At 36.4% G+C, this 232339-nt stretch overlaps 3 protein-coding genes and 1 long non-coding RNA gene across 4 annotated transcripts; 2 read left to right on the top strand and 2 right to left on the bottom strand.

Moving 5' to 3' along the window:
* Positions 1-30214: 30214 nt before the first annotated feature.
* LOC124636244 (G-protein coupled receptor moody-like) lies at positions 30215-38903 on the bottom strand. The gene is made up of 3 exons (XM_047172234.1): positions 38678-38903; positions 34326-34564; positions 30215-33626 (listed from the first exon to the last, which is right to left on the bottom strand). Exons 1-3 carry the CDS (start codon positions 38888-38890, stop codon positions 32825-32827), a joined length of 1254 nt encoding a protein of 417 aa, XP_047028190.1. The 5' UTR covers positions 38891-38903; the 3' UTR covers positions 30215-32824.
* Positions 38904-39605: 702 nt separating this feature from the next.
* On the bottom strand, positions 39606-160072 carry LOC124636243 (G-protein coupled receptor moody-like). The gene is made up of 5 exons (XM_047172233.1): positions 159568-160072; positions 114668-114702; positions 44680-45155; positions 40627-40865; positions 39606-40449 (listed from the first exon to the last, which is right to left on the bottom strand). The coding sequence occupies exons 3-5, from the start codon at positions 44923-44925 to the stop codon at positions 39606-39608; spliced, it is 1329 nt and encodes a 442-aa protein (XP_047028189.1). The 5' UTR covers positions 44926-45155; positions 114668-114702; positions 159568-160072.
* Positions 77439-78541, top strand: LOC124636245. Its single transcript, XR_006985112.1, has 3 exons — positions 77439-77641; positions 77730-77928; positions 78225-78541. It is a non-coding gene; the product is annotated as an uncharacterized LOC124636245 (long non-coding RNA).
* Positions 160073-168640: 8568 nt separating the features above from the next.
* On the top strand, positions 168641-172050 carry LOC124636298. Its single transcript, XM_047172335.1, has 2 exons — positions 168641-168794; positions 169245-172050. The coding sequence occupies exon 2, from the start codon at positions 169251-169253 to the stop codon at positions 171570-171572; it is 2322 nt and encodes a 773-aa protein (XP_047028291.1). The 5' UTR covers positions 168641-168794; positions 169245-169250; the 3' UTR covers positions 171573-172050.
* The last annotated feature ends 60289 nt before the right edge of the window (positions 172051-232339 follow it).

The following is a 232339-nucleotide window of genomic DNA, read 5'->3' as shown; positions in this document are numbered from 1 at the left end:
TTTAAGTCCTTTACCTACCAAAAAAGTGACTTTCGTTGGTGAAAATAAACATAAGTACGTAGGTAGGCGGGGCGGCACTTTTCAGTTTTTGCCCCGCCTAAAAAAAATTGAAGATCCGGGGCTGGTACGTAGAGTCCATTGGCAGCGCATTAGGTATTAGACCACCCACGCGCACGAAAACAGTGATTTCTAGGCACATGAACGTAACTCTCACATGACTTTATTTCCATTTACCAAAACGGGTAATCAAAGTACAAATGCCAAACAAATACCATCACGCAAAAGAAAATTGAACAAGTAAATAAAAAAATCTCTTTGGAAATCTTCGTCAAAGCAAGTTGACGGTGGAAGAGGGAAATATTGATAAACTGACATAAAACAAGATGAACTATAGGCAGGTATATTAGGTAGTCGAAAGTAAATAGAATATGTAAGGCTTGTCACAGTCGGGTGAATTATTTCTGTGATCCACGGAGGAAAGCTGTGACCTTACATATTGCTCCGAACTTTACCCTCTACCGCTTTGAAGAACGGGGAAAAGAATTACTTTTTTTACATTATGACGATGACTTTTCAGGGCGGATGTGCTTATTATATATAACTGTGTGTTATACAAATTGTTTAATATTTTCCGCATACCTACTTATTTCTACGAAGTTGTATTATTCAGCTCTATCTTATAGTACCTAGTATTTGTTTCTCTTTATCTACATTCGAACATTGCGACTCAGCGCCATTGGTATAAAAACTAATAAATAAAATGATGAAAAAAATTAACGAGCAAATTGGCAATTCAAATTGTATTGTTGCTGTGTGTTTTCATTTGCATACACTACCTATTGTTAAAAATAAAAAGCTCATCACAAAATGTTTACGAAACTTTCAATCCCATTCAATGGCTGCTGCATTTTATTACCTGACTGAAAAAAGAGAAATGTAACATTTTATGTATTTTGAGGTCGTATACCTGTAGGTACTCTAGATAAAAGAGGCCATAAACATAAAACTTATCATTCTGTCTGTTGCACATAGAGGGCGATAGTGGACCATTCCGCAGCCCATTTGACATCTATGACAGTTATAGGGCCGCCATTTTATTATCCCTAGGGAGCTATTCAACGGATTTTATTGCTGTAACAAGCCAAAATGGCTAAATTATTCTAGTTAACACCAACGAATGGCTATTTAGTTAGTTCAGGTTGACGTCTAATGAAAATTTTATTTAAATTACCTAAGAGGCTCACGCTGGTGTCAGAGTTGATTTGCAATTTTAATTGTAAAATACATAGATAGTTGCGTTGTTATTACAATAATAACTTGGTATGGTATTCGGCTTTTCGTAATGCAAAATGTAAATAAATAATGTTGACATTAGTAGGAATGCATATAAACGCTTTTGTCCACGATTTATTTTAGTTCCACGATGATTTTTTCAGAGTGTTACTGTTTTGGAATTTATAAAAATAACGAGGTAATAAATTCGGTAAATCCAGTGCCACGTAGAAATATGTACCAAATTCAATGAATAAAAACGAATAAACCGTTTGGAACATTTAAACATAAATATGTGAGAAAAATGAAAGGAGTATTGTTGAGTAACCGCAATGCCAAAAACACAATAGCGTAGAACATGACGAAAAATGTACGTTCAACTAAGTGGGCCTTGTGTGAGAATTATTGTGTACCGCCATATTATATTCGCGCGTAAAATATAATAATAAAATTCTGTGTACCAAGTCCTCACAAAGCTTTCACGAATTCTCGCTCCACTTGCAAAAAGAAAAAGAAGTGTTGCGTAAAGACTTTACTGTAGAGGATCACAGATTTTTCTATTGAATTTTTTTGGTTTAGAAATTTTCGCTTTTTACTCGCATTTTTCTTAGGTGGACCAAAAATATGCGATTCCAATAAAGCAACCTTCTGTTGAGTGATTTAGTATCTTATGAATAGACACAGCTACCTGAATCCGAGCAAATAATTTCACATAGACATGTTTTGGCCCTAAAAACCTCCTCATTGTTTAAACTCCAAAGATAAGGCTACGATACAAAGTTCCAGCTCCAAAAACATGTGATACCAAATTACATAAAAAGGCATCGTACGTATCAATCAACGTCTCTCTGGTGACATTTCATCGTGGATAACGTAACGTTACACTGTAAGCCAAAAGGATCTTGTTGTAACAACTAAACCTTTTCGTCTTCGTCTCGCGAAACTTTTGTAACCCAACACTCGTTACGAACTTGGTCTCGTTCAAGACAAAGTTAGGGTACGTCTCCGGACGAATCCCGAGATAACGACTACGTGTGGAGCCTGGTTATGTTGGACTGGCGATCCATCAGTGTTGCCTGTAAGTGGAGACATTATTTATACCAAGTTTGGGAGTTATGTCTTAGCAAAACTTGCTGTTAATAATTATAAAAAATGTTATGGGCTTGTTATTAGACAGCCGGCAGTTATTTGTTTTACGAAGCTCCATAAAAATTGCTTATGGCATCATGACTTGTTCCAGAAATCGTTTTTTCAAACCCAACAATTTGGAGCTTTTTGATAATCTGTTCTGAAAGTCGTCGACGTGTGGTAGACACTATCGTTCAGCTGCAGATCTGTGATGACAACATAAGCCTTGATTTGATGGAAGGCAGGCTTACCGCATACTGTTGTGGCGTTCGCCATCAACTAATCATTCTAACCCAAGTCCTTGGAGATTTAGCTCTGCTTTCAATATTACCAGTGAATAGTAAGCTTCTCGCATTTTTTAAGCAATACTGGATTTGTTTATAGATGATTTATTATTTGTTCCCTTACGTTGGGTTGCATCTTGCGCCATTTAAGAACAAAAACTAGTCGTTAAATTATCGATGTTATCGATAGCCGAACCATTTTCAGTTGAGCGGCATTTGTTGCACCATTTAACTTTATAGTTAACTCACCGTAAAACAACGTAAAATGGCAATAATAGATTTAACATTTATCACAGACAATTTATTTGAAAAATTGCTTCTTTTCAAAATTGCTATACCCAAGTACTTTAACGAAAAAAAAGTCCAATGGTGCAAAAATAATCATTCTGTATATTAAACCCCGATCAATGTCTATTAACCCGGTAAAGAATTAATAAAATGGTATTTACAAATGCTTGTTTGTATTATAGAACATTTTTTCCTTTGATGCCGCTTTCAAAGGGTATTTATTGACAGGTCAGCTATAATAAAGGGAAAAGTCATTGCTTGTTTGATCTAATTTGAGGTCTATTCAAGTAGAACAAAATACCTACTTACATCGATATATATGTACTACGCCTACTTATATAGAAATCTTTGACATTTTTATTTTTCTTTGAACTTTAGGAAAATGACAGATTTTCATTTCCGGCTGCCATTATATAATGTCACTGAGTTACCGATAGCCGGTTAGGAATATCAGAAGCATGATTGACAGTCTTATTTGAACTTATGAAATAAAAAACACCCCGTCGGCGTCGTATAAATTTTCAAATATTCTTCAAGTGTTTTCCAATGTACCTACAAAATATATTTAAACACATTTTACCGACAATGGCTGCATACATTGAAATGCCTTTTCGCATCGAGACTCCAGATATATAGGCCCAATTCATTCTCACAGTGCGCTGCGTGAAATCGCAACAAATGAAAAAATACCAGGTACCTAGTGTACTCCTATTGTTTTTTAATTAAATGACCCCTCCCGCTGTGGGTACACTGTGAGGGAGTGTCCGATTGACTAAAACCCACCATGTTCCTTCAGCCCTTTATGTATAGTCAACTTTAGGTCAGTGGTAACAGTTTTATAGGAAATTCGTACTTATTACTATCGAGTTAACGTGCATGACAGTTACCACTGATGTGCAGTCTACCGTACCAGGGTCGCGGTAACTCGCACGTAGTGTAGTCCTGAAGTAGTCTTCGCAAATATAGAGGTATAATATTATGGAAGTATATGCAAAGCACTATAAAATGCATAGCCTAGTTGTCAGCTTCGTTTAACTACAATATGTAGTCACAAGCATGCACCTAATCTCATTATACCGAGATGCAATTCCCAGACTGATCAAGAAACTCGTAGAGATAAACTAGGACATGGACAATATTATGGAAGTAGGTTTTTCATACAGTTTCGAAAAGGTAGCCATCTTTATTTTGGTTTATTGAAACTATCGTGTTTTAATCCTTACTAATACAATAAATGCGAAAATGCGACTGTGTGCTATGCAATCATGTTAAAACTTACCCTTTGTATTTATACAATTTGACTAGGCAAGGCACTACTTTGGTAGGCAACCAATTCCCCGTATCCGAAGTTACCTGAGACACGTTTATTTAGCACTTAAGAGCTTAACGCTTGTTTATAGGAGCCACTTTTAAAACCTAATCCGTATTTACGACTTGTAGTCTAAATGTGGAACGCCTCCAATGTACTGAAACATGTGTAGGCATTATCTATCTTTTGCCTGGTCGTAAATCCGAAACGGACCGCTTTACTTAGTAATTGTTCTTGTTATTCATGCCATTTACTTCGTTAGTGTTTATTGACTTTGTTTTTCCCAGTTCACTATAGTTCGGCCATTCAGAGAATGCGTTCCTGACACGTCGCGATTGAACTGACGACGTAACTACATTCATTGATTATTGATATAATAATGTTGTTTTAATGCTCCTCAATTGTTAAAACGGTAAACAACCAGCAAAAATATTTTTATCGTAACTGCAATGCCATTGCAAAGTTACGTCGTCAGTTCAATCGCGACGTGTCAGGAACGCATTCTCTGAATGGCCGAACTATAATGTAGAAACATCAGTATTGTGGAGTTTCAGCTTATTTTTATTGAAGTTACAAACTAGTTCAATCTTGATGTCAGGATTTCAGGCTGTAGGTTTATTTTAATATTTATTGTGAAGTAGATAAGCTGTCAGACGTTTCTGTTACTGGCATTTTACTCGGTATATGTGTTGAATATTGGCACTATTCACTATTCGCAATTCAATACCTACACCTTCACTCAATTCTCCAATCTACTTAATGTCTTTGAATTTCATGTTCACAATACTGCTGTTATGTAGTTACCTGTTTAGGCGAATATCAATGATAAGGATCCGTCATATCGTAATATCTACCCTTGGAATTATATGTTCCATGTTTCATGTCAAAGCTCAAAATTGGTGTCGTCGAAATCTGAAACAGTCGTGTACCTACATAATGCATAAACTCAAGCTTTGCCTAGGATAGTTTGAATAATGTACATATTTTATGCGATCCCTCCCTCGGGACTTTTTTGTCTGTGCCGCCAATATCGAAATTATCATAACGTCATATCATTTTGTACAGGTAATACCCATGTATGTGAAGTGGGCACGAATGAGAGCACCTCGTGTTTTTTTGATTTTACAAATTGCCCTTTTTTGGCCGAGCCTTTTTTTGTTTTGTTCAATAGACATTTCGTGGATCAGCCTTTTGTGTAGGATTACGGTTTGTACCCTATTAGACGGTGTTTGAATAACCGTCAAAAAACATTTTTGAGTGACGTGTAAATAAGAACTGTTCTAACCAGTCCGTGATTATGTATGGTCATGATATATCTAAAGGTAGGTAATATATCTTCATACTAAAAGGCAACGCAGAATTTGGGTTGATATCAATAATGTGCCGTAACCAATCCCTTGGCTGTGATAAATCTATCAATTTCTCGCGGATATACCGACGATTTCTCATACCGTTCTCATAAATGCTTTTCCAATTTCATTTATTTATATTCAGGGTGTTGTTTGCATTCCGAATTTGAATTGGTCATTTCGGGATGGAAATCAAACACGATTTTGACTGAAATTCGTGAATTCGTTCTATGAATGTTGTTTTCAAGCTATACATATAGAGTTATCAGAATTTGCACACAGTATCTACCTCTATTTTACTTCGTTTTGACTATAATCTGTCATTAGTGATTCACTCTACAAGATTACATTTTGATACCTATATAAGCAATTTATTATTTAGGCAAATTCGAATAAAAAACCATAAGCAAAAGGAAAACTTTTTATGTTTCCATGTTATGTCTATTCCATTCAATGTTTTTATATTTATTTTAGCACATACGGGCCTATGTGGACTCAATATCGGTACCCGAAGCGTTTTCAATTTCCATTGTGGTGCCCTTTCAGAGCTCAATAAAAGGCTATACCTACATGTCAGAGCGATGAGTGCCAAATTGGCTATTGTTATGTCTAGGCCTTCAATATTTACGCATGAATATTTATTCATTAATATTTGGTACAACAAAATTGTGACTTTTGGTGAAAATATAAGAACTTTGTATGAACTTGGTAAGTATAAGTACTGCGCAGGGTTAAACAGTCGCCTTTGTATCTATGATTGTAGATAGGACTCAGCACCTACCTAGTATTAGTCAAGAAATTGTAGGAAATATTTTAAGTATTTGTTTCTAGAATTACATCTTATCGACGCGTCACCGACTGGACGCTAAACTCAATCACTCATTACAAATTATAGAAAAAAAAATAACGCAATAGTTATAAGTATTCATAGGAAGGTAGTAGAAATCTTGAACCTTTACCTAGATCAAAACAATGTAATGTTACCTGCCTCATAGTTGAGAACGTTGAGAACCCTCACTATATTGTTGAGAACACACAACTGAGGGTTTAACAAATTGTAACAATTGTGAACTTTGAGTGTTGTTTCCGCGGTTTGACACGACATGAACCCATAAGTAATTAGATCTTTCATCTGTAGTATGTTTTAAACCCTAGTCTTCCCATCTATCCAAGTACCCTTCAGCAGTTGATTTAGCACTTTCGACGTACAAAAGAGGTTCATATGGTATCTGTAACCTTAGAAAAAATCAGGATGATGGGTATCGATGAGAATCAGTGGGTAGTTATTTTGTAGTTCCGTGATTTATTTAGGAGAGTACACACTTCAACGATGTTCCTTTTCCTCTCCATCACCAAACCTATTTGGGTGGCGTTCCGCAGGTGTAAACAGATCAATATTGATAAGTCTTACTACTCCTCGTCTTACTTCCCTCCTTCCAATTTAATGGTACAATACCCTCAAAAGATGTATTGGAGGCTTTTACTACTCGTACGCTGAATAGTTCTGTATAGGCCACTGTGTAAACTGTTCGAATACGAATCTACTGTTTACCTTTGAAGTGTTAACATTTATAGAACAAGCGATCAGACTTTAGTGGGGTAAAATGTATTGGAGGAATTTACCGCCTTTTGTATCGTGGTGCAAATTTAACAAGTGGCCTTGTTTCTTACTAATCCTTATCTATTCAATACAAAGGGTTAGGAAGTATAACGTATTAAGGGCGTGGAGAATTAATTAATCAGTAGCGAGAAAGTATGAGAATCAGTCTTACTAAGGGTGTTAGGTTGCCCCGGTAGCTGCGTAGAGGCGATCGGTGAGACATTCTTCTTCTTCCACCTGCCCTGTTCCCATCGATGCGATCGGAGTCACAATCGCTCCATGTAAAACTCTCAGCTGCATCCGGTTAGACTGGAAGTCAACCCGAAGATAATTGTAAAAAGGCTCGACAGGTTATGAATTAATTACGAATGAAACAACTATTTCATCCCAAATCTTGGGCATCAATCATTGTTTGAATAAATTAAATTAGGCAAACTTTTCATGTCTTTAGAGGTTTTGCACGGCAACTTTATTTCTGGTACCTGTTAAGCTCGTAACGTTTTTGCGTTATAAATTATCTTTATTCTTCTCGTTAGCATTGGGGTTCTCAAAATATATCAAGTTTAATGTCACACACTTGAGATTCAGGTTTATCGCTTGAATAAGGATATGAAAATGTACGCATAAGTAACCTAGTTTATCTTAATTTACAAAATTCAATGCTGATAAATGTCAAGGATTATCTTATGCTTATTTTTATTACAACGAAAATGAAAAAAAATGTGGGCTAGAAAATATTTATTACAATCAAAAGCTAATATGTACTTACAACTACTAACGGAAAATTCATATTTCCACGTGATATCGATAGACGACAACGATAAAGCAACACAACAAAAAAACTCACAAAAATTCGTTCTTCGGTATGTTTGGCTATCAATTTCCAATACATTGATTCTCTGTGTTTACTTTCCTACATATTTCTTCACGCCCCTATTATTCGCAGACACTTATTATATTTACGAAAAAATGGAAATTATCTTCGAAGCAAACATGTCTAAATAATTTAGGTGGAACGAAATAAAAGGTTCGCTCTGAAAACCTATTTATTCTCGATATGATCGATTTAAATGGGATATGCAAACATTTGCTATCGATTCTGAAATTCATAAGACGACCTACTTGTATTTCGTTTGAAGTATTTCGAATGACGAATATGGAATAAGATTTCGATTGAATAATCGGGAAAGGAATGCAGTTCATATCTTTGGGAACCCTGCAGATTGCATGTCGGGCTTTCGTTAATCTCACAAATGTCATTATTATTATGTTATTTCTCAATTAATCTGATGGCTCTCCTATTAACGAAGGTAAATAGGAAACAGTTCAAAAGAAATCAACCTTTTTCCAGTTTGAGTGGACGCACGGAGTTTCACACTCTGTTCTACGAGAAGTAGTATGAGTTATTCGTGTAACATTACATCTATATTTCTCACTAAGGTAACCACATAAAACAATGAATGAGGACTATTAATAACCCAGTATAAATAATTAATTAATTTAATTTGATACCTGTTGAAGCAGTATTATAAACGGGGCGATCGGGGTCACCTTACCTTTTTGTGACGCGCGTTAATTTGATCAATTAGCTATTAATAAAATATTTATTGGGGCAATTTTCAAGCGCTCGTGGCCCCTATTTCAGGAGGTAAAATCTCTTTACCGTACGTAATCGGTTTTTAAGTGAACATTTATTTTAGTTCATAATATTAAATGAAGACCTTCAACAGATACTGCACAAATATGTACTTTTGAAAAACTTTTTTTTCTGTAATCTAAAACAGAAGCAAGTACGCTATTAATAAAAGTACGATATGGTATTGGTAATCGGCCCTTTGGGAATTCAAACGGACATCAAACGTAGAAGGATCATACCAGAATTGGTTCTACGAAATTTCGTACTCATGGTTTATTTGAACCTAATGCTCTTTTTCAGTGTTTGGAAACCGATGGCGGCCAGTAAAATGATCTTTTTCAGATTTCGGAAACCGATAAATTTGTATGGACCGGCCCATTCAGAATTATGTGTGCGATTGGAACCGTGATAAAGCCAAATGTGAATGTAGGAATGATGACGTAGGTTAAGCTGTATAATTATTTGTAAAAGAGATGATAAATGTGGTTTGTGTATAGTTTAGTGGAAACCTTTTCATAACGATGTCTGTTATGCATCTTTACATACAATTATGGCCAAAGTAAAGGTCCCGGCTGTCATTGAACATCCTTGGCAGTCGTTACGGGTAGTCAGAAGCCAGTAAGTCTGACACCAGTCTAACCAAGGGGTATCGGGTTGCCCGGGATACTGGGTTGAGGAGGTCAGATAGGCAGTCGCTTCTTGTAAAGCACTGGTACTCAGCTGAATCCGGTTAGACTGGAAGCCGACCCCAACATGATTGGGAAAAGGCTCGGAGGATGATGATGATGGCCAAAGTAAAGACAAGATGATGTACAGCAAGAAACAAATATTTAACATGCCTACAATGCGGCAATCGTTCACCATTAGCTAATACGAAAATAATCTTCCCTCTATGAATCTACAAAGTAACATAACTCGTAGTTACAAAGTAGGTGAAAGTGAATATGTTTGCAACTAAACTTAAGTACTTAATGGAGTTTTGAGCTGTAACTACAAGCAAGAACGCGTAATAATAGCACATAAAAAAATGTTATTTATAACTTTCAAACTCGGATGAATATATTTTGATTAAACGTAAGTTTAGGGATCGCTTTACGCTTCATCGTAGAAACAATTTATTGAAGGTTCATTTAGTCACGAACGAAAAAAAGATTCTTCATAAAAAATATTTCATTAAAGCAAGGAAAAAATGCAAAATAGTCTCCCTTTATTTTTTCAATAACAGAACAATTATTAAACTTTGATGTTTTTTCGCCATTGGGAAATTCGAAAAGTTAACGAAAATTCTACTTTACATTTCGCATACCAGATTTCCCAAAACAGCAATAATAGCCTGACGAAACAGACATTGAACTTCCTGAAATTACCTGTAATCCTCTTTAAACACCACGTTAATAACTGGGAAGTATCTGTGAAACCGAGCAGTGGGCTTTCAGGTGTTCCCATTTCGGTCTAAATGTAAATAGCCTTATTAAAGCAAGAATAAATTTCAAAACTTACTTAGTACTTATACAGGTTGTCCGCCTACACTGAAATAGTAGCGAAATTATGCCAGGCCTTTCTGCCTAGAATACATCATTTAAGCTGTTAATAGCATTAACTATTTAAACACTCGAAAATTCTCTTAATTAACCCTATTATACACATCAAATTCAAATTCATTTATTCATAAGAATATAAGCTCACAGTAAATACCAAAACGCTTATATCTATACTAAGCTTACAAAAAAAAAAGTAGCTAACAATGTAATAATAAACATAAACAATTACAAAAACAACAATAAACCATACATTATTTCTTAGAACTAGTCAGAAAAAGGTAAAACATTTTCTTGATAACATAAGGAGCATCAAGTATTGTTTAAATGGTTACGCGAACGTGTGGTTAATTTTCATAAAGCATACATGAATTATTATCATTATATAGGACCAACATAAATAGGTGCTACTTGTATGTGGCTTATTAAGCAAAATGATAATTTTTGCTTTTTCCAGTTCAAACGTTTAACCTGCGCAAACAATGTAGCCAGACCGTTGTACCTAAGGATACTTGAGCCTGTTTATGGAAAGTACCTTAATTCAAAAAATATTGACTTTTATTTTTTAAAAATGACTTAAAGGTACTTATAGTAATTATTATGGCAAGGCATGAATCAATAAAATTCCTTGAAGGACATTTTGAAGGAAAAGACACAACCATTGCTTTTCACTTTCCTTTCCGGCTACAGAATGTCAAATATCGTATGTATTACATACACGGAACTCATTCAAAGCACTTTTATTTGTCACACAACGTGATAGGCAGAAGTGGCAATAGATGTTCCCAAAGAAAATTCGACGACAGCGGCTTGTTTTGCTCACCATATTATACAATATACAATACAAATATTGTTTTGTTTACCGAGAATATTGCTTTTTATTTAGGTACCTATATTTATCGTCTCGATCGCTTCTTGTCTTCTGTACACATTATGATTCTAACTGCCTCACTGGTCTAGTGGTCGTAAGCGCGACTGCTGTGCATGAGGTCTCGGGTTCGATACCGCTTTGTGCGTTTTAGAAACTTGCACAAGGCAGCCGGGAGTCTGGAAGTCGGTGATTGATACAAACGTGCATCCGAGAGCACGTAAATGTCGGTCCTGCATCTGATATCTCTCCCGTAGTGCTGTCTCAATGGGCTGTGAGAGTGAAGAACTAGTGAGTGCCCCTGTGTGCTAAGCTTGTGCACTATAATATGTCCAGCACAGGCTGATCTCCTTATGCGAACAGCTGTCGTAGCCGCACGCAATTGGCTTGGATGCCATTATTATTACTATTCCTCTTCATGAAAACATTAAGAAAAGGTCATTGGTATCCCAGTTTTTTTTGGCGCCTAGCCTTTCCGAATTGGGGTCGTGCTCAATTTCGTTATGAAATATTATCTCTTTGTGTCTAACCAAATATGAAGTGGTAATACTTTTGTAAATAAAAGAAATGTAGGCTAAACTATTCTCTCAATAAGTAGGTATCAAACAACTGGCGAGAATTTCATGTAACAAAAGGTGCGTAAGAAGGAAAATCTATGGATTATGTTTATGATGAAAGATTCATAAACGCTCGCTCTGTTTCTAGGTGAAATTTTAAATAGTGTTAGGTACTTATATGAGCAACTAGGGATGATTTTCATCAACATGTTGATTCTGTGTGTGCATATTGACGGTTTCAATAATTAGCATCGAAACTCAAACATTCGGAACCGGCTTTTAATAAGTCAAACTACTGATTGGTAAATGGCAAAAGCAAACTAAACGCGTTAATTGCATTTAGTTTGATCTTTATCACGATTTGCTTAAATTGATAGTTTCCTCTACAGCCACTCACGTTTGCACTTAGTATTTATACTTACTTATGTATTTTAACTTAAAAAAATAGTTAGTAAAATAATGTATCCACGCAAAAGAAAATCTGCAATAAATATAGCCTACACATCTCCAACATTATTCATTGTCCCTAATCACGAACGAATCATGTTCCCTTCCGTGCACGCTAGCCACGCGATAGATCAATCTAGCATCCTTTCATGTCATGTAATCCAATGAGTACATCTCTTATATTGATTACTCGTTACAGTTAATTGATTATCCGTATTCGAAGGATAGACGTTTTTGGACAACCATATATAAGGGAGGAAATAGAGCGCGGCTGAAGGATATACGGGTTGGCGAACTGTGCAACCTACTTGCCAATCATTGCGTGTTTTCAAGATGTTGGGTTGTTTTATTGCGTATTTCGTTTTCTTGCGGTGTCAATCGCGACTTGAAGGAACCATTTCGCACACCCGGATAAAATCTATGATACACTTTCATCCACCTCCTTGCCTTACAAGTTATTCGGTTCTGCTATTTACCGTACAAAAAAAACTTCCTCGCATTTTTCACACAGACAGTAGTCCTTGATCTCTTGAAAGTTTGTCTACAAAATATGTAGAATGTAGACATTTTCTGGCGAGTCACCAAGCCTCATAAGTCCCATAGATCATAAGTTTTGTCCCAGAGCGTTTGTGATGAACAAAAACATTTTCGAAACAAGCGTATTCTATGTTATTAGTTTTGTTTTACTGTTTATCAGCAGTAAGTATATTAGTTAGGTATATGGTGTTGTATATTACCGTCTAGAAGCTAGACAAATTGTGATAATCCTGCTGTTAACATGTACAATATGGCAAAAACAAATAATGAAAGTCTTCGACACGTCTCGGTCGCATAATACTTTTGGCCACTACGGGCTTTGGGACTTATGCGAGGAATATTGCGCTATATTATTGTCTTAAGTGCACACTATACGGTTATGAATCAGACGATATTGCTTCGACGGTGGGGCTTAGCTTATAATTATAGTTCGGCCATTCAGAGAATGCGTTCCTGACACGTCGCGATTGAACTGACGACGTAACTTTGCAATGGCGTTGCAGTTACGATAAAAATATTTTTGCTGGTTGTTTACCGTTTTAACAATTGAGGAGCATTAAAACAACATTATTATATCAATAATCAATGAATGTTATTACGTCGTCAGTTCAATCGCGACGTGTCAGGAACGCATTCTCTGAATGGCCGAACTATAGTACTTACTTATTTGAATTCTGAAGAATTTTGCTGATATTTCTTTGACGTTGGCAGATATTTAATAAAGATTAAAAATATTTTTAGCGGTAATTTTGGCGCTGCCCGAAGCTGTTCCTAGAAGACCTTCAAAAGTTACGTTTGATTTCAGAACTTGAAAATTTCATAATAATTTGAATTTTTTCGCCATCATTTTATCTAAATGGCCTGTGTGTTAACGTTCATTAGGTATCTTTGTTACCCTCAAAATTAATGGCCTGTGACTTCAGGTTTCCGTAGGTGAAAAGGAATTCCATATCAATAGGCACGTTGTTTATTTTGTAACGCATGGTAAGCAGTAATGGCTTATATCATCAATATTTCCTTCATATCTCTCACGGTGTATAATTCTGAAGAAAATAAGAGCTCACCTAAATCAATTTTAATGTGTAAGCCTAAGATGTATTGTGAACCTAACCGCCTGTGTCTGGTTTATCATATATGCTGGATGGATTATTTCGAAATACAGACACTGTTATAGCACTTGTTTAAGCTCTTGTTTTTAATAAACTCTTATTTAAATTGTGAGTTTTATTTAAATATTCATAACAATATTTTATGTTAACTAGAGTTTTCAATTAATATCTTATTTACGTTAACTAATCCGATTGTTCGGGGTAAAATCGTAATATTATGTTTGTGTTTGGGTACAGAAACATACAAATTGAAACATTAAAAGCTACGTAAATAATCCACGAATAGTGCCGTGGTATAAGAGGCGCATACGCTCTCCCGTGACATTACCTCATTCAATGCATTAGTAGAAGTTTAGCGGAGACTACAACTAACCTAATTAACTCTCTAACTTTCGGAGATTGAGTTTCTTAGACGCGATTAACCTACTTCAGAAGCATTAGAAGTCGACTCTCATTTAATAGGTAATCAGAAAAAATAAATCTGCCGTTAGGTTTGTTCCCAAAATATTACGATGGAAATAAAGTTGAATGTAACTTGAGCTTGACGTATTGTAATACTCCTAAATGTTTAACCTGGAAAAGTTAAAATAGGCTGCAGAAGCGTGCCGCCCACTTATCACGAAAATAGGTCGAATGACCTAATTGAACATTGTTCGTCAGTTTTGTGTTTCGTATGAATTACGAGGAAACCTTTTCTGTTATTACGTTTCATGAAAACATTAATTTGTTTATGAAAAAAATTTTGCTCATTTTTAGGACACCGATTTGTGGAATACATTGTTTAATAGCAACAACTTGGAGAGCTCTTAAACGTTGTTTACTGAACGCCTTTTGTTTAAGTTAATCGCCCTCTTTAGCATTTTAGTTCAGCGACGTAAAATCTTGATGAAAGGGAATTTGTTAACAATTTGAACTTAATTATGAATAAACAAAACGTTTCGCATTACGTTGAGTTTGAATTTAACTTTTCAAATAACATGTACTGTTATTTAAGTACATCTTAGGTAGGTACGATGAAACCACAACGTTGATTTATTTTTTTAGTATTCATAAGTTTGTGTTTATGTGTAAGTTAAAAAAAAAAAAACATTTTTGCATTATGGAATATTTTATCAGAAAAGTGTTGGAGATAGTGAAATGATACAAAAGTAAAGATTTTTCAAAGGGAAAGCGACACATCTTTTTACTTAGTAAACAATTTTGGGACAGGTCAGACTTGTACCGAATATAAACTAGGTCGGATTAGGGTTCATTGATACATCCCAAGCTTTATTTGTGACATCTGAAGGGTCTGTGATATCCATAAATATAATAAATCTGCGCAAGGGTCGATGTGAACTTTGATTTATTTTCGCGGTCCAGTTTCGGGTGTTGGTTTGTTTTTTTTTTTGCTGATAAAAACAGAACAAAGTTTTGGGGACATATTTTGTTTTGCCATTTCATTTTGCAGCGCTAAAATTAAATACTGCGTTCTTTTTCTTTTTCTGTGAATAATGTATAAAAGTTATAACCACATGAAATGATCTCGAATCACCTAGGAAACTTCCGAATATTTTTTTTTAATCATCATAAGCCTAAAACCCAAGTGGCTATCCATTACATTTATCTGCAGCGAAACATTGCCTGAAAAAAGGGACAGATATGATTTGTAACGGCGTGCTCAAGCCAGCTGAAATATCCATCATTGCCTTTGAAATTCTCGTCTAAAAGTCAAAGAGATATCCTTTCAACCCTCAAAAGCCATGACAAAGAATGCCACAATGGGAAGGACGAACGAATGAATAAGTCAGAATATTTCGAGCATTGTGCTCTCTTGCGATTCAACAATGCAGCACAAGACATTAATAATTGCGCTTTTAAAACATTTCAGGATACATTAGCTGGTTTGAAGAAAGGATTTGAAAGTGCATGTAATATTTTAAAACCAAGTTTTACACTACATTAGCTCCGGTTATTATTTCGGAAAATGTACCTGTCTAGCCAGCTTTTTTCTTTAATGAAAATGGATCTTTTAAAACTGATGGATTTTTACGAGTATTTTTGCCATTGGCTGTTTAATATTTATTTATAATGGAAGATTGAAGAGAATGAGTGATCCATCTACAATAATATTATAAATCCGAAAAGTTTGTTTGAACGTGCTAATCTCCGGAACTTTTGTTTTGATATGAAACATATTTCAGTGAGATACCCTATTTATTGGGGCAGTCTACAGGTGTGTAGAGAAGGTCCCCAGGGAAAGCGGGTGAGACCGCTGGCAGAAGCTAGTAAAGATTATAGTATGACGTGACGTGAAAAGTAAATTAAGTCCATCATTCTCTCTAAGCGGATTGCAGGAATATGGTAAACTGCGTTAAATTATGAGCCTGCATAATAGTCGGTTTATGACGTGAATGCATTCACTGCGAAATCGATAGCCTTTGCTTAGTTTTAAGGGAAAATGGATCAAATATTATTCTTACTACGCAAATATGGTATTTTTTTCTATGCCGCAGAAAATACATTGTCTTTTTAAAAATAGACATAAGATAAGAATATGCGGCCTAGAAAGCTTTTTTCTAAAGGTCTTATAATATTGTTTCCAGAATATTTAGTTGAAGAATATTTTATTTTCTATTGTTATTTTGTAAAAGCACATTAATATTAGGGTGCCCAGACTAGAAACCACAGTCAAGCGCGAGCGAAATTGAACAAAAGCGGTTCTGTAGATTTTTCAAGTTGGTTCTCATAATTTTTGTGTAGAAAGAAACGGACATGGCAAAGATAAAATAAATTCGCCAATGTGTGATCTAGCGCCATCTTCTAATGACGAGGTGAGAAACAGTCAATTTTTCACCTAGTTCTCTTTCTGTCCCCTAAATTGCATTGCTTTACTATTATATATTATGTAGTTGCGCGATCTCAGTAAAATTATGGAATTCTCTTGATATTTTCTTTCTACCACGGAACCATAAACACAGTACATTATTCAATGGGAATACTTCTTATTATTAATGGTGTTATGGGCTCGGTTTGGGCTACTAACCTCACTATTCCAGACGAAAAATTGCCTGAAGTACGTAACAAGAAATATCTGTCGTATTTCGATGACATACTGTTAATAGTTTGGATGTACATATATACATTTATGAAGGTATAGATTGAATATGAAGGGTTTATGTATTAGGAGGAGTATTGGGAACGCATAGGAAATATAGGTATATTCCATAAAGAATGACCGTTACCTCAAATCGTTAAATTGCTAGCACCTATTGAAACTATGACACACAATAGGCACAAGTAGAGGAAATAATGGTTATCTGTTCGTTAATAAAGTTCAAAGATATCAATCAACAAGAACTCAATGTTTGATGAATTATAGGTAACCTTGTTGTTCTAACAGTGCATGCGAAAGTCGACTCAAAGGTGGCGAACCTTTTAATTCAGCCACTGTTCTTTGCATTGTTTTTAAGAGAATAATGAATAGGTAAGTATGCTTATGAAATGTGTTTATTAAAAGCGAAACATTTGCATAGGGTTGTTCAATTTTCAGGGCAAAACCCGCAGGGCATTCCATTACTGGTTAATGGCCAGTAAATAAATAAAATGTTCGGTTGGTAGAACAGTCATAAAAACAAAGATAAAGGCATATTTTAGGCTTTTATTTCGTATCGAATTATTATATTTCATCGGAAATTTATTGCATCCGTATGCCAATTTGTTCATTTTGTATCTATTGTTTTGTTTATTTGTAAAGGTATGGGTAAGTAGTATTATCAAGTATATACTTTTATTTTGTAGCAAACCACATCTAATAAATATAATTATTTAATTTATTTTCAGTATCAATTCAAATATAAGCATCAAAGCACATTTTTTTTAGACTTTTATAAACAAACACCTTTTGAATACAACTTTATATCATTCAAAATAAATTAGAATTTGAAAGATAAGCTCACGGCGTGTTTTATTCAATTAAATGCTGTTTGAAGAAGCACTAAATTGTAGAATAATCACTCGACGATTAAATTGTAAGCGAGGGAAACTTTAGTGTGAACATTCAACGAAGGAACGTTTAGCCTGAACGATGTAAACTTATTGTCTGTTCAGCAGTTTGTACTGAAGTATTGATTCTGTTAGCGCTTGGACTTGATTGAAGGGTGATAAGGGTGCTTACGGAGCTGAAACGTGACCCTAATTGGTGGCAGCCCGAGTCGCCCACTATTGTCGGATTCCAACTTGCTGGGAGATTGATGACCCTAAACTTCTTAGTTAGACATGTTTTTAGCCAAGGAATCCCTTTCTGCTTGAATTGTTTGGAGAAGAAATGCCTCCAATTGTTTTCAACTGATAGACGTGTACGAAGATAGATTTTTTTGCTAAATGACCCAGATTTCCACATTGATTTAGGCGCCGGCAAAATTCAGTTTACACGTTTTTGCTTAATAGAATCTTCTTTCAAAAGTATTATTCAAATATAAAGCTTCATTACGAAAGCCGGGTAACTTATCCAATAATATAACAAAAAGCCGTTTTATTACAGTCTCAGCGGTTATTATTTCTTTGCTTACTGAAAGTCATAAATACTCCGATATCCGCGCTCGGTTGCCTCGAAACACAATTTATTAAGCGGCACAAAGCGACTTGTGAATCTATAAGACTTATCTGGGCAGTTTCTTCTGGGGTTAACAAGGAATAAGCCACTAAACGCCCTCCTGGGGGCTCGCTAACTTCACTGATTTACGGCTGCTCTAGGGATGAACTTCGACATGAAAACTTGTTTAGAAAGTACTTAGGGATAATATTAGAATTTTCTGATAGTACAACACTCGTTTGAGTCGGTGTTATGATGCTAATTCTGACCTCATATTGCATGTTCAGTATACCCCTGATAGTCTGGCAGAATAAATAGTCAATTAGGTATTTAATTATCACATTTGCTAACACGTTATTTTTACTACGTACCTATACTTGCGTGTAAGTTCTTGGAAATTAATATCTTCAGACTTATCTTCGTCCTCATGATTTTTACGTGCGAAGCAATCTCAGGAATAATGTAAGGCTAATATTATTATTGTATTTATCTCGTTCTCGAAAATAAAGTTATATTTTATAGGTTTCATGATTACAAGACCAATAATAAAATTATAGAAATATCGCGTGTAGGTATTTATTGTCTTACCTTTATCTCTATTAATTAAAATGTGTAAAAGGTATTTATATTTTGTATAGTTAAATAAAATAAACTAGTGCACTCGATATCCAAACAATTTGTTGTATTGTCGCCCGTGGTCGGGTCAGAAATATTTAATTCGAATGAATACCCACATTTATTATAGGGCAATTTGATCTTGTGCCCTTTACGTGAGTGGAAACCGAAAACTCTTGGTTTCATATAGCATGGCCATATGTGATATTGATGGGGTTTCATGGACCATTACAATAAGTATTTTTTATAAAAAGTTTCATAAAAACGAGGTCAGATTTTCTTTCACTCGTATTAGAACCCCTCTGCTTGTTACCCAATCGATCTCTGCTTAGTTCTTTGTTCATACATTTTTACAGAACGCACAATCGTGAACAACTCAGACAAAAAAAATGTATGTGGAAAATGACATCGTTTGAAGAAAAAAATCCTTTTTCTTTTTTCCTCGCACCTTACAAAATCCAGTACGAAATACGTTGACAATGAAATAAAAATGAACCTTGTTATGTTATATTTTCAGCTATTTAATTTCCTGGTGTCAGATTCCACTACTGCTGACATGTTATTAGGGTATCTACGATATTGGTGATGGCGGAATCAAGATCGTAGGTTATGCTTACTCCTTTCTTTTTTTGTGACTGAATGTATGCTATGTATACTAAAAATTTTGAAGCTTTAATTCATAATATACTTACATTTCTTAAACACACGCAAAGAGAATCTTAAAATACATATATGCAGCTCAAAACTAATAAAGCGCATCAAAAAATTGGTCCTTATCGCTGTCACTCGGTAACGTAGGTAAGTACTCAAAAGGCTGGCAGCATTGCCACGTTGAATGGCAACACTTAAATTAATTACTTACTTAAACTATGTACTTTAAACCGAAACTATGTACTTGATAACACTTCTACGTATATCTAAATGAAAAAATGGATAAGCTAAAAAAAGGTTGAAACTGCTACCAAATAAAAAACAAAAGCTATCCCATATTGATAGGATCGTCGGCTTATAAGGGATTTACCCTTAAGTTACCATGTAACCTTATAAGTCCTCAAGTAACTTGTAGGCCACTTGGTTTTACACTACTTATAAAAGTTTTGAGCTGCAGAAAATTCAAGTAGTTGAGCCAACTCCTTATGAGTTTTACCTTTGCAAATATTTCCTTATACACTACTACGGATAACAATAACTAACCTTTTTTTTGCGATCCGAGTTTTTTAATACCTATAAGCTTCATATAAATTATGTCTTTCAATCTCCAGACTAGAAACGACGGAAGGTTCGGTTACTGTAATCCGAAGTGATTCATCAAGTAAATGTTTTTTACGCTGATATGTTTTTACAAAATCCTACACTGCTGCATGTCTTCGATTACTTAGTTAGTATACCTACCCATAGTTCACTTTTATAAAAAATAGCTGTACGAATTACAATTTTCCCCAACCTAACGCTACCCAAGAGAATTTTTCATTAGGTATAACAGGAAAATAGTTTAGACAAAAATTTCAACAAAAGAGTTACAAAATAAGCTTTGTTTTCTTTTATCTGAAGTATAAAAACCTTATCTAACACGTGTACAGTTGTTTTGGGGAAACTGAAGTCAGCAATAGGCATCCGAGTTTATCTGATTTAAGAGAGGATATCTCTAAGGCAGAATTAAACACTATTTGTTTTGCCTCAAGTTAGAATGCCACCAGGACTTTCTTATTAAAGGGTTTATTAGTATTTGGTAAATAATGTAGGCCTTTGTTTCTGTGAAGAAATAATATTTTTCCTTTAGTTTTTGTAGATTTGTTAGGTATATTATATTTTTCTGTACAATAATGTTTTAGTTTAACACTAAACATTTTGGTACCGTGTCTTCGTTTCGTCATTGATTACAAGGAAACAAAATTGCTTAACTGTTCATCAGTTCATTATGGTGTTCATATTTTTATTATTATCTAACTAGCTTCTGCCAGCGGTTTCACCAGCATCCCGCGGGAACCTGTGCACGAACCCGGATAAAAAGTAGCCTATAGCCTTCCTCGATAAATGGACTATCTAACACCGAAAGAATTGTTCAATTCGGACCAGTAGTTCCTGAGATTAGCGCGTTCAAACAAACAAACAAACAAATTCTTCAGCTTTATAGTATTAGTATAGATTTAGAAAATTACGATGTTGTACACACAAAAACGAAAAATAAAAATGATGACACACTATTATGCTGTAGGACCAGCATGTTATTATTAAGATAACAATAGAGGATGATAATCAATTTTCCTTGTTATTTCATCGTGTAATCATTCTGTGCTGTGGTCTCCGACTTTGATATATGGCAGTGAGAACATAGCATAAATAGTGAACGGAGAGTCAAGGTATATGAAAAATTGACAGCACGAATTTAGAATGTCGAACTAATTTTACTAGGTTATTTTTTTATAATTAAAACAAAAAACAATATACGTAGGCAGCAAGGAATTCGTGCAGCAGGTGGGAATAAGCCTTCAAATAAATGCATGAATTAGTTGCCTGGTCTTCTCACTTCATAGTTTTCGTTTCATAGACAGTTCTCTAAGTTTCCTTTGGCACCAATGATTGTGAAATCATGCGTGTAGAAGCGTGAAATACTGAAGTTGCTGTTCTTCTCTGGTATGTTAAAGTCAGTCACTACCCTCAAAACCTCCTTTATAAGAATACTTTGCCTATGATAAATATTTATCTGGTGTGAAGATGTTATTTGTATAAACAATGAGTGAAAAGAATGTTTCTCCTTTTTCTACTTTCTCCGTGGTCAGAACATTGAACTTCGCATGACGGACGGGATTACGGGTAGGGCATCCTCACAATAGAAACCGTGCGTGATTCACCAAGATTACAACCTAATGTTATTTTCATTTCTCATATATTTTTTTGAAAACCTTTTATTATATATCAGAGTATATTCTGTTGGAATTGTATTCCGAATATGGGGTTGAATTCGGACTTAAGGGAATTTAAGAAAAAGGGTAAGTGTGTTAGCTGTTGCCTAAAACCTTATTTACGGTCGGTTTAGTGAGTTGACGATGTGATTCCGTAATTTCGATGTTATTATATTCCCATTTAAATAGACCTTGGCCTCAGCATGAGATGAATAATACCTGCGGGATGGAATGAGGTCAAAATGAGGTCCAGCCAATTTCTATGCAGCGGGCACGATATAAAACTTCAGTGGTATAACAACGGAGATCGTTCAATAAGGCAGTCCATGACAATAACTTTCCTTGCTCATCAGTCAACATCTAAAGATCGTTACGTAGATGCTTATACATAAATAGGTTATATGTCCTATATATATCGAGGCAGCTGTATCACATAATGTAGGCGCAATCAATCAAGTGGACAACAAGACGAGATCTGAGTGTAGACACGCTGACTCCCACTACCGATAAGGGAGTATAATTTGCGAAGTTCTGTATTATGTTTCGCGTATGAGGAAGCTATCCCGGGAGCTATTTTTGGAAAAGGCGATGTCGGAAATGTGTTGATGAGATTTTATTGGAATTATGGAGCGAAGAGAAAGGAAGGTGTGCGTATATGTTAGGGAATGTCAAAGATAGTTTCGTTTGATAAAGTTACTAAATAACAAGAATCTTCGAAATTGATAAAAATCTTACTTATAAGCAAGCTAGGCCACGTCTGTAGTCATACATACAAAGAAGGCACGTAGAATGGAACGGGGCTAGTAAGAAAATACGTCGTCTTTTTTAAGATAACTTTGTTGACATAGATTCTGAGAATTCGTTATCTCACTCCGATTTCATTCAGTTGACCTCATCATTTACGTGTTGCCAACATGGCCCTGTTTTCCTTTGGGTTCGGATTTGCATGTAAATTACGGAGTAACGTGTTTTCAAAAAAACTTCGTTAGGATTTTGGTCACTTAATGGTTCGCGTTGACATTTAAAGTATGTATGAGATTTTCCTTCGTAATATATTTTTATATAAGTACTTAATTTTGTAAATAAAGACATCCTACGAATAGACAAATAATGTAGGTGTTACCAATTCAGTTTATTTGGAAGAAAGTCGGGACAAAAATAATAAAATTGTGAATTAAGTTTCTTTGATGTGTCAACATTAACTTAATACTTGTGAATGCTGAACTTTGCCCTTGAGATTGTTTTTAAAGGAAAATTCAACACCGAATCACCTAATTGGAAAAATAAATTAAGAGTGGACATCAAAATAAACAGCTTCCTCGGGGAGCACGCTTGTTATTCATAGCAATAAGAACTAAGCTTTACCTTTCACTGCAAATATTTGACCAAAATGTTTTATTCATTCCATTTCTTTTCGGAACATTGAAATTAAAATGAATAGGAGTTACGAAATAAGTTAACTTGACATTAGTTTAGGAAAACTGTTTAATTTTCTGATGTATTATTGTTCATGTCGGTTTGTTATCATTTCTGAATGAGAATTAAAGTTCATCGTTTTCAAAGCGAAACGATGATCACATTTCTTACTTAGTTTTTGAGACAAACCCGAGTTAAGTACTAGGTTTATTTTCGTCGTAAGCATGAATTTTCCTTTTGTGTTCAGATGAGCCTACACCATTTATAGCTGAGAAAGTAGGCTATTTATTAAAAAGGGAACCTCCTTGTTAAATAAGAGTCTCAAAATAGTTTATAAACAGGTTAAGAGTGTGCTTAATCCATTTATTGATGACGATAATAACCTTAATAAATAATAATATAACAACAGGAGGAAACTTCATTAAGAAAGTTAAAGTATATCACGAGGAAATTCCGAATTATTATGATAAAGTATTAACAACCTATTCATGAATCAAAAATTATTAGGATTTACGCAAAATTTATGTTTGTAATGAAACACAAAGGCTAAAGACACAAATTTCAAGCCAGTTTAATTAAACTAATCAGAATTCTGAATAGATATTGTTTTCAGGGATAACTTTAAAGAAATTTATTCTATTACTTCTGCTTGATTAAGCGATTTAAATTATAAGGAGAGAATTGTATAAATTACAAAGAAAATAACAGATTCACTCGGATTAATTATTTTTCTTTGTTTGGATTTCGCCCTTCATTGAATACTAGACTATAGAAATCTATGTTCCTTTGTTTTTATGGAAATTGCTACATTTCTATTTCAAGAGAGGTATTATCTATATAAAGCTGGTCAAAAAGAACGATTGCAATAAAAAATCTAACAACTTGATGAACCTGTACTCGCTTTTTTTGTATTCCTGCGTAGCTTAGTTTTATTTGTTTTTTTAGAACACGGTTGTTACGGAATTTAATTTTTTGAAATTGGAATGTGTATAGAAAACTTTAAATAAAATAGCACAAACAAAGATATAAACACCTATATAACTTATAAAATAGCACATTTTTATTTATTGTAATACATGCCAAAATGTCATGTTACCTACATAAAATCAATTACGAAAATTGCTGTCTCCCAAAATACTCGTGAGCTTTGCAGTTCAATTTGACGACACGCCGTTACATGAAACCGCTGAAAATTTCCACGCAAACCTGTGCCACCCCAATATTTCACGGGCGATAACATCTCACAGGATTCTAAATTAATAGAGCAATTTACAAATCGTTTGGGGAGATGCCATCAGAAGGGGTGTACCAGGCCTCTTAGTCCCCGTCTGCCCTCAAGCTGCCGATTATTTATCATGGAGTGTTTGCCAGGTACTCCAGATATTAAATCGGTTGTTATTGCGGAATGTAAGGAAAAATACGTTGAGGTAGATAAAGCGACCCTCGCTTGTCGTAGTGTTGTTACGGGTGAGAAAAGCCCGGCTGACTGGGGTCATTGCACTAGTTGCGTAGCCGTGTGACTAATATGGATACATAGTCTTCATACTCTCTTTGGGGACCTACCCTTGTCTTGAATTTACTTGAGTGACAACATTTATGATCATGTACAAAAGACTTCTATAGTATTTTTTCTAATGAGGGTTTTACACATAAGTACTTTCTTAGGTATTAGAAATGTTTCACACCATATGAAAGATTTCCAACATGACGTAGACAGTACGTACAAATTGATTGTAGGTACTTTTTATCATAACTTCTTCTGATTTGTCGCACACAAAGTTTAAGCAAAGAAAGTCGTGAAGATTTAACCTCGTGATTTTGTAAGCCCTTGGAGATTATCATTCAATTAGGCAACCGTCTATTGCAAATCCCCTGTTCCAATAACATTAATTCCGTGTCAGCCATCAAATATCATTTGACAAGATGACCTGCTTATTGTTTGGGGAATTGTTCCGTCAATTAGATAGGATGATTACTTAATCTACTGATATTTAACCCATCTTTAAAGCCTGCAACCCTTTATGTTTTTAAATGCATGGTAATTAAGCATCGCTGTAAAGAAAACTAAGTAAGTAAGTGTAAAGTACTGGCTCGGAAAATGTGTATTTTTTCAGTTAAGTCAATTTTACCCCGCTGTTAAATAGATGAAAAATGTAAATATTAATGAAATATTTTATAATACTCATAGGATGAGTTTAAGTTAAATCGTCATGTAAACAGTGATCGGTAAATTCGGATAATTATTTTACAAGCAAGCTCAATAGAATTTAGGTATCTTAAACAACGAGAAATCGCGTTGAACTAAATTAAATGACATAATCATTTATAGGCTCAATATACTTGGTAACAGCTTGACTTTAGTACCCACATCCACAGCAATATCACTTCCTGAAGTTAGCATATTGACCTAAATTAACATAACGGCCGGGTGCGTGACTCCATCGACGTGTTCGACATCATACGAATCCCATATAATTCCCCTTCGATTTATTACTAAAGGTGTGCCAAAGGAAACTGCTATTTGCCGAAAATCACCACTCATAATAGGTGAGAAAATGTTATCACGCTAAAAGAAATTGGTCAATTTATTTAAATTGTAGGTGCGTGTCCTCACATTGAGCGAACATGATAGAACGCCACATTACTCTGACTGATGTTTTCATTTATCGGAAATCCGTAAGGTGTACTCTTGCCCTTATTTTTTGCCGAAATGAATTCAGGCTTGTTTTTTTCGCGTCAGTACCTACGCGGGAAAAATGTCAAGTGATTTAGTTTTAGATAAATCACTCCCGATTTTTTGTTCTCGTTACACTTGTTCTAATGGTTGGCTTGTTCATTGAGAAAGATCTAGTTTTTGTAGTAGACGAACAATATTTTTGATTTCGTCAGATAATGGCTACGTGAATCTTTGACTGACTAGTTTTTATATGAATTTTATGTCTTTGTCTTTAGATAGTCATTGCATAAATTAATACTAGGTGTGTACCTGTAGCTCGGTGTGTCATATTATAAACATTGTATGAAACTGAACTAACAGTTCAAAGTAATGAGTTCTCATTAGAAATTGGATGTTTGAATACTAGAATTACCCAAAACGAATATTTAGTAGTTGTACGCAAAATTTCATCATTCTCTTCATAACTGTTTAAAGCAAAGTGGTTTTCATTTCACTAGAAAAACATGATATTGAAGTATGTTCTATATATGTATATCTACTTTATTTTAATATCACGTAATAATTGAAAGCTCCGCGCTTCAGGGAATATTAATCCCATTAAGCGAAACAAAAATAGAGGAGCTCATATAAATTGAAAAGATGATTATGCAATTTGCATTTTCTTCATTTAGGTTTGCTTTGTATAATTAAATACAGCTCGGTTAAAGCAATTTTTATTAAATTATTCAATCATCTGGATAGCATAATTTTTTGGTTTTAATGTAGATTTCTGCTTGAGTCTGTTTCCCGGTAACTATAACCTTAGGGTCTTAAAGAGTGAATAGATTACTTCTAGGCATGCCTGCTTCTTCTTCAACCACTTATACGCCTTTTATCAAGCTAAAGGTAAAAAAATGCCTAACAAATATAAAAAAAATACAAGAAAAAAATCTAATGAATCGCCATAATGTTATAGAAAATTAAGATGCATGAAATATTATATACTGTGCAGAAAAAGGCGAGCGGGCCATTGTGATGCAATTAGGCAAAGACCCATATCTAATAGTGGACAGGGGGAATTAGGTTGATGGATGGAAGATGGACGGCATCATGACCATATGTAGCTATCGAAAAGAACAGCCGCGACGTACGCACCTACTATTTATAAGGCTTTTGTGTTATTATGGCACTTGCACGTTAAAAGAAAGCTCACTGTCTGTAGACAAAACTAACTACCTATAATAAAAAAACGAAATAAACCACGCTAAGTAGTTGACCTTTCTTAGTTTTGGCATTTTGGCATTGGCATCGTATCTTTCTCAATACATGTTAAGATTAACCGACGCTAGCGTGGTTTACAGAGTCAAAAGTGTTAAATAAAATGTTCTCAAAAATCTTACCAGTACTGAAAAATAAGCTTTTCTTCCAATTCTATGAGGTTGGCTAGTCCATGGGAAACTACCAAATAAAAGGATTGTCACTGCGATTTATTTAGCTCACCAGAGCGTAGGTGAGATGACTAATGGTCGTACGTTTATGATTCGTCATATTTTTTGCTTTATTCTCACTTCAGGTCAGTGATTGATGGTAGAATCTGAATCTGTAAACTAAGCTTTTATATTGAAATCAAATCTGAAGATAGATCATCAAATTATCTCTTAGCTGGAATGGTGAGATTATGTATGGTACTGATGTTCTATCTTTTGTCATTTGTTTTTATCTTCTATATTTTAATATGTTATGTTTTGCAATTCAAAATTATTCAAGGTAACATATTTCGACGAAAAATGAATTCTGTAATGCCTGAAATAAATCTATGAAACTCTACAAAGTTGGTTTGTGAATTACAGTTCTGCTTATTTCACCACATTTGAAGCCATGTAAATAATCGTGAATAATAAAAAATAAATTAATCTTTTTATATGTTTATTGTGTGTTCAAATGTAAATTATTTGAAAATATTGTGTACCAAACAATAATTACGTGACGTACACAATATTTTTAGCAAAGTCCACACAATTTAATGGAGGGAGAATTTATTAAAGAAATGTGAAATGGTTTATTATTGGCTCATAAATAACGAATGCTATGGAAATGAATTATGGTCAAAATATAATAATGTAATTGAAATAGAAGCTATTTCTGGGCCAGGAAGGAACATTTCTCGGAAGATTATATTTAGAAAATTAATAAATGCTTACTTGTGAGTTTTGTGATTTTTGCAAAATTGTATCCACATTTAGGTGCTATACTTATAAAAAAAAAAAATATTTGTATTTTAATTTTGTAGAGTGCGGGTTTTTTACGTGGGTTATCATATTAAGTATTTGATAGAATGTTGTTTTACGAAATTCTAACCTGTAAATGTAGGCATAAATACATTGATTGAATTAGGTACATTTTTCTTGTACCCGAATAAGTGTATGACTGCAACCAAGTTTTGATGCATTCTACATCAGATAATAATCTAAAGGTCAAATAATTTAAAGGTCATCACACTAACCGCAGATAGTGGAGATACTTAGGTACATAGTATTCGCGTAGGGCGTTCCATTAGTGTTGTAATCCAATGCCATTCTGTTCAGGTCAATTTCGTCCCATTTCTGAATTCCTACACATGTATAGGTAAAATCTATTTCAGTATCGGCAAATTAATCAAGTTAGACACGTGACCAATTTCATCGTTATCATTTTTTTGTGAATTGAACTGAACTGATGTTACGCACGCACTTTAAAGGTACTACGGCGGACTTTTCCGACTGACTGATGAATATTTTGTGTTGAAAATCCTGCGCCGCTGTTCAAAGAAAATCTATTATTTATTTTAAAGCATAATATGATTATTTAAGGTCATTAGGGTAAAGTAAGAAAGTGTTTTTTTTTCTAATGAATGAAATGGAACCTGGTGGTGGTCAACCGAGAGTGTTCTTGATAGTACTTACGACACCACCTTTCAGACATTACTTTCACGAGTAATTTTGTCATACGGCTTTATCCTTTACTTGATGCATTAAATTGTTTCATTATAATATCGTGAGATCATTAGTAAAGTAAAAGCGCTTTCCCATAAGCGGATTTTCCGTACGCGACATATTCCGTCCGAAAAATATGCTTGTAAAAGCGAAAAGCGACGTTATTTACTTTCCGTAAAATTGCCGTTTAATGACGTTATTTAATTATATTTTAACCAGCTGCTGCGATTTCACCCGCGTCCCGGATGATGACAAAAACTATCGTATGTCCTTCTCCCGGGTCTATACTATCTCCCCTTTAGCTCTATTATCAGCTTAAACGGTTCAGACATTCTTGAGTTATACAGTGTGTATCTAGCACGACTTCCTTTTATATATCATACATGTATGTAGCGTTAATGCGATAACCGTAAATACGTCAATTAAAATGTGAGAACAAAACATTACCTACCTACTGACCACGTGCGGTAAATAGCTGACTTCAGAGACGCTGAGTTACTTGACGACAACTGAAAAATACTTTTCATTAATTACGACAGACAATGTCTGACAGAGATTTAAAATCTACGTAAAATGGTCACTTAAATAAAGCCATGAAAAAGTTATTCCTTAATGACGAAGATATAAAACAATTGCTCGGTGCGTAAAAATTTTCCTTGTCTAAGTTGTAAGTTATTTACCATTCTTATTACGTAAATTTTTAGATATTAGAAAAAAATAAGTGAGTTTCACACTAAACATCCTAAATCCCAATTATTTCCAATTTAGACCATGAGCCTAAAAGATAATTCAGTATCATCATAATCATCGGCACATTATGGATTTGTTCAAATTGACCAGTCATTATTAATTAATGTAAATATACTTAATTATGTAAAATCTGTTCCACTATAAGCAAGCGCAGTAGTTTATTCTCAGAAAGTTTGGTTGCCCTTTACATTTTTTATTTGATTCGTTTCTGGATTGACCTATTTTCCTTTGTATACTGTTATTTGAGCTATTTTCCCGTGACCTTATTTTTTTAAGGTGTCTATGTCAAACTAATAAAAAATACCGATGAAATCTCACTTTTTCATTGAGTTTCAATAGATACAAAATTAGGTCAGTTTTTATCAGCCTGTCTTTAAGTGATTTCAAGGATAAATGAAACCATAAAGTATTGTAATATTTTATAATTTATTTTTAATTATATCTTTGGTAAGTACAATGGCTTGGGTTCTGGCCCCTGGAGTTGGTTCTTTGGTACCTACGTCTTGATGTCCATTTACTGTCTCTTGGAAATACAAAACAATTTTTAACTATAACAGTTTTATTTGTGACAAAATTATTGAAACAGTAGACCAAAATATTTCGTTTTGCACTTTTTCCGAAACTTAATTTTCAGACGAGTGAATAATGTTAGCTAATCCATCAATAATGTTGTCACACATCATTGCAAATTGTATTAAAGAAATAAATAGGCGTAATGAGTCTATTCATGCTAAAATATCTATAGCTTAAAAACTCATTTGGTATCTACAAGAAAATTAATCTAAATCATTTCAAATAAGAACTTCTAAACACGATTTTGGATATGGTCGAGAGGGGCGAAACTTTCGTTTGGTTTTGCCGACAATAGCTTGAGAAGTAATCGGAGCTTAGAAAAACATAATTATTCATGATGTCAACTTTTCTAATCGAATGTTAAAGGTTCTTATTTAAAATCGTAACAAAGTTAATCCTATCAGACCCATGTCAAAGTTTACAAAATATAATCCTACACATTCGTTTGCTACCAAAGATTACAATTTAAACAAAACACAGTATTTGAGCATTACAAACATAATTTTGCTCGAGGAATATCAAGTTCATTTTAAATATCCATAAATCACAAATTCAAGGATCGGTGTCTAAGCTTTTCTGATCGTGCTACCTTAATTCAAATAAATACAGTAAAAATGGTCTATCGACTAAATAAACTTCCTTTATACAATTATAACATATCTTTGGGAAATCTTAGGGTACGACTTAACTAACAAATTATTTATATTTCTATCACTATAAAACATTTAAATCTAAACACTAGTAACATTTCAATATTTCGTCAAAAACAGACAATCATTTGGAATGGTCGTCTTTTGGCTTTTATATACTCGTACATAGTTGAATCAAAGCGATGGCAATATTGTAATTAACAGACTTCATTAATTTATTGAATCCTATAACTAGTTAGGACTCCACGCAAAATGCTGCCATAGGTAATAAATGAACAAGTAAGATAATTAATTATTTTTAAGTTACAATAATTTACAGAGTTTTTTTTTATAAATATGACTAAGTCCCGCCAAACTCTTGCATCATCAGGTTCAATCGAATGAAAAAGCACCGTCTTCGATTCAATATTAATCGTTATCGAAACTTTAATAATTTCTATGTCTTTGACATCCTCCTTATTTACAATAATATCACACATTGATATTGTACACTAGTACGAAACACCTGAACATCTAGGTGACTATTATTTGCTTCGCTAAACAAACTGTTCATACGTCAACCGCAAAAAATATTACAAGGAAATAGTGCCATCAGCCTGTTTATGATCAATCAATTTTGAGTTCTATCCCTTGGGAGTAGAGTTGAGAAATAAAAACAGTTTTCTGTAATAATTACGTGGAATTTGGACCGCGATTACTGCACGAACACGTCATTATGATCGTGACAAACAATCGTCACCTTTAATTAAAAGGTCTTCGATTTTTTATTAATTAGAATCCGAACTGTTTTATTCGGCCTTTTTTGTTTATATCAAAATATCTAGATTGATCGTAAAACTTATGTCATAAGTTATTTTTTTAGATAATTATCTTACTTTAGGTAGTAACATGAGTGTGTAATCGTATAGATTTCGTTTGAATATCATCCGTTTTGTAAAAACTAGATAGAGGTAACGAGCAATCAGTTCCTTTTAAAATTAATGGTATACATTTCAATAAGCATTGAGTTGTTCGTATTCTTTACAATTTTTTCGTATTTTATGTTTATTATTAGTTATAATTATTTTTTATTGGAAAAATACTTTCGTAAGATTAACAATATGGCTCGTATAACAGTAAAGTTTTTGTCGTTTACAAAGTTTTTATACTAGGCATACAATACAGAAAGGTCTATCTAGATTCTTTAAGTTTAATTTCACTGTGCTTTGAATAGATATTGTTTTCAGCAGATTTTGTATTCAATATAACTCTTTAGCATTTACTTTGTTATTAAGTCAAATGTGGAATAACTTTAAGATTATAAAAATTAGAGTTTTTGCTACATATTATTATTGCTAAAGCTTAATTTAATATTTACACGTGTTTCATATTTTACACATACGAATCGTCTCGTATTTATTCAGGCAGCTCGTATTGTACTCGTATGCTCCTGCATAAATCGTTTTGGTAGGTAGGTATTTATTGTTTGAAATCGGAATATCAAAGTTATGAAGGGGAGGGCAAATATCATCATTTTATCGTGGAATTAATTTTCCGCTAATGAAGTCGAAGATATATTGTGTTTTTGTTATAATGTGTATAATTTAGGTAGAGAGAAATATTTTTATCACATTTGCAAAAATAGCAATAGACGTAACTAATCATTCTTATTTGTTTAAAATAATATTTGTATTTGAATGATTAATAGCTTAATTCTAACTAAGACCAGTCACATTTGTGACTCACAAACCATTAAACAAAATTTAAATATTTCACAGTACTGAGTATTTACAAAAAAAGGAAAAATTTACAATGTCATCGTTTACATTGGAACAAACTTTTATATGCTTGTCTGTACTCATTGGACATCACTACATAAATAACTGGGTTTGCACACGTTGTGAAATAGATAAGTACATACCCGACTACATTTGCCACCGAGTGAGTTGTGGCGTCAAACACTATGGTCTTCATCAACGTGATTGGTAGATGGCACACGCAGAACGCCACCATGATGGCCACTATCATGGTAAGTAGCTTCTTATCTTTCTTAGTCGGGAGACGAGGCTTCGGCGGTGCCGTAGTCCATCGCATAGTGGCTATGAAACTGCGACGAAAATTCTTCCCTTCATGTCCAAATGTACGTGCCTTTGTTTCTGGAGTGACTGACTGTCTCTCTTGTTCTGATGGGGTGGAGCTCTCGCATGATGATGATAGTTCAGCGCCCGTATTGATGAAGCAGTTTATAGGAAACGCTGGCACGGTGTTCCTGGATGGTCGCTTGTCTAAGTCTGTTCTTGTGGCTATCGTTGTGGTACTCATGCTCAAAGATTTCATCTGAGTGGGAGGGTTGCGTGACTTCTTTGCCGTCTTTCGTACAATCCACAGTATTCTGGCGTAGCACAAGATGATGGCAACGCTTGGGAGGATGAAGGCTATGATGAAGAGGAATTTCTTCGGTGAGTTCTTGTGGTCGTCAGGTACGATGGTGCAGGAGCCCGTGATGGGATCCAAGCTGAACCGGCCCCAGACTTCGAGGCTTGTGGGCAGTAATGCTCCAAAGGAGAATATCCAAATACCAGCCATCATCAGGCAAATGTTTCGTGTAGTGTACAATCTGTTGACAATACAAATACGTTTTATTTAATAAAATATTTTAAAATATTTATTACTTACATAAGTAATTGAGCTATTGTAGTTATTTAACTTTTCTAGTTTGTGGCCTCAGAAGTATTTTACGTTAAATATACAGTGCTATGGTCAGATTTGATGAAGTGTGATTATTAATTATTTCCTTGGTTCCTATAAAATATATATCTAGGAATAAAAACCATAAGTCAATCTACAAAAACTCTTAACCATACCATACTTGTAGAGGTGTATTGGAAGTGCGAAACTCATTTTTTTGAGTGTCGACATAAGGGTCGGATGGAAACCTCTTCTGAAGGATCACTCGGGAGAGTGACATTCTGGCATTTACCGAAATAAGTAGCGAAGATCGATACCTTGCTTATGAGTTTGTTTCTTCTTTAAACTGTTAATGATGGATAGACTTTTATGAAACCTTATAAGACAGCTATTAAAAATAATAGCCTGGATTAAAACCAATACATAAATCGTGATTCGAATCTGAAAGAATCGTAACAATAAGAAAACTCAAGCACCAATATTCACGCTCCCAGTCGACAACGATGGGGACGAATTTTTTTATGCTTTTTAGTTTCCGTTTTTTTTTTAAGGAATAGCTTTTAATTAAAATGTAAATATGATTAAATGAAGAAGCATCTACATTGTTAAAAAAATAGTAAGTACTTACTTGGGATAAAGTTGAGGATGCGATATCATGACGTATCTATTAATAGTGATAGCCAGGACCGTAAACAAAGACACGGCTACCAGAGCGTATCTTGCAAACGGGAACATGAAACACAGCGCCTTGCCATGCGCCCAGGACTTGTTGTAAAATGTGGACGTAGCCAGGGGCAGGATGAAACAACTGAACAGCAAGTCGGAGACTGATAAGTTGATGATGAATAACGCTGTTGCATTGCGGACCTGTAAATGAAAAAAAGGATTAAGTTGGAAAATGCGAAAGTTCTAGAAATGCACGTAGTCTTGGGGGACGGTTGAAAGGTTGTTTATACTGGTTTCGACTGGTTTTATATTTATACTGATCATCTGTACTTATAGTAAATTGTCCAAACATCGTCTGTGACTGATTTACGTGTTCTAGAATTTGATTTGTGTTGTTGGCGCTGACAATCTGCTCGCGGTCAGTATGACTGGTAAAACCAGCCTAAACCGTTCTCGTATTGTTGAATAAATTTGGGAGTTGGGCAAATTCTTTATCAAGGACATAGGCTTGTCGGAGACTGTCAATAGTACGGACACTAAACGTCACGCAAGTGCGCCCTCTGGTGGCGTTTCCGGTGAAGCAACATTTTGGCGCGCTTGGCAGAGTCGTGGTGGTCGGCGTGGCGTCCGCGGAGCTCAGTCTTGGTCGAGTCGTCGTGCTGCGCACATCTCGATACTGCCTTACGTCACGTCTAGTGTACCTAGTGTTATTGCTTAGTGTTGTAGTACCGTTGTAGATCCATATTGTAAAGTGTGTAAAGTGTCTTTTGAAATTAAAGTGTAAAGGTTCTTCTAACCTAACAGACAGACATGTGTTGCTGGGGAGTTTGTTCCGCCACTTCTTCTCCCCAAGCCGAAACACATAGGAAGTGGCGAAGGGCGGGCGTTTTGGGGGCTGTCTTTTGTTCTGACTAATTTGAATAAACGTTTGAGTTTTGAGTTTGTTTGAGTTTTGAGTTTTTTTGAGTTATCTCTTTGCTTGATTACCCTAACTGATGTCGGACGATAGTGCCATCCTGATGTTCGCCTCCGACATGCTTATAAATGTACCTATATGTTAAGGCTTTTCCTTTAATTCTCGTTACAACGTAGTAGGTAATAAATAATACACATTTGCGTAGGTACAATGCGGTTTCAAATCCTAATATGAATGAAATGTTATCGAGGAATAAACAATCACATAATATCAGTTAATTTATAACAAGTGGTGTTTACGTTAATGATGACGTAGAACGTATTTGTTCAATAGATAATTAAATTAAATGTTCCTAAAACATTTGAATCATCCATCAGTACGCATACTTCTGTGGTTTTACGTATTTTATAGGTTTACGCTGAAAGCCATTTAAATATTGATATTTTTTTATTGAAACTAATTTGATGAATTGATGCGACCATTCAGGATATTATTTGATAATTAGTTTCTATTCGTCTTTCTTCTCTTTTCTTTCGATCCTATTCTTTGTAAATATTTCAATAAACTTTTGTTTAAATATTTTGATTCCCTGTAACGGAAACTTTTTCTTAATCCTTCTTAAAACTAGTTATTCGTTTTTAGATACATACATATTTTAAATAAGAATTACATTCCTTTATTTGTTCTATACGAGGGAATATGCATAAGAACTGAATGTATTTTTTTGGAATAAAATAATTGAATGTAAGGAAAATAGTCAATTGTATTTATGTAGATACAAGTATAGGTATTATCAAGCTAAACAGGTAAATAAGGGTAAAAACATTCCGTTGGATGCTTCACTATGTATCTAACTATGTACGCCTGAATTAAAAAGAATATTAATTTCACGAAAGCTTTTCCACGAAAGTTCCAAATATTTCTTCGTGAAATTAAAATTGCTCAGAATAACTAATTGAAGGCTGTCATTGACTGTATAAATTGCTTCTTTAGAAAACGCAATATTCAAAAATCGACCTAAGTGCTACGTGTCACGGTTTAAATTCCAATAAAACTTTCTATAGTCAGAAAATATTTCCGATTAAGCTTAGCCTGTGTTCGTGGTATAAACACATCAGTTCAAGGTGGAGTCTTAATTGGCACCTACATATCGAAAATTCAAAAGTTACTCTGCAATATTTCAAAAGCAAATCTGCATAACATTTTTTTAATGAAAATAAAATTGTTCGTTTTCTGTACAGAACATAATATGTACAATATAATAGTGCTTGAGCGTATGCACGACTTTATTCTCTCACTCTGAAAGTCCGATGGGACGGCAATAAAACACCGGAAGAAGACAAGGCGCAGGTCGGATAACGAACCGTGCTCCCCCGAGGCACTAATTATTACTTTTCAATTTATTTTAATTTTAGTAGTACCTAGGTGTAGGTATATATTTACAGCTATTTAGAATAGTGTCACTATTCAAGGGAAATAGAAGCAAAATAAAATAAAACACGTACAACTCGTTACTTCTGCCTGATAAAGATGGTCCATGAAGCTAATTTGTTCAAACTCATTGCAACTAATATGTTTACACTTATATTAAGAGGAATGGGTATACCCATAGATAAAGACTTTAGCTGTTTAGGGAAAAGATCATATTATTCATTCGAAATCAGACCTCAAAAAGGCCCGTCTACCTAATTTATTCGGTTTAATTATTTCGTAAAAATATTTCCTGTATTTCAGGTATAGTGCGTATAGCGGCAGAAATTCATTTTCAATAAGTTTGTGGATTAGTTCATAAAACGAGTACCTACGTGACAATTGACAGGTGCAGTAAATACTCACCCGTAGTTAATAAATGGGCTTACATGGTTGAGTATGTACCAAAAATCGAAAATTTCAGTGTAAAAATTCTTACTCAAAATATTGCTTTTTGCCCTTTGGCGCAGTCAGGTACAATTGAACGAAAAAAAGAATGTAAAACAAGGTCGGTTCTGCAAAAAAATAAATGAAAAGGCGACTGAAAGTATTGGAAATTCGCTGTAGGCTGACACGTTCATATTTCAGTACATTGCTTGGGATGTCATGACTTTTTTGGACTTGAAACACAAAATGAATGATACCTTCACTATATATATGTATAGTGTAAAATAAAGTCGCTTTCTCTATGTCTATATCCCTATGTATGTTTTAATCTTTAAAATTACGCAACAGATTTTGATGCGGTTTTTTTTAGTAGATAGAGTGATTGAAGAGTAATATTTTATAAAACGTGTCTTTTTTGCGCGTACAACTTTTGTAATCAGTTTGTAGTACAATTGATAAACTTTTCAATTATTTTTTTAAGCAGGATAATATATTATTATAAGTCTTTTTTAAGCTAAGTAGTTTCCTAATGGTTCGTTATTAAACACAACTAAATTATTAAATACATATATTGGTAGGCAGATTTTAGAAATGTGAGATATTTTCCTACCTAAAGCTATGAATACAATCTTCACATACACACCAACTGTTAGATCCGTGCGAGGGTATTAATTTAAGCCGATTTACCAACTGACGGACTGTACGTCCAACTACTATTGAATACATCGATCAATATGCCACTATTGGGACTTAAAACTCCTTTAGACATTGAATGTTATGATAGAACTTATGATAAGCTTTTCCACATAATTTCATCTTTTATCTTACGGGCTCCTATAATGATCCTTGTACGGCATGCATCCCAATAAAAATGTATGTCCAATGTCCATATTTTTAATCGGTTTAAGACGGTTTTTAATACATCACTTTTCATTTATAAAAAGGATATAAGAATCATCGTTCAAATTCACATACATAATTTCTTACGCCAAACTGCTAGAGGTGTTACTAATGTTCTCAAGATAGTTCCATTATTCTTGTCGGTATTAAAATGAGTTCATCACGAGCCTATATTATTGGAACTATGATGAGTAGGTAAAACTACGCGGACGAAACCGCAGCCCACCACTAAATACGTCATGAATGTTTTGAATCAATTCTAGTTTTTTTTTATTATAATTCCCTTTTACACAATATTTTTCCTCTACACCTATGATTGCTTGCCAAGTATGGGATATACAATGTCACTTTTTACCACAACGCGGGAAGTCCATATTCCATGTTAGAATAGATGCTGGTGGGCAAAGTTTTCTGTGACGTAACGTTAATGCAGTATGAAACGTTTGTAAGTGACAGATTATGTGTTACAACATGTACCGAAAAAAGCAGTATACAGTTCTTAAGAGTCTTTATTTTCGAAACATTTTAAATCTTCATTCGTAGAACACTTTCTATTTTTTTCAATAGTAACTGTTGTCATCAAAAAATCCCCTTTTTATCCAAAATATACTAAAGGAAGATTAACTCAAATATAAGCTCACCTTTTTGCACTTTGCCAAGGCGACGATGGTGACCAGGTTGCCAGGGATGCCGATGAGAGTGAACACGATGCAGCTGATGTACGCGAACCGCAGCAGCGACTGCTCGTAACCCTCGAACAGCGCCACTCTCGCCAGGTCCTCATTCGTCTCATACGAGGACAGCCCCGGTATCCCACTCCCATTGTCACTACCCCACATCGCAGATTCACCCATTTCAATACTCCAACAACACAAATCTATGCACGTCACTCAGAGGCAAACACACCACTCCAAATGAATACGAAGACTAAATTTTATTGTAACATGCCTTTTGTTTATTTTTCCTTAATGAGTCAATAGCAGTCATGGGTACGCCCGAGATTGATAATACTCCAGACCGCGGTTTGCCATAACCCGGCGAGTCCTCATTACTTTAATATTGCTTACAACTTCACTCACGTTCGTTGACTTATTGCTAACAGTTCCGCACATAATAACTTTACAATGTGCGTTTTACAATTTACAAATAGAGACGAACAATGATTCATACATGTAATTTTGGTGATAAAACTGTAAATCACTAAGTACACTGAATGAGATGAATAATGTGGTCGTGGGATATACTTTTTGTTATCCTGACCGCTGTTGAGTATCATTTCACGAGATTATTAATTTAGACAAAACAGTTCAGTATAAAACACTCTAATTGCTTCCTTCCCACCCCTAACACCATCACGGACGGTTCGCGATTACAAAAACGTCTACGTAACAGAACGTCCTACGTATACAACAATAACTTAACGCTGTCACTACAGTTCACGAGTTTATGGTCACTTATCTTTTACACACATGTACTTGAGTGTCCATTATTTGCAGTTATTCAGGCTGTCCAGCGATTTACGACTAGTCACGGCGGGCGCTTCTCGGAGGCGCCGTCGCCGGGCGAACGTCACGCCCAGCGACGGCACATCAGCAGGTTCTTGTACGCCTGCCGGTATTCCGACGACATCACCACGTATATGATAGGATTGATACACGTCGTCAAGTATATCAGGATATACCCCGCTATATTCGCTGCTGGGTGCGACGTGAACTCTCGAAATATCTTTGTCAAAGTTATTGGTAAGTAACACACCCAAAATGATAGCATTATTGCCATTATCATTTTAAGTAGTTTTCTATCTTTCGGAGTAAGACGAGGGGGTCTGACAGAGGCAGGCGATCGTCTCAGCGCAACAGCAGCTTGCCGGAGCCGCTTAGCTGTTTCGCCACCACTGGGAGTCCTAGGTTTTGCGTCTAGAGCGCATTCCTCATCGTGTCCATCTAATGTATCTACGCCAGAAGATGACGAGCGTTCAGGTCCAGGCGTAGGAGGACAGTGTAGGGCGGGAGGCGCAAGTAGTGCCCGCCTCGGCGGAGCAACATGATTGATCCCATTTTCTGGACCAGGCGATCGTTCTAAAGCCGTTGATGCTGAACCTACGGCGGAGTCTTCTAAGCCCGGCCTAGATCGACCTCGAACTGGAGCGCGAGACTTTCTCGCGGCTTCTCTTACGATGCAGAATATTCTAGCATAACATATAACTATGGCCAAACATGGCAGCATAAAAGCGCCCACGAAGAGGAATTCCTTTGGGGATCGACTATTTTTGTCGGGCAGTATTGAACACGACCCTATAGTGGGATCCAGTCCGAATCTGCCCCATTTCTCTAACCACGTTGCTATCAGTGCTCCAAACGAGAAGGCCCAGGTACTGGCCACCATTACTGCTAAATATTGGCGCCGATACAACCTGTTGACAAAACAATAACGTCATGTTTCTGTTATCAGAATAATTAAATTATTGTTTACTAACTTCGTAAGAGTTAATTAACTTCCTCGTACGGAATGAATCCACAAGATACGTAATATGGGCTACGTTTAATTAGAAGTGAGGGTTACATCAAATGTATTATTAGAGTATACTCACTTTGGGTAGAGGCGTGGGTGTGAGATCATGACGTATCGGTTGATGGTGATGGCTAGGACGGTGAAGAGCGACACGGCGACGAGGGCGTACCTCGCCAGTGGGAACATTCGGCAGAGGATCCTGCCGTGAGCCCAGGACCGTCTCCAGAAGGTGGAGGCGGCGAGGGGCAGGTTGAAGCAGCAGAACAGGAGGTCGGAGCATGACAGGTTCATTATGAACACAGCGGTTGCGTTGCGAACCTAAAACAGAAAAGAATAAATTATTCTTCATGTCTTTGATATCTCCATTAACCCGTAAAAATAAAGAGTGACTCATTTAACTCCTAGTAACTTAATAACTACAAGCTAGTTCTTTGCGGACGAGTGGTAAAAAACCTATATTGTAAAGTGATTGCTGTGCGTTATTTATAATCTTAATATATCCCCAGATATGTACATATATCTCGTCAATTTCAATCGATCAAAAGTTCGATTGAAAACTGACTTTAATCAGTTTTGGAATTTTATTCACTCTCTCAGAACTGAACAGGTGTGTCTAACTTGATTATTAATTTAATGTGGTTCTAAACTTCAAAAACTTTTCACGTAAAGTCGTCCAGTTTCACAGCACATAAAATTCATCGACTTAATTATAATTTTATAACTGTAGAGTAAGAAGTTTGATGAATGAATTTCACTTTTGTAACCTTATCGTATTGTAGAATGCAGTTAAATCTGTATATTTATAGTTTATACCTACTCTGCGGGTCGCGATCACTGACCTACCCTAAGAGTGCAATATTTCATTGCACTTATTGTCATTCTTATCGGATGTCGTATTAATTACGTTTTTGCTCAGTTGCAGCTATAATCTATTTTTAGGTTACAATTTAGTAATGAAGCATTTTAATTTACCAGAAATATAAAGCAGAACCTAGATTTTATGTTTATTTAATTTGAGTTGATACACATGTAAAAAAGAGGTATAACATAACATTAAAGCTATTCCTTTGCTATAAACTTGGCTTTTTAGGGGTCACGTGCTGTTCTCTGACAGAATAATTCATACACAAATTAAGCACGCGCACATTTATATTTCTTAGCCTTACATTATATTCACACACACGACGCGGTTCCGGTGTGAACCACGTCTTGATAACATTAAGATAATGGACACTATATCTCATATACATTTAAATAATATTAAATAAAAAAAGTGTTTTCTAAAAACGCCGCAGTTCCCTTAATTCAATAATGTAAAGGGATAATCGTACAGGAAGCTACTTTCCGTACCCGAAAAAACATAGCCTTTGTCACTAGTGGTTAGTGTGGCTTCCGAAGAGTGAAAGAATTTTTCAAATCGGCTCAGTAGTTTCTGAGCTCTGGAGGTACAAACAATAAACAATCCTCTATAATATTAGTTAATATTTCTCATTTAAACTGCTCTATTAGCAAAGGGCCAATGTCCATCTAAAGACATTAACGGCAAAATATTATCATTCAGTGTCCGTAATTTATATCAGTGTTTATTTAACAAATGCAGACAATTATAGTTCGGCCATTCAGAGAATGCGTTCCTGACACGTCGCGATTGAACTGACGACGTAACTACATTCATTGATTATTGATATAATAATGTTGTTTTAATGCTCCTCAATTGTTAAAACGGTAAACAACCAGCAAAAATATTTTTATCGTAACTGCAACGCCATTGCAAAGTTACGTCGTCAGTTCAATCGCGACGTGTCAGGAACGCATTCTCTGAATGGCCGAACTATAGTCAATGGGTATATCGTAACTGTGACTGTCAGTTGTCACTATCTGTTATCACGAGAGAAGTATGCAATAGTAGTTAAATGTATTGTTTGTAGTTAAATAGTTAATATATGAGACACCTTATGTGCGGCATATAAATTAGAATATTTAATGTGCGTTTGTTTAAATATGTGTAGGGGTAGAAAACAGCGAAACGGCCCGGAAATCTTCTTATCGTTTATTTAGCAATTAAATAGCAGCTTTTACAAAAATCACAATCCTTTAAAACTATTCTTAATCTTAACATCGTCTTCAATCGTGTCGTCGTAAAACATAATGCTAGCAAAGTCCTCTCTCGTTCGTTCTCTTTCATGCCCTCTCGTTCATCATCTCACTCTCATCGTTCGGATACACATCTAAAACACTTTCACTCAATCAATCAGATATTCGGATACAACCCATTCAGACATATGTATATGTATATTTATAAATTAGTAGTCAATTGCCGCGGGTTCACCTGCATGAATGTACTTGGATGAATTAGGAATAGCCTTTGACGATCACAAACAGATAACATACTTAATGTGGTTTGTTATTGGTAAAAGGACGAATTTTATGACGCTGAAGTGAAAAAAAAGTAGAAAGTATTAATGTCGTCTAGGGATTTTGTCGAAGATTATTATAAAAGGTCTTTACGTTAATAGAAAAAAATCTTAATAAGATTTTATTTTTTACGGACTCGCTTGTTTTTATTATTTATGAATCTAAGATAGTCTGCTCATCATCTGGCTAGCCTTTTTGTAACTAAGTATATGGGGTTCGGCGTTCAGTCTAGCCGGATGCAATTGAGTATAAGTTTGTTGTTTACTTAGTGAAGTGACTGCCTATCTGACCTCCTCGACCCTGTTACCTGGGGTAACCGATTAGACTTTGTAGCCTTCCTCCTACTACTTAATAGAAAATAATTTGAGTATGTATGTAGTGACTTTAAAAAAAGTGTAAAAATGTGAGTACGTAATCTTGTGAACAATAAAGCAAAGATAACAAATATTGGAGCAGAATGTTTATAAAAGATTTTGTACTATCTTTATGAGGAAGATACCTATTTGTTTATTCCTGTCAGTTGAAACTACTGACCATCATAACAGTTTAGCTAATAATATACACAGCCATCTTAAAATGTTATCTATGTTAAAGAAATATAGGTGCCGTTAGAGAAATTATAGGTTTTTTTAAGTAACTGTTTCTCGTTTCTTATTTAAATGTGTAAAATTAGTGATGAACGAACACTTGAATAAACGATTGGTTTAACCTTCTTGCTTGTTTGTTTAGTTTAAAAATAATAAGTATGTTACAAATATTGGTTAGGTTAGTTTTGAAACAAAGCCCTATTTTTAGGGCTAAAACGTTTGTAATTATGTCGATAGAAAAAACTCCTACATGCATTTTTAGGCAACGTTTATATTTAGGATATTTGAGCGTACTGCCCTAGTACAATAAATGAAATTAATAATCGTTTGAACGTGGGCATTCCGTTTTAGAAATATTAATATTATACAAATATTGTTATTCAGCTGGCAAATAAATTGAATGAAAAGGAAAAAGGGGTTTAACAATGACGTGTTGTGGTTTCGTTTAAATACACAATTTATTTTCAATTTACAAGTATTTGATAAGTTATCCAAATTTTTTTTTTGTATTTAATTATTTAACAACATTTACGAGAAAGATTAAGATACGACTAAAATAAAATAAAAATCTCTGCCACATATTGGAAAATAAGACAGAGTTTTCCAGTTCGGCCCCAAACTAAATTGTAAAATTTCTTTATAGGTTTGTCAAATGAACGATATTTTATTTACCCTGGTTCCTTAATCTCCATAAAGCATCAAAAGTACCTACATAGAATGATTTTTGTGAATACTGTTTGACTGTCGTGTGAATTACGCAACCCTCTTCTGTCACAGACTCTGACATGTTATCAGTATAATGCCGACCTTTCACCTGTCGTAATCGTTAAAATGCTTTTCGCTTTTTCGGTGTTTTTGGCCAATGATATCCCTTAACCACGGTTACGAGTTGTATGGATACTACGAAGATACAGAAGAATTTAAATGCACTGTACTAGGAATTATGTTGTTGGTTTGGTTCGGAAAAATTCGAATGAATAGTTTCCGTAAAAAATTGGCCTAATGATATGAAACTCGATTTGCTGCTGAGTTCGGAACTACTTGGATATTATGCTTTCCACCACAAAGGTAACATTAAGATTCATTTTAAATCATAGAGAAGATGGAATGAAACATCTATAGATACTAACCTTCTTGCACCTCGCAAGCGCAACGATGGTGATGAGGTTGCCAGGGATTCCCACCAGCATGAAGAGAACACAGCAGACGGAGGCGAAGCGCAGCAGCGGCTCCGGGTAGTCACGGAACAGCTCGACGGCTGCTAACTCCGCGTCCGACCCGTACTCCTTCACCCCCTCCCCCTCCCAGCTGTAGTTGCCTCCATCTAGCTCACTCGCGAACGTACTCCGCGGTATACTCGGCAGCAGGTCACCCATCTTAGGGATTTAACACACATCATTCGTCCACAAGCGTTTCGCGTTAATTGAGCTCATCACTATTTCATGTTCATGTTTACGTTGGCGGGTTTCGTGTGCGACTGATAAGGAACCTTCGTCCCGGTCAATAAGTTGGTAGTAGTGCGGTGATAACGCATTTTGTCGATGCGCGAGGTTATAGGGTCACAGCTGCTCAGGAAGCGGTGGTATCTCGTGGCTCGCCGCTCTATCTGCACAGATAAATTAGTATTCGTTTATTATTAATTCAATGTAAATAGAGATGTAATGTTATGAGAGTTACGAAACGAGATAATGGTCTGTTTGTTTTGTGAGTCGGTGATTGTGTCCGTGAGACTATGGGGCTCGCTGTGGCTCTTGTCCGTTCCTTTATTGTATAGCGCCTTCATTATTTCTTATCGTGTTGAAGATAAAATGAAATGTAATTTATGAAGCTACTTTGTATATAAATGTTTTTTTTTCTATTTGGCTTCATAATATAACTTCATGACTATTGCAATATTTCCTATCATTAAACATTCAAGAGGATAATAGTTCAAAATTTTAGATAGCAGATATTCAGACTGGGATTTCAGCATATTGAATATTCAATTTGAAGGTTCTACCACCAATTATCTATAGGCTACATTGAGTTTCAAACTTGGAATTGAAAATAGCTCCGGAATTCGCTGACATTAATAAACCGGAATGAATCAAAAGTTTAGCTGTGGCAGCAGGACTGTATCAATATTTTAATATACCTCTACTACTAACTACTACTATTATTTTAACACTGAGGATAAAATAGTTGACTACGAATTAATAACAAGATATTTTCATGTTTTGACTTCATCGAGTATCCGTCAGTGTATTAAATGGCGTTGCTGTAAACAACGTTAAAATAAAAAACAAAAACAACTAAAGATGAAACATCACAAAAGCAGTTTTTAAGAAGAACCTAAGTACTTCAGGTACATACCAACAGTTGTCTATCATGTACTACAACATGTCGTAAGACACATTACCTACTTAATAGTGTAGGTACAGACATTTTAAAGGAGAAACACACACTTTGGTTTTCTACGAGAGCTGGGACACGACACGGGTGCTCTAAAAATATGAAATGTAGAGTATAGGTATCGTTCCTGAGTATGAGCTCACTAAGTAAGGAACAATGAGTGGAGATGGCCTAGGCAGGTAGATCGGTCGATAGGTACGTCTGGTCAAATACGTACGGTGGGCGTGACCAAAATAATCAGCTACAAGTGAACTGACGCGGCGTTCGGATTAATAGTGACATCTGTCGGAGATTTCTGATTAAAAAAAGGCGTATGAGGGCGTAGCCAGTAACGTTACTCGTCTTCCGAACACTAGCATTTAGGCAACGCTACTTCCTTAGGAGATTTTTGGTGACATTTCCTTAAGCCACCTCGTCATTTTGTTCTCCATGTCGCGTACACTGGAAAGCCTAGTTTGTACAAAGCTGAGATGTATCGACAGCGATCAGTGTCCAGTTTCCAACCACTTACAGGGTAATCTGGATTGCGAGTGCTGGTGACATTGAGATATTGATAGTGTCTCGAGCTAATCCTTCTCTCTGTGAGGATGAAGGAGTTTGTTTCAAGACTTTTGGGATCAATTAGTTGCCTATAGGTATCTACCATAGAGTTTGTAACGTCGTTGTGGTGGATAATAGAAGTAGGGTGTGATAATGATCGATTTTGAAATAAAATTAATTATCGAAATAATTTGTTTTTGCAATTATACCATCGCTCAGTTAATTGTTGTAAAATAGGTAACATTTGGGATCCGATTGAATAGTCAGATGTTCCATGTTTAGATAAAGAATATCCTACTCATAACACTATGAGTATTTTCTTTTTATATAGAAGATCTGACGTAATATCGCTTGTATGTGGGAGGGTCACGGAGGACTATAGGGGGGGGGGGGGGGGTAAAGTGGCTGAATCCAATAGAATTCTGTTTCAGTTTTCATTTTGCAGTGCATTACACTATTTTATCTGTAATGTCGTTGTTATATCAGCTATGAATACTGTGGAACGTAACATGAAAGAAACTTTCACACACTTTCGTTTGTAAGTTTTTTGTTATCTTTAGTTGTTTTTTAAATTTTGTCTTCTTCATCGCAGTTGTTAGGCGCCTACTGCTGAATATAGGATATATCAATTTACAATAGGGTCAGTTGACATCTGACAGCGTCTATTGCCTACCTTATGAAAGGCTACCTTTAATATAACGTTACTATTGTAGATCTATTCAATCTTTTGTCTGTACTTTTTCATACACTTAAAGAGGATTGTCTTTAATTTCATTACATAAAGTTAAAATACTTTTCTAGGTCAAAACTGCTGTGCAGAAGATGTCGGAAACAAATGTCTTGGAACTAATGTCAGTTGGTCCCATTATGAAAATTTCAAAGGTGACGTAGGTTTAGTCTAAAACTCAATTTGTCATGTTACGTAGTTCCTACTACTTTTACAAATAAATGAGCGCTACAGTAGGAAATTTAATCAGAAGGGTATCCCTTCTGGACTTATAAATCTTACCGGCTTCAAACTCGATTGAATTACTTTTTCTTAGAACTACAAAGTTGTGAATGAAAGTTGGTTCTTTGTTTTTGTAATAGACCAGGGAGATTATAAACCTGCGCCTGATATCGATAATTAATTAAGTAGGTATCATCATGGTTATAAATTTTACTATACAGTCTCGTTTCCACATAACTAATGACTATACGTATTTTTTGTCACAATAGCCAGTCTGTTACATTTAATCCGTTTTAATGAAGCAAACAGTGAGCGATATATTATCTGAATCGATAACGGCCTAACCGCGGGTTTTCCAATATCATCGTATGATGCATACGCAGTAGGTACTTTCAAACCGTACAAAACATTTTTAAAATTACTACTTTGTATGTGACTGACACCATGTAGGCACCATGTAGGACTGGATGTCAATAAAGTTTAAAATGCCAAACATCAAAGGCAAAAATTGGTTATAAAACAAATGAAATACAATTCCATTGGAACAATATTATAAATTACGTGCTCCAAAAAGGTTTTAATAAAGGCGCAGAGGATGTTTTTGAACGGGTTGCTGACAGGGCTGTCGAAGCCCACGCTATCTATTCAAACGTTCGCCTACGACAAGCTTTTAACCTGTCAACCCTGGCTCAACGGGAACCAGTGTGTTCACAGACTGATGTTATACACTGTGAGAGTGGCACACTGCAAACTTTTAGTCGGCCGACAGTTTGTTTCGCCTTTTCTTTATGGGAAATCATCAACTGAATCCTCGCGCTGTGGGTTAGCAGCGTGAGGGAGTCTCTTACCATGTTCCGTCGTAAGCCTTTTATGTACACACGGCAAAATTATTAGCTGGGCAGGCAAGTGGCTCCACCCGGCGCGGCGCGGTGATATTGAGAAAAACATACATGTTAGTGTGCGTAAAGCAAAACGTGTTTAACTTCGCCTATTCATAAGTCGCCGCGCCAGTGGCTCCACCCGGCGCGGCGCGGCGTGGTGATATTGAGTATGTGACTCAATAGTTTTGCTTCACAATAACACGGTGTCCCCACTCAAACATTTGCAATATCTTATGCCTCTAATGATGCAGGGAATATGACGCATAAATTTGGCGTTCATAACTATCGTTTCTATAGCGCGTTGGTCGAGCGGACAGAAATTAAAATTCTACGCCGCTGGGGCCGTAGGATCGTATCTCGCTTACGGCACAGCGATTTTTGTATGTTTTAAAAATAAATATTTTACATTTGTTTGTTGAATTCATTGCTTTAAGTAATAGTAAGTCTGCGTTGTATTTTGGATGGAATATATTTACCGTCTACCCTCTAAAAATAACAAACCATATCTAAGCTAATTATTAGTTTAAGTTCACCGTCATAAATTCATAATGCTATTGACTAGCGGGCTTTCGATACGTTTTTAGACATTATACCAACTATTATAATAATCTGTGATTATACTTTGCGTTTATTGAGAGAGGAGTGCTTTTGTTTGTCAAATCAACATGAATCATTTGACTACACTTTTAAGAGCAGAAATCATTGTTTTGCATGAGCAAAACGTTTCAATTAGTGAAATTGCGAGACGTTTAAAGTTATCGGTGAGTAATTTTATTTTATTATTATACTAATATGTAATTTAATAATATTAAATGTCATATTAACATAATATATTTATATATACTGTGATTATTGTTATGTGATTATAATATGAAGTTTAATATTATTAACTTACATATTATATATATGTAATATATATATACAATGACCATTATATATATTATATACATATAATATATATATTATTATATATATATATAATATTATGTTACTTTGATTTAGATTTGTATGTAATGTAATCGATTGCTGTTATTTATATCAATATTTAATTATTGTTCACAGAGAAGTACTGTGCAATTGTGGGTTCATCGATATGCCGATACGGGAAACATTGATCCTCGCCGACCGGGACCGAAGGCTGGATTTGCATACACAGAAGCCAATGCGCGGCACCGTGATATAGTTTCTGCGCATATGGCTGAGCCTTTCCTCAGCACTCGTTCCATGGCGACTAAACATGATGTGACACTACAAACTATAAGGAACCACTTGCATGCAGCTGGTGTGAAATGTCGTAGGCCAGCTAAGAAAATTTTACTATCCGACATTCACAAACAAAACCGGGTACGCTTCGCAAAAGAATATTTGGATTTTGATTGGTGCAATAATATATTTAGCGATGAAAAATGTTATAAGTCGGACAAGGATGGTCGCAAAATACTTTGGCGAAAGGATGGTGACCGCTATAACTCAAAAAATTTTCTTCCATACAGGTCTAGTGGCGCACCAATTGGCTATTAATAAAAATATCAGGGGGTAATGAAATTTGTTTTATGTGAGTGATGTTATTGTTAGTAAGATTACAATTTAAGATACTTGCATCTTAATAATTATCTAACTTACTAACATGTTTATTCATATCACTAATAAATTAATAATTACCCACTGAATATGAAAAATAACGCTAATTCTTGTCCGACTTAGAATAGTTTTGTCATACATAAAACTTATTAATTTGTGATTATAATATAAATAAACCTAGTCAATAAATATTGTTGCTTTCTTAATACAAATGTTGTTGTTTAATTTATACTTCCTTATTAAAATCTAGATTAATATTCGTATTTTATTTACAATAATAAAAAAATACATAATGAAAATAAAAAATGGTTTTAGTTATGAAAAAAGTCTATGCAGATGTGAGACTCGAACATAAAACTTCCGAATCGCTAGACGAACGCTTCTACGCCTCGGCTACGAGCCTTCATAGTCTTGTCATTAAATTTTAACTTCATATTCTCATCAGCATAATAGTGAAAAGAAATTGCAAGTGTGTGCGTGCACAACGGGTTATTGAGGTTTGTATCCAATAACCCGTTGTGTACGCACATTAATAAACAGGCGAAGTAATACACGCGTGAACTTTACGCACACTAACATGTATGTTTCTCTTAATACCACCGCGCCGCGCTGGGTGGAGCCACTTGCCTGCCCAGCTAATTATTTTGCAGAGTGTACCTACCATGGCCGCGGTAACTCTTTCGTTTGGCCTCCGAAATCAGTAAGCAGATGAATGGTAGTGCACACATTACAATGATCAGGTATTTAGCCGTTATCAGACAGATTGACAACATTGATAAAGAATTTGTCATAAAAAATTGATTGCCAACGATCGGGTGAACTTTCGGCCGACTGTTTCGTCTGCAGTTGGCGGTACTCTTATCTATATGTATATATATACGTATTGTAGTAATTGAGACGTGATTGGATTAAGACAGCCATAAATTGAATTCGATGAATTAGTCTCGCTTCATGAGTTAGAGTTGCTGAAAGCATCTTTGTTAAAGGCGTAGTTATTGAATCTTAGAATAAGTCAATTGGTTTGCGGGAAATTTTTCACAAATATACTTAGATAATACGTAGACAATTAAAATGATATGTTAGTTTAAATTGGAGGGAAAGTACGAAATATTACTGGCCGGCAAATAGAATAGAATAGAATAGAATAGAATAGAATATTCTTTATTGTACACTAATAACAAACAAACAGAAGGACATAACAAACAAGTAGTAAACGAGTACAATAGGCGGTCTTATCACTAAATGTGATCTCTTCCAGACAACCTTTGGATGGAGTCGATCTGTAAAGAAATACATTACGGGTAGTATACTTAGCGTACAAAAAATATTATTTTATTATTTATATCAAAGAAATCAAATAAACAATACATACACATATATAAAGAAAGTAATACAAAACAAAAATAGAAATACATAAGAAGGAGAAGCAGCATTACAGAGCTAGGTAATGATTCTTCACCATACTCTTGAAGACAGCAAGAGACTGTGCGCGCCTGATAGTCACCGGCAGTGCATTCCACAGACGAGTTGCCTGAACAACAAACGATTTGTCATAAAAAGACGTGGAATGCATCGGCATCTTCAGTTTTAAGTTCTCTGATGACCTTAGAGACCGTGAGTGGGTGTCACATACGAACTCAAAGCGTTCTTTAAGATAAGAAGGTGTTGTAGGGTGGAAGAGAATACAATAGAGCAAAGAAAGTATATGAGCATTCCGACGAAGTCGTATAGGAAGCCACTTGAGTTTAGTGCGAAATTCTGAAACATGATCATACTTGCGCAAACCAAATATGAATCTTATACAAACATTTTGAAGTCGCTCAAGTTTATCTAGTTGGTCCACTCTGAGGTCAAGATAGCTGGCATCGGCATAGTCAAGGATAGGAAGTAAGAGAGATTGTGCAAGCGCAATTTTCGTGGCAGTGGGTAGAAAGTTCCGCAGCCGTCTCAGTGATCCTGCAGAAGCAAATAACCGCCTACTGGTTTCCTGCATCTGTGAATCCCAAGACATACTGCAGTCCATGTATATCCCCAAGTTTTTAACCTTCTTACTGAAGGGTATTTGGACGCCATCAAAAATGACTTGCGGGAGACGAAACCAGTCAATTCTTATTTTCAAATTAATTGGATATATTGTATTTTTTATTTTCAAATTAATTGGAGACCTAAACCCGGTGTTTTGATTAGGTATATTATGTTAACCATGAACAACTATTTTGGTCACATTAATCTACATTTGTTAACTGCACCCGCTAATTCTAAGAAAAATACAAGGTTTAACTTTCCGTATTACCAAATACATTTCGTGACAAAGAAAGTTTGTCAAAGACACTGACTGTTCTAATTAATGACCAAATTAATTTTCTTACCTTTGTTCCGTCATCACCGAGACTTTTGTGTAAGATCCGTTTAATTCCCGCAAAGTATATCCAAGAATCCTCCACGAAATGAAATCTTTTTTGGGGACAAAATTTTCTTTATTTCTTTCCGTAACTCTAAGGAATCATAATATTGTAATGTTTAGGGCAAAAGCCTTTTGTTTATTGTTATTACAGGACAAATGAATTTATTGTTTTTTTTTGTACAAAAAGGGATGTTGTACACAAAAAGTTATTATGACTGTAATTTTATTACTGTTTGTTTTTGTATGAGTTTAATTGTTTTAACAGACTGTGTCGACCAGATGGTGAAGAGCAATTAATAGCTTAATCGTTATTACACTTGATCCCTTTTGGCTCGAAATGAGTTTGTAAAAAGTTTTCACAGGCCAGTTCAACGTTTTGCGCGCTGGTTTTTCCAAACGATTCAGACTTTTTTACTGTTCTTTATTAAACCCTAAATTACGAGCAGAATTTATTCAAAGCTCTCGAAAATGAAACCACGCCGTTTTCGTTTTTTACCTACAGCTGTTAATATTGTATTTTTCAAAATGGTTTATTTACGAGTTAACATTTTATAATATTTTTCATTTCTAGGAAGAAGACTCGTAATCTTTGATGTCTGTTTGCAGTTAGCTAATATCTAGATATTGTTCTATACATTTACCATAAAACAATAGAAATAGGACTATGTACCTGTTTACTGAGTCACTGCCGATTAAATTCCATTCCTTGCAAACAGAATTCACAAGCATTTAGATTCACGTTTGTGCCAGGATTGGGATTTTGAGACTTACCTATAATATTTTAGTTTATGTTTAGTCTACGTTTATTCGACGCTAATAGATATTACCAATGTGTATTTCTTATTACAATGCCACAATGCCATGTTTCAGGCTTCAAGAGCCTTTATTCTTTATTAGTTTTTATTCGAGGAAGAGGAATCACTAAAACGTGAAAGCTTAATAAGTCTCCGTAAACTAACAGTTTCAGATACTGAACGAGTGAAAATTTGCCCCATATTCTAGCTCCGTATACTAACTTAAAGAAGAGCGTTATGAATGAAGCATGCTGAAGTACTTTATAGTGAACTTGGAAATTCGAGACATCCCCATAAACAATAATAATGTCGGGACACCTTTTTCACACACGGTCGGTTAGCCCCATAGTAAGTTATTTATTAACTTGTGTTATGGGTGCTAACACAACTGATAAACTACATATAGCTACATATATACATATTTATAAATACATATCATAACACCCAGAGCACGGCCAACAAGCATGCTCATCACACAAATGTCGACCGAACCGGGAATCGAACCCGGGACCTCAGGTTCGGCGGTCCGGCATGATGACCATTGCGCCATCGAGGTCGTCAATTAATTATTAATTAGTTATGTCGCTAGTTTAATATCTTACAACTATTATTAGAATATATGAATGAAAGGGCAGATTATTATGATTTTATTAAGGTTCTCAGAATACGGTGTAAGAATTTTTACTCTGTAAGTACGCGGCACGAGCCTTAGTTAATAAATCTATATTTAGTGTGTATTTTTGTACCTTCTATACAATTATATAGTTTTATGAATTAAAAAGTTTCAATTTGGAATATTTTAACGCTAGAATTGTGGAAAAAAAATGATTCTCTGTATTCGGTATTTTAGTGTAGCACTTAGAGTTTTATTGCCTTCATTGTATAAAAATGTTCATTGAATATGTAAGTGGGGAAATTAAGAACCACAACCACAGATTAGCAACACAATACCTTGTTACGAATCACAGGAAAGGAAATTGTATAAAGGAAAAACTGGTGTCCACAGGTACTATACTGAATAGGTAGAATACTTGTCTGGCTGTGGTTTTATTACCCTTATTTTTTAGTCTGTGACAAGTACTCGGTAATAATGAGTGTTCAGTGCGGGTCAGGTACGTGATTTATGTATAATCGCGAATAAATATGTATTGTACATATTCTTGGATTCAAATTGTTTATATAGTTTTAAGACAGTTGGAAGGGGTCCTAAAAATGTATACCTACCTACATAATTAGTTGCTAGTAACATTTTTCATAATGACAACCGTTATAAATCGCAATTAAGTAACATTTACCGTATTTACGTCAGTTTAACATTTTCCTCATAGTTTTATTCATAATGAGATTATAGTACTTTGTGTTTACGACTAAATCTAGACTAGTAGTTATTAATTAGAAGTACAAAGTGCATTTTAACACCAGTTATTTTTAGTTGATTTCGCTTGTCACTATGAATGGATGTTTTTATGAATTCTTAGAATGATATATTGACGTTACACGAAGCGTTTTCAGCCTGTGAGTTTGTTATGAAGATGGAATGTTGCATTTACTTATCTATATTTTATTGTTGGAAAATTACATCATTAATACAACTGTTGGAGCAGTGTGCACTAAAATATGTGGTTCGTTTACCTAGAGTATAAAACTAATCGTGTAAACATTAAATAAGGTCGGTATACTCAAAGAGAAAGAACGTGCGGTTTAAACAGAAAAGTTCTACAAAGGAACTTTCACAGCTCTAAAACGATACGTTTCTATGAAATACTCAAAAATAACACAACCTTACCCAAGAAATAAACATCACAAACCCAATATTTACGTAAACAATAAATTATTCCGACTCGACGCCGTTTTTATAAGTAGGAGCATACTGATCATCAAATTAAGAGTGAAACAGAGCATAGCAATGGGGAAAGACAGCCATTTTCAATTAGGCACGGGAAAAATGCGTAGGGTGTGCCAACTGGACCCAGAATACCCATAAACATTATCACGGTCCCATTGTATCGTAATCGTCTCTGCTTTTATGGCTGTGAAATAAGCGAACTGTAAGCTGAATTAAGTTATGTTGATGTCACGTAATATTACGCACATAGAAACATTCATATTTATACCGTTTTTTCAGGTGTTACAGCTAAGGCTTCGGCTTAAAGCTGAGAACAATTGTGGGGCCTGTTAAGGTACATCAACTTTAAGCATTTAATTCCAGCACCAACATTACAAATCATACAATACTGCACTTGATTTCTTTCTACATTTACGTGTGTATCTACTACTTTAACAATACCTATCTCATTCATTACAGGATGAATCAGTAATTGTCTTAAAAGTTTATTGGTTCAATATTAGTTATACTCCATTTAAAATAACATTAGAAATTTAAGTAAACCTTTTTTACTGTTTGTTCAGCCGATTTTGACTTCTATTCCGTAGACAAAAGAACGGAATTGAAAGCAAAATAGTGGTTACAATACCAAGTATTTACTGCAGCCGCCATTAATCATACTACTAACGCAATAGAAGTCAAAATCGGTTGAACAAACAGTAAAAAAGGTTTACTTAAATTTCTAATGTTATTTTAAATGGAGTATGGTAAATAATAATTGTGTATCGTCAAAGTTTTTGAAAAACTGATTTAGTTTACAGGCATGAACTACGTAACTACGTAGAAATTAGCCTTATTAGGGCTCTAAAGATCACTAGGCAATGACCGTGTTATCCGTCGCTCGGTTAACAATTTCCCTTACTAGCTAAGACAACTCTCTCAGCGAATTATGAAGAGGCTGTTAATTTAGTAATTACGGAGTTAGGTTAATGCTAGTAGTTGTTAGCGAGTAAAGTAGGTGAATAGATCATAAACAGCCAGTATATCGTACGAGTAATGAGCTTTTGTTTCGTCATTGAGGTTAGTTAACTTTGTGATCTGACCTTCTTGGTAGTATTAAAAAAAATAAAACGTGAACTTTATGCTTATCAATATTGGAACATCAACTTTTAATTAAAATTAGTTTTCTATTTATTTGAATTGGACGTGGTTTTAGTTCTATCTTAGTAAATACATATTTTTCTCAAGAGTGTTAGTATAAAAAAGTTTTGTATTATTTTTATGAGAAGTTCATAATAAGGGCGGTAAACACGAGCACACAAAACGGGTCCCAAGTTACAAAGGTGCGACAACATTGCAAACTACTATGTATAATTTATGTATAAAGTACACGACAAGTTACTCCTTGAATTAGGGATTCGCCCCTTTATAGCCTTGAACACCTCGAATTTATAAAACTTTTTTAAACCTACGAAATTACATAGTAAGAAGTTTATAAAAATATTCCACAAGGTGTTATAAATAAAAATAATAGAGCTGGGAATAAAAGATTATGAACCTACAGAAAATGTTTAATATGTGTATACCTGTACTACACCTAAATGATACCATATAATATCGGAAAATAAATTTCGTAGGCTGATGCAATGGTAAGCTATATCTCTGAAATACCAAGACTGCCTTTGGATGTATGAATGGGTAGCTTACAGTCAACACATTCCATTGTCTGTTCAGCCTTTTTAAATTAAGTTGTGTTCGGTTTTACATTTTCAACGCGTGCAGACGAATGACAGTGCTATAAGCTACTGCCTACCTGACCTCCTCAACTCTATTACTTGGGCAACTCCTTAATAAGATTTGCTATCAAACAATTGATACATTTCGTATCCTATCCTAACCCGAATAAAGTACATTAAAGCAACATTTTTACGCGTAACCCACGCTCGCTCCAGTTTATAAATCACGCTAATTTCGGGGCTGCACTTAGGGTTGTCCACCGACCTTATTTCAGTTTTTGGGTCGAGAGCTAGCAGTGTTAATGAATTATTGTTTACCATACCAATGCCGTTATAGGCCGTAAAAGTACGTCTGGCCCGTGACGTCATTAGCGAACGTATTTTGTTTTGAAACTGTCGTCTTATGTTTCTTGTGTTAGTGTGTATTCGTGTATGTCTTTGTGTGTGTGTGTATTCGGAAGGAAATTGTTGTGATGTCGTTCATTATGAGTAGAGGTTAGTTGAACAAGGGTTTCGTGGTTTTGTGATGGGAAAATTTAATAGGTGTTTGAGGGTTGCTATGACGCCCACTGTAGATGTATTGTCTCAACAAATAGTAAGAGTAGACTATCGCCCACTTTGTCGATTGCGAAATTCGATCGATTTGCTTTTATTGTTAACTAACTTAATAAAAAGTATCTAGCCTATAAGTTAATCTGGGGTATTACCTATCTACATATCAAATTTTAATTAGGATTTAATGCCTGCCTGGAAACGAACCTACACAAGAGGCCATTGCTTAAAGCACTAGGTCGCTACAACTTCTTACACTACTTGCTATAAATAAAAGCCCAGCCACTAAAAAGTTGTGTGTGCACGATAATTTTCTAACTTACTAACGACATTATTATGCCAACACACGCTGTGCTCAAACTTGTTTAGAGTTTACTAGCTAAATTCAGCGTATGCAAATATTGAATACATAAATGGAGTTTACTTAAAGCTGCGCTTATATACTTATTTTTTGTGAATTTCAGTCGACTTCGGTCGACTACGTAGGGAGTAAGTAAATTGAGCGAATAAATATTTTGAAAAGATAAATTTAACATGAAATATACAAGTGGAATATAAATAAACGCAATGCGCATTTAGATTTTAGACAACAGTTTTACGAACTTAACAAATAACTGACTTAGCGTACCTAACTAGAAGCATACACCTATTTAAAGCAGAAGGCGTATTATTTTAAAATAATTTATTTCACATAATTACCTTATAGGAAGACCGCAAAACTGCATTTTAAACAGTAAAAAATCTTTAAAGAAACATTGAAAAAGTAATCAAGTCTCGAAGAAAAGGTCATACAGCAAATGACTGAAAGTGGCAACAAAGTAAATGACTCAGAGAATCGTGACCACAGGACAATATTATAAGGTAAAGAGCGCTTAGAAAATGCTGTCCTTTGTGTGGTCAGCGACTGAGGCATACGTTCACAGAGAACACAAACGTCAGTTTTGTTAAAAAAACTTCCAGGTTCAATTTTCAAACCATTATCTAAAATGTGATTTAACTATGACCGTAATCGAACTATTTCCAGTTGTCAAATCGCGGGCTGCGGGATTGTTCGAAAGAGTTACCGCTCCCCTGGTACACAAAGAAAGATAATGACGGGTTTTAGTCAGTAAGAGTCTGACATTCCCTATTTTTGGGAGGGGGAAATCCTCATGGACTTCCTCCGCCTGGGGAGAGGCGGAGGGGTATGCCGGACTCTTACCGGTTAAAACCCTCCTCCTCCTTGCACGAGGGCGCGGGGCCGCGGGAATTCAAATTCTTCCGCAGATCCAAATTCGGAGTCTGGGAGTCTGACACTCCCTCACGCTGACCCACAGCGGGAGATTGTTGGGCGGTTGTGAAAATTTCATATAAAAAAAGTCCAAGTAGCAATAATACGGCTGGTTATCGTTGTGCAAGTCTCCCTAAGTAACGCCAAGTTCCTTCACCTAATCTTTATGCCAACTAGAGTGGAGAGTGTCAGTTTGTTTGTGTAAAGCACACACACTGAATAGGTACCGCCCTACTTTCGCATAATGCTCTGTTCTCAAGTGCTACTCATCTTTTTGAAGGACCTTATAGCCAATATGCTTGTTTAGGTTAAGCCTACTTTAACAGTGTCAGAGATGAGTATGTCTCTATTTCTAAAAAATATTGTATTTCTTTGACGTCAAAATTGTTAAGTAAATGCTGTCCTTATCTGTACCAATATAATAAAGAGGGTTTTTTGTTTGTTTGTACCCTAAAGGCTACGAAACGACTTAATTGATTTGAAACATTTTTTTTCTGTTGGAAATTGTTCCAGAGTAAAATAAGTTATATTATATTCGGAGAGAAACGCAAGTGAAACCTCTCGAAAAACAGCTAATTAGACTAAATTTTCAAAGAGATGGTTAACCTATGATTCCAACCATTTACGCAACAAAACTAACTCCGATTATATAAATTCATGTATATGAACATGTGTATGTTCATATCATAAACAGGTGCACAACTATCAAGTGCAACACTTGAGGATAACATAATTGTATTAAAATCAAAGACAAACAATAATAAAATAAATCAATCAACTGACAGCTGACGTTTATTCTTTCACAACCTCAAATGTTTCCGACCTGGATAATTGCACCAGTAGCTCCAACAAGTCCGTATATAAATAAGCAATAAGTGCTTTGAAATTAACTATTTTTTCTTTTTAAATACGCGTTATGCAATTAACTAAATAGTTTGTGAGTGATTATATTGAGTTACAATAAGTGCCAGAATAGTCAGAAAGTGATACACTAGTGTCCCTGAGTAATATTCAACTTTCTGTACAAGTAATACTTAGGGTGTATTTTGTATTGTCCCAAAGTTGATTCGTCAGTTATAAAACATAGATAACAGTGTCTATTTAGATCCTGTATGAAGGTAATAAAGGCCTCATACTTTTAATGGAAAAAATATATCGATATATTAAATGAAAGAAGTTCTCAAAGTAAAAAATATTTTTGAGGTTCAAACGAATAGGGAATCCCGTCTTCAATATGTATAGAAAATAACACTCACATTAATATTCTGTTTATATTACTTGGTTGCTGACCCCACTTCTATGTCTAATACAAGCATACCATAGAAGAATGTTTTATCCTCTTGTAGTGTATGTGAATGACACTGCATTACAGACCACAATTTAATTCCTCCTAAAAACCAAAACACTTCTTATAATAAATAAGCGTCGAAAAAATCCCTGCTTTCCATCGCTGCTAAAGAAATAAGTAATTACACTGGAAAAATAACAGAGTCGCATCGTAACGTAACGTAATGTTCCATAGTTGTTGATAAGACACAATCATTGCCCAATCGTGGGTGTTATAGAGAACACCCCTGCATTTGACACACACAGCCGTGACGTTCGTCCTATTAACTGATAGTAGGTTTATTTATCTGTGTGGGTGAAGGCTTGACTCCGTTTTGCAACGAAACTCAAACAGTACTGTGAATAAGGTGACATCATTTGCAATGGTGATTCTGGGACACATTGAGCGTCATTTAACTAAGAACTGGACTCGTTTGCGTCAAAGGACTCGATTCGAGTAATAGTAGGGTTTAAATTATTTAGGCGGTTTTGTCAACTACTACTTGGAATTTAGGTCTAATTAGAGCAAGGGGCTGGGTCACATTAGCTGGTATTCTTGTTCTCATGTTAATGGTTGTTTAAATTCTATCAAAATATCGTATTAAAGGTTTATTTTGTTCAAAATTCTTGTCAGTCTCAAAAGTGACCATCCTAAATAAAAGTACAGTCTCAAACAGACATGACTAAACCAATACGTTATCGACAGCGGCATTAACCATCTTCTTCAAACCACGGCATCGCGTGATAATCAATCAAGTTCTAGTATATCTCTGCAATATATCTGTGCACCGATTCGCCACGTTCACCAATCATTTACCGCAGGCAAAGCAACGAAAACTTTCACAAACTTCAACAATACAGATATTGTTGTGGCTTAGATTTCAATTACGATCCCGAAGATGGATTGTAGCTTAAATAAATAACAAATAACGCTGTCAGTTGAAAGTAAACATCAGTTTTATGGAAGTCTGTGTACGGTTTATGATATTTTTCCAAGCGCTAAGGGTGCGATTTTTGTGCGGATAATATTTTATGACATATTCGCTTGTAAGGCTAGCGGAATTGTATCTTTGAGAGGGTGTTTTATATCTAAGTGTTATTGAGGAAGTGTCAATGTACTACGAAAATACTATAATTTTTTGCTTTTGGTGTTCCGTACTCTCAAGAGTCGCATCATATAGTCGTACCGTATTCGGAAAACACTGCGATAGAGGGAGATCAAGTTAAGTTAGCATAGTGTAGTCTCTTTTAGTCGATTTACTCTTTATTACTGCTACGTGATATAGTACTGAAATCAAGGTTTAAGTCAGGAGAAAAATACCACCTTTATTGTATAACTACCTCTGCCAGCGGTTTCACCCGCTTCCAGAGGGAGGTATTTACCGCACCCGGATAAAATGCGTGGCCTATATCTTTTGTCAGGCTCTGCACTATCTGTTTACTTATTTTTTCATCGGTTAAAGCAGTTTTGGCGTGAAAGCGTGACAGTCAGACTTCCGTTCGCATTTAAAATGTTAGTAAAGATTCGATGTATTCCAACTTTTGGAGCCAATTCGCACAATATCATATAAATATCAAGTTTCGCTTTTCCTCGATCTAAAATCCTGAATATACTACAAACTACGATACTATGATACACGGAAAATATGATAGATACTCGCTGTAAAATGCAAATACTTCCTCCAGGTAGCCGATTTATTTCTATAGGGGCTTTTAACATTTCGTTTCCCTCAAGTGAGACATTTCTAGGACGTGTGTATCCGTGATCATGCATGTAGTTTCCCATTGTGACGGGAAATTCGACAACGTTTGGAGTATTGCCAGTAAACTGGGATTAATGGAATCCTTTTAGTCAAGTCGAAGAATTGTGGGTACGTAAATCATTGAATTGATTTGAGTGGGTAGGTAGTGTTCCTTGAGAGTGTATTCAGTGTTTATTTGTAACTCGGTGTTTGTTTGTTTTACCTCCGTCCCGGGGAAACTTCTTCCCGTACCCGGTTAGATTTAGCTTATGTTACCGATATAGCTTTCCAACAGTGATTTTTCACAGAGAGTTTAGTACTGAGTTTCAGAGTATACAAAAAACAACTCTTTAGATAAAATTAATTGGAGATTCTTCAGCTCTTAATTCTGTTACTCGTCGCTGTGTAGAAATGTCGGGATTTTATAAGGTAACGATACTGATGTGAAGATAAAGAAAATTGACACGGATTATTTTTAGAAAGTATCCATATAGGTATTAACAAAGTAGGTAGACTGTTTACAGAATACAATAAACCACACACACACAGTTTTCAATATAAAGCTAAGTAAGTTTAAAGCAGATAAAATAATCAAATACTAGAGCATGAAGCAAAGCGGGTCTTATTGATTTAACTTTAACACGAAACTTTCTCATTTATCTCATTAACAGATTTTACTATTAGTGAACGGAAGTTTTGCGACTTTTTCAATAATCCTTCAAGGCACTTTATTAAGCTTTTATTATAAAGCTCAAGTTGAGTTGGTTTTTTGTTTGTTTGAACTCGCTAATCTCTGGAACTATTGAACCAATTCGAAAATATATTTCAGTTTTAGATAGTCTATTTATCGAGGCAGGCTATATTTTACCCGGGTGCGCTGAGTTGTTCCTACGGGATGCGCTGGTAGAACCCAATGGACCGATCTGCTAGCTCTATATATACTCCTTCAATATGAAACTAAAAGTATATATTAGCTTTCCAATGCATTTCGCAGTAAAATCGCGTGTTATTTGTACAACTAATTAAATTTTATATTCGAAGTGAGTTAATTTCATATGTAATGGGTTTTGATTGTTTGAAAGTTGATTTGTTAAATGAATTTTGTGTAGCCATGCTATAATTAATTTTTAATAACTGTTTTAATTTAAATTGATTGATTTTAAACGCATTTGATTTTAAAGTTTGCACTGTAAAACTGTTATAGGTACCTATTAAACTATGAAGGTAATTTCTGATAGAATATGTAGGTACTATGGTTTGGATGATACTATTCATCCTGCAGATTATGAGTACAAGAAAGATATGTATGTGCGTAAGTATGTATGTACGACAGAAGTCTGCACCAGAAGAATCAATATTTGTACTGCTCATACAAAACCACCGCACGCACTGAGAAATCATTTACTGAGTCACTCTTTACAAAACCCCCTACGTCTTTATCACTTTCCAAACCAATTAAAACCACGATTTCACTTTACCACTCACATGTACAAGCGTACTTAAGTATGTACAATCGTGCTCAGCACCCGCTGAGCTCGACACCTCGGCGCCTTGTAAAGCAGGATTTTCTACGCCCATACATCGGGTCATTGCCCTCTGCCCTTAAACACAAAATAATGTAAACATTGAAAAGTGATTGCGTATTGGTAATTTAATTTATTTGTTACACTCTGATTTTTTGTGAGTTAATTTAATGTTGAGATTTCTGTCCTACTTCTTCAGGAAAAATGGGAAGATTTTATACTGAAAAAAGAAAATAAAAATCCTTAGCAAAGTATTTTTTTATCATTTACAAACAAAAAGCTTACCTGTGACCTGTATTGTCAATGAGAAGAAGTAAGAGGTGTGCCAACCTATTTAAGTAAAAATAACCTTTTTTTTAATGCAATATTAGTTCATCATACGACATTAGTTCATTGCATTTGAGCAAACTTTTTTAAACAGGTCAAATGTCAAAGATGCAATAAAATCTAGACTTATTCGTTCTCAATTCAGAATAGGCGATAAAAATAAAATATTCAATTCACTTATATAGAAATTGTAACTGTAATAAAATAGAGCAAATAGATAATCCTGCTAGTAATAGAAATACGAAAGTAAGTTTATCTTAACCGTTCCTTTAAAATGAATCAAAAGTTTGGGATGGAATTTGGTATGGGGTAGGTATAGTTACCCTTGGAAACAGCTAGTTTGATATATATTTGCATTTCATAACTAAACTTATTAAAAGACATACAATAAACAAAGAGTATTTGTTTTGAAAAGGTAATTTATGTCTATACTACTTACAGCCAGTTTCTTCATCAAAAGTTAAAGCCAAAGTAAAAGTCAAAGTAATGACTAAAGTTAAAGTAACGGTTAAATTCAATTTTTCTATGAATTTTGCTGTCACTTTAGCGTTGAAAAAACAAATTTGACCGTTACTTTAACTTTAGACATTACTTTAACTTTAACTTTTGATGAAAAAACTGGCCGTTAATATAATAAATTAAAATACTACTTGGACCTATTAAAATTCCTAGCTTTAAGTTACGATTCATCAGGTTCGGGAAGAAGTTTCCCCGGGATGCGAGTGAAACCGCAGGAAAACCGTTAGTATCTTATATCTTATAAAATAATATGACAGTCGATAGACTGATAGCATAAGTCTAAAAAGTGAAGGTCAAGCTACATATAAAGAGCTCAAATAATTCGTCCCGAATAAAATAAAAATGTCCCACGCTTCGAATACTTTAGGCAGACAATAAGGTTTGCCGCCAGAAAAAAATGTTTTATTTCGTAAAAGCAATGAACTTGATTTCAGTCCAAGGTTTTGGAGTTTATTGAAATATGTATAGTCAACTTTTGTCGAAGATCGATATTCTATTGAAGTATATGCTGTTCGACTAGCCTCCGCCATTGGTTTCAACCGTCGTCCCAAGCAACTTTTTCAGCCCCTGGATAAAATCAGTTTACTTACATACAGGAATGAATTTTATCCAGTGCGCAAACTTTGTCAAGTTATAGTTAAATAAGTTTTATAGATACGTATATTTTTATTTTGTGGTGTTTTAGTACAAAAAAGAAAAGTTATTGATATCGAAAGATGTTTCTTTTGCAACCGATTGTACGGTCACAGTCGTCATAGTAGGCACGGCGGCAACGCGAAACCGGTTTACTGACGCGAGCGCTGCTCCAAGCGCGTAAGAATAGTTGGTATCCATATTTTGCTGATTTTAGGGCGGACAAAAGAATGAAAAAAAAAATTACTGATGATGCAGATATGTTCTGTTAATGATTCTGGACCACCAGTTTTTTTTGTGCACTGCTTAAAATTCATTGATGTATAACCTTATATGTAGATTTCGTTCTTGCTATTAGCACGTTCAAGCATATCAAATGAAACTTTAGCTTTTAATGTTATTATATAAGGAGATCGATTTTACTTAAAATAGGGGACTACTTCACGCATCCGGGTAAAAAGAAAAGTCGTCTCTAGCACCCCACATAGGTATCCTGAATTTACCGTGAAATATATTAAAGTCCTACCTATTTGTAAGTTCTGGGAATAAACACAAATTGGGTACTACGTAACTGTAAGTTCAATTCATGTAGGTACTTAATTTAAGCTCATATGAATTCATACATTTATTTATTTTGATATTTAGTACATTACACTTAACTTGTATGTATGTACGTTTCTCGAATATGTAAGTTCGTCTGCATACTAATAAGGCACTCCAGTATTTTATTAGTATCAACTTGCCTAGCGCTTATTTATATTTAAGAGTCATGTGTTATGAATACTATATAAAATAAAACTTATATCTTAGGGGTTACCATGTTAACTTATAAATATTATAAAGCTGAGAATTACTAGATCATTTAGAAAAAAATATTTCAGTGTTAGATAGCCCATTTATCGTTGTAGGCCTCAGGCGTAGAACCCATAATACTTAAGTACAACGAGTGATACTCGTGGAAGCTATATAATTACTTATATTCTAAAATGTTCATTTTTAAAGTCGTTAGATAATTTAATAGTGAGGAACTAATTTTAAACTGCAGAAATATATTAATCAATGTTCATCTATTACGTTAAATGGCACGGATTAAATCCATTAAAAGCAACACGTGTGATTTGAGCCTGAAGTCACGAATCTCGTATCCTCGAGCAAATGTCGGAATTTAAATAATACAAGCAGGTACTTATTATAATTTTAAGTTCTTCCATAGTACCTACTATTACAAAAAAGTTTTCTTATATCTCTTGTTCAACCAGATATTGTAAAATGGCTAATTATACTATACCAGGGTATTAGAGCTATAATTACCTTCCTCGATGAAGTGATGTGTTATATTAAATGTAAGCGTGCATTATTATGAGTCTGACGTCCACTTCGCGATAGTAGAATTATATTAAATTGGGAACGACAAAAGCTCAAATGAACATACATACATACAGGTATATATTTTAGTTCACTTTGAAGCCTTGAATGATTAATTATTAACATTTTTCACAGAATTCTCGAAAATGTAACCTTTTATTACTTTACTTGAACCAATTTGGTTTTTAATTAGGTATATCATTAAAAAAGGCAAATTGATTTCTTTAACAAATCGACATGGCAACATTTGTGTGAGAAGAAAAAAAAAGGTAAAAGTAATTAACAAAACGTTTGAATGAAACACACAAAAGTTTTTAGAATAACAAACATTCATATTGTGGGGCAACCTTCTCGTTTCCCGGTACCGTTAAAAAACTGGGGCGAGGCAGGCTTTGCAATCGGATTTTCCCATTTATTTGTAAACGGACCTGCTCGTAAGTCCGTTGATATAAAATCGAGGCTCTTGTGATTTGTCCCATTTATCACGTCTTTGTTCTCAACCTGAAAATCTGAAAATCGTAGATAGGTAGGTAGGCATGTACCTATTTTGTTCGCCTTATGATAAGTAGTAGTTCAGCTTCATGGCCATTCAATTGTAGATGGGTACGTATGTATTTTGTTCGTCCTGTGTAGCATTTTTAATTACAAGAGTACTTAAATGAAAAAGAAAACACTGAATTTACGATACAAAGAAGAAGCATCGTTTAAAAGTTGTTACCCAGGGACATTATTTATGTTGCATATTAAATATAGGACAGATTATAATTCATACCTTGTATTTTTGTATGTTTGTCTAGTAGTAATGTAGTGTTTAATGAGTACAGCGGCCCGATTCTCCTAATTTTACTTAAGCGACATACGATTCACGTTCGACTCGATTCGACTGAGATTCAATCCCGACTCGATTGCGATTGAAGCGTTTGTGGCATTCCGTTATTTTTTCTTTGAAATAAACGTTTTCCTTCCTCTATCGTATCCTTTTCTGACATTCAATAATGAATCATTTTGTCTGCAAATGATTTACGATTGCAAAATTATTGTATTGGAATTTATCTTTGAAATAATAGCTTACTGTGTATTATATCGGTAAACATTATCCCACATAATCTTAGCTCAGCTGTTTTATATTCGTCAATGAATTTCAGATAATTCTACACCCGAAAGCCTTGCCTAAGTAATCAAAGCTCTGATTTTCAGAAGCCACAAGCGAAGATAATGAAACTTTCATATTACATCAGGAATTTGTATTTAATTTTTGAAAAGTTTCTTTTAGTGAATATTGTTTTAATTTTATGTCTACTCTTGAAACTGTTCATATGGGAATAGGTGTTAAAAATAAATGTCGGCCTAGCAACATAATTAGGTAGGTACTTTGAAGGCTTTTCAAAAAGTTTCATACAATAGTGCTATTTTAAGGCGTTTTAATTATAGCAGTTTACATATTTTAAAAGATATTTCTGACAATATTGATGTTAAAGGATTTGAAAAATAGTTTTTTCACAATAATTCTTCTACGATGGGCCTCTTATGCCTATATACTGTATAAAAAAAGCATTTAAAAAATAACTAGGTATATATTGTCGTTTTTTTCCTTACTTATGTACCAAAATAACAACATCTTAAAACCCAATTCAGATATGTCCAAACTTAAAAGGAAAAATCTCGGTTCAAGAGTCGCATCAACTTTTGAAAACTTTTAAAGTAGAGATACAGTTTTTGACAGTTAGATAGGACTTTTTAAAATGTTCAAGATTGTCCTATTTTGAGAAGCATTTAAGATTGAAATCTGTGGGGGATTCTACATACGATTCACGTTCGACTCGATTCGACTGGGATTCAATCCCGACTCGATTGCGATTGAAGCGTTTGTGGCATTCCGTTATTTTTTCTTTGAAATAAACGTTTTCCTTCCTCTATCGTATCCTTTTCTGACATTCAATAATGAATCATTTTGTCTGCAAATGATTTACGATTGCAAAATTATTGTACAGCAAACTACCGTATAGACCAAAATCACCAAAATAGCAGACCAATCGCACACCAATCAAATGTCAATCGAATACGATTGGTCTTTTATTAGTAGCAGAATGTCCGATATGGTTAAAACTGCTATTGCGATTCGATTTCTATTCGATTTTGACATTATTAACTTAGGAGAATCGGGCCCCAGGTTGCACTATTGACTTAATGATTTCCAGCTATTCGTAAACACAGTCTTTTTCACATTCATAAACTTTTGCTTTGTGTATGTAATTATTCTAAATACCATATTATTATTTTTAAGGCTTAAAATAATATTTCCCCTCATAATAGAGTGATTGTTAGGCGTGGTAATTACCCTTGTTAATACCAACAAATTGAGCTGTAGTACCAGACTGTTAATTTTCTTCACACGCCTCGATCGCAGCTGACCTGTTATTAAGGGTATTAAAACCACCCTTGTTATTTTCACTACCCTTATCGTAACACCAAAATAGCTTATTTGACGGAGCTTATGTGATTATTTACGTTATAGAAAGATATTATGAGGTTAGGAACCATTTCAGCTCCAGAGTAAATAGACTATTTTTTAAGACGAGCTTAAATCTATAGTTTACTTATGGTTTGCGATATTTTTTCGTGCTATTAATTAATCTTATATATAAAAATGAATTGCTGTTCGTTAGTCTCACTAAAACTCGAGATTGGCTGGATCGATTTAGCTAATTTTGGTTTTAAAATGTTTGTAGAGATCCAGGGAAGGTTTAAACGATACGAAGTTCGCGGGATCAGCTAGTCTTATATATAAAAATGAATTGCTGTTCGTTAGTCTCGCTAAAACTCGAGAACGGCTGGGCCGATTGAGCTGATTTTAGTTTTAAAATGTTTGTCGTAGTCCAGGGTAGGTCTAAACGGTGAGCAAATAAGGAAAAAAAAATTATGAGTAAGATTCCCGGGACGGGAGTGATTAGACAAAAACCAACTTACGGAATGCCGCAGAACCACAAAAGTAAAGTACTAGGAGTTAGGACAGCATAATTCACCTTAGTAAAGTATACCAATAACGAAATTTCGATGCAACTGCTCACCATGTACCAGGGTAGCATAACTTATTTGAGTATACCAATACCAAGTGTAGGTAGACGCTACTGCTCACCATGTACCAGAGCGGCAAAAAATACACCGGGCGCGGGTAATACCGCGGGGAACGGCTAGTACTTGATAAATGTTTGCAAGAATGCTAAAACATAAAGTTAAGAAATTCTAGAGAATATACACAATAATTTATGTCTCACATTGGTGACTTCGTAATTTATTTTCTTTGTAAATTCGTCTAATGCTCTGATGTCTCTTCTTTGTATTTTTCTATTAAGGAAACGCATTTAACACGCATAAAACATATTCGCATTACTGGATTGCCATTTTGGGGCCAAGTTTATGATAAGAATACATGCTTTAAAAGAGTTATTTGTTAAAAGTCGGGTGGAAAATTTTCTAATGAAAGAGTCACTATTTTTGGCTACAAGAAGATTTAAGCTTCATAATTACGAAAATAACAACTGTCACAATTATTTCAACTGTAACCGAGGCTTACATAATTTTCCTAACCCAAATACTTACAGTTTCGTGAATACGCCCACATAATATTATGTTTCTATTTAAGTCTTTGTTAACTTTAGCCATTTAGACAAGGCTTCAACGAAGCGAGCGTGTTAGGTCGCATTAGCCACATGCTTAGTAAGGACAATAATAAAGGACCCTGGAGCTACAATGACTAAGGTACTTTCGTACCTAAATATGTGAAGGAAAATTGTATTACGACTTCTAGAATATAATAAAGTGTCTTCTATAAATGTAGGTGTATTTTGCTTGAAAATTGAACCATTGGCTGTGAGAGGCAGCTATGCCTACACACACATTGCAGACAAAACAGTTGACAGTATTCGATGTTTGGCATTTTTTTAAAGGAAATCTTAATTCCCATCAAAGTTTTTAGGCAGTCTGATGCAGCTCAATACCTGATCTTTGCAATATGCGTTCTTCCACTCATCTCCATGCAAATTTATGAGCGCGCACAAACTATCGGCCGACTAAAAGTTTGTAGATAGTGTGTAGGTACTCGAAATATTTCGTAAGCTTTTTCTCAAGCTTCATTGCAAATTTTCTTCAATGGTCCTTAGATCTTAAGTCTCTAGATATCTCTTAAGTCTTAAGATCTAAGTATGGAATATGTATCTAATAATAAATCATTGATGTTTTCAGAATCGAATCGTGCCCCAACAATTGTACGGTACTACCTTTTTTTTTTTTTTTTTTTTTTTTTTTTTTTTTTTTTATCGACGTAAAATCATCAAATGACCCCTCCCGCTGTGGGTTAGCAGCGGTGAGGGAGTGTCAGACTCTTACTGACTAAAATCGTCGTGTTCCGTCATAGGCCTTTTATGTACCAGGGCCGCGGTATCGGTATCTCTTTCGAACAACCCGCAGCCCCGGCAGGCCTTGGCCCTGCCGGGCCCCGCTGGGGTTGCTGACGTCTCTTTGAGGAGCGCGTGGAACAACGCGCGCCGTCGACACGGGTCTGTCGTCTAGGAAGACAGAGGGACGATGAGCCACCCGAACTCACCGCCCACAGACCCACGCCTACGGTGGCCGGGAGTCATCTCGCGACACCCGGCGCCCATGGTGTCTACCTGGTCCAGCGCGGCGGCCGGGATGAGAGGTGCGAACTCTCTGGCGTTCCGCCTCCTCCTTCTCGAGCATGACCGCTTCGCAGAAGGAGGCGACGGCATCCCATTCCCTCTCGCCCCGGACCATGGCCTGAACCAGGGCCGGACGCGAGAGGTCGCCGCCGCCCAAAGCCTCGACGAGGACCCGGCGGTGCCCTTCCCATGCGGGGCACACCTGGACTGTGTGGTCCACCGTGTCCTCGGGGCTGTCCGCACAATGGTGACACCCGGGCGCCTCCTCACGACCGATGCGGTGCAGGTACCTCCCGAAACAACCGTGTCCGGTGAGGACCTGCGTCATGCGGTACGTGAGGGCGCCGTGACTCCTCCCGAGCCACTCCTCAAAGAGGGGACTTACCGCCACGATGGTGGCGTGCCCTGCACTGGGTTGCGATAGTCGCTCCCTCCAGGCCACCATGAGATCGCGCCGGAGCTCCGCCCGCTGCGCGACAACTTGCCGCGGCAACGGGGTTTCTCCCCGGCGCTGAGCCTCCTCGCGCCAGTCGTACAGGCGCAAGAAGACCCTCGCCTCCAGATCCCACGGTGGCAGTCCAGCGAGTAGGCCAGCTGCTTCGCGGGAGATCGTGCGGTACCCCCGGATTAGCCTAATGGCTATCACCCTTTGGGGCACGTTCAGGTAGTGCACAGCCCGCGGCCGTGCCGAACGTGCCCATACCGGGGCCCCGTAAAGGGCCATGGACCGCATGACCCCCGCGTAGAGTTTACGGCAGGGGGCGTTTGGGCCTCCCAGGTTGGGCAGGAGCCGCTTGAATGCAGCACCTGCCTTCTCCAGTTTGGGGCCCAAACGTCGGAAGTGCTCGACGAAGCTCCACCGGCCGTCGAGGACGAGTCCCAGGTACTTCATCGCCCTCTCGACGCCGATGGTAGCCCCCCCCACCGTGACTTGGGAGCCTGAAGGTGGCGCGTTCCGAAGCCCATGAAAGCACATGGCCTCGGATTTGTGCAAGGCCACCTCCAGTCCCAGCAGCTGGATCCTCTCGATGACTATCGCAACCCCGCGCGTCATTATGTCGGCCGCCTCCTGGTGCAACCTCCCTTGTGCCAGAACCAGCGTGTCGTCAGCGTAGCAGACCACGCTGACGCCGCTAGGGAGGTCGGCGCGCAGCACCCAGTCGTAGCCGATGTTCCACAAGAGCGGCCCCAGTACCGACCCCTGCGGAACACCGCACGACATCTCTCGCCGGTTCCATTCCCCGTTGTGACCAGGGTAAATGATGGACCTATCCGACAGATAGGCCTCGACCACGCGACGAAGGTAGGTCGGCACCCGGTGATACCGGAGTGCCTCCCTGATGCAACTCCAGGGAAGGGTGTTGAAGGCGTTGGCGATGTCAAGAGACACCGCCAAGACGACCCCCCCCCGGGACACAGCATCCCCCGTCGTGAGAGCTCTCACGCGCATGATGGCGTCCACCGTTGAGCGCCCCTTGCGGAAACCGAACTGGTGGTCCGCAAGGTCCGGCCCTATCCCCCCAAGGTGCGCGACGAGGCGGTGTGCGACAACTCGCTCAAAGAGCTTGCCCACCTCGTCGAGCAACACGATAGGCCGGTATGCGGACGGAGAGTCCGCAGGGCGCCCCGGCTTCCGTATGAGGACCAGTTTCCCTGTCTTCCAACGAAGTGGGAACTGGCCCCTCTCCAAACATGCGCTGAGAAGCCCCCTAAGTCGAGGCCCGAGAGCCTCAAGGGCCAGGACCCAGGCCTTGCCAGGCAGGCCATCAGGCCCTGGGGCGGTGTTTTTGGCTTTCAGCCTAGCCACCGCCACTCTCAGGTCCACCCCAGTCACCTCGGGGACATCGTCGTCGTCGGAAGTGTGGTCCGTACTTGACACCGCGGGTTGCAGAGACATGGGCGGGGGAGAGTGTTCCCCGCGCGAAGGGAACAGAGCGCTCACCACCTCCTCCACCAGCTGAGGCCGAAGGCTCTGGGTCAGCGGGGGGGCCCATGGGCGGAGCTTGCCCCGCACCATTTTGTACGGGCGCCCCCACGGGTCCCTGTCCAGAGACCCCAGCAGCTCCGCATTGGCCACCTCCTTGGCCTGGACGATGGCCAATTGGAGGGCGGTCTTCGCAGCTCTGTAACCCTCGTACAGCTCTGCTTCCCTGGCCTCTGCATCCGGAGGGCGGATGCGCAGCCTGCGGTGTCTGGTGTACAGGTGCCTCGCAGCGACGCACGCCTCTCGAAGGGCGGCGATCTCGCGAGACCACCAGTACACCTGGCGTCGGGCGCGTCCTGGCGGGACTCGGGGCATGGCCACGTCACAAATCTCGGACATGGTCTCCCGGAACCACTCCGCCTCGTCGTTGATGTCGGCGGGCCTGTCCGGTGATGACACCCAGGCCTGCACGACTGAGGCTTCCAGGAGAAGCTCCCGGTCAAGGTGCCTCAGCGCCCAACGTGGACCACTCGGGGTCTGCAGGACCGGCGCGCTAGGGTTCTGGGCGGAGACGTCAAACCGGATGTACCGGTGATCGGAGTAGGTCTCCACCCCCTCCTCCACGCGCCAGTCAAAGACACGCGGTAGCAGAGCGGGGCTGGCGAACGAGATATCCACCACTGACTCGCCCCGCATCCGTACACACGTGGGGACAGAACCCCGATTGAGGACGACCAGGCCTGCTTCCAGCGCCCAGTCCTCCACCATCCTACCCCGTGCATCTGTGCGTCGGGAACCCCAGGCCAAGTTCTTGGCGTTGAAGTCCCCTAACACTATCACGGGGAGGGAATAACTTCCGACGACGACGGACAACTCCAGGAGGGAGTTGTGGAACTCGGCGAGAGTTCGGCTCGGGGAGAAGTACACCCCCACGACGACTATCTCCCCGAACCGTGCTGCGACGCAACCCCTTCCACTCTTCACCCCTTCGAGGGAAGGAGTACCAGCGGCGGCCGACGATATGATGGTCACTGAGCCGCTAAGGTCCTTGACCCAGTCATCCCTGGGAAGGACAAAGTACGGCTCAGCGACCACGGCGATGTTGATCGACCACTGCGCCATGCTTTGGAGCAGCAGATCCTGGGCACGGGCGCAGTGGTTGATGTTCGCCTGGAGGAAGCGCAATGGAGCCAGACTAGCACTCCATCACGTCTTCCTCCTCTTGAGACGCAGACACGGGCGCCGCGACAGCAGCAGTGGCGACGGCGTTGACAGCGGCGGCAGCGTTGGAGGCGGCGGCGGCCGCAGGAGCTGCGGTGGTGGCCACTGCGGAGGTGGTGGTGGTGGCGGCGACGGACGGCCGGCCCTTGCCCTTACTCTTGGTCTTGGCGGGTGGGGCACAGGACTTGCTCCCCGCCCGGTGTTCGGCCGGCTTGCCAGCCGCCGCGCACGCAGTGCAGTGCGGCGCGGCGCTACAAGCCACGGCCTTGTGTCCGGGCTGACCGCAGCGGAAGCAGAGGGCGCTGCGGTCGACCTCCGAGGTGCAACGAACACCCACATGATGCCCGACGTGGCATCGGAAGCACCTCAGCGGTCGGGGGTCAAGCAGCTTGACCTGCGCCGACACCCAGCCAACCAGCAATCTTCGGCCGTCTACGATGCGCTTGGCCGCCGTCACGGGGCAGCTCACCGTGATGGTGCACGTGCCCCTGAAGTCGGGACGTATGGTGCCCGCCTTCACTTCGTCGGCAGAGCACCCACCCGTCCTAGCGACGGCGGCCACCACCTCCTCCGCAGTAACTGAGTCGTCCAGGCCCATGATGCGCAGATCCGCACACTTGTGGGGCCTGGAGACTCGGGCATCGTCCGCACTTATGGACGCCCTAAGCCTCTCGGCTAGAGCGTCTGCGGCGGGCCCACTGGCCGCTCCTGGGACCTCCAGCATACGGGCGCCCGTTGCGGTCACCCTGAGCCGGAGGCCGGAGGCGATACCCAGCTCCTGCAGGTTCACCGCCTCCTTGGCTTGGGCGAGCACGTCGCGGTACGACACGCCCCTTTTGACCGCGTCCGGCTGTAGTGTGACTACTACAGCCGCGGTTTTGGGGGCGCGGAGTTTCGCCGCGGCGGCTCGCTCCCTGCGCCGCTGTTTCTGGGCCTTCTTTTTGGCCGCTTTGGCCGCCCTCCGCCTCTTTTTCTTTTCCCCCACCACCTGCCACTCAGACTCAGTGGCAGAAGAGGTAGGGGCCGCAGACGGTGTCGGCTTTGGAAGGCGTTTCGCCACTGGTGCCGATGACGGAGCCGGTGCTGACGTTGGCACCGGGGGCCTCTGCGCCTGGACCGCCCTTGCGGTCTTGGGCTTTGGCTGAGCGGGCGCCCTCCTGGTCGGTCCGTTCGGCGCCGCGACAGGGGGCTTGCTCGGCGGTCCCCTTCTGGGTGGGGGTGCCGCTGCAACCGCAGCCGCATAAGAGGCCCTTTGGGCCGCTGGGGGCTTCGGCGCCGCGAGGGGAGGCCGTAGGACCCTGCCCTCCAGGACGGAGAAGCGGGCCTGGAAGGCCGCCATCTCCTGCCGAACCAGGGCTAGGACCTGGCTCTCCACCGGGGAGGACTGCGGCCGCTGTGAAGTGGTCCCGCTGCGTTCGGCCTCCTGCTCTCTCATCTTTCTAAGGTCCGCCCGGAGACTCCTGTTCTCCTCCAGGAGCGAGTTCAGGGCGGACGTGAGACGAGCCACTTCTTCTTGCAGCTTGGCCAGATCGCTCTTTGGAGCCTGGCCGAAGCTTGCTTCGGCTGCCGCAATGATTGTGGCGGAGGCCGAGTCAATCGCCTTCCGCTTGCTGGTCCCGAGACGCTTTTGGGACACGCCCTTGAACGCGGCCGCTACCGTCTTGGCGAAATTGGCCCTCCGCTCCTGGTCAGAGCCGACGGCCGCCGAGTCCTCCTCTGAGGAGCTCTGTTGAGCTGCTCCTTCCTTGTCTTTGGGCGCCTCAGCGACCCTCCCCTTCTCCGGCCTCCGGTCGGCCTTTTTGGCCGGGGCCCCGCGGCCGCAGGAGGAAGACCCCAAGTCGTCCTTCTTCCTCTTTAGGAAGGCATCGGCTCGGTGGTCCTTCTTACTTTGGGGGACCCTAAGGTCTCCCGCCGTTCCATCGCTGGACGCGGACTCGGAGTCCGAGTCCTCGTCCCACTCCCTTTCATCATCTTTGTTTTTATTATTTTTTGATAAGGTATCCATACAGTTCCCACGATTATGAGAGCACTAAACGTCGACCCCGGCAGTGGCCTCATACCGGGGCAAGCCTACATACTGTTGGGGGCGGCTGGCCCCAACAGGGGGGAGCGCTAACGACCGTGTCCCCCACGGCCATTCATCCCCTCGCCGCGCTCCCAAAACTTGGGATTGGGTGGTTTTTTATCTAAGAGGTGTCCTTCCTCTGGGCCGGGCGATTAAGCCAAGCCCTCGGCGGCGGCATTAGGCATGCCTCCGTCTGCTGTCCAGCCATCCTGGCTCAGCAAACCCGCCGAAAGGTTTGCTCTTCGTTGTCCGAAGAGCAAACGAGCACCGCTTTAGTGCGCCTGCACCTCCGCGGGTATGGCCGCATCCTTGCCATGTCCACAAGCGTCGACTGGTCAGGAGCGGCCCCTCCCTGGGTCCCTCTTTGTCTGGCCTCTCCCCTGAACCTTTCCGGCATGAGTATCTCTACCGGCAGAGCTTCAGGATCATTGAGGCACACAAGCCCCACCACGACGACAACGTGGGGACCCCCTCGGTGGGGTGTACGGTACTACCTCCAGTTTATTTCTATCGCACCAAAATAATTTGACAGTATTCACAACAACATGACGTTCAAATTGAGTAATGTTTCCCAACTTCAGTGTTTGAATACTGACATAGAAATGTAAATGAATTTCAACCTTATTTCCTGCTCCATAAGGCTTGGCCAACGAAGTTAATGTTAGTACAATTTGTCACGAGGCGTTTAGCTACTTGGAGCTCCGGTATTTGTATGGGTCGCTTTATTCCGTGTACGCCTATTTCTTGGGAACAAACGCTTTCCTTGTTACTTCCCTCAATATTCTACGTCCGGTACACTTACAAAAACATCATATTAATGTTATAAATGCGAAAGTTCATGTGTATGGGCGTATGGATGTTTGTTCCTCTTTTACGCAAAAACTACTGGATGAATTTCGATGAAACTGGGCAGTAGTCATAGCTTACCTGCATATTAAAAGATTGAGATAGATAAAAGATTTTCCACTACCTACTTATCCATGTGCGGGAAGACGCGGACGCAGTTGAAATCTATTGACTTTATTAAAATCGCATAGCTTTTCCTTAGAAAGAAGTTTTCTTAAAATAACCGGTATAGACTACAGAATGCACGTTTGAGAAATCCTGATTTAAAATGAATGAAACCGTGGTATTTGTATCGAATAATCTAGAAGGAGCCTGGGGGTCTACTCTAATTCAACGAAACGAAACTTCGATAGCGAACGAAATTCAAACGAAGTTTCGTTAGTGACCCTACTCTATTTCATTTTCGGATGCGCATACGAAGTTCGGAACCATAGACAATTTTCGTGAACGAATGGAATCTATAATATTGTGTGGGGCTTTTATGATGTCGACTAAACTAAGTTACGGTTTTTACTTTAACTTGAAATTATTAAACTTTTCAGCTTTACTTATTCATGTAACATTATAAATGTGATTCATTGCATATTTCTTGTAATATTCATGCAAACAATCTAAACTTTCAGGCAAAAAATATATTTTCAACTACTTTCGACTCGACACTATAAAAAAACCCTTTGACAGTCATTGCTAACCAACTAATTTGAAGAGTACTATTTCATGCCAAAAATGGGTAATCACGGATGACAACCAAAAATAGCTACATAATACAATCTAATCATAACAAGGTCACAACATGATTTTTTGTTTGAATACTTTGATAAGTTTTCTGAAGTGTGTTTCTCAAGTGTCGTATTTAATAAATCATGTTTCCAAGTGCTTTTATACCAAGGTACGAGTTCCCTAAGGAAGTATTATGTCGTACTTTACTACAGTCCGACTTCTACGTACGTCTGCTGTATTTTGGTTCACAACAAGTTTTGTTTTGGATTTAAAAACTTCGTGAGTAGATATCATATTATACAAATGCAATATTTGGTTTCGCTCTAACACCATTGCCTTTTATAATACTAATCATTTATATTTTCAGTTTAAAATGGCTCCATATACGGGGTTCGGCAAATCCTCAACAAATCGAAACCGTTCTCAATTTCCTGGACGAACATAGAGATTTAGCTCGCGGGAGATTGAATAGTTGAACCCAGCCAGGAAGATAACCTGAGAGTCCAGCTGTAAAAGCTGCCTAAGTACCACCACCATTGACACAAAAATGCCGACTTTCACACCTTGTAAGTATTTTACTGTGGTATATTGAGTAATGCTATTGTAAATAAATTGTGCACAATATAGATAACATTTTTTTGAGTGTATTTATAAGAAATACTCTTCATAAAGAATACAGATTAACATTATACTATTGAATAATGATTGCATCTTTTTTATTATGTTTGCATATGGTATTAAATGGGTCAAGTGGTGAGTTGAGAACTTTTTGTTGTTACTTAACCCGTTCAAGTGTCTTAGCCATATTTTGTTTACACTGTTGTTCTGAGCTATTGACTAAAATTGGAATGTTGTTTTGCAGCCTCTCGACATACACACTCTACAAGGAGACTGCCTACTACTAGGAGACTACAGAGGATCTGCCAGCACAGGTGTAAGAAGCAGATTGTATCAATATGAAGAGGAGCGTGCACAGAGAGAGACGGTGCAAAACGCAGAGCTTGTAGGCATCAGGGGCGAATTGGCAGGCATCAGTCCTACCCTGTTGCAGCTGCATAACACAATAAGGGAATATGTGGATAGGAATTAAGATTTTGTTAGTGTTTTGTTAGTGTTCATTAATTGTGTTTAATATTTCTTTGTTATTAATTTGTAATGTTTAAACAGGGTAATAGTAAATAAAACTGTAAGTATATAATTTATTCTTTTATTAAACTCTAAAGAAAATAAATAACATCATGTCAAATTCTTAAAATCAATAAACATACAGTTTTTCTGGAGCATGTTATGATGTGCTTGAGTAGAACTTTGTCCTACCTATTCCTTTCCAAAATTTGCACTAACAAAGCTCTGCAAAGTTGTATCTGCCTTCAAGAGAATCTTCAATAGCTTTATCTATCGGTGTCATCATATGCTCCCTTAGAGAGAATACCCAGAGTCACCTAAAATACACATGTATATGAAAATATGTGAATAACACTACTACAAAATATTAATAATATAAATGTGAAAGTTTGGGGTACCGCTTTTGTCCCAACTTGTACAAATATATTCAAAATGCAATAAAGTCAAACATACCTAACAGATAAACTGTTTCATTCTGGAGACCCTCCAAGTGGCTTCTAATATCACATTCTCTCCAAATATAAGCATCATGTGTGTTGCTCCTCCAAATGACACATCCGCATTTGTTATATAGTATCGCTGTCACATAATATCTGGAAAATAATAAAGGATTGATCAGCATCATAATAAACAACAGTCAATGCCTCAATTAAATCATTAATGTTTAGTTCTTATACTTACAACTTGGGTGTTAAGAGAATGGAAATATTTTCGATTCCAGAAGGTCTAGCAATTGCAATGTGCATTGTTTGGAGGTAATAAAGGCACGAATTCCTGGCACAACCCTTCGAAAAACTGCCGACTGAGTCTGTGATTTCCTACAAACTCTACGTCGGGAATTACGCTAATATTTAATTGATTGCGCAAGCACTGCCGGTTCCTTCTTCGCTCTACATGATCTTCACGTAAAGCTGCTTTGATTAAAAGCATTATTGTAGCCTTTGCCAATAATTTTCACACAAAATTCACAAAACGAAAAGTAACACGAAAATCAAACGATAACTCTTTTGGTTTCGTTGAATTTGAGGTTAAAATTCCGAAGTTTCGTCTGTCAAACTCAAATATTCGTTCGTAGCATTTCGAATTAGAGTAGGTTTATAGACAATAAACGTCAAACAATCTTCGTTCGTACGAAATTTCGGAACGAAATGGAACCGTGGTAAGAAGTTCGCGAAATTTCGTACGAAACTTCGTTTTTCGGTGAATTAGAGTAGACCCCCTGATCTAGCTATCGTGGCCTTTATGAATACAAATGTCTTGTTAGGCATACCAAATAAAAAGATAAAAAAGATAAAAAGATAATTTCAATGATTTTCAATGAGGAATTATCAGTTAAATAGGCTTATGTTAAACAAAAGTACCTACTTAATTATTTATTTACATTAAAGTGAAATAAATCGTTGTTTATTTGAGGTTTTCCTCGTAGTGCTGCTGTTTTGAGCTGCACCTCATTTGTTTATTCTGCTTTTCTGTCTATAGGTTACGTGGATTTAAATAAAACAAACTACTTTTTAATGACGCTTAATAACTTGAACTGTATTTTGTATATGATAAAATTACTTACCTAATAATACAAGTAAGTATTGGAATTTATCTTTGAAATAATAGCTTACTGTGTATTATATCGGTAAACATTATCCCACATAATCTTAGCTCAGCTGTTTTATATTCGTCAATGAATTTCAGATAATTCTACACCCGAAAGCCTTGCCTAAGTAATCAAAGCTCTGATTTTCAGAAGCCACAAGCGAAGATAATGAAACTTTCATATTACATCAGGAATTTGTATTTAATTTTTGAAAAGTTTCTTCTAGTGAATATTGTTTTAATTTTATGTCTACTCTTGAAACTGTTCATACTGGACTAGGTGTTAATAAAATAAATTCGGCCTAGCAACATAGGTAGGTACTTTGGTATAATATTAAGTTTTGAAACTGTTTTCTTAAAGTTTCATACAACAATGCTATTTTAAGGCGTTTTCATTATAGCAGTTTACATATTTTAAACGATATTTCTGACAACATTGAAAATTATTTATTACAATACCATATGATTAACGAACTAAACATTGACTGATAGGAAAATATACTTCACAAAAAAAGCATTTTTTAAATAACTTTACACTGTTGTTTTTTAAAGTACCTACCAAAATAACAACATCTTAAAACCCAATTCAGATATGTCCAAACTTAAAAGGAAAATCTCGGTTCAAGTGTCGCATCAACTTCCCATATAACCATTTTTGCGAACATAACGTAACCGTTTCGACACTTAGCGTCGACACTGATCTATCTCGAAACATAATCTCGTCGACGTTCCGTGTTAGCGCCGTCGCTGCAACTAAAAATGGGGAAGATCTCGACACAATAAACAAGTAACATTTGGTTTCTAATTTACGTCGCTGTGTCGTAACATTGTTACCATATTTTAACCAGAGTTAGCACTAATCATTCAATCATTCATTCGTTCGATCAATTTCGTTGGCTCGTGCGTGAGTGACACGACGAATACAAAATACAAGAAATCCCATAATGATGGTTTACTTACCTTGAGTTGATGAACTCAAGGTAAGTTAACAAAGTTTTAGTTTTCATTAATTAATATGGTTTATAATGCTCAAATCTTATTGGGAAAAAAAGTTTACTGTGTAATTTCTTTGAATATGTTGATATTTCCAACGCGCCACCGTAATATCATGTTTTCATAATTCTGGCGAAAGAAAAACTTTTGTTAAATAAAATAAAAATATAAAATTATGCACATCGAGTGCTTAAAAGCTTCCATTTAAATACAATATCAAATATTTTAATCCTAATACAAATTATTTTAGCAAGATTTACTCATAAAATTGATAAATAATGAACTATGAAAAAACATTTTTGATGTTTGTTATGAAAAATATGCTCGTCGCAACTAGTCACAAAGTTACGATAATGTGTCGACACGTGTCGACATGTTACGATAAATTGTTACAAAATTACTAGATTTTTAAGATGGTTTCTCTTAATATTTGGTTACAGTGTTTCCCAAAGTTTTTATCAAGTCAAGATGCCTTTTTTCATTGTTCTAACCAAAGGAGGCTCATCAGAATTAATATCGCTTGTGCCGAGTACTTGAGTTAAAGACGAAGACGTCTTGTTTTGGCCGAGAAAACGAAAAAACAGCGATTTGGAGCTCGAAAGTTGAAACTTTGGCACAAGGGACTATACCACTAAGCTCCTCCACTAAATTCCGTACTGTTTTCCTGTAAATGGCCTAGAAAAGAATAAGTTTTATGTTCAATAAAATGGGTATCCGTCAATGTGCCCTACCAACAATGCACATCATGAAAAAATATTAGGTATTATAATAAAAAAAAAACTAGTAGGTACTTGAGATATTTTGGGACGTACTTATTTCTTTTACTCTTCTGTAAAAAGTTGAAGTCCATCGGAATTTACGTAAGGTTTTTGGTTGTTTACTCATTTTAAATTTCATTAAATGGTTGATAATGGCAGAAAACATAGACAGTTTGAGAATAACTGGCTCTCGTCATGTTTTTATATATGCAAGTTATTGTTAAAGTGTTCTGGAACATCGACTACACATGTTACTACCCAGTTACAACACAATTGTGTCAACATTGCACACTGGTTACAAACCAAACGCAAAGTTTCTAAAATGTGTGGTTACAAATTAAGCTGTAAAGTATCGACACAGCGACCACACAAAGTTACTGAATCTAGTTTCCGTCACATTTTTACTGAACCGTTACAACTCATAAAAGCTAATCCCTACACAGTCACGTTGTGTCGTATCAGTTACGAAACTGTTGCGACTTGTTACATCTTTATCATATCTGCGACCAAAAATGGCTGTATGGGTTTTGAAAACTTTTAAAGTAGAGATACAGTTTTTGACAGTTAGATAGGACTTTTTAAAATGTTCAAGATTGTCCTATTTTGAGAAGCATTTAAGATTGAAATCTGTGGGGGATTCTATATTATCCTGAAAGGTGAAGTGATGTTAATGTTTATAGTTTTGATGATTTGCTATTAAGTAATGAAAGTAAAGTCTAGTCCGTTTTAAGATGTGCGATACGTAACCGAGTCTTTATTGAGCTTGGCTTTGTATTTAAATGGAATGATTGATTTTGGAAATCAACTGAGTAATTTTAACTTTTCAGTTCATCAAATAACTTTGCCTTCTGTTTAGTAAGCCATTTGATGCCTTGTTTGTAGATTTTGACTATCGTCAATAGTCATTAGTAGTTAACTTCAGAGCGTTAAATCATCAGATAGTAGTAGGTAGTATGCTCATTTTATGCTCAGTCAAGAGGGTCAAGCTCGTTCGTGTAAATTGAAATCCAATCAAGTTTACTCACTAATAATCCAATCCAGTTGTTTGTCAGCGTGACTTTTCGATCAAATTGATTAATGGTCACGTGACCAATAAGTCTGTTCAGGTGGCTATTCTTGCCACCGATGATCGTGTTTCGGAAATAAATTCACGTCTTCAAATCAAATAAGCTGGTGTTTGAATTTTGAAATCTGGACGAAATCGGAGTGCTATCGAATTCGTGACCAATTCACTTTTTTGTGGCGGGTAAAACTTTCTAAATAATATTGTTAGCAATCAGCGGAGGATTCATTGTAATTTAATAATGTCTGGACAATAATAATGTCTGGACACATTTTCACACACGGTCGGTTAGCCCCATGGTAAGTTATTAATTAACTTGTGTTATGGTTGCTAACACGACTGATAAACTAATTATAGCTACATATATATGTGGGATTGAATGTTTCTGAACGATTGAGATGTGTGTAAGATGATGGACGTTTCTAAACGAATGAGTGGGAGTAAGAGGGAATGAATGAATGAGAGTGAGAGATTGGTTTGGAAAATTGTATTTAAAGATGGAGGAGTTAAGAGCTTAGATGATGTACCTAACGATTTTTAGAAATAAATAGTTTAGATTGAAATTCAACGGTTATTATTGAATTACGCAAGTATTCCACGAACCCTGATCCCCACAGTTTTGGGGGCTCGTCCGGGATCAGTGCTGTGGATACGATTCGTACCGACGAACAAAGACGCCACGTGGAACGCCATTACGCCTCTGCACGCCGCACCGGTTTCCTTCGAAAATTACTACGACGACGACGACGACGACTAACGAAAACTACGACGCTACGACTACGACGATTTCAAGAGGATGTCGAAGGATACTGATGCCGGTGGTTCACCAGACCACGAGCAGCTCTGGTACACCAAGGACGCCGTTCCATCGTTCAGCGGGCAGGACAAGACGTACCCCGTCTCGAAATGGATTCAAGATATCGAGGATAATAAAGACATATTCCAGTGGTCACCAATACAACAGCTCATCGTCGCCAGGCGCTCGCTTACTGGTACGGCCGCGCTCTGGTTCCGAGCCGAAAAAACCTTCAAGACATGGGACGAGTTGAAAACGGCCATCTCAAAGGAATTTCCTGACACGTTGGATCAAAAAACGGTGCATGAATTAATGAGTGCGCGTAGAAAAAAACCCAGTGAGTCCCTATTAGAGTACCTATACACAATGAAGGAATTAGGAAAACGTGGTAAAATGCCGGACTATATCGCCATCCGCTACATTGTAGACGGGATACCTGACTTAGAGAGTAACAAAATCATGCTTTACGGTGTTACGACATATCCAGATCTAAAAGAAAAGTTTAAAATTTATGAGATGGTGAAAGAAAAAATGAAGGCGAGAACATTGAGTGTGCGCAGTAAGCCTCAAGCGGTGAGTCACAATGATTATCATAAGCCATTTCAACCAAGATGTTATAGCTGCGGCGATCGAAGCCACATGTCAGACCAGTGCCCGAATAGCAGTAAAGGCAAGAAATGTTTCCATTGTAACGATTTTGGGCATATTTCGGTAGAATGTCCGAATAAGAAGCATGCAACGCCTTCAAAAACATTCATGCAATCAAGAAAAGATGGCGGCGGCGGTGAACGAACAACCCGAACAACTGAACGGCACGAATATCCACGGAGTCGCCCGACACCGGACGCAGCTACGCGACTTCCGCCGAAGCAGACCTACTTCACGAGTGAGATTGAGAACGAGAGCGATCGCGATGAGATCGACGACGTCGTGCACGATGTTCATGTTGTCAACACGGGTATGAAGTGCGCCACGATTCATGATGAACGAAACGCAACGTATGACAGTGACAGCTCATCAAGTGACGTTATCGATCAAGATCAAGATGTCAATAATAACAACAACATAGCACTGTTTACATCGAAATCGCGCCAGAAACCGCTGAAAACGGTGGAAATATGCGGTAAAACAACAGATGCGCTAGTGGATTCGGGCAGCGATATCAATCTTATTACGGATGAGTGTCGTCGTCAACTAGGAATGAGTGTTAACGGTGATAGTGTTTCGGTCAGTGGTTTAGGTTTATCAGTGATAAAAACGAGTGGTTCGTGCACAGTGGACATTGTTATAGACAATAAGAAATACGAAAACGTTAAGTTTTATGTTATCTCGAAACGTGAAATGCCTTTTTGTATCATATTAGGCAATGATTTTTTACAAAGAGTGACAATGTGTATGAGTGGTAATTCTGTGTGGTTTGGTAGTAAAGATGACGAGTGGTTGAGCTGCATGTTGAGTGAGGCTTATGTGTGCTCTGATTTTCCTTCCACAGATCATATTAAAGATAACAAGGTGCGAAACAAAGTTCAACAGTTAGTTAATAGTTACAAACCTCAGCAAGGTAAAGAATCTCCCATACAAATGAAGATTATTGTCAAGGATGATGTCCCTGTAGCACAACGTCCCCGAAGGATTTCATTGAAAGAACAACAAGAGGTAGAAACACAAGTTAAAGAATGGTTAGATAAAGGCATCGTTCGGGTAAGTCACTCTGAATATGCTAGTCCCTTAGTACTTGTTCGGAAAAAGGATAGATCTGTGAGAAAATGTGTTTATTATAGAAAATTAAAGCCAAAGGTCCGAGGTCCCTACAAATTTAGGAAAGTTAAAATGAAAGACTGTTACGATGTAGAAAAAGTATACAATGAAGAAAGAGATGTATGCCAGTTGATTTTATTTAGTTTAAGTATTGTTTAAAAATAAGTTTAACTGTTTGTCAAAAAAGTTGTTAGTCATGTTTAATACCTAAGATATTTTGTTAAATTCTAAGAAGATCCTTTGTTTAGTTTTAAAAAGATTTTTTGTTTAATTTAAGCCTTACGATGTAAACTCAATGATGTTTATTTGGTAAAGTGTCTGAGGACAGACACTCCGTCAGGATGACCGAATGTGGGATTGAATGTTTCTGAACGATTGAGATGTGTGTAAGATGATGGACGTTTCTAAACGAATGAGTGGGAGTAAGAGGGAATGAATGAATGAGAGTGAGAGATTGGTTTGGAAAATTGTATTTAAAGATGGAGGAGTTAAGAGCTTAGATGATGTACCTAACGATTTTTAGAAATAAATAGTTTAGATTGAAATTCAACGGTTATTATTGAATTACGCAAGTATTCCACGAACCCTGATCCCCACATATACATATTGATATATACATATTGTGACACCCAGACCACGGCCAGCAAACATGCTCATCGCACCCATGTCGACCGAACCGGGAATCGAACCCGGGATCTCATGTTCGGCAGTCCGGCATGGTGACCATTGCGCCATCGAGGTCGTCATTTTAATTTAGTCACGTCAATTTAAATTAGCGAACTAGCGTACGATCATAATGAAAAGAAGGAAATTGATAAAAATTGTTTTTCAGAATTAAGTTCAAATCAAAACTGGCTATTAGAACAATAGACTGAAAAATAAAGGAACTCTCTGCTATCACGTTTGAATACCAATATATCAGTTACTAGCTTCTGCCAGCGGTTTCACCCGCATCCCGTGGGAACTACTTCCCGTACCGGGATAAAAAGTAGCCTATAGCCTTCCTTGATAAATGGGCTATCTAACACTGAAAGAAATTTTCAAATCGGACCAGTAGTTCCTGAGATTAGCGCGTTCAAACAAACAAACAAACAAACTCTTCAGCTTTATAAAAAAGTTGATTTAAGATATTTCTCACTGTATATTGTTACTACTAGGTACACAAAGACGCCGTAATGAACCCCTTCATTTATTGAATACGTGAGAAACATCACAATCACAAAAATATTATATTTATTTTCCTTTAACAAACCCACCAAACCGTGAAAAATGTGGATGATGATTCATTAAAATGGGAATGAGTTGAATTTATTTCTTAAGATTAGTACCTAATGAATAGTCTTTAAGGCGTTTCTTTCTTTTTAATAATAAAACCAATTCAGGGATAATTGTTGGTCATGTGTCATCATTTAAGTTGCCTGAAAAAGACTTCATTCGCCTTCCAAAAGTTCGAGAGTATAGATATAGTTAAGTGCCTTGTGCATAACAGAAACCAATATCGTAGTAAATCGAGAATCAACTAAATGAATTCTATTCTACCTACTCAATAAAGTGTGGGGGACTCTTAGTAAAATAGTAACTATTAAATTATCATCCTCCGAGCCTTTTTTCCAACTATGTTGTGGTCGACTTCCAGTCTAATCGGATGTAGCTGAGTACCAGTGCTTTACAAGGAGCCACTGCCCTATCTGACCCCCTCAACCCAGTTACCCGGGCAACCCAATACCCTTGGTGAAACTGTTATCAGACTTACTGGCTTCTGACTACCCGTAACGACTGCTAAGGACTATTAAATTATCTGTGGTACAATATTCTAACAGTCACAAAGCAATCTTTACTATATTAGGTATAAACCTGCGTAAGAATTTAATTCAATAGCGAATTCTTACAATACTGATAGAGCACAAAATATGTTCACATTTTATTACCTACATTCATAAAAAAACAAACTGAACGCTTCGTTCGTAACTATTTCGTGTCCCGTTATAAACTGCGGAGTAAAGGTACGTGTCAACTAGAACGTCACAACTTACATCGGGCTCGAAAGAAATCCCTGCTATCTAGTACTTTGTTTTACTTTCTTCGTGTCTCGAGTATATTTCGGGTGTTACGACCTAGTCGATGGGAACCTTATGGGATTACCGTGGGATTCGCCGGTGACAGGAACGATCTCTCTTGGGTATATCCGTCTGAATATAATTTATCATGGATATATATGGTTCGTGCTTCTAGACATTAATTAGAGTTTCAGTATCATTAGGGAAAAGCTTGTAGGTATATTTTTGTGAATTTGGGTTTTGGTTCTCTATTATTTTACTAGCTGTTGTCCGCGACTTCGTCTGCGTGAGCAATATAGAACTTCGTTTATTTAATCGTTCATTGCTCAACCCCCGTAGGTGATAGCGTGATAATATATAGCCTATGTGTTGAACCGGTCCCCAAGTAATAGTCATGCAAAATTTGATTTAAATCCATGCAGTACTTTTCGAGTTTATCCGGGACAAACATACAGACATACAGACAAAAATTCTAAAAACTACATATTTGGGCTCAGAATCGATTATGGATCACCCCTCAAGTATTCTTTAAAAAAAATATTCAATGTACAGTTTTGACTTTCCTATCATTTTATTATATGTATAGATGGTGAAGAGGTGAACTTTGTATGTAAGGGATAGGAACTCATGAAATGAAATATCTAAGTGTTATTGAAACAAAATTATTCCTTATATATTGTGTTAAGTTATTACATATTCTTTACCTATTTTACGATAAAGTAATGCTTTGAACACCCAACTCATAAACGAATATGTTCTCAAAATTCCTGTCACTTATATTTTCATTCAGCTACATTCAGTTTCGTTGTGTTTTGTTTCGAATAAATCCTTATCAACAGTTACGTAAATATTTAGATGGAAGTTGTAAAATGTTAAATTGTATTTCATGATTTTAATAGAGGCACGATGTTTTTGTTCTAGAATATTCCTAGAGCAATGAAAATGTTTGTAACTCTAGATAGGCTCTAATTGTTTCAGTGTTTCGTGTTTGAAATAATAATGCTAGATTTTGTTTAACAAACTTTTGCGAACACTTCGCTGATGTTTTAATAGTCATTACTACATATTCAAAATCGTAATTAATTTTAATTAACTTACTTTCATAATATAAAGACGCAAAAAGGGTCAATCGGCTAAATTAAATGTCCCCAACTTAGTAAAATTGGCAACCGCAATCCCTAAAACTTTGGCCCACATTGCGGCGGACAATTTGTCGGCGCCACAGAATATTCGTAAAGGGACTTACAAAAACATTGTACGCTGAACTTGGATTACGATAATAATGTAAAATATGATCCGAAACTCGACTAACTGAAGCGGCTGCAGACAGTAAAGTGTTCGAATAAATCAGACGAGCGTAGCTTCTGCCGCAGATTTTCACGTAATAACAAGCCCGTTTTGGGGGGAAACTGCGTAATTTTGCGTAATTCATAAGTGTCGCGTAATCGATGAGTGTGCCGGCTGTCACAAGGGTTTTTCTCAATTACAGTTCTACGTAGATGGTGAAGTGTTGCTTGCACTTTTCTTTCACCGCGTCAATGAATGCTAATAGGATTAGGTAGGTATACGCTTGAAGAATATCAATAAATACCATTGCTATCTTTTATTGTTTACCAAATAGTCCAAAATTATTTTCAGTAAATTTTTGTGGAGATCATTAGTGAAACTACACTTATTACTTTTATTTACGAAAAACGCAAGTACAATATCGATACAGATGCGACTAAGAAATTCAGTTCAAAGCGAAGTAATTAATTGATTTATATTATACTCGTTTTAGATATAATAGTGAGTCCGTGCTATTGTCTTGAAGTAACAATTAATGGTGCCATTTTCATTAAGTAGTGCTTCGATTACACTTCTTTTTCATTAAATCGAGGCCACGTTAGCTTTTTCCGGAATTTTCGATCGCGATTTATCAAAAACGGTGGAATTTGCCGGGTTATAATAGATTTGTCGGTTGGGGAGTTCCGCTGCCAAATTATGAAGCTGGAATGTTCGAATTTTGCTCGTTTAGCGTATGAAACTTCAGGCATTTTTGAGAGTATTAGCATAGCATGGCTTTAAATGCCACTGAATTTTCAATGGGCAACATAAAGTGATTAAAACTGCCTTCACTGCTGTTTAGAATTGTGGCCAAGCTGGTAGTACCTACGAGATAAACGGTATAAAAATGTATAGAAATAATATTGTGTATTACCATAATATTCTACATGGTCTTCTACTTTTAATTAATTTATCATTTACGCATATCCTGTGTGATCATTCAGGAACAATATGATAAATATGACCTTACTGCAGCAGTAAAAAATGCAATTAAATTAATTACTTAGTAATTATGCTTCTACGCAGTATGCAGATACAAAACATATTAATCTGTAAGAATTATTAAGTACATAATCATCGAGTTTTTGATTAAGACAATCACAAAGCGAGATACAATTTATAAGTATTGTGTAATTGATTTTAAGAAAAGGAGGTGATTTTAATGTTAAAATATAATAATCCCTTAGTTTGTTTTGAGTATAGACTTTAGCCTAAAATTTTAGAGTAAAGTTTACAGTCAAACTTACTTGTATTGTATACGTAGTAGATCATCACGTATGAAATGGGTAACCAAGCAATAAGTAATTAATTCACGAACTGCCGAACTTTCCCCACCTTTGTTTATACAGATCTATTCGTAATCTAAATTTATAGGATGCTAGGGTGTCCATAAATTACAGAATGCTTACAACTCCTTCCATCTCTATTAGCAAGGTTTTTCTCCTGAACGGTACAGTCGCGGACAGAAGTAGTTGAGTCACTTTCATAGCTTCTCATTTGTTTAGTGTAAAACATTCGCGAGATTACAATTACTTAATACGAACCTATTTTTTAATATTCTTCATATTATATGATCAGATATTCAGTTTGATTCTAATAAGTTGCCACGCGTTAATTCAATATTTGGTAACCCTTGACATTTAAGACCGATTGCACTATACTGGTCAATAAAGATCAGTATCGAGTGGCTCAACCATTAATGTCCGCGACTGTACAAAGATAATTCAGTCAGTATTGCGGATTTGCACAAATGGATTCATTTGTTGAAGCCTCTGATATATATTAGGTTGGTGAAAAACAATGGTCTTGTTTGTGATGGAACTAAAAGCTTTAGGTATTTGTTTAGTAATTCAATTTGTTGAATCGGCTTTTATAGGATAAACCGATTGTGTCTCTGTAGTACTAATAAATGGCTAATAGTTACAAAATTTTTGCAAGACGAGTATTTAAATGAAAAAGAAAATACATCTACTTACTCGTATTTTAAAAAAATTTAGTACTTAAATCATTAACGAAATACTAAAACTACTGTATGTAGGTGATTGTCTCAATAATATTGAATTAATAAAAACATATAAAAGCAGCAAGTATCTATATATTATAGGATATTTTAAATACTAAATATTAATTCAGCTTTATAATCCATTTCGTCGTCTAAAAATATAATGATTTTTAGGGTTCCGTACCCAAATGGTAAAACGGGACCCTATTGTTTTCGCTCCTCTGTCCGTCCGTCCGTCCGTCCGTCTGTCACCAGGCTATATCTCATGAACCGTGATAAATTTGTAAATAAATAGTTAGAGAGTTGAAATTTTCACAGATGATGTATTTCTGTAGCCGCTATAACAACAAATACTGAAAACTAGAATTGAATAAATATTCTGGGGGGCTCCCATACAGCAAACGTGATTTTTTTGCTCATTTTTGCTCTGGTACGGAACCCTTCGAGCGCGAGTCCGACTCGCACTTGGCCGGTTTTTATTTCATATTCCTAATACCTTAAAAAAATACGTGTGGCATTCGGGGACTGCCGCGGTAAAGCTATTGCATAGCAATCTGTATTAAGCAACTTATGCAATTATATTTTTTTATTTTTTTTTTATTTTATTCATACAGTATTTCTTTTTCTTTGATATTAATTCAAGTTACACTTTTTGAGCGTGGTGACCGATAGGAAAACAAATTTTTCTTTTATTAAATAAATAAATAATAAATGCACTTTGTTCATTCATATTCAAAACACTTTATACACAAAGGCGAACGGCAGATTTCGTACCGCATATTTTTTTTGTTGTTCAGTTATAGAATTTATACCAATTATTAAGACTACTAAGCCATTTATTTTCATGTCAGTGTAGTATTTTTAGAACACCGGATTAATTAATTATACCAATTAAAAGATTCAAGTAATTCGAGGCTCGAAATGATAAATAATTATTCAAAAATAGAAATAACAGTAAATATTATTAACCAATTACATATTATACCTTAAAATAAATAATTATTGCATACTATCTTAATAATTAACAATTTAATCAAATAAATTATTTTCACCATCAATATTTTTTTGTATTGGCAATTATTTTATTGACAGGTAACGAAAATCTTTCAGTCTCTGTTCAGTTATTTGCTGTTGATTAAGAGACAAGCTAGGTAGAACATTTATTTTATTACCATAACAATGTTTAATATGTTTATGTACCTAGGTAAAACAACCTACATGGGTACACTGTAGTACATAACCTTAAAAAACAAAACTGATCATAAATTTTACTTCCCAAGTTCTAAAAATCTAAGAATTTACAAAGGGCTTGTCTATCATATTACCCACCAATTAAAACAAAAAATATCCTAAAACACGAAATTTTATTAGTGGTACGAAAGGCCCATACGAGCCTGCCATTCGCCTTTTACAAGTACAGCCGTTCACTGTTGTAGATAAATACTTATACACCTATATACTTTCTCACAAACAGCTGATTATGTATTCGTCTGATTTCGGAGCAGCTCGTCTCGATTCGGGCGAGTTCCGTAAAGTCGTACAATACGTCTAATCGCACGACACACAGCGCCGTGTCGAAGACTGCCGAACTGACACGACGTTAGACGATGCACGGCCTTCAAGCCACACCTCCGTGCCCATCGGAGTGGGGAGCGTGAGGTTTTTTCGTTACGGAATTTCTGGATTTGGTCCCCGCGCTCAAGGCCTGCGATATGCCTGCGATAGAAGCTATGCAATAGCTTAAAAATCCTTTGAGTTTTTTTCTCTTAAATTCACCTAGTATGCAAAGGGCACAGAAAATCGTTGGGCATGTTTTCAAACGTAAATATATGGAGCTGAAAATAGCTTTGATGCTTCCTTTACCGATGTTTGTTTGTTCTCACATGATATTGTGCAAGGCGGAACGTAACATTAGAGGTATGTTTACACAGTACTGCATAATAATTCACTGCACAATGTACAATCATGTATTTAGTGCGGTCCTTTTTGTATTTTTACTTTAAAGAATTCGCACTAGAATAAGTATTAATTTTATTTATTTACATATGTAGATATTTACATATTTATCTATACTAATATTATAAAGAGGAAAACTTTGTTTGTTTGTTTGGTTGTAATAGATAAACTCAAAAACTACTGGACCGATTTAAAATATTCTTTCACCATTAGAAAGCTATATTATCTGCGAGTAACATAGGCTATATTTTATCCCGGTGCGGGCAGTAACCCCCACGGGACGCGGGTGAAACCGCGGGAAAACGGCTAATTCAGAATAAACTGTGAATTTTCAGTTTTGATAATGTCCAATTTTGGCTGATTTACAACATGTATTTAAAGGATGATGGGCAATTTTGTATGAACCCTGGCCTGATAACCAATAAAGTTCTAATGTATATTATATTATTGCTTATACCCTACAGTTACTGAAATAAAACAGTCCATGTCAAGAATCGACCGGAAATAAGTACAATCGGGCACAAAAGAGTTATACTTTTTGCACCATTTTTTTTTTTGTTAAAATAAAATCCATAGTAGAAAAATTCATTGTATGATGTATTTTCGTCAACTTATCACTTATTTAAGTAAGCCTAGGGTAGACTATCAATTAAAATCGGTCTTAACTAGGCATAATTGTTTTAATAGCAAAATAAAACATAAAAACTTTTACTTCTACCACCGTATATTATTTCCATTATTGGAGATAGCATTTCCTCGTTCTGCGGCACTAGGATAGTCGGCCCTGGGTTGTCGAATTATTAGAAAAGTAGCGACCCACCCCAGCTTCGCACGGGAAAACAGTATTTCCTCACTATTTAACGGATGTTATTACAAATGCCAGCACACCTCTAATTCCACAGGATTATATTTCAAAGCAAGATGTATTATATCCTGGCTATTAGATGATGTCTGTGCCCGACAAGTATTTGCATTAAATAGGCTACGAACTTGACTGAACTGATTTGGAAAATCTTTCAGTGGTGGAAAAGTTACGTTATTAATAACTAGCTTTTGCCCGCGGCTTCGCTCCCGTCAACTGACTTCTCTACTTTACCCTATTTTTTTTCATAAGAACCTTCTCCTGACAATAACAAACACAACAAAAAAGAATTAGCCAAATTGGTCCAGGCGTTGTTGAGTTATGCGCTTACCAACACATTTTACGATTCATTTTTATATTATAGATAAGAAGATAGGTTTTTCTTATATACCATACGTGCCAAAGTAGTTTAATTCCATAGGCAGTCGTAGGCTTACAGGACTGATATCTTTTTTCCCCAGTGGTTAACAATGTTCCACCAATAATGGATATTATTGATTATGCCGGTTAAACTCACTGGAACAGCGGAATAGTTACACCTTACGTTGTGAATACTAACTGTTATATTTTTAATATTTTTTTAATATGGACACATGCACCTTCTGTGACACGTCCTGACTGATATTGACAATAATATAATGCACTTAACAGCCCTCTCATACAAAATGAAGTGGTTCAAGTCCATGGGCTGTCCTATGCTATCAAGTGTCATATCTTCGTTCTCCGGTGGTTTACAATATTTTGCCCATAATAAAAAATGAAGCTTATGACATAAGCTATCATTTGATGTGCAAATGGTTTTTATTGGATATACCGGTTAGACTCACCGGAATTGCGGAATACGTACACCATACGTTGTAAATACTACCTGCTAAATAATCGTTTTTTTTTTTCAATAAACTTGGAAAATATGGGCACAGACACCTTCTGTGACTCGTTCTGACAATTATTGACAATAATATAATGCACTTAAACATCTCTCCCATACAAAATGAAGTGGTTGAAGTCCATAGGCTGTCCTATGCTATCAAGTGTCATATCTTCGTTCTCCGGAGGGTTACAAGGTTTTGCCCATAACAAAAAATAAAGCTTAGGTTATAAGCTATCATTTGATATGCAAATGGTTTTCATTGGTTATGCTGGTTAGACTCACCAGAACGGCGGAATATGTACACCATACGTTGTAAATACTACCTGCTAAATAATCTTTTTTTTTTCAATAAACTTGGAAAAAATGGGCACAGACACCTTCTGTGACTCGTTCTGACAATTATTGACAATAATAATGCACTTAAACATCCCTCCCATACGCACTGAAGTGGTTCAAGTCCATGGGCTGTCCTATGCTATCAGGTATTATATCTTCTTTCTCCGGTGGTTTAGAAGGTTTTGCCCATAACAAAAAATGAAGCTTAGGGTATAAGCTATCATTTGATATGCGAATGGTTTTCATTGGATATACCGGCCAATTTTACCCATCATCCTTTTGAGCAGCTTGTTTTCCAATCACCGGACTAATATAACCTCATTTTTGTTCATCGTTCCCAAAAATATACATAGCTACCTAAGTTTACTGCATTCGATTTTTAAGAGTTCTTTAACAAAGGGTACCCTTTGTCCCTTACAAGTAACACAAAGCGTTCATGTAAAAAATGTATTGTGCGAAAAAAGAGGACCAATTTCTTCCTTTATATTTAACGTACCCTCTATTGACTTATTACCTTTCAAGTACCTTCTCCTGGAAGCATATTAAGGTCATATGTTACTATAGGCGATTATTAAATAAAGTTTAAGGTTCTTACCCTCATATGTATGCCTGGGGTGTATAAAGTCTTTATTACTTAGTTACTTTATTGGTCAAAAGCATTATAGGCATTGGGTTTGAGGGGATCAACCCTTTTGAATGAGATTTTAATATGCTTTGTAAGTAACTTTGTTTGGTGAAAGGTGGGCGGAATACAAGTTTGCTTACTAACCCTTTGGAGAAAATAGATGATATTTATGATGGTTCAATAATATTTCGAGGAATAATGCTACTAACATTTTATGGTGTAGATAAGGTACCTTTTTGGCATTTTTTTAATTCTTTTGCGATTGAACAAACTAGTATAAACTAACTTCATGTAGTAGTTATGTATCTTACTCCAATATCGAAATAACTTCATACTCAGAAGCGGCTCCGTCAGCGAGGTCTAAAAGATATGCAAATAAAGTCCTACGCAAGACGTAATTTGTGGACTTTCGACATTTCAATATTTATACACATTCTCATGGTTAATATCATACAATTTGGCATTGGTTGCCATTAAACATAATATTAGAACATCTGTTTACAGAACTACATAGGTAATTTGTTAAATCTTTTGGTACTCATCCAAATAATTTAATGAATGTGAAAGTTCAATCATGGTATCGTACTTTGAAGCATTTGGCTGCTGGAATTCAGAAAACGTATCGTTCGGCACTTAACACTGCTGATAGCTGAGATATAATGGTAGAGTAACCACGGGCAGTCTCCCAAGATATAACTCTAATGAAATATTTCGAACTTCCCTACCCAAAACAAACGAGCGTCTATCTAAACTTGTCGAAAACAACAGCTAGCTAATTTTAACTGACAGCTTACAAACACGCATAAATTCGGTCCATATTCTCTTAATCATAAACCTTCTTCGTGTAATAGTTAGTGGCCAGTACACCCAGTGTTTCAATAAATAAGGGATGTGACGTCAAAGGCTATGAAATGTAACCGCGAACGATCTTGCACAGGAAGTTGCAGTAAATAAATATAATAAATGTTGAACTTTCTGCCCGTGTTCCTTCTATTTTGTTGATGGGAGAAATATTTCAAATATTCGGGTCAGGGACAGCCCTCAGCCCTCATTTTTTTCGTATTTTTCCGCGAGGGTGTCTCGACCAGATGACGTAGCCATGTTTAATGGAATGTCTAAGCCGATGAGTTTTTAACTTAATATGATTATCGTTATGGGAATGACGTGTTTTTAATACAAAGTTGTTGTATGTGTTGTTATTTTAATGGAACGCAATAGCAACGAGTGGGATGATTGTGGGTGGCTGCTAATAGGCTTGTCATAATTATTTCTTTAATATACTTTATAATTTTCAGTAATTACTAATTTACCTAAATTGCGTACTTTTTATTTGCCTACATTAAAATAAATGAGTAGGTACACAAATATTTACAGAGTTATATAAAAATAACGTATTTACAAAAAACTAAGCACTGAAATTTTTAAATGATATTTTTTTTTCATTTGTTTTTTTTTTTTATCAAAACCTTTTAAACACTTAAAGCATGTGACAGAGTACAGTAAAATTGGAAAATGACTACTCTCTATAAAGGTTACTCTGAAACTACCTATACGATCAAAAGACTTGAAAATATAGGGGACCCTTTAGGGACTATCTACATAAATGTATATTTTATGGCCTGGATGTTATGGAAGTCCCTTGTTAACAAAAAACATAGTTTGCGGACCGTGGCCCGTTTTATATTGCAATAAGCGACTGTGTAAAAAGTTTTAGTGTACCTCTTTACTTTGATTTGAAGTTGAGTATAATGTTGGACGGTAGTTTTTTTTGAGTAGGATCCTATTAGAGTATACTGCAGACTTTTAAGTTGACCGACAGTTGCATCGGGCGCTTGACAAGTACGTAGACATATGGGAGTGCGCACATGACAACGATCCACCCACATAAGGTTTAAAAAAGAACACCGTCGGCCGACTCTTTAGTCTACAGTGTTACTATATATCGAACAATATCTAGCAAGTGCCTATTTTCAATAAGTAAACCTAATCATTTTGCACTACTTGCTTCCACCCTAGCTTTAAGTAAACGACTTACCGCAAAATAATAAGAAGTATTCTGAAGTGTCGACACATCCGAGCACAATAGCAAATATGAATCATTTACCCTACACGTCTAGTTAATAAATCCTATCTATATTTTTTAATAACGTGACCAAAATATTAGGCGTCTCGTCTTCGTAGTTAGTTTCAGGTTTCGGGCTGATTGGTGAGGACGCAAAAACTTTCAGTTCGGTGTCATCCCTAATAACATTTGATCGTTTTTTTTTTTTGACGGCGTAATGAACCTTTCACTTTTTTTTTGTCTATGTAACCATTTTATAGATAATACCGTTTTAGTGGGCGAATGTGTAATAAGAAATTTCAATTATTTTTCGCCAAATTCACCATATCATCATACGAATTTATAAAACAACTAGCTTCCGTCGACGGCTTCGCCCGCGTAGAGTTCGGTTATATCGCGTTTCCAAGAGAGAGAGAGAGACGTAAAAGCGTAACAGACAGACAGACAGACAGAGTTAATTTCTCATTTATAATATTAGTAGGGATATCATCTTTCAACAGTTTTTTTTTAAACAACACCCTTTGTTCGGTAGCCAATTGGACACTATGTATCTCCTTCGACTGCCCCTGATGCCGAAAGGAGTGTCAGTCTCTTACTGACAAAAACCCACCCTGGAGCCTTCCTTTATGTACTAAATCTTGCCTTGGACTACCGTCATTTTGCAGTATTCTAAAACATTATGTCTCGTACTTATAATACCTAATACTATGGATTCTCATTCCCACGAATATCAGTTAACTGAAGCTTAAACGTCCTATATCTCAAATTGGATAAATAATTTTCAGACGTGCTTATATTAATTTCGTTTAGTTTTACATTTCAAGTTTATAAGGGAGTTTCAGCTAACACTTAATTGAAACTCGGATCACTATATAGAAACTTGTATGTCATGTTTGTTTGTAGTTAATAAGTTGTAAGGTACTAAAGGTCACACGTGGATGCCCTTTGTCAACACTAGCTTGCCGATTCAGGTTGTGTAAACACATCGTAATATGTATTAGCAAAACTTGTTTGAGATAAGTCTGATCGGATCATGATGAAATAATATTAATCGGGAAAGTAGTGAAGTAAAATGAAAATATTTGTAGCGAATTTACTTTTAGTGTGTATTGCTGCTGCTCATAGTTATGTTCATATGTGATGAATTCACCTTGTTCTGATAATTTTTTAAACTTTACCTGAAAAATGGTACTTAAAGTAGTAATTACTGAGAGAAATCTACCTTTATCTGTTGTAGTGGGAAACAGTCAAATTGGCTAACGCAGCAAGAAAAGAAAAGCAGCAGGTACACGCAGGTTATAAGCAGATGCAAAAAGCGTTGATAGATGTGATAAGGTGCTGATCGTTTTAGTCACGCCCACCGCACTTAGTTGACTTAGAAGAAGACGCCTGACCGACGTGCCTCCTCCTTTCCTTCTTCCGTAGGATCATCACAATCCACATTGGAGGTCCACAACAGGCAGATAGTGGTTATTAGTTATTTTCTCAATTCGAAAGTACGTTTGTAGGAGTCCGTTACCAAGTAAATTCAGTTAGACAGAATTTGAAATCATGCCTATTATTACACAGTTGAATCTGTATGATTGCTTACAATCTGTCATTGCGTATGCATTATGCAGTATTTAGATCATGCTCGTATGCAGCTCGATATGAAGGAAACACGTGCTCGTTATTATGATTGTTGTGTAAAATTGGCTCATTGACTTTATTGGCGTTTTATAACTACATCATTTTGTGGCTTAAGATCCCACTTAGTATTATAGTGAAATTTTTTGTTTCACACAAAAACTAGTTAACCGGTCATCATTAAACTTTGTACATATATTCTTGATGGTACTAGAATGAACATTGTCTACTTTTTATTTAATAAAAACAACTCACTCGGGACGAGGGTGAAATCGCGGGGAACAGCTAGTGTTTCTATAAAGTAATTAATAGGTACTTGTTTTCATTGAAGTGAGACTCGTGTTAGCGAACCTTATCCATACTCATTTACTTATCGTGTTTTTTTATAAGTTAGATAGGTATGTTATTAGAAATCTTCGTGTAATTAATTATAAATTCAGAAGCAATCTTTACGTGATCATCTCCTAAGTAAATTACTAGCCGTTTTTCCGCGGTTTCAGCCGCGTCCCATGGGAAGTACTGTACGTACTGGGATTGAAATAGCCTATATTACTCGCAGATAATGCAGCGTTCTTAAGGTGAAAGAATTTTCAAAATCGCTTCAGTAGTTTTTGAGTTTATCCATTACAAACAAACAAAAAAAAATTTTTCCTCTTTGTAATATTAGTATGGCTTTATAATTTTGGTTCATAACTTTCACTTTTATAAATTCTTAAAAAATATGTTAAGTAAAATAACATAGGAATTGAATATTAAATAGAATAATCAAAGTAAAACTAGCTAATTGTAAACACACGTGTTCGAATTCAGTGTCGCGAGAACTGAGTCATTAATTTCTTAGAACATGGGAGATCAAAGACGGGAGACTTTGCCGAAGATACAAATGTTCGTAAGTAGGTCAATTTCAAACTAGGTATAACATTTGATATGTTGCTATTATGTTTTTTATTTCTACTTACGTATTTCTATTATTATTGGGTTTCTTGTGAGCATGAATTTACGTGGATTTTAGAGGATAGACAAAATATAAAAGGAGCTTCTAAAAGGTGTGATCTTCTATAGGTACTAATATACATAATAAAGATTTGATTGTTTGTTTGCATCGAATAGGCTCCAGATTTTCTGAACCGATTGTAATATTTTTTTCACTGTTAGGAAGTCAGACTTTCTGCTCCGAACATGAGCTATGTTTGAGTTATTCCCAATTTGTCATTAGTACCGATTGGTCACCAACTATTTTTTCCGTACACCAAATCCCGATTGGTCATTCGAGCAAAATAAATAATTTATAGTTCGGCCATTCAGAGAATGCGTTCCTGACACGTCGCGATTGAACTGACGACGTAACTTTGCAATGGCGTTGCAGTTACGATAAAAATATTTTTGCTGGTTGTTTACCGTTTTAACAATTGAGGAGCATTAAAACAACATTATTATATCAATAATCAATGAATGTAGTTACGTCGTCAGTTCAATCGCGACGTGTCAGGAACGCATTCTCTGAATGGCCGAACTTTAATATTTAAATTTTGAGTTCCGATTCGTCACCCGCATAAAATTTCACGTATCAGAGTACCGTCAGAAATAAAAGTGTTAGAAGAAATTTTAAATGATAAACTTCAATGTAGGTAAAGGTTTTAATAGTTCTCATATACATATAATAAAGTTTACATTAAAACACAGGTGAAGACAACATGGGCATTTTATAAACCCGAAAATGTGACTCGATACTTTTTGTACCGGTAACAAAAGTACCAGGGGCCCATAACTAGCAAAGAGATTGTATACATAAAAATATTCATAAATATAAAATTTAATTAACAAAAATAATTTGAATGTAGTCAGCAGTTATGTTGTACATACTGCAGTTCTTCTTTTAAATTGGCCCTTGTTCGGTTAAACAGAACGTTTCAGTTCAATTATCTTCTTAAACTTCTTGTTCTTACTATCCATACACTTCTTCCTCCGAGCCTTTTTCCCAAAATGTGTTGGGGTCGGCTTCCAGTCTAACCGGATGTAGCTGAGTACCAGTGCTTTACTATCCATACACAATTGAGAAAATATATTTATTTTATTTATGTATACCTATGTGCTTAAGTTTTGGTCACAAGTCACATACACTTCCAGGGCACATGTTTTTTTGCTAATACCGATAATAGTAAATAGTTACTTACACAAAACAATAGAAACCGGACCATACTTTGCCCCTTCTATATATTGTCTCTTTCTAGAAAATAAAAGGCTTCTGTTTTATTACCTGATTTTATATATAAATAAGTTATACCGGGATTTTCAAAAAATTGGTTCACATACATAAAATACAATTCATCGACATGGTGTAAATTGGTATGTTTATCTACAATTAGGAAAAAAACGTAAAATCCTGACACTTGACTGCTATACTCCTGTAAGTTATGTGGTCCTAGTACATGGTGGGCAGTTCCATGGACACTCGTTGATTGGTATATTACTCATCTGATTTATGCGATCCTGGTATTTTGGTTTTGGCCGTGCGTTGTGTGACGCCGTTGAAATCGCGATTTTATTAATAGCGACTTGCCATAATCGAAAAAAAAATAACCAACATAAATAAAAAAAAACGTTATACAATATTGTACAGCTTATCTTGTTGACAGTACTTTTTACAAAATAAAGTACGGATGACCAATTGGGACTAAGCAAAATAAAATATTTTATTGAATGACAAACTGGGACACGTTTTTTATGGATGCCAAATCACTAAAATGACGAATCGGGCATAACTCCTATGTTTTATGCGGGTGAACCCGTGGGAACACATCTACTGATTAATAAAAGTATGAGTAAAAAGTTGACTTTTAGTAGAGAAAGAAGTTCATGCGCCGATTCCAAACAGTTCAACATTCTAGAGGAAATTGAACATCGTCATTGTGGAAACAAAACCATAGATCTTTCAAATGATAATACACCACAGGCCTTAGTACAATGAAACGTTTGACCGTGTTCATTACACATTGCGATTCATACTAAATTCTGAAACCAAAGACTAGGCTTACCTAATTGTTTTCTGTGAGGTAAAACTTGCTAGCGCTTTGTAGCATGCGATTCGGTTTCCAGACTGATGACCATGTATATTGCTTTGACTGCATGAAAAGAGGGCTGGCTTTCTTGTTGTCGTTTCAGTCTTTCTAGGACGATCGTGGTCATTAGGGATATTCTAAAGAAAGGCATGCTGCTCAGGCAAGGTGCCTACTGGCTTCCCTTCACTTTGATCGTCATGATGACCTCTCGGGTAAACAGCGTGAGACATAAAATATGTACACTAAGTAATAACTATATAATTAAGTTACTTTAAACTTCGGGTTGATAAAGAATGTTAATGAACTGTTTCAAGTTAAACTTACAAACTTTCGCCACTAAACGTAATTACCAAAGCACCTACGCAACCCTGAATGACCGGGAATTTGAACGTAGGCTTAATCCTCGTAAATTATCAGCTAGATTAAATTATTTGGTGAAACTTCAGCGCTTTCACATTAGTTACATATGCTAAATCCGAAGCCTAAACGTGGGGTATACCGCAATACTCGATAGAGTACAATTTACGAACGGACTTTGGAATGCAAATTACCCTTTAAATGTTCGCTGGTCACCCGAGCTCGCTCTCCCTGACAGTCGGCGGTTACTACTAATATTTTGGTGGAATATTTCGTACTTAGTTCGCAAACAATCAGCTTAAATAGTTGGTTCTTTGAGGTTTAAGTGAGATTATCGCAAAGTCTAGTCTCATTTTAAAAATATAAAATTATTAACAAGAGGCAAAACAGCTTAACTGTTTCAACAAGCTTCTTTTTAAAAGATGGTGACGCGCATGTAATACAAGGGAGTGAAGGGAGTTAGTTAGAAACCTATATAAATATTAGTGTTTTATCTTTGTATTTGTACAGGGAGCATTTTATAGCAAATCTTTTAGCTTTTAAATAAAAAATGGGAATAATATTGCTAATGTTTGAGACGAATCGTTAGGCACCAAGGGAGAGTTAAGAGGTATATTATGGCGTAACAAAATAACAATGGAATCATCAGGGGCCCGATTCTCCTAAGTTAATAATGTCAAAATCGAATAGAAATCGAATCGCAATATGATCGCAATAGCAGTTTTAACCATATCAGGCATTCTGCTACTAATAAAAGACCAATCGTATTCGATTGACATTTGATTGGTGTGCGATTGGTCTGCTATTTTGGTGATTTTGGTCAATACGGTAGTTTGCTGTACAATCATTTTGCAATCGTAAATTCTTTGCAGACAAAATGATTCATTATTGAATGACAGAAAAGGATAAAAACGTTTATTTCAAAGAAAAAATAGCGGAATGCCACATACGCTTCAATCGTAATCGAGTCGGGACCGGATCTCATCCCCAGAAGTAGGTCTTTGATGAACAAACTTTGTTATTTAGACATTCATTTATTTTGGCTTGGTGATTGATACAATGAATTTAAATCTCGTCTTTTGCATTACCTTGCATTTCAATAGCCTGCTTTAAAATCGGAATGTATTGTAGGTACGTTCTTTCTTCAATCTTATTCGATCGGAAGTACGGTTTCCGTCTACGTGTTCTACGTCTCCAATTTATATTAATCTTTTATTACTTTTTTACGACATTTATACTCGTATGAACATAAAACCCCGCCCACTATTTTATTAATACCAAAAAATTAAACAAGATCAATCGTCGAATGATTTCGCCACCTGTTTACGTTCGAAGCAATAAAAAACTAAGGAATATTCACATCGGTACAGTCATGTGTTATTTCCAGCCAACCTATTTACCTAAGCCTTGTCGGTTCGGTTAATTAAGAGCGAGTATTTAAAAATGTTACATGTGTCTAATTTCTGATACATGACGGTAAACTGGAGCGGTCGTTGGCACACATTGACGGGACAGTCACCAGCATATCTTGGCCTCTCGTAACATTGACATAGTAAAGAAATAAGGGGCAGTTTATCTTGTTCTATATGGGTCAAACGAACAATGCTTTAGGCCAGTTTACGAGCGATCTCAGTATACAATATTAAGTCAGATATATCATGTTGCATGAAAGAATGCCGTAACGAATAGCCTTTGTTCTTTGGCTGATGTATTAAGTGTCCATATTTGACGAAATAACTTCTGTACGTTTTGTTTTGTGATGTACAATCTCGTTTTAATGGTGTGTATAGAAGCTTTGCAGCTGCGAAGCGTGTAAGTAAAGTTGATAAAATTACAGTTCGTAATATCCGGTTTGAATGCGATGTTAGATGATGGATGTTGTTTTAAACTACTCTGTATTTGGTTCGGATAATGTCTGAAGTTTGTGTGTTTTTAATTTTCTATTATTTTTTTTGCAAAGAATCATTTTCAATTTAACGCTGTTAAATAGTTTCAGGTAATTATAAATACTGACTTGACAAGCTCCCAAATGATATCCTTGAATGTTAAAGACGTCCTTGAATGTAAAACTAAAGAAGCTAAACAGCCAATTAATATCAGGTACAAACTCCAAGATTACTCAGGAGAACCGAAATAGGTGATAAATTCTCCACATATCGGTCGAAGTTAAACAGCAAAACAGACTGGTAAGCCGAAATCGTGTGATTTATCTTCAGAAATCTGTCATGTAACCGGTACAGTCGCGGGCTTCTTGCCAAACGTTCCCACTTCCATTTTGTCAGGGCTGTCACGTCGCTCTCATAGAAATGCCACAATGGTTTAATGAAATTTTACATAATACGACCCGCGATTTATAGCGGCCTTTTCTTACTGGTGACATATTTTCTTAGACTTATTTGTTTGGCGGGATGACGGTTGATTGTGGGTTTGTATTTTGTAAACCATGGGTAAGTCAAACCTGCATGGTACGTACTCTTCTATGTTGTTAGACATTTCAGTTCTGAATGGTGACGTCACACGAAGACATAGTTTCGTATTCGGTAGGCGTCGTGTTGGATATTTTATTGCTGTTACTGATACTTAAAGTCACATTTTACTACTGTTACACTCGAAGTAGACATGTTTATTTATAGAATTCTTATTGGCTAAAAACTCGAATGTACACAGCAGACACATAAAATGTTATAGGTAAAAATTAAAAAAAAAAATTAAGAATATTTTTACGCGTGCAACCCCTACGGACATGTACCTAATTGGTAGTGTCGGGAGCATTTCACAGCGTCGTCGTCACCGCAGTAACCACACGTGTTGGCTCAAAGGGACAAGTCTTTTGTTTTATTTTTTACCAGCCATCATATGTCGAACATATTGGACGCGGATATAGACTGATACGGTTGATATCTCCAGTTATATGGTGACTATAAAATGAGGACAACACACATGTGTTCGTTGCTTTTCTTTTGTTTTGTTACGGCGTGTTAAAAGTTTTGTTGCGAGGAAACGTGGACGTATTTATCTGGTTGAAGTGCTTTTGAATGTTTAAATATTTTAAATACTACATAGGTTGGTTGGTATAATGACAATAAAGTATAAAGTTGTACCGAACACAGAGCGTAAAAGATTTCGGAGAGAAAAATAGTTTTAAAACTAACAGCGTATTGATTTAGTTTTTTCCACTGTTTACAAGAAATAAGTCCCGCTTCAAAATATATTTAAAAAACATTCCTCCACCAATGTTTTTTTTTCCTTCAATTTTTTTAAAAGTAATTTAGGTATTCAATTTCACTTATTTTTTCAGCTCCAATTATTCCAAATTTTATTTCAGTGGAATGATATCTAAATTGGTTTAGACCTAAGCTTCCTGAAAACATTTTAATGAATTCGTTGTTTACGACTAAGGCCCTTATTTGAATTCCAATGAGAAAAATCTGATTCAAGCTTAGAATAGAAAACCATTTTTAATATCATTGTCTCAAAAAATCAATTCGAAGTCTGTCTTTAATTTTAATATGAGACTAGTTTTTTGCTACTTGCAACTACGTACTCTGTTAGTGGAGACACTAAACTAAATCTTGATAGGAATAGGACTTTTCAGACAAATAAACTACTGCTTAATACGATCATTCAATAGATAAAGTAACTGTTATTATTGAATTTAAATTAATTTTTAGCCGCATTTTGCTGGGCAGTTTGTTTCACCTCTTCTTCTACTTAGCAAAAACGTATAGGAAGTGGTGAAGGGTGGGCGTTTTGGGGGGCTGACTTTTGTAAATTCCTGACGTTCAAAAAGTGCTGTCTTGCAGCCAAGTTTGAATAAATGTGTTTTGATTTTGTTTTTTTATACCGAAGTTATAAATCAAAATTCATACCTAAACAGTCTTTATAACTGTTTATCTATACTAATATTATAAAGCTGAAGAGTTTGTTTGTTTGTTTGAACGCGTTAATCTCAGGAACTACTGGTCCGATTTGAAAATTTCTTTCAGTGTTAGATAGCCCATTTATCGAGGAAGGCTATAGGCTACTTTTTATCCCGGTACGGGAAGTAGTTCTCACGGGATGCGGGTGAAACCGCTGGCAGAATCTTTAGATAAGTGTCTTGAAATGGAATAAGCATAGTGTACCTTAATTTGTACTTAATAAAGGTTAACCCTTCTACGCAATTAGAGGCTTTAAATCCGTTTACTTAACATTAAAAGCATTTTACAATTTTAACTAAGTTATTGGACCGAGAGGTAAGTACTGAAAAGCTTTCAGCAATTTTACGGTTTCATGAAAGTAGGTATTTTGTGAAACGAAAAACCTATGTGGTTTCGGTTTTAAGGGACGATTTTCAAGTTCTATAGTAGGTATTGTATATTAACTGAATTTTGAAATCCTTGTCTCAGCTTTGGTTATTAATTTAGTAGTTATGACTATGTTATATGTTATTTTAAAAATACTATAATTTGGTTGCAAGGGTACGCTATACTCAAAAACGATGCGTTCATTTCTTTTTGCGTTTTATATAGTTTCAATATTGTAATTTGCCAATAGTTCTACTACCAACCTAATAAACTTGAATCCCTTAACTTCAGTCCCCATAGCGAGATTTAACTGAGAGCTAATTTTGCGGGTCTATAAGTTTTCCTAGTTGCAGTTAGATTGTCGCTAATCTTAATTAGGTTATTAGAGGTCTAACAAATGGGGGCTCTCCATTGGCTATTAAAAGGTCCTTTTATAGTTGACTAGCTGTTTTTTGAGGTTTCGTCCGCCTCAACCCTGAAATATAACCTGTGTTGCCCGTGAATAGTAGGCAAGTATAGCTTACCAACAGTGAAGAATTCTTAAAATATGTTTAGTGGTTTCTGGGTCTCTAGAGTAAACACAAACAGACAAAAAAATCCTAATTTAGATTTTATCACTAAGATTGGGAAGTATTGGTTGATCATATTCGACGGTAGCTTGATTTGACAAACTTTTAATTGATTTATATCAATTAGTGATACGTTGGGATTTTCAATTAATTATTAAAGTTAATAACAAATCCTTGTTATGTGTCCTTTAATTAAAAGGCATAAGTTTTTCCCTAGAGTCCGTTGGAACCTAGTCTTTTGTCCTCCGTGGTTGGAACCGATAATGGTTTCCTGAATGTATTACCTAATCCCAAATATTAATAATAATACATACTTAGCTAGCTCAAAAATGTCCTAATGATAACAGAATGACTAACCTAACAGTTTTTGGGACTACGAGCAAAAAAAATTGCAATATTTGTAAATTGAAACAGCATCGAAAAAGCTCATAAAATAAACATTGATATTGGAAATATGAATATAGTACGAATACTTTCGTTTCGGATCTCTGAAACTCTGAATACATTCATTGGTATCATTTTATTGAACACACGAATTATATTCACAGTCGCGAGGCAGACATAACGCCATCACAATTAAAATTAAAATCTGCAATTCTGAATGTTCCAAATATTTTATTTTAATCAACCTTTATTTTACACGTGGATATCGCAGTAAGTAATATTTTGTATATTCACGTTTTTTAACCAGTTGAAATAAAAGCATAATAATGATTTTCGGCATTATTAAGAGACGAATGTGTCGACGCTCTTCAAAAGTATTTGCGAAATGCTTGAATTACTGACAAGCCTCTGTTGAACTTTATCTTCAATAAACGTTTTAAGCTTTTTTAATTCAGTTATTTGTATTTGTTATCCTTTTAAACGTCACTAAGAGTAGGTACGTGCACGCTGCAAACTTTTAGTCGACTGATAGTTTGTTTGTGCTCATAAATCAGTACGAAGGTGAATGGTAGTATGCACAATTGCACATTACAAAGATTCGGTATTTAGCCAGTATACATTTTTGTCAACCATCGGGTCAACTGTCGGCCGACTGTTTAATCTGCAGTGTAATCGAAAGTTTATTTTTAAATATATTTTAGTAATAACTCTTTATTATTCAATGGCGGTCCATCCTGTATGTCAAACACAGCATTTTGTGGAGATGAATAAAAAACATTTTATTTATTATTATTTAATTTCATTCATAATATCGCAATGTTTGCAACACCATATCCGAAACACATGTGTACGTGTACGGCAATAATCTTTGTTATTGGCATTTGTTTGCTAATATTTATAAACAAACTATAAAAAAAGAATCAACGTATATTACGCTTATAACACATTTACAATTTAATACAATATCTACTCGTATCTCGATGCATGATTTCATTTCCGTGCGAAACAGATGAATCATTTATATGCACGTGAATATCATACTGTTGCTACTTTGCATTCAACGCCTGCATTCAAAGTCTATATCGATATATTTTGTGATGCTTCTATCGATAATCGTGGTCCTGATGTATCGATAAGTGCCGGTGACTCATTAAGGATGATTGGAACGCAAATCAAAAAGTTTTAAAGAGTTAATATGTTACTTGTTCGGATTTTTGTGATCAAGATTGCATAGGCTGGTGATGATTTATTTATTTTTATTTATTTATTGATTTATTTAGGATCTCCAACAAAAGATGTACACATAACATGACATAAGTAGTATAAAAAACAATGGGAATAGTGTCGGTGTACTCCTTCACTTATAGGAGACCACAGAATGCACAATATCACTAGCTAACTAAATTACAAAAATATCTAAAAATAAAATACAGTTACAAACTAAACACTTATAAACAAAATATACACATACAAACAATTTATATTGGCAAGGTTTTTAGGCACTTTCTAAACGTGGACATACACTGGCAGATGTCTAACTCCGATGTTTTTGCTAGAGCATTATATTGCCTACAGATTCTCGGTATTGCGGCGTAATGCCCAAAGTTGGTTCTAGAGGTGGCGATGTGAAAAAGGCTATACACTTTACTCCTAGGGAGCCGAGCTGGAATTTTTATTTCCATTGAACTCAAAAGTTCAGCGCAGTCTATTGCACCATTGAATATCTTGTGTAGCATGATGCAATCCAGGATCTTTCTGCGGGTGGCTAAAGTGTCCATGTGATAGTACTTTAACCTACATGTATAGCTTCTTAGTTCTCTAGCCTTACAATCACGATAGCAAAGATGGTAGAGGAATCTCTTTTGGACGCTTTCCAATCTTTTGGAGTATACTTCATAATGCGGACTCCAAACCACAGAGCCATATTCCAGGATCGAACGAACTAACGTGTTGAAGAGTTTAATTTTTGTGGATGATTTTTTAAATTCTTTACTATTCCGTAAAACGAATGATGAATGATTAACGTTATTTCATGGGTAAAATTAAGAGCAAGTTATTTATAATTGTTATTTATAATAAAACATAATGCAAGCGTCTTGTTAAAACAATATCGAATTCTTTGTATTGTTTCACATCCAATTTGTGTTCGCCAACATTTTTAATAATTGTGAAAATTTTTGGAATATCGAATCCCTTCAAAACGTAATAACGTTAAGTCAATAGGCAAACTTCGATAAGGGAAAAACAAAATTTATGACCGCATAGTTGTGTACACAGTTTCTTTAATATAAAACATGGCTAATAAACTGGAGAAGAAATCTTATTATCATAATGTATATGTTATAGACCATGTGATTAATTCGGGCATTATTTATAATGCCCGAGCATTATGAATAATGTCTAGCTTTATCGGGCCAAGTGATTAATAACTATCTTAACTTAATTATTTATCACATTGCACGGGCATTATTATACTGCTACATGATAGTTGGGCAATTTGATAATAAAGCTATATTTTATGCGGGGCGAGGGTGGCAGTTGTTCTAATACATAAATCCTGTTACTTGCTACATATTTTATGATTATTGTTTTAAATTATATGTTCTATTTTAATGGGAAATTATAAGTCTAGCCACAAAATTATTAATTGGACAATTGTCTTCTAATTTACTAACTCTGATCTCATTTTTCTTGGCTCGATTTTTTTTAATGGTAGAATTTAATTTGGATTCAAAACATTGTATTAAAAATTGAACTTAGTGACGAAAACGAATCGCTGCAAAACCGACTCCACGTAGTCTTGTCTACCCTACCCCTAGAGTGCAATTCAAACCGCGTAGGCGCGGAGGGGCGAGGCGGCCTGCGAGGTGAGGCGCAGATAGTTGAAGCGCTCGCCGCCGCGGCTGAGGCTGGCCGGCTGAGCCGGCCAGCAAGCCGAAGCTGCGGTGGTGAGCGTGAAAACCATCTGCGACGATAAGCTCGCATGGGACAGCCGGAGCCCCGCAGCGCCGGAGCCGTGACAGAAGCCATGCTTGCTGCATGTTGCATGCTTACTTCCATGCATAAATATATTTTATGATGTCATTTAAGGCAGAAGTCCTTCATAATTAATCCAAATCATGAGGCTGATTATTTAAGTGGTTTAATATTTAGTTTATTTTAAGTTAAATGTCAATAACAATAAAAAAAAAGAAATTAAATATGTTTGTATTACTTTGCCCAAAATGTCACGGGCAATATGTATAGTGCCCGGTCAATTTGATTATTTGAATAATTATTATCAAATTGCACTCTTATATTGGGCATTTTTCATAATGACCGGGCATTATGTATACTGCCCAATTTATCACTTGGTCCATAACATATACACTTTTTTCATATACCTCACCTCTTATTTAGTTATTATAACCTATTTCTCTGCTTTTAACAAGTAGGAACTAGTAAGTATAAACATTAATAGAAGAAGATTCGTCTTTTAACCAAATTATTCGTTACAAGTGGCCATTACTCAGATGGCTAAGGATACCCAATAGTTTCAAGAGGGCATTAAGCAGACTGCTAAGGATATCAAATAATCGGTGATCGATTCTGTAGGCAAAAAATATAACATTTCGATAGCAATAATGCATCGCACTCGGCTTACTGAAAGTTACCCAGAAAACCATAATTAGGAAATCGGCCCGAGTACTGTGTACTTTCTACTTTATAAAAATAATTTCTACAATACTTGTTCCCAATAAAATTCTTAGTATCCTATTCATTCGCAAATCAATTCGTTGATTTTGACGTCTCTTAACTTACTCCTCTATCTAACAATGTTTTCGCCTTTCCTATGTGAAGATCATTCAAGACTACAGTTTCCTTGTAGCTCACATAAAAAAATGGCCAAGTGCGAGTCGGACTCGCGCACGAAGGGTTCCGTACCGATTTATAAAACGAACGACAAAAATCACGTTCGTTGTATGGGAGCCCCCCAAAATATTTATTTAATTCTAGTTTTCATTTGTTGTTAAAGCGGCAACAATAATATCACGGTTCATGTGATACAGCCTAGTGACAGACGTACGGACGGACGGACAGAGAAGCGAAAACAATAGGGTCCCGTTTTACCCTTTGGGTACGGAACCCTAAAAAGTGGTTACACAGAAGTTTAAGTACTATTAGTGAAGTAAGTTTTACTCTTATATCTGTAATGTATGGCTCACTTACCATAACTGTCGAGCCCATGGACCCAAAGGGTTTGGTAATGTACTATTATGTCGTCAAGCAAGTACTCTCATGTGAATGACGGGATCGCATGTGACAGCTTGGAAAATATTTTACTGTTGCTTAATAACATTGTTATTTTTATTTTTTTGGTGGTATACAGCTTACTGTTATTTAACTTATAAATAGGTGTTGTAGGCGTGTCACTTTAATATTGAGTTATTGTCGTTAAAACGTACTAGATTGTGTATGCTGTCCTCAGTTCATATCATGCCCATAAAAAATGTAAGTTTTCATAAAAGATGTTACTAAAAACAAGTAATATAACCTTATCAAAATAGAAAACAAATACGACACGGTACGACAAAACTGTCTGTCTAAAATCGTAGATAAGGCAGAGAAATATGTTGATTATTTATTTTACCCTGGCTTCGTCTCCGCGGATATACTTTCCTTGGGTTTCCACCAACATACTGACGTACGGTAGACTGCACATCAGTGGTAACTGTCATGCACCTTAACTCAATAGTAATAAGTACGATTTTCCTATAAAACTGTTACCAATGACCTAATGTTGACTGTACGTTTGCCTAATGTGTTGGAAGTCACACAAAGCCAACCAGATCACTTGACTTCCACATTTGTCAGCTTAAGAGGCTCCGAGAGTTTACTGATTTAGATACCAATTTTTTTTACGAGTGTAGATTTATTTTCAAAGAATAATTTGTAAGTGTATGAAGTATGATGTAATGTTTAAAGAGTTCGACATCGTGTGCTTACACTATAACATTGCTACATTTTGCTGGGTATATTATAATGCTATACAATAAAAAAAACACAAGGTAATAAAGACAGAGTTGAGTAGAAGTTTGAGAATGTCAGTTCGGTGGTTTTCTCAACCACTTGCAATATTGGACCAACGATACTAGATGATATCTCATTATTAAAATAACTATTATAGGCATCCAAGGAGGTGGTATGACGATCTCAGAAAGGTCGAGCGTGGGCGCTATGGACGCGGGTCGTTTCCGATCAGTCCTCTTAATAAGGAAGGCGTACGTTCAGAAGTGTCCTACGACTATGATGATTATGATTATATTTCCTCATTAAATATTGCGTAAAACGAGTGCTAACATTTGGTTCTGTTAAAAAATAGCACTGTAGTGTTCAAGGTCATTCAGTTCACAGTTTACATTTATAAATTTTATTATCTTGTAGTGTTCACCATTAATCTGTAAAGATGAAAGTAGAAAGAAAATATTTCATTGCGATAGCATCAAGTCACAAATACAAAACATAAAAAACATTTTAACGCTGTTGCGATTATTCTGAAAGTTTTTGATATTTATACAATCCTTGACACACAAAGCGTTACTTGTTTTGTGAAAATAAATAAACATTGATTTTACGTTATGAAAAAAACTTCTCAATAAATAACTTATTTGTTATTAGGACTTTTTGTTCGTTGAATAATGTTTAACAAGCCTTTTCAAATAGATATTTCAGTTACGAAACTCTTGAAGTGAAAGTAAAGTTACAAAGTGGTCATGAAAATGCATAACTTCTCCCAACTATGCAGTCAGTTCTATTCAAGCAGGTCTGAGCTCCAAAACGCATAGTTTTGTGCTGAAAAGTTAATCCGCCTTGTAAAATAAGTGAAGCAAATTGAAACTTGAATAACTGCTTTGACAAATACTTGAATGCACGAACTTGGCAGTGTGGTTATAACTATCAACATTTTCGTACCAACAGTTAAATCCTTTATTTACGTTTAATTGAATTTGAAGGATTTAGTTTGCGTCTTGTTGGTAGAATAGATCATTCTGCACGTCCTCAAAATTTAATTTGAACCGAGCATTTGGTATTCTAAATACTATTAACAAACTACGTTATTAAAATAATTGTATTTTACCCCGCAAACGAATCACGTGAAATTGATGAACATTAAAAATTCTATCGGAGGGTCTACCTGGCTATAAAAAGGTTTCTCAGGGGTCTGACCTATTTTATCGGAGATATTAACTTATAATCTTATGGTCGAACGGCTATTAGGTTAATTATAAACTGTTTATAATATGAAATACTTTGCTAGCCATAACATTAGTATAAAAACAAGTTTTATATGTAAATTATAATTACTGAATGGGGTAGCGACTGTGAAATAATTTTTTTTCTCAATTTTCATGAAAATGTTTTCTCTATAAGGATATTTTATATTACATGAAAAAAGTAACTCCCGTTTTCTTCATGAAAGTTTAACGCCTTCGCCTTTGTTTTCATTTACAATTGTGAATATTTAACAATAGCTTTGTTTTACTATAAACAATTCTTACAGTAGAAAAAACAAGTGCCTTTAAATGAAAAGTAGTTATTAGTCGCCATGGTAACCAGTTGTAACTATCCACCTCTTCAACTTACCAGCTTTATATAGAAAAGTAATTTCTAGAGTAAGGTAAGATGAGAAGGAATATATTCAATACTTTATTGTCACAATAGTACAAAGAACGCATTAACTGAAAAATGTGATTATAATATTGTTACTGAATGTCAGTCTATGTAAGTGTTCGTTTATGAATGTAAGAAGGTGATTTTGAGTAATTTTGTGGTGAAGTGTAAAATTACAAGAATTATGTTTACTTACGTTTTATACTTGGCTCTGATATTTGTTGAAGAAATCTGTAACAAAAAAAAAAACATAAATATATTTTTTTTAGTTCTTAAGCGCGCATCTTACTGATAAAACCGATCTACACATACTATCTTACAGCAATCAAAATCACGAAGCTCCCATAAAGTAGATATATCAATTAAACATTCTAAACACGTTGTTTTAAACGGTCACATGTAACATTATTCACTTGGACCTCGTCGCTTGGTCCCTTCTGTGTTTGCTAAGAGGCTCATGGGTCCAACCCGTCAGTAACTGTCACAGGCAAATGGTCGAATTTGTCCAAACTTTAGATCAGTCGAGCAAACAGCCCTTTGCTTAACAACGTTATGCCCATTATTTTTACTAGAAACCCGGTTCTGTTGAATAACCTTTCTTGTTTAAGAGGTCCCAATGACCTTAAACGTGTAAGGGTTTATGCGTAATCCTTTTGATTTTTTGTGACGTATGTACGCGATTAAAGGATTTGACCCGAAAAACAGGTCCAGGCCTACTTTAATTTGCGTGATATATACATACTAAACATGACGTTGTTTTTTAAATACATAGATAAGTAAATGTCGCGATTTTTTGGTGTTTCAGTATCATTACGTTTTTGTTCTCAATATAAAGTACTTATCCTTTATCTTTCGTTATTTACATTCGTCTGAATAATTTATTTATTCCTTTATTTCAGGAAACTAGGGCCCATAAAAATACAAATACACATATCATACATAACAATACTTATAAACTAATATACACTTATCCATATTAATATATAGGTACGACATTATACATCGACACTATAAATGGTAAATAAATAAAAGATAAGAACAGTTATTTCTGCAACAGAAATCCAACCGCCCAGCATTAATTAAAACTTTCTATAATGACATTCAAAGCTCATTAAGCTGAGATCGAAAACTATCAATGTGAACACGGAAATGGTATACCTCTAATACATACCTCTGTATATAATGGGCTATAACACTTAAAGAGAACTGGGTATGGAGTAAGGAATGATGAGCGGAGATGCTATAGGTAAGGCAGGTAAGTCAGGCGCCTTCTGTTAGGTCAAATACGAACGGTGGGCATGACCAAAACGATCAGTTACGGGTGAACTAAGGAGGAATTCAGGTTCCTTGAAACATCTGTCAATGATGTTTGGTATCACAACAACATGGGCGAGTTCCAAAGTTTGCGTATAAGGGCGGAGACAGTGGCGTTGCTTGTCCCCCTAACACCCGCATTTTGGCGTGCTACTTTCTTAGGATATTTTCCGTTATGGCACCTCCGCTAGTCATTTTGTTCTCCATAGAGCTAGGTTTCTTCCGGTACATTACACTTCCTAACATTCAAGTAATTTGTACAAATTACGGAACCCAATCACATGAAAATCACTATATACGGATACATCCATAATTTTCAGATTATTTGTCTCTAGAAAATGAACCTTATTGCATTGTAGTAACAATCAGATATTGACATCGAACAATTGACTAGTACACAGGATTACAAAGTCTTGGACCTTTGGGAGGTGAAGGTCAGCATGTAAATGTCATTTGACACGACATCAGTGGAAATGTCATCAAATTATTGTATCTACATATCTACACATACTACTGAAGACACACACACACTGTTGAAATACTTATAACAAGACTAGCTTCCGCCCGCGGCTTCGCCAGCGTAGAGTTCGGTTACATCGCGTTTCCAAGAGAATTCTTCAAAAATCCGTAATAAAAACTATCCTATGTTCTTTATCAAGGTTAACTCTATCTCTGTACCAAATTTTATTAAAATCAGTTCAGTGGTTTAGACGTGAAAGCGTACCAGACAGACAGACAGAGTTACTTTCGCATTTATAATATTAGTAGGGATCAGTGCATATATGATCAGTTATACGTACAGTTATAATTTTGTATACGGAAGAACCATAACAATTCCGGAATCCCAATGTCTTCCCATCTCACATTATCCACACGACCTCAATCTCAGTCACTTTTATAGGGTTTTAAATTCCTATTTTATACCTTCGAATGAAAACAGGAACATTTTAACATGTTACTGGTACGAAAATGGCCAAATTGCTTACGAGCAGTAAAAGGTTATGTTAATTTTATTACCGCCCTACGCTCATTTCAATTTGATGTTCCTCTTTATAAATGAGACATTATCTGAAATTATATTTCTTCCGATCTTAATCACGAAGATTGCAAAAACAATGGAAAGCTTGTGGAACAGTTTTCACATAATTTTACACTGACCGCACTGATATTAAAAACATATTAAGCTATTCGTGAGAATTTAATTTTGTTGTAGGTACTGATGCTTTAATATATTGATCCTATCATAAAAAAATACATACCTAGTTTACTTACACGAGGTAATAATATGGTATAAAATGTGGCAACAAAGAAGTATTCGCTATGAATGATACAAAATTATTTTAAGACATCAAAGTAACTTTTTTTTAATGAAATCTATTTTAGGAAACTTTTTACTATGGTACTAATGGTGTTAACTTTAATAATGTCACAATCTATTGGCCGAATAATTTATAAAATATTCTGAAATATAAAAATAAAGTACAAAAGCTCTAACCGGCTCGAACGTACAATATAAGACCCGCCTTGTTACTCCAGCCAAAATTAAATTTGCTTCGAACTAAATTAGGAATACGTTATATAATTTTGAAGTAGGTCTCAGTAATATTATAGCAACATTCAACGGAAATATTTTTTACTCAAGTTTCGTAAAATTTGAAATATTGTTCGCACGTCCAAACACCTTGAAATCTAGGTCGTACCCTGTCATCTAGTACATTGGCTGTATTAATAGTCGGTTCATTCTCGCACGAAGCTTGTCTGGCCGACCGCTTCCCTGATGACATTTGTTATGGAACCATTAGGAAATTGAGAAGATTCCAGATCTGGTCGCGGCGACGGCATTAATGTGCCTTTTATGGGCCCTTCGTCATTTTCATGTATTGCCCGAGCAAATTACGCAGAGGGTGTATTTCAGTTAAGGGTCATTAGGTTTCACTTTTATATTCTATCTTCTTGAATTTCGATTATCTTTTGTGAGAGCGGGCCGGTCGATCCAATTTTCCTCTGTCTGTTAAAAAATGCTTATAATGATTTGGAAAATTTCTTCAATTAGATTATTAGAATTTTGACATTGATTTACTGAAATTGAACGTATTTCCATTGTACCTATACCCAAAATTGAATTTAAGGGGTACCTACCTAATGAGTCAGCTTCTCAAAAATACCTAAAAAAACTATCCGGAATTCATGATAACTAGCAATATAAAGTAAAAGTATTGCTGCGAACTCCATAAACTGAAAACTGTTCAAAGGTTATTACGTAATAAGAAAACCTATGTTTGAATAGCTTTCCTAATGTTGATGCTCAAACTTGGCCGTTTAAAGTTCAAACGTGCGTGCTGTTTATAACGTCTTGCATTCCGTACTTTAGAGTGTACAAGCAGTAAGAACATACCTTCATCACATGTGCCATCGCAGTTAATACAAATTAATAATGTGAGGAAGGAAAACTTGCCCTTAAATAAACAAAATGAATAGAGCGAAATGCATTAGCAAAGAATTTCATTTGCGTTTATCGCTACAATACAAAGTAATATTTTCAGTGAGACAAAGTACTCAAATAAGTTTCGAATTGTTCGGCTCGCTGCTTTTGGATGGTACACGCTGAAATTGAATTTGTACAATAATGTGAACCTCTGCTACAGTGTATGTGAAGGTAGACACAAAAGTGCTGGAATGTGGGAGATGAGTTAGCTTAAATGCTTTTAAACTTCCCCGATTTCTGTAATTGTACTTCCAAGGACTTCTTTCAGCGTGGGCAAGCTCTTTGAGCGAGTTGTCGCACACCGCCTCGTCGCGCACCTTGGGGGGATAGGGCCGGACCTTGCGGACCACCAGTTCGGTTTCCGCAAGGGGCGCTCAACGGTGGACGCCATCATGCGCGTGAGAGCTCTCACGACGGGGGATGCTGTGTCCCGGGGGGGGGTCGTCTTGGCGGTGTCTCTTGACATCGCCAACGCCTTCAACACCCTTCCCTGGAGTTGCATCAGGGAGGCACTCCGGTATCACCGGGTGCCGACCTACCTTCGTCGCGTGGTCGAGGCCTATCTGTCGGATAGGTCCATCATTTACCCTGGTCACAACGGGGAATGGAACCGGCGAGAGATGTCGTGCGGTGTTCCGCAGGGGTCGGTACTGGGGCCGCTCTTGTGGAACATCGGCTACGACTGGGTGCTGCGCGCCGACCTCCCTAGCGGCGTCAGCGTGGTCTGCTACGCTGACGACACGCTGGTTCTGGCACAAGGGAGGTCGCACCAGGAGGCGGCCGACATAATGACGCGCGGGGTTGCGACAGTCATCGAGAGGATCCAGCTGCTGGGCCTGGAGGTGGCCTTGCACAAATCCGAGGCCATGTGCTTTCATGGGCTTCGGAACGCGCCACCTTCAGGCTCCCAGGTCACGGTGGGGGGGGTTACCATCGGCGTTGAGAGGGCGATGAAATACCTGGGACTCGTCCTCGACGGTCGGTGGAACTTCGTCGAGCATTTCCGACGTTTGGGCCCCAAACTGGAGAAGGCAGGTGCTGCATTCAAGCGGCTCCTGCCCAATCTGGGCGGCCCAAACGCCCCCTGCCGCAGACTCTACGCGGGGGTCATGCGGTCCATGGCCCTTTACGGGGCCCCGGTATGGGCACGTTCGGTACGGCCGCGGGCTGTACACTACCTGAACGTGCCCCAAAGGGTGATAGCCATTAGGCTAATCCGGGGGTACCGCACGATTTCCCGCGAAGCAGCTGGCCTACTTGCTGGACTGCCACCGTGGGATCTGGAGGCGAGGGTCTTCTTGCGCCTGTACGACTGGCGCGAGGAGGCTCAGCGCCGGGGAGAAACCCCGTTGCCGCGGCAAGTTGTCGCGCAGCGGGCGGAGCTCCGGCGCGATCTCATGGTGGCCTGGAGGGAGCGACTGTCGCAACCCAGTGCAGGGCACGCCACCATCGTGGCGGTAAGTCCCCTCTTTGAGGAGTGGCTCGGGAGGAGTCACGGCGCCCTCACGTACCGCATGACGCAGGTCCTCACCGGACACGGTTGTTTCGGGAGGTACCTGCACCGCATCGGTCGTGAGGAGGCGCCCGGGTGTCACCATTGTGCGGACAGCCCCGAGGACACGGTGGACCACACAGTCCAGGTGTGCCCCGCATGGGAAGGGCACCGCCGGGTCCTCGTCGAGGCTTTGGGCGGCGGCGACCTCTCGCGTCCGGCCCTGGTTCAGGCCATGGTCCGGGGCGAGAGGGAATGGGATGCCGTCGCCTCCTTCTGCGAAGCGGTCATGCTCGAGAAGGAGGAGGCGGAACGCCAGAGAGTTCGCACCTCTCATCCCGGCCGCCGCGCTGGACCAGGTAGACACCATGGGCGCCGGGTGTCGCGAGATGACTCCCGGCCACCGTAGGCGTGGGTCTGTGGGCGGTGAGTTCGGGTGGCTCATCGTCCCTCTGTCTTTCTAGACGACAGACCCGTGTCGACGGCGCGCGTTGTTCCACGCGCTCCTCAAAGAGATGTCAGCAACCCCAGCGGGGCCCAGCAGGGCCAAGGCCTGCCGGGGCTGCGGGTTGTTCGAAAGAGATACCGCGGCCCTGGTACATAAAAGGCCTATGACGGAACACGACGATTTTAGTCAGTAAGAGTCTGACACTCCCTCACCGCTGCTAACCCACAGCGGGAGGGGTCATTTGATGATTTTACGTCGCTAAAAAAAAAAAAAAAAAAAAAGGACTTCTTTCAGCGGCTGAGAAAAGTTTGTCGCTCAAAGTAATTTTATACAATGAGAGACACAGTCAACCTAATTTTCTAGGCAAGATGACGAAGCTAGGCTTATACAAATTTACGCTTCGGTCGTTGTGTGGCATTCCGCAAATCTTCCGACACTTCAGTTTTCATTAAAAAAAGAAAACCTTATAATATGGTTAAAGATAAAAATGAGACCGGATAAAAGAACCATTTGGGTGTTTTAATTTCTTTTTTTGTTAAAATGTGAAGTTTTGCGACAACGGTAGTATTAGGGCTGATCTCAGTATAAGAACATAAAACAATGAAGTTTGGGGTGAGAACAGTTTCTCGTGAAAGGAGGGTGGCGCCCTGTGGCTAAGGAAATAAACAGATAGGAAAAGCTGAATCGGCATTAATTAATTTAAATAAAGAAAATGCCTTGTTTATGTTAATAGATTACGACAGATGAATTATTACCAGCCTAGATGGAGAACTATTTTTTATGTTCCAGTCACTGAATTTAGTAAATATACTAAAATATATTTTTGTTTATTAATAATCCTCCGTAATATTTGAGCTCATGTTACAGCTTAGCTAATTTGTCAGTTTCAAATCTAGGTCTGGGTGATTTAGTGGTTTATTTTATGAGCTATATGACGGAATGTAACTCGTAATTTTATATCTAGAATCGTAAAACGGTACATTTATCCGCAGTAGGTGGGTACGGTTTTAGTGAAAACAAAACTAGTAGGTAGTTTTGTTTTTACGTTAGGTGAATACGAATACGGATAAATATGTAGAAATGGTCAATGTTTTTACAACTTCTTTTATAGTCCGTTAACTTTTTGTTAAATATTTCTATTGTAAGGAATACTTTTACTGTTTCACGGCGTGTTTTTTATGTTGGGGTTTTTGTGTCAAGTAAGTTATTCAGGAAAAGTTTCAAATGTAGGGAAGTTCGCAAGGGCTGTGTAAATGTTTTTATAACCTTTTGCGACGCCCCTGTCTTGGTGTTGCGAGATTTTCGTTCAATGAAAATGAGGTAATGTTTTCCGCTGTTTTGTTGATATTCGTGTTTATTTTATACTCATAATATGTCTGTTTTAAACCAATGCTGCTTCATTCTAAGAAAATATTATTAAATATAAAAATTTATGAAATCTCATTATGTATGTCGGAGACTGTCATTAGTACGGACACTAAACGTCAAGCAAGCGCGCCCTCTGGTGGCGTTTCCGGTGAAACAACATTTTGGCGCGCTTGGCAGAGTCGTGGTGGTCGGCGTGGTGTCCGCGGAGCTCAGTCTTGATCGAGTCTTGGTCTAGGCTGCGTCGAGTCTTTGTTGAGTCGTCGTGTTGCACACATCTCGAAACTGCCTTTCGTTACGTATAGTGTACCTAGTGTTATTGCCTAGCGTTGTAGTACCGTTGTAGATCCATATTGTAAAGGTTATTGTAATGGTTCTTCTAACCTAACAGACAGACATGTGTTGCTGGGGAGTTTGTTCCGCCACTTCTTCTCCCCAGCCAAAACACATAGGAAGTGGCGAAGGGCGGGCGTTTTGGGGGCTGTCTTTGTTCTGACTAATTTGAATAAACGTTTGAGTTTTTAGTTTGTTTGAGTTTTGAGTTTCTTTGAGTTATCTCTTTGCTTGATTACCCTAACTGATGTCGGATGATAGTGCCATCCTGATGACGCCTCCGACATGTATATAATTTTATCTAGAAAACTTAGTATTCTTCTTTGAGTATCGGTTGAAACCCACTTCAAAAGGGTTTCTAGTTACAGAGATTTAAATAAACATTTAATATGAATGAATCCTTACTGAGCGAAACTAAAATTACTTGAAGTTTTGTTCATTTTATATTCTTAAGACTTGGTTTTCATTTGAATATTTTATTCGTTGCTCAAAGTACATAAAATAACATTTTCTGATATGATCACTTAAAGAGTCCTTTTTGTTGTGTTATTAAAAGTTTTTAATTGATCCTCATTATTTAATTTGTTTATCGACTATTATAAATCACATTCTTTAAACTGATTATATAAATTACAATAAGATTACAATAATTCTGTATTTTATGTTATGTGTTTTTGTGACTTGTCATGCAATTGAAACAGTGACTACTTGATGATTACACCAGAGTTACGAGATTGTACCTAAACGTAATAAATGGCGTACCTTTAAGATTGATTACCGATAAAATTACCGATACAAGGGCAGATTACCGATAAAAAATGAAATCTAGCGATAATACAGACAAGCCACCATTCATATTTCTTGATACATCCTTGTGTATATCAGCGCGGATGTACCAGGAGTTCATAAATCAGGCACAGCTATTAAGGATGCATGACAGTAACGCCTCCTTGCGCCACTCGAACGTGACAGGCGCGCTACCTACGACACTGTCACTCAGATAGCAGCCACGGTCAGAATATGTAAGTAACTCTAAAGAAGGTAATAAACTGCTATTTTATAGTTCAATAGTTACAACGTAAATGTCCATATTCTATAAGGTATAATTAGGATTAGGAATAGCGGTGAACGTAACTTTTTCATTGCGAATTTATGTGTGTGAGTTTTCTAAATACGTTACCTACTAAGATTATCTAATTGTACAATTTGATACTAGGTGATACTAATAAAATTTATCATATTATGTTATGGAACAATGTACGAGTTAAGTCTATGCTCATTAGTCATTACCTACTTGAAAATCCTTCACTGAAAAGGACCTACGTACGAGTGTTTATCGTAGTTTTTTATTCAAAGAACATTCACAATTAGCAAAAACTTAAAGTAGTATCTAGCTGAAAAGTATATAACCAACAACACAGCAGATTTTACCTATAATTTTCCAAAATACTCACTTGAATATAAAATACTTAGCCAGCGTCTTCCTACTTGTGTTTACATCGAAAATATAGGACGACTACAAAACACGTGACAGCGATCGTGATACAAACGTATACATTAGCGTCTTACCGTTACACATTGTTTGTAAACATATGACTTATGATAATTTTATGCGATCGTGTTTTCAAAATGAGCTATGCGGAAAACATCTCTATTTTTCGCACTTTTTTAGGTGACCATGTTACGTAGAAATGGGAGTTATTTGTGCCAATGGCCGACGGTTGGTATTCCCTTTATCACTTTGTTTGGGAAGGGCTATGGGCGATCGAATTCTCGGAAAGTTATAATGTACTTATACTTAACAATCCTTAGTTAAAAGTAACACATCATTTAAGACTATGGAAATATGACTTGTTTTTTTTTCTAAATTCCAGTCCGTTCCCATTGGATTCTTCTCGGAATATTTTTTTGCTGCGTCATCTGGTATCCAATATGGCGGCTGTAAAACATAATGATCTTTCTTCTTTTGTTTTATGGCTAATGTCATTCTTCAAGGCGTGTTATTTTAGACGCTTGAGCGACAGTCGCTGGAGCAATTAATTGTTCTGATGTACCCATGTGTGTCACTGTTGACAACAAAGGGAAGATATTATAATGAGAAAAAATAAAGACGGATAAAATTAATAGAGCTGTTAAAATGCTTCAAGATTTTGTTTATAGCAAGCGTGATTGTTATTGAACGATTTCTTTAGTGTCTACTTATTGGATTATTTCTGAACATTTAATTTTATATGAGTTTTCAAGAAACTACATACGTAACACTTTAAATTAACTGGAGAAATCGTTAAAAAAATGTCATATTAATAATAATTTACTTAATAATTCGTATCGGATCAGGCTTTTGCGGAAGCATCATTTACCCAACTAAAGTTTAGTAGCTTTTTGATCCGAGTGTACCAATAAACATGGTACATTTTTGCTAATAATAGATAACTAAACTACCCAAATGCGGTGGAAAATTTGCTAAGAGAAGGCAAAAGTGCGTAATAAGATTTAGCTAAAAATAGATCCCATAATTAAGTGTCCTTACCGTCAGTAGGGACTTAGCGATACAAATAACCGTAAATATGAAGAAGGGAATGAGATCTTGGAAGATTTCCGTTTAAGCACCTATTTTTTGAGCACCAAACATACCTATTGGCAAAAAACATTGGGCCACAAAAGGTTACACTACTAGCCGTTAAGGTTGATCTCAATCGAAAAACTGTAATAGGATTTGGTCTGTTAAGGTTTTTCGGATAGGCCGGTAATGGAATGTGCTCGATAAAAAGCCATGGGCTAACCTTTTTACACTCAGTGTAATAGAGATGGACCATCGACGAACTGTGAATTACCGCAAGTACTAACTGCCTATACCTATAGTCCTTCATGCTACGAGTTTTTTTGCTCTATGAAATAAATTAAATAATACTGAAAATGTTGCAGCCTCGAAATGCTCTTTTGTAAAATTTAGAATAGTTATAAAAACTTCAAAATATTTAAGTATTTATGACCAGAAAAAAAAACTTCTATTTATACTTACAATTAAATAAAAAAGAAAACATCATAAATTCAGTAAAACAACGATTACCAATGCGCAATAACTTTTTGCATCGAAATTCAAAATATTACATGACTTCATCACATTGAACATAATTTACACTTGGAAATCACATTAATTAAGTCTAATAGAGAACGGTTTTCATCCTGACGAACATGACAGGTTTATTAATTAATATAATCAGATGTTCAATTTCGTGGAAAATATTCAATTTATGGATATAATGAGTTCCAGAGTATTCCATTAACATTTGACGGAATTATGCTAATGAGCGCTCATTGATCTGTATTGTTCTGTTAAAACTGCATGCTAAAGAAGATCTGATCATATGAATATTGTCTATACTGTGCTGAGGATAATGATGCTCCTCCTAGCTGATTATCGGCTATGGTAGGTGTTCTCAAGGTTCTTAAGGAGATTAGCCAACTGCGCAAAACATATTATTATGCACAAGCATTTGCGCAGACACAGGTGCACTCGCTATTCCTTCACACGACCGGAGAGAGATCAGGCGCAGGACTGACATTTACGTGCTCTCCGATGCACGGGTTATCAATCACCAACTTCCAGGCTCCGGGCTGCTTTGTGAAAGTCTTCTAAAACCCACAAAGCGATTTCGACCCGACTCGGGAATCACTAACGAGTCAGTTGTGTCTGTTGGCACTAATATGATAAATAAGAAACATTTTTATTTGTTTATTTTATTGTACATCTTAAAGGCTCCAAAACTATTGAACTGGTTTGAAAAATTCATTCACTGTTGGAAAGCAATACTCTTGCCGAGTAACATAAGCTATATTTTATCCCGGCACGGGCAGTAGTTCCCAAGAGTAGTTCGCGGGTGAAACCACAGGGAAACGGCTAGTCGTTTATATCTGAGTAAGTGATAGCAATGAACTGAGGAATCAATCAGCTAATACATTCCCATAGCTACTATATTTTTACGATCATATGAGAAAACGCAGTTTTACTACTTTAGAACTTCTAAACTGTGTGTTACAAGTCTAAGTACCTAAAATATATTTTATTAGGAAGTTTATTCGTTAGAGGTAATTTCATTACTTAGCTTACAATAAAATTTATTTATTTATTGCATAATGTTTACAGTTAGGACAGAAATACATCCTTATTCTAAGTATACATGTTATGTTAGTGCGCATCAAATTAATTTTAAACCCAAATAAAACTGAATTATTTTGAGTTTAAAGTTATTTTTTCAGATTCGTTTCAATTAGAAAAAGGCTAAAACACCTTTTCGCTGGTCTTCTTCTTATTGAGTGACTTGCACGTTTGCACCTAGAAAGCTCTGCTGTCAGTGTTTCCTCAAATCTGCCTGACGGCCTCTGATGTGGAGTTTGTACTTATGTTGTTGACTACTACTGAGTGGTAGGGGCGCTGGCTTTACCTTCGCTTTCGCTGGTAAAACGTAATTTAAAGCAAAACAAGCGTATACTTACGCTTTGAAATTCTGTGAAAGTAATAAAAAGCAATAAAATTTAATTTCTATACACTTAGTCCCTTTTGAAGCGGATACAAAATTAGTTCTGGTCCATGAATCAAATTCTGATAAAGGACATCTTTTATCTGAGGTCCATAAAATTAAGACCAACCATCGTAAAAGGCTCTCCGAGAAAGCTCGGTCTTCTGTTGGTGAAATTTGATTGGTATATGAAATTCCAAGATCATTTAGGCTGCTTTGTAAGGTGTGTTATGTAAACTATACTTTCCTACAAAACGTTTTGTGCTTGAAATTACAAAACAGTAAAAAAACCTCCTATATCTATGTTTTGCACACTGTCAGCCCTTTCATTGTCCCAATGCTAAGAAGTGGGATAGTTAAAATATTTAATCGACTTCTTGTAAAGCTATATATATGTATAATATTCTTAAGAAATGTGATAAATAGGTACTGAAAAGACTTCAGTATTTACGAGATGTTCCAATTTCGGCAAGAAGTCGACAATGTGTGTTAGCTATAAAACTTTATTTTGCCAGCGCATGTTCCAATTCCAAACCCTTGGTAATGGAAGGACCAATAGTAGTCATGAGCTTCCATGATTCCAAAGACGATATCTGCGCTATATTTTGCACATTGTATGTAGTTTTTTTTCAACTCGCAGTTTAGTTAAAACGATTTAGTTTTTTCATGATATGAGAAAATTATAAAGACACATCACAGCACAAATCTTTAAAAATAACACGTTAGTAGGTATAAGATAAAACCAACCAATTAAACAAATGAAAAACAAGCAATTTAAAATAAGAACAAAAAGAACTGGCCATTCAAATTCAAATTAGCATTCCTAATTCCTAGTGACGTAGTTAACAGTGATTCGTAATATTCACTGTTCACATGAGTTCTCTAATCACAGTTCTAGAAGTTCGCGCGTTCCCACGGCCGTAATTATGTAGCATTTGTTATTAATATCACACCTGTTAAGCTTGGGTTTCCTAGGAAAGCGGTGCCGACATATAGCGGCCGTAATATTACGGACGCAAATAGACGGTCGTCTTTACGGTGATGACATGTGGAAAGTTCCACGGCCGTTTTAACACACCGTCATAAACTTTTTTTTAGTTGTATTATACTTACTAACCTGTTTTATTTAATATTTCTCAAATTACACGACACCAATTTTGTTTTAATTGACTTTTTCTATAATCTTTACTTTTTATATAATTTATTGCTTCGTGGTTACGAACCAAATCTATTAAAATTTCGTCGTCCTCGCTGCTCCAAGAGTTGGAACTCATTTTTTACGTTGTACCGAAAAAAAAAACACAAATACGGATTAAAAAGGCTTCACCGCTTTCAATAAAACGTTCACCAAACAATCTGACACCGTCAAGACGGCCGTCATGCAAATGGCGGCACCGCTTTTTGAAGTTACGGTGTACGTTACCGCTCTCTATGAAACCGCCCCATTTCGTTTACATAGACAACGTTCTAGTGACGTCATTCACCGCTGTATTACGGCCGCTATATGACGGCACCGCTTTCCTAGGAAACCAAAGCTTAACTGTTCCAACGTTATTTCTGTTCGTATTTCATGTTCGATAAAGAGTTTTTATTAGTACAACATGTCGTGTTTATGTTCATTGATGTAGGAAAGTCCTTAAAAAGCTGCAAAGTGTGTACTTTTGGTGACACGAGCTGTTTTTTTAGCTGCCTAATGTATATAATGTCGTGTTAATTACACTACTTATAACTCTAGATTGGCTAAACCGTTCAAGGTGAAAATTCGAGGAGAGGTAGCTTAGACACAGGAGAAGGATAGTTTTTGTCTCCATCCGGCTATGGGGAGCATTTATGTACGGACGCGGGTGAAACCGCGGGCGAAGGCTAGTCCTATTATAAAGATCTATAAACAACTTATATTTTTTGCTTTTTGTTAAAATTTAAAAACACACAAATTGAACGGTGTGACTTTTTCTTTTTAAACATATCTATGTACATGATAATAATTTATTCAGAGGCCATAAATGTTGTTTCAGGGAACGAAATACAAACCTAGTAATTTCAATAACATACTAATAAAATATATCGAATTGTTTTCCGAAAGACATGGTTTTTATTACAATGACTTGTTTGTTTACTAGAAGGCAAGTGTAGCGTGTTTATTATTTTATCGTGTCGTGGTTACAGAGAACACCATGCTTAGGAAACTTTCGTCATTAAGTAGTTCGTAAGTGCAGTTTGTAGGAACGAACTTGCATCGTACTTAAACAATAGAAACCATTGTTTAAAGACAGTGCAAAGTGAATTGGGCCTTCATGGCTAGATAATTTCTAAATATTAGATAACGAATACAAGAGTCCTAGCCTTCTTTCAGAAAAATGCTACTTACATACAACAGCTCTTTCATATTGGCGTATTTTCTGAGCGACAAAATTAAGTACGAACTTAGGCGTCGTCTTTACAATGTCTTGAAATTTTACAAATCTCCTTATACAAACTAAACTGAGTTCTTGTACCCAATTCAGATATAGCTGACTAGAGGTGCTAACATCTTAACTTCTTGCTCGTGGAAACTTCTGTCTTCTTAGTAGTAGTGGTAGTAGTCTTAATTTTTAAGGAATTTTATCAATTTGTTGAAGAAGGTTTCACAACAGCTTCTGTGTACTTCTGTGTAATTAAGTTTAAGAACACAATATTAGTATCACTCGGACAGTCACCAATTACTGGTTAGCAAACAACGTGTTTGGATGATTACTATGAGCTGAATTGACAAAAGAAGTCTAATAAAGAGTCACTTGGTATAAGAAAAAAAGCAAGATTGACCTTACGACGCACACAATTAAAATTTGACACAATTGAATAAACTTTAATCCGGGACACCCACGACTTGTCCCTATTTTACGTAATGAAATAAAACAGTAATTGCATCTAAGCCCATTAATTTAATACCGTTTGTTGGCTTAAACCTTGGCTTAATTTGATTGCCTAAAAATAGTCCAATCAAAGTAGGTTATCTCCTGTAAATCGTCAGTTTTAATTACATTGTCGTGACTGCGACGCGGAGACAATTTTATATATGGATCGACCTGAATCCAAAATCTGAACCTTACAGTTTCATGTTCTGAAACAGTTAACTAGAAAACGTTAAGCTTTTCAAATGGGACGGAATTCGGCAATGGGTAATGTTAACATTTAGATAAGGGTTTTTGGTGTCTAAGTAAATACGTTTTTTGAGGTCACTTTCAATTTAAGAGTGTAGAATATTAGATTTCTCAAAAACCCTCATATATTTAGGTATGACAAACTTTGAATTTGAAATAAAGGCAAAGTTAGGATATTTTTTACAGAAACTTATGTGTGAGTTATGTCCAAGTATATTTTATCACTGTGCCTATCGGACAGCTTACGATAACGTACTGACGTCACAGTTAGAAATAATGTCAAGTCGAAGATAAAATAGGGATGCAAATCACATACGATTCGATTTCCAGTGACGTCACTATCGGAACAGTGAGGGAACAAATAGAGTAAGTAATATGCGAAACGTATCTATTTTCACCGTTGGTCCATTTTAAGACCGGGTACCGCAGCGCACGTGCACTTCTGCATTCGTTTTATTCGATTCCTGGCCGTCTGCACCAAACTTTATTTTTTATTCGTTTTACTGCCTATCGGCTAACATCGTGTGAGATCGGTTACTCTCGTTTTTATTGTGGCCGCTGAAGAATCAACCAGATGTTAGTCTATTCCCGAAGTTATGGGCGCGTTAAAGGGTTGTTTAATATGGTAACATTTTATTTCATTATAACAACACTGTAACTGGTTATAAAACTCGTGAAAATGAGTTTTAACAGCGTTGGCTTGGTAAAACTATTATTTATTTTTATTTAATATGGTTAGCTTCTATATAAAGAGTGAAAGTAATAAACGGTGTGAGAATTATAAGCTGTAAAAGTTTTAAGTAGTTTACGCCACGGCGGAGGTAATGATTAATAATTTAATGAACCAAGTTCGTGACGAAGGTAATGTTAAGGATAGAGGTAATTGAAACTTTTTGTTACACGGTCTGGCTATACTGTATAAATTCATTGAACGTATCCTGTGTTTCTTCACTCAGTAGTGTTAATCTTCTACTTACTTACTATATAATAATTAACGCTTCATACTTAAATATAAATGGCCCAAAATTAGGGCAGGTGAAATAACACAAACTAGTACAAATACTTCATTTGAAAACGTACTCTCAAAATACGGCAAACATTTCAAAACTTTTAGAGCACCATTTACTCCTTAATTAACGTTTCAACCGTACAAGTTTTAAATTAAAATTCTCTCCAAAACAATGCTGAAATACTATTTTCATAACTAGCAACAGACGTGAGGTTTTTAGCGTAAACAATAACATAAAACAACTGTGAAAATATAAAGGTGCTAATAAATCTGAGTGTAAGGCAAAATGACACGTAATCACTACACATTACGGTCCCTATTTAATTTTCAGAATATTTTAAAGTCTTGATACCTACGTGCTTGATACTAAGGCAAAAGTGGCAAACTATGTTTATTGTGGCTAAAGAAATAAATTGTTTTTAATCCTAACTTTATTAAGCCAATTTAAATTAGTAGGTAGGTACTCTGTAGTCAAGCTTGCCGTCTAACCTTTAACCAAAAACTTAGTTTAACTTAGTAACTTAAAGATAATTTTATCCTCTTTCTAATCTTTAGCTCATTAATCATTTCTTGGTTTTTTAGAATACCAAAATTATAATTTTGAAATTATGTATTGATAGGCAGATCTACATGCTCTAATATTGTAAAAGAAAATTGAAGAATGCTTTCATAAAAATCAATTTCATTTAAGTTTACATTAAGAAGTACATGCCTAGAAAACACTCTATTGTAATATAGCAGCTATGTTTACCCGCATAAGGATCAAAGTATTATCTTTCCATCTACTAGATTCAAGTCCTGGTGGTCGAGTGGAAGTCCTAACTACTTAACTTGGAAGTCCGGATAATAAAACGTAGCGCTACTCTGAAAGCCGTTTCCTCAAGACCTATAGCGGCGACTTACCGTAATAAATAGAAGGATAATAAAGGTCCTGTTTATTTTTAATGATGACATTTATTCTGGTTGCCGGTGTTAATTTTAGGTAATTTGTAACTTCTTCTATGCTAATGGGGGGATGGTCTCATTTGTATTGTTAGAGAGACCTAATTATTGTTATTTTGAAATAAAGGTTGTTTGTTCCTTTTATTATTTATTAGCTTTAATGGGCTAATTTGAGCACGTATGTTAAGTTGATCAGTCTATGAAGAATCAAACACTAAAGATAGATAACGTATGCGGCAGTTAAAATTACAAGAATTGGTCATAACCTCGATCCCAGCCAATATAATTGGAAAAAAGGTGTGTACCAAAAGTTCTGATTATCCCCGACGCCATGTCAATCAATCTGAAGAAAGTTGTCAGTACCAATACTTGAGTGAAAGTTCCATTTAACTTTCCGTCTGCAGACTCGACTAGATTTATTCAATATCCAATATTGGATCCAAACAAAATTAAACGCCTAACCTTCAATTTAATACAAACAGGCATGAATTACGAACTTCGGAATATCGATCCGTACAAAGTTTTAAAGCTAAAGGTGTCGTATTTCTGTGAACTGATTTATTTGAGAAATGAGTAATCAGATGTGGATTTGTGCTACTTATTACTGTTACAGCCTTTTTATCGTCCCACTGCTGGGCACAGGCCTCCTCTCACACGGAGAAGGATTGAGCATTGATCACCTACTTACACTTGTTCATCATTCATTGATCGCCTACTTGTGCTGCTTATGATTGTTAGAAATCGAATGTAATAAAGGTAGATAACGTTGGTGACTCAATATTGCTGACAAAGAAAGAGCCTATACAGAATTTAAGAGCTGACTGAGGTCAAACCTTACCAACATTCAATTTTGATATAATGATCGGCCTTCGTTACTCAGTGAACCTAAGATTGTAAACTGATATTTCTGAATGATGATTTCTTCACCGGAGTGACCTACGAAGACTGGTAGAAGCATAATATCTTATACTAGCTTCCGCCAGCGGCTTCGCCCGCGTGGTGTGTTGATAAAAAGTAGCCTATATGTTAATCCAGGGTATCACCTATCTACATACCAAATTTCAATCAAATCGATCCAGCCGTTTTTGCGTGATTGAACAACAAACATACATCCATGCATTATCATAAACTTTCACATTTATAATATAAGTAGGAAAGTAGGATAATTTAAGAAACCGAGATTTTATACAGCAAAATATTGTTATTTATTAACCACATCACAAAGGACGTAGGCACAAAACCATTTTCATTTCTACGTCGGGAGATTTAACAAACAAAATTGAATTTTAAAGGCGGTTTTCAACGGTGCTTAAACGTCTCTCGGAATATTTTTCACGAGAACCTTACGCTTAGTTGTCAAACACAATAAACGCACAGAATTTTTCGTACGTAGCGTGTACATTTTATGGCTCATTCCCCATTTATTTTAAACAAGCTATTCCCCGTGGTTTCACTCGGGGGATTTGTTCGAGAATTTTATGCTGTCCTGGTACATAGGGAGAGACTTTGCATCGAAATTCCGTGATTGGTATATACTCAGGCGATTTATGCTGTCCTAGTACTTTACTTTTGGGGTTCGACCGCATTCTGCAAGATTTTTTGTCTTATCACCCCCGTCCCAGGAAATCCGAATGGTTACAAAAACTAGGATCCTATGTCCTGCTTCCGGGTCTAAGCTATCTACCCTCTAATTTTCAGCTTAAACGGTTCGGCCATTCTTGAGTTATAAAATGTGTAACTAACACGACTTTCTTTTATATGTATATGTAGATGTCTGAGTTTTGGTACCGCAGTCTGTCGTTAAGTAAATGACGTCATAACGCGTAATATATTCGTGTGATTGTGGTATTTCGGAGATTTTTTTGAACGTGATTTCTGGTTTTCAGTACTTTTTAAAGATGGACAATAAAATCCAGACATTCTTGCAGTGTTTTCTATACTAAATAGATGCCTACGTAAACACACTCTTGAAGATAAAACATAAAATATTGAGAATCTGTAGTAAAATAGACTAACACTATAGGCATGATTTACACTGTTATTAATTGAAACAATAGGAAGCTCTAGATCTGAATTTTGTATAAAAATAATTAACTACACGTTGAACGGTAACCCCTTTAAATACATATTAATTTTATTTAGTTAATATCTTATACGAATGAAAAGATAAGGTTTAGGGTCTCAAAAACCCTTAGGTACGGAACTATTAAACACTACTTAACCGTCGTACCACAAAAACTTTTAAATATCTGTTGAACACTTGTAAAATGTCTGATTATTATGTATGTATTATGTATGATCATCCAGCATCCTCCGAGCCTTTTTCCCAAACTATGTTGGGGTCGGCTTCCAGTCTAACCGTATGTATTATGTATGATATTACGTAGAAATAAGGTCCGTTTTGCAGCCACACTTTTTTTAGACAAATGTTCAACCGATGCTTAAGTTTTTGTAGTAAGGCAGTTAATATTCCATCAATCCATTGGTTTGCTTACTAGATACAGGGTTGAACATCAAATTCCTATCTCCGGTAAGCAAATAAAGAGTTAGATAGAATATGGGAACGACGGTAAGCGAAGTCAACAATATTGGTTAGTAAAATAAACGAGGTGGTAACACAACGCTTCTAATGAATGCAATGTGCGTAAACAGGAGGCACGTGTTAATTGTTTATACAGCTCTTAATTAGCTCTTCTAAGAACATTTCAATGTACTCGTCTGGGTAAATTTCAAAGTACTCCGAAAGGATGGGTGTTATTTTTGAAGGAACTTTAAACCTAGATAAAGAGAATTATGTTGTGATAGCTGATGAAAATTATAAGTACTAATCGTTTTATTAACAAAGCAAAATTAATCAAGCTCAATTTGACACTTCATTGAAATATCAATTATAAAATACAGGAAGTCAGAAAAAGCTTGCATGTATAAAAAAATGGCGTTAGGGCACACGTTATGACACATGTTATCATCAATATTGAAGAAACCCAATCATCATGAGTATTGGAAACAATGAAACTAAGTACCTTATCATTAACAAAATTGACTCGATTTACCCATCAATTTTCTATCGATACTAATTCGCTATTGCTTTGTAAGGTTCAAGCACCTCTACAATTAGCAAGCATTGCTTTAATTACTAGTCTGTTCATGTTGCCAGTTCTAAATTATACCCAGTTACTAATTGATCAGTATTCTCCGTGATTGATGCACATTCATCAAATCATACATTATGTATATCGATGTCGATAGTGACTTATCGATGTCTCCTGTATCGGCGCTTTTCTCATCCTTACTTTACGTTAGTGATTTTATTTAGTGAGTGCATTTTTGTGTTTCAGATATATATTTTTAGGACTAGTTGTTTAGTATGTAAAATATTAGTCAAAGTCAAATAGTTTATATCGTTTACAAGCACTTATGAACGTCAAAAATATAAACCTAAGTTTGATTCTAGTTGCCCATTGCCATTTCTAGTTGCTATCTCGTCTATGTCTATCAAGAGTTTACTTCATAATACTTTAATCGCATCTTATGCGTTGATAACTTTTATTCAATATAGGTACTTACTTAAATATTTAAATTTCAGTGGGGATGAGAATGAAGTTTACGAGTACCGACAAATAGAAACAATCGTTTTTATGGTTGTAGGGGCTGTAGACGCAGACTCAGCTGGTTTATTACCACAGCTTTACTTGAATACTGATTTGGGAGGATTCTTGCTGAAGAATTCATTCTATTATTCAATTCAGTCAGACAGTCACAAATAGGAACACCTTTTGTACGAAAATATTAATTTCAATTTATTGCCATCGTGAAACTCAGTCTTGTTTTAGCAAAACGTTTACTTTAAAAAATAAATGGCACGAAATTCCCTTTTTAATTTTGACGTTTATTTGTCAGCTTAATTTGCAACTAAATGAGCTCGTAATGAAAAAAGTTTCACAATTTTATGAATTAGCATTAAATAAAAATGTCCTATTTAGTCATATTTTTACAATTTGTGTATCATTTTTGATCCTTACAAAATTACGTGAAATGTTTTTCGTATTGTATATGTATTTTTATTTGTTTCGTAATAAAAGTTGTGTCAGTAACTGAAGCTCTTGTAGACTAATAAATAATAATTACACATATAAATAATCCAAGCCTAGACGCTATAAAACTAATGTACTTAAGACTGGCATAGACTGGGTCGTAAACCATGAAGGTTGTAAAAAAAGGCTCGACCTTCTCACTTATTAACAATGTCGTGGTTTTTTAGTGAAAATCTACTATCTATAAGCATCAAACCTCTTAAAATTCATTTATGAAGAAATATTTTTCATTTGTTTTATTACCTCCGAAAAATATACATTATTTAAGTCATAATTTGACTTAAATAATGTATATTTTTATTAGTGTGTTTGTTGGTCTTAATAGTAATTTTAATGGTTACTCAAAAAGCTACCCATTTTTACAAAATAAATTATTAAAATTGATAATTATACAAAACACATGTCTAAGTTAAAATACAATAGAATATTAGAATATAAAAAACGAGCCTGTGAAAACTGTTCCGCGAAATTGCTTAATTATAGCGTTATTTTAGTTCTAACGCTGAGGTCACCGGGAGGGGGTAATTTGATGATTTCCCACAAAAAAAAAATCGTATTTACTTAATAAATATAACTAAAACATAGTGATAAAATGAATTAATAACGATGCTGGATTAAATGATTTGTAAAATTGTAACCTACATCTTGGACTTCTTCAACTTTTAAGCGTGGTGGTAAATTAAAAACCTTTTAGTCTAAACTGTGGTCTGAAAGAGCACTCGCACTGTCCTGGTTTCTAGTATTCTAGCCTTAATGCTTGTTGAGACGTTTTTAATGTTGAAGTTTCTTGCCCGTTCTTTTCCATAGGAAGAATGGCCAACTAGAATCAAACTTATTTTTGACGTTCAAAAGTGCTTATAAAGGCTGAAAATTAAATATATAATTTGGTTTGGCGGGGTAACACGTAAAAAACCGGCTAAGTGCGAGTCGGACTCGCGCACGTAGGGTTCCGTACCATCCAAACTAATATTCTATATATATTTATGGATTTCGAGCAAAAATGAGCAAAAAAATCACGTTTCTTGTATGGGAGCCCCCGAAATATTTATTGTATTCTAGTTTTCAGTATTTGTTGTTATAGCGGCAACAGAAATACATCATCTGTGAAAATTTCAACTCTCTAACTATCACGGTTCATGAGATACAGCCTGGTGACAGACGGACGGACGGACGGACGGACAGAGGAGCGAAAACAATAGGGTCCCGTTTTACCCTTTGGGTACGGAACCCTAAAAATGCGGTAATATACATATGTAACTTAATGAGGGTAAAATAGATTTGAGATTTGTATGTGACTTAGGTCTATATGTGGCTGATAGGATAATGACATTATATCGGGTGTGTCGTTCATAATCACATTAAATGAAATGCGTTAATATACTGGTTAATATATGTCCATTAACACAAAGATAAAAGAAAAATACCTAAAAATAAAAAAAATGATTTTTTCAAACAAAGTTAATGGAATAAAAATGTGCAAAAATTAGAACACCATATAAAAGTCAGTTATTACAAACAACTGAAATTCTCCCTTGAAAACTGACAGCTGTCAACTGATCAAAACATACGATACTCCTAACTTTATCTCTGCTTTACACATGATGTTGTAAATTATAAAAACGAAAAATGACTCCTGTGGTTAAACCACTGAATGGATTAGGTTATTTTTTTTACAATATCATAAAGTATATGCGATATGATTTAATGTGATTGTGAACGACACACCCGACATTTAATTGTTAATATACCTAAATAATTATCGGTACCGTATATCATATTATATATAATTTATTAGTCACGATTTCATCTTCTTATTTTGATGGAGCATCTTTTGTGTTTTCTAACTTTGGTCTAACACATTTAACTTTGTATTTTTAACAAATAATGAAACATTTAAAGACTGAAAGTTTTTCAATATGAAGTAGATACAGTGTCTATAGCTGTGGAAATTGACATTGTACATATAAAAGTGAATAGATAAAGCGACGGAACAGATAAAACTAAAAACAGTGAAAAGGCGGAACGAACATAATAAAATCTACACATTCCGTAAAAATAGAACAAGACAGCAGACTACAGTTAAACCTTTGAAGAAGGACCAAACATGTTGAGACTTGGTCCTTGGATAAAGAACCTAGTATTTAGCTTAGAACTGCAGGTACCTATCATTTATTTAATTTCAAATTACTTACAAGTGTTTGTATTAGTAACATATTTTGATAGTTTATGTCAAAAATTACAGAATTTTTTTATACCTGCTGTTGCTTTTTATCTATACATATAATAAATCTGTAGAAAATTAATTTTTGTACATTGAAGAAATTGACAAAAAAAAATAGCCAGCATGTTAAAGGATAACTAACAGAACCCATTTCCATCATTTTTGTCATTTTTGTCTGTTTGTCTGTTTATCTGTTTGTTTGTTCGCGATTCACGTAAAATCTACGAATTAAATGCAGACAATGCTTATATACAAAAATTTTACGTAACTTGGGGTATTACTTAGTTTTTGTTTCATCGAAATCGATTCACTCTATCAAAAGATATGATTAATTTTGTGAATTCAAGATGTAAAATATTACGACACGCAATCTATTTGTCAAAACTGTACATTTGAATGTTGTACTTATATTAGTTGATCGGCCTATTATTAATCTTTACACAGAAAATCACACCTTTATAAGTAACTTCGGAAGAAAAAAAAAAATGAAAATTTTGTTTAGCCAAGGTTAAAGTAGCTCCATCTGTGGTAAATAAAATACATCAAATTTGTCAAAGGAGCGAGGTGGTAAATGACAATATTACCATACATTCTTTATAGAGGATTATTATTTCAACAGATGGAGTTGTGTATTTTCCGTAATTCACCATATTTTAACACGTAGTGTAATTTTTCGATAGACATTTCAATAGTGTTTGTCAGTTTGCTGTGCCACATCAAAATCCAACTATAATGATTACCTTGATGAAAAGAAAATTAATAGTTCTCAGCCAAATTTAAAACGGTGCCATCTAAATTATTTTTTGAACATTACGTCAAAAATGATGACTTTAGTGGAACAATTAATTATCATTTAAAGTTACAGATGGAGTTCATATCAGGATTTTTTCATAAACATAGTTTAGCTTATCTTCCACTAATGTGGTGGCCTTAAAACAAATTACTTTGAGTGAGTAGTATTAAGTAGACCTTAATTATTTTTTCTGCTGCAAAATGTGTAAACTTAATCCTAGAAGAAATGAGGATCTATCTCTCGCAAGCGCTGCTAAGCGTGAGGTAGGTAATGTAGGATTCTGTAGCTTTAAAAACAAGCCCAGATACAAAGTGCAGATAAGAAATGGGAGCTTTCTCTATTTAATACCATACACACGTAAAATGCCCGAGGATCGCGCACGCCTAATGTGGGGTCAGCCTTACCATAATGAGTAAGTGAAACTATCCTACCCTATGCACCTGCTGATGATGATGACTCATGTCGTCATTCATCCAGCTATTCCCCAACTATGTTGGTGTTGGCTTCCAGTCACCGAATCTGTTTGAGTACCAATATTTTGCTTGGAGCGACTACCTGTCTACCTATCTTCAATCCAGTCAACTACACAAGACGATATCCATGGTAAGACTGACAGACTTTCTGGCTTCTGATTAGTCGCAGCAGCTGCAGAAAATGTACAAATGACAGCTTTGTCAGACTCAAAGCATGTAGACATAGATTATAGCCGTTTCCTGTGAAAATTACTTACGCACCATACGTAATAATTTTCCAAATTGGCTGAACAACGTCACAAACTTTACTTCTTTTATTTTGATAAATGGTCACATCCACAACACAACCTTGATCAATGAATCTATGCGACTGCTAAGTGCTAATCCTAATTATACTGTCACGTGAAAGAATGCACCTACGGGATAAGTAGTATTTTGACGATTCTATATTGCCCACGCAGACGAAGTTGCGGGCAACAGCTAGTCTATACTAATATTATAAAGCTGAAGAGTTTGTTTGTTTGTTTAAACGCGCTAATCTCAGGAACTACTGGTCCGATTTGAAAATTTCTTTCATTGTTAGATAGCCCATTTATCGAGGAAGGCTATAGGCTACTTTTTACCGGTGCGGGAAGTACTTCCCACGGGATGCGGGTGAAACCGCTGGCAGAAGCTAGTGTGAATAATAAAATTGGAACAAACACCGCCATCATCTTAATACGACAGTAGGGACAAACTATCAGAAAAAATACGGACTGACAGATATGAAATAGCTGAAGTAACGTTCGATAGTAAAAATGTTTATTGAACCTGCTGTGATATCTCTGTTTTTTATGGTACAACTTTTTTTTACTTTAATTAGGTAAGTCTATGTAGCAAGTTTGTCTTTCATTTATGCTGATATTGTTTTACACCCATAAGGAGATTTGATCATCATCATCTCCCGAGCCTTTTCCTATGTCGGGGTCGGCTTCCAGTCTAACCGGATTCAGCTGAGTACCAGTGCTTTATAAGGAGCGACTGCCTATCTGACCTCCTCAACCCAGTTACCCGGGCAGCCCGATACTCTTTGGTTAGACTGGCGTCAGACTTACTGGCTTCTGACTACCCGTAAAGACTGCCAATATGTAATGATAATACTTCTAGCCTTCTGTCTAGTTGTCCATACCTAGGGCTGCCATCTCGAATTTCGCCAAACCCGGACAAACATTTAAAAAACCCGGACATTTGGCGTAAATCGCATTTTTTCCCCGAACGAGTACAATTTTTTTAAAACAAAATAATACCTAATTTGTAATCCATTTACTATTAACATATACTTAAATTCAATGAGGTGCTTCCCTACATGAATAGTGTCCGGGTTTTCCCTGGACACTTCTTGAAACCCCGCCCGGACGGCCCCCGGATGGCGTCTAAACGAGGACAAATCCGGGGAAACCCGGACGGATGGCAGCCCTATCCATACCTATGGTACTTATGTAAAAAACTAGTTGGTGTTATGAAGTATATCAGTATAGTATCAAATTGAAAACATCGACGTCGAAAGATGGCCGTTCATTAGTTATAGTGAAACCAATCCCTTGTTTCGTATTTCATCCCTTAACGAAATCGAGTAATTAATAGAGACAGGCAGCTTGATGAAGCTTCAATTCATCATAGTCTTCATCCTCCGAGCCTTTTTCCCAACTATGTTGGGGTCGGATTCCAGCCTAACCGGATGTAGCTGAGTACCAGTGCTTTAGAAGGAGCGACTGCCCTATCTGACCTCCTCAACCCAGTTACCCGGGCAACCAAATACCCCTTGATTAGACTGGTTGATAAAGCTTCAATTATGTCATCAAAACTTTCGTGGCCACTTGATAGATTTTAGGTCCGATAGCAGATTGGTTCAAAGTTACGCGACGATAAATAATAATAATTGATACGATTGAACGATTTATGATGTAGAAGTTCTTCGTTTGCAGTTAAAGTTGAACCCATGATTTGTATGAAAACTAAAGCTTATATTTATACAAGGTGTTGATTTGCAGTTGTGCCATAGTTCAGGAGGAGGACATACAATACATAAATAATCGAGTGGAATTACAGTAGATGGGAAATAACTAATATGCACTGCTTTTTTTGTCATTGTAATGTCGTGGTATTTCAGAAGTAATCCAATTTTATGAATGAAATTTATGAGTGATCGTTGCGTATGCTTTGTGTTTGCGTTTGTGTGAGGGCGCAGCACGGTTTTAAGGCCAGTAACATCCGCTCCAAGTTTTAATAAGGCTAGATGACATTTACGGAATTCCGAAAAAAAAAAAAAAATTACGTACCAATTTTTTTTGTTGATTTGGGTCGAGAATCATTAGCATAATTACCTCCTTGAATATGGCACAGATGCAAATCAACAGCTTGTATGTTTAAATGTGTATGTTATACTATGGATGTGAAAAGTTATATCAAGAAGTTATTATACTTATTTTTTCAATTTTTTTTTTTTTGCATTAACAAATTTTTATTTATAATAAGTAAGTTTTAACAGGTTCAGTTTATGTAAATATTTACATGACGTAAAAAAAAAAGCCTTATTTATACATATATACAACTAAAAAATGGCATCAAAAAACTCCTCATCGCTGCCCACCGGGAGTGTACCCAAGAGGCTGGCAGCATTATTTTTTCAATTATAACTTTAGTTAAGTACGTATGTATAGGTACCTATTTTATGATTTAATAAAGTAAGTAGGTACTTGTTTTTGCTATAACATTTACGTACTGTAATATTAATGGCTATTTAATTATTAATCGCTTGAAATTTCGCTTGAGACAAAAAGGCGCCTAAATAGTTAGAATATTAATGGCCAATTTATTTAATCGAGTTTCTCTTCTCAATTCTCCCTTATCCCTGTAATCCTAGATTATCCTGAGTGACCAATTTATCAGGAAATCGAAAAATAAGATATTTTAAGATGCTATTTATAAAAGTTCTTAAAAAAGAACGGTCGATTAGAACTGTTTCTTATCTATTTGTAACGTCCAAACGCGGTTTTACCCGAGTCCCGAGATAACTGCTTCCCGTAGCCGAATGGTGACTAGAACTATCCTATCCATTTCCTGGGTCTAAGCTACCTCCCCGCCAATTTTCATATTAAACGGTTTAGCTATTCATGAGTTATAAGTAGTATAACTAACACGAACATGTTTTTTGTATAGATAGATGTAAATTAAGAGCACAGTTTAAGTAAGACTAGTTACGGCGCATACGCACTTAACCCTACAACGGACGCGGGCCATTCTGGCTATTTGTGGTCGGGCCATAAGTTTTGTTTTGTTCAATGTCCATACCACATCTATATGGGAGTATATGGGAGGGCTATTTTTATATATCCCCCACAGACTTCCGATCGGGGCTATGAAACTATTAGCTGATGTTTTTTATGCTGAACTTTAGATAAATGGGGGGGTTAGATGAAAGAAAAACGAGTGTTGATGGTTTGGTACTCATAGTGGGTATTGGTTAGGGCAGTAATATGTTATGGTAACTATTATATGTTTTCTTTGGTTTGATTTAAAGGAGGCCATAAGATTATTCTTGAAAGCTTTTTATTTCGTGTATTGTGTATGGGTATATGTTAGTGAAGCTTGAAGTTAAACTATAGGTCTCAATGCTTTTATGTAACTTCTTGAAAAATTTCGTTAAACTGAACCAAAGTCCATAAAAAATTGCGCATTTCATAATTTAGTCACAATTTTTGAATGTTTCTAGAAACCTTTCAATAGTTTCGTTTATTGCAGAATTCAAAATTTACTAGCAGAAAAAGAACAGTCAAATCTATCCAATTAACATACCTGTCAATATAGAAGTATAGATCAAAAACTAAATAAAAGTAGGAAAGTAAAATTAAATGTGAATATTAATGGCCACATTATGTAAAGTTTAATAATGAAAACCTATTTATTTACACACGAACCTGAAAAAACTTTGACTTTGGCGGCCTAACAAAACAATTTGTAATTTAGCTACATCTTTTACACCCACGTTCAAATTCGTGTTCAAAAATACCAATCGTCACATATAAAATAACATTTTCGAACAAAGTTCCCAATTTAATTTCCGCGAGAAAAGGAAAATGGAAACATTTTATAAAATTTTACCCTTGAGCAAAACGGAACGTATGAATTACTGATGTGACTTACGAAACAGACTTTGGCTAGACCTTTTTACGTATTAAACATCTTTGCAAACATCGTGCATCGTAAAAAGAAAGATATAACAAACGCACACACAAACACACAAACGCACATCTCTCACCCTAAACGCATATACCTGCTCCGTTCCGTCGTGGGTAAAAAAGTTCGATTACGTAATTTTTTATTAACCCATTCAAATAAAAAGTAAAAGAAGAAAAACAAGTAATTTCACCATAAAAAGGTAGTTTATTTTCAGGAGAACTCGGACAAATTCCAATGACATATTATCTTCTGATAAGACTGACTCTCTTTTTACGAATCCTAACATCGTGTGTCTTAAACATGCATTTTATTGCAATTCAATTCAATTCCGTATGTAATTCTTTATTAACAGGTTACGGGTGGTATATTTATAAAGTTATACAGTTTAATATTTTATTTTTTAAGGACGTGACACAGAATCATCATACAGGCGAAAGTTTGTGAGTGTGTATTCATCATTTAGGCAAACGCTTATTTATACCCATTTTGTTGAAACTTGACATTAACATTACTTATCTATCACAGTAACATATCTCCTTTTATTCGAGTGCGGTAATTAGTTCCCTCGAGAATCTAGTATTTAAATAAAATATCCTGCGTGACAATAAAACATTACTAGCATTCTCGAACATACAGGGAGATGAAATTGTATCCAGACAAGACTGTACAAAAGGATTGCGCACACGACGCCTCATTATATTGACGCTATGACCGTGAACATTCACGTCACAATAATAACATATACGGACGGAAAGAAGAAACGGACCACCGTCATCCGCTACATGGCGCTAGACCACCGCGCAGCCGACTAAAAAGCAGGAACAGTTTCCTCGCCAGTGTAGCCCCAGTTAAAGATGCTCATAAGACCCGCATCGAACAATGGGAAGAACTTGCTCTGCCTGACTTCCTTCCACCTGTAGAACGGCTTCCACCAGGTTACGACCAACCGTGGCCTGTATGGAAGTCTCTTAACAGGCTACGTGCACAGGTAGGCAGGTGCAGGGAAAACCTATGTAAGTGGGGCTACACTGACGACAACAGCTGCGGGTGTGGTGCCATTCCACAAACCATGCGGCACCTTCTATGCTGTCCACTATGCCCCGACAGCTGCATAGTGGAGGACCTTTACAACGCTACTGACAATGCCGTATGCGTAGCGAAATATTGGGCCTCCAAAATTTAAGTTGCCATCGACTCGCCAAGAAGAAGAAGAATAACATATACTTAATTATTTCAGAGGAAAACAAACTGTACATTATTTCAAATTAAGCTTAATCTATATTTATTTGAAAAAGAAAATTAAAAACCGGCCAAGTGCGAGTTGGAGACGCACGAAGGGTTCCGTACCATTTATAAAACGAACTAAAAAATCACGTTTGTTGTATGGGCGCCCCCCAAAATATTTATTTAATTCTAGTTTTCAGTAAAATACACAATCTGTGAAAATTTCAGCTCTCTAACTATCACGGTTCATGAGATACAGCCTGGTGACAGACGGACGGACAGAGGAACGAAAACAATAGGGTCCTGTTTTACCTTTTGGGTACGGAACCCTAAAAACTAATAAAGGGAATAATATAAGGGAAGAGAATAATTGAAAGAAATGTATCAAACATTGTACCTCTCTCAATCGGCTCCAGTAGTTTTACCAAGAAGAGCAATTGGTTTGTTATGCAAACAAGTACACCATAAGTATGGATTTACCAAACTGAAACTACGATCGTCATGTTTGTCATCCAAGTCTACAAGTTATTCAGTATATTTGATGTTAACAGCATAATTATTATTGTTCAACTTTCAGGAAATTCCAAGGCGATATTGAATCACGCGAACTAATTTGGTTAATAGCGTGAACTAAGACAGTTTCAGAAATTCAATTAACAATTAAGTAAAGAGTTTATTGAAGTTGTCTTCTCAAAATCTGACTATTCTGGGAATTGAAATGGTGAAAATTTCCTAAATTGGTGAGGTGGCAAATCATTAAATGATGCTTCGCCTTTCAACCTAACCAAATCAAGTCGTTTTTCTTTGAATCGGGGATTTATCCACAGTGCGGTATCCCATTGACATTTTGAAGGTTTATTACATTTCTGGCTATTTAGAAGATGCGTGGATTTCTTAGGAAATGTGTCTAATATAATTTATTTCACGCCTTTCCGGGCCATTTTAGGAGCTACCTACATTTCCAGGGATTGTTTACAATGGTTGATTCAATATATTTTCATTTAGTCATATAAAAATATATTTTGTTAAATCGTAACAAGAAAATACAAGGTAGATGTAATGCTTCGATCAGACACCGAACAAAAGAGATAACAGTGGAACAAAAATATTGAATTCCCTTCTAATTGAGTTGGCCGTCTGCCGAGAAGATGATAATATATGATATTCTCAGATTGGAAAGAAAGTAACAATAAGTGTGTTGATGTTACAATTTGTAGGAAATGTTTACTTCATTATGAACCATGCTCATATGAATGTAGATAAGATCTCGTATGATATAACAAGGAATAATAACATTTATATGAAAATATAACTTGTATTTCATTTATAGGGCCGAACAACAATCCTAAATTGATTACGGGTTCATCAATATTAGACGAAACAGAATAATAAACTCGGGATTTTTGTTGTCCGACATTTCTATACAATAATGCTCATCAGATAACATGATTACGGAACTTTGTAAAAGTTTCGTGTACATAATTGACTAAAAGTGGGTCAGGGATATCGTGTTCGGCAATTCCTATGTGATCTGAATTCGTTAATACGCCACCAGTAATAAAAACTTCGCGATTAGACGGTACTTGGAAATATCATTCATTCATCACCGAAAAGTCGATAAACGTAACCAATTTTTGTACTTGAACCAATCAAATATTTAGCTAATTAATGTGCCCAAAACAGTGATTTTAATTAATTTCTTTGACATCGAGACTTCACAGAGGTTTGCTAATTTAAAAGTAATTAGTTCCAAGAAATGTGTGTTTGGGAAATGTTGTTTAATCTTGACATGTAATTGAAAGATTTTAACTGTAACTAAAAATCATCATCCTCCTGCCCCTATCCCAATTTTATTTGGGGTCGGCGCAGCATGTTTTCTTCTTCCATACTCTTCTATCTGCCGTCAACTCACAAGTAACACACAATCCATTTCTCACACAATCCATCCATCGTTTCTTTGGTCTTCCTCTTCCACTATATCCGTCCACGTTTCTACTCATCACCTTCCTCACAACATGACTCTCATTCCTCCACATCACATGCCCATACCACGACTGCCGGTTTCCACGCAATTTTTCTGTTACCGGCGCCACTTTTTAACTGTAACTAAAAATATGGTAAGGAATTTTACGATTCCAAACCCTCTAAAGAAAATATTATGTAGCAATAGTCTGTCAGTGTCTATGTACGCGATATTTCTGGACACTGGTTTTTATTGGTTTCTAGGATTTCCACAGAAAATTCTATCGATGTATATTATGTAACAAAAAGATGTAAGCTTATATTTCGCCTCAGGGTATGAAGAGTGTGGTGAGAAAGAATAAATTGAGGACTATAATAATTTACGGGCTATGTGTGCTGATATGTATTATTTCTACATATCTAGGTATATCTATTTTCGGGTTCTACTCGTAACTACAAAGAAAAAAACTATAATAGGTAATATTCGCTCACGTTGACTTTTCAATACAAATACCGTCTGTTAATCTTCTAAGCGTCCAATAAAGACATTTGTCGGTAAAAATAAACTTTCAATGTCAGATAAAATGTTTGCAAGATTTGTAACAAGATAATTTGACAAGTAACAACCTAAGTTGTGCAGACATTTTAATGAGTGTTGGACAAACTTTAATAGCAATAATAGCTGTATGGTGTTTTTCAAACACCCCTTATTTAACAAAAGCTAGTTCAGACTTAATATACTTAACGTCGTTTAGTTGTGTGCAAAGAGTTTCTTCATCAGTCTGCTACCATTTTCGTTTAGATGAAATACTAGATTAGCAATTTAGATAGTTTTTGTTCAAAAATATTCGGTTTATTGAGTTATTTTTGTTAAAAGTTTTTGTCTTATGATATTTGAAACTTTTTTAACTTTGTCATGACTAGATATCAAATTATATTTGAATAGGTTTGCATTTGCAAATGCTTATTTTGGGGATTTTTATTTGATCACATTTCAGTGAACTGACATATTTTTGCAGGAATATTGCTAATATATGTACCTATATATGTACCTATTACCGCCCAGGCGTGTAATAAAAATTAAAACAAAACACTATCTAGCAGCCTTCACTGCAAAATATCCCTTGTTCATGCACAACAGAGCTTATTTATTGATAGGTGCCATTTAAAAAAAAACTCTCTTGATCACAGCTTACACGAGAAAAAAGGTTGGAACCGAACGGAAAATTGCTCGCATTACTGCGCTTTTGAGGGAAAATAATTAAAAGATGCCGAGTTTAAGTAAGAACGGTTTAATGTCCAGAGAGCACGGAAGTACAAGAAAGTGAATAAAAAAAAGATGTCGGATAACACAATTGACAGCGCCACAGTGGCTAATTTAAGAACTAATTTAACGTTCGGAAATCCTATTTATGTTTAGTATTTCAACATCCTCCCTTAAACTCTTATTCTCTGCCTAAGGGAATGACTGACTTGCCGTACAACAAGTTCTGTACTGCCCTTCGAAAGTGGCTAATCCAGGAGAGTTTTTATAGTGTTAAAGAGTTTCTCAACAAAAGTACATGTCGATTTGGTGCCCACTAAATGCCGTACCTTTTTTTTTTAACCAATAATTTAATTTAAAAATTAATCTAATTGATTAATATATTAATTAAACAGATAATTGTATAATTCCATTAGCTTTAAAGAACCATATTTTGCATACCCGTAATACGGGTGAAATATGTTTTGTACACTACAACTTACATAATTGTTAACACCTTATGTAAAACCATATTTCAAGCAAAATAAATGATTTATGATTATTTATGAAACATAAATCAACCCCATCTTGGATGAGCAGTACTCCAACTTTGATTGCGGCAACGCTTTGGTGAGTGAATCGGCTACCATCATGTTGGTCTGCATGTACTTCACATCAATGAGCCCTTCAGCAACTTTATCACGCACGAAGTGGTGCCTTACATCAATGTGCTTGGTCCTAGAATGATAGCCATCAGTACCTGAAAGTTTTATAGAACTTTGATTATCACTATAAATTATCATTGCTTCATCCTTCAGTTGAGGCCAAAACCCCTCTTGAAATTGTTTAAGCCACATAGCTTCTTGTACACACGATGACAACGACATATACTCTGCTTCAGTTGTTGAAAGTGCAATAGTTGGCTGGCGTCTAGAGTTCCAGCTGATAGATCCTCCCTGAAACAAGAATGTGTATCCAGTGCAGGAACGCCGATCGTCGTCTGAGCTTGCCCAATCTGCATCACAGTAACCATGAGCCATACTCTCCTCTGTATTCTGCTTATATCTCATTCTATAGTTTTCAGTGCTCTTTAGATAACGCATTACTCTCTTCAGAGCTAACCAATGCGACATTTGAGGTTTATTATTGTACTTGCTCAACATATTTATAACGAAACTTATGTCTGGTCTAGTAATTTGTGAAATATACAATAAATACCCAATAATCTCTTGATACGGAATGTCATGTAGAATTTTGTCTTCCTCAGAATTTATAAACTTAGTATTTGTATCCATTGGAGTTTTAACACCTTTGCAATCAGACATGCCATATTTATGTAGAACTTCTTGTATATACTTCTTCTGGTCTAGATATAGAATTCCCTCCTTCCTGTTTCTTTCTACATGTATGCCAATACAGTACTTTATTTCTCCCAGATCCTTTATTTTAAATTGTTTTTGTAACTCTTCCTTGATATAATCTGTAGAGGCTTTATTATTAGAGAATAAAATTATATCATCAACATATATAGCTAAAAAAACCATATGATTATTGCTTACAACTTTGCTATAGATACATGGATCTAATTTGTTCTGTATTAGACCTAGTCCTTTCAGTTTTGAACTTAATTTTCTGTTCCATTGTCGGCTTGCTTGCTTTAACCCATATAAGGATTTTTTTAGTCGACATACTTGGTCACCATTGCTATACTGAGGTGGCTGCATCATATAAATTTCTTCTTCTATGTCGTCTTGTAGAAAAGCTGATACAGCATCTAACTGACATATTTCTAAATCATACTTGACTGATAATGCAAACAAATATCTTAGAGAAGCATACCTCACAACTGGCGAATATACCTCTGTGTAATAATTATTTTATGTGTGTATAGAGTACCAAAGAGTCAGAACTCTAACAACTATCTTGAAATATTTTTTAATAACTTAAATGATATTCTAACTATCTTAACAAAAAACATTAATAAAAAAGTAGTAGTATGTGGTGACTTTAATATAGATATGTTAAAAAAGAACAAAAATACGTCTGAATTTGAACACTTGATCTATGGTTTCAACCTAAAACAGGCAATTAAAGAACCTACGCGGCCAAGTAGTGGCTCTTGCATCGATAACATTTTTCACAATATTCGTGGTGCTCAATCAGAGCTCTTTGAATTCAGCTTATCTGATCACAAAGCTCAGTATTTATCCTGCCCAGTAAAAAAGACATGTTCATCTGACTATTGGTACACATTCAAACGTGACTACTCAAGCGCTAACTTACTAAAATTTAAAGAATGCATTGAAGTGATCAAGTTTACAGAAGTATTCGAAACAAAGAGTGCCGAAGAAGCGTTTGCTTTATTCCACAACGAATTTAAATTGTTCTATGACCTGTGCTTTCCTCTAATAAAAATAAAATGTAAGACTAAGGCGCGACCGAAATGGCTTTCTAAAGGTATTAAAAGATGTAGTAAACATAAACGTTCCCTGTTATGGAAATATCGCCTATCCAAGAGCCCGACTGACAAACAAAATTTTAAAACATACTCTTCAAGGTATAAAAAAATTATCAATTTAACCCAAAAATCTCAGAACAATTATTTTATTCTGAATTCTACCAATAAGTCTAAAGCAACTTGGTCAGTAATTAATAGTAACAAACCTAAATTCCCAACTGAAGACATTAAAGAACTGTTAATTGACAATCTTAAAATCACACAACCTTCTATGCTATGCTGACTTAGTTCAACCAGAGAGTACTAATAATACCCCGAAAAAGCAAACTTGCACATACAATTCCCCGTTTTCTTTTTTTCTTGGCCCAGTCGATCCAACCGAAATTTTTTCAATCATAAACAACCTAAAAAATACAAAAAGTACTGGTTATGATGGTATTTGCGTAACAATTTTAAAACAATTCAGTCATATAATCTCACCCATACTGAGTCACATTATAAATCTCTGCTTTGAACAAGGCACCTTTCCGTCATCTTTAAAAACCACTGTAATTAAGCCAATTCATAAAAAAGATACCAAATCTGAAATGAAAAATTATAGGCCGATTGCTCTTATCCCTGTATTTTCTAAAATATTTGAAAAGGCTATTTATAACCAACTCTATAACTATTTTGACAAAAACTACATCTTTTCCGACAAGCAAAAAGGTTTTAGGAAGAATATGTCCATAAACTTAGCTATATATGATTTTCTGAGTATGATCTATCCCAGAGTAGATGCTAGACAGCCGTCATTCGCTTTGTTTATGGATATGACAAAGGCCTTTGATTTTGTAGACCACTCAATTTTATTGAATAAACTGGAGATATATGGTATCAGAGGCAATGCCCTTAACTTAATTAAATCATATCTCACTAATAGAACTCAAGTCACGAGTATAACCAAAATTTGTCCTAGGAGTAAAATTGAAACTGAGTATGGATCAGGCCCTAGAATAGTTAAATTCGGAGTCCCTCAAGGCAGTGTTTTGGGTCCTTTGCTCTTCCTTATATATATTAATGACCTTCCCAACTCAACCAATGATAGAATGGTGCTATTCGCAGACGATTGCACAGTTGTTTATAATAATGAAAGTGATATCAATAGAAGTATATGTTCCATAATAGAATGGTTGGAGAATAACAACTTATTAATAAATATAGATAAAACTAAACTCATGCATTTCAAACAAAAAACCAATCACAAATTAGATACAAAAGTAGAATATTTGGGAAAAGAAGTAGAACTAACCACAACAACTAAGTTTCTCGGAGTTCACATAGATAATAACCTGAAGTGGCAAACACACATTGAATTCCTATGCAAAAAAATATCCCAATCGTCTTACAGCCTCTACCTGCTATCCAAAAAAGTGAGCCTCCCCTCACTACTTGTCGCATACCATGGTTATGTAGTTTCTAGGTTAAGATATGCAATAATCTTTTGGGGTAATGCTACTAATTGGGACAAGGTTTTTAAATGCCAAAAGAAATGCGTCCGTGCTATGTGTGGTCTGAAAAAAACTGACAGTTGCAGAGAACACTTCAAAAAATTTGGTTTACTTACAGTTCCATCAATTTATATACTAGAATCGGCTCTATTCATAAAACAAAATCCAAAATTATTTACGTTAGAATCTGGAACTCGTAATAGAAGTAGAGTATATAATAACGTTAGCAGAAGATTTAAAACCACATTGTATGAAAAAAGTGTTTTCAACATGACCACTAAAATTTATAATAACATTCCAAAAAATATTAAAGAAATTGAGAATGTAAACATTTTTAAACATAAATTATGTAATTTTTTGATCGATAATTGTTACTACTGTGTTAATGATTTTTTGTCAAACTAGGCAATAATTTGCGAAATTAAACTCGGTTCTCATCTCTTTTGTTTTTGTTATTGTGTAATATTAGTTGTGTTTGTATTTTTTTTTCCTTTTTCTATTTGTATGCCCTGTGTGGCAGATCACGGCATGAACATATTATATTTAAGACCTATTATTGTACCTGTGTATCACAAATAAATGATTTGATTTGATTTGATTTGATTTGATTTGTAATCAATTCCAGGTTTCTGAGAACAACCTTTAATTACTAGCCTTGCTTTATACTTTACTATTTCTCCATTTTCATTTGTTTTCTTCTTAAAAACCCATTTGCATGGTATTGGACGTTTATTGGCTGGAAGGGCAGTCAGTTCCCATGTACTATTTTCTAATAGGGATTGATACTCCTCATCCATTGCAGCCTTCCAATGTTCAGCATCAGTGCTTGATAAAGCTTCCTTGACAGTTACAGGATTTGTAATTAGATGGGCACACATTAAATTATTTCCTTGTCTTTGATGTGACCTTAACGTGATGTTCATAGTACAACTATTTTCACTATCGCTGTCTTCATTTGTACTGGGATAATATGTCTCATCATCTGTCCTTGTAGTAGTCACACAACTGTCAAAGGATGTGTCAGCACTCGAGGGTGACAATGTAGCATCAAGTGTCTCATTCGGTGGGATGGCATCAGCAGATGTTGTTTCAGTACCCTGTGTATTATCAGAAGGAATACTAATTAGATGTGGTATATTTTGTGGTGATGGTGATGTCACATTATGGGTATTTTTCTCAATAAATATCACATCCCTGCTAGTTATTGTCTTTTTAGTTACTGAGTCATACAATCTGTAGCCTTTAGTGTTATCACAGTAACCCATAAACATCAATTCTCGAGACTTTTGATCCCATTTCAAACGGTTCTGCTTTGGAATATGTACCATAGCCTTTGAGCCAAAAATCTTCAGATGTGAAATGTTTGGTCTCTTACCTGTCCACTTTTCATAGGGAGTTACCTCATTCAAGGCTCGTGATGGAGATCTGTTTATGATATATGCTGCTGTGACAACTGCCTCTGCCCAAAAATGTTTATGCAGCTTTGCTTCAAATAGCATACATTTTGCTCGTTCAACCAGCGTTCTATTCATTCGCTCCGCTAACCCGTTCTGTTCTGGTGTGTAGGGAGTACTGGTTTGGTGTTTGATGCCGGAAGCTGCTAAAAAATCAGAGAACACTTTATTACAATATTCTGTGCCATTGTCGCTTCTTAGTATTTTTATTTTTCTATCCAGTTCATTTTCCACTTCCTGTTTAAATCTTACAAAAACTGATTTAATATCCATCTTGTTCTTCAGAGGGTACACATATACCTTACGGGAATAGTCATCTGTAAAGGTTATGAAATATTTTGCACCTCCAAGAGAAGGTGTTTCCATCGGACCACATAAATCGGTATGAACTATTTCTAGCAATGCAGTTGCCCTCGAACCAGACTGTGGAAACGGTGACCTTGTTTGTTTTGCTTCGCAACATATTTTACAAATGTTGTTAATATCTTTATTAGTGATAATCACACCTTCAGCACACAACTCCAATCTTTTTACATCTGCCATATTTAAATGTCCCAATCTCTTGTGCCATGTCAAAATATCTGTTTTATTTTCACTTGAAACTACATAAGCATTGCCGGTAACAGTGTTCAGTTTATACATGTTATTGGTCAGTCTCGCAGTTGCTACCAGAATCTTATTGGCGTTAAATATATTACAACCAACATCAGTGAACTCAACTTTACAGCCATTTTTTGTCAATTGACTGACCGACAACAGGTTTGCACTCAATTCAGGAATATATAAAACATTTCTCACCTGGATCTGTTGTTTATCATTACCTGCATAGGTTTGTATGTTTACTTTACCCATCTTTTGAACAGAAACAACATCATTGTTCGCCACCATTATTGTAGATATCGGAGGTGGTTGAAAATCATACATCCAGGCATCTCGTTTTGTCATGTGCATTGTGGCACCTGAGTCGATATACCAGTCATCTTCAGTCACTATACTGTAAGCTGATAAAACTGCAGAAAAATTATTTTGGTCACCTTTTTTTACCTTGCATTGACTTTTAAAATGGCCATATTTGTTGCAATTGTAACAACGGGGACCTTTTCCTTTTGGCTTTGTACTGCTAGTGCTGTTCTGTTTCTTTGTGAAGAATGCAGAAGACTCGGAAACTTTCACCTCCTGTAAAAGCTTTGTCTTGACGAAATCTGCTGAAATTTTTACGCCTGAACTTTCTAGACCCATAATCATTGGTTTATAATGTTCTGGTAAACCGGTCAGCATAATCGTTCCCAACCATTCATCTCCAACTTCAAAACCGATATTTCGTAACTTGTATGCAGCACTCATTATCTTATTCACGTAATCTTCCACGCTGGCGCAACTATCTAAGGGCGTGTTGGTGAGATCCCGCAGTAAACCCACTCTTCTCGACAGCCCGGAGTCTTCGAAAGCTTTTTGTAGGTTATACCATGCTTCTTTCGCCGACTTAGCGTTTTCAATGTGCACAAAGTTTATCGGTTCCACCAACAAATTAATCTTAGATTTGGCTTTCACGTCTTTTTTGCTGTCAATATTTGTGCCGGGATCAATGCATTCCCATAAATCCTCGTGTTCTAGGTACGATTTTGCAGCAAATCTCCACGTGGAATAGTTTTCTCGCCCGGCTAACTTCTCAATTTGTAGGTGAGATATAGCCATGTTGCCGGAACGATGCACGTGCGTGCAGTAAGATAATTCGCGAAATATTTTACTATACTTTTACTTATGGACATTAAATATCAAACTATTATATTTAAAGGCATGGGACGGCCCATAACCTGAGGGAAAATAATTAAAAGATGCCGAGTTTAAGTAAGAACGGTTTAATGTCCAGAGAGCACGGAAATACAAGAAAGTGAATAAAAAAAAGATGTCGGATAACACAATTGACAGCGCCACAGTGGCTAATTTAAGAACTAATTTAACGTTCGGAAATCCTATTTATGTTTAGTATTTCAACAGCTTTAAGCGAAAGAGAACGTCCTTAGAACGTCAGGCTAGTGTTTTTATTAACCCACATTTTAAACTAAGTATGGATAGTTCAAAATATACCATTAAAACATTATGAGGAAAGCGCATTAAATTAGTGCGTCCCGGCTATCATTTGAATATCTAACCGGTATCCATTGCTCGATTAACTCAGTTGATAGGGAGACGCTCCATATAAAACTTGTTAGACTGGAAGCCGACGCCAATATTATTGGAAAAATGCTAGGCAGATGAAGAATATATTTTGAATTACTTGGGAATATGCATTAAGCACATACACATTGCTGATGAAAACAGAATTGTAATCGGACGTTTTGATTATATTGCAAAATTGTTTTGCACTAATATTGTGGCGCCCCCTAGTGAGTTATAGATATGACACCTATCTAAGAACATGAACTCATCGAACACAAACCCGTTATTGAAAACCGCATCAAAATCGGATCATTAGTTTAGAAGGTAGGTAGGAAGATTACTTTGCACAAACACACAAACGCACAACTCTCACCCTAAACGCATATACCTGCTCCGTTCCGTCGTGGGTAAAAAAAGGCAAGTGAAACACAACAAAGTAGTTCCGTGTGTAGTATCCCGAGCCATCTTGTACACAAGTCAACGTTTTACAAAGATGTGTACAGCGTTTTATTTTAGAAGACATTGTCAAGTTTCTCGCGGACGACGGACGATAAAACGCGATGTCGTAGTTTACGTAGCTTACGTAGTTTACGTATCGTTTCGTTGATATGCGCTGTGTGACTACTAAAAGGATTTGTGGTGACGCTTTCGTTTTATCAGTGAAACGAATTCCGTTGATATTGTATGCCTGGGATTTTATATGGCGTATATTGAAATGAGGATTGATATTTATTTTCAATGTGCTGTTTTCTCCAATTCTTTCGCACTTTCAGGCTTTGCACTACTCTAATGTACATCTTTACTTTTACTTATCTTGGTATGTACTTAGATCGTGTAGCAGCAAGATATTGGACATTATTTCGTAAGCATAAAGCACACGAAATAATTCAAATAAAAATAAATCAACAATTGTGATTTAAAAGGAAAACCCAATACCATAAAATAAAAGATGGAAGCAATAAAACGTTATTTATTTTCACAAAGAATGTTTTCTGTCACGTCTGTATAGCCACTAACAATAAATCAAATACGTATATTTGGGTCCCGGTTGTCGAGTTCCAAGGAAAAGACGTAAGACTGAAATAAAACACTATCAATCAAATGCTCCTCCGAACGATTTGGAACAATATTTTCGATATTATTAATATTAACGGCACGAAAAAGTACCCACACAAAAATATGAAATGAAAATAATACTCGACTAAGAAGGTCAAATTTTGTGACAATAGTCCTCAAACTGCGATTGTTCAACTGGTTTCAAATTTTTACGGACGGTATAAATCAAATCGTTATTTTCAGACTGCATTGGTCCATAGATAATATACCTTAAAGACTAACATACATATTATATTATACAAAATCATATCATATCATCAATACACTTCTAGTGGGTATAAATTAAAAAAAATTCCAGTTCATCATCCTCCGAGCCTTTTTCCCAAACTATGTTGGGGTCGGCTTCCAGTCTAACCGGATTCAGCTGAGTACCAGTGCTTTACAAGAAGCGACTGCCTATCTGACCTCCTCAACCCAGTTACCCGGGCAACCCGATACCCCTTGGTTAGACTGGTGTCAGACATACTGGCTTCTGACTACCCGTAACGACTGCCAAGGATGTTCAATGACAGCCGGGACCTACAGTTTAACGTGCCATCCGAAACACAGTCATTGGTGTCTAAGATATACTTAGAAAGTACATACAAACTTAGAAAAGTTGCATTGGTGCTTGCCTGACCTGGATTCGAACCCGCGCCCTCATACTCGAGAGGTTGGTTCTTTGCCCACTAGGCCACCACGACTTCCAAAAATTTTCCAGTTATCAGTAGAGAATACAAAAAGCGAAATTTCTCTAATCCATTTTCAATAACATGTACTTCGATTACAATTTGATCATTCTTGTTTGGAACTCGAAGTTTGCACAAACTTGACCTAAGGACACAGTCGTTAGGATAAAGACCACTAAATGTGTTTAGGGATTTAGTAGCTTCTGTGGACCCGGGTCCAATCGTTATCTGATGATATTAAGCAACACTTGAGAACTTCAGAAGGGATTAAAGTGCTGTAAGCGATTAGTGGTTTATTCATATTTAATGACTGCCAACCACTAGACTAGACTATTCAAACTGCTCTTTTGAAAGAGCAGGTGTGAAAAGGAATGGGGTGTATGATTATCACTGCTGAGTACAAAATAATCTATGTAAAAATAATTAATTGGCAATAAAAAGCAAAGTAAATAAATTGGACCATCATCTAAGAAGTATACCCAATTTATTAGTACTTACTTTGAATGAGTGTTATAAATATCTTTTTCATAAATCGTTACCATAGGTTTTTTTTTTCAGAAAACGTTTTCTTCTCCTTTCTATTCGAAATATAAAAAAAACAGTTTTAAACCATACAAACGAAACAGTTTCTTGCCCTTTTGTAAATTATTTTCCAAAATGAAAAAAAAAAAACTGAAGAATTATTTCAGGAATTTCAAATTTTGAATGATTTATTTTACGAACATGTTTAAACAATTTAAAACTCAATAGGTATTCCAAATAGACGACCAGAGTTCCCGATATCAACTTTCGAGACTAACAGCCAGTTTCTTCATCAAAAGTTAAAGCCAAAGTAAAAGTCAAAGTAATGTCTAAAGTAAAAGTAACGGTCAAATTCAATTTTTCTATTAGTTTTGCTGTCACTTTAGCCTTGAAAAAACGTATTTGACCGTTACTTTTACTTTAGACATTACTTTAACTTTAACTTTTGATGAAGAAACTGGCTGTAAGACACAAAACGTACGTACATAAACTTTTGTAAAAGAATATTTACAACGAGTATTGCAAACATACCATAGTAACATTATTCGTCTTCCGTATTTCGAAATACGCACGATCTGATTAGCAATGCTGACACAGATCATGATATGCAAATGTATGAACTAACACGATGATCTATATTTGTTTAAACAATTTGACAACAACGTATTACGTCTTATGAAATCAGTCTCGGTAAGTGTGGTAGTTATTGTAAGTAATAATTTCGCATTCAAGTGTAGGTAAATAAAAGTAATAACATATAATGTAATAAAACATAATAAAGGCACATTAACTTGAGGATAGAAGGGAAAAACTTAAACAGAAAAAATACCTACAAATAGATAATCAGATTGACATCATCGCATCTAACAAGCAACTGAATTTAATTAAATTGGTAGATACTGTAGATAGACTTTCATTTCTACGGAGTATTATTACCAAAAATGCCTGTAGCTAATTTAAATATTTTGCCGCTGATACAAGGAACCACTTACTACAACACGTACAAATTCACGTAAAGAAGACATTTTACCTTTTTAACAACTGCCAAACCAAAGTTGACTGACTGCCAAAACAATTAAAATCAGATCTGATGGACGTGGGAAAGGAAATAAATAACGAAACAATAATAATGAGTCTAACATTAATACAAAAACATTAACTTGATGAAGATGGGATCAGCCCCAAGTGGGTACTAAAAATAGACTTCTGTTTGTACGGAGAGGACTGTACAAAAGCCATAAAATTGATAAAGATGATTATTATAACATCAATGAAGTATAATGCGTAGCGAAAGATAACATCTATTTCAAAACATGCCTGAAATAAGTATTTATTTATACGTTTGACATTTTCTTTTACAATACGACTTTAACTGACCACAAAAAGCTTTCACTTTATTGTGAAAATGCTGTTCTTGATGTTATGAAAAATAAAACATGAAACTGAAAGAAAAAAGGCCTACTTTGTTTTGATAAAAAACTTGGGCTTTCTTATTACCTTTTAACATAAAAAAGTTATATGATTTGTACCAAACACATAATTTAGTCAATTACGTATCCTTCTCCAGTAAAACAGTTCCCGTTATCATAAATATAAGCCGGTCACGTTCACGACCTATCTCTAAATATTCAACGAAAAACGGTTGAATACACTTACACTGGTGTCATAAATTCTTCACAAAATTATTATGCCTAATCGAATTCCTAATCCGAACGCGAAAGGAATTCCAATTAATGTACCGAGTCCGTAGCAACGTCCCGTGTTCATTTAAGCGAGTTCCGTGACGTAACGAAATGCAAGTCGAAATAGCTTCCAAATAGAAACAGCAAACATGCAGCTGTTTTGCTTCATAACTGAACGTGTGCAAGTAAAAGTGATAAACATTGTACGGACATTTATAATGGGAATTGTTCCCACAACAAACATGTTCGGGGAAAACAAACGTTAGTTACCGTTCTGGTGGTGAACTGAGCTTCTATTTGTAACTGCCTTCACTCGGTCTTCGTATCGGTGACTTCCGCTCGCAGTTGCAGGAAGCCGCCAGTCAAAGCATAAAATTGAATCACACGAGCACCGACGACCGATTGTTTTCAAACTATATCAACAAAACATTCATTATTATGTCCTCACGTTATCGTTTACATTTCATCGAGCACGTTTACAGACTCGGCCGAGGGTATAGTCCAATTCAATACGTTCAATTTCCAAGTCCGTGTTGGATGATGATTAGGTGCGAAGACAGTGTTCCTTTACATATGCACAAAAAGATTCAAATCCAAACTAAAGCTCCACTAACTTTATATGACACGAAAAATATATTAAAAAATATTATAGTTCAAATAAAATTAAACTCTGTTAGTAGAAGTGAGTGTTATTATTTTTCGTAGAAATGTATCGAAGTTATTTACGCGGCGCGGAGCTTTCAAAGAGTCGTGCGGACACGCGCGACGTTGGCGACGGCTCGTTGCCGACTGACGCTTTCCTTCAGTAACTGAAAATACAATCACATGGTAGGGCCGCCCGGCGTTTTTATCAAACGCAGGCTCGCGCGGGGTCAATCAACTCCAGAGGGATGGGTCTCAACATTAAGTGCCCTCAGTCCTCACCCCGTACCAAAGGGATCGAAGGTACAATTACTGGGACAACTTTAATTGTTATTCAGATTGAATCAGATAAAATTTTTAGTGCTGTGAATATCGTTTTTACTAACCGAAACGTAGCGAGATTTGTCAGTTTGTATTTACGGATAGTTAAATTAATAACGAAGGATTTATTAATATTGGTGGGAAATAATAAAGGCAATAAAAATATTTTTATGAAACCATCTATGAAACTAGGTACTACTTTTATTTAGAGGTTCCACCCCAAAGTGTGCCAGTAAATGCCAAATACAATGCCAAAGAAACGCTCATTTCAATTCGCCCAAATACGGTAACAGGCAAAGGCCAAAAAAACAAGTGACTATCGATGGTGGAATATCGGCAGTCGACATTTACCTTTCTGATTAGATTCTCATTTCGATAAACTCAGGCATAGGTAAGTAAACAACTTTTATATGGGTGAATGGATACCATGCGGGTTGAATTTTCACCTTCAGCATCATGCTGCGTCGGCTTTTGTCCTTTTATCTTTGCTAGAAAGAGTAATGGATAGATAGTAACGTGTTTGTCCAGTTATTTGTACGAGGGATGTAATTAATCCTTTTTGCTGTTAAATCGTATATAGTGGGAAGCCTTTTAGAGAGTTTAGAGTTCTCTACCGCACAAAACAATAGCGATTGGGTTTGAAATTTCTATACGGTACATAATTCCTCCTAGATATCCTTCTTGATATTTCCTTCTTCTCCTCCTTGATAGGTAGGTACTATTTAAGGATATCAGCTTCGAAAAATTCAGGACTATGACTTTACATGTAGAGAATTTAAAATATTCTGATTATAGGGTGCCTATAGAGATAAGTTAAGAACTGTTTTTCTTCGACTTCAAATAAGGAACATTCTGTTTTCAAAACTGTGTTTTTTCCATATATTTTTTATTTTGAAAAAAAAAAATGCAATTAAAGAACGTGTTATTTTAATAGGTACATCTATAATTTTCATAGGTATAGGTACATATCTTCATTTTCTACCCACGAAGAAAATACGACAATCGAAATCTCGACGTAGTTTAAAAAATTAAAAAGTTTAACGCAAACTGGTCCCCAAGGTGCAGTTAGATTAAATTAGAAACTAGGAATCAAGGCAGAACGTGACGCCCCGGTATTGTCTTTGGCTAACCAAACAGGGTAGAAGTCTGGTTTACCTCTAACGTCTAGAGGACCAACACTTGCGTGCTCATGAAGAAAGGGGAAATAACAGTTTTTTTTTCTTAATTAGACTGTAGCTTATTACGTTTTAGTCACGTAAGACAAAATATGTGTCCTGACTTGTGTAAAGAATTGGTACATCTTTATGTGGATATGTTCATCATCGTAGAATTATGGCATCTGTTCCATTAATTTGATTCCATTTTTTATACATTTTTTTTCGATGCGTTTACACATCTTTAATTAGCTCAAAATCTGTACATTATATTTTAAAATAAACTAGATCTATACTTACATTAAAAAAACTTAAAACTATATAATGATGGGCGTCGAAAAATTGATCCTCATCGCTGTTACCCGGTAGTGTACCCTAAAGGCTGGCTTGTATTGCCACATTGAATGGATATTTATATCATCATGTATGTACCTGTAAACAATTTGAAATAGCACAATACAATTGGGTAACTAAGGTACAGCTTATTTCTAAAGGTTTTTTTGCCAACAGAGCTCCGAAAGAAGATGTGTGGAAGAAAGAAGTAGACAACGGCGTGTGAGAGTTAAAAGGAATATTTTTAATAAACTTTCCTTTATATGCATTCTTTTATTACGCAGCCGGAGAACTGTTTCACAGAACAACGCGCATTTATGTCTTTTTTCAATATTTTTTTTTGTGTTTATTTAATGGTGCTATGCCAATCAAGTGTGTGTGTTGACATTGACCGACACAAAATATGTTACCCAGATACCTATCTGGCTTGTTTTTTAACCCAAGAACTTGTGCAGAACTTATTAGCGGTTTTTATTATAAACAGTTGAAATGTTACCTTTAGAAGTATAGGTAAAGATAATAATGTTCTCCATGGTAGTTACCTAGTAGTTATAAATAATTCGCAATACATAATCAATCATCTTGCTATAGTTCGGCCATTCAGAGAATGCGTTCCTGACACGTCGCGATTGAACTGACGACGTAACTTTGCAATGGCGTTGCAGTTACGATAAAAATATTTTTGCTGGTTGTTTACCGTTTTAACAATTGAGGAGCATTAAAACAACATTATTATATCAATAATCAATGAATGTTATTACGTCGTCAGTTCAATCGCGACGTGTCAGGAACGCATTCTCTGAATGGCCGAACTATAGTCTAACTGTATTCGCCATTTCCTCTGGCGAATAGCCATAGAAATTTCAAGTTCCGTTGACGTGGTTAGCTTTTAAAATGTATGCAGATACTTGGATGGTTAATTAATATTCGGCAAGCGGCTTCTTCGGGGGCCTTTTATGTAGTCACTGAGTTTGTACGTCCGTTCATTTGCAACATAAACAATTTAATCGTCCCTCGATTTAAATGATTAGTTCGCCAGACAATTTAATTTGTTGACGTTTACATTTAAATTGAAATGGCTGTAGACGGCTAATGTTTACGAGGACGAACAGATTTGTAATGGAAGTGGACTTATTTGATCAGCCTTTTGTGCTTCGTTGATTGAAGTGTCTCTTTTGTGGTAGTAGTAGGTAGTTGCGTGATTAGCCGAAGAATTATTGGAGGTTATTGTACTTTAAGAATCTTAGATACACAGAAATAAACGAAACAGTTGTAGTTTTATTGGTGGCGATTTCTTAAAAAAATATACCTAAATACCACATTAAAGAGATATAGATACATTTCGTGCTCCTTTGCTTATGTTTCGTATTAGAAGTAGGTACCACACATACCGACGAACCGCTCGTAGTCAAACTTGGAACACATCAAATAAACAGTTGAGCATCACCTGACAATGACAACGAGGTGTCACAGGAAACACAGCTCATATGAATTTATCGCTTCTTAATTTGGCAACGTAACCTCAGCCTATAGGACATGTCTAAACTAGAACCTAAGTTTTGATTAAGGCCAGATTTATGCGGGGACTTTAGTGGATTTATGACTAAAGTTTAAGAATAGTAAGTTTGCTTCAAATAGTTTTTATGGTAGAAAAGGAAAAAATAGAAGCCGATATCCATAACTCACACACTCGAAGTTTTCTCTGTCTATGAAACGATTGATTTATTTAATATACTCAGAGCTCAGGTGTTCTCTCTGTCTGTTATTTGCCGAATTTTCGAGCGTAAATAAGCGCAGTTACTTCAAATAATGGTAGAAAAATATTCAAGAGGACATTTGTAAAGATAAAGAATGAAAGACAGCTTCGTGAGTAAGTAGACAAAAGAAAAAAATGTTGGGCATGTGTTACCAAGTTAAGATCACATTTGAAGTCAGACTGGATTAGGGTTATTGACATTTTCCTGTATACTTAAACGATGACAACTAACGTAAAGAAAAACATACAAATCAATGAAAAAAAAATCGTTTGTACAAAGACTATAGTTCGGCCATTCAGAGAATGCGTTCCTGACACGTCGCGATTGAACTGACGACGTAACTACATTCATTGATTATTGATATAATAATGTTGTTTTAATGCTCCTCAATTGTTAAAACGGTAAACAACCAGCAAAAATATTTTTATCGTAACTGCAACGCCATTGCAAAGTTACGTCGTCAGTTCAATCGCGACGTGTCAGGAACGCATTCTCTGAATGGCCGAACTATAATAGGAAGAATCAAGAAGATTAAAAGATAGGTACAGTTTTCATCGAAAAAGACATAGTTACCATTTAATGCCCAATTAAGAGTCTTATGCCCGTTTTCACCAACGACCTCTTACCGTTTCCCTATCTAAATGCTACTTTTAGTAAGGATCCCTCCCAATTTGACACCTACCTAAATTCATTTTCACCACACTTGTACATGGATCCCTTAAGTAAGTGACAGATTACTAGTTCTACAAACGATAATGCAAAGTCGATATTTTATCGATAAAATGATTTTTCTGTACTTCTTAAGAAATAAACGTCTATCGAGTATAAATTACTAAATCCTGTGAGTTTTTTTTCTTGTGATGTTATTTTAATTTAACTTAAACTACATTACGCTATGTTTTATGCAATAAAACAGTAAAGAGGTTTTCTATAGGTGAATTTTTACCTATGTCATTCGCGCGTTTGTCAAATTGACTGATGTGTATGTGTACATAGAGTGAGGTTAATTTTGGGTTTATTATTGTTGAATAGATAAGTTTATTTTGGCAGAGAAGAGAAAACGAGGATAAACCTTTCTTGCAGAAGAAAAAGACAAGCTAGTGAAATTGCTGACGTCTCATAGAGACACAATATTAAATAAAAAACGGATGGGACCACGAACGAAGCCAAAAACAAAGCTTGGATCCAGTCACAAATAGTTTTAATGCGATAGGAACCCTTTACAGGTAAATGTGAATAATATCTGTGTATAATAATATAGTGTATTAAGATATTGCCGTACAACTGTGTTCCTTGTTTTACTGTCGGCTTCATTGTATTTTTGTTCTCCATGAGTTGATGGATTTAAGTATGGGTTTAAAATTATATATTTATTTAGTTTCAGGTGGTGCGAGAAATTGGAAAGACGTGTAAAAACATGCTGCGCCCAGCCCACCTCAAATTGAATTGGTGCAGGAGGATGATGATAATGTTTGGTACATCATATGAGGACTAATATTAAAATATTTGTTTACTATCTTTGTTTTAATTTACATAATTTATTATGTTCAATGTTAGCCTACTTCTTACCTCCAGAGGGTATCCCCTATCACCTAGGAGATAGGCTCCTCCATATTCACCATTTTCGAATCATTGGTATCTACTGCAGTTTTGGTATTTAAGGCCTATTCAAACCTGAGCGATATTCGCTGCCGCTGTGGGTAGAGGTAGATACCGCGCCGGTTTCGCTCAGGTATTTAGTATCAAGTATAGTTACCGGCACGGATATTGAGCTCTCGGCGGAAGAGTGGGGATCGCTTTGCGCACTGTACACAAGGCAATAAACCAATAAATGGCTTCTGCGCAGGTGAAGGTCAGGGCTCAATATCCGTGCCGATAACTATACCGCGGCTAGAGCGACCTGAGCGATATCCACTGCCGCTGTGGGTAGAAGTACATACCGTGCGGCAGCAGCGGCATGCATCCCGAACATCAACAGTAATATTAACGCATACCCACTGGGTTTTCTCTGTCGCAGGTGGTAGCGAATACCGCTTAGGTCTGAACAGTCATATTACCGCATAGCCGCATACCCACAGGGTTTTCTCTGCCGTAGACGGTAGCGAATACCGCTTAGGTCTGAATAGGCCTATAGTTGTCCCGGCCACCGCGAAACTACATCAGTGATTACCAGATTTGCATCTGTTATGGTCTGTATATTTATGGACATGCAGGACTTCCTATTTTTGAATAATTCAGCGACATCACGACCTAGCAAGTGCATTCATAGCAAGTGATAACCTATAATCTTATAAAAAAGTCATGATCATCGTACTTTTTTCTCAGACATCTGCTCTTTCACGTAAGATAGGTACGTGGTCTTCTAATGATTATTATTTTACATATCCACAACCTCCACAGTCCACAGCTTCTAAAATTTCTAAAAGTTTACGTTTCATTTTTTTTTTGCTTTTTAAACATGGTATTTTTGGTGTTACATAACATATAAAGGTACATTTCACTATCCATCGCCAGAAACGGTTCAAAATATGTTTGTATTCTGTAATGATAATGATAGGAGTTGTTTAAGCAGGCATCAATCGGGCTCCCAAGTTTAAGTGAAATTTTTAGGTTAAAATTGACACCTAGGCTTTGGTGAAAATGAAATTCTTATTAAGTGTTCCGTAAATGCTCCCTAAATTTAGGTATTCGTTGGTGAAAACGGGCATTAATCATCTACTTTTTCGTCGTTATTTCACAGATACGGATCGCCACCACAGAATGCATCCCTCCATATATAGAGAGGTCTGATGCGTGGCCTGCACGGTGGAGATTGCTCCCGACAATGCTCCTGGCTGCATCCAATAATCCGGATGGCATACGCCTAGAATTATATCTCTAACTAATAACTTACTTAATCAGCTCTAATGTCAGGAGAAATCCGGCTAATACTGAATAGCATTCAAAGACATTACGTGCCTTCCCAGGCACGAGGGTGCAACACAGCCTAGACCAGTGGTTCTTATCCTTTTTGTCATGAGGGACCACTTTACCAAAAGTCTGTCTTGCCGGGGACCACCCCATTGGTTTGTCAAAATTGAGGGTTCTTTGATAAAGAATACAAGCACACTTTATAATTAGCACTAATTTCTTTATTATTTAGCAAAAAACGAAAAGCTACAGATTTTAATTTAATGAGATTTTTGTGACTGCATTCTCTTAACTAACTTCCGAATTCTTGGTTCAGTTCTACTTACAAATGTGCGAGCGAAGCGAGCGCGAAATTTTTTTCGGACTCGTACGGACGTAAAATGTATCCCAAACGTACTTAACTTTTTTTTTGTTGACAAATGCAAAAACGAGGGCATATAGTTGCTGAATACGCGAGCGAAGGGAGCGGGAAATTTTAATTATTTTTTAAGACTCAGTACCAAAACTACGTAAAATGTAGCCCAAACGTACTTAACTTTTTGTTTGTCGACAAATGCAAAAACGAGGGTATATAGATTCTGAATGCGCGAGCGAAGCAAGCGGGAAATTTTAATTATTTTTTAAGACTCAGAACCAAAATTACGTAAAAGGGCTACATTTCAAACCTTAATTTTTTTCTGTTGGTCAAGTAAGATGGATAGCAACGTCGCGTAGCAAAGCTTCGCGGACCACTTGGAATGCCTCCAGGGACCACCAGTGGTCCGCGGACCACCGGTTAAGAACCACTGGCCTAGACTCTTTGCATTTTTGTGAAAATTCATAATTTTAATACATATATTTCACACGACCCTATAAACAATAGCAACATACCTACACATAATCTTGTCTCCCGGCGTCACTCAGTCCTGAGCGTTTAATAGCTAGGAAATACGATATCACTCCTGTAATATACGGTAACAGTTAAAGTAGCAGGTTTCTATTTTGCACTAGCAATTTTTGCGTGATATTACCCGCGTCCTTAAGAAGCTACTTTTTGATCCCGTATTAAGGCTGTATTTGATTCTGATGAGTAACCTGTACTGTGTTAGGTATCAAAATCCGTCTAGTCATTTTTGCACTAGAGTAACAAAACATCCATCCATCAAATTACTATTACTAGTCATAGCTACACGTGCCTTCATATTCTTTTATACTATTTCTGCAATGACAATAACTAAAGTTCACGAACTATTTCTAGTAACAATTTGAACAAAGAAAGAGAAGGAATAATACTCTGCCAATTTTGGGAAAGAGTCATTCAATCCAACAACTTGCGTGGGTCGGTACTCGTCATTATTGGTTCACCTTACACTTTCTAAAGAAAAATCAACGTGTATTAGACGGTTTTTGAACCTTTCCGTCTGATTTGGCGCCAAGGGAATACTACGAATACTGCTATATTTTTTTTTTATAAAGCTGAAGCTTTTTTGAGAAAGTGTACGTACTAACATTTATAAGTTCGGCCATTCAGAGAATGCGTTCCTGACACGTCGCGATTGAACTGACGACGTAATAACATTCATTGATTATTGATATAATAATGTTGTTTTAATGCTCCTCAATTGTTAAAACGGTAAACAACCAGCAAAAATATTTTTATCGTAACTGCAACGCCATTGCAAAGTTACGTCGTCAGTTCAATCGCGACGTGTCAGGAACGCATTCTCTGAATGGCCGAACTATAAAACAAAGACGTTTTATTATATTATGTTGCTAATGTTGTTAAAGTAACCTGAATTATTTTGAGTGTAAAAATCCGCCAAAGTTCTGTATCAAAATTCGTTGGCAAGGCGGCAACAGAAATACTTCATATTCGTGAAAATCTTCGATTAGCTAACTGAGGCTTGGTTGATCAGGATCCAATTAGTACCTACTTCATTAAAACCATCGCAAATTCGCAATCATTAACATGTTTTGCTCAGAGTGTTTACACAAATAATAATAATCCGCATAAATGTTAGTTTGAGTAAACAAGGCTCTTCAGTACGGAATGAATGGTAGGCCTGATACTAACATAAATTATAATGTCATGTTTGTTAAACTTGGATTGAAAACAGCAGCCATTTATTACCGTGTAGGTTTATACATAATTTTGAATCATTTTATTATTGTAATATAGCTTAGTTTCATCAAAATCCATTCATTACATTTGAGGAACTAGGGGAAGATGGGTAACAGTGGATCGTGGGTCACAGTGAATCACTTTGCATAACTTTGTATGTATTGCACGCACACACTCACGCGCTTGTGTGTTTGATGACCTAGCGGTGCCCCCCGCGCCTAACTAGTTGCTCGCAGTGTTTCGAAGCGGGAGGCCGCGCGGCGAATATCTCGAGACTAGGTAAGTACGATAATAAATTTTAAGGTTATTTTTGAACACGTGTTTTAAACATATTAAATTAAATTAGCTGGATTTTTGTCTTAAGGCCTTGCTCTTTAATGTTTATGATGTTATTTTGTAAATAGATGCTTGTGATATACGCAACAAAAACTTTTTTAAGGTTGTTTTTTTGATGAAGGTATCTTTGGGTTTCACTGAATCATTTTGAATTGGGAAACAGTGGATCGAGATCCACTGTTCCCCAAATGAAGAAATCAGGGGGGCACAATGGATCATAAGCGAAACCCAAAGAATTATGTAGAAATCAAAATTAAAATTAACTGTAAACATTGTTTTTACGAAATGTTTAAAATTACAGTAAGGTACTTACATAAATACAATTGTTTTTTTCATGCCTTTGTGGCACAGTGAATCAGAATAATTTATTATTAATGGAATTGTATTTTTAAGGTAAAGATGCCGAGATACAAGAAAAGAAAGACCAGTATAGGTCTAACCACTGAAGAAGAAATGCGGAATGCCCTACAAATGATACAAAATGGGCAAAAAATAAGAGCTGTTGCAAGAATCACTAACATCCCTTTCACAACTTTATACAGATACAACGAAAAAATAAAAAAATCAACCAACGAAGATCCGTTAAGTTCGGAAAAGCTAACACCTAATTACAGTGTGCGTAAAATATTTACTACAGACCAAGAAGAAGTTCTGGCTGAATATATAGCAGAATGTTGCAAAGTATTTTATGGTTTATCTACTTTAGATGCTCGCAAAATTGTTTACGAAACCGCTGTCGTTAATAATATAGAAGTACCTCAGAAATGGCATGATACAAAGCAGGCAGGAGTTGAATGGCTATATGGTTTTCGAAAAAGGTATCCAAACATCACTTTAAGGACACCTGAGGGGTGTAGCCTTAGTCGGGCTACATCGTTCAATAGACATAATGTCACTATGTTTTATGACAACCTAGAAACTGCAATGTCTCGACACGAAATGTTTGGGAATGGAACTAGAGTGTATAACCTTGACGAGACAAATACTATGACTGTTCAAAAATCGGCTAAAGTTTTGGCATTAAAGGGACAAAAACAGGTGTCAAAAGTCACAAGCGCAGAAAGAGGGACTCTGGTAACAACATGTTATATAATCAACGCGTTAGGAAATACGTTACCGCCAGTAATGATTTTTCCGCGAGTGCACTTCAAAAATCATATGCTGAATGGTGCACCAACTGGAACACTAGGATTGGCCACGCAAAGTGGATGGATGAATAAGGAACTATTTGTCAAAACAATGAAACACTTTATTACACACACAAATAGCAGAAAAGACAACCCTAGTCTCTTGATTTTAGACAACCATGAGTCACACATCAGCATTGAAGCTCTTAATTTAGCCAAAGATAATGGTGTTACTATACTCACTGTTCCACCACACACAACAGGTAAGATACAACCATTAGATGTTGGCGTTTTTGGCCCTTTTAAAACGGCATATAACAAAGCTGTTGACAGCTGGATGATGCGGAACCCCGGGAAGACCTTCTCCATTTATGAAGTAGCTGCGTGTGTTAGAGAAGCACATATGAAAGCAATGACCCCAAATAACATATGTAATGCCTTTAAGGCAACCGGGATTGTCCCCTTTAACAGAGACATATTTTCTGATGATGATTTCGCGCCCAGTGAGGTAACAAACAGACTATTAGAAAAAGAAAATATAGTGCCACCAGAAGAAGAAAGATTAAACAATGAGAATGATGTGAGAACAAGGACCCCATCTCCATCAATAATACATAATGATACAATATTACACTCTATTGACACCCCAAGTTCTTCAGTGAATTTACTGTCTCAAGCAGTTTTACTGTCCGGTAATATAACGAGTGAATATCCTTCTGAAGAACACATTTCTATCCAACCAAACCGACTTTCCCAGCTCGCATTGCAAGCAGTTTCCTCTACCAGAACTAGTCCAGCACCTTTGAATATCACAATTGACATAACAAAATTTCATCGCACACCATCCAAAAATCCCAGTCCGATTCCATCCTCATCTTTATGTTCTCTTCCTCCCTCCCCTCATAATTTACCGCAAAAAAAGTCGATAAATTCGGAGGTTTCCTCTCCAGCATGCAGCAAAAGAACACCCAGTGTTAAAAAATTCATTAGTCCATTCGAATTTAAGGGATTACCCAAAGCAGGACCACGAAAGAAAGGAAAATCTGTTATACGTAGAGGTAAAAGTATGATCGCAACAGATACACCTTATAAAAATGAAATAGAACAGAGAGCTGAAGAAAAAAATAAACAAAAAAATAAAAAGAAGTCTGTTAACGTAGTAAAAAGAAAAATCTTAGAAAGCGACAGTGATAGTGAAGAAGAGGAGCGTATGAGTCTTTATTCAGAGGAAGAGCCTACTTTTGATGAAGACGATGATAAAATTGATGTTGTGGATCCTAATAACTTTCCTTTATTACAAAATTTGCCAGAAGAGGGAAGATTTGTACTGGTCGAATTTCAAGTGAGAGGGAAAAAAGTCTATTATGTAGCAAAAGTTATAGGAATAATTAATGAAGATGTAGAAGTTAGCTTTCTTAGAAAGTCTGCAAAGAATCCAAATAAATTTTGTTTGCCTAATGTTCCAGATATAGCTACTGTTAATAAATATGATATTAAACTAGTGTTGCCTCAGCCTGGATTTAGTGGGAGTACTAAAAGAGTACAAGGGTTGTACCAATTTGATATGGACTTCTCTAGAATAGATCTACGTTAATTAGTTTTCTTTTCTACTCATAAGATGTTAAATGTTTGTAGAATAGATCTGCGTTAATATTTTTTTATGTTGATTATCTACTCATAGGATGTTATTGTTGAGTTTTCTTTATTAAAATTTGAATTTTATGTCAAAGTGGCTAACAAATTGCTTATTATAAAGTGTTCCTTAAGGGTATTTTGACGGATCTAGTCTACCTACTCATAGTTAGTTTATTTCATTACTTTCAAAGTATAAAATGTTTACCTAATTAAATATTGAATATCATTGTTCAGTGATTCAATGTGAAGCACTATTTTAGAATTTAATTTTTGTTGTCTTTTTGTTCAAAAACGGTAGTTACCTAGTTTAATTTACTTAGAGTTTAATTTTTATTTAGAGGGAGTTCTTCATTTGATTTTGACTTGCAACAATAGTGTTGCTCAACTGAAAGTATTATTTGATCTCATTACGCAATAAATAATAAATATTGTGTCTATAATTGTGTTTTATTACTATTATAATAATGATGATCCTGTGTACCCCATATGATCCAGTGTGCCCAACCCAATGATTCACTGTATCCCAAATATGGGTCACAGTGAATCAATTACCACTTTAAAAAAAAACGGTTATATCTCATTAATTTATTGTGTAATATGGCCGTTGACGTTTTTTTTCAATAGACAGATATATTTATAGCTGAATCATTCAAAAACGCAGTACTTATAGCTTAAAATTCCGTAATACAGGCGCTTCGAAAAAAAAATGATTCACTGTCCCCCATCTTCCCCTACATAAGTATATAGTTAGCGTGACCCTAACGAAACTCTTTACCGATCCTCCGGCTTCAGTTGAATACAATTTATACCTATAGTATATCTAATAAGCCTTATGCCTTTAAGCCTGTAACTTCCAGATTTCACGCATAACAATTTAAAATCCATTCTCCGAGCCTTTTTCCCAACTATGTTGGGGTCGGCTTCCAGTCTAACCGGATGTAGCTGAGTACCAGTGCTTTACAAGGAGCGACTGCCCTATCTGACCCACGATTTAACCATAACAATTTAAAATAAGATGTTATTTAATAATTTCAGAAAAAAACATCAATTTTTTTGGTAGTCAGGGATTAATTCGATCGATTACAAATGCACTCAGCTCTCCGATTACCTTGACATACAATAATAGTCTTGTTTTACAAAACATCACGCTGTACAGAGAGTTTATAAACAAGAAATGGTGTTCAGTTGCTCACAAATCTTAGGTAATTGTATCCTCGGCCTCGTACCTGCTATAAAACAGTTTGTTATGATTTTGGTGAATTTTAGGAGTGGTCGTTTTTGTGCTATACAGTATTCGATGAAGTAAACGTAGTATGTATGTACATACATGAATCTATAAAGGTAGCTGATCGCGCCAGCTTTTACTAAAATCCAATAGATTAATAGATATCTGCAATAGCTTATAAGCACTAGAAGAGCATTCATTAATCGCAGGATAAACGTATCAGTGAAATCATTTTATTTTTGTTTGGCTGGTTACTATCTAAACAAACAGTACTGTTTGAGTATTATTAAGTTATTACAGATTTGGAAAAACCGATGAGCAGTGACGAAGGTTGAAAATGATCATCAAAATGACCAACATGAAAATGACAATCACCAGATAACTTTTATTTGAAGCATATGCTTAACGTTTTCTGCAGTAAAAAATAGCAGTCTCATAATTATGTGAAACCGCTATATTTATTTCTCAAATAGAAGTTAATGATTGAAAAATCGGCCGTTTGTCTGCCATTTCTACTGACTGAACGGTTGTTCAGTCTTATTTACTGCATTTTAATATTAAAAGCACAATCTCTGTATAAACCTGATTGCTATGTAGTCAGGAAGGTATTTTGCGTAACAATATTTAATTAACATCCCCGCTAGCTGAAAGGGCGCTATAATAAATGCGTAAATCTCGTCAGCTAAATTCCTTTCAGGGTTATTTCATGTAAATATATTATTTTACTTATTAAGTCGCAGGAAGTGTTTTACTCGTGCTTTCGATGGAAAAGGGTATTATTATGTTTACCTACAGTAACAGGCTACTTTTTCTTAAGTGTAATCTATCTATCTATCCATCTGTATATGTAAAAATGAAACCTGCTTTCAGTTGTCACGACATAACATGAAAACGGCTTGACCGATTTAGACGAACTTAGACCCGGGAGAAGGTTTTAGGATACGGGACGCGGGTGAAACCGCGGGCGAAAGCTAGTTGGTTTAAAAAAACACAGTACGGGTCCGATTCGCTTTTTTTAAAGTGTTAGATAGCCTACTTATCGAGGATATGTTACTCTGTATATGTTACTTTTTATCCCGATTCGTGGGGAATAGGGCTGCCATCCGTCCGGGTTTCCCCGGATTTGTCCTCGTTTGGAGGCCGTCCGGGGGCCGTCCGGGCGGGGTTTCAAGAAGTGTCCGGGGAAAACCCGGACACTTTTCATGTAAGGAACACCTCATTGAATTTAAGTATATGTTAATAGTAAATGTATTACAAATTAGGTATTATTTTGTTTAAAAAAAATCGTACTCGTTTGGGGAAAGAATGCGATTTACGCCAAAAGTCCGGGTTTTTTTAATGTTTGTCCGGGTTTGGCGAAATTCGAGATGGCAGCCCTAGTGGGGAAGTACCCACGGGACGCAGATAAAACCGCTAGCAGATCATAGTATTCGACATACCTACCTGAGCAGCAATCAAATAATTGAGCTTCACTGACGTTATTGTAAAATTCCTAGAATTCTTAATCTAAATCTTACTTCCGAAGGAAACAGGAACGGAAAATTCCATAGTTAGTACGATTTTAGGTCAAAACTTTATACCTAAGTACTTCTATATCGAATATTGGCAAACAAATAACTGACTAGAGTTTCTTAACAGCTGGCAGGAGCCTGATATAGAAAACTCGTTAAAAGCACATTGGTTTTGAAAAGGGCAATATTGAATATGACTGTACAGTTCTTAAGGGTTAACTTTTCAACCCGTTGCGTGTAATTTAGTCTCTATGCTTGTAATATTTTTTTTTTAAGCACTGGTACTCAGCTACATCCGGTTAGACTGGAAGCCGACCCCAACATAGTTGGGAAACAGGCTCGGAGGATGATGATGACTTGTAATTATTTTTTTTAGACCATTTAAGTCATTTAGGGTTACTTTTATGTTTAATAGTGCCGATATCGCAACTTGTTGATATAAAAAAAAACCTGTATATTTTCTTTTAAAGTTCTGTCAGATTGATTCTAATTTCACTGATATCATTTCTTTTATTCTCTCATTGTTATTGTAATGAATTAGAAACTGGTTGAAGCTCATCTAAATATAGGATTAATATTGGAAACTGCGTGGGCTACAACAGGTAATATTCAAAATTACCTTGATTGGTTATCTCAATATCTTTGACCTATATAACGAACTTAGCGATCCATAATAAATATTTAATTATAGGATACATAAGGTAACTAGGTAGGCATGTAGGTACACACTTAATATATTCTGCTGTATTAAACTAGCATACAACCTTACTTGTATAGAATATGTAGTCGTTTGTTATTCCAAGTTATTTTTTTAATAGGCATATTGCCATTTGACAAAATAACGCTTAAGTACATATCTAAGGGCCTATGCATACCACGTTTTTAAACGCGCCATCGACGTGCGTTTGTAGCGATGCAGACGCGATGCAACAACAAACTGCTCTGCAGGATAAAAACGTGACGTCAAAGCGCGTTCCCAAAACGCGCGTTTAAAAAACGTGGTGTGTATTTATTATTATATATTTTATATTATATATTTAATATTATATATACCTATTAAGTAGTTGGCGCAAAACACGGGAAAACTCCTAGTTTAAGCTAGTTATAAACTAAAAAAGATCGTTTATCCTTCTTATAGGTATAATTTCAATGAAAAATCTCTTTGATCATTGAAAAAAGGTTTGGCGCCTACAAAGGTTTTAAAGATATAAGTAATATTAATCAAATCACGCAGCTCATCTTATATTTCACGTATAATATAATATGAAAATAAAAATAAAGCTTCTCGCCTACTCCCCTACAATTTCGTGCTAAGCCCTAGTAGGCGTTCACCTACTTTCAGTAAACGAAAACTGAATGATAGGTATTATTATACATAGTATTGAATATTGAAATAAAAATGTATCTTTTTAACACCCACTTTTTTATTGCTAGTCATTAAAATTTTATTATTTAGTTTTATTCAGTCTGGTTTTTATTCGGAGGTATTCTAACCCGCGACAAAACCGCGTTGAACTGCTTTTTTAAGTTGTAATTAAGTATTTATTTTAACGCTATTACAAATATGTGGTGTTTTCCTGTAAGTGACTGCTGCACTTTAGTTTGTTTTCAGCATTTATTTAGTTTTACAGTTGGTATGACGGTTGCTGGTAAACCTTAAATAAATTAACAAAAAAAAAAACATAATACTGGCCACATACAGTAAAGCACCTACTTTGTGCATTCTGTGTCAATAGATAGTGCGTCCTCAGTGAGTGATCTCGATGCGAAGCGGCGCGAGGCGATTTTCTCCGACGTGCTAGACGTGACGTTGCGCTTGATCTGTCATTTCGCTTCTTATCGCATTCGCGTTTCGTGATTTGCCCACGCAGGACCCACCCTTAGCTTAGCGAAGTCATCATAGTCGTAGAACAACGACCGTTTTCATAACTTTCAATTTTTTTTCACGGCATATACATATATGCCGCTTCTATATAGCTATATATGTGCTTTATTTTTGTCTAATAAAACTTTTAATGGAATTGATTTCTAAGCTTAGTGGATCAGCGGTTTCTAAACTAAATTCCATTAGAAAATTTTGATGCGGCTACCTGTAAAGTAACTGAACCGTCTTAGTTCTAGGACTATGACGAAGTGATCACAACTGCGTGAATAGTCATCGAGTGTTCGGTTAACACATGACTTAAAGTGCTTGTATGCGTAAACGTTGCCTTTGATGTGGTCACTAACAAGATATGGCCCTAATTTACTATACAATATAACCAATTGTTTCTTAATTTGCCTGAAGATATGTAGTTGAGCATATTTTTTATTATTATCCTTTATTACCTTTTGATTTTGCGGTGAAAATAACGTTGAAAAATGTATTTAGAAGCAAATTTTTATTAGTATCCTTTATTGCCATTATTGATTTTGCGGTGAATCTAACGTTGATTTTATTAAGAAAAGTGAGTAGCACAGCTTTTATTCCGGTAAAGCAAGGAAGAAGAAGAAGAGAGTTATTCCCAAAGAAACCGTAATAACGCAGAACAATGAAGCCGCACACATACAAATCAGTGTCTAACACTCTAGTTTACTTTTTAGAATTTTAAGGAGTGCCTCTAAAGAAAGCGTTGCAAAATTAGTTCACTGACCTACCGGGTCAAGAAAAGAACCCTCTAAGAAATCTATTATGTTAACAAACAATCAGAATTGGAAGCTCAAAATAATATTTGAAATCAATCCGTGTTCTTATCAGCAGTATGGCAACGACCGCATATAATCCCCATAGCCCGTTGTTTGCGAACATTCTTCTTGAATCGAGCTCATGGAGAACGTTACTAGTGGAGATGTCACAACGCAATATGTCTTAAGAAAGAAGCGCATCAAAATGCCGGTGTTCGGGGGACGGGGAACGTTACTAGCTGCACTCTTCTTTAAAACCTGCATTTTTAGGGTTCCGTACCCAGAGGGTAAAACGGCACCCTATTGTTTTCGCTCATCTGTCCGTCCGTCCGTCCGTCTGTCACCAGGCTTTATCTCATGAACCGTGATAGTTAGAGAGCTGAAATTTTCACAGATGATGTATTATTGTTGCCGTTGCTGTTGAAAACTAGAATTAAATAGGTAAATATTTTGGGGGGCTCTTGGCCGGTTTTTGTTTAAGAACCTAGACATCGACCAATAAAGACCGATGTTTCAGAGTCATTTTGATTTGACAAGGAACCAGAACGATCACTCCTAAAGTACGTTACTTGACCTACAAGAAGACCTGACCTACGTGCCTTACAACATCTCCACTTCTTCCCTTCCTCCGTGACCGAGGTACTTAAGCCAGGAACAAACTGCGGCGAACGTAGGGCCGTCCTTTGTGCTAATATTTAACCGCGAGTCATCTTGTTATAAGGCATCAACCTCTTTTTGATACTGTCGGCAAAACAATACGAGCTTTACCAACGATTTTTGGAATTTACGAGAAGTTCTATGTATTTAAGCTATCAACAAAATGTGATATTATATTTGTTACGCATGCACTTCGGGCTCCAGCCGTAACAGGTATAAAAATATACATGAATAATGTGACATTTGATGATTGAAGTATCGGGAATGAAGTCAAATATCAGACCAAACATATGCTTCTTCTTCTTACCCTGCCACCAATTTCATTTGTGATCGACGCAATGTGTGTTCCGTTCCATTCCTCCTCGTCACTCGTCATGCTGACACTCACTCCCTTCTTATTTATGCCATCTTTCAGGCAATACACATTAGCACACACTGTTGCATGCGTGTCATCGCTCTTCGTTACATGCCGTTACCATGACAACCTCTTACATGACAGGTGCTACTTTCAGACTTCCTCGAATGTTACCTCACTTTATCCATCCAAACATGAAAGCAATAAGAATGCCTGTTCCTATTATTTTGTCATTTGTACTTGAAAACGCCTTCGCAGCCACTTGCAAGCAAATTGCTTTTACAGGCGTTTCCTATTATGTTGAACTTTGTGGAAATGTGAAGTGTCATTTTGGGCGTCACGTTAATTTGCTAACTTACTTTTGATAAACATTCCATACTTAATGTTGTTAGGAAGTTTTTCATGCGAGTAAATATCCTTATTTCATACACATTAATGACGCAACACTTTTTGAACATGATTTTCAGGGAAAGCTTGTCAATGCATAATTTTTGTTTCTGATCTATGTTTGTTTTGTTTATTATTGTGTACTTACCATATTTTTATCTAGATCACAATGGCAAATTGTTAAAATATATTTTAACATAATTTAATTTAACTAGGTGTCTTCTTGATGCTTACCAGTATTTGATGACATACTGTCCAGGATATCTAAATAATAAAACACAAAAGCCGATCGAATAAAAATTTGAATCACTCAATCAAAAAGTCAAATGTATAAAATATTGCCATTTTGATCCCAATCAGCAAAGGCAATCGACCTTAGGACTGTTTGTACAATTTTATCTGTGAATATTTCTCCGCCACTTCGGTACGTGCTCTCGTTTCCACTGTTTGACCAGCCCACGTAAATTAGGTATGCAAACAGCTTTTTTCCTGTTTTGAACAAATCTAGCGTTTTGTTCGTGACCCAAAAATGCGAACTTTAGTGTGACTTTGGTAGGCGTTAAAGAAAAAGTGAACTTAAGTGGACCGATCACTAATCCTAGCGTAGGCAGCTGTCAAGACAGATGAATTGACGATGTTAAATAGGAAGGATCATCTCTTGGTAAAGGAAATTGATAATGAAGACATAAAAAATCATTTTCTATAGGCGTTTTAAGAAAAACAACACAGTATTTTAATTTTAGGATTTGAATGAAACTTTAGATCGAGGTTCGATAGGTTATCGATAGCTTGAGATCGGAAGCTTACATTGTTTTGGTTTTAAACATGCCTATACTATAAGTAAGCATGTTGGACTTTAACTAATTACTGAAAATAATAGTTTTAATATTCCTAACATTTATCTCTGCTATATCAAAACGACGCCTTTTAACACAAGTTATTCTTTGAATATAGTATTATCGTTTTCACAAACAAACAATAGTATATCAAAAAGGAGTTTCCAAGTGCCATTGAAAGCGACCAGCTAGCGTGCTTAAAAGTTTCAAACTACACTCAGAACGAGTGCAATTTCAAACTTTGTTCTGGATCATGCAAACGTGCAATTTCTGTGGAGACTGCGCAAACATTTCATCTAAAATATCTAAGTTTGTTTCTAACAATATTGTTAGAAAAGTAAAAAGTAGGAAGGACTACACGGCATTACTCACGGCGTCAAAATCTGTAGGTCAAAACAACGTGAGTAAGTAAGGTCAGAGTACTTAAACAGAGGCAAGCCCAAATTTTTGTTCGTTGTGTTTCCCCAATAATATTAATCATGCATGCTATTAGACGCAAGCCTTTAATAAGGTGACGAAGGCACTTATTGGTTTTATAGGGTTTAGACGTAAGTAACTGCTTACGTGTGCTCATAATACATTTTTCTTACATAACCAGAAACGTAATAAGTGCTTCATCATCATCATCATCAGCCTATCGCAGTCCACTGCTGGAAATAGGCCTCTCCAAGTGCACGCCACTGAGATCGATTTTCAGTACAATATAAATAAGTGCTTAGTCACTGTTTTAATATTTGGTGCTTGGATTTTTAAGCATTCATTCAGGTGAAACAAAATTCGGTAAAATTACTTAACACATTAGGTTATTTGATTAACGGAAGAATCTTAATTTTGATTTTGTGTCGGTTACTTACGTATATTTAATTAGGGTTTACCTGTTCTACTCCTGACCTTACATACATATTATAAAACATAGTCCTCCGCCGCGTGTGACTTTCTGTCTGTTTGCGATAAACTCAAAAACAACCACTGCACGGACTTGGTTGCAGATTTAATCTGTAGGTAGTTTTTTTAAGACACATAAATACGCATAAGTAGGTAGAATAAATGTCAGCGCAACTTTCGCATGTTGCTAGTGCTTATAATAAAAATAATATACGTCAAAAACTAGCTTCCGCCCGCGGCTTCGCCCGCGTAATGTTCGGTTACATCGCTTTTCCAAGAGAATTCTTCAAAAGTCCGGGATAAAAACTATCCTATGTTCTTTCTCTAGGTCAACTCTATTTCTGTACCAAATTTTATTAAAATCAGTTCAGTGGTTTAGACGTGAAAGCGTAACAGACAGATAGACAGAGTTACTTTCGCATTTATAATATTAGTAGGGATTTGAAACCCTCAGGTAACGAAGTGTTCGCTGAAGGAAGGATAAAAAATAAAACATAAAAGTTACCAAAAATACTTAGCTGCTCATGAAACTGCAAGATTAATGAGATTAATTAAAGAATATGTTTTATTAATTTACTTTATTTACGCCCCAATTTACTATGAATCTGGTTCGCCTAAAACATTTGAGAACATTAACGAATAGCGAACCGTGTAATTAATTACTTCACATTTTCATGTGTTAGGAACGTCTCACAAAGATATACTTACTTATTAAAATAAATCACAGAAAATAATAAGTAAAAGTAATAAAATCAACTTTTTGTTAATAAGTTAGTTGACTTCGTCAGTATCCCAAAGTTTCTGCTGTTCACTTGTAAAGCCTGCAAGAGAAACAAAAATATTTTCGCTTTTGAATTTGGGTTTTGATTAATAAATACCTACTTCAACCATAAAGGAGGTAAAGTGATTTATTATTATTTATTAGTACTGATGATGATGTCCTCCTCCTCCAGCCGATTATCGGCTACGGCGGCTGTTCTCATGTAAGGAGATTAGCCAACTACGCAGGACATATTATAGTGCACGAGCATTTGCGCAGACACAGGTGCACTCACTATTCCTTAACTCTCATAGCCCGATGGGACGGTAATCCGACACGACCGGAGAGAGATCAGGCGCAGGACCGACATTTACGTGCTCTCCGATGCACGGTTGTATCAATCACCAGCTTCCAGGCTCCGGGCTGCTTTGTGAAAGTCTTCTAAAACCCACAAAGCGATTTCGGCCCGACTCGGGAATCGAACCCGAGACCTCGTGCTCAGCAGCCGCACTTGCGACAGCTAGACCAACGAGGCAGTTATTAGTAAGAACCATATGAAGAATAATTCAGTATCTAGTTTTTGAATTTATTCCGGACATCCGCAGGTTCAATCTCACCTAAAAATCATTAGTTGAATAACGATGAAGCATAAACTATTAAAACGTTTTTTTTATATTCTTTCTTCGTTTATCTAAATGTACATGTGTCAGTACACGACAGTCTCAAACCACAAGCAGTATAGTCGTAATCAGCGAGAAGTGTCGAATCATTGGCTTGATTAATCGTTTAAATCCACAGCTTGAACACAAAACATTCATTATTTCGTAAAACATCTGAGGACGAACCAACACAAACCTCAGATTTCCATTACTGTTTATTTTATATCATACTAGCTTTTGACCGCGACTTCGCCCGCGTATTGTTCGGTTATATCGCGTTTCCAAGAGAATTCTTCAAAAGTCCGGGATAAAAACTATCCTATGTTCTTTCTCAAGGTCAATTCTATCTCTGTACCTACTAAAATCAGTTCAGTGGTTTAGACATGAAAGCGTAACAGACAGACCGACAGAGTTACTTTCGCATTTATTTCAAAAAATATTTATTTTATATTATTGGAATTATACCTTCTTAAATTCTGTTTTATGGAGCAATAAATGGTAACAAATAGACTTAGAGTATCATTTATAAGGTAGAACACTTTTAACAATTTTACAACCTGTTGGAAAACCTCCTCCACAAATGTGTGTGCGTGTTTCATTTCTATGTGACAATGACAGTGAACTTTTTGATATAAATCCCGTTCAAATGTTTACCATGATTTTAGTTTGTGAACTTTATTTTGTACAAAATCCCGTTGTCCGGGAACTAGTCACGTACCTAACTTAAGAAACTGCGGAACTATTTGGTGTTGCTTTAGGTAACCACAGCAATTCTGTGTTTGCCCATATGAATAAAGTGATCTGTAACATTCTTAGTGGTCGTTGAATCTGTTATTTTATAATCATTGTAGTTATAATCTAACTTTTTCTAAAATTTAAAAGCAGAATGGTTAACAGAAAAATAAATTTAAAAAAATTGTTACGTACAAGTATGTAAAGCACGGTCTTAATTCAGATATAAGATAAAACTATATTTTCTTTAATAATTAGGTAGATTTAATTTCTAGGCAGAAAATGTTATTTATCTTGAATTTATATTATTTCGGAAAATCTAAAATTATAAGAGGGTAATGCTATTTCTTTTCACTAATGAATCCTTGGACCATTTTTTCTTTAAGTAAATGAATAAAGTCTAGCCATCGGGAAAATGGCAATTCACCTTTTAGACCAATAAGAACGCTCGGTCATTCTAACAAAGATGGTCTTTTGAAAAGGAGTCCTTTCAGAATGGAAGATAAATTGTCCTCGCTTAAAATACAGAGGGTTTAGGGTCATTGGCCATATTCTACGTAGAGTGGTCAGTTCAATTAGATATTATATCATTGCTAGTAGGTTGTCAGAGCTCGAAGCTAAGTAACTAATCGGCTAAACCAATAAATGTAAAGCTCAAAAAATTGCTGGTAAGTACAATGTCACATCTTTTGCAGTATTTCATTAAAAAAAAACTGCATTATTATATAAAATAAATCTATTTACACAATAAAGAGAATACAATATATCGGGTGTGTCGTTCATAATCACATTAAATGAAATGCGTTATAGTAAGTTCAACTCAGGCTGGCAGGAGCTGGATGCGAGAAGCCGAAAATAGATCTCAGTGGCGTGCACTTGGAGAGGCCTATGTCCAGCAGTGGACTGCGATAGGCTGATGATGATGATGATGATGATGAAGTTCAACTCAGTCTTGCGCGCGGCCTTATGTGTGGGTAACCCTTGTACATACACAGTGACTTTGTGTGCGTGACAAGAGGTACAGTCGGGTACAAAAACAGTTATTTAGGGGTTACGGCTGTTTAAAGAAAAACAGTTATTACGTAATTTAATGTTTATTTATTTATAATGATTCTGAATCGCTACTTGAAAAATCAAATGATGAATTTTCGGATTCGCTACTCTCACCGAGGTAAATTATAAATTTTGACTCCATGTCAAAATGTCTATAGTATTTTTCTTTTTTCTTTTGTACATGTCGACAAGTATTACCCAACATCCCTTCATCAATATGACTTAAACGTTCATTTATGAGTTTCATTATTTCCGTCTTATTTTGGTCGACATTATGCGAAGCAATATTATTTTTTAAAATTCCTCACACATTTTGTTTACATTATTATACTAGATTATACGTCTTTTTACATTCTTAGTCCACACTTTTATTTATTGTCCGCGTACCCCGAGATCTAGAAAATATGTAAGGAGTATTTAATTCATCTTAGATATTTCACCTCATTTATTTCTTAGATACTGTCTACGTCAATTTGAAAAAACTTATGAGAAAATAATGAAAAACTGTAAAATGTAATAATAAAAAGCTTTGAATGTTGTTTCATTTTTTGAAACGCTACCTGACTCCTTAAACATTTTCTCCGTGAAGAACTAGACATTTTCGTAAACGACTGTACCCATAACAAAAAGCGATAAGAACACGTCATGCTCGGACGACGTCACTGTCACACGAATGAAAGTTGTATATTTACAAGCCGACGCACACATAGGGCCGCGAAATCTGAGTTGAACTATCTACAATATACTGGTTAGAGTCCCCGCAGACCATAGACTTTTTATCGGCCGATAGTTTGGTCGGGCTCATCAGTACGCAGATGTAAGCAAGTGCGCACACTATGGCGATTTGGTATCGGCCGATAAACAAGTTTGATGGGCTTCCCGATTCAATTCAAACTAAACTGTCGGCAAACTATCGGCCGACCGTATAATCAGTATTGGCTCCCTACCACACGCGCACACATAACGATTTTTTAGTCGACCGACTAAGCCGATAGTTCAGTTCGCTCCGAGCTTTGACAGCGTATGGTCGGTCGCGCGTGTTTTGTAAAATGGCGTCGCCCAATTCTCAGTCACTTATTTCGGAATCTTCGATCGTAACTTTGATCGAGGAAGTCGAAAAACGCCCTGCACTTTAATAATCGAGTAATTTGAATGCATAGTGTAAATTTTTCCATTTAATAATCTATCACTAAAGATATGATGCACCCAATACTCTCGGGCTCTCTTTTTATTTTCCTTCTCCGGTGTATGAGAGCAATAATAACATTTCTATACAATGTTTTATTAATTTTCATTGTGCGGTGCGACCACTCTTTTCACCAGTTGGTTAGAAACTTGCAAATACTAATCGGCAGACTGTTGGATAGTTTGCGCACTCATCACCGACTAAACTGTTTAGTTGGCTCGGTGTGCGTACTAGCAGGCCAACCCGACTAAACTATCGGCCGATAAAAAGTCTGTGGTCTGCGGGGGCTCTTAATATATGTCGATAAACGCAAAGATAAAAGAAAAATACCTAAAAATAAAAAAAATGATTTTTTTCAAACAAAGTAAATGGAATAAAAATATATGCGATATGATTTAATGTGATTGTGAACGACACACCCGATATAAATATAAATAATATAAAGTGAGTTCAATTAATTATATTTTACTATTTTTTGGTAGACTCGTAGACACTCCCATGGACTCGGGTGGCAAGGGACATAAGCAGTGAGGTTGACTATGTATGTCGGGACCGAGTGAACCCCGTGTCACTGCCGTTATTAAGTTATAACAACTAGCACATATTGTTTGGGACAAGATCAATTGGCAAAATATTTTTTTAGCCTTCTTGCCTAAGCTATTCATCAATCTCAGTAAAGCCGCGGCACCGAAAAGTTCGTCTGAATTCAGAGGATCCCGAATTAGCTTTGACATAGTAATCCTAGCCATTTCAATGTTCTGTTTAACGAACCATTTGATTAATTGATAACGTCACTGTCCTTTAGTAATCCAGTATTATTTAGACAATTTATCGGGAATTTCCTAATTCCCTGCAGCAATTTGCCATTCTAAGTTTGAAGGAGCTGCAAATAAACTACAATTTCAGGATCTGTGAACAGATCTTGTGTGTGCTAATGTGATACTGAGTTTTTACACATATACATGAATTCGTTTAAGTTAATAGTACCCATTGTTTACTCTCCATCTTGTGAAACATTCTCAATTGTATAAGGTCAGTGTGATATTTTGTCCGCTTAAATTCCTCTCCATTAGCCGTCATACTAATATTATAGCTTTCTACTCGACGAAGTGAGATATACTAGATATTTGGCATATTACAAGTATTCTCCCTTCACGAATCGCTGTCAGAATTTATAATGCGATTAACCCCCATTGTCCTGCTAATATGAGGAGAAAATATCATTAAAAATGTTCTGTGTTCTATCGGGTACGACTGCCTTGACCCAAATATGTCGTACGTGACTTTTCTCCTCATTCTCGAAATTCATTACCTAGCTTTTATTAAGTTGGGGCAATGTGTGGACCAGTATGCCATATTATGAACCCATACCATACCATATTATGAATGTTTTCCAAAACAGCTCGTTACTTATTTCATTAATACATTTGTATAAATTGCGTCTTAGTTCATGTAAACTTAATGTTTGTGTACGTGGCTAAATGTTGCTTTCTGAGTTCTTTTTGATGGTTTGTGTATTTTCGCCAAACAGGGAAGTTATTTGCCAAATAAGGTGATATGTCGTCACCAATTTACTAGAATAGTTGAAGATTTATCTCTCATTACAATACTATGGTCATAAAATTAAATATTTACCTACACCTTTGAATATATGAGTTTGAATGTTGATCCCTTATTTGTCGTATACGCCACGGCGTTATATGCTTACTGAATTATTTTTCAACGGTGTACTCGAATGCCGTTGCATTTATTGCTGCGACAACATCTTACATGGCGGTTGCGGTACTTACATATTGCAGCAATTTTGCACATGTACTTACCTCCTTTTATGATGTCATTTTTGTTTTCACAATTTTTACTTTTATTCCAAAACTTGCATACAAAATTTCCTAGTGCTACAATAGAAAGGCGCATTGCAGCTGTTAGTATAAATTCTTCTATATGTGCCTCTACTTTAAGTAGGAATAGCAATTTAGATGAAATATGTTCCCGTCAGAATACGCCACTTGCGTTATTATTTACTCTACGTCTGGGGAAAACGAGACTTATCTACCACATTATGACCAGTTGATACTGGCTTAAACTAGTTTCTTTTTTCATTATTCGTTAAATACTAGCGGGACTTATGAGCATATTTTTGATGCCCCTTTAAGTTTTTCATCAATATAGCGCATTTGAATTCTTCATAAAGTGTTTCCAAAAGCTGAAACATCAGGAATATCTGTTCTAAAAGTCACTCTGTTTCACACAAAAAATGTGATTGAATCCAGAAAGGTCAAAATCCAATTACCTGTAGATTTATCGAATGGCTTAGACTTCAATCGTGTCAAATCACTGCGGAATCCTGAGGGATCCATTTTAACCATGTAAAATTGATTCGAATTTTAATCAGAAATGTTGTCGCGGACTTTTCGTAGAAACTTTTCGGGAAATGTCAAATAATAACAAATCACAACATAGAACTGTAAAATGTGGAAACTATAATCTGCATAGGTACTCGTATAGTTACGGTTTAAAAAGAGTGGTTTGAAAATTGAGGGAAAGTTTTAATGAAAGCATGAACTGGAAATGTTAGAATTTTAACTTTTGATGTAATTTGACATGTTTTTTTTTATATTACAACATATTTTCTTAGCAACACATACCCGTTTATTAGAAAATCCGGTATATAGGTCTATGGTGTAAGCCTCTCTCAATATTTTGATTCTTTTGAAATGAGATTTCAAGCTTATTGTGTTTCTTGGAATTCATTATTTCATGGTATTATGAATGTGAAATATTAATGTTGTAAAAAATACCTTGTTAAATTGTTATTTGAATTCGTCGGAGCTTGAAAAAGTGGCACATCATTATGCTTTTCTAAAAGTAGACTGTACACAGGTCAAGCACACAGTTTGATCTAAGATGATGACAAATTTCTTAAGTAACATCGTAAAGTTACCTTCTTTAAGTAGGTTTAAGTAGTCGCATAATTATTCACAAACATTAATTTGCACACTGACACTGTATGAAAGGCCGAACGTAATTTATCTTCGAAATCAACTAAGGTATTAGTTCTAAGTAGGCCTCAGTTCCGCTTGTCCTTATTTCGAAAAGGGCCTAATCTCCGCCATTTACCACAACAAGCTATATTGTATTGTCCCGGATTAGGTATTCGATAGACAGGATTTATACTGAATGAACATTTCACTTGAAATTTATCTTCTGCCACTAATGTACCAATCTATCAAGTGATATTTTAGGTCCCTCTTGACAGGGGTAAATCTATTAGTTCATTTAAAATTAAATGTAAGTAGAAAGTTGACTACCTTTTCTTTGCTTTAGATAAGAAGGGGCTAATGTCAAAATTCGGTCACTAGTAAGCAAATTAACATAAAGGACAATCAATAAAAGTCAACTTATGAACTTTTAATTATTTGCCTCGTTTATTAAGTTCAGTATTTCATTCACAAGTTGACATTGCAATTTTTACAATAAATTGACGAATCTACACGGATATTCTGCATAATCACAATCCAAGTCAACGCCCAATGTGTTTCTGATGGTATCTTGAATAGTGGCAATATTTATACTTTCCTCGTGGGTCATCCATGCTGACTCAATCACATCTATAAAACAAAGAAGTCAGTATAAAATAACAACTATTTTCAGGCTTGACCTTAGCCTATGTGGTATCACCTATCTACATACCAAATTTCAGTCGAATGGGTCCACCCGTTTTTGCGTAAAAAAATAACAAACATACATTTATACATTCTCACAAGCTTTCACAATTATAATATTAGTAGTATTATATGTGATCTATATTAATACAGGTTTTATAAAGTCATAACGCTAATACGTATCATCCTTTGTGTTAGTAATTGTGTTTTGTCGGTTGGGTAAAAAAAACATACTATTAAAATATTGGCAATTAGTATTATGTATCATTAACTGTTGCGATGTATGATGAGTGATGTATCGAAACTGTTCCCTTAACTGGATAAAAACTTGCTCTTGCTCTCAATGGACTTCAAATATAAATCGGTTCAGTAGTTTTGGTGTGAAAGCCGAAATAAGTAAGCATTTTTTTCATACTTTTAATTCTTTTTTATATTTATTATTTAAAATGTATGAAGTATATTCATAATTGAATAAACGAAGGAAAACTAAGCGTTTGAAACCGCATGAAACCTAGAAGTATTGATTCAGGTTCAGTAGTATATTTCCACCGTTTTAGTTTCAAGGCTGTATATACAAGGTATTGCTATATATACACATATAAATATTAAATAGACAAGGCAACTACCATACTCTGGGCAGCTTTGTGCAAGAAAATATATGTAGACTTTTCGAGCAAAATAAAATAAAAACCCAGCCAAGTGCGAGTCGGACTCGCGCATGAAGGGTTCCGTATCATTATTTATAAAACGGACAAAAAAAAATCACGTTTGTTGTATGGGAGCCCCCCAAAATATTTATTTTATTCTAGTTTTCAGTATTTGTTGTTATAGCGGCATCAAAAATACATCATCTGTGAAAATTTCAGCTCTCTAAGTATCACGGTTCACGGGCTGTATCTCACAGCATGGTGACAGACGGAAGAACGGACAGAGGAGCGAAAACAATAGGGTCCCGATTTACCCTTTGGGTACGAAACCCTAAAAATCAAAATTATACGCACCTTCTTTTATACACCGAGCAACTTCTAACATCCCATATACGCGGTTTGCGCTATTTTGGAAATTGTACGGGTACTTTGAGGGGTGGAGTTCGAAATTTTTGACTGAACCGTCGCTGCTTATCATTTTGTCTGGGAAGTGACACGGTGCCTGCAACTAAACTTAATACTTAAATCATCATCATCATCATCCTCCTGCCCTTATCCCAATTTTATATTCTGGGGTCGGTGCAGCATGTTTTCTCCTTCCATACTCTTCTATCTGCCGTCTTACTTAATACTTTAAAAAATTCATAAATATTACATCGGCAAAGGGCGACTCAGAGATTTTAAATATTATGAATAAGTATATTTCAAGTTCCTCCTTTTCATAATAAACGTTTGTTGTATGGGATAATTATTTTACTTGAAGTTGTAGCACAGCTTGTGAGATGGCCATACGGACAGACAGCAGAGTCTTAATAATTGCTTTTACTTCTTGGATTATTTTACCTTTACCATTTCTACAAATTTTTACATTATCAACAAAAAATTTATAAAAATAAACTGTTCACATGCTATGCTTGTCGCCGGCGTGTTCGATTTCTATTACACACGGCAAACTTTTAGTCGACTGACAGTTTGTTCGGGCTCATAAATCAACGTATGGAAATTAATGCAACATAACACGATCAGGCATTGGCCATAATGGCCCATACAAGATCTATTAAAAACTTCAATCATTTCATTCAGGACCAACTATCGGCAGACTGTTTCCGGCAGTGTGTGCATACTCTAGCTAGAATAAAGCAAAATAATGATGACGTTTACCGTAATCCGTCCTTTTGTTCCGTAAACCGTCGCCTGATTACACAGCTCCAGCCGTGTGTGACTGTTGAGGACAGCCCGTTCACCCCCTTTGTATTCTAGGACAATAGTTTCCGAAATATCGACTCCTTGTTCATTCAAGGTGCCAGAAACATTCACACTTTTTGGTATTTCTTTGAATACGAAGAGTGCTAATTGTAGTAAGTAGGCCCCCGCATCAAGGGTAGCGCTGGCACCGTATTCCTTCTTACTGGAAAATAAATCATCAATTTATTGATGGATTTATTATGAAAATAATGCTATGGATTTGCTACCTATCTTAAAAGCAAAAAAAAAATAATAGGTACATAACTCACCTAATCCTGTCAGCCTCAGTATAAAACCCGAAATTCGCTTCCAAAAACATTACTTCTCCAATTTTTCCGCTTTTTATCTCCTTCTCCATTTCTAAATAAGCGGGTGTGAAACGGGACCAAACACCCTCCATCAGAAAACGTCTTTCCTTTCTCGCAATATCTATGAGACTTGCCACTTGAAATCTGTTCATGCATAGGGGTATTTCACATAATACGTGTTTTCCGTTTGTAAGGTACAGTTTAGCTAGATCAAAATGAAATGGGTTCAAAGCACCAATATACACCACATCTGTAATAAAAACTCTACAATGTGAGCCCCAAACATAATGAATAATGTAAAGAAATTCATGGCATTTCGTGGCCGAGTGTAACACTCGAGTTTGCAGTTGAATTGAACACTGATAACAGTAATCAACCTTGTCATACTGCAGTATCTGTACAAGTTTCTAATTTCAATTAAACTAAACATTAAAAGGATTACAATAACGGACCTAACAACTGTTTAGCGATTGGAGATATTGAAATTTTGACTTTTACGACTACTTCTACGGCTTTTTGACGATTAGCTTCACGCAAACTAGAAGTATGTCAAATATCAATCTCGGCCGATAGGTTAAGGTACTTTGTTCTTAATCAGTAGTCAGACTGTTCATGTGCATAAATGACAACAATTTGATATCGACGTAAATAAATTATATATATTTTGTTTATAAAGAAGACGTAATTTCTAAAGGCAAACAGATACCAATATCAGAACTGCTAGCCATTTCTTGATAGGAACCGAAGTATAAGCTTATGTTGTGAGTTTCTGCAAACTCTTTAGCCTTTGCCCTATTCCTGGCAGCAACTGCAACTATCGCTTGGTCACCCTTGTGTTCATAAGAGTTGAAAGCATTTACGAAGTCACTGCAAATCTTCCTAGCTGATACGATACCCCAACGAATTGTCATCTGCAAACAACGAATGAGAAAATCAACTCGTCAATATTAGAAATACCTATATATAGGTAATATCTTTTGCAAAAAAAAAACAGGCATCTTTGCGGAGTCTTGGTTTTAATGACTTTGTGTACCTAGTTTTTTCAAAAGGTTTTTATGACTGAAGTTTGGTCGCAGCCCGAAGTACTAATACTCCTCAAAATCGTGTTTATTTATGAGAAAGTGATGTGTTAAACAGCGTGGGTATAGCATCTTAATAGTAGACCGTTTTACACAAAAATGCCGAAACTCATAACATTGATATCAATCATCGGTAAGTTCAGACCATTTAATACAAGTAATCAAATGAGCATAGCTTTTCAAAAATGTTTTGGTGTAACAGAAAGGTTACATTAATAACTTATTAAAACTGCATTATCAGTTCTCGGAATTAGTTCAGAACTAAGAATGAATATATTCTTACGCATGCTGTCCTTACCTTTTTGATGCTAGTGACATACTCTAGTCATTAAATCCTATTGAAACGTACATAAAGTCGATAAAACCAAGATTTTACTTAGGCGCCCATTTTTTTGCAAAACAGTGTATTCAAATTAAATTGCCATAATTTGTCGTCGGCAGCTCGGGTGTAAAGTATGTAATTTGCTTATACATAAATAACTGTATAAGCAATCTTATTGAAAACCGTATCAAAATCGTATCAGTGTTTTGTAGGTTTATCGACTTACAGACTTGCTTTTTTTCATGTAGTGATAAATATACAAATTTTCAAATTATAAATAGTAGACCTCAATTAACTAACTCTTTATTTTTTAAATTAATATGTTTAATACTTACTTTCGACGTTGTGTTGGTTTAAATTACACACTGCTGGTGGAAACGAGGACAAATACCCTTTTACAAGTGACAAGTGATTGTACTCAACTCCGGTTATAAATGGGAATATTATCAATATCAAGTTGTTATTTGGATATCTATGAAGTGTCTATTAGTCGAACAATTGGAAATTGTAGTGCATGGGATGTAGACCCTGTATAGTTTCAAAGAATCGTCGTAAAATAAAAAAAAAACAACATGTTTTTAACATCTGATAAGTACCTACTCTTTTAGGAAATGTGTCATTTATCTAGACACACGGCAGTGTGTCCGCCAAGTTCGAGCAAAAAAAGCGACACACCGGCCGTGGGTTATATTACACGAACCATTTCGGGCCAAATTCGACCCCCCTGTAACTCAAAATCTATTTTATTTACGCATATCAAATTTCTAGTATCTGTTGAGACCCCCTCACTTATCTAAAATACAAAATTTCATTAATATACCTATTGTAGGTCTTGAGATATTGACGTCAGAAAATCGCTATTTTTACTATACACTCACTGACTGACTGACTGACTGACTGACTGACTGACTCACTCATCAAAAACCTAGACCACTTCCAATGGTCGTATTGACTTGAAATTTGGCATGGAGGTAGGTCTTTATGTCAAGGTAAAGGGAAAAATCTGAAAATGGCCAAGTGTGAGTCGGTTTCAAAATAATGAAGGTGTTTTATACCCGGTGTAAATTTATACCCCTAAGGAACTAAAACGAACTAAAGGATGATGGGTAAAATTGGCCGGTATATCCAATAAAAACCATTTGCATATCAAATGATAGCTTAGACCCTAAGCTTCATTTTTTGTTATGGGCACAACCTTGTAAACCACCGGAGAACGAAGATATGACACTTGATAGCATAGGACAGCCCATGGCTTTGAACCACTTCAGTGCGTATGGGAGGGATGTTTAAGTGCATTATTATTGTCAATCATTGTCAGAACGAGTCACAGAAGGTGTCTGTGCCCATATTTTCCAAGTTTATTGAAAAAAAAAAGATTATTTAGCAGGTAGTATTTACAACTTATGGTGTACGTATTTCGCCGTTCTGGTAAGTCTAACCGACATAACCAATGAAAATCAATTGCATATCAAATGATAGCTTATACCCTAAGCTTCATTTTTTGTTATGGGCACAACCTTGTAAACCACCGGAGAACGAAGATATGACACTTGATAGCATAGGACAGCCTAAGAACTTGAACCACTTCATTCTGTATGGGAGCGATGTTTAAGTGCATTATATTATTGTCCATATTAGTCAGAACATATCACACAAGGTGTCTGTGCCCATATTTTCCGAGTTTATTGAAAAAAAAAAGATTATTTAGCAGGTAGTACTTACAACGTATGGTTTACGTATTCCACCGTTCCGGCGAGTCTAACCCTTATATCCAATAAAAACCATTCGCATATCAAATGATAGCTTATACCCTAAGCTTCATTTTTTGTTATGGGCACAACCTTGTTAACCACCGGAGAACGAAGATATGACACTTGATAGCATAGGACAGCCCATGGCCTTGAACCACTTCATTTTGTATGGGAGGGCTGTTAAGTGCTTTATATTATTGTCAATATCAGTCAGGACGTGTCACAGAAGGTGCATGTGTCCATATAAAAAAAGAAAACAGTTGGTGTAACTATTCCGCTGTTCCAGTGACTTTAACCGGCATAGCCAATAATATCCATTTGCACATGAAATGATAGCTTATACCCTAAAATTCAATTTTTGTTATGGGTGGAACATTGTTAACCACTGGGGAAAAAAGATATCAGTCCTGTAAGCCTACGACTGCCTAGTGAATTAAACTACATTGGCAGGGATATAAGGAAAACCTATCTTTTTAATACAAATAACGTAGCTTTTCCACCACTGAAAGATTTTTCAAATCAGTTCAGTCAAGTTCAGAGCCCATTTAATGCAAATACTTGTCGTGAGTACTTGCACAGACATCATCTAATGGCCAGGATAATATATCTTGCTTTGAAATATAATCCTGTGGAATTAGAGATGTGCTGGCATCAATCTATCATCATCAATGACTGTCGACTGTCCTGGCTAACAAGCCTGATGTGCCATATGATGAGAACTCTGTGAAATCTGACAAACAACTTAAATAACTTTATTCTACTGATTAAACCGGACTTGACCACCCGTTTGGTTACTATTTGTGCATCACTACATAGTATAAGACAAAGTCGCTTTTTCAGTCCTTTTATCCCTACGTCCCTATGAAAGCTTAACTCTTCCAAACTACGCAACAGATTTTGATGCAGTTTTTTAATATATTATTCTATTCAAAGATAGAGTGATTGAAGAGGAAGGTTTGTATGTGTAATAACATTCGTTAAATAGTGAGTAAATACTGTTTTCCCGTGCGAAGCTGGGGTGGGTCGCTACTTTTGTAATAATTCGACAACCCAGGGCCGACTATCCTGGTGCCGCAGAACGAGGATATGTTATCTCCAATAATGGAAATAATATACGGTGGTAGAAGTAAAAGTTTTTATGTTTTGTTTTGCTATTAAAACAATTATGCCTAGTTAAGACCGATTTTAATTGATAGTCTACCCTAGGCTTATTTAAATAAGTGATGAGTTGACGAAAATACATCATACAATGATTTTTCCTACTATGGATCTTATTTTAACATAAAAAAAAACGGTGCAAAAAGTATAAATCTTTTGTGCCCGACTGTACTTATTTCCGGTAGATTCTTGACATGAACTGTTTTATTTCAGTAACTGTAGGGTATAAGCAATAATCTAATATACATTAGAACTTTATTGGTTATCAGGCCAGGGTTCATACAAAATTGCCCATCATCCTTTATCTATATTTATATAATATATCTTCGAATGGTACAAAGGTTTGTATTTAGTCAAAGTAAAGTAAAAATCTGAAAACGGCCAAGTGTGAATCACTTTCGAAAATAACGAATGTGTAACTTTGATCCACGAACATAATATATGATAACATGTCATGTCAGTCAGTTGGTAAATCTAGTCCATTTAGTTAATCTAGTTCATTTATTTGTAAGAAACATAGTGCATATTAAAAAATCTAAAAAATAGTATAAATGAGACATTTCTTTAACTAACTTCATCATAAGAAAAAAATAAAATAAACAACCTTACAAAAATAAATGAAATCCCACCCAAAACAAAAATGTGAAAGACTGCCAAGTTCGATAATATGGGAATGCTTCGCCTATAAAAGAAGTGAGATCTGAATAAGTACCAAGTTCCATACACATACCTCAGTTAAAAATAGTTACTTTTTAATGATGATTACTTGGCAAGTTTTAATAGAAAATTAAATACTTGATTCATTGCGTTTAGTAGGTTTATAACAAGGTGTATGAAAACTTGCCAAGTAACATCATTAAAAAGTAACTATTTTTAACTGAGGTATGTGTATGGAACTTGGTACTTATTCAGATCTCACTTCTTTTATAGGCGAAGCATTCCCATATTATCGAACTTGGCAGTCTTTCACATTTTTGTTTTGGGTGGGTTTATCTTACAACATATTATTTATATTTTTAAATATTCGATTATAAAAAAAAAAAAAACATTTAAAAATATAAAAAATAGATGGCCACCGATATAGGGCACAGGGTGCAAGGTACCGATGGTTAGGGTCCCAGAGACAGAAACCTCACAATACGCGCCGTATCAAGGAGTACTGCCTTCTGAATCAGTCCCTTGATCCAGCCGCCCAACGAGAGCCTCCTGAGGTGTTGGTCGAGGCTCTTGGCTATTAGACCATTGACCGTAACGACAATCGGCACAATAACAGCCGTGTCGACATCCCACATATATTATTATTAAGGTTCTGTTAAGGTGGAGCAAATTCCAGCCTCAGCATTATTTGAATATGTTACTACTAACTATAAGTACCTAACAGTTACTTTATTTACATAGTTTCAGACAGTTTTTCCCACGTAACTAAATATTCCCCGTACCTGGTTATAAGCATTTCACTATAATTGGGCCATTTAAACACCGAAAGGTTTTTTAAATGGGGTTAGTTACTGATACTAGTGCGTTAAATCTATCGAACTATCTCAAAACCTAAATATGCATGATCTATGAAAACTGCTTTTAGTAGTAGAAATTGACCTACTTAGCAGATGCATAAGATGCAAATGTGCAGCTATTTCGTTAAACTAATTGTCGTTCTGGCAACATTTATCCTATTAAAATAGGCTTTTTGGCGACATCCCAGCAATAATTCAGGGTAATTTTCCGGCCTATAACCACTGACCTCATGTCAATTGCTTTTTAATGCCAAATAATTTTGCCTTTTGAGTTTTATATGCTAAGTCATTATGCCACTAGCGATACACCCCCTTTCGCTCGGGGTAACAGTATTTCTACACTATTTAATAGATGTTATCTATACTAATATTATAAAGAGGAAAACTTTGTTTGTTTCGTTGTAATGGATAAACTCAAAAACAACTGGACGGATTTTAAATATTCTTTCACCATTAGTAAACTATATTATCTATACTAGCTTCTGCCAGCGGTTTCACCCACATCCCGTGGGAACTACTTCCCGTACCGGGATAAAAAGTAGCCTATAGCCTTCCTCGATAAATGGGCTATCTAACACTGAAAGAAATTTTTAAATCGGACCAGTAGACCTTGCTCGCGGCAGGACCTCATGAGTGCATCCGGCCGTGCTCTCGCTGTGGCGGCATATTGGGCTGACAAAGTGTAGTCTCACTATAAGACATGTCATCGACACGAAAGAAGAAGAAGAAGTAGTTCCTGAGATTAGCGCGTTCAAACAAACAAACTCTTCCGCTTTATAATATTAGTATATATTTTATCCCGATGCGGGCAGTAGCTCCCACGGGACGCGAGTGAAACCTTGGGGAAACGGCTAGTTATACATATAAACTTTATCACTCTATCTATTAAAAACCTCATCAAAATCCGTTGCGTAGTTTTGAAAATTTAAGCGTATAAATAAAGGGACAGAAAAAGCGACTTGGTTTTCTTCTATGAAGTGATAACTACAGCTAACCGTTGGTTTTCTAAATATGTATTCAGATTAAACTGTCTCTAATCTAGTTGTCGCGTAGCACGCCACTTCTGCTCAAGGTCTCGGGTTCGATTAACTGGTCGAGCCAAAATCGCTTTGTGGATTTTTGAAACTTGGTACGCCCGTGAGTAATGTTGGTCCTGCACCTGATCTCTCTCTGGACGCTTCGTATCTCGTCGGGCTATGAGAGTGAAAGAAAAGCGATTGCACCTGTGCCTGCACAAATGCTGGTGCACTATATAGTCCTGCGCAGCTAGCTGACCTCCTTATATGAGAATAGGCACTATGTAGAGGTAAATAGAGGTTTGTAGAGGATCAAAGTTCTAAAAAGAGAATTCAAGACTCACGGTCAGTCAAAAGTCAAAATCGCTCCAAAAGTAAGACTAGGTACTTAGGTAAATAAAACGGAATGTTCCCTTTTCCTGTTCCCGAGCCATGAATTAGGGATCAAGTCCAGCAAAGTTCTTCAAGTTAATCAATTAGGTAGGTACTTTTGTACTTATTCGCCTTATTCAAAGTTTCAATGAGGCACTGCCAATCTTTTTGTCTCCTTACTTATTTACTTGCCTCGTCCTCGTCCAAATTGCCTCGTTGGTCTAGTTGTCGCATACCACTACTGTGCACGAGGTCGCGAGTTCGATTCCCGGGTCGAGTTGAATTTTGTGGGTTTTTGAATCTTTTACGCAGTCCAAAAGTCTGAAATTTGGTGATTGATACACCTGTGTATCGGAGAGTAAGTTCATGTCAGTCATGATTTTGGTGAAACGTGCTTTCTAATCAATTTTGCCTACTGAGTGCTTAGTGCGAGTTTTCGTGAATTTTTTTACGGACTCACGTGAGAGCGCGTATACTAAGATTTGTATGCAGTGTTGCCAACTTAGTGGATTTTCCACTAATACTGGTGGTTTAAGTCCCCTATTTAGTGGCGAAATGTTGAAAGTACTGCGGGTCAAGTAGCGAAATGTAAGTTTTGTGGTACAACTTTAAGGAGTTACTATGGAGATTTGAAGTCTCACGGAATGTCAAAAAAGCATCTACAAAACAAAAAGGTGAACGACTACTATATAATTATATTAAGTACTCATTCATTGGTCAAATGCGTAACTAAACAATTTGTGAAACTACTACGCCGATTATAATTTGTGAAGGATTCGGATCGGGTCGGATGAATTGCTAAACAGATGTAATGCTTTGTCTGTTTTAATTTTCTATCGTTGCCGAGTTACATCTTTGGATGATTAAATTGTTTTAGGTTACAATAAAATATAAACAATATTTTTTTAGTGGTGAATTTGGTGATTTTAAGTGTGGGATAAATTTTTGTTAGTGGTTTTCTGGTGGTTTTAAAAGTTGACTCTGGTGGTAAGCTTCTACAACTGTTGGCAACACTGTTTGTATGGAACAAAAACAGGTTCCAATTTTTGACACTAGGTGGAGCTGTTTTTGTTCCATACAAATCTTAGTATACGCGCTCTCATGTGAGTCCGTAAAAAAATTCACGAAAACTCGCACTAAGCACTCTGGCCTCTGATTTACAGTTTTGAAGTGTGAATCGCTGATCTGATGGTAGGTATGAGCGAGCAACGCCGGCGACGATGGTACCTATAAAGCACAGTGCATAATTACGACACTCGCACTCATCAAACTTTTTGTCGTCGCAGAGTATCATGCGGGTCTCTGTACCCAATACTCGAGATCCAGTTTGGCCAGAATTGTAACTGATCTTAATAAATTAATTGCTCCCGAATGTTATTTGTACGTAACATTTCATGAGCCACACGTCAATGAAACCATAACCTTTTACGAGTCATATTCAAAGGTTTCGAGCATATAAAAGGCCTGATGAGCAAACACCAAGGCTTTGTATGGGATTCTTATTGCTCACATATAAAGCAATAAGCCCCCGGCTTTCCTGTTTGCGAGAGAATTTTCCTCTAAACTATATTATGAGGTTCCCCTTCATCCTTGGATGTGTGCCAACATCTGAAAATGAAACGGTAACAATTGCTTTATTATGCAAATTGAAGTTAACACCGACTTATTCGCTGTTCAATTTGTAGTTTAAGTTGTTTACGTTAAATGTTACATCAAACGGTACACTTATATTTTACTTTGAACATTTGTCTTGCTCTCTTCTGTAAGGAGTGTTAGTTCCTGGTAGTTCTTTGAGAAGATTTACAGCGTTTTCACGGTGTCGGATTTTTGTCGCGCGTAAAAAAACCGAGCTTATATACCTACGCGCGACACAAATTTCGAGCGGCACAACTCGGTCGTTCGGTTTTAATTGTCATCTTTTTAACCCCCGACGCAAAAACGACGGGGTGTTATAAGTTTGACGTGTCTGTGTGTGTGTGTGTGTGTGTGTGTGTGTATGTGGCATCGTAGCTCCCAAACGGATAATCCGATTGTAATGCGGTTTTTTTTGTTTGAAAGGAATGTCATTCGGGAGTGTTCTTAGCTATGTTTGGTGGAAATCGGTTCAGGTCTTCAAGGTCATCAGCTCGTTTGATAGGTGTGATAGGAATGTTACGAGCTCAGTTTACTTGCAAGCATACGTGGGATCTGAAATTTGAAACACTAATGTCTTCTGGAACCGCTGAGCTGGTCTGCTGTTAGGGCACGAAGATAGGAGACATAACCCTGAACTGCCTTTTAGTAAACGCATCGAGTTTGGGCTGGTTGAATTTGTCTTGACTAGTTCTCTTCATGATTCTAATTGACGAGAACCTGATGCTGGAAATGGGATGTGACGGATGAAACCCTGGAATGCCGGAATGAATATTTTTGCTGAAAATCTAGAATGACCAAAAGTTAATCTTTATTGATTCTCAATCTGTGCAATTCTCCCAGAGCCAGTTTGTCATGAGGATTGTTAAAAAGCTTCCTTTAGCCGTGATCGCATATAGCGACCCCATCTTAAAATAAAAGAAATTAAATGAAGGAAGGAAAAATTAAGGAGCTCCTTCAAAAAGCATGAAATAAAATTAAATTATAAATTTAAAAAAACCCCCGACCCAAAAAAATTACGCAATTAAACCCTATAAAAAGCAAAAAATAACTTTAAACACTACGTAAGTACCAACTAAAGCATGTCAGACTAAATAAAATTTTGACGTGTCGGGGGACCGCTTTTTACCTTTAAAAATACTTACATAAATCAAATGATACCTACCTAATTACAACACTCGTATAAAAAACACGTATCTAAACACAATTATATACAAAGTTATAAGTAGTATATATAATGTAGTAGTTATAATTACTTCTAACGTTAGGCTAATAAATTAGAGCGGTCCCCCGACACGACAAAATTTTGTTTAGTCTGACATGCTTTAGTTGGTACTTACGTAGTGTTTAAAGTTATTTTTTGCTTTTTATAGGGTTTAATTGCGTAATTTTTTTTGGGTCGGGGGTTTTTTTAAATTTATAATTTATTACCGAGATGACGCTTTGAAAAGAAGTAAAGAAGTATGAGCGTAACTAACTGTTATATTAATGTTCTCCAATTGTGCGTGTTAATTTTTAATTGGTTTATAAAAATAAGAGTTCTCCCAACACATAGCACATATTTATGACAAATTACACTCCATTTCATATACCACGCCAGTTTTCATATGAACCTTCTGGGACTTGATAATATAATAGATTAGGGTCGCAGATATTAACTGAAACTAAATTTTATACGGTTTGCAAGGTCGTTCGCGACCCTACATAACTATTTAATACCATTAAATTCTGTATAACCATATTTTCATTATAATTTAACATATACTTAATTTTATTAAGAACTTACTTAATTGTTTTAGTGTCTTTGAAACTGAAGGAAATAACAGTTAATACTATATCAGGTTTTTTACTTAATATTAAAATATTAAATGATGTGTAATTATTAAGTATAATTAATTTTAATTTAAACCGATAAGAACGTTATGCCATCTGTGAGTCGGTACCTATGTATCGTTAGGTCGGTACACTTCGTTTTGCGATTTTATATTCGTATTCAGGAAATGTAAGTTATATAAGTTATACTAAGAATTTATATACATTAGTTTCTTAAAAGCAAGCTAAACTTAAATCGACTTTAAAATAATATTTTATTTAGTTATAGTTTTCTTTATAAATTTTCGTAGTTTCAAGCTTAAACTTTTAAGTTAACTTTATAATCAAATTTTAATTTAAATTAAATTTTGTTGTTAAGTTGCCGACAAAATTAAGTTCAGTTTTTTTATAATTAAAATCTTTGATCGATATTACGACAGTTTTTTTTAAATGCAATTTATCTTATTTGGAATATTAGGATAAGCATTAAAGTGATGTCTTAAAAATGATATTAAAATTTCTTTTATAAATATCTACAGGGATAAAAATTGCAGTTATTTCTAAAATCGAATTAAAAACATTTGAATTGGTTAGAAATTTCCATCAAATTATTTGCTCAGAAAGGAATCCGTAAAAACGTGTAAACTTTCTCAATATCTCAATAGAGCTGCTAATGTGAGTCTATAAATTATCGATTACCCTTGAATACTCCCAAAATACGTTTTGAATACTTTTCTCCCTAACAGACGTATTTAGGACGTTTCGTATATCGACGCCATTTTCTCGGAGTCGATTTACAAGGCATTAAATTGCCATCAATACCTAGAGGGTATTGATAACTCCTACGTCTATAACTCTTTTGTGCCAAAATGATCGCATTTTTTTATTCAGACCTATCATTTGTTTTAGTGTGTAATTTCAACGTTCGGAAAATAATCCGTGGGATCTTTACGAATATAGGTACTTATTTTTATTAAATTTTGTTTTTATTAAAAATTATTAAAAAGTGCTAAACACCATGTCGTCGAAAACTTACTTGAGTATTCATCTATTTTTGTTTTGAAGTTTACGATGTAAAGTTGGTTGTTGAGGCACTTTTGAGAATTTTGATTGGTTCAGCTACTTTTGACGTTGACCGTTGTTACTGTTACTGTTACAGCCTTTTTATCGTCCCACTGCTGGGCACAGGCCTCCTCTCACACGGAGAAGGATTGAGCATCAATCACCACGTTTGCTCCATGCGGGTTGGTGATTTCAGACTTTATAGTCCAGGTTTCCTCAAGATTGTTTTCCTTTACCTTTTTATCAGCCATTGGTGTCCAAGATATACTTAGAAAGTACATACAAACTTAGAAAAGGCTAGTAATAAAAGCTTCGACAAAAGAATAAGAATTGTCCTTACTCAAAATACTAAAGCTACTGACTAAAATACTGACTTACCGACTACTTTTTTCCGAATAAAAATTACGAAACGACCGAATGAGATACTAAAGTCTTCGAAAAATAAACATCACTGTTTGTTGCTATAATACTTTTCTACCAGTATAAATTACGTTCTACTGAAAACTATGCTTTGTATTTTTTTATCTTTACTTGCCTACTATTAATTAATAAATTACCTTTCATATTTCATAGACTTGGTGCCATTTTAACTATAACATTATACTTAAAATATTATTCTCAGTGGTTAAACAATACTTTTAAAAAAATATAAAAATGTACTTGTAATAATAACTTTTACTTGCTTCATATATCATGAATTTTACTTACCACGGGTATGCTTCGATATCGGTACTTATTTCAGGTTCAGGAAAAAGTTGGAATTAAAGTAGTATTTACGCTTTAATCTAAGTAGATTTTGGTTTCCTAGAATATTTTTAACCGACTTCCCAAAAAGGAGGAGGTTCTCAATTCGGCCGGTATGTTTTTTTTTCTATGTATGTATATCGATTACGCCGAGGTTTATAGACCGATTTACGTGATTCTTTTTTTGATCGACGCGGAATAGCTGCCAGTTGGTCCCATAGTCATCAGGTCAGGATCTGATGATGGAAACCCTGTGAAATCAAGGGCAACCTTCGAAAGTGGTAGGCATTTGATCAACACCCAACTTTTATTTCGACGATTCTTCTTCACCGGTATTGATGAACCAGCTCCCTCCTCTTCCTCCTCCGATTTAGAACGGTACACGGGTACCTGGGGCCCGATTAAATTGAATCGCAATCTGATCGCAATAGCAGTTTTAACCTTATCGGGCATTCTGCTACTAATATAAGACCAATCGTATCCCAATGACATTCGATTGGTTTGCGATTGGTCTAGCAGACCAAATTTTGGTGATTTTGATCTATACGGTAGTTTGCTGTACAATCATTTTGCAATCGTAAATCATATGCAGACAAAATGATTCATTATTGAATGACAGAAAAGGATAAAAACGTTTATTTCAAAGAAAAAATAGCGGAATACCACATACGCTTCAATCGTAATCGAGTCGGGATTGAATCTCAGTCGAACCGAGTCGAACGTGAATCGTATGTCGCTTAAGTAAAATTAGGAGAATCGGGCCCCTGCTCATCCATATTTCGTAACAATACTAAGTTTCCTTAATAGATAGTAAGTTTGTAGTTTCCTTAGTACATTTATTTGTTATATCGGATATTCGGATCGGATCTTTCAAACTCTATTGTTGGTTATTAAATGTATTTCTTAACTCTCAATTATAATGAAAATACCTCAACAGTTTGAGTATAATTGAGAGTTAAGAAATACATTTAATAACCAACAATAGAAATTATAACAGTTCATGCATATTGTAAAAATATGATTATTTTGTCAAAACCTCTGTTGTCGGTAACTTAGTAATTTTGTCGGAAGTTCAGTATTCTAGTCGGAACTTTAGTTTTATTACTCGAAGATCGAATTTTTTTTAGGAGAAAAAGTTATTTGAACCTGCTCATATTTGTAGTAAAAATTGATATTTTTTGTCGTTTATGTTTTGGATTTTTTGTCAGTAATTCATTATAACGCTGGTTAATAAGAATAATAATTAATGGTAATGATGATTAATGGTGATTAATGCTCAATCCTTCTCCATGTGAGAGGAGGCCTGTGCCCAGCAGTGGGACGGTAAAAAAAAAAAGGCTGTTACAGTAATAAGAATAATAGTCGTCCACAGATCGCTTGAGATTAATTTATTTTTCGGAACCATTTGGTATTTATTTATTTTCAAGCATATAATTTACATTTTTAAATATTAAATATAAAAATAAAAAACATTTAAAAATATTAAAAATAGGTTGCCACCGATATCGGGCACAGGGTCCAAGGTACCGGTGGTTAGGGTCCCAGAGACAGAAACCTCCTCACAATACGTGCCGTATCAAGGAGTACTGCCTTCTGAATCAGTCCCTTGATCCAGCCGCCCAACGAGAGCCTCCTGAGGTGTTCGTCGAGGCTCTTGGCTATTAAACCATTGGCCGTAACGACAATCGGCACAACAACAGCCGTGTCGACACTCCACATGGCGACAACCTCGTGCGCTAAGTCGAGATACTTTATTTGTTTCTCTTTCTCAGCTTTCACAAGGTTCTCGTCATGCGGAACGGCGACATCGACTATCATCGCGCGGCGCGCTGATCGATCTATCACCACAATATCAGGCTTATTGGCTACAATAGTCCTGTCAGTGATGATAGATCGATCCCAGTACAACGTGATATGGTCCTTTTCGAGAACTGGGTCGGGCGCATACCTGTAGTACGGTACCTCAAGGTCTACAAGGTTGTATTGCAGAGCAAGCTGCTGGTGGATAATCTTGGCCACTTGGTTATGTCTGTGCAAATATTCACCATTAGCCAAACGAGAACAACCAGATATAATATGTCTGATAGACTCACCCGGATGGTGACATGCCCGACATATGTCAACCGTCCCGTCTTTCACGATATATCTCCGGTAGTTATTCGTAAGGATAACTTCGTCCATAATTGCACATACAAACCCTTCGGTTTCTCCAAACAAGTCACCGAAGCGTAGCCAAGATACGGACGCATTGAAGTCTACATCGGGGCCATGAAGAGCCCCGAAGAAGCGTCCGTGTAGCTGTTTGCTCTGCCATACCTCCTTGCGATCATGGGTAGTTAGTACCACAGGTCTGCGCCAGTTCTCATTTGCCAACGATAGCGGGGTGAGTCCTTTGTCCACTGCTACCATATCACGATGCATACCCACGTCGCTTTTGAGAAGATATTCTCTGAGACTGCACACCTCACGGTTGTGGAGCGTCTTTGCATTTAAAAAGCCTCGGCCTCCACATTTCCGTGGGATGTACAGTCTCATCACCGACGATCGTGGGTGATGCATTCGTTCTGCGGTCAGCAGTGTGCGGACTCTCCTATCCAAGGCATCCAATTCAGTTTGAGTCCATTTGAGTATGCCGAAGGAGTACATCAGGACTGGCATGACCCAACCATTATAGGCGCGAACCTTGTTGCCGCCTGATAAGGAACTTTTTAGGACCTTATTCAGGCGGCCAAAGAAACGCTCCCGTAATGACTGTTTCATGACAGCCACATTGATGCCTAACCCCTCCGCCATACCCAAGTATTTATATGTATCGTTTGCGGAGAGTGATCTCAGGTTTATGGAATCTGAGAGTTGTACTCCCTCAGATTCCACAATTCCCCCTCGCTTTACATGCATGACTGCACATTTGTCCACACCGAACTCCATCCTGATGCAACTACTGAAATTTTCAGTGATCTTCAGTAGCTTCATCAGCTGCAGTTCTGTAGTGGCAAACAGTTTCAGATCATCCATATAAAGCAAATGGGATATAACCTGACCCCCTCTCCGCAAAGGATAGCCCAGCCCCGAACCCTCTAGCAATGTGCTCAAAGGGTTCAAGGCCAGGCAAAACCAAAGTGGACTCAAACTGTCACCCTGGAATATTCCCCGCTCGATCTTAATAGGATCGCCGGTCCCTTCAATTTGTCTACATCCTGGATAGTGAAGAACCGTTCTCCATTGCTCCATACATGACGCAAGAAAGGCGCGTAGAGTTGTATTTATTTTATACAACTCCAGTCCCCTCCTAAGCCATGCATGGGGGACCGAGTCGTAGGCCTTCTTATAGTCTATCCAACATGTCGACAAATTCTTTCGGGATCGTCGAACCTGTTGGCTGATGACCATATCAGTGAGGAGCAGCTCCTTAGTAGCACGGGACCCCTTCTTAGGGTGCGTCCACATCTGGCGAATGCGCCGCGAATGCGCAGCACGCGAGCCGATCGCGAGCCGATCGCGAGCTGTCCGCGAGCTGCGCGCGTGCATTTTTGTTCGTGCGCCGCTTCTGCGCCGCACGCGCGCAGCTCGCGCGCGACCTAAGCGCCGCACGCGTGCGGCGCGCAGGCGGCGCGCGACGTCTGCCATCTTCGATAGTACTGAGCCAATATACGGAACTGCAAGGGCGAGAACTGATTGCGCGCAGATCGCGCGCAGATCGCGCGCCGCTCGCGCGCTCTATACGAGCCTTGCGTGAGTTGCGCTAAAGAGGCGCACCGAACTATTGCAGTGACTGCACGCGCGCAGCTCGCGGACAGCTCGCGATCGGCTCGCGTGCTGCGCATTCGCGGCGCATTCGCCAGATGTGGACGCACCCTTACATCCATTTTGAGAAACTGACATAATTGAATATTTTTCAATATGTTGGTTTATTTTTAATCTCAAAATAGATGTAAGAAGTTTATAGACCGTCGGTAAACAAGTGATCGGTCTATAATTTTTGGGTTCCGCGGTACTGCCTGATTTATGGAGCAGATGGGTAACTCCTGTTGTTAGAAACTGTGGGAGCGACCCGGCTTCTAAGGATGACTGAAACTGTGATGCTAAACAGGGGTGTGAACTTTGCAGCCACTTTAACCAGAAATTGTGCAGTCCATCCGGTCCTGGTGATTTCCAGTTTTGCATCGGAACCACTATTATTATCCCTTAGAAAAGTTCCATTGGTACTTGCCTGACCTGGAATCGAACCCGCGCCCTCGTACTCGAGAGGTTTGTTCTTTGCCCACTAGGCCACTAAGCCTACTTAATTAGCACCTTTCAGTAACATAAATTATAAATTAGAAACTTTCTAATCTAAACATAAAATATGTGGGAATTGTTCGTAGATCTTGGGAAGTAACACAAAATAAACATTACAGGAAGCCTGTAAATAAATACCTGTCTTATTTTATGAAAATTACCAAAACCCAAAGTAATACTTCTTTGTTCAGAACTCTTTGTTCTAAGTTACTGAAAATTTATGACAAAACTCTATAAGCTATGGAAAGCGTTGACAAGCCTAGTATTATAATGCCCTGCACTTGTAAAGTAGGTATCTTGTATAATGTTTAATATTAAATTTACTTGATAATATTGTTTTGAATAGTTTGACTACGTAACTAATGCTTGGACTTTAATTTCAGTAGCGTTATTATTACTGTAAAGGTAAAGTATCATCTCTCTTTAAATATAGTCTGTTACAACTCTTCATGCTCATTATAAAACTAAATATTAAGTTTATTTTCCCATAGAAATGCTCATATATTTCCGGTTTCCATACACAGACGATTGAATAATTTAATACGATTCGTTGGAAAAACGGATCCGGAACTTGGACATAGCTCCGTCAAATATGATAAGTCCGTGACCCCGTTTTGAGGTCCAACCAAATTCCAATAAGTTTAACTATTGAGCAAGCTTGTTGATTAACGAGTTTCTTCTATTGTTCCTTCTCTGTGTTATAGGAGGCCTGTGCCCAGCAGAGGGACGATAAAAAACCGACCAAGTGCGATTGGGACTCGCGCACTTAGGATTCCGTACTATCCAAACTAATATTCTATATAATATATTTATGCACATCGAGCAAAAATGAGCAAAAAAATCACGTTTGTTGTATGTCTTCCTCCTCCGAGGCTTTTCCCAATCATGTTTGTTGTATGTGAACCCCCGAAATATTACTTTTATTCTAGTTTTCAGTATTTTTTGTTATAGCGGCAACAGAAATACATCATTTGTGAAAATTTCAACTCTCTAACTATCACGGTTCATGAGATACAGCCTGGTGGCAGACGGACGGACGACCGATGAGCGAAAACAATAGGGTCCCGTTTTCCCCTTTGGGTACGGAACCCTAAAAATACTGATGGTGTTGAAGTAACCTAATTCCCCGTTTCAGCAGGCAATAGAAATGAACAGAAGTGTTGAATTACATGGACCCTATCGCCGGACCATTGGTCATAGTTATAAAACTTATATACAAAATTATTGAAGGAGTCCTACGAGCCTTACTTGAGTTATGCATAGATGTTGCATCGTACTCCGTTATTGGTGGTAGCTGCATATTCTTTGGATTAATGTTTATAAGGTATTATATTATTTTATGTAAAAATCACTTTGAATCTAGGTTAATGTTGTTACAAGAACGAGTGTTGTTGTGACTTATTTCTTACAAATTGGACTTATAGACTTTGTTACGCTTCTCTCTATGAAGTAATATTTATGTTCTCACTTTGTCCCAATTTAACGTCTTATTTGTTTATTTTTATTCAGTCTAAATGTTTTCTTCGGATTTCACTAATTGCGGATTACAATAGGTAACACCTATCCATCTATTATATCTTATCTATTCGTACATAATAATCTATCTATTATATTTTTGATTAAAAATAGAAATTTGACGTAAATTGTATGAAGCTAATGTCAATCACTAATCGGCATCGGCTAGATCGTGTCTGATCTAGCCGCAGTTGGAGAGTATTGTTAGGTTCATGATCATACAAAAACACACACATTTACATTTTATTACGGAACCCACGGACAATAACTTGAACGAAGGTTAATTTTAATATTTTCCACTTAATAAAAAAGTATCATTTCACACACAATTTAGAAATTTCAAATTAGAATTATTATCCTTATGAAGGAACGTAAATGTTATTGTATTACCTCGGAAATAATAATCGTTATGAAAGCATATTATGTACTGCCGATACACCTGAAATCCTTAATACAATTATTTAATATTACTCTCACGTAACCGCGGTATTACTGCTACATACAGTATGTTTCGAAACTTACAGGTATTTTTCTTATTGTTTTTGTATAGATAGTAACCTATCAGAAGAAGTTTGGCGGCAGCCTTAATATTGTATAATAACTCTTGTTTATAGATTTGTTCACAAGATCAAGACTTGTCGGTAACTAAGGTTTCATGAAAAAAAAAACAGTCTACAAGAAAACAGATAGGAAAAAACATTATTATTTTAACAATTACATAAATATTAGTATAAACTTGGTCTGATTTTAATATTCAGAATATGCGTCTTTTTTAACAGGCAAGGCTTTATAAAAGTAACTAAGTAACACCATGTATAATGTATTAGAATTCCGAGTTACGCAGATACGCGAATAATACTCGTCTCATATCATGAACACGGGGATCTTGTTTTTATTATGATATCATGGTACATTTTTACGCACTGTTTGCGATTTCAGAAAATGTATATAAGTATGTACGTATCTTCATAACGTTCAATTACACACAATTTTGTATCTGAGTTCTCATAACAGATATTAAAGTAAATATTACAATACGATAGTACTTGTGCCGCATCCCGGCTTCGTTGGCTGTATTCTTCTGTATTCACAAGAAAAGACCTGGAATTCTCCTGAAAAATAATTCGTGTTTTTAATATAATTATTTATATGAATAAAATATCCCAAATATTGATTTCAGTCTAAAAATATTCTGTACACACAAAATATGGCTTCTGCAATTACAAATTCTGCGTTTCATTATGTAGGGACGTGATCCAATTATAACGAAAATATCACACAAAAAAAAACAGTAAAAGGGAATGGTAGAATTATAACTCACGTTGACGGATGTTTTCAGTTGTCAGACTTATGGTGGGTTCATACAATACCAACTTCACACAGACTTTCATAGAATTTTTTCTGTGAAAAAATTGGTGCATACAAAAGTCTGAGTCAATAATAAGTCTGCAAAAACATCTTGTCATCGTAATAAATAAATTTCCACTCAAATTTTAAGTTCGTACCTACTAAACATTCATCATCATTCTCCGAGCCTTTTTCCCAACTATGTTGGGGTCGGCTTCCAGTCGGACGTAGCTGAGTACCAGTACTTTACAAGGAGCGACTGCCCTATCTGACCCCCTTAGTTAGACTGGTGTCAGACTTACTGGCTTCTGACTACCCGTAACGACTGCCAAGGACGTTCAATGACAGCCGGGACCTACAGTTTAACATGCCATCCGAAACACAGTCATTGGTGTCTAAGATATACTTAGAGAGTACATGCAAACTTAGAAAAGTTGCATTGGTACTTGCCTGACCTGGAATCGAACCCGCGCCCTCATACTTGAGAGGTTGAAAGTTCGTACCTAAACGTTTAAATGTAAATGTATCGTGTGGACCCGCCATTAGGAAATTTAAAGGTGGTATATTATTGAAGTTGATTTATTTTTTATTTATTTTCAGGTATGGGATGTGTGAAAACGATTGCCCAACAAGACATTTTGCAGTGATAGCCGGCGTATCCGTAGCTCTGTACGCTGCTCTTCTCATGTTTTATAGATTTTTCTGAACCCAGTATGATTTTCTGTTATTGTTCAATTGTTTATTATAAGCTTACTCGAACGACTTCGTTTTATTTCATAACACTATTCATCAGCACCATCCGCTTAGCCTTTTCTCTTTTTAGGTGAGGTTGAGTTCCATTTCAAAATACTAGGTAGGAATTACCACGGACTAAACAGTTAATGTGTATATCATTCATGAAAATTGACCCCAGCCTCTAAGTTTCGCCTCACTTTTATTGTCATACAAACAAACCGATTTAAAGATTCCTAATGATAGAACGCATATTAAAATTAAAACAACTAGCTACAGAAATTACTGCCAAATGTTCGTGAATTTATCCTTCCTATTTTATCTTACATGCATATTACAATGAGTTGTTTCCTTTCGCTAGGAAGGCAGAATTAAATTAATTGCTGTTACCCCGACAAACAATTTATATGTGACAATAGAGGTTCTAATTTATACAAGCCGGGAATTAGAATAATAAACTTGGGCTTTCGCTATAAACAATACATTTGTTCGTAATATTGTGTTAAATTGTAACCTGTTTTAATTATGAATAACTATAAGTTATGGCGGAATTATATCTGAGCCAGCGAAGGATCTAGTTTATGGGTATTTTGGTAGGTATGCTAAAGGCCTATTTTTGAATGATTAGTTAACTTCTATGCGAGGAATAAATATTGACGTTAACTACGTATAACGTCAAACATATCCATCGGATCGGTTCTTAAATGGAATTCTGTTATAATTAGGTTAACATTTCAATATAGGTACGTAGCTTCGTTAAAAACTAGGCCCTTCTTTGAGCACATGGCATGGCATAGCATCGTTTAATTGGTACCTGCTCCGTAACTTATAACATGAACTTAATTTAGTGTTCATCTCAGAAATAATTATATTTACGCTATTGTACAGCTAATTAGTCTGTTTGTTTGCTGGAAGACTCCAACCTCAGGAACAACGAATTCTATTTGAAAAGTTATTTTAGGGTTAGGTTAGGTAGCCCGTTTGTCAAAGAACTTTAACAGCCAGTTTCTTCATCAAAAGTAAAAGCCAAAGTAAAAGTCAAAGTAATGTCTAAAGTAAAAGTAACGGTCAAATTCATTTTTTATATTAGTTTTGCTGTCACTTTAGCCTTGAAAAAACGAATTTAACCGTTACTTCTACTTTAGACATTACTTTGACTTTTACTTTTGATGAAGAAACTGACCGTTAAGTAAATGGCAAAGCAAAGAAGTTGACGGATGAGACCTCTGGCAAAAGAGAGTCTACTAGTTTAACAACCGTGGCTTAAGCCCAACTATCATGATTATAACGTTGCAATGAGACCCGGAAAGGGATTGTATGACCACGATTGAGTGAGGTTTTCCCTAAGGACAAAACACGGGTAATAGGTACCTATTTAATAAAAAAACCTAATTAGTGTTTATACAAGAACTAGCTTCTGACAGCGATCTCACTCACGTCCCGGGAGAACTTCTCTGCGCACCCAGGTAATAAGTAGCATATATTGCTCCTTGATAAATAGGCTATCTAACACTGAAAGGATTTTTCAAATCCATTCGGTAACTACTGAGATTAGCGCGTTCAAATAAAGAAATTATTTTGCTTCATAATATTTGTATAGATCAGTCCTTTAAAAGGATATTTTTATTAGAGAAAAAATAATATCTGTGCGGATACAGTGTGAAAAAAGTACGAAAAAGGTACTAAAGCAAGTTTTGCTAAATTGGAAACAATACTACTTAACTGTGTTTTATTCTCTTTACCGTTCTCAAAAACTTTGAAGAAAATTAATTAAACTTTCTTCGAAATCAATCAAAGAGGTAGGAGAGACAGACACGACAAGTACCTTCTCTTGGGATTTAGAACTTTTGATAGAATTAACTACCTACCTAAGGCCTTTCTCATCTATATCTTCTTGTACGATCTTTAATTATAATGTGTTTACACTACGGACAGATAAATGATTAGCGGAGATGTCGGGGGTCGAGGCACGGTGCTATCTCCATCCATACTTATACGCTTTTATTATGCTTTGATTATAATTATTGAGATGGAGTTTATCTTCTAGACATAGATTTTTAACACGCTTTTATTAGCTTCACTTGTAACTAACTATGTATGTAAGAACGTCTCGGAATCTTAATTTGACCCACTTCCCGGTCTTCGATTAGAATGAAATTTTGAACACGCTCTAAGTTTTGATGACAATACATGACTAGCGTGTTTTTTAAACTATTATTTTTTCTTCGAATAGTCTTTCATGGTATTTTGTTGGAGATACTCATCATCACCTTAAAAACATCAAGAAATAAATCAGGATCCCATTTTGGCCAACGGTATTTTAAATTAGATAGTTAAGTAACTATAGTCAACTAATGTTTACAAAGCTATAGGTGCCTACCTACTCCAACGAACCAATGATATACCTACACGAATACTATTTATTTGTTACTGAATAAATATATGTGATAATATTCATATACCTACCAAAAAATGAATAAACGAAATAGTTCTTATTTATACGAACCATCGTAGCGAAACGATAGATCCTCTATGATTTTTGAAGCGCAAAGAAAATATTGGGCTTTATCGTATAATTCCATCCTTTGCCAATATTCATGGCAAAATAGAGAGATAGAAAATATTGGACTGCTTACTTACGACTGAACTTCGAATCTCATATATATCGTCCATTAAGTAGTTTTCACAGGTAACGCCTACAACAAAATGCAGAGCAACAAGTCTTACTCAAGAGAAATCAAAAATCTTTTCAAAGGCGCAAAGGTGTGCCAAATTACGATTAAAAAGAAAAGGTGCAAGAATTAGAAAACTTAACTCAATATCGGAGAAGTTTCAATTTACGGTGGAAGTCGTAGACATTGTAAATAAGTGCGTTGCCATGGCAACCTGCGTCATAACTCATAAACGTGATGGTTGAAGCCTGCAAGTTCCTGCACTTAATTTACTTTGACATTTTATTGCTGTAAGGCTCGGCCACATCGAATGCTACATTTTAAAGCATTGAATAGCTACTTCACTGCCACTTTTTGAGGTTGCAGGGATCTTTGGATCTGCTGAACAATTTTTAAGGATTCTTTTACCAAAATTAGAGTAGTAGTGAGTATCATAGGCGATATTTTATGTGATAAAAAGTTATAAAATGTTGAAAATAATTATGCACTTACAAAAGAAACGCTTTCTAACAACACTAAGACTAATGTTTGATCTGAATAATAGGTATAAGAACTTAAGTTTTACTACTGTAGTAGTAAGTGTGGTAGATACTTATGATAAATCCCACTATTATTTTCTAAAGCTTGAAAATAGCAGAGCAATCAGTATGAACTTACTTTAGTAGTAGTAACGGAAAACCACAGTATTGCACCTTTGCACGTTTATCCACTATAAGGCCAAAGTTTACGTTCATCATAAACTATCGTTTTGCTTAAAACAATGGTTAAATTTGAAAATTGAACGTGAAAATTCATAATATTTATCGGGACACCTTGTCACCCACGGTCGGTTATCCACATGGCAAGTTATTAATTAACTCGTGTTATTTATGGATGCTAACACAACTGATAAACTACATATAGCTATATTTTTACACATATTATAACATTCAGACTACGTCCAACAAGCATGCTCATCACACAATTGTAGAACCGGGAAACGAACCCGTGACCTCAAGTTCGGCAGTCCGGCACGGTGACCATTGCGCCATCGAGGTCGTCAAATATGCAAACAGTTGTTTTATAAAACTGACGTTCAATGTCGGTGAAATTGGGCTTAGTATGGCTTCTGTTAAATTCGTTGAAATGTATATAGGTCTGAAACAAGTTGCTATAGAGAAACTGAGGAACTTGCGATAATTAGTTGAGATTCTCACGTAGTAAAATGTTTACCCGTCTTAATTTAAACTACTTTACGTATCGAAAACAAAGTAAGCTGTGGTAGGGTAGGCATTTCCATTTTTCACTAAAGTCATTTTAACCTGTTGAACAGTTTTCTTTACCTCTAACACTTTATCGTATTATTATAATTAATATCTATGTATTTAGGTGCACAGATACCTACCTGGATGAGAAGACGGGATACAAACACATTTTTTTTGGCCTATTGACAACTTTTGATAACTTTATGCAAGTCTTGTAAGACTGCAAAAATAAAGATCCTGATGCCTAATGTCTTAAAATTTGAAATAAGGCATCTGGATTTTTTTGTTTGTTTTTTTTTTTTACTTTGCCTTACTTTACTTTATTTTCTTCTAAAAACTCGTACAGTTTGTGAACACGTAGTTTTCTTGCGTAAAGCTTATAGCAATGAGTGTACGCAAGCATGTTCCTGAAATAAATGTGCACTGTAGTGTACTCCAATGTAGTTAATCGATAGCGATAATTGTTTTTCAAAAAATAAAATTGAAAGCTCACACAATAGAAAACTATCTGTTTTAGAAATAGTGGAGGACGAAGGTTTGTAGGAATGTTTCAAACAATCTACAGGTACTAATATTAAGAAGCTCAAGAGCTTGATTGCTGGATAGCGTTTATCTCCAAACAAACTTAATTTTATAATAGGTACAGTAAACTGCACATCAGTGGTAACTGTCATGCACCTTAACTCAATAGTAATAAGTACGATTTTCCTATAAAACTGTTACCACTGACCTGAAGTTGACTGTTTCTATTCATGGCCGAGTAGGTATAAGATACAAGTCACATGTTTCAGAATGAAATATTGCAACTTATATAATGAGCCTCCAAAATTTTTTTTGATTCCCAATTATAAAGGCTTGGAAAACAAACGGCTTTCACCGCACATTTTCAAAAGAGAGGAGACAAACCCAGTTTTAAATCATTTTAAATTTCCGTCCAAACTCTTTGAAAATTCTCGTAACTTTAGCAAGGAAACGGCTGTTAACCGCACGTATGCTAATTAACAGGCAATTAACCCATACGAAGAACGATTAACTGTCTTAGAAGTAAGCATAAGTACTTCAGAAAGACGAAAGTTCTCGAAGGTTTATAAAGAAAAGTAGGATCTTAAATTATGAAGGTCGTGTGTGGAATAAACTTTCTTCTTAACACGTTCTATTGTTTTTGACACTGGAAGGCAGGTAAATAAAATATAATAAGCTCGCTCTATCGATTCAGGTATATACCTCTATGTGTGAGTAACTATGTAATTGGAATAAAGAAAGGTATTTCTTCAAATAATCTGTGTACATACATCAAAGAATAATTAAAGAAATATATTTAAAATGAATTAACTTCAATTACAGCCAGTTTCTTCATCAAAAGTTAAAGCCAAAGTAAAAGTCAAAGTAATGTCTAAAGTAAAAGTAAGGGTCAGATTCAATTTTTCTATTAGTTTAGCTGTCACTTTAGCCTTGAAAAAAACGAATTTGACCGTTACTTTTACTTTAGACATTACTTTAACTTTAACTTTTGATGAAGAAACTGGCCGTAAATGTTATGACAGATAACTGCGCTGAATGCATCATCATTTGATTAGCCTTTTCCCAAAGTTATCGCGGAACATTTTGGCTACTTAATATTTTATAAAAACAGTAGCCTCTAGGCTACTGTTTCTGGTTCCGTAAGTATTAGGTACGTATCTACTATGAGTAGTATTATTTAATTTTCTTGGGAATCTTAGCTCGAACCCGGATAAAAAGTTACCTATAGTTTTCCTCCATAAATGGGTTATCTCACACTGAAAGTATTTTTTTTAACATACCAGTAGTTCCTGAGATTAGGGCGTTCAAGCAAATAAACAAGCAAACTCTTCAGCTTTATAATATTGAGTTTAGATTTGTTATCTGCACAATTCACCCATGCTTTTGTTCTGATAAAATTATCACTTCAACAGCTAGCCGTTAAAAAGCCAACCCATTTCTTTTAGCAAACTGTGTCAGCAAAATTCTCAGTCACAGAATGCATGTCACCTTGGGCAGCTGTGTTACACGCCATTTACTCAGCCCCTCCATTCTCAATGAGGATGTGGCTCCCTGCACGGGGACCGAATGTCGCTCAAACTACTAACTACACTATTTAGACCCACTGGGATCTCGGACCTAGATTAAATAGTAAACAAATAGAATTACAGGAAGAGATTCTGATGTCCTTGTTGCTTTCTGACACTTATGTGAATACTACTCTCCTGCACGGGTCTGGAAGAGATTTCATTAGAAATAAGCAGTACCTTTGTACAAGTTTTCTTGTTACTTCTACTTCTTTCATGTGTTTACTGTGTACATAAATGGTTGAATAAATTAAATAAATAAGTAGACATTTAAATAAAACTACTTTTGCGGATTTTATCGTAGTTATATGTAATATTATTTAATCCAGACGTTTCGGATCTTTTACGCTACTCTACAGCATCCATGGTCACGGTCATTTTCCGTACAAACCCCGTCGTTTGTATGGTATAACCAGACCACGGGACTATAGATAGAAACGTACGTGGGGTGGAAGCCGAAAGAAATGGTGATACAAAACCAACGATTATCCCTGTAAGTATGCAGTAGGTATAGAAATGACCCAAGGACAATCTTCTAAGGTTCTATGCTAAACTATTGCTATCTATGGACGAAAACTACTACATACTTGGGCTATTGTGCTGGGATGTTAGTGGATTAGGATATGAGAAACTATAGGAACTATGGCACCTGCCGATAACATTGTATTGAATAAAATTAAAAATTATTATAAGCCATTATTATTGTTGTTTTAGTATCATATTTCATTTTTAAGAACTTGTTTAATTGCGATTCAGCTAAAATACGGGCCTAAACCCTTTGAAGACAAAATTATTATTAGATATCAAAGAGAATTCCTGTACCTAAAACAGATGGCTAGTTCGAAACCAAACAAGCTGAATTAGGGCTTTTGAAGTGAACTACCCACTCGCTCAGTGATTTAGACACAAATGCCCATTTCCACCAACTATACTTCGGCCGTTCAGAGAATGCGTTCCTGACACCTATCAGTTAGTCACGACTAGTGATGGGCACAACATAACACTGAGTTCGTTACCGTTCCTTCAAAATGAACCGCCGCATTATTTTAAGATTATTTTCGTTTTAAATTGGCGGAATCATTTGTTTTATATTTTAGTTATTTAAGTGGAAACCAAAAAAAGGTAATATTCATATAATAAAATTGTTTTATTTATTCTTTGTTACAAGTACATTGAATTGAATGTGCGAACAGAATATTAATCAGACTCCGATTTGCTTGAGGAGGTGGTGTCTTCATCATCATCTTCGCCTACATGTATAATTATATTATTATCAATAACAGAATCAATCCTGATATCTCGGTCTAACAAAAGCCGGGTAATCAAATAAAAACAGATCGAAAACACTTGAAAAACGTGGTCTATGCGCACGAAACGACAACGGACGACTGTTTTAGCGTCACAAAATGGCGGCCCATAACGCCATTTGGGGTTACCATTTTTAATCTAAGTATAAAAATGCGGTTTGGTCATAGTTTTATTTTTATATTTCATAAACGTTATAATTAAGTCTTATAGTCCATTATTTTCCAATTCTTAAAAAGAAAATCAAAACGTATTATTTTATATTATAACTGTATAAGAACAGATTACGATACTTGCCTGTTATTTTTAGCACAGCACTACAAAATATAAACCGCTGACATAACCTTGTAATAGCGCAGTATAGATTTAGAAAAATATTGTTTACCAAGTTATTTGACACTCAGTTTGGCACAAAATTATAACATTCATTGATTATTGATATAATAATGTTGTTTTAATGCTCCTCAATTGTTAAAACGGTAAACAACCAGCAAAAATATTTTTATCGTAACTGCAACGCCATTGCAAAGTTACGTCGTCAGTTCAATCGCGACGTGTCAGGAACGCATTCTCTGAATGGCCGAACTATAATACCTAAATTTAGGAATCCCCTAAGAGCGTTTAGGTAACACTTAACACGAATTTCGTTTTCACCAAAGTTTAACTGTCGTGTATAACCTATATTATTGGGATAGTCGTATATTATTGGGATAGGGATTGGCGTCGAAGTATTATTCCTTTATTAATGGAAAGTGCTTCATCTTTCTTAGAAGCAAAATTCATTACCCACTTAGCAATTCGGTTCCTAAGTGCATTCTCAGAATGTAATTTCTTAGTGACGTAATGTCCTGTATTTAAACATACATAAATAAATAAATAAATTTTCTTGAAAATACATGACATTACCAAGAGACATGGTGCCGTACAAATGCGAGTAGGTATATAGGTACCTATGTTCTATACAATTTTATGTGTTTTTTTTAAGATTCTCTGTTGAATTAAATGTTTATTATTAACATACGTGTAGTACCGAAATCACTTAATGAAAATGTGCTTAATTGAACAAATCGTGTACGTAATCCCTATTTTCTATAAAAAATAATAAGTAAGTACCTTTTTACGTGTGTTTCCTATATTTTGTTTACCAGTTTAATTAAACTGTGCCGAGTATCAAACTTATTAATTTCACTCAATAAACATTGCTTTCCACAGTTTTTAATCATCAGAAACATAAATGTAATTTATCGAATCTGATCCCTAGTAAATAAATAAAACACTCTTATTTGAATTAAACAAACAAGCCGAAATCAATAGGTATTCAATTTGAGCACGAAGCTACGAACAACTAACATAAATATATGTACCTAGGTATAATCTGCGACAGCTATAACAATGTTTTACTAACCGCAAGACAATAAAATAAAACTAAATAAATGTTAACCTATACTAATATTATAAAGAGTTTGTTTGTTTGTTTGTTTGTTTGTTTGAACGCGCTAATCTCAGGAACTTATGGTCCGATTTGAAAAATTCTTTCAGTATTAGATAGCCCATTTATTTTTATCCGGGTTTGTGCCGAGGCTCCCACGGGATTCGGGTGAAATCGCTGGCACGAGCTAGTAACATATAATATTACTCTAGCCGTTTCCTCGCAGTTTCACCCGCGTCCAATAGAGACTTCTGCTCGTACCGGGATAAAATGGACGTAGTTATGCAGAAACGTTCCAACCCACTGTACGCGTAAATGCTTATATCTCAAATTAAACTTGAATTTGAGATATACCTAAGCATTTACGCGTTTCAGTTGTATTCTTTTTTATTCTAACTATTAAAGGTACTAGAGGTTTTATTGTTGAATTATATTGAGTTTAGATAACCATAATGCTAAATTTTAGGCTGTTCAATCACAATAACTCGATTTCGGGTGACTTGTGGGTTGGAACGTTTCTGCATAACTACGTCCAAATATAGCTTATGTTACTAGGAAAGGGTGTAGTTTTCGAACTGGGAAAGAATTTTTCAAATCAGTTTAGTGATGCGGAGCCTTTGGGGTAAAAACAAACAAACAAATGTTTCCTCTTTTGTGTGATTACGGACAGTTGACAATTGATTTTTTATCAGCCAAAAATATTCACGAAAGCGCACACAAAAAAAAATGTATGTATCTTTACAACAATCTGCTTCAGCGGATAATATTGCAGACATGAGTTCAGCAGTTCACCTACTAAAATAATATAGACTAGCGGTTAAACAACTATTAAAAATGCTAAATCTATACATATAATAAATCTGTAAAAAAACTGTGTCTGTACATTGAATATATTTAAAAAATAATAATTGGGTGGGGTTTAGAAACAGTAATGGAGCACAAATCCAAAAAAAAAATTCTGTCTGTTTGTCTGTATGTCTGTATGTCTGTTTGTTTGTACACGCTAATCTTCGGAACTACTGAACGGATTTCAATGATTTTTTCTTTGTTGTATCAGTATTAAGCCTGGTCAACATATAGGCTATAATATATCTTCGAAACTTGAAGACCTGATGCAGAACTCCAACAGACCAACAAAACTATAAGAGATATAAAAATGGTGCCATGGCAAAAATTGTTTCATGTGATGAGCATTTTTAGTTGAGATAATAAATTTGAAGATCTGGAACACCTGATGTGGAACCCCAAGAGCCCAGCTTCTCTGTACCATATACAGGTATGGCGTTTTGGCAAAAGTTGTTCAATTTGATAAGCACTTTCTATTGACTTATACAAATTGAAGATCTAAAACACCTGATGTGGAACTCCAGGTGCCCAGCTAGACTATAGCATATAGAGGTATGACGTTTTAGCAAAAGTTGTTCAATCTGATAAGCACTCTCTGTTGACTTATACAAATTGAAGGTGTAAAACACCTGATGTGGAACTCCAGGAGTCCAGCTAGACTATAGCATATGAAGATATGACGTTTTAGCAAAAGTGGTTCAATCTGATAAGCACTCTCTATTGATGTATAAACATCGAAGATCTGGAACACCTGATATGAAACTTCAAGAGCAATACTACACTTGAAATGTATAGAAATGAATGTTATGAAATAGGTATGGTGAATCCTATCCTAAAATAATGGACACGTATTTTTCTTTTCTCTCTCTCTCACAAACAAATAATAACGAAGATACAACAACGCTTCGTTAAGTCACTGCTTAGTACAAATTTTACATACTTAGACGTGGCGTCACGAGCCCTCACTCTCCGACTTTGTTGCGTTATATCTCATTATTATTTTGTATGTCTCTTCCAGACCTCGGGACTACAGAGTTCCGAATTTTCTGGAGGCAAACGTGGGGCCGAAGCCAACACGCTGAAGCCCTTTTGAGACAACTTTAATGAAATGGTGACACAATACCGTCGATTATCCCTTTATACACTATAGAAATGAACCCAAGGACATTCACCGGTGGACGTCGTTAAAAAAAAGACAATCCCCGGTTCTGTGCTAAACTATTGCTAACTATTGAGGGAAACTACTTGGGCTATTTGTGATGGGATGTTAGTGGATGTCAATGGTACATGTAAAAATGGCAGGTGGAGACTCGCCACCTCACTTACTGGGCCCCCGGGAACCTGAAGCGTGAGGATACCTCGGCGGACTTTAAACACAGATTACGCGCTCCCTGTGCTTACCATGAGGCACCTACCCTCCGAGCAGGGCTACTAATCCTGCTCTAGCGACTCCACTCTGGACGGCCAAGCCAAGCCAGAGGCGTGAGACCTACCCCCGTCATGGTTCACTCCGACCGACCGGAGATGGGGGATACTCTCCCTGGAGAACTCAGCATATAGTATAGCCCCGCGGGGTTGCTACTCCCCGTCATCAGCCTCAGATGTCCTGCGGTGCCTATATCTCATTATTATTGTCGTTATTATCTCAAGAGCCTTTGTCCCAATTATGTTATGGTCGACTTCCAGTCACGATGCAACTGAGTACCAGTGTTTTACAAGGAGCGACTGCCTATCTGACCTCCACAACCTGGTTACCCGCTCAACCCAACATACCTTGGTAAGACTTACTGGCTTCTGACTACCCATAACGACTGCCAAGAATGTTCAATGACAGCCGGAACCTACAGTTTAACATCCCCTCCAAATAACGGTTATTGGTATCCAAAATATACGTAGAAAGTACATACGAACTTAGAAAAGTTGCATTGGCAGGCACTTGCCAGACCTGGAATCAAAGACGCACGCTCATACTTGAGAGATTGGTTCTCTACCCACTAAACCACCACGACTTCCACTAAGTCACCACGACTTTGTCATCTATTTAATGTTTTTTTACGTAATAATACGTGTAACATTTTTGCCACATAACTTAAATGCAGACTTATTAGAATCACTACTTTTATCCCTATGATCACGCCTATTGCGGTTCAGTTCTCAGCGTTTTGTTTAGTCCAATTTAATTAAATATATGGAACGTTTCTAATGTTTATCCGTATTCCGTTGTTTTCAAGTCAACGGGCCCTTAAAATTCAATATCAGACGGTTCAGATCTTTGATTTTGCTGACCCCGTAGTCGCTGGCATAAGGGACAGGATCCGCGTACGAAGTCGCGGGCAGAAGCTAGTAATGAAATATTGCTTCAATAAAGCAAAAATTGCTGTAATTCAATATTGCAGTGCTCGTCAAGCTTAAAGCCTTAGTACCGTCATATCTTCGTGATGACTTTTTATAGAAAACTGCCCTTTATTTTATGTCCAATGTTAGAGGTAAGTACATATATACGTCCTTTGAAACAATTAAAAATAAAATGCTCGATGCGAATTTAAAATGTTTTTATTTATGTAAATACCAGAGAAGCGTAAATGTCCAATCTTGCGATTGTCAAACTTTTTGTGTTCTGACTACCCGTAACCGCTGACATTGTATTTACCTAAATCAATTCTTCAGTATAAAAGCTACTCTATAATGCCATTAATTACAATAGCACTTTATCACCACATTACCGTAAAACTGAGACCAATACATTCATGCATAACGACACGATTTACGAGCGGTTTTTGGTACATAATGTATTTACCTGATCATAAATCTAGCGAAGAACTGGCACACAGATATAATTTATTCTTTATCGAACTCAACACGCATCATCAACAACGAATTTTAAATACGTAAACAGTTGTGAAGCTACGTACTAACGTTTGTGAGAATATCACTCATACACGCAAGTGCTCGTTGCCCGGGTAACTGGGTTGAGGGGGTCAGATAGGCAGTCGCTGCTTGTAAAGCACTGGTACTCAGCTGAATCCGTTTAGACTGGAAGCCGACCCCAACATAGTTGGGAAAAAGGCTCGGAGGATGATGATGATGACACGCAAGCGCTCGCTGCACGACAATCAGTACTGACAGCACCGATAGCGCCGATGTCGATGCACATGCATGTGTGAGTGACATTTTAACAAACGTTAGTAGGTACCTTCACCACTGTACATCTTTATTCTGTGTTAAAATGGCTGATATTTGACAAATAGATTTGCCTTGACAACGCGGCCATCTATCTCATCCTTTCCGGGTCCATTGAGGTTCAAGCAAACCTCATTTTATTTTATTCCCCATTTATTTCAACGTCCCTCTTTGTTTTTAGCTGGAAAGCACGGCCCCTGATTAAATGTGCCACGATAACACGTCCCGAAAAATATTGCCCTCATTTCCTTCCACTTTGAAGAAAATGACGATTTAATGACTCCACTCTAGGGAAAACTGTGGACAGGAAAATAACTCGAATATCTACTCACTGAATGTGTTATTTATTTCTTATTCGCTTTTAGTTTTGACAACGTACTTAAGCTGTTTTTTACGCTTTTTTTATCACAAACATAATTATGTTTTGAGCTTTGAAATAAAACCTTCAGTAGTTCATTCATTGCAAATGTTTGACTGTCGCTGAAAATTAACGTTGGGATTTTTTATTGCAAACAATGTTCGTAGCATTATGCCGAGTGCAATTTTTGTGAACGTGTGCCGTGACGTACATCATCCACTTGTCTAAATTTTGTTATTGTAAACGTTGCTTTGTCTACTTTGCATTTTTGCTTTATTACAGCAAATAGATGCACAAATAATTGTCTTTTTCATACTTTCTTAATTCTCAACAAATTATTCCACAATCTAGCGACTAGACAACAAAGGTTGTATGTTTCATTCAGCTTCCAAATACTTGTGAAAGTTCGCGTCACTTCATAAATCATGAAATGTCGCTTGCTCGCATTTCTGGCCAACTTTCCGTCGGGCGCGATAAGCTTGACACTAATGTAACCTGCCTGAATTGTGTGTAAAGACTCGGAAAATTATATGTTTTACGACGATTTTTTTAACTCTTTCGGGTGTAAGAGAAACTTTTTGTACTTCACTCTTTTAGGTACCGGTGCTTAGGTATGAAAAAGTAAGTATTCGTGTGTGTTTAAGATTATGCATACAAATGAAATTCATTATTATAAGAGATCTATAAAATGTTTTTAAAAACTTAAGTATACACTAGAATGTATTGAATACTTATTAAGATGCTTTATACAATACATAGGCGTGTTTCTAAAAGAAAAGTAACCCTTAGACCAACAAAAATCTTTTATCACGATTCCTTCTCGGTACTTTTTCAAAACGAATAATAATTTACGGTTAGTTTATAGGTACGACATATAATTTCTGTCATTCATTCCACATGAGCATCCTATGATTGCAGAAACATTAATTCACTGATGTATCGTTTATTGATCTTCGTTAGTTTATTGCCTTCATAAAACATCACTTACTAGTTACGCAGAAAACCCATGTTGGGGCGTTGAGCTTCCGACATAAAAAAATACATTTTGCACTTTCAGACTATGAACCCCAAACTAGGCGTCAGTCTGTGTTTTGGCTGCAATCGTTCAGCGTCATAGGGGAAGAATATTAAGGTAATGATAAAGATCAGATATGCTAAATAGATTAAAAGAAACATAGAATACGTAAGTTTAACTATTGAAAACTAATACCGCTATTTTAGATAAATCCTATCTCTTCCTCTCCTGTCTTAGATGATTGATTTAAGATGATTCGGATGCCACCACAAATCACATTAACAAGTAAATTGTAACGAAACACGAAAATAACATTCCTCAACGATCATCTCGAAGCGAAGAATCTTGATTGCCGAAATACCATTCTCATAAAATACCGACCGAGACTCGTAACTTACAAACTGAAATTGTATTCAGTCTAACGATTCGAAATAATTCAATTTGCTCGAATTCAAGCATTGTGTATCCACATTGTAAGATTCGGTGCAACTTACGAAGTCTTGTCAACCATTATTAATAGAGAAACATTTTGTGAATGCTCACTTGAGATTTAGGATAATCAATTACTTGTGCTGGGCATTTAAATATTTCGCAGCTATATAAGTTTGTAAATGGATTGAATTCAAATGTTTTGCATAATTGAAAATCATGCAAATCAAATAGACATTTCATGCTTAGTAAGTTTGTTAGGTATTCATTTTACGACAATTATAATTACCTGTGTAAAAGGTTTACATGCAATAAGTAGGTACAAAATATTCCTCTATCTAACTGTCTAACTGTGCTGAGAGACGAACTGAACTGGACTTAGAAAACTGTTAGCTATCCCAACTTGATTCATTATTGGTGAATCCAGGTTGAACCCAAAAATTTCGTTTGAAACATTCCGTAATTGAGGCAACAAAAGCGCAGCTAATCGAACTACTATATCGTGCAGAACTAAAGTTTTATTTCGATAAACAAAAGTATGCCATGTGATCATTCAAATATGATTTCTTAAAGAAACCGTACTTTTCGAAAAGAGAAAATTTAATATCTTTATTAAATTGGACTAGAAACATGGTTTTTACGGAAACAAACTGCGCTTTTACTCGATATACCTAAGTATATCAGAATCAGAAACAGAAGTATACCTAAGTAGGCAGGAAAAGGCTAGATTATATGAAATATTGAAATGCTAACAGACAGGGACGCTTTGTAATTTAAACGCTACTTCACCATTGTCATGACAAAGAAAAACCCGGATGGCCCTATTGTAGGCTTCAACCAGTCTTCTACTAAATATATACTTACAATCAGGATTATTTTCGAGTGTCATAATGTCATAATAAGGCGCCAGGTACTTATCTCCGCCTAACAAAAGGTCTTTCACATTAAATCCTGATTTAGCCGCGAAACATAAATTTATTTTTTAACGTGTAGCCCTAAACGACATTTCATTTTAATTACCGTTGTAATTACACCTTAAGTGTAATTTAGAGTTGGTTGAGTGATACTTAATGGCCGCTAAGAGTTCGTATAACACGATATAATATTATCATTTAAAATTGTAAACTATCATATCGCCTTACTATTCAGCTATAGAGAATGTTGTAGCTAAAGAGTCTTTATTAATAGGTTTTTATTATATACCATACTAGCGACCCGCTCCGGCTTCACACGGGATAACAGTATTCCCCTACTATTTAATGTATGTTATTATACACATAAACCTTCCTCTTTAATCACTCTATCTATTAAAAAAAACCGCATGAAAATCGGTTGGGTAGTTTTAAAAATTTAAGCGTACGTAAGGGACATAGGGACAGAAAAAGCGACCTTGTTTTATACTATGTAGTGATTTTTTCATCCAGTATTTTTTTGGTAGCATCATTTTCTTTAAAATTCCATAGTTTATTTCTATAGGTAATTAATATGTCCCTTCTTCGATCTATTCTAATAGTAAAAAAAGGAGAAACATTTTTAATCGACTTCCCAAAATGAAAAAGGTGTTCATTTGTCGAAATCTTTTTTTTTTGGTTGTAAAAGAAAGTTTGTAAAGGCTCAAAAATAGATTCGATTTGATAAATTAATATCCTGATGGAAAACTACACTATCCCCGAATAACATAGGTTATATTTTGTCCGGTCACGGGAAGGAGTTCCCAAGGGATGCAGGTGAAACCGCGGGAAATAGCTGTTTTGAAGTAAATTAGTTATCTGAAACATTGAACTATTCTATTGTTGGTATTAAGTGTGCACTTACTTACATAATTACTTACACTTATTACGAGCAGTGATAATATCTAAATTGTGTAAGTAAAACGCAAATGCTGAATGTTATGAATTAACTCCAGCTGTTCTCAATGAAAACAAACGTAAACAAGATACTTTATAAATACAGAAGCAATCCAAGTCATTCATTATTTTTCACGTCAGCAATTTGTTACCGATTCTTAATCTTTATTTTTTACATGTCTATTAATTAATCTTTAATTTTGTCAATAATAAAATATAACACAAAGAGTGTTAGGTATAATTTATTCATTCAAAATTCAAATAGCAGGAACACCAATAAGACTAGATTTAAAAATTTGACTCACAACATCAGGATATGCATTCAACTGCTACAAAAAAAATAGACCATCATCCATTGTCAGAATACAATACAATGTTGACAAAATCAATTGACTATAGGCCTTAACGTGACGTCATAGCGGCGACTTTATAATGACAGTCAGTTATGAATGACGCGCCGCCAGCTGTGGATTGTAGAATGACTCACGCTGTCGATTCTCGCCACAGAGTGTCTTTGGTAAGCACGTGTGCCTAGAATTTTCAGCTGTTTTCAGTGTTTTAGTGATCTTCTGTGACTTATTTTTGTGATTGTGTGTTGTCCTTGTGTTTGTTACCAGTAGTGTAGTGTTATTTAGGTAATTAACTAGGCTTAACAAGCACTATGGAACTCAATAAACCCCCCGACCCCGATCCTCCCGACATCTCTGCATTTGCTCCTCTTTCCCCCAATTACCCACTCTCCCAATTCGCCGATGTTGCCTGCAGCATCGCGGACTCCCTCACCTCATCACCCTCGAATGCCAGGAAACGCTCCGGAGATGATGCAAACATTGCCGTGTCAACCCCGCCACCGAAACAACTAAAGAATTTAATTGGCCGCAGCAGGTACTCTGCTACTGATAAGGCTCCGTTCATTGTACACGTCTCTCGATTGGAACCCCAGCCTAACACCGGTACCTCTCTGCATCCAGTTACTTTTGGCATATTCCTTCAAAAACACAACATAACCTGCATTGTCCGCGATGGCGTTAAAAAAGTTGGCAGGAACCGTGTGTCGGTAGAATTCAAATCCCCTCAGGATGCGAATTCATTTATTATTAATAACATCCTTCCTAAAAATAGTTTTGTTGCGTCTATCCCTACTTTCAACATTACTCGCATGGGTGTTGTTACCGGTGTGCCCACTGATCTAAATGAAGAGGAAGCTCAAAGGTATCTACAAGTCCCCTCAGGTTGTGGTGAAATTCTAAAAGTGCGACGCATAAATAGGAAAGTGGTGATTGATGGAGTGACACAATTTAAGGCAACAGAAACATGTGTTCTAACATTTGACGGTCAGGTATTACCACAAAGAGTTTTCTGTTGTTATACTTCCCTCCCAGTCCAACAGTATGTCTACCCCACCATCCAGTGCCGTAAGTGCTGTAGGTTCGGTCATGTGGAACTTGTTTGCCGGTCTAAACCCCGCTGCAGTAAATGCGGCCATGATCACCCTGGTGATGGTTGCAGCATTTCTGAGGCGGAGGCATTTTGTGTGCTCTGCTCGGGGAATCATTTTGCGAATAGCAAATCTTGCCCGGAGCTGGGCAGACAGAAGGCCATTAAGACCGTTATGGCTGAGAAGTCCCTCTCATATGCTGAGGCCAGCAAAACTATCCCAATTGTTTCTCGCAACTACGCGAATGCTACAAAAGCAGTTCCTGCCCCCACTCAGTCATATCGCAAAACCGTTTTTCTTAAGCCGAAGTCCCATGCCCCTCTATCTCCCTCTTACGATAAAGCTGCTCATCAGCAAATCATTAACTCCCCTGCATCTTCACAGCCTGATGGCTGCGCTTTAAATAACCCATTCGTCGATAATAATACTTCATCACTGATAGAAATTCTTGTTAAACTTTTAAGTACAATTTTATCTTCTAATAATGCACAAATACCGTCCAACGTTGCCTATCAACTAGTTAACTTGCTCTCAAATATTAAAAATGGCGTCCCGTCAAATATTCCTACAATGGAATGTGAGGAGCGTGTGGCATAAGAAACACGACCTCATATTCCTTCTCAATAAATTCAAGCCTTTGGCTTGCTCAATTGCTGAGACTTGGCTTACCCCGAGTCTCAGTTTTAATATACCACTTTTTAATATTCTCAGATGTGACAGATCTGATGGCTATGGAGGGTCGGCTCTCCTTGTTAATAATCGTGTTCCACTCTCAACCCTAAGCCTTTCTGCTCTGGATGGTGACATGAATGTAGTCGCAGGTAGAGTTGAAGGTATCACAGTTTTATCTGTCTATATCTCCCACCCACAGCACAGGTTCTTAGGTACTATTAGAGACATCCTAAACAATATTGTAGGACCCGTCCTTGTTATGGGTGATTTCAACTGTCACCATTTTAGATGGGGTTCCAATCGCTGTGATTCTTTTGGGGAAGGTTTAGTAGAAATCTTGGATGACCTAGACCTTTGCATCCTAAATGATGGTAGTCCTACTCGTAGATCCCTCCCCGGTCAGCAAAAGAGTTGTGTAGACCTCACATTCTGTTCAGTAGAGTTGGCGGCATCAATTCATTGGGAATGTACTAGCCTTACGCATGGTAGCGACCATTACCCTATTGTTATAACTTTTCTTAATAAAACCTATTTAGAGAAAACTTCTCCTCCACTATTGAAGTACAACCTGACCAAACCTGATTGGTCGAAGTTTTCATCTTTACTGGAGGAGAAAATCAGTTTGCTTCCAAATTTAACTTCGAGTTCCCAAGTTTCTTCTGGTCACTGCCATGCTAAGAGTTGTTACGATGGCTTTATCTCGGCCATTACTTCAAGTGCAGACACTTCCTTTTCACTGCGTAACTCTGCCAGAAATAAAATCCCGTCACCGCCGTGGTGGGATCAAGAATGCACATCGGCTGTCAAAGAAAGGAAAGAGGCCGAAAAACAGTACAATGAAGCGATGAATAGCGACAATCTCCTACGGTACAGACGAGTGTTTGCTCAATCTCGGCGGCTTCTTCATAAGAAGAAACGTCGTGGTTGGGTTAAGTTTTGCACTTCTCTATCCCCTTCCACTCCCATATCAGCAGTATGGAAGAGCATTAACCGTTTTAGGCGAGGCTGCTCCCCATCTATCTCCTCCCCCATCACGAGAGAAACTGCTGAATCCTTCTTCGACAAAATTGCTCCAGCCTATGTTCCTTCATTTCCAGAACTTCTGCTACCGCCTGTAAATATTTTGGACGATCCTATGAATGAACCATTTTCGTTGGAGGAACTTGATGCGGTGTTACGTCATGTTAGGGATTCCGCCCCAGGCATAGACGGCATACCGTACTCATTTGTAGCTCATTCCGGTTCTCAAGCTAAGCAATACTTCCTGGAAATTATCAATTATTGCTATCAATATGGTTGGGTTCCTGACCAGTGGAAAGTCCAAATAGTTATTCCGCTCTTGAAACCTGGCAAGACTGCTGATGATCCGAATGGCCTTAGACCAATTGCTTTGTCCTCAGTGTTGGCCAAGTTACTGGAACACTTAATTAAAAATAGGCTTGAGTGGTTGGTTGAGTCTAGGGATTTACTGCCGAGCCACCAGTTTGGCTTTAGAAAGGGGCTTAGTACCATGGATAGTGTGGCAATTTTGGTAACCGACATCCGTACAGCCTTTTCCAAAAATGAATCTGCTGTAGCCGCATTCCTTGACATATCTTCCGCATACGACAGCGTTCTTCTTCCAGTTCTCAGGCAGAAACTGCAACAGCTGAGGATTCCGGGTAAGATGGTACAATGTATATGCGCACTTCTTATGTCTCGCTCATTAATGCTCAGAGTGCAGGGGGAGGTATTCGAGGTGAGGCAGACGTGGAAGGGCCTTCCTCAAGGCTCTGTTCTAAGCCCTTTACTCTACAATCTTTACACGGCAGACATTGGCTCCAGCCTTAATTCTAATTGTCATTTACTGCAATACGCTGATGATCTGGCGTTGTATGTTGTCAATCCATCCATCGAGGATGCTGCCACATCTCTCTGTCTCTCCCTGGACTCTCTGCACACATGGCTTCTGGACCATGGTCTCTCATTATCCGCCCCAAAAAGCTCGGTAGTGATCTTCTCCCGAAAACGACTGATCCCTCAGGTCTCAGTGAACATCCAAGGTCAAGGCATCCCCATAGCCAAAAAGGCAAAATTTTTAGGGGTTTATTTAGATTCAAAATTATCCGGTATTCACCACATAAATTATCTAATCAAAAGATGCGAACGAGTCATCTCCATTTTGAAAGCTCTTTCTGGGGTCTGGTGGGGGGCACACCCCTTCACTATGAAATTAATTTATAATGCTTTAGTCCGTAGCATTCTGGATTATGGGTCACACTTGGTGATTCCTGGTAACAAGGGTGCCTTGGCCGGCTTAGATAGGATCCAATCTCAATGCCTCCGGATCATCACAGGTTGCATGAAGTCGTCGCCTATTAACGCCTTACAGGTCGAATGCGCTGAACCTCCTTTAGCCCTGAGACGTCAGTACCTTGCTTCCCGTTTTTTGTCCAGGGTTATTCCTAAATCATCCCATCCTCTCATCCCAAAACTCAGAGAGCTTGACACTCTTTGTCACAGCTCAAAATATTGGGAACATAAAGAAATCCCCTTATTCCTTAAAGCATTCCGATTTTTTCAAAATTTAGAATCTCCTATTGCATCACATCCCAGGCTTCCTTTATTTAATTATCCCTATGATGTACTTTGCTTCACTCCTAATATATTTTATAATATTGGCATATCTAAAAACTCCCCATCGGCAAATTCGACCTTTAATGCGGTTTTGGGTGAACGATGGTCTGGGTTTCAAAGGTTCTTCACGGATGCTTCCAAATTCAATGACGGTTATACTGGAGCCGCGGTTTATTACCAGAACTCGAAAATTATTATGAAATTCAGATGCCCAAAGGAGTCTTCTATATTTACAGGCGAGTGCGTGGCATTATTGGAAGCTTGTCACTTTATAGAGTCCCATGAGATCAACTTCGGAGTTATCTTTACTGACTCCCTTAGTTGCCTCCAAGCCCTATCCCAGAATCCCTTTAGATCTAAACTCCATTGTCCTATTGTCCTAGATATCAAAAAGTCCCTTTTCTCTTGCACTCGGCAAGAGAAAGTTGTCCACCTAGTTTGGATTCCCAGTCATTGCGGTATAACGGGAAATGAATGTGCCG

This window comes from Helicoverpa zea, chromosome 14 (assembly GCF_022581195.2).
Source record: "Helicoverpa zea isolate HzStark_Cry1AcR chromosome 14, ilHelZeax1.1, whole genome shotgun sequence".
In the NCBI taxonomy this organism is placed as follows: domain Eukaryota; kingdom Metazoa; phylum Arthropoda; class Insecta; order Lepidoptera; family Noctuidae; genus Helicoverpa; species Helicoverpa zea.
The sequence above is the reverse complement of the archived record's forward strand: the minus strand, read 5'-3'. Positions and strand labels throughout refer to the sequence as shown.

Bases quoted from the DNA above. Each gene is read 5' to 3' on its own strand.
- LOC124636244 (XM_047172234.1), bottom strand. From the start codon at position 38,890: ATGGGTGAATCTGCGATGTGGGGTAGTGACAATGGGAGTGGGATACCG. The intron at 34,565-38,677 runs GTGAGCTTATAT...TTTCATTTACAG, and splicing joins CCTTGGCAAAGTGCAAAAAG to GTCCGCAATGCAACAGCGTT. The intron at 33,627-34,325 runs GTAAGTACTTAC...TATTGTCAACAG, and splicing joins CATCCTCAACTTTATCCCAA to ATTGTACACTACACGAAACA.
- LOC124636243 (XM_047172233.1), bottom strand. From the start codon at position 44,925: ATGGGTGACCTGCTGCCGAGTATACCGCGGAGTACGTTCGCGAGTGAG. The intron at 40,866-44,679 runs GTTAGTATCTAT...TTTCTGTTTTAG, and splicing joins CGCTTGCGAGGTGCAAGAAG to GTTCGCAACGCAACCGCTGT. The intron at 40,450-40,626 runs GTGAGTATACTC...TTTTGTCAACAG, and splicing joins CACCCACGCCTCTACCCAAA to GTTGTATCGGCGCCAATATT.
- LOC124636298 (XM_047172335.1), top strand. From the start codon at position 169,251: ATGCCGAGATACAAGAAAAGAAAGACCAGTATAGGTCTAACCACTGAA.